General features: G+C 44.3%; 1 protein-coding gene and 2 non-coding genes across 4 annotated transcripts; 1 reads left to right on the top strand and 2 right to left on the bottom strand.

The window, feature by feature from the left end:
• Positions 1-48,940: 48,940 nt before the first annotated feature.
• Positions 48,941-281,050, bottom strand: LOC142590541 (cardioacceleratory peptide receptor-like). Of its 2 annotated transcripts, none has more exons than XM_075702738.1 (7): positions 280,628-281,050; positions 95,657-95,786; positions 70,560-70,663; positions 66,955-67,048; positions 55,295-55,549; positions 52,737-52,838; positions 48,941-49,264 (listed from the first exon to the last, which is right to left on the bottom strand). In XM_075702738.1, the coding sequence occupies exons 1-7, from the start codon at positions 280,694-280,696 to the stop codon at positions 49,035-49,037; spliced, it is 984 nt and encodes a 327-aa protein (XP_075558853.1). In that variant the 5' UTR covers positions 280,697-281,050; the 3' UTR covers positions 48,941-49,034. The 2 variants fall into 2 exon arrangements, with proteins under 2 accessions (XP_075558853.1, XP_075558854.1); XM_075702739.1 differs by having other exon boundaries at positions 55,298-55,549.
• On the bottom strand, positions 65,179-65,361 carry LOC142591802 (U2 spliceosomal RNA). Its single transcript, XR_012830534.1, has one exon. It is a non-coding gene; the product is annotated as a U2 spliceosomal RNA (small nuclear RNA).
• On the top strand, positions 97,401-97,473 carry TRNAP-CGG (transfer RNA proline (anticodon CGG)). The gene has a single exon. It is a non-coding gene; the product is annotated as a tRNA-Pro (tRNA).
• Positions 281,051-288,358: the final 7,308 nt, after the last annotated feature.

Here is a 288,358-nt window from a genome sequence, read left to right as displayed (position 1 = left end):
AAATAAAGAGTACATACTAGGCTTGAAGATGTAAATTATTTTAGGCTCTTTGGCCATGCGAATGGGACTCGGAAAGGCATTGCACAATGATATAATTTCATGGGAAGTTGTTTGCGTGGTATAATTTTTTCCCCAGTTTTTGCCACTACTTTCTTTGCACTCGATAGAAGTAGTAGCCAGTATTTCTGTCTGCGCAGCGGTTAGAAGAATCTGCATAATAATTTTTCCATTCAATAAATGTAAGTACAAGTTTTTATTCCTACAAAAATATTCATCTTTTGGAAATGATTCTGTGCAATTATTTCCAAATTTCTTAATGGCTCACCAGGGTGCTTACATAACATTGCTGCTTGTCGCTGTAGAACGGCAAGCGCCCCTGTGTCCATAGTTCATTTCCGTTTAGTTGAGTTTTTTTTTATTGGAAATACAGTGTAGTATACGGCAATTAGTATACAGATCATAACAGATCCCAGAGTGAAGTAGTGTATAAAGTAGTGAATGCATAGATCTATGGTTACGAACATTGAGAACGGTAAATTAGCACAAGAAATCTCATTTGGAAAACGGTACAGGGATGTAAATACAAGGATACAATTTATAATAAGAAAATATCAGATGCGTGTTTTAGCAGTCTTTCCAAACTTAAGCACCACGCAGTTTTAGTGTGAACTAGTAATTTATTCTAAAATTTCATGGCAAAATGTCGCATTCCTTCTTTACTATAATTAGTGGGAACGCTTGCAAGAATAATGTCGTTTTGACTGGCAAGTATAAATATAGTAGATTTAGTCGTCTGTACGTGCCAGTAATGATCAAATCTTTAGGATCATGAATCAGAAGATAAGGTCGTATAGCGTCTCAAATTTTGGTTTCTACTGATGCAATATGAGCCGTAAATTTCGGGCGTTTGTAAGGTTTGATGCCTGAAAATTGGCGCCGTCGACGGGGAATTGGAGTGAGAGTTGGTGTGAACTTATGTTAGTATTGGTGATTTTGAAGTTTGAGCTAATGACGATAAATTTTGTAATACAGGGATTACTTATTCATGTGTTCTGCTGACACCTTAAGACAAGTATATGTACGTCACGTCTCATTTTAACAACAAGACCATAAACACAACGATTTGAAGAGATGAAGGCTGTTTTGTCAGCTTAAGTAACGCATTGGACAGAAAGAGAAATTAAAATTAGCACAGGGCCGAGCATAAACCCTTGACGAATGCCTATATTAGTAACAGAGGTACTGTAGATGCTACCTGAAAAACTATGCATTATTTCTCTGTCTAGTGAGCAGTTTTATTAGTTGCGAAGGAGGACGCTGTATACCGATTCAGTTAAATCTAACAAAAAGGCTGTCATGGTTGATGAAATTGAAAGCTTTGGTAAGATCTATGACACGGACTCAAGAAAGTTGCCATGATCAATGCATTTTTTAATGGCGTTTACAGAGGAAATCAGTGCCAGGTTAGCTCCATATCTTGAACAAAAGCTAAATTACCTCGCCGTTAATAGGTTATCGTTCTTTCCTGATATGAAATCATGTGAATTTTAATTTGTTTTCCTGTCCCGTTGCTGAAAGATGAGACAATTGCAATGGCTTTATACTTGCCTACATCATTCTTAACACCATTTTGGAATATTGCTATTATTTGTGTTTATACATTTATTTGGAAAATTTGGCAGCTTGCGAGCACGAGCGTATTGATGCGAGCGTATCAATGCGAGCGCATCGGTCATACTGTTGATAATTTCTTTCGGATGACTAGCGAAAAATCACGTTCAACGTCTTCAGAGCCCGATAGCGAACAAGCTGTCTAAGAACGAATACTTGCTTTGTGACTGGCTTTCGAAGGAGGCTCAATAAAGGGTTGTTCAAAGAAAGAATGGAAGTTGTGAAAAATAAAAAGAAAGACATGCTTAAGGACTTGTGCGCTGTAGGCGCATGTAAACGAGCCCGTTGTAGAGAACACGTTACTGCTTGTATCGTAATAGATAAAACTGCTGCAGAAGTAAACTGCAAGAAAAACTCAATTGTAGGCTGCAAGCAAAATCGCAGGTTTTCCTGTGGGCCTCCCTCGTGAAAGCGAAAACAGAGCATTTATTATCTATTAAGGCGAAATCCTTAAGTTGCTTCTTGCGCAAAGGCCCCGAAAAAAAGATGCGGCCTCTACTCGAGTGGTCCAAAATTGTCATCACAGTAGTTGTTCATATATGCTTAAGGAAACCAAAAATGGAAAGGCTCAACCCGTCTAAGCAATGGCTCCTACTCCTGTAAGAAAGCCAAAAATACAATGGCTCATACTCCCCAAGGGTAGAGTCTACAAACGCTCAGAAAAGTGAACAGTGCATGCCTTCATTGAAATCACCCATAGGTTTATTCCACGCCGACTGTCCCAACCGTGGCCCTCCAAAAAATAATTACTCTCAGAAAATTACGGAAAAATTACACATATACATGCCTTACTTCAGCAGTATTTTCCTAAAATATATTTAACGCAAAAATATTTTTGGCCACCGTAAGCGCCATTTGAATTTCACAAAATCATGGAAAACCAGCTCCAAAAAAAAAAAAAACAAATTCACCAAATATCGACCATCTTTCACATTATTTCAAAATTTGGGGTTTTGCATTGTCTCAACATTCATCTTTTATTATAAAACAGTTTCACAAAATAAACTTGTTGTTTAGCTCTTTAGCACCGAGGTGAAGAATTCGTACGGTTGTCGCGAATTTTTTTCACAAAGCACTATTAGGGGAGAAAATCTGGAAGTACTTTTATAGAACTCTCTCTAAAAGGTTATAGCTTGTTAAATTGTATTTTCGTGATTGTACCACTCACAGGCTCCTAAAAAAAGGAAAGCCTGAATTTGGCAAAAACACTGTTTCGGCCTACGTTTAGGAATTAGAAACACACTAAGGTAGTCCACGAAAAAAATAAGTAGAAAAGCGGATATCTTTGAGAACGATAATGTCGCCAGGGAAATTTTAATCATAGTGATTTGTGTTTACAACGAAAAAAAATGAATTTGAATCCCACCATTGTATTACTTTCGTTCGCACTTCCACTTGGCCTGGTAGAATGTTCGCGTGAAATACAAACAATCGTGATTCACATGATGGTCTGTGTGGTCAGGAATAAAAGCTCATATAACCAGGATTTCACAAGAATGTGAATCTTGAAACTACGTTTAATAAAGGTAGATCGACATTGCGCAATTCCATGCATCTGGAATTGTACATATGTGGCCGCCTACGCATTAAGTGGTAGAGTGGGCCACAAACATCTTTCATTTTCTCAGACTATCTTTAAAAAGTGTTCCTTGAAAATGGTTTTTAAGGCGTGGCATCTCGAAGGCCCCGTGGTTCTTGTCCCAATAAGAAGTTTGGGACTACTTTCTGTCTAGCTGGAAGTAGCCGGAAGAATACTATAGACATCACAGAAATAGTGAAGTATGCTGAATAATCTCCCTATCAAAAATATTCGCCAAATAAGCGGTCTGTTTTCACTGTTTCGCGGTGACAACGTGTGTCGGTCAAGTGGTGTTTCCAGTTCCCGCTCATGAAAGTGATTTGTGACGCGTAGGTGGCCGCATATGCATACTTCCAGTAGCACGGAAGTGCGCAATGTCGATCTGCCTTTAGTAAGCGTATCTTCAAGATTCTAACTCTTGCCTACTTCTGGTGACCTCGGCTTTTATTCCTCACCTCACAGACCACCATGTACACCACGTTGGTTTCTCTTACCCGCCAACATTCTATCAGGTGAAGTGGAAGCGCGAATCAAAGTAATCGAATGGTGGGACTCGAATCAAAAAAGTTTTTTTCTCAATGAAAACACAAATGACCTTGGTTAAAATTTCCGTCGCGATAGTTATTACCCTTCTCAGTGATATCCGCTTTTCTGCTTATCTTTTCATGGACCACTTTGGTGTGTTACTGCTGTCTAAACATAAGCCAAAATCGCGTTTTCCGAAAATTTAGGCTTTTCTAAGGAGCCTTTAGCAGAACACAGGAAAAAATCAGATTTCAGAAGATGGTATGGTTGAGAAACAGTTCTAGAAAAGTAATTCCATGTTTCCTCCCCTGACCGCGTTTTGTAAAAAATTCGCAAAACGCTAGAATTGGTGCATTTTCACCTGAGTGCTAAGGAGTTGAAAAAAGAAACGTTCTTTTGTGAAACTGTTTTATAATGAAACAACAATTTTCATACAACGCGAAACCCCAAATTTTGAAACAATGTGCAAAACGCTAGATTTTTGACGAATTAGCTTTCATTTCACCTGGTTTTCCATCATTTCGGGAAATTCAAATGACGCTGACGTGGTCAAAATTATTTTTCCGTTCAAAATATTTTCGGAAAGTACGGTGCAAGTCAGACTTGTATACGTGCAAACTTTTTCGTATTTTTTAAAGAAATTATTTTTCACGAGCTCCACGGTTCTGACAGTCGGCATGGAATGACCCAATACAGCACACAGAACAGCACATGTTTCAATAATGAAGAAGCTCAAAAGAAACACCGGAACCATCAATAAAGCACTGCATACCCCTCTCGGAAGTACATTCAATGACCAAATTTTACGGAACACGAAATCTGTGAAAAGCTGAATATCCGCGCAGCCTCACAACGCAGCCTAGTATTCGCATTTACAGCCTCTACTAGTATATGCGAACAACATTGTGAGGTTCGGTTTTACAGACTACTAGCACAGGCTGCCCGGAAACTGAACGTTTTTTGAGATGCCCTGATCCGTAAACTTTTGTGGTTGACTGTACGATAAGGCTGAGGATGATCGGCAAGCGCGCGAGAAACGAAGTGCGACGTGCGAAGACGCGGGAACAAGGCACTGCACCGGCAGTGTGCTGCTTTCCCCTGCTGAGAGAATGCAACGTAAAGTCGAAGAGAGACGTCGTTGGCGCGAGTCTGACCCCGCTATACGAGCGCGAAATCCGAGCTAAGCTCGAAAGCGAGTGAAAGAAGTCGAACCTCGAAAGCAGCAACACGACGATGCGAGAGGGCAGCGTAAAAAAGAGGCCGAAGCTCGCAGACAACGGCTTGCCACACGTGTACTTCACACTGCACCTCGTTACGACTTGCAAGAAATCTGACCACTCGAATCATATGACCCATTGCCTTGCCAAGTGTGCAGAAGGCTTCCGCCTTGCCTTGTTACGGGAGTATAAGATGGTGCCGAACGTTTTTACTTATGCATTCGTTCGAAAACTGTTCCCTTTTCTTCGCTTCTGATTATTTGCGATACGATGTTTCGCAGACGGTGAACCATAACATGAAATTACTAGTCGACTCTTCTTAAATATGCGGTTACTTTCGAAAGTTTAAAATGTTCAATAGCTAATAATTGAATGCTTATACAAATGGTTAGTTGTCCTAATCTATTCTTATTCGGAGCCTTGAATGTTCACATTGTGTTTACCTTCTAATGTTACCTGTAGGCTGCTGGCTGTGTTCCCTTACCGTGCATGGACTGTGGTTCTCGGGTAAGCGCGGAAGTTCTTTTTTTCTTTGTCTCTTTCTTTAATGTGTTTTCTAAACTGGTTAATAAGTTTTCTAGCCACGACGGTACCGAGCGCTGAACAATAATCTATTTCCAGCCAGGATTAAGACTGATAATTAAGGAATATTTCTGTTCGTGTTTGAGCGCTGTTCAGGGTGGCTTTCTGTTTCAAATACCAAGCTTATTGAAAATTCTTTGACTCTCAGATCGTCTTCACGGTCGCCTGGTCGCGTGCGGTTCAAAACCATGATGTCAGAACCATTTCTAAATTCCTTTCGCATTTCTTCATCCTCATTTCTTTATCTTTTATCCTCTATTCCTGTCTCTGGAGCAGCCAGAGAAAGGAGAATAGCGCTTTATTCCGAGCCAAATAAACAATACTGCCCTACATATTGCGGTGAGGAGTGCTCCGCTAGCTTTCCACTTCTTTGAAGAACAAATTATTCTCAACTTAGCGCTTACTCCCGATTGATAGATCCTTCCGAGATTCAGCACATAACTCGTTCGTTAATCACGTCCGACATGGTTCTCCCCTCGCGGGAAGTACACGCCACGTCTGTAATTGATCAGTTGACAGGCGCTTTATCGAGGACAATTAGAGTTAGTCTTAGGCATGTAGGTTTCTCTGGGCTGTACCTCTGTGCCTTAAGATGGCCGGCCTTCACGCATGTAGTGACAACTGACTGAACCATCCCGGATGCCCGGCTGCTATAGTCAAAATTTCAAATCCTTCTTTTTCTCTTTGTAATCACTGCTTCTAATCTGATACCTCCTCCAGTACACTTCATCTCCATTCTTGCAGTGGCACCTAACACCGACATAAAATGCCAAGAGCCAGTGAGGCCATACTAGCCCAAGTGCAACCGAATTAGGAAGGCCCCCTAAGCTTCAAAAAAAGACACTCTCTCAATGGAACAGGAATTGGCCGCACAGGTGAAGTATTCGGCTACTACTTCCTTCATGACTCCTTAAATAAACCTATGGTCCTCGGTTCCAGGCGGCTGCAGAGAGCCTTACCAGTGCGGAGGTCAGATTTGCAATGTAGCAGAGGGGGCTAAGAATCTCTGGGCCCGGACAGGCCGCCACTGGAAACTCAACCTCGAGACGTTCAACACACGAATACTCTCTTGTGAAGCTAGCTTAGCAGGACTGTTTGAGTAACTATCAGGCATTATGCGAGACACCATTGGCATTAGTGAGCTTAGAAGAACCGTTGAGGTGTATGCAATGCTGATAAACGGCTGCATGTTCTGCTCAAGAGCACTCCTTGATAAGAAGCGCTACGGGGTAGGAGTCTGAATCCATAGGTACGCAGAGGGCAACATTGACGACTTCTGCAGCATTTATCAGAGGGTAGAAATATTCGTAACTACGCTAAATGGATGGAATGGATAGAACAAGCCTACTCTCCAACCTGCACTAACGATGACGAAGAAATACGACACTTTTATGAGTACGTGGAATTAGCGATGACAAAGGTGCCATCAGAGTATGCTGTAGTCATGGGCGGCATCAACGAAAAATTGGGCAAAAAGCAGGCTAGTGAACAAGCAGCTGGCAACTACTGCATTGATGCTGGTGAAATTCGTGGAAAGGAATAAGCTCCGAATAATGAATAACTTCTTCAGGAAGCGTACCAACAGAAAATGGACTAGGAAAAGCGCTAATGGAGAAAAAAGAAATGAAATAGATTTCATGCTTCCTGGCCATCCCAGCATAGTGCATGATGGAGAAATATTAGGTAGAATAAAGGGCAGTGAGTATAGGTTAGTTAGGTCAATGATAAACTCAAGATGAAGACAAAAAGAACAAAATCAATCATGAAGAAACAGGCCAACCTACACGCAGTAAGACAAAAAGCAGACTAATTCAGGTTGTGCATGCATACAAATATTCAGCTTTAAAACAGAGGAGGAAGATGACATACAATTAATGAATGAAGCGTTAACTAGGTTGGCTTCAGAGTTAGCAATTGAAGTAGAAGGTAAGGAAACAAGATAACTAGAAGGTAAGCTCTGCCAAGTAACGATAGACCCTATAAGGAAGCGACAAAGAATGAAAGCGTTGAACACAAGAGAGTAGATAGTATTCACTAAACTGTCAAAACTCATCGACAAGGAGAAGGTACAGGATGTTCAAAAATATAACATGGGAAATACTGAGGACGCATTATGAAAACAGTAAGAAAACTTGGCATAGGCCAAGCAGCGATGTATGTACTGAAATATAAGCAGGGTAATATAATCAGCAATTTAAATGATATAGTAAAAGCAGCAGAAGAATTCTATACTAACCTGTACAGTACCCAAAGCAGCCGCGCTACCTCCATTCGATGTGGTAATGAATAGGATACAGAGGCTCCTTCTATAAATAGCGATGAAGTTAGAAAGGCTTTGCAAGAAATGAATGGGGTGAAAGCGGCACAAGATGGAACAACAGTCAATTTAATGAAAGATTTAGTCGAAAAACTTGAGTTCTTTATAAAAATATCTCAAGAGTTTAAGGGTTCCGGAGAACTGAAAGAGTGCCAACATGATACTAATCCACAAAAAAAGAAACGTTAAAGAAGCAAAAAATATAGGGTCATTAGCTTAATTCCAGGATTGTATAAAATATTCAGCACAATATTTTCCAATAGAATTAGTGCAGCACTTAGTCAACCAAGAGAACAGGCAAGCTTCAGGAAGGGATACAGTACAATGGATCTCATCCACGTCACCAACCAAATAATGGAGAAATGTGCTAAGCATAACAACCTCTGTATATGGTTTCAGATATTATGACAAGGCATTTGATTTAGTAGAAATACCTGCAGTCAGAGCCATTACTCAATCAAGGAGTACAGGAGGCATACATGAATAGGTTGCAAAATTTCTACAGAATCCACAGCTTCTTTGATTCTCCACAAGAAAACTTCTAATATACCTATAAAGAAAATGGTCACACCGGGAGACACTACTTATGCAATGGTAATCACGGCGTGCTCGCAAGAAGCATTTAAAGGGACACTAAAGCGAACCAATAAATCAGTTTAGACTAATGAAGCATTGTTTGAGAAGCCTGCAGGCAGTCATTTAAAAAAATAGTTTGATTATTAGATGAGAAAATGAAGGTCCATGTATCATCCTTTGAATTTCGTGCCGAAACCCTAGCTCCGGTACGTCTGCGTGACGTCAGGGATTTCAAAGTATGTTTTCGCATTTGGGCCGCGTTGGCTGAAAATAGGTTCCCGAAACTTGCTATGTTTAATATTTGGTTTCTATAATACACAATGTAGTCAATCTGTGCCGCTATATATAGTTAATAGGCCCTAGAAAATGCGATGATAATCGAAGACGTCACAGCCCCCAGGTGCGGGAACTTAACAAGGCGTCGCCACCCGTATTTCGTTCTTGCACTTTTTCTGGCTTACCAAACGTCTTATCGTTGTAAGAACGGAGTTTTTGGTGATGTATAACGGTAATTTACTGATGCAGAAGAAATCATTTTTCACTTTAGTGTCCCTTTAAGCTATTATACTAGGAAGGCTCAGGAGTGAAGATCAAGGATGAATGCCTCAGCAACCTTCGGTTTGCAGATGGCATTCGCCTTTTCAGCAAAGCTGGTGGCAAATTGCAACAAATGTTTGAGGACCTTAATAGAGGCAGCGCAAAAGTAGGGTTCAAGATTAATATGCAGAAGCCAAAAATAATGCTCAATACTCTGGCAAGGGAATAAAATAATCGCCGGTCAGCCTTTAGAGTCAGTGAAGGAGTACGTTTATCTAGGTAAAATAATCATAGGGGACCCTGATCATCAGAAGGAAAGTTACAGAACAATGAGATGGAGTACACGCACCAGGAATTGCCAGACCCTGACTGGGGGCTTACGACTGTCATTGAAAAGAAACGTATACAGTCACAGCATTCTACCTATAATAACATATGGGGCAGAAACTTGGAGGCAGACTAAGCTCAAAAATAAGTAAAAGACCGCGCAAAGAGCGATGTAATTAAGAATGCTAGGAGTAATGTTAAGAGGCAAGAAGAGAGTGGTGTAGATCAGGGAACAAACGGGGATAGCCAATATTCTAATTGACATTAAGAGAAAAGAAATGGTGCTGTGCAGGCCATGTAATGCAGAGGTTAAATAACCGGTGGACCATTGGGATTACATAACGGGTACCAAGAGTATAGAAGTGCCGTCGAGGATTGGAGAAAACTAGGTGGGCTGAATAAATTAGGAAATTCGCAGGAGCAAGTTGAAATCGGTGGCTGCACATGGTATTTGGAGATCGCCGGGAGGGGTCTTCATGCTGCAGTGAACATAAAATTTGAACATGCTGCTGATGATTATGTTTACCTAAAACGCATTTTGAGCTTCAATTATTTTTGCCTTTTTGAAAACGACCAGTAACATCTGTAATATTTAGAACTGCATAACACATTTAATGCTATCGTACTTTTGTCATTGCTTTATGTGTATTGGTGCTACGTATTTTTTCTACGAGACACTCGAGCATATTTTCCAGTGCTTATGAGCTCACGTATCGTGTTCTTGCTCTACTGGCTAAGTAAGGGAACAACTAAGACATAGACAAACAAAATGGGGTAAATGTGGTTATCGGAGGAAGCGCCGAGGAATATGCCTGTCACCAGAACAATCTGTTCTTAAAGCAACTTGTTTCTGAGCTAGTTGTTTCATGACTTAAAAACAAATGTTACGGCGCTAAGCAGCCGAGGACGATGTGTGTCGACGATGTGTCGTCTCTGTCTCCTTCCTCCTCACCTGCTTAGCGTAGTATCCTTTGTTTTTAGGTAATTTTTTCATGTGAGCTTCAGCAACAATCGCAGAGTTTTCGTAATATTTGTAATGGGCATTTCAAAGCAAGCCGGTGAGTACGTCTGCTGGTGCCTTCGTTAAGCGCTCAACTCTCAATTTTAGTGTGAGCGTTAACCTGGAAATAGAATTAGGACATTGAATTCATGAATATTGCCGTCTGTTTTGTCTCATGTCTACCACCTTCCGTGAAGAAGCTGACGCAGAATGACGGATAGGTGCGAAAAATGAAAATTCATTGAAATTGTGAATTGCCTGTTTGCGACCTGAAAGTCTGGCGAGATTTTCTGGTTATATAGTTGTCTGCATAACGCAAAAACGCAGTGTATACAAAGAGCAAACGATTTGGTTGCAAAATTCAAGCACACATTTATTCAAAACAAATGGCACATTTCAACTGCCCTGAAGACACAGAAAAAAATGAATGTTGCCACAACTAGACAATAAAGGTTCCAATCCAATGAGTGAAGTCCAGTCAGATGTTTACATCTATGTACAAAGCTTGTATTTTCCATGGGACAGAGATTTGTTACAGAGCGCTTCAGTCTGCCTGAGGTCCTGAAAAGAAGGAATGGCTGTATCGAAATAAATGTTCACAATACCCGAATGCAGCTCAGCACCTTGGCAGCATTAAATTGGCAACAAGACGCAAGAACTTACACAAAAGCTACACCTTAAAGGTCAAAGGTAGACAAAGCAATATACCGATAAAAATTAGGCCACAAATAACAAACTATAAGGCTAAGTTATTAACAACACATTTGAGCCAATATTCATTGAGAGCCATACATCAGCAAAAAAGCGGGAGAACAAAGACGATCTAGAAATTTTGCCAGCGACAGTAAGTGAAGCTAATAGAAATATGAAAAGAGAGCGTGAGTGCAAATTAAAAAGAAATCCCGATTTTGTCGTGTCTTGGGGCGCTACAACGTAAACCTATAATGTAAAGATATTCAAATGTGTTTCTATTCCAATCTCATGACGTCAAATTTCCGTAACCACCGACGCACGCAGCGGGCGGTCACCCACACGGTTCTCTGTACAGACCAATCAAACACTCTCCTCGTCCATAGGTGGTCACTTTTGTTTGCTTTAAAAACGAATAACATTGCCTACACTGAGCGGCTTGTCGTATCTAATTGGCTGACAAGAGGCAAGGAGAACGCTCAAGTGGAGATGGATCCGCTGGGGCAGAGCCACTGCATTGAAAGTCGATAACCGGATGAAGAAGGCAGTGCCGGCGTCTACGATTGGTAGCCTTTCACTTACTTAGCTTGCGGCGGCTGGTCGAAATTCGCGGCGGCCTGCAACGGAAGCTTAAAAATGACGCTAAAATGGACCCTCAGCAAAGGAGACTTGGCAGAATGAGAGGGTAAACGTGCCGAAAGTGCTCGAAAACGTTACACGGCCAAGCAAGAAGTTTTATTATACGCAAATACACCCATGGGCTCCGGCAGGTGGGAGTAACCAGCGTCTTAGCGATCGGCGGCAGCCATCTTTTATTCCTTTCAGAACGGGGCAGCCTGCGGCTATTCCGAAGAAAATTCAGTTTTGTTCGGCATAATAATGCATCTTTATCGCGCACACGTCACTTTGACGCGGTGAGTTTGTACGGTTTTATGACGTCGCGTGACAGGCACGTAAAGTGGGTGCAGCCCGAAAAGTTTTTACCTATAGTCGAGGGCTAATGGTGAAATCGGGTCGAATCAGGAATAACTGTTTTTCTTTCTTCTGTCAAATCATGCATAATCAGTGTGTACACATCATATAAGATGGGCAGGTATCGCAGTTTTCGTGACGTCGCGTGACAGACAGGTGAAGGGGGGTGGTCGAAAAAAGTTTTTGACCAATCGTGGAAGGCGGATAGCAGAATTTGAACAGAAAAGTTTCCAATAGTTTTACGCAATAGCGCCCCAATATTGGTAATCGGTAGACTGCACCGCCTTCACTTGGTCACTACTATAGCAGAAATAATGAAACACTCGAAAATGAAGTTCCTACTTCACACTTATTACAGTATAACGTAAGAATAAGTACATTGTACATTGGCCATAGACCGAAGGGTTTATTTCTGTAAAAAAATAAATTAAATAATTGCGTTCGTGAATTTCACAGTACTCCTACCCCAAATGAGTGTATGGTAGTTTATGCTTGGAAAAGAAGAGGAAAATAAATAGGCAGATTCGTTTTTCTGGGAAGACATGCCTGCAGTGCGAAAGCACACCTCTGACGTAGAAAGTGGTTTCAACAGTGCACCAAAGTGACTCATCCATTTCAAATTGTTAGAGAACGTAAGAACCGAAATTTTCGTTTACGGACTCACAAAACAGTGCCTTAGTTTGTTTATTTTAATCTTCTGAACATTTCAATTTGAGCAGATGTTAATATGCGACAATAGCGTTCGGGGCTTCATCGTGCTGCGGTGTGTGTCTCGATCTGATACAACCTTAATTGTGTAGTCAGCATTGAGCAAAAACCTTCCAGACAATGTTAACTCAAGTACTATCGTTAATATATACGTTGAGAAATAGTCTTCCAAGTAAAGTATATTCTGCTGCACCTCACAATATACGTTTCCAAGTGTAAAAATTTGCACTATTAGCAACACCCTGTTTTTTACTAGTGAGATAAGAACAAAAAAGGAACGAGCTACATCGCCTATACAGAAAGGGGCAACATATCAATCAAAACATGATGAATAAGCGTATTGAAATTTTTACTGTCGTCAACGAAGACACCAAGTGTTACCTTGCTATTGTCCAATATTTCTAAAAATTACTTCATTTTCTTCGAGCAACGCACGCTTGGTAGATTCACCTTGATGAAAGCCATGCGGACATTCAGAACTTACACAAGGAATTTCCAGTTGTAATACAAATATAAAGGTAAATTAAGTAAAGCCGTTTTTCAAGAGATGTCATCTTGGGCTTAGAAGATAGCAAGGTATGACGAACACTCGCGACACCATATTACCATAAAATTTCAAAAGTCGGTATTAACCTATGGTGGCTCATTATTGCAAAGGTACGCTACACACGTGAGTCTATGCCACATTTCATTTACTGTAGCACAAGTTGAAAACAAGGAGCTTCCTCGTGGGAGCTGTGCTGCTACGCGAACGTGATTTTCAATCAGCAATCCTTCGGCCCCAAAGTTATTTTGCCCACACACGTATGCGACATACAAAGCAAATCCAACTGAAATAATTTTTAAACAAACTGCGCCTCTCGTCGCGGCCCCTTTCTGCACAGGCCTTCCCGTAGGACTGAAGCAACGCCACTCTGTCTTGCTCGATTGAAAATATGTCGTCTGCATTCTTTAAAGAAAGCATTTTAGTCGATTAGATAGCGCATGAAAGTACGAGTTTACAGAACAGGACTTTTTACATTTTACTCCCTGCGTTTAAGGTTGCAACGCTGACTAGAAGCACGTCTGGCTAGAGGGCATTCAGGTAGCGCACTTGGCGATGTTTTATAAGCTATCTTAGAGCGTTTTTCTTTTTTCTATATTTATAGACAAGACTTGGCAACTGTCGATCGGCGCAGAAGAAAATTATGCCATTCTTTACGAGCTAACATACCGAACGCAGCAATTTGGCATTGCTTTGGCTACACTAGTACGCACCTTCAGCGGATAACGGCACCAGCAAACACGAGCTGGAGAAGGAAAACCAATAACTCATTTTCCTGCTGATATAATAAATTTCAACTGTAAGAGGAGCAGAACAGCATTGAGAGACATGATTGTGGAGGGTTGGATATAATTTGCACTATTTTAGTTTTAAAATAGCCTCGGGGGGGGGGGGGGGGGGGAGGGGGGGCTTAAGCTACCTTCTACATTAATTATTCTTGATCCGGCTGCTGCTGTCGACGCGAGAAATTAAATTTACCGGCTTCAGTACCATCATTATAAATACATAGCCGCTGAGTCATCATGGAGGGCATTCGATAAAAAAAAAAAACTTGAATACCTACAGCACATGACTAGAGCAAGAGTTTTTCTAGGTGTACTTCCTTCTGCCGTAGGGAAAGGTTTTCTTGTACAAATACGCGACTGACGAATATATGAAATTCCAGCTACGGCGGGAAACTCATGTACTGCTCTACAGCTTGCCTGTACTTGCTTTTTATTTCGTTTCTACGAAGTGAAAAGAATGGGAACAAAGCACCCTGAAACAAAACTGTGTAGCAGAGGCTTAGATGCGCGGACATCCATATTAGTGGTAGCTGTAGATTTTGGCTATCTCAAGTCGTACTCATTCGTAATGTGCATTTAGAATGAGAGCGAAAGTCCTCTTGGTTCTAGAAATTAGAATCGATATCATGTTTCACATCATTGTATAGGCTTGATTAATCAGTGAAATTTCGGATGCGCTCCTTTTTTTAAATGATGTTTTCAAATAACAATATTTTGATATCAAATTTCAGGAAAGTTGCCTATCTTCATCCAACAATTCATCCAACAGTAAGAAACTAGCCATATTGTCGTGAAGGTAGGGACACTGTCTTTTTCTAACAAGGACATAACATGAAGGCACATTCGAAGCACGCACTAGTCGCAGTTGCACGAAACCGGCGACAAAAGAAATGGTGAACGGCGATCAATTGGCGCAGCTCGGAAGCAGTGGCTTGATGGAATACCGAGGGAGACGAATATATTGCGTTCAAGTAGACCAAAATGTGGAGACGTTGATTATGTTTTTTTTTTCTTGAAGGGCTTGCACAAGACAAAACACTGTACTTAAAGGAACATGCGGCCCAAAAATGGAGCGATGAAAAGGTAAGTAGGAAACATCCATACCTGCAGTGCGTAGCGTCATGCACAAATGAGAAAACCAGGTCGGCGACATCGAGAACAAACGACGACAAATGGCACTTTGCCTGCACAGCGAGAAGCGCACGAGGAGGAAAAAGCGCTGTGCAGTATTCACAGGGCCTTTTGACGAGCGACGAGGCTGGCGAGTTTCTGAAGGAGACGAGGCGTCAAGTTTCAAAAACCAAGCTGTAGAAAGTTAGCGGCGAACTTAGAACTGATCTCTACCTTCTACGCGTCGCACTGTTGTCTGTTATGTACTCCACGTAGACTGCTTTCGGTGACCACCCCAACTTCAATGCTCCGGCCTTCAACGGGCACCGCTCTATGCTATTGCGGCTGCCGGATTGTTTGATTTGTTAACGCCAGGAACTGCAAGGTCAAACGGGGCATTTTGTCTTAGTTCCCGATGGCCGAGGAGATACTCCGAGCGATGCTTTTCCAAATTTCAATTCCAATTGCTCAGCCTCAAATTACAATATCTGTTACGTTGGACAGTGTGCTTACTTATTGTTTTTAGGTAATGGCGGGAAAAGATAAATACCTATCTGTTACTGTTAATTCCGTTCATCAGGGTTCCTGTCTCTTGTGCCAGGAACCATGGCACAGTGTATCCACTCCAAGAACGTCACCAACTCCATGAAAGTGATGATTCCAAGATGTTGTGTGAGGTTGTCTATCAGGAGACTTCAGTCGTTCGAACGCTATATGGATCTTTGTCAAGACCAGCGTCGTTTTTTTCCTACGGGAGGTACTGAGTTCTGTTAGAATATTCTCAAAGACTTGGATCATTCATATGTGCCATAATAAAGAAATCGATGATGCTGAAGGAAATGGCGTAGCGTATTCCCTTACAATTGCTCATTATGAAACGTGACATAACTTGCAGACTAAGCTAAAAGAAAGAAATAAAACTGACAGAATAACGACCTAATTCCTTTATCCGTCGCGGTAGCTAAGCCACAATGGCTTGCGCTGCTGAGCACCAGACCAGGGGTTCCATTCCAGCCACGATGGCGGGCTTCTAATGGGCACGGAATGCAGAAATTTTCGTGTGCCGTGCATTGAGCTGATGATGCATGTATTTTATTTGACAAACGGCAACGTCTGGTAAAGATAGCCATGGGTGCATTGGGTGTACTTCTAAAAACCGCAGATGGCAATAATTATGCAGAGTCCTTCATTACATTTCGCCTAATAATCTGATGGGGGCTTTGCTACGTTCAACCTAAATACAAACTGTCACAAGCTGACGTGAACAAAACGCACCCTGAGAGTACACAGGGGCCGCTTCGATAAATAGTTCTCAAGCAGGAGCAACACTGAGCTGGAAAAAAATATATATATTTCCGTAATACAATGATCTAAAGTGGAACTGAAAATCGCCGCCGCGATGAAACTTCTCGCCTGTAGGGCTGCGCTAAAAGAACACTTTACATAAGTATCCATCCTAACAACATTATAACATTATTGAAATACTTTTGGACATACAAATGCACGACAATTCCTTACAAGATAATGATTTCGAGAGCCAGCATGGCGAAACGACTTTAGTGCGCGCATACTCTCTCTGTGACTCTCCTGTAAGTGCTGTTTTGGTGCAACGTGTGTGCCGTATATTTTATGGCAGGTGTTTGCGGTGTTTTCCTTGTTTATGGACAGTTCTGAGTTATCACTATGCGTTTTCTGAACCGAGAGGGTGAAGAACTTGGGCAAACTCAATGTAACAACTTCAGAATCAGAATCAGAACCAGTTTTATTTTCCTCAAGGAAAGGAAAAACGGACCCCAGACAAAAAGCTGCTCATTGAGCAGCATGACGAGTCCTGAGGCCCTACAGGCAGTGGCAACAGGGGCAAAACAGCAGTGTATGTTGTACACCCATACTAGAAGAAAAAAATAAAGCAACTCGAGAAACAAGAAACCAAAAAAAGAAAGAAAGAAACTGTTCGCACCAAGCTGTGACGAAGGAGAAAAAAAATATTTACATATACATACACCAATAACAAACCGATATAGTACACTGACATGTTACATTCACACGTACACACGCAAAAACCCGTAGAAGTGGCGCGCATACGCCCCTATATATACATATATGGACACCTATATATATACATTTACATATACACGCGTACATGGCATATATACACACACCATTCAAGTGCACACATGTATAACGTTAAGTTAAATATTTTATGAAAAATGAACTATTACAAAAACGGAGTGAGAAAAAAAAGTGAAATTAGACAATGCCTGCAAAACTAACCCACACAAAAGAACGCACAACGCCGAATGTAAGCTGTATGATATAAATCTGTTGGCCATTAAGCTATACTGTTTAAAAAGTACTCAATTAAAGCACGTTTATTTACTGCGGGGCCATCAACTAAGGTTATATTATTGTTCAGAGTGTAAGGTATCATATGCTTTAACATTTGTTGACCGTAATTCGTGCGAGTTTTGGGAAGACACCACTTTTCTAATTGTCGAGTGTTGGCTGCCGGTACACGTTCCTTGAGCGCTGATATTCTGATAAGGAAGTTAGTACGAAACGTGGTTTTAGTGGTGAATAAAGAAACAATAATGTGCGGTAGCATAACACTGATGGGCAGAATTTTTGACCGAATAAAAAGCGGTTTGGAGTGTGCCCAGTACTCTTCGTCTCCAATGACACGAATCGCTTTCTTTTGCAGGCTCACAATTCTATTCATGTTAGTCGGTGATGGCGTGCCCCAAACAAGATGACAATATGCAATGTGTGATTGAAATTATGAAACATATATCTGTTTTTATGTGCACTGGAAGAATGCCACGACACCGGGAAAGTGCTCCAACAGCTTTAGATAAACTTAGGGATACGTAATCAGTGTGCTCAGTCCATCGAAATTGCTCATCAAATACAACTCCCAGTGTTTTATGGTGGCTAACGACCTCAATAATATTATTGCCTAGGTTATTGGTGTTACGTTTCGCCTCCGACGTGCGCTATTGCCAGCGCGGATGCAACGGACCCCGGGGCTTCGTTCACAGTGGCGGACATTTTGCCCAGTTCAGCGCTGTCCTAACGCCTGCTAAGCGCGTCCAGGCATGTTTCAATGCCACGTGTCTTCGTGTGTGTGTTTGTGTGTGTGTGTGTGTGTGTGCGTGCGTGCGTGCGTGTGTGTGTGTGTGTGTGTGTGTGTGTGTGTGTGTGTGTGTGTGTGTGTGTGTGTGTGTGTGTGTGTGTGTGTGTGTGTGTGTGTGTGTGTGTGTGTGTGTGTGTGTGTGTGTGTGTGTGTGTGTGTGTGTTGGTGCCCACGCTTGTCAAAGCGCGGCAGCCGGGGAGAGGAGCTCCCCAACTGTGAAGCGAGGAGGTCTGACCGGCGCCGGCCCGGCGGATACGTCACTTCTTGTCACAACGTGTCTGTGCGCCGCCGTCACGGGCGCCTCTTTCGAGCCGTTCCTTCTTGCCCTCGACTCCGAGAGTATAAAAGCAGCTGGCCCCGGACGCCAAGGGAGAGGTTTCGATTTCTTCCGTCGAGTAACGTGGTCTCTCGTTTTTCCACTTCGGTCGACCTGACCGGCCGCTCTTTTGCGATGCTAAAATAAACAAGTTGTTCTGTTAGCAGTCGACTCATCCTTTGCCAGGACCTTGGGATGCTTCCAGCTGTGCCCCAGGCCGCCAGGCCAACGCTACCCTTGGGGCTTGCGACCCAGATGCAACAATGGTTAAGTTAGTCCCTATGTGACGATTTATAGCGCGGAAAATAACAGCCTTTCACTTTGTTGTATTTATTTTGAGATTGCTTAATTTAGACCAATTTAAAAGGCTATTTAGGGCATTGTTTGCTTTTGAAATTATTTCTGCAGCCGAAACACCAGAAGTAAACAGGGAAGCGTCATCGGCATAAATTTAAAGAATCAGCTTCTGTCGAAGTTGTTATCACATCGTTTATATAGACATTGAAAAGAAAAGGTCCTAAAATGCTGCCCTGAGGGACGCCGCATTTCAGATAACTTTTGGATGAACAAAAACCGTCTATGTTCACTATTTGTTCCCGGTCTTTAAGGCATGAACTAAAAATTTGAACTGTCCTTCCCCTAACGTCGTACTTGTTTAACTTATCTAAGAGAATTTGTTTCGCTCAATCCTGTTACTTATCCATCATGCACCACTAATGAGTGAACGATCATAATGATAATCTACATTCGGAGCACCTTTTGAACCTCACGTGTTGAGCGCCAAATGAAGCAGAACTAAAGCAAAATACGTGTATTACCCGTTCGTTGAAGCAAAGAGTCCAGTAAATTGCGCAGCACAATAAGTTCTCAAACGCTTATACCTGTTTATTTAGGTATGCACAGCAACCAAAACACGCAGGATATTGATCTCACGGTTGCTCAAGGTGCAGTTCGTTATAAACCTTGCATGAAGCACAGGAATGCGCAAATGTAATCGTTAGTGTTCTTTTTATTTCTTTCAACCTCCTGAAGCATAACACGGGCTGTGAGAGGCAGTATGTTAGAGCACTGCACATTTCGCTTGACCAATCATGTTTGTCTATGCTAAACCCGATGCACAGCACACGAGGGCTTTTGTGGCCTAATATGATTTGATACGTACTTCAAATATAATCGTATAGCTGAATCCTCCATAGGGCGAAAGCCATAGCCATTGAGCTACAGTGACAAATGACGGTTGAAAAAGATGCAAAAATATTAGTAAGACTAACAAACGCTCAATGTCATCGCAAAAGCGGTCCTGAATTGTCCGTTACGACCACCATGGGGCGCGTTCCACTTTCTCGCGAATTGTGGTGCCCCTACGGACAGTCTGGAACCGTTCCCATCCCCTTATCACAAGATGGTAGATTGGAGAACGTTGAAATTGAGAAGAATTGGTTGCGGTCACCTTTTCGGCCGGTCGGAATAGCTGTTTTTCTTGAAGACAGACAACGAACGAACAAAAGTAAAACTTAGTCGACACTTTTGCTTCGTGTCATCCCTTTTTCTTCCCTTTGCTATATTTGTGAGAGGTGTGGAGGCTTCGGACACTCACGAAATTGTTACGTTGCGGTGAACAGGCGTTCGACTTGCATGTCGCCATGTTTATTTCTGTACAAAGTTGTCAATACGTTACTGACTACACGACTGGTGTTTCCTTGCCATGAAAAGAACACCGTTTCACGTCGTAATAGCACGTTATTAGAGAAGTCAAATGCATACCGCATCAAATAATAAAAGGCATATAATCAAGGAATCATGACGAATAACCCGCGCTACAACAACGCCAATATCAAGGGATGAAAATATTCATGTTTGATATATGTCGCGAAACGGACTATAGAGCGTAGATTGTATTGTCCTCAGTTTTTATCCAACGCCACAAAGGTAGGCGCGGAATGGATAATGTGTCGTGTATTCCAAGTTGAAACATGAGAGGAGATCCTCGCGTAGTTTTACCAGTTGAAATGTTTGAATTATTTACTCCTTGCTGATGCTTTTAAGGCGAAATGACCACCACTTGGAAATAATTTAGCTTATTCAGTTTATGAAAATAGTTTGCGTACTTCATCTTACATAATTGGTTTTCTGGGTGAGTTGCTGAATTGATGGGGCTCGCGTAGCGTTCCTGTAGGAAAATTTATCTGGCGTTAACATCGGCGGCTTTATCAAATTACGTTCTACACACACTCATTGATGATTGGTGATCAGGTAATCGAGAAATCCGGAAAGTACAATTAGCCTCTCTTTATACCTTATATAGATTACGAAAAGGGATTTCATTCACATGAGATGCCAGCAGTCATAGTTGCATTACGTAATCGAGGAGTACAGAAGGCTTACGTAAATATCTTGTAAAATATCTACAGAGGTTCCACAGCTACCGTAATTCTCCACCAGAAAAGTACAAAGATAGCTGTAAAGGGGTCGAACAAGGAGACACAATCTCTCCAATGCTATTGGAGAGATTGAAAAGTTGAACACTTTTACTTTTATTCACACATCGCGTACTGGAAAAAGACTGACCTCCACGCAGTGCGAAAGTGTCAATCTGGAGAAGCAATTTTCAATCACAACTGAAATTTGTACACAATGAGCGATGATGGATTCCAGAAGATCCAGACCAATGCGAAAATTACCCGTCTCGTGCTGGTCACATGGAACTTGAACATCACGTATTTATTAAACGACACATTTTGCGGCTTTCAGAAAGAAGGTAGAGTATAACACATGGATTCCAATGCTCTTACAGGGATGCCTGATCATGATGAGTAAATTTACAGAACAATAAAAATGGGGTAGAGCGCATACGGCAGACATTGCCACTTCCTAACTGGAAGCTTACCATTATGTTTAAAAAACGGTGTTTATTCAGTGCATTCTACCGGTACTAACATATGAGGCAGGAACATGGAGACTGACAAAGAAGCCCGAGAACATGGACCGCGCAAAGAGCGATGGAACGAAGAATGTGAGGCGTAACGATAAGAGACAGGAATAAAGTGGTCTGGATCAGAGAGAAAACGAGGATAAACGATATCTTAATGGACATTATCAGAAAAAAAATGGGCTTGCATTTTTGTAATGCGTAGGTTAGATGCGCGGTGGAATATTAGAGTTACAGTATGGGTGCTAAGAGAAGAGAAGCGTAGTCGACAACCGCAGAGGACTAGGTGGAGTGATGAAATTAGGAAATTCGGAGGCGCTACTTGGTATCGGTTGGCGCAGGACAGGGGTAATTGGAGACCGCAGAGGGAGGCCTTCGTACTCTAGAGGACATACGATAGTCTGATGATGATGACATTCAGTGTAACTACTCTTCCAGGAATGAATCTGTCCTCATTCAGAATAAGCTGAGCTTGATAGTTCTGTGAATTGCGCACTTTTGACCAATATTTAGCAATGTACACGGGGCTAAATATCTATGGGACGACAGAAGTGTTTTTGGTTTCTTAATAGATGTGAACTTCGAGTTTGTTCAAGAATTGATTTTCTAATGTCCACGATATCGATTAGCATTTTCATTCGCCCTTGCCTGACTTTCTGTCGTCTGGCGCGCTTATTTCGTATTTTTTTGGATTCTCAGACTTAGGTATGCAATTTTCTTCAGCTTGTTGAATATCTAGTTTTCAGCCATTCACGGAGCGTTAGGGGACGACGAAGTAAAGGCAGCAGAGCTCGCTGAGCTTTTTGGTGTTTTCTCTGTATCCTCGTCTTCAGCACTGTTCCCGCACGCGTCTTCAATTTTCCTCAATACAGGGGTGCTGGGCTAACCAGGCCAGGCGCCATGCACCTCCACTTCGTCTTCGCTCATCCAATGAAATGCTGGAAGGCCTGTCATGTAGCAATGGTTTATTAATTGGAATTGTAGGTCTTCCAAACATAAACTGACGCTAACTTCTGTTCTACAATCTAAACGACTTACTGAAGCGGGTCACCCGGTATGTCTGCTGTCGTCGGCCGGGTAAGTTTTTCTAAAGAAAGAATTGTAAACTTCCAGTAATAGCTATGTAGCTGAAGAGGTAAGTTTTAGGAGGTAAGTTTACTTATTATGCAGAGCTCCTCTCATGCGAATAAATAAAGAAAGCAGACAGTCCACAGTGGAAGCAATATTTCACTATACCTAAGCAAATGAGTTTTATGTGGAGGCAGGTGAACTGAAATAATGCTACTGCGTGCCACTAAAAAACAACCAACAAAGAAAGACATAAAAAAAGTAAACATATAAGCATACGTAGTGAGCCTTTCTCAGGCTGTGCGAAAATTCCATTAGAATCTGATATGAAGGAACATGATGAGACGTCCGTGCTGTGAATTCACGATGACGAATGCGATGTTTGATGTTTGCCGAAAGGAGAGCGGCAAGGAAAGGTATGCGGAAAGTGAAGTGGCCCGACGCAGAATACATAGCTAAGCTGTAATGCGCCAGCTTGTTCCCTGCGTGTGCGGCCCAATTTACACTAGCGCGCAGACACGTATCCTCGAGCGCACGTGTTATAGCACGGAAGTGCTATCGCTCGTGCGTTGAACGCGACACGACGCGCACGCCAAGCATCTCAGAGACCTACAATATTTATGCAAATATGGATTAACCTTTTTTTCCGTAACGTCGAGCAAAATGACCTTACGCTCTTTATTCGTGACCAGGAAATCTCGACCTATATTCGCGAACAAAGTTGGCAAAAATACCAAGCTAATGTAGTTCCTTCATCGCGTTCATCGTAAAAACAGTCAAGAGATTATTGAGACTACCTTTAAGAAACGCTGCATTTCTAACGCCCTCGAATGCACCGAGGTCGACGTCATTTCTAGCCCCGAAGATGAAGCCTGCTGAGCATCCTACGAGAAAGGCTTCACTGGCATTTACGACGAATATGGAGCTTGTCGCATCGGCTAGCGTGATTTAATAGTGGAGCTTACAGTAAATGAAGCTTTATGTTCAAAGTTCTTCGCCTTCTCAAAACATATGCTTCGGCCTATATTTAGAAATATTTTTATTTCTTGGCGAGTACAATATATAGGGGTAGACTTATTTTCGTATTCTACCTAGCTTCGAATACGGAACTTGGCTGACCCTCCCCGACAGCTTAGCCGCAATGGCAGTGCGCAGCTCACTTCGACGCCGCACCTTGGATCCCCGCTATGTTTTGATTGGGGAGAAACGCTTAAACAGTCACGTGCTCAGATTTAGACGCATGTTGCAGAAACTCCGGTGTGGGATATTAATCTTCAGTCCCCCACTACGGCGTGCCTCATAATACCATCATTGCGTTTGGCTCGTATCACCGAATAATTTTATTTTAGAGCTGCATCGCACTGCCACCAGACAAGTATGTGTGCGATTGTAGCCTTATAGTTACAGCGCCGCGCTGCTGTGCTTGGAATCTGGGGATTGATACCATCATTGTTCGTGTAGTTCTCTTATCTTCTCTGAATGATTTAGCTATTTAGCTATCAGCAGCTTAGGGAGTCAAATTCTGGGAGTGTCCACAAAGAAAGTCTCCTTTGAAGGAAGCGCCAGGATGAGTTTGGACCATGTGTTAAGGATTGTGCCGTGGTGAAATGTGCATGCGGGTAACCGGTCGAATGCTCCAATGAAAGCCGGGGGATCTGAAACAAAACTTTAAGAAAGCAATAACACGCTCGATCCTGTGAACTGGAAAGACTGCGGCGGCGTGTCCCTGCTTGAAAGATACCTACTTCCTGGTGTTGAGGCAAGACAACGCGGGAAATTAATGAAGCGGGAGATACTGTACGACGAAAAAACATATCCACCCATACAAAAATGTATCCTTACTTTCTTTAGAACTCTTACCAACTTTTTATCAACTTTATTAACATCCTAGGCACTATAAATCTTATTAACGCATGTTAGAAGAAAGTTGGTAGGCTCTGTATTTACTTTCGCTTCAAGAAAGCTTTTTAAAGCAAAGTTTAAAGGAAGTTGGTAGGCACAGTTCTTGCTTTCGTTCGAAGAAAGTTTGGTAAAAGCAACATTAAATAGTTGGTAGGCACTGTTCTCATTTTTTTGACGAAAGCTAGTTGCAAGAAAGTTTTAGAAAAGTTAGTAGGCTATGTTTTTACTTACCTTTGAGGAAAGTTAGTTTAAAGGAAGTTTGTTGGCGGTGTTCTTACCTTTGTTTACACAAAATTATAACTATTGCATTTGCTTCATTCATTTTATTTAATTAATACTGCCATAAAGAAGCATAACATGCGAAGCTCACTCATGTTTCGGCTTAAGTCCCTGTGTATGCTTTATAAATAAGGAAGCCTGCCTAGATGCTGTAAAGCAAACAAGTGGGGCCTAAATGCCTCCCCTTATCCCAGCTACGGCTTTCTCTAAGCAATAAATTTTTATCTCGAAGGCTGTGCTTTTGCAAGCTGCATGCACCTGAAGTGGATGCGAATCATGGAGGCAATATCCGCTTCGGTTTTTTTTCTCTTACGTAAGTTCCTTAAACTTCATATCACAAAGTACGAAGTTTATACATTTACAAAGTACGGATTTTTGGACCGAACAAATTCGTAAAAGGGTCCCTACCGATTGTTATTAGGAAAGAACACGCAATATTTAGGACGTACTTTTCTAACAACCGTAGAGTGGCGCTACAACATTTGTTTCGTCCGCAGACCACGTTGGTAGTACTGAGTTCTCCTTGCACTAAGGCGGTAGTTGAATTACATTTTAGAAGTGCGGTCGTGAGGATTCGGTCGATATCCTTACGCAGTGTTTGATTCCTGTAGCTCTTCTCCAAATCATTGCTAATCTCTCTAACCTCCCAGGTGTTCTATATCAAACTGTTCGATTTTTGCAATCTTTGTCTAAACAGGCAATCAACCAGTTCGTGCTTCTTCTTGTCGAGTGCTCATACCAAGTTTGGTTGGCACATTCTGAAGCGCTTTTCGGGGGACGGGAGCAGAGCCTTCAGGAAGTTCTTGCGAAAGCACGGAAGGAGGTCTGGTTCCATCTTAACTAGGAGCGGCGGCGCTTGGGTGACAAGAAATTTCTCGAAGTGTGGGCTCGCCCTACAGAGATTTTTGGTGATTCAGGTGGAAAGCCCTCCAGTAAGTTATGATGCATCCTCCCAATGTCGCTCCACCCGGTCGTGCGGGCCAGTCGATCCACGGGGTTTTGTTTGGCTCAATGGAACCCAGAGCCGGAACTCGTCGTGGGGCACCCTCGTGTAGTCGCGCTGCTCCGCAGATGCCTTTGGCCCTGCCTTATGCCGGACTGCCTTATGTCAAGGCAGTTGGAGGGTCAGTCAGGCTTGCGTGCTGTAAGACCGAAATGACTGTTTGAGTGTTTAGTGCAGTAACTCGTCATCATCAGCAGCAGCAGCCTGGTTACGCCCACTGCAGCGCAAAGGCTTCTCCCATACTTCTTCAACTACCCCGGTCATGTACTAATTGTGGCCATGTCGTCCCTGCACACTTCTTAATCTTATCCGTCCACCTAACTTTCTGCCGCCCCCTGCTACGCTTCCCTTCCATTGGAATCCATCCCGTAACCTTTAATGGCTATCGGTTATCGTCCGTCCTCATTACATGTCCTGCCCATGACCATTTCTTCTTCTTTATTTGAACTAAGATGTCATTAACTTGCGTTTGTTCCCGAGCCCAATCTGCTCTTTTCTTATGGCTTAACGTTATACCCATGATTCTTCTTTCCATAGCTCGTTGCGTCGTCCTCAATTTAAGTAAAACCCTTTTCGGAAGCCTCCAGATTTCTGCCCCGTACGTGAGTTCTGGTTACTGGGTACCAGTAACTGAGTACTGGCAGTAACTCAGTTGAGTTCTACCACAGCAGCCCCCTTGTCCGGGAAGGACCGTTGGCCCGAACCAAAGCCCCCACCTCCTCAGCTCGGGTAGAGGGGGAGCGCCGGGGTCCATGTACCGAAAGATGCTTTGTTGATGAGTACATGAAAGCTCTGGGACACGGCACCTCCGGGTGCCAAGTCCTCTTTCCGTCTGACAACGGCGCCTAGACAAAATGTGCTCCTTGTCGTGTGCGTTAACCATCGCAAACCCTCCGGACTCATGTAACGCCATTAGTTCGCCGTGTGTTTTGTGCGTTACACTATTGTCAATAGTGAGCGTCCTACTATAGCGCCCGTCCGAGCTTTCTTTGTTTGGCCTGGCTGCCTGCCCGCGCTTTCGTGAAAAGTCTGGTACATGGGGCTTCGAATCATAGTGTATGGAAGACTTTGTTGAAACTTGAGCTTTTGTGGAGCTGAAGTTCATCGGAAGTTCTACAGTGTTTGCGTCAGAAAAACGTCGGTGTCATGGCATCTGTGAGACTAAGGAGCGTTTGCTGACAACGTCTTCAAAGGAAAGCAAGTTTGGCGCTTGCACGCATTCTTGAAGTTTATGGTTCATGTAATGAGCGTTATGTAACTAGCTAGAGCAGGGCGCTTTCTAATCGTAGGTTGTCCGTGTTGCTGTGCCCATTTAGCAAACAATTTCACGACAGCTTCCTCTGATGTTACAGCGTATTTGTATACTGCTGTGAAATATATGCTACCCGCCTTGATTGCTATGACTGAATTGGCACACAATAATGAGAACACTGAAAGTTGTTGTTTGCTCGGTAGTTTCCTGGCAAGAAATTTTTCGTTATATAGGCATTCCCGCAAGTACAATACATGCGTAATGTATACGTCGATGTATGATGGGCTTTATGCGTTGGCCCACGATTGCTATATTTGACGCTTGCGCAGATATCTCCTTGTAGGAAGATATTTGCATGCATACGGTTTTGTTTGAAGGTCCCCGTTTGCGAGAACCTTTCTGTATTGCTTATGTTCTTAAGTGTCTTCGCGTATTGGTCGTCTACGTTGCCAAGCATATATAGGCCAATAATATAATAACGAGGTTTCTTTTTCATCGACCCATTTCAACCAGACGTTGGCCTTTGTTATATATATATACCTTAAGAACAGGATGGCAGCTCTTGCAATCGTAGGTTAGGGCAGTGCGTAATAAAGTAGGGACTGCGATTTTGTAGCGATACTTACCGCTCGATTCTATGCCACTCTTGTCGCCCACCGATAACGGCCAGCTATTCCAGTCCGTAACATGAGCCTGGGCATCGGTCGGACCACTAACGAATAGCAAACAAGAATAGCATCGCTACGAAATCGCTGCCTAGCGTTCAGAATACTTTTCATGTGCTCAACTTTTTTTTTTTGATCCAATGTTGTATGTTTTAATGCATATTTTAGTTTTGTTGATGGTTGTCCTGGTAGACTGTTGTTGATGCTGATTTCGTTCCTTCCTAAAATTTAGCTTGTTACAAAACCGCAGTGTAAAATTCTGAAATGTAACGAAGAGACATTTGTACAACCGGATGCAGATTGATGCAGCTGTCTGTGTGAGGCTCTCTTTGCAATTCCAAATGACTGTTAACTCACAAATTTTCAGGTTCACCACGCAATAAATTAAACATTTCTTACTGTTGAAAGCTATGCAGATTGTGGAGGAATTCTTACATCCCACAGGAATCTGCTGCACTGCTGGAAGCTGGATAGCACGACGATAAAGCACCTGATCTGTGTGCCTGCACAAAGGTGCGCACGAAAGTGGCGCTACCTTGCGAGTTGTAGGATACCTTTTTGTAATATGCAATCATTTTACTGTATTGCCATTTTCACGATTTCTAGTGGTTGATGACAATTTTTATGTTTTCGTGGAGTGCCCTCAGTTTAATGAACTTACCTAAACTAGCCTCCTTAGAGTTCAATATAATTGGAGGCTTGGGTAATTATGCCTGATATACTCCATATGGGCTCTCTATTAATATAGGCAAATTGCCTTTTTAGGATCCGCGAATTGAGGTTTCCTGATGTGAATATTACGCTCTAGAGCGTCTAGGAAAACGTGTTATACCACCTAAAGACGTGGTTTATCCCTAAGAATGCCTCATGAAATGCTTTCACACAATAGTTGTATCATCAAGGGTTTCACGGAAGCCTGCCTGGTTGGCATGAAACGTGACAAAGAAAGATACAGCAACCAAATACACCATTAAAAGCAATACATTTGGGCTTCAATATGAAAGTCTTGCTGACAATATAGCAAAAAAAAAGCAGAAGTGCGTATTTAAGTAAGTTTTAGCATAAGACGGGGGAGGGTTTCTTGGTTTCAATTGAGCGTGTGTCCTGTTAATTGTACCTCTAGGGACTCCGGGTATAGGCATGGCTCCCAGTATATTTTCTGGCTGATTATGCTATAGTTCATCACGTCACTATTGTATTCAGTTGTTGCTGCATGCTCTACCAAAACATTTGATGACACTCTTTTCTTATCCACATTGTTCTGATGTTGTCGTAGCCACTGTTGAAAGTTGCCCATCACCCCAACGTAGATAGCGTTCACATATGCATGTTATGTTTCAAAGCTCATAGTTCATGTCAGCCAAATTTTTAATACGGTTTGTTACTGGGATCGTTGTCTCCTTGGATTAGCATGGTTTGTCACAGGGATTGCTCTCTGGTTTGTTCAGCTTCTTGCCGGGTTTTTATGGATTTGATTTTGTGCACAATGAGGTGTTACAAACACACCTTGCATATACATGAAAAAAGGTTTCCAACAGAGATAACATGTATGCATGGGCACATATATACAATAAAATACTCGAGCCTCATTTCTGCCTACAGAAAAAAGTTATCTCTCCTTGAGGGCATAGCTGCTTGCACTAATGAGCCTCCAAGTCAAGTTTTTCTTTAATCACGATTTTTGATATCTAAATGCTTATGTGACAGGTATAAACCACTTGCTTCAATTTCTCATTGAGGTGAGCTGTCTAAAATGTAATTTTTGCTAATACTTGCAATAATTCATTTCACCTGTATTCTAATGACTCTAAAAAAGCCATGCTTCCGCCTTAACAAACCTATCATGAAATTAGTTTGTTGAGGCCCAATTTACCCGGCTTTCTAGATTGAAGCTATCATTAATTATTAAGTACTACGCTAACTATGAAAATGCTGCTTGTACACATCGTTTTTTCACTTTGTAAAACAAAATATTTACACCCAAGTGCACTCAGTAAATTGAAATCTGCCTGTCAGCAAGGGGAAATCAGACAATTGTATTCGAAGACAATTGCATCTTGTTTGCTACATCTCGAGCACTTGTGCATCACTAATCAAGCTCAGCTTGACCCTTGGCCCACTAGTCAATCAGGCTTGAAGCTTTCACTGTTTGCTAATCACTAGAACAGCACCAGATCTCACACAATGTCAAGGGGTGGCAAGCATTTTGTTCTTTTGTATTGAAGTACCCAGTAATTTCTAGTCTTAAGTGAAAGTGCGCAGCTCAGCACAATACATGCATGGTATGCCTAAGGCTGCTTTGTTCTTTAAACTGAATCAGCAAGAAGCAGCTACTGCCGTTTTACAAACCGATTTCCTAACCATTCCTTGATCAAAAGGGAATAAAATGAATCGGTGCCTGTGCTATTGTTTCAAAGGTAGGCATTGGTGGCGGTGTATATGCTGATCAGGCTTGCAGTTCGCGGGGGTGCTTCCTTAAACCTCTTTTTGCAAAAGAAAAGGTTGAAGGAAGGTCCTTCTGTAGGCGGCCGTCAAATGCCTTCCACAGAAGGAGCCACTGGATTCCAAGAAGCTCGACGCCATACTCAGCAGGCGTGTGACAAAGAAGCCTTTTAATATTTTTTGTGCAGATTTCTACAAAACTGTTTTCATGGCAATTTAAGTACTATCTTAGGTTAGTGTTTGATTTCCTGGTAAAATGGCTATTAGCCTGATTATAATAGCACAATAAAGTAAAAGTTTTGCCAACATAACTAGAAGGCTGTCTTTACTGTTGGCATATGTATTTTGTGATACAGGCCGTGGTCATATGAATGCACTCATAGTACAATGTCCTTTCTTTTGGAAAGCTAACATATTTAGTAACAAGCTCACTTTGACAATGTCTGCCAGCTCAGCAAAGGCATTTTATTATCTTGCTGCAGAACGTCCATAATGCCTGCTCAACTGCTTACAGGTTGATTGCATCATTTCTTGATTCTTAAGTGCCACACTTAAGTTAGCTCGTCTATGTACCTGTGCCCAAGCAAAGCTGCGACACAGTTTCAACTGGCACCTTGCCTTTCCTAAGATAATTCATACACATGAAACTTCTACGTACTGGTCACGATACGAATATGGAAGTTCATTAAACTGAATTTGATTTGCAGCTTTTGTTTTAGATGATAATCGGTGAGATAGAGCTTATGTGTCGTCAATATGTTGGCGTTGCGCACATCCATCACGCTCCCAGCTCCAATTCACTAATTCAGCCATTTCATGAACTTTAGAAAGACTGTGCACAAAACAGATGGAGATGTTTGGAGCTCGCAGCTTTGAAAATCTGTGTCTCACGCACTTCCTTTTTCAGAAAGAGATGCATGGTGGTGTTGCAATGCCACAGTAGCAAAACCAATATATTGCCTTTTTTTCTCTTTTCTAGACTACACAACGCAACATTTCAGTGTACTTTCAGGGCAGCTGAAGAACTCGACGAAAAGGCAGCATCCTAAGACCAGCTGCTGCTCCATCAATCAATAAAATGAGCTGCGGACGCAGCGGAATCACGATATCTGCGATCTTTCAAAGCGCGCGGACCGCTTCCGGAGGGAGCCATTTATGATTCATACTTTGACGATCGCAAAACCTCGGAGCGCGTTCAAATATTACAGCCTCTTCGGAAAAACGTGGAAGGACGTAGAAAACAAATATATAGTTATACTTTACATCCGATAGCGAAGTGTTTCCGTGAGCGGCGCGGAATGTCATGAAAGCGGCGTTTCATACAATCGTTAGCAGACTAACGAGGAACAATGGACGCGGTAGCGAAAGTGTTAATGTGAACATGCCATTTCAGTTCAGGGGAGAAAGCAACAACACTATATTTGAACGTTTGGAGGCTTGGAAGCTCGTGCCCTTTATAGAATTATTTAAACTCTAATGTTTGTTCTCTATTTAACAAAATCATTGAGTCTGTTTTCTTAAAATTAAGTTACGTTGACCACGTTTTGCTTCATTTGAAAAACAGGCAAAGACTTCATTCAAATCTATGTGATTATGAGTATTGGTTATAGTAGAATAGAGGACGCAGTCATCAGCATATTGTCTTACTTTAACAGAAGTGCCCGTAATTACTTCAACGAGGTCACTTATATAGACAACAAAGAGCAACGGACCCAAAACAGACCCCTGTAGTACATCGGACGCAACATTGACACGAGATAAGTCAACATGGATAAGCGGAACAAACAGGGTTCTTCTGCTGGGTAGTTCTGGTAGTTTAGATTCATGAATTATTGTCTTGAGCTTAATGAGAAGTTTGTTATGACACATTTTGTATAAAGCTTTAGTATAGTCATGCATAGTCAACATATAGTCACATCATCATAAGCCAACAAACAATGACACCAAGGGCAGCTTAGGCGAAATTTCCCCTATACGGTCCTTGGTGTAACTACCATGCTACTTTCAACCTGTTCAAACAGCAAGTGATACCCGTCTGTCGTGAATAAGCTAAGCAGTGTCAAACAGTATGATGTCGGCTTACTTGATTTTTGTGTCATGCCATGTTTTCCAGATAGATGTTTCTAAAACATTGAAGCTTAACTTTAATACGTTTTTCGGCGCCAAATTCCTGTTTTTCTTACATGTAAGAAAACTGTCAAGCACAATATTTCTTGAATGTTGTTCAGCAACTTCTGCGGAACACTATTGTCATGTCAACAACAGATGCAAGGACTTAGATGAAACACATAACATTTGAAAACCTGCCACGGCGATGATTGGTGCAGCTATTAGCCGGGTACAATATTTTAGAGACCAGTTACATGGCGTCTCAAAGCAAACTGACCTCGCATCCTCCTTTTCGTTGATTCTTCTTCGTTCTAATTTAATTTCCACTATTTGGTTCCCCTATGTTTTTGAGAAAAATATCAACCGCTTCTAAACAGAAAACAAATTCAAGAGTCATTCCACTCTCTGAAGGCAGATCACCAGCGAAGCTTTAGCACACGACACGGCACACGGCTAGGATTCCATGAATAATTCATGGAAGCCTAGCCTTAAACAGCTACGGACCGGAATTACCATGAACTTTCAATAAATGTATGATAATCGCGTACCTACCCTTCGCAGGCTTAGCGCTTACGGTGCTACACTTGTAAGCACGAGGTCGCGGGATCAAATCCCGGCCCAGCCAGCCGCAATTTGGTGGTGGCAACAAGTGAAAACGCCTTTCTCCCATGCATCGGGTTAAAGAATATCACAATCAGACCTTGGTCTTTGCAGGTAGCATCCCAGAATTTCATTTTTTAAAGCATCAGGTAATAATTTTATTTCTTTGAAGAGTTTCACTTCAAAAGGCAGAGATGGTATTATTTTTAGCTGTGATTTTTTTAGCGAATGCTCAACATTGCAAAGCAACTAATAAAATTGACTCAGCACCCAGCCCAACTAAAGTGGATGTCGAGCGAAGCTCTTGCAACACCACCGCTAGTATGCAGAGCTTTATTGATGGTTCAATTAAACGATTGGTTTCGGCTTGTTCTTCATTGAAATATATGCTGTTCTGTGTCTTGTTTGTGTGTTTTATTGAATGTCTGCACTGTTCACTTTACTTTGCTTAGCCCTTTTAACCTTTGCTTTACGAGGGTGCAAGCCATCGCATTTTTATTTGTTTACAGGGTTTGAGTCATATTGGTGATGGTATATTCTTGCTTTGAGCTTGTTTTTTATTCGAACATGCGCTGCTATTTAGGCTGCGTCATCATCAGCAGCAACAGCAGTCGCAGCCTATTTTATGTCCACTGCAGGACGAAGACCTCTACCTGCGAATTCCATGCAATTACCCCTGTCCTGCGCCTGCCGATTCCATCTAGCACCTGCGAATTTCCCAACTTCATCACACCACCCAGTCTTCTCTCATCCTCTACTGCGCTTCCCTTCTCCTGGTACACATTCTGCAACTTTAAGGGTCTAAAGGTTATATAACCTGCGCGTTACATGACCTGACCAGCGCAATTTCTTTCTCATAATATCAGTTACAATATCGGCTATACTCATATGCTCTGTGATCCAAACCGCTCTCTTTCTGTCTCTCAAGGTCATGCCTAGCATTTTTCGTTCCATCGATCCTTGCGCGGTCCTTGTTCTCAAGCTCTCTTGTCAGTCTCCATGTCTCCGCCCCATATGTCAGCACCGGTAAAATGCACTGATTATTACCTGCCTTTTCGATGGCAATCCTAAGCTTTCAGTCAGGAGCCGACAATGTCTGCCGTATGCGATCCAACCCACCTTTATTCTTCTACAAATTTCCTTCTTATTATCAGGGTTCCCTGTGATCAATTGACCTAGGTAAACGTACTCCTTCACATGCTCTAGAAGCTGACAGGCGATCCTGAATTCTTGTTCTCTTGCGCGGTTATTCCTTATCTTTGTCTTCTGCATATTAAACTTCAACCCCACTCTTACACTCTCTCTGATAAGGTCCTCAATCATTTCTTGTAACTCGTCAGCAGCGTTTCTGGATAGAACAATGTCATCGGTAAACTGAAGGTTGCCGAGGCATTCGCGGCCGATCCTTACTCCTAAACTTTCCAGTTTAATGTCCTAAATATTTCTTCCAAGCGCGCAGTGAATAGCATTGGAGAGATTGTGTCTCTTTGTCTGACCTCTTACTTTATAGGTATCTTCCTACTTTTCTTGTGGAGAAATAAGGTAGCTGTTTAACCACTGTAGATATTTTCCAGAATATTTACGTACGCGGTCTGCATGTCCTCCTTGATTACATAATATCTATATGACTGCCGGTATCTCTACTGAATCAAATGCATTTTCGTAATCTATGAAGGCCATGTATAGAGGCTGATTGTACGCTGTGCATTTCGCGATAACCTGAATAACGAGATGGATGTGATCCACTTCAAAATATTCCTTCCGGAAGCCAGCCGGTTCCCTTGGTTGGCTCAAGTTCAGTATTGTGCCTATTCTACTGGAGATTATTTTCGTAATTATTTTATATAATACACTGGGTGAGTTAATGGGTCTATAATTTATCAATTCTCAAACGTCTCCATTTTTCCGGATTAGTATATTTGCATTCTTCCAGTTTTCTGGCACCCTTGCAGTCAATCGGCATTTCGTATAGAGAGCCGCAAGTTTTCCATGCATCATGTCTCCTCCATCTTTGATAAATCGACCGTTATTCCATCTTCTCCTGCCACTCTTCTTCCTTTGATGTCTTGCAAGGCGCTTCTGACCTCACCGCTAGTTATAGGAGCAGTTTGTGTATCCTGTTCAATACTGTTTCGAATGGAGTAATCCTGAATCATCTTAGTACTGTACAGGTGAGTATAGAATTCTTATGCTGCTTTTACTATACCTTCTAGGCTGCTGATGATATTACCCTGCTTATCTATCAGTACGTATATCTTGGTTTGTCCTATGCCAAATTTGCTTCTCACTTATCTCAGGGTGCGTCCATTTCTTACGGCTCTTCAATGTTTTTCACATTATAATTTCTAATATCACCTATTTTCTCCTTGTTGATCAATTTGGACAGCTCCGCGAATTCAATCTTACCTCTTCAGTTGGACACATTAATTCTTCGTCGTTTCTTTATTAGGTCCTTTGTTACTTGGGAGAGCTTGCATGCTGGTTGCCTGCGTGCCTTGCCTCCCACTTTAACTGCTGCCTCTGAAGCCCATACTGGTTAAGGTTTGATTCATTACCTCTGTGTCATCTTCATCTCTCTGTTCTAAGGCTGCATATTTGTTTGGAACCACCCGCCTTAATTTGTCTGCTTTTACTCTTGCTGCCTCTTGGTTGACCTGTTTCTTCTTGACCAGTTTTACTCTTTCTCACTTCAAGTTGAGAATTATTTTAGCCCTCGCTAACCTATGATCACTGCAACCCCCTTTACGCTACCTAAAATTTCTATATCCTGCACTATGCCGGGGTCGGCAGAAGGTAGGAAATCGATTTCATTTCTTGTTTCACCATTAGGACTCTTCCAGGTCCACATTCTGTTTATACGCTTCCTGAAAAAGGTGTTCATTATTCTCCGCTTATTGCTTTCTGCGAATTCTACCAGCATTTCTCCTCCAGCCTTCCTAGAATCGACGCCGCAGTTGCCAAATGCTTGTTCACCAGCCTGCTTTTCCCTCACTTTTGGATTGAATTCGCCCATTACTACGGTATACTGAGTTTGCACGTTTCTCATCGCTATCTCAATATCTTCATAAAACTGATCTACATCATCATCGTGACTGGATCTTGGAGCGTAGGCTTGAACTGCCTTTAATCTATACCTTTTATTAAGTTGGATTACGACAATTGCTACCCTCTCATTAATGCTGTAGAATTCGTCAATGTTGCCTGCTATGAACATACGGATTAGGTGTCCTGTGCCGTACTGCTTCTTGTCTGGGAGGCCTCTATAACAGAGGACATGGCCATTAGTCAGCACTCTGAAAGCCTCAGCAGTTCTTCTAATCTTGCTAAGGCCAACAATATCCGAAACAATAACTGATAGTGCCTCAAAGTGTCCTGCTAAGCTAGCCTCACTCGACAAAGTTCGGTTTTTAAAGGTTGCCAGGGTCAGTTTCCATTGGCGGCCTATCCGGGTCAAGGTATTATTAGCACCCTCTGCTGCGTTACAGGTCTGACCGCCGCCTTTGTCAGGTGCTCCGCAACTTCTTGGGACTAAGGGCCATGGGTTAATTGTGGGACTCATGAAGGAGGGGGTGGCTGAATACTGCACAAGGGAGGCCAATTCCTGTTCTGGTGAGGGAGTGTCTTTGTTGAAGCTTAATGGGCCTTCCTAATTTGGTGTTCACTAGATTAGTATATCCCCACTCGCTCTCGGCTTCTCGTGCCTGTGTCAGGCATAACTGCAAGCCTCCTGATGTAGTGCACTGGAGGAGGTCGAAGTCAGCCACACCACTGTGAGATATTAAAAAAAAAGAGTATTCGAATTTTCCACTGTCGCAACCGAGCATTTGACAATAGCTCAGTGAGATAATACTGCAGGTGGCGAGGCCTCCTTTTTGCCGAAAAGTACAACTGAGATTTCCCAATATGCCTAAAAGATCCTTCGAGTTATCCACCCTCTGTGGGTTTATTTGTGTTTCCCGAATATCACGCACACACGCGGCCTTGAACGCGCTTACGTATGCGATATATTTTCGGTGAATATGGACAGCACCTAAAACTTATGTGTAAAAGTAAGAAAAGGAAAAAGTTTTCACCGCTCGTTGTCTTCTCTGCCTGCCTCCTGCCGTCCGAAACTTGCGCTTCCGGGTAAGAAGTAAAGTGGCAAGACAAGCCGCGCAGAACAATACGGCTATGAGCCTCCCACACAACAGACGACCTTTACAGTTCCTAGATGACTTCGGGCTCTCGTACGTTGTATTCGTGATTCCAAAAAACGGATGCACCGTTCGCTTCACTTTGCTGAGTGCTCGAATCCTCTGCATTACGAGGTGGATGAGTCATTGCAATTTTGCTTGTTTAAGGGGTATGCGCCATTTCTGACGATCATAAATTCTGCTCACGGATCTAGACAAGAAATTGGGAGGACGCTTAAGCTTCACTTTTAAGAGCGGAACGCGATAGCATTCAAAGATCCCTAACTGCTTCCACGCTTCCCGGAAACTGCAGGTTATGCAACGGTAATGTTTTCTTGTAAGCGCTGGGGGCAAACGCCACGCGCGAAGGCGAGGTTTCTGGTTCTATTATTTTTCTTTTTCTTAATCGTTTTGCAAGGAACCGCGCGGGACTCCTCCAAAGACAGACCTCAAACGGCAGCTGGAAAAGTAGTTTTTATTTAAGTTCCTACCTAACAGAATTATGCTTCTTCGTACATTCAAATTACAATCCGACAATATTGTGTCTGTAGGTTGTGTGTAAATCCTACTTTACAACTTTCCTGACGCACTTTTCTTTGAGAAATTCGGTTAAGTAACTCCTATGCCATACCAGGAGGGCATGTGTGTGTCGGCATGCGTTGCTGGGGATGAATGTGTCGGCCGCGGACGCCGACGCCGATGCAGAATTTTCTACGACACAAGGTCCTCATCTCTCAGCGCACTAAAAATTTCGACCACCAAGGAACCAACGGCTTCGATCTAATTTCGGTACAATGTATCGCAATTCACGTCGCGTTCTTCACAAGGATAATTCAATGGCTAGCTTAGAGCAAATGAAAGAGCTCGTTGTTGATGGCAATCATTGCAAGAAAAGGCGAACGATTCTTTCGGCCCTAGTAACGAACACCGAAAGTCAAATACCTAACATCAAATATGTTAGTGCCTTCAAGTGAAATTCACGAGGGTTGCAATGTGGGCTTGTTGGTAATGCATCTTCAAGGGGAGTAAGGTAGCGCGATTCAAAGACGGGACAAGAGAAGACACAAAGGGACACACACAGAGCTGACAGTTAGCGCTGTGTGTGTCCCTTTGTGTCTTCTCTTGTCCCGTCTTTGAATCGCGCTACCTTACTCCCCTTGAAGATACAAGTGAAAATTTTCATTTTATTTATTTCTCAATGGTGCCTAAGAAGTGCTTAGTTTCGGTGTACTTGTGTTACACAAAGAACATAAAAAACAGACAATCTGGAAGAACAGTGGTATAATATGCAACAAAAGATGAGTTAGGACAAAGGCTGAAGCCAAATAAAGGGCGAATTCAAGAGCTTAAAAGATCATGATTATAACGCCAGGTAGTTTTTTTTCTATTACAAGACGGTTATAGAGTTATAGGTGTAAGCGAAATTTACGTAGAAAATGCTGGGATTAGCCAAGTTCGGGCAAAGCACGCAGACCGTTACAGCTGGCCGGAACCGTTGATAGTGGAAGTGGTTCTGGATTACATTATACGAGAATAAGAAGTGACGATGTTTTCACCTCATTTCTCGGGATCACATAATAAACATGCTCATTATACGATCATAGGCATAACATATACACGGTATCCCAGAAATCGATCGCACAGGATACGATCGCAGAACACATTCACATTTTGCCACATTGATCACATTAATGGAGCTCCATACGACGGAACTGAACCCTAACTTCGTGCGGACACAAGCAGAATTCAAAAGAACAACGCGGATTACGTTCGTAAATTTTTTTAAGGCGAAAACCTTAAGTGGCTCATTGCAACGGCTCATACCAGAAGAAAGCGGTCTCTAGTCCAGTGAGGCAAAAGATATCACCATCAGGAATGGCTCATGCCCTAGTAAGCAAGCGCAGACCCAATGACTGAATATGATGAAGAAGCAAAAGAAGGACAGAAAGAGAACGAAAGAATAAAACTGAAGAAAGAACGACCGACAGAACGAAAGAAAGAACGAAAGAAGAAAGTGAGAAAGACGGAAAGATAGAACGAAAGGAAGAACGAAACAACCCTTAGGCACAGGATTAGGTGCTCTCAGATGTCGTTGACGAGGTCGACCTACAGCACCATAGGTATACTCCACACTGCGGCTAATTATGTCTTGCAAGAAGTCTGGTCCCTCCCATCGTATAACCTAATACGTCATTAGGGTCCAGCAGGCGTTCGCCTTTACGTATTACAGAAGTGCAACATGCTGCCATTTTTTCTTCATTCTTCATATCAGACCTAACTTTCTCTAGGAAGCATTAACGATGCTTGAAACATGTTCTTTGAAAGTTAGTGGGGAATCAACCAATATTTCTATGTCGAGCGTTGTCACGACTCACAGACAATGCGTTAGGTCCTCCTGAGGAGTGGAATAAGTGGGTGGAGTCTGGTGCTTGGCTTTCGCCAATTGCCGTCGTGAAAGAGACAAAGGCATGAAAAAATCAAGCAAAGGGCAGTAATTTATTGCGATGTCTCAGCAACAAAACAAACTGGCATTATTAAGTAGTATATGTGAATATGTTAGACAGAAAAAGTATGCAAGAGACAATTCCAAAGAACAGGCGTAACTATGTTGAACAATTACGATGTGCAATCGCAACAGGAACAATGAACATCAGTTCAAACTACATTTCTTAACAGTAATCGGGAAAGGAAATATTTACAGTACCCAGTCCACAGAATCAAAAATGACCTGCAGTAAACCGGGCGCACCGACAGTCCGTCCCAACCGATACGGCCCGTAATTGAACATCTAAGTCGGCGCCTCGACGTAAACGGTTGTCTCCCACGGCGGCTGGCGGTGTTCCGTGTCGGGGCGTGATGTCGGCAGCTTATTTGCCTGGGAGTTGCTCGGCGTTCGTTTATCGTCCCCGAGCAGACAGGTGACGTGTCGCATCGGCACGTTTTTATAAACGTCTCGACGCGTCGGCGTTCGCCTCTTGCAGTCTAGACATAGATCACACACGCGCACACTGGTTCTCGCCGTAGTTCAGACTCCTCTGGCGGTCACCTCCCCGGCAGTAAATTTAATCGCACCCAAACAAATAGCTGCGAACGAAGAAGGCTTGACGTAGGCCGGGCGTGCTCCCTTCGTGGTTCATACTCTGCTAGCGGTCACCTTGAATGACAAGCAATTTAATAGCACACAAAACAACAGCCACGGACGCACCCAGCTTCACGTAGCCCGGGTGTGTAGCCACCATGATTTCGACCCTACCAGCGGTCACCTTCTCCGGTGAACAATTTAATCACACACAAAACATCAGTCACGAACGCACGTAGCTCAACGTGTTCTGGATGCACCCAAGATCCCTTCCCTAGCGTTTGCGAAACGGTGCGGCACGTTGGCTTGCGGCCCGTTCTTAAGGAAGCGACGCTTAGTAGGCGTGTGTGCCTTGCATGCGGCGGTGGAGAATTGGAGAAATAACGCGACATTTGTGACACGCATACAACTCCTTCTCTTCCAAGGAATATGGTCCAGCGAGTATTTATATAGCAAAGTGGACAATTTGCGACTGAAGGAAACACGTGTCTCAGTTGTATTAATACGCAAAGAGTTGGATGCACGCCACTCCGCGAAAGAATTCGCGTCTTCTTGTAATAATTGACAAACGTCCCCTCCTTCTGTTTCACCGTAATGTTTTAAATTGTCAGCCTACAAAAGAAGACGCAAATTACGAAAAGATTCCACAAGATTACGAACACAAATATTGAAAAATAATGGGTCTAATATAGAACCTTGCGGATCACCGGAACTTGATTCATAAGGCATAGAGTTGCTAGCACCATGGCCAACGTAATTTGCCTGAGTGGACAGGCAGTCTTTATTCAGCGTGCATTGGCTAGAAGTAACGCCAAAACTCAAGAGTTTATGGCTAAGAAGATTATGAGAAACTGCATAAAAATTTACAGGAAGCTTAAGCTTCGCTTTTAAGATTCGAACATGATAGCACTCAAAGATGCTTCTCCAGCTTCTCGGCAACTGCAGCTTATGTCACCGTACTGCTTTCCTGAAAACGCTGCCGACAAACGCTATGCACGAAAATGTGTTTCTTGTTCTGTCTTTTATTTCTCTCCCACGACAGGCGCCGCCGCTGCCCCGGATGCATAGAGGCAAGCGCCATCTCGATGGTGTTGCAAGGAACCGATCAGGGCGCAGCGCTCGTACTAAGGCAGACCTCAAGCGGTGGCTGGAAAATGTGTTGGTGTTTGAGTTTCCGCGTAAATGAATTATGTCTTCTCGTATATTGAAAATACAGTTTCGCGCTATCATCCCTGCACGTTGTGCGTCAGTAGTTGCTTACGAATGTTCTCGCGCACATTGAGAAATTCGATTAATTCACTAACGTCTATGCGCCAGGCGGAGGGCCTACGTGGCTCCGGATGATTTTCCTCTCACGGACACAGCTGACGACGCCGAGAGCGGAGTTTCTGCTGCACGGGGCGCTTAGCGGTAGCGCGTTAAAATTCTTTTTACAGGTCGAAGTATACCATGGTTTAATTGCCTCGGGGTAGCAACAGCGGGTCCCGCCGCATCAAGTAAAGAAGCAAGGCTTATTTACACTGGCTTACTTTTAACAAGACCGCGTTGGCATATACTAATCGTACGGCCAACGATAAAGGATAGATGTGAAAACATAGACATTTCGAACATTTCTTGGAAGAGGAGAAAAGAGGGGCATGGGATGATACTTTTTGCAGTCGCTGACGCTGCCACTTTTATGAACTGACACAACTATGGAATTCTTCCAGCAAGAAAAAAAGGGACTCGTACTCAAAGAAACAGTAAAATGTGCGTATGGAGAGGAACAAAACAAAATAGAAGAAGAGCCTTTGATGACAAAACATGGTATTCCGTTACTACAGGGTTCTTGACGTAACTTGAACCGGACCTTTAATATATGCAAATGCTAAGCAGCTGGACAGAACCAAGGTAATGTTGTTTGTCGTCGTTTTCGATATACTCAGACTACCTCTCGCATTCCACCTAATTACCCAATTAGTCTTGCTTAATCAACTTCACAATTGCTATAACTAGATGAAAAGTGTCAATGTGAGAACTGTAGAGCAACATTAAAACTCCCGATACAACTGTCTGTTTCTTAGTGCGACATAAAGGTGTTTTTCCGACCGTGATAGAGGCCAACGAATACACGCACAGTGCCTCGAGCGGCTAATCGCGCGGTAATTTTGCGTGCATTTCCGTGCGCGCTTCTTCCACGCTCAAAAAGAAAAAAAAACACTTTTATGTAGCACTTGTTGAGCAACGGAAAGCTGTATGGGGAGTTTTTCATGTTCCTCTACAATTCTGCCAAAGACGTTTTTTATCTAAATAAAATTTTTGACAAGTTCATTGATTAAGTAAGACCGAAGATTTCCCCGGAATGCAAGAAATAACCTCAGTATCTCTAAACGACAGCAAACAAAATTACCTTGGTTCGGTTCAGCTATATAGGTGGTATTTGCATATATTTAAAGTTTGGGTCAAGTTATGTGAAACACCCAGGGTGCACGACGAGCCAAAATGGTCGCCTATAGCAATAATCCATATACTGAATTGATATAGCCCTGCCCTGAGCATTAAGGGCGCTTAGTGTCACCACCACCACCATCATCATCATCATCATCATCATCATCATCACCCGCGTACTTATTTTCGCTGTAGGACGAAGGCCTCTGCTGGAGTCTCGAATGGCCCCTTCTCGTGCTAGCTGATTCTATCGTATGCCTGCAAATTGCCTATTTTCTTCGCACCGCTTAATTCTCCGCTGACTTCGAATGCGTTAGGGTTTGCTTGGCCCCCATTTGCAACCTCAATAGAACAGACATTCTCTGCCACACGGAATACATGTTCTGCCACTCTCAAATTTTTTCCACGCCATGTCAGCCAAAATAATGGCTACCCACGTTTGATCTGTAATTTGCAACACCGCTTTCCTGTCTCTTTCAGGGCTACGTCTTACATTTTTCCGTTCATCACTCCTTGGCCGGTCCTTAACTTCTGAAAATTTTTTAAACCTTGACGTTTCTGCGGCATATTTTAGTGTCCATAGTATGTAAAGATTGCGTGTCCTTTTTCTTTTTTTGAAAGATAGCAGTAAACTTTCGGTTACGATTTGGTAACGCCTGTTGGATGTAGTGCAGTACCATCGGAAAAAGATTAGCACAAGAGACTGGTGGGCCGGATCGGCAAAATTGTCACACGCGGCTCGCGCCGACCGAGACCAAATAATCGGGGCATCTCCCGCAGCGGCACATGCCATTAAACACAGCACCAACCCTACATTTAAAATCACCAGACCTGAACAGCGGGAGGCTACGCTGCTCCGCGCGTGCCCTGAGAATAACTCCGGGCAGTCCGACGACGCCGCCAAGACTTAAATCTGGCCATCACCTCAGGAAGGGGAGCTTTAGTAGAGCCAGTCCAATTGCAGGCTTCTGAGATATTTACTGTTCATCCACACTTTTACACATTCGCGGTTACTAGTTTCAATAGATCTTCCAGGCGTGCAGTGAATTGCATCGGGCCGATCGTCTCTTCTTGCCTGGCTCTGTTATTGATCATTTTTTTCGTTTTTCCAGGAAAAACAATACAACTTTGGCGAAGGAAACATTGGCTAAGGCATTCAATTATGCCTTCATTACCTCACAATTCTGAATGACTGCTGGTATCCCTGCTGAGTCAAATGTATTTTTGCAACCTAAGGAGTACATATAAGGATATCGTTGTGCTCAAGCTATTTGTCATCTCCGTGATTGATTACATATTTGTGATTGATTGCAGAGTGGCTGAAATCATGAGGTGCCCTGGTTCTGTTTAAAATTATCTGTTTGAATATTTTGTACTATACTGGAAACACAATTCTGGGCCTATATTTCTTCATTTCTTTAACTTGTTCCTTCATACACTTTAGTAAAATCTTCGCATTCTTTCAACACCATGGTGCACGTGAAGTTTAGAAGCATCTCGTATATGTGTTCGCAAGTTGTGCAAATGTAATACGTTCTCTGTCTTTGAGCAAACTGAGAGTTGTTGCACATGCTCCTAACGCTTTTCTGCTGCACAAAATGTGTGAAGCCTTTTACTGAAGCTCGCACACAGGTTAAAACTAGGTGTGGCGTTCACTGGTCGCTAACTACGCTTTATCGGCTGCGCAGGCAGCCCGGACTCCAATGAGTACCATACTCTCGAGATTACTGGACACATCTTGTGCACCCTCCAACGACATGTTGTACAAAGGCAATTATTAGCACATTTTTCAGGTTCATCAGTCAACCATTGTCAAAAAAGGTTCAATTGGCACCTAAGCGATACCCTTGTTGTCGGAACGACCTTCTAAAGGCCCTCATAAAATTCTTACTTCATAACGGTCTAGAATTGAGACCTTGATTAGTGTTCGCTCTCCAAGGTCATTCCCCAGCATAGCATTTTAGTACGCATCCCCCTCGGCTCTTCGTGGTTTTCTTTACTGCGATTCGGCTATGTAGTAGGCCAGAGCATCACTTAACGCCCATATCGTAGCTATTTCACAATAAATATATTTCCATCTTCTAAGCACATCCTTAGTCGTACATGGAAATTCTCCTATCCTGTACGCCACTACTTCAAGTTTTCTCGCAGTTCAACGTCCATGGTTTTTTCCATTCCTCCACTGAACACAAGTAGAAAAAACGCGCCATGCACATAAATTATCGTGCGCACCATAAGTAAGCGGGATATAAATAAGCCATTTCGCAACGCCTTTCGCGAAAGGGATTTTATTGGCACATCACACTTTTCAGCATTGATATTCAGTGGGCCTCAGAAATCTACTTGAATATGGACAGTGTGTTGCTTTACGACAAAAAATAGACATCCAGCTTCACAATTATTAAAGAGGAGAATAAATGAAGCAACACTTCTATAAACATTCTTCAAATGGTGAAAATATAACTCCACTGACACTTTGGTACTGTTGTTAGAATTACAATGTAATAGTAAAAAATAATGCAGCCGCGGACATATATACATCGTGAAATTGGTACAATTAAATACATAGGCATATTTTTCCATCATGCAAAGTACTGCTCAGGTATAAGCTATACCCGACGGCAGTGAATAGTGACAAGTAAAGGGGGCAGTGAACATTTCGCCTTCAGAAAAGGACAAGAAGCCAAATAATGTGAGGATACAAATTGCTAATCCTTAACATCTTAAAAAACTATACTTCGAATTCTTAACAGGTACGTAATAAATAGTACCGTCACCATAATAGCCGGCAACATTAACACACTGATGTTGTAACTTTATCACATGACATCCGCTTTCACTCGCACTTCAGTTAAGCGTTCCGCCTTACACATATAATCTGTAGTATTTCAGATCACCCTTCTCGTGTAAGGAGTGAAACAAGCGACATTATAACATCTCCGTGAATACAAGAAATTTAAGCCTTGCGATGTTTTATGAACGTCTTGTAGATAGGAACTCACCAATGTAGATGTGCGAATGAAAATATAAAAAAAATATTCATCAACAAGGTATAGGAAGCAGTACTGAGATAATGCAACAATGTACACAAGGTTCGAGAATTCGTCGATATAATATTTGCGAAGGATCTGGGTTATAAGCTTACCTTTTACAAAAAGGGGAGTTATCGAATCCTTGTGTTCCATTCCAGGATAAAAAGGCCTAAAAGTATTATGGGTCTCATTTTAAAAAATAGTAACCGTGATTTTGTGTCCGATTATAGCACGCTCGTAGGACACTCGATAGTCTGTATTACAAAACATTTAAAATCCACAAAACTAGCCACATTAATAATTGTTTGAAGCTGAGTTCAAAGTGACTTGATGCGTTCACCTGCCGATGCTCGAAAGCCTACAAACTATCCCCGATAATGATTCGTAACAGGAAGCCCCTTTGGCAGTCACCTGAACAATGGCGTCTTTAGCGTACTCAGTAACTTGGCAATGGACAGTAACAGATTTACATGATACGCTGTAATGATTGAGCTTATGAAAAGACGATGAAAACAAAACTTGCCGATACAAGTTTCAATACAGGTATGACTCTCCCATGAACGGCCACATGCTTCTCCCCTTCAAGAATGTGGGAGTCGAGTTCATAAGTCGGTGACTATGAGAAGGGTAGCAAGTACGAGCGGGGCAGGCATGAGTTATCGCTGCCATATTTAGATTCTTCTGGCACCCGTAGTTCCTACGGATAGGTAAAACAAGGTGTTTGGGAAGAATACTACCCCTGAGCTCAACCCAAATATTTTAGGCTTTTGCATGCGGGTTATGTAGGACATGATCGATATTGTAAGGTACCAGTGTCAACCCATGCAAAATAAAAATATTTCAAAGAAAACCAGCACAGCCTAGAATGCACGTTTAGATTTATTTGATGCTGGAAAAGCAACCACTCTCACTGTCACCAAGGCAGCACTGATGTCCCTAAGCAGGAAATACCCTAGGAAAAAATAGATGTTAATCACATATTTCGAATATTGAAACCATGTAGTGGGGCACGGTGGTCATTATACAAGACAACAGCAATGATGTGAGCAGTGTAATCCGCGTTGTCTGAGCGGATTACTTAGGTAAAGAGAGTAGTATGTTATAAATTACAAAGATACACTTTCCAAAATACACTTTCAAAATGAGACGGGTAGCTAGATCTAAATATTGGGCTTCAGAAAAAAAAAAGCACGACATAAATGTTCACGTTCTTTATTTACAGGGTCCTTCAATGCCGGTGACAAGCTCTAGGAAAATGATGCAATGAGCACTTGAACATCACCAAATATTCACCATTGGCAATGTAAGCTGAATGATTACTCAATTGTTGTTTGGACAACCACCTTGTTTAGCACTTGTTGCCTTGTGCCTTTTACTGACGCGGCTTTAAACCGGAAATTCCAAGAGGAAGTGTATCTAGTATTGGTAGTCGATTTGTTGGAAGAAGTATACACGGATAAATTCGGTTACCCATTTTGTTTATCCAAGAGGTGCTTATTATCCGAGCATATGTGCTTATAACTCGATCTCTTGAAATTTCCTTCAATCGCTGGCACTTGTCAATTCAATATCCCTGGTTCCCTAGCGCCAAATTCAATACTGATAAGACAGCCACCGGTCCAATATTGAGCCGTGCTGGTATTCTCGCACACAATACCAGAGAAAACCAGCTGCATATATTTTTACCGCACTGTATTGGCTGGAACACGTGCGTCAGCTAATGTCTTGTTGCTCCAGTGTTTGATTGCATCTGTTATTTCTTCTGCTAATATGCAATGTTTGAAAATTGCTTTCATGATGCACGGGTCTTTTTTAGCACGCTGCTTGTAGCCATTTCTCCGCAAATTTACGAGCTAAACACGCCACCACTGGCGCCCTTGTGCTTATACATACATACATATATATATACATGCATACATACACACCCACACACACACACACACACACACACACACACACACACACACACACACACACATATATATATATATATATATATATATATATATATATATATATATATATATATATATATATATATATATATATATATATATATATATATGATCGTGCCACGATTGCAGGGAACTAAGTACGAACGTAGAATTTTGTGTACTGGTCGCTGGCGGAGCACAATATCTATAATTTCGTCTTGCTTCATTTGTTCAACGTCATTCTTTATTATTGATGAGAATAGCATACCTCGAAATTGTAAGACATCACCGATAACAGTGTTTTTCCAAGTTGGTTTTCTATTAGCGAATTACGGTTAGGGCCGAGCTTGTCGCCTCACAAATTCAGTAGGACATTCACTAAATCGCCCCACTAACGTGGGCAAAGAAGCAGCGATAAACTAATATGTGTGACTCATGTGTCTGCATTTGACAAGAGTTGGCTTAATGGGATTGGGCTTCAGTACACATGTCAGATGGCTGTGGAATTGTTCTCATAAGTAAGGACGTTATAAGTTTCATGCCGCACGTGAATTGCGAGCTTTTCTAGCACAGTAGCGCGCATTAGTAACGGATGTGTGCGCCAATGGCGTGCATAAGTGAGTTGAAAAGCATAGCAAGTGTTTTTCTGGGTTTTAGGAACATAAGAAACATTTTGTACCACGGCAGAAGAAACATTTTGTATAAGCATAGCACGTACGTATTGCGTAGTGACATTACGGTGGTACGTTCCTGCAACAGATAATAGACTGTTTTAGCTACTCGCAGCGCGTGCTACGTTGCCGTAATGCGGTAAGCAGGTTAGGCCTACGGCGAAGTGTGGTAAGGATGCGAATCGATTAATGCTCTAGCATATCGCCATCACGTGCAGTGCTATACCATACAGTTAGTGCGACAGTAAAAAAAAAAGAGGATTAGTCCGTCGTCAAAGCTAATACTGCGTCTCCATCTGCGAAGTGGCAAAAAAAGAAAAACACTATGCCAGCTCGGCATCATCGCTCTAGGGCCTAGAAGGCTCGAAATAACCAGTTGATTTAAATACTACGTATGACATTACCAACCACCGCTGTAACTATGCTGAAGTAGAGATTCTACTTAACAATCACCGTTTTTTATTTCATTCATTTCCGGCTGTCGCGACGAAGAGTGATACCAAGGGATAGTTAGGATGGAGGCGGGTTGATGGGCATGGCCCTGCCACGCCATCATGGGGGCAATCGAGAACCCTTGCGGTAGATGCCATGGTAGTAAGCATTACAAGACCCGCACGCGCGGCGTACCTGGGGCGTCACATATCACGCGAAGTTGAAAACACTCTAGTGGTATGTAATCACGAACCTCGACGAAAACCAGTAGCGCGGAGTTCAAAGGTTCCCCGACCCTTCAGGCTCAGTGACGTGTGCGCCAAACTTTGTTTCTTAGCCATCGGGCCCACCGGTAGCAGAGTCGGCCGCCTTCAGAGCACCGAGTTGGATACCGCCGTCGAGTGCGTCAGGTACGACCGGTTGCCCGATCCGCGGGCGATGCGCGCGGATCATAAAGACGGCGGCTCGTGAGGTGACAAGGTGAGGAGAGCCTCGTGCCGAATGTGGCGGCACATGTTGCTCGAGAAGAAGCAGTAGATGAGCGGGTTCGCGACGCTGTTCAGTGGCGCTAGGCTCTGGATGAACGTCGCCACGGCAATGGCTGCCTGAGTCTTGGGCGTCGCCCCGTACACTTGAAGGAGGTCGTAGACGAAATAAGGGCTCCAGCAGAACACGAACGCTGCGCACAAAAAAATTGCGAGAAATGTTTGCAAGAGCGCGCTTTAAGAAGACAGTGCAAGCGTGAACCATCGAATCTAAATTAGCATTCGAAACCGGGTACATACAGGCATTGTGCAAAGCTAGTGTTGCCATTTGTGAAGCTATAGTGACATCACATTAAAGCAACACTAATTCTGCTCGTTTCGAGCAATCGAATCAGCACGAGTTGCGTTGGAACAGACAAAATAAAACGTTTTCGACAGTCACACATGAAAAAAGAAAGACGGTCGATCATAAGAATTCACGTTTTACAAACGAGACAGCGACCCTTTAGTGTAACCTTAAGAAAATCAAAATCGCGACATTTTATTGCGTTGACATACGAAAATCAAAGCGTACAATGGGTGAAAGCCATTCGAAAAGTTTGAGATATGAGCTCAACCCTCCCAGTAATTCGAATGAAAACGGTCAAGCAACCTCGCAATTACTATGGATTAATTTTTAACACCTTAGGCAGGCAAAAACAAGATGACTGAGCAATATTGAACAATACGAACAATTCAAAGAGAATACACGGTTTATCAATGACACACTAAGCAAATATATAGTAAAAACAAATAGCACTTTCTAAAGAACCATGCATAATTTAAAAGAAGTATATAGAATGTAGGTTACTATAATAGCGATTTTATTGTACAACCTAGGCTCTTCGACCGCGGTTTATTTGCTATAAATTCTCATCCCCTCGTTTCATGCTTAACATTGACTATACCCAGCGAAAACTCATGGGTATCTTAGTTATTGGACTTACTACTTGGATCAGTAAGTTAATATGAATGAGTATACAGCGAAGTCAAAATGACTTGTTCTTGGGCTAGCTGCTTGACAAATTGTAAGGATATTGCGCAAGGCGGAACACTATAAAAATATCCTCTCTTCTCAGTACTGCGCAGTTGAAGAATTCACTCAACTGAAGAAACGCAGAAGCGCCTAAATTGCGTGGAGAATCCAATTTTAACCGTTTGCTGGAAAGAAAAAAAAAAGACATGCTTTTCGGTTTGCTTCGGCACCAACATGGAGGAGTGACGTATGTACACCGGTGAGCAAAAGTATTAGGACCTAGGGTTGCGTGAGGAATCAGATTTTTTGCTCTAGCTGTGAATGAAACTTGAAATTCAGGACTGCAGTCCAAACTTTGCATTGCGAACAATCCGTGTACTCGTGAATTTCGGTGTATTCATGTGAATTTCAAAGGAATTTAGTTATTTTCGGGGACCCTGTGGTCCGTATACCTTTGCTCATGGGGGTACATGTAGCAAGATGCAAATGTAGCTATAAGTAGCGCATTAGATAAGCCTGTCGGCTCTGCTTACAAGCTGACGTAAGACTTCGAAATATGAGCCTGTACTCTGTGTGCCAGCCTTAGCGGCAGCGCCGAAACTACCTTTGAGCAACAGTGCGACAGTATGGCTATGGTATAATTTTGATGTGTTAAGTGGGCTTTCAGGCATGTCAATTTTATTTCAGTGCACACGTTCTGCGACAGAGAAATCAAAACGTAACCTCGACAGGAAATCAGTAGATTTAATGAGAACCACAAAAGCATAGTTTTGGCCAGTTTCTGTATTTCAATGTCTTCACCAAGCGATTATAATTAAGGTAGTTCAACGGAAATTATTACACGGACACAAACCACCAAGGGGAGCACCGAAACTGTGTTCTCAGATGATCAATAATGTGACTGTCTGGAGGCACGTCAAAAATTCGGGGATATTAAGCGCAGAAACGCAGTCTGAATATGAGGAAACCGTACGGCAGTATGGATAATGTATAATTTTGGTGTGTGAAGTGGGATTTCGGGCATTTAAGTTGTATTTCAGTGTACACATTGTGCGACAGAGAAACGGAAAAGCTAACCTCGACAGCAAATCAGTAGTGTTAATGAGAACCACAAAATCATAGTTTTGGTCAGTTTCTCTATTTCAATGTATTCACCAAGCGATTATAATTAAGGTAGTTCAACGGAAATTATTACACGGACAGAAACCACCAAGGGGAGCACCGAAACTGTGTTCTCAGATGATCAATAAGGTGACTGTTTGCAGACAAGTAAAAAATTCGGGGATATTAAGCGCAGAAACACAGTCTGAATACGAGAAAACAATACGACAGTATGGATATGGTGTAAATTTCATGTGTTAAGTGGGCTTTCAGGCATTTCAATTTTATTTCAGTGCGCACGTTCTGCGACAGAAAAATCAGAACGTAACCTCGACAGCAAATCGTTAGAGTTAATGAGAACCACAAAAGCATAGTTTTGGTCAGTTTCTGTATTTCAATGTCTTCACCAAGCGATTATAATTAAGGTAGTTCAACGGAAATTATTACACGGACACAAACCACCAAGGGGAGCACCGAAACTCTGTTCTCAGATGATCAATAAGGTGACTGTCTGCAGGTACGTCAAAAATTCGGGGATATTAAGCGCAGAAACGCAGTCTGAATACGGGGAAACAATACGACAGTGTGGATAATGTATAATTTTGGTGTGTGAAGTGGGATTTCGGGCATATAAATTGTATTTCAGTGTACACATTCTGCGACAGAGAAACGGAAAAGGTAACCTCGACAGCAAATCAGTAGTGTTAATGAGAACCACATAACCATTGTTTCGGTCAGTTTCTGTATGTCAGTGTCTTCACCAAACGGTTGTAACTAAGGTAGTTAAGCGGAAGCTATTACACGGACACAAACTAACAAGAGGAGCACTGAAACTATGTTCTCAGATGATCAATAAGGTGACTGTTTGCAGACACGACAAAAATTCGGGGATATTAAGTGCAGAAACACAGTCTGAATACGAGACTCACCGTGGAGAGGGACTACAGATTGGTTTTCATCCCCTAGGGATCTTTAACGTGCACCTACACCTAAGTACGCGGACGCTTACGCACTTCACCCCATATTCCGCACTTCACCCATATTCAGGCCCGGGAACCAATTCCCGGGCCTGAATTTCAGCAGCGCAACGCTATATCCAATTAGATACCAGCGCGGATAGCAGGGTAGATGTAACCTTGCCATATCATGAAAAGTTGCTGACTGATAATTTATTTTTGTCTTGATTTGGTTTAAAACGTAATAATCCGATACACAATATACCTTCTGAAATTGCTGTTGTAGAACTATTTTTATATGCCTTGTCTAATTCAGAGACAAGGTAAATAATGTTTCAAACAGGAACTCGAAATAGTCATTTCTCACGACATTGTGCGTTTTCTATACAGTATTTCGAAGTGCTATATGCAATCTATCTGAAATGCATGCACAACTACCGAACATAGTGCACGTTTTCATCAAATAGACTGAACTCAATGTGCTTTATTTTACACAGTTGGAAACGCACATTTCCATACAGAAAGGAATGCACAACTGAGGTTGTGGTTCCAAAGTAAAAAAGAAACCTAGCCTGAATGCATATAATTTCTCACCTAAAACTATGATCAGAGTCATCTTGACAGTCTTGACTTTCGCTTTCGGAATCACTCCTCGAGAACTCGTTCGTCTCGTGTCAATCTCTTTGCCGTGAACACCTGCAAAATAACAAAATAAACTATATTGCTTGGCTTTGTAGTGCTGCGAAAGGAGCTGTCAATGTTCGATAATAGCCCCATACATGGTCCGCCAGAACACTGAAATAGGAAAGCCGATTGAAGGCGCATAATCTGAAACTTCAGTGGCCAGCCGATTAACCGGGGCTATCGAGGGCGGTTGAGCATAGCATGTACTATGCAGAGCAACAAAAGCGAAATGCACGGATGGTTGCCACAGGTGCGTGTGGTTTCCTACCGTGCACTGAGCGGTGTCAACTGACATGAGAGAGGCATAAGCGCTAATAACTGTGAGTGCACATTGTCCGGCCATCGCCTCCTCTGTTTTTTCAACGCGAGTGAAATCGCTTGCTCCTCAATGGGAGCAGTTGGTGCGCCCTAGTTGTGTGAGTTAACGCGATGTGACGCTACCTAGATGGTAGGACTGCATGCGTAGCGCATGCGTAGCGCATGCGTAGCGCATGCGTCTGAACGAACGCCGCTGCCGTTCCGGCGGAGAAGCGGTAGAAGCTCTGTCCCTGCGTCTGTCAGGTCAGCACGCATCTGTCAGCCTTCCTCCGACTTCCGTCGTGAGGCGCCACTCAGATGGTACTCTCCCCCCACGACCATACCGCAGGCGCAAACGCTAGCCGGTGGGGGAGACTAGGAAAGGACGATAGGAGAGGGTGGTGAACGGTGAGATCCGCCACATATGACTGGCATTGAAAAAAATAGAGGCGCTGCTTCAGCAGTTGACTTCATCGCTTTAACCATGAATGCTTGTGCTGCCACTGCAAAGCTATGTTATCGACAAGTCTAAGCGGCTGAGCACAGCAACAGCAAGAACGCCACATAATAGAGAATCAGAGAAGGAACGTCTGAGTGCATAGCAAACCGTAGAAAGTAAAATACACACTAAACGACTGCTCGCTGCATTCTTGAATGATAACTGCAATTATTTTCCTAAAATTGTCACGAAATTTTGCAATAAATGTGTTAGGAGATTCGAAAGAAATTAATAATTTGAGAGACTAAATGACTGAGCAGTTGGACCGCATAGAAAGGTAAGTATACGTTCTTTGTGAATACTATGTCGATCCCTTGTCACCGTACCACCACAGCTTCAATAGCGATGTTGACAAGCGAAATTCAGAAAGAGTTTAATAGTATTCACACTCAACTGACTTTAATAAAGCCTTATGTTACCGATACGGCCATACCATTTTCACAGTGAAGGTTGTCGATGTGTCTCACAAAACCAATGGCATCCATAAAATAAGTTCTAAAAAGTACACCACGTATGAAGATTACATGTTCCTAATTAAATGTTACGAACATGGTGCCGAAATACCGGTGTCCTAGAAACACGACAATGCACTAAGTTTTTTCGGGCCTCAAGTAAAAATGCGGTCCCAAAAAGCCCCATATAGAGAAACTAAGGATTTCTGTACAACTTCAGCAGCTAAGCCAGATCTGTGAAGAGCTGGAAGAAGCCAGAACCGCTTAAATACTTCGACTTCTTTGCTCGTTAAGGAACACATAGTGTGCCGTGGCTAGGTGACGCTGAGACTTTTATTTCATCTTTTTCTTCGTTGCGGCCGAAAAGAGGCCTCGCGAACAGCGAGGAAAGTGCCGCTCTTGCTATTTTTTACTCCCGTTAGTTCAGCGTGTGTCCAATTTAGGCCTGACTAGTGCAAGGTGACCACTACTGGCACCTTACATCCTGACAAGAAAAAAAAAAGAAACGGCAGAACTAGGCAGCGTGTTCCCATCTACAAATAGTATGAAAAATAAGGGTGCGCTCTCACGACTGGCGTAACACGAAGGGGAAACATTTATAGACGTTTCCTCGAACAGTTACCTTGAATCCACACGGACAAGGGACGAACACACGACGAGCGCTGACTGCCAATTAGTAGGGTTTATTGTGCGCATACACAAATATACTTATGACAAAAAGGATGGGGGCGGGAGTTGTACCTTGCAGTTAATGAGCGCAGTTGGCAGTCAGTGCTCACCTTGTGTTCCTTCCTTGTTCGTGTTTGTTTTGCGCTGTCTTTCACGCATGAATTCGTACCAACTAGCTCGCATTCATACCCTTTGAAGTTATCTCAAAGTATTCTTCATAAAATGAGGGATTTAAACGCAAAAGTTCATACGTGCGCTTGACTAAATGACTATGAATTCAGAAGTTAACCTTAGCCATCAGTAACCTTCCAGTCAAGAAGTGAGGCATTCGTTTCCAGGAAAATTCAGTCAACCATGCAAGTTATGTGTCCTGTTCTTCCGGATTCGCGGATCTCTTTTTTTTTTTGAAGAGCGACCCTTATTGGAACGACGACAGCCACAGATTGATTGATTACTTTTTTTCTGTTGTGTCCTGAACTGTGCAACCCCTTGAGGACAACTTTCTGTGAAAAATACCTTGGTACCGCTCCTCTCACAACGTGTCTACACACCACCTCTTAGTATCTTGCTCCGCTTCCATATGGTGTAGACGATGACGCTGTAGCAGGCAGCGATAAGCAGGGCCGGTACAAAAAACAGCGAGCCAGCCACCAGCGTCATGTACACCTGCCACTGCCACAGCTCGAGTTCGATCCAGCACTGCAGACGGCCGTGCACTATTGCCTCCCCGTTGAGGAAAATGGAGGGCAAGGACATGGCGACGGATGCCGCCCAGGCCAGCGATACCAGCCAGCGTGCTCGCTTCCCTGCGAACACGGTTTGTGCAGTCAAAGAGGAACTCTCACTCAAAGCTGCACAGATCAACACTTTGGCTTAGCAAAGACTAGTATGAAGCGACTATTCTAACAGCCTCAAAGCAACGCGGTAGCCGCCAGTTCGTGGCCACAAACGGGCCAGATCGCAACATAATGCCATCGGCCAGCGTAAGGCTACGATTTGGTCCGTGGGTGCGCATTCACAAGTATATAGAGCATAAAAGCTAACTACATTTCACACGAAGCTGAGAACACAGCTGAAAAGCGTAAATCGTGGCGACTTCGAGGGGCGCTTATTTTTATTCTGTGGATTAGCCTTTTCGTCTATTACAACTTGTGGACATAAAGTTACGTCAAATCACGTGTCGCTTGTCACGTGCGTGTTTCCAGTAAGAGACTTACTATGCTTGGATTGCGAACGAAAACAGTGAGCTGCAGCCGGTGGCCGCAGAAATGCGCCAGTCCGCTTGTTTGGAGCTAAGTAAGTTCAAATCTGTGACGCCTTCTATGCGAAAACTAGCGCCATAGTTTGCGACACAATAGTATGACACCTACTGTTTCATTTTTTTGCAGTTTAAGTTTACTATTGTACAAAAATAAGAGTACAAATGTGGATTTTATGTACGTACAGAGCGTGGTCCCTGATTCAAGTGACTCTATACAGGGGAACTCCCGTTAGTACTAAGTGAAAAACATGAATACATGCAGCAATTATACATGACTATAAAACGACTCAGCGTATTGTTGATGTCAGTAGCTAACACAAACAAACAACAACATATTTTAATGTCACAAAGCAATTGTTAAATACAGTAACCGGTGGTATATTACACTGAACACAAATGTATACAAACGGAAGATTTGTATCTTAGCAGTGAGATGTGCCTTAAGATGACACAGTAATGAATAACTGAGGTTTTTTTAGCGCACGAAAAGGGATGAAAGACAGTGGCGAGACGCCGACACAGCGCTAACTTCCAACAATTGTTCTATTGCACGAAGCGGTACACATATATATATAGGTAACAGAGACCACCATACGCATGCGAATATGTACTGATTTCTAATCAAATGAGATAGCAACGAGACATGGGTAATAATATGTTTTTCATCTTCGATATCATCCTAACTTTCTATTACACATGTCTCGTTGCTGTCTCATTTGATTTGAAATCAGTACATATGCGCATGCGTACGGTGGTATCTTTTACCTATATATATGTGTGTACCGCTTCGTGGAATAAAACAATTGTTGGAAGTTAGCGCTGTGTTCGCATCTTGCCACTGTCTTTCGTCCCTTTTCACGCGCTAAAAAACCTCAGTTATGGAATACCAACACACCCTAATCTACGCTCTTTCATATTAAAGTCATGAATTCCATTGTAATGTGACTGAAAAGTGGGTAGTAAATTAGCCATAATTAGTTTTATTATTTCGTAACCAATAGCTGTTACAAACGATTAGGGTGTACATGGAGTGGGGAAACTCGTTTTTGCTAATTAGAGGGAATCGAAGGTTTCGAGAAGCAGTTTTAGATGCAAGTAATCCAACTGAATATTTATTTAGTTTTTGGAGAGATAAAATACGGGTAGACCTGAGCAATCGAAATGCGTCTGAGGTGCAGCTGCTACGTGTGATAATGCCAACTTCCTGATTGCTGGCGTGTTTCAGTGAGAATAAATGTGGGAAAGACGTGTTAACCCATGAATATATGCGAAAGGTAATGCACGTCAAATTATATGACATGTGCGTATATCTTTCATTCCCATATACATGGCGGAGCATTTTCTGGTAGCCAATGCAGGAAGTAAGAGCACCCTCTGTAGCCTTCGTAGCGTTAGCGTCCGTACATGAAACGGGCTATGAAAAAAGTACAAGAAGAACGCACGACATGGGAGTTCAATTCATTGTAATTGTCAAGTAAGAAATGGGGCGCATCAACAAGGACAGTAAATAGTAAATCACTTGCAAGAAAATTCATGAGTCACTTGTCGACGCGCAAAGCCATGTTACAAACCACTCATGCTTGCACTCCCAAATGATCTTATTAAGGCATACTGTGGGCCCTCTTCAACAAGGGATGCGCATCTTGCTGAATTTGCCGAGTCTCCGAAATTAAGCAATTTTACTACTCGCAAACGCTAAATAAAATGATATAACTCTAAAAGTATAGCATCGGCAACTCTAGTCATGGCAATAGATAGCTGGGGGCTCCGCAACTGCATTTCGCATTTATTTTTGTGCTTCCTGACCCGCTCACCAGATAACGCTCGGTGCCGCCGACGTGTCAATTGGCGCAAGAAAGTGGTGCCCAGCATAACTTTAATGGTAGCTGTATTAGGTGCTAATACTTCGTGTTTATTTCTATCTTGGAGACACACACACTTATATATTGTCACGGCCTGGTAGGAGACGTGAAAGTCAGTGTAGAGGACGCACAAAATCACTTTCTCAGAGCTGTCACCGCGACGTCGTTGTCGTCTCTGTTTTTCTAACCGCGGGCTACTTCAGCGTCGTTTTAGTCGCCTGGCACATACGCACTGCGGCCATATAGGATGTGGCATTTGCCCCTCCTTTGGAAAAAAAAAGGCATTGATGCACCAACCTCCGAAGGCAGCGCATATACGGTGCAAAGTTTAGGTCATTGGAAAAGTATGGCGTCTTACGAAGCACATGCACAACCGCGGGCAGATGCCACCGGCGTTTGGGGCAAATATGACTGTCAGGGACAACTTCGTAATTTACAGCACTGATGCAACGCAGACCTGTGTACGGCCCGAACTATCTTCGCAGGAGCTTCTCAGATAGCAACCGCCGACGATTAGAAGTGCAGACCCACACCTTGTCACCGACGTTGTACGTGACGAGTCTGTGCCGAAGATTGTAGTGTTTGGCATTGTAGCCCTGTTGTTCTTGGATTCGCAAACGCGCAAGCTGCCTGGGTTCCTCTGCGTGTTGTGGAAACTCCAAGGCACGAGTCTCGTTGTCGCCGCACTCGTGTAGCAGCATTGTGTCCAAGATTGTCGTCACTTCCCGGTCCTAAACGAGGTTGAAATGTGTGACGCGTGTTGTCTCTTGGCGAGCCATGTTATACACAAAATTTACATATGGCAAAATTTCGTCTCAGTTCCTGTGGTCCACGTGGATGTACATATTTATAATGTCTGCCAGATCCTTATTCAAACGCTCTGTCAGCCCATTGGGTTAGGAATGATAAGCCGTGGTATTTCGGTGAGTGGCGCCACTTAGTCACAAAACGATATCGAGGAGTGCAGCCGTGAACGCAGCACATCTGTCTATTATGACTACTGTGAGAGCGCCATGCCTTAGGATGACAGCTCTGACAAGAAATGGCGCTGCTTCGGCTGCTGTTCTCCATTGGACAGTGTTGCGAATGTAATCTTATCAGTAAGATTACATTCGCAACACCATATCTACATTTCCTTAAATCAGAATCAAATAAGATCGACACTCTTTTACGCAAAAATATATAAATTCGCTCTGGGGGTCCCCATACGTACCTCAACTGAAAGGCTAATGCTTACTGGATCTTTCAACACGCGTACTGAGCTCACAGAAGCCCACCTCACATTCCAATATAGCAGATTTTCTAACGCAGCAACAGGTCGCCAAATTCTACAGACTCTATCACTCCGGCACCCCATCATCAAGACTAAATACACCATTCCACATCACATACACGAGAACCTCTGCATCTCCCCACTTTCTAAAAACATGCACCCTCTGCACCACACACAGCGCAGGAGGCAGCGAGCAAAGGCTCTCCAAAAACAATTATCCACCTCAAACGACGTGCTCTATGTTGATGCCACCGAATATAGGAACAGAAATCATTATGAAATATCAGCCATCAACTCTCACGGCCAGGTCGCTGCAGCCACCTCCATTCCTCCTGGCTCTTCCTCGGAGGAGGCGGAGGAAGCGCCCATAGGCCTGGCCCTCACAATCCTAAGTTCATCAGTTACCGTTAGCGACTCCAAAGTAGCCATACATAACATTGGAGCGGGTATACGGTCTCTAAGCCAGCCCTTTCTCTCCTCTTGGCGCATCCTTTCCAACAAACTGTGGCATTAATCTGGACTCCCGCGCATGAGGGTCTTGCCGGAAACGAGGCAGCTCATGCCAGTGTCCGAGGATTTGCAGTCCGGGCTCAGGCATCAGATGTGTCGGACGGAAGAGGCGCCGGAAGAGGCGCCGTTTACAGCACGGATCGGCGTATTACTTACCACGACATCTGCACACACTAGATTAGACCGTTTAACCTTTCCGCCACTCATGTTCGGACCCCGCGTAGGTGTGAAGTTCTGTGGCGATAGCTGCAGACTTGCACCTTTCCGTCCCCTTACCTCTTCCACCGCATTCATCCCGCCATTTACCTTTCTCCCTCTTGTAAATTCTGCGTCTCTCCCAAAGCAGACTTAAACCACATCATGTGGGGGTGCCCTAAGCACCCCCTTTCCATTTTCCTCACGCAATTACTATCTAGTGAGGAGCAGTGGAAGGCTGCCTTGCGCAGCTCGAGGCGCGATATTCAGGAGGCCATCCTAGAGTGGGCTTAGAGGATAAAGGAGGGCTACTTCAAGTAGTTCCACCCCCCAGCCTGTATTCCCATTGCCCCCTTCCCTCTAAAGAGGAATAAATAAAGCTTTTAATCGTCATCATCACCTGTTATGGTGTGTCGAGTTAGATAATCTGTGCCGACGATTATCCATATATTGCCGGCGGTACACAATAAAAACAGACATAAAACGACCCCGCCAATTTGTTCAAACGGTGCTTACGGTGTCTGAACAGTATGCAGTAGCCCAGCAGGCTTGCCGGGTAGGGCTTTGCGCGCTGGCAATCCATGCATGTCTGGATGTAAAGTTTCACGACCACCGCAAGTCACGGCGAATAGTACTTATGCCTAATTCTTGCCAACATGCGGCTGTAGCCCAAGTGACCAGCGACTGACTCGTTGTGGACAGGCATGTAGGACTTCGTGGCGAAGAAATGAGGGAATGACGAGTAGGTAGCTGCTGCCACTAGGTGAAAACTTATTTTTATAGGGAACGTCGTTGCACAAGCACAGTGAAGTCAGCCCTGTGGCGAATAACCTCGGCACGCTGCTTCTTCTTCTATCTACGCAATCGATAAGAGGAACCAGTTCTGCATCCTTGCATTGCTGGCGTGAAACTGCGACAGTATCTAGCATGCCTAGAAAAGCCGCGTCATCATCGTGGTGCACTGCGATCCCAACAGTCCCAACAATCGGCGTCAGAGTGTCGTTTCCCCGATTTGTATACAACAGTGAAATCCAACTCTTGAAGCCGTAGACTCCAGCGCGCTAGCCGACAAGTTGGATCTTTTAAATTAATCAGCCAGCAAAGTGCATGACGATCGCTGACAACGGTGAAACACCGACCATACAAATATGGGCGAAATTTCAGGACGGCCCATTACAGTGGGAGACATTATTTTTCTGTAGTGGAGCAGTTAGCCTCCGTTATTGATAGCGTTCTGCAGGCGTATGCAATGACTCTTTCGGTGCCGTCCTGCCGCTGTACAAGCACTGCGTCAAGGCCGACATTGCTGGCATCGGTATGAAGAATCGTTGAAGCGTCTTCATGAATGTGTGCGACACAGGAGGCGCCTGCAGCCGTTGCCGTAGGTCATGAAATGCCCGTTGCTGGTGCTCGCCCCACACGAAGGGAGCATGTTCTCTGGTGAAATGAGTAATGGCCATGCGATGCACGAAAATTCCGCAATAAACAGCCGGTAGTAGGCGCAAAGGCCCAGAAAACGTCGCACGGTCTTTTTATTGAACGGTGTTAGGAAATTAGAGACGGCAGAGATTTTACCAGGGTCAGGTCAGACGCCTTCACGGCTAACAATGTGACCGAGGCGTTGCAGTTATTCAAAACCAAAATGGCACTTTTCAGGTTTCAAAGCTAGGCCAACTGAGCGTATTGCGTCAAAGACCGTCTTTAGGCTCCGCAAGTGTTCCTCGATTGTAGCGGAGAAAACAATCACGTCATCGAGGTACACCAGGCAAATTTGCCATTTGTGGCCTGAGAGCACCGTCGCCATTAGTCGTTGAAGCGTTGCTGGCGCAGAACACAAACCGAAGGGGAGCACCTGACATCCATAAAGTCCGTCGGGCGTCACAAAAGCGGTCTTCTCACGGTCTCTCTCATCAACTTCTGTGTGCTAGTAGCCACTTTTCAAGTCCATCGACGAAAAGTAACGTGCGTTTCGTAGCCTGTCCAGCGAATCATCAATACGCTGTAATAGATAAGCGTCTTTTTTGTGATCTGGTTGAGTTTTCGATAATCGACGCAGAAGCGCAGGCTACCGTCCTTCTTTTTCACCAATACGACAGGCGATGCCCAAGGACTCTTAGATGGCCAAATAATCCCGTCCTCAAGCATCGGCTTCACTGGTGTTTGTATTGCCTCGCGCTCTTTCGGTGCTACACGATAAGGATTCTGCCGAATTGGTCTGACGTTGGCTTGGGTGACAAATGGTGCTTAGTGAGCGCCGTCAGGCTGACTGGTTACGTAGGTGAGGAGCAGCTGTTCAACTCATCGATGAGCTCAAGAAGGCTGCTCCGTTTGACAGACGATAAGGTGCGACTGACATCAACCACAGGGGCAGGCATAGCCATGGTGGACGCCGCATGCTGCACTGAAAGGCTGTCTTATATTGGGGTAAACTTGTCGAAGTACGCCACAGCAGTGCCTTTAACGATGTGTCGACGTTCCCTGCTAATATCCGCCAGTTGGAGTTCAGCATGTCATTCGAGTACATTAACTGCGGCCCTGGTGATGGAACCGGCTTGACTCAGTTCCAGTGCGTCGATGTGTTCAGTGACGCCACGCCCTGTGTGCAAGTTGTCGCATATTACAGGCACTAGGTAGCAGCTTCGCGGTGGAAGCGTGACGTCGTTGCCGGCGATACGTAAGCGGGGTCACCGATATTCCACAAAGTCGACGTCGCCTGAGCTCATAGAAAATGTAACGACGAGATCGTGGACATTAATCACTGCACCGTACTCTCTCAAGAAAATCATACCCAATATAAGTTCCTTGCAGCACTCAAAGAAAATGACGAGGGTGGAGGCGAAGGCTGCACCGGTGAATGCTATTCTGGCCATGAATTTTCCTATCGGCGTCATCAACAGGCCGCTGGCAGTTCTGATGTTGGGCCCAGTCCACAGCGTTTTGACTTTCCACAGCCTGTCGACCAGCTTTACACTTACTGTCGAAAAATCCCAACCAGTATCGACGAGAGCGGCCACTTGGTCGACATCAATGCGAACAAGATCGGCGCTGACGGCGTCGGTTACAGGTGGTGTGGTTGGAGTCGCCGGGGTTTTATAGCCGTAGATCGTTTTGGAAAGCTACACGATTTGCAACGTCACCCCGGGAAGTCACTGCCTCTAATTTCCCTGGCGCGGGCTAAGGGACCTGTCCCTAGAGGAGTCAAGAAAATCGCGACGGGTCGGTGTGGTGTAACGAGCCCGAAATGAAGAACGCGATCGAGGCGTCGTTGAGTCTTCCTGCCGGAAGTTTGTGGGATTGCCGTCAAACAGAGAGTAATTGCAGTTGGGAAATCTTGGATACTAAACTGCGCGGTAGTGGCACGCGCGGTAAACATGGCCTGCTTCGCCCAATTGAAACTATAGCGGCCGGCGGTCAGCGGTGCGCCACAAATCGGTCTTTCGAAGCGGGTAGCCGGCAAAGGATTCGCCGTAAGACCGAGGCGCAGCAATCGCTTGTCGACGATACGGCATCGCTGGTAGCGGCGGTGGCTCTCGAAAATAGGGCGTCGATCTGGCGGTGATGGCTGCGTCGTAGTGGTTGAAGGTGTCAGCAGCATCGAAGTGGCGGGAGGTAGGGTCTCAAACCACTTCCGCGTTGGTTAATCGTCGCGCCGCCTGCCAGTCGGGCGACGAACAAGACTGTCAAACTTCGTCCTGAACGATATCAGCGACAGAAGTCACCGCTGGTGCCATGGGAGAAATCAAGAGCTGCCAGATGTCGTCTCGCACAACCTCTCAGATGACTTCACGCGCAGACGTGCCGCAGCTCTCAGGCAGTGTTCAAGCATTCACCGGCGAGTTCTTGTTGTCATATTGGCGGTACCGTTGCTGCATTGCCCGTTCAATAGCGGTAGCCTCCTTGGTAGATTCAGCCACTGTCGTCGGTGGATTCCTCATGAGTCTGGCAAACAGTTCCTCCTTCACTCCGCGCGAGAGATAGTGCAACTTCCTGTCTTCGGCCATCTCAGGGTTTGCTCTGCGAAAAAGGTGGGCCATATCTTCTACAAACATAAACGCCCTCTTTTGGTTTTTGAATACGGGATTCGAGAAGGCGCTGCACGTTGTCTCTTCTGTCGCTACTAGCGAATGTGTCTAGCAGCTGGCTGCCAAAGGCATCCCATGAGGTCAAATTTCTCTCCCCGTTCACAAACCACGTCCGCGCACTGTCTTGAAGAGCAATATAGGCATTAGCCAGCTTTTGTCTGGAAGCCCCAGTCACAAAAACTGGATACACGCTCGGATTGCTCCAACTAATCTTGGACATCTTCGAAAGCGTCACCATGGAAACTTTCTGTGATTCTTGCATTCTGCAGCGACACCTGCGATGGAGTTTTAGTAGCCACGGCGGAAGTAGGTAGACGGCTTCCTGCAGAGTCCCGCAAAGGGTTGAATTCGGGCGACAAGCCTAGCAGACGGTGACTGTACCGGTGAACAGAAGTTTCGCCAAACAAAGGTGATTCCGCGTTCGATGTATATCTCCGCGAAGAGGTACCAAGCATGTGGCAATCATTCTTCAATCGTCTCCTACTGGGCCGTGGCAACCAGTGCCACGGCCCAGTAGGAGACGGGAAAGCCGTTGTAGAATACGTATAAAAGCACTTTATCATAGCTGTTAACGCGACGCCATTGTCGTCTCTGTTTTTCTACCCACGCGCTACTTCAGCGTCCTTTTCATCACCTGGCACATACCCACGCAGACCATATAGGATGTGGCAATATATATATATATATATATATATATATATATATATATATATATATATATATATATATATATATATATATATATATATATATATATATATATATATATATATATATATATATATATATCTTACAGCGCAACTTGGCAGAGCTTGTCACTGGCAGGCAAGATGACTTCAACGTTAGCGTTACTGCCAACCCTCCGGATGTTGTGCCGTGCCCCACACTGGGAATGTATCTGGCCAGTACAATATGGTGTTCATTCACATCCTGGTAGCGCTTTCTCACATTTCGAAATCCCGGAAGCACTTCTGCAATATCGATCACATGTCGCTGGAAGTAGCCCGCTACAGCGAAGCGTCATTTCACAAGCTGAGCCCAGGCATTGTGTCAGCAATTTCCCACATAAGTTTCCCTTGCGTGTTCACGAAATTAACATTGGCAGTGGTTGACTCTGCCACACGTTTGCCACTGTGCGGGTGAACTGTTTCCCTATGTTTGCTTTCTCCTTCTTCCTGCGAAGCGGTATATGGCTAGGTCCTGTAAAAAATTGCATGCGTCTGAGCAGCCACGTAAATCAGGAATTTCTTTCCATAAGCGGGCCGATCCCGAAGACGATAGTGCAATAGTGGGCCTATCGGTTGCGGAGGCGAAGCAGGCTTTAAGCACTCCGCGAAACTTGCAAAAATAATTTTAATATATCAGATCCAAATACAATCCGTATCAGATATTAGGCTGATACTACACTTTAACCAGCGTCGCTCATGTCTGTGTTTGCACCACGCTGTCTTTGTCGGCGTTCCAAGCACTTGCGCATCTTCTTTCCTTTCTTTCCGCTCTCCCGTGGTGGCGGTACCGTAAGCATGCTGCCCGCCAGGACAGTGAGGCGGAAAGAGATTTGAAGCGTCCATGTAGCCCCGATCCCGCAAACTTGGAACGTTTCACCGGAGCAACGGCCCGGTTTTAGAGTGAGTTTGTGGTGTACGAATATTGTTTGGCCTGTGTTGTGTGTGACCGCTTGTGTATTTTGAGTGAGCTCTCAAACACTACTTCACTGCGGGACTCCGACCAACACGCAACTTCTTTGGCTACGGCGAACCCGTGTATGCCCTGTGAGAGAGGTGAGGTGTGTGTCTGTTTTACGTGCCGGAATTCGTTAGTAAAAGGTGTCGTCCCGTGTTTTGCAACAATACATGGGTACGTATACCCCCGGCTCTTCATCGTTTTCCAAGGCTCAACATCGTGGAGGAGCGACTAATCGCGCCTCGCCTTCCATTTATCTGAATGCGGCGTTTGACGCACGGTAATGTACAGTCCGCCATTAAGGGGCCCACGTACACACCTTCGCAGGACATCAACATCCACCGAGTGAAATCGTGCTGAATTTTTTCTTTCAATTCCTCATACCATCTGCCCCGCACAGAGTAGCCAACCGGACGTCGGTCTGCTTTACTTCCCTGCCTTTGTTTGATTCTCTCACTCAACCACAGCGAAGACTTTCAGACACGAAGTGCACAAAACTAGCAACCTTGGTTTTCAGAAACCTTCAAGTTAGCGTTTAGCATTTCCCAACCCCACCATCTCAACCCCACATGAAATAGAAACAGCGAGACCGTACCAAGGATTGCCGAATTCGATTACTTAAACGCTTTTACTTTTACTTGAATGCTTACTTTTTGATAAAACTAATCTTGCGTATCGTCGCTGCGACGAGTATAGTCAGTTTCAAAAGGGGACATGACTATGCTTCGTGGAAATGTAGTATGTGAAAATACATTTCTGGTATGACTCTCATCAAGGCCTCTTGACATTAGCTGCTACCGTAACATGCGCAGTGGCATTGCGGAAAAGCTCACGGTTTTCCCCATATTTAGTGTTGTTTTTCACTTTTTGCACGTAAACCATTTTTATTCAAGTAAAAACCGTTGAGAAGATAGTGTTCGTGCTGTCTGCCACTCAAATACGTGTCAGTTTGACGCTGGCTTTGAAATGACGCCTAGCAGGCAGCAAAAGTGATGCAGCCAACTCTGCCCTAATTGGCCAAACTTCGAAGTCATAATGAAGAACAAGCGGAAAAAGAATCCGGCGCAAAGATGTGCAATCACCCTAAGTGTACATTTGCAGGGCAACAAGTACAAGAGTGAAAGGTAAAATAGATATTCGCAGAATGCACAATAGAATGAAATGAAGATAATTAATAAACTAAACCTAACTTCCCGCTATTGTTGGTACAAACGAATGATTTCATTAAATCACAGTGTTCTGATAACAAAATATAGCTTTTGTTTCAGAATTATATTTTTAGAACTTTACATCTTTGGTATCTACCATTTTCGTCAAATGATAATACGCTGAAAAGACCACTTACAGCTTCCAGAAAAATTCATAGGCCTAGTGATGGCGTCGTACCGGTCGATGCTCAGTGCCACCAGCACGTATGTCGAAGAGTATGTTACCAGCACCTGGATATGTTAAAGAAATGTAACGAATTATTCACAGAGAAGTATACGCTTGATATTTCACCAACTACGTATGTTACGCCAAAATATTTTTGCATACCACAACTGGCAAAGTGCGCTGCAATGCACAAAAATTATTTTACTTTATAACACGTAGGTGTTGACGTCTTGTGCACACAATATCACGCTGCAAGTAGCAATTAATATTCACCATGGTATGCTTGTCATATATTCAAATGTCTCAAGCACTCGAAACATTAATGAAAACGAGATTCATTTCACTACCTGTATGAGAGCTTCGCTAGCGCATAATTGGTTTCCGTTGTGCCTACAAATTGACAGGAAATAGTCATACTTCTATGTTTCGGAGAATAGCCACTAAAGATCTATAAACACAGCGCGCAACTGTTCCATGGTACGAATTGTTGAGCTCAACATCTGAGTGGCGCTTTATCGCACGTTAAGTCATAATCCAAGCATAGTGAGCGTGAACGCAGCTTGAGGGAAAAATGTTGCTCTTACGGAACCACATTAGACATGAGTGAAGGTGTCTTTGCATAGTTAGTTTATTATTAGCGTGTTATGCTCATAAAACGAGCTGGAACAAAGGCTTATTGCACGCACGGAGGCATTTGCACTTATTGCACCAGTAATTTTATGGCCTTACCCTTGCTACCTTTACCACGTGCCGGATAAATCTACAAAAAGCTGGTAGAGCATGACTCCTCTTACCGAACAGCATAATAGGGCCATTTTACAGATATTAATACTCTGAGAATGCTTGTCTCACTATTGGGGACGCTTCTGTGTTTGTATCTAACCTCTTTCACGCCAAATGTCAGTGGGTAGTTGATAGGTTGTTTGGTGGAGCATCAAGCCGCTGTGCTGACGGAACCTTGATTGAAGCCAGCAATTGCGTTATGGTCTATGTGTCACTGGGTGTGTTCCTCAATTTAATGAACCTCTTGGACGCCAACTAATACCACGTCATAAATATTTAAAAATTTTATCTGAACATCTAAGAGGACACGTGGCACGCACCTACTTCGTGGCGGCGCAGCTAGGTGGCGCAGCCTGTCCAGAGGCATGCACGGCAGAGGTTTCCGGCTGCCCATACGCCCCATACATGAGTCGTTTCGGCGGTGGCAATACGGTGTGTCGCTGCATTGCTATTCCTAATTTAATTGCCGCTAACTTCACAAAGGTGAATATTCATCGTGACATGAGTTCTGTCGGAATTTTATTGCTGTGTTTTAGTTTAACAATTAAGGTGACAATGATTAGTTTTACTAATGTTTCAAACAAAGCACCGTCAATGCGCTGCAGCTGTCCCCGAGTGTGATGAATGTGGTACCGTGGCGTACCACAAAGTGCGATCGCAGTGCAACCTATATATGCCTCATTTACTTATCGCGCGATATGTTGTTGAAGTAAGCTGCACGCGCTTTTCGTGGTTCACTGTAAAAATACAATATATACACCTGATATTTCAACCAGCGTAAATACTTCAATGCGCCAAATTTATGAGCGCACAGTGTGCCAAATACATGTAAACGGAACCAAAATACAAATATTAATATGGATGTATAGGTTTTTCACGCTTCCCCAGAAATAACGCGACCACTCTTACTCTTCTGGGTATCTTGATAACCAAGAAAAAAAAAACTAAAGACGAGTGGAGTCGCTGTCCGGAGGTCATTACACCACTTGCCAGGGATGTTGCGAAATTAAACAGCACCTGCTAGGGTCTATGCTCATCAGTGAGGCAAAGATGCATATTTTAATGCGATTGGAGATGTCTACGTTTACAAACAACAGCAGCACAGAGATATTCAAGCATAAAATTGCATTTTAAGGGAACCAAATCACAACATAGCAGGTATAGAAAAAGCTGGCTCACCGAGACGGCTCAAATACCAGAAAATGCGTCGAAATTAGTAACCTCACGCGAAAGTTTCAAAAGAAATATTAATCTGAGAATATCTAAGTACAGACATCATTTTTCTAAACAATCAGTTTTCGCCTATGGGTATTGTGAAGGAATACTCTGCCGCTCTAAGGGTGCATTTACGTAAGTGACAGTAAGATGTCGCCATACCGACTGCAACTGACAACAAAGACATGGCTCACGGGGACCGATGTTCAAACCGGCAAGCGCGACTAGCCCCTCTCAAGTCCTAAACGTATGGCGATTGTTGCCGTTCAGATCTGCTCGCAGCGCCATCGCCAATTAATATAAGCGTCCTGACCCTGTGCCGCCAATTGGTTCAGTAGGTTCAGTCACGTGACTAAAAAATCGAGCAGCGAGTGTCTCTCTCGGAAGAGTCGCCTCCCGACTAAAGGCAACCATTTGCGGCAGGTCATTTTGCAAAAAACTTGGTCGCGCGACCTCTGAGAGCCGCCGGTGTGAATGAGCTGGTTCATTGTCCCTCTTTAGTGCGCATTTAAACTGGATGGTGAGTAAACATGCAAGTAAAATATGACACAAACAAACAGTAAACTATGAAACAGGACAAAGTGCTGCTTGGAATATAGTTTTAACAATGCACTGGTGCAGCGAATGCGATCAAGTGCTTCAAGGAGGCGGTGTTCGATAATGTATGCCGTTAAAAGGTAGAGTAAATGAGTGAGTTCCTTTAGAACTTACGTACATAGAAAATTGCAAAGGTGCCCAAAACACCTCACAGTATCTGAAAAGGTTGCTCTAAATAAATATCTATGGCTGAAACGTTTCTTTTTTCAGAAAGCCACTGCCTATTTTATAACAAATAGGAGTGATATACGCAAAACTACGAAAATTATTCCTCATAGTACTAAGAGACCCAGGGAGCGATATGAGAGAAGAGCACAATTAGCCTTACATACCACGCGAAATGCATATCACATAGAAAACAGCGAATATACCGCTACTGTGGTAGATATATTGCGCTTTGCGAGCTGGACTTGGCGCCCTCAGAACAGACCCATTAGGGAGATGAAAAACATGTAGCAAACATCGACAGACGATAAAAAAAGGTTTTTAGAGAAGGAGGGTATCCGGTGGCTTTGTAGACGTCGTATAATTATTACGAAAGAGGTTACAACCAAGCTGGGCTGCTTGGTCGGTAGCACTTTGAACATAATTTGATGAAAACGCAACTGTCCGAATCAGCGAGACCGAAATATACAATAAAATCTGCAGGCACTAGGCTGTCTAGACGCCGTTTGTCCACTCAAATATGTTGCTTAGGCAACATCGCCCGCTTTGAAACGTAAGCGCAGCACATAATTTTGTGCTATGATCGTGTTAATCCGGCCACTCATTTTGCAGAAATGGAGTCGGCTACAACGGTCTTCTCGTTTGATGCTCTAACTTTTCGGACGACAAGAATTCATTGCTATTCAGACGTGCTTGCTTTCTCTGCTTCCGTTCTGTAGACGACAGATAAAGAGTGAAGGTACTATACATCGCCAGAATTGCCAGTACGACAGCTGACTAACCCTTTTTCAGATCAAGTGGTAATGAAGGCCTCACCTGTGCAAATTTGACGATTTTGCAACCGAAGTGGCCTCCGTGCCAGTCGACAGTTGTCTTCCAGATGATGTCGGTTAGGACGCTCACTAGCCCGACGCCGAGATCTGAAGAGAGTAAAAAATAGGTTGCATTGATGAAGAATGTCCATCCAAAATTCTCTCGTCCGTGTATTAATGAATGAGTAATTTTCAAGTTTCTCGTTTCCTGAACGTCGCCTTGTTATGTTCAGTTTTCGTTTCCTTCTGCGGGGATGATGTCCATTGTGAGTATTAGCCATCGTTTGTAGCTGCAAAGTTACAACAAGGAACCATAGCGCTAATAATTAGCGCAAGATGGTACAGTTATTTCTGAGTTCAAGAGTTGCGTATTAAACCAGTAACAAATAGTTCAGACACGTGTTACGTATGCTAATGTGAAGAACGGAAAATTTTAGGAGGTCCAAAATAAGACCAGCACACTTAACAATATTAATGGATGGATGGATGCAAAACTTTAATAAGGTCCTGAGGTACGCGACTCAGCGTGCTGCGGGCCGCTCCCACGTTGGGACAGTCAGGCCTTGCCCGACCGCCGCATCGTGGGCCCTCTGGACAGCCCATAGTTATTAAGAAACATTTGATTAAGGCTGAACCGCTAAGTTGCTCGTTGCAATGGCTCATACCCGCAAAAAATTTGACAGTCACTTCAACGTATGCCCATGAGGGTGAGCCGAAAGCCTGCGTGCTCAAGAGACATCCATCAAATTATTTGACGTTCTCTTTCGAATGCCTTGTTAGTTCTTATTACTTGTTTTCTCCAACTAAAGGCCGTGCGTTCTAGCGCCTTATTTAAAGCCATCCTAATTATCGGTACTTTAATTAACTTCGCCAAATTAACACCAAATTTCGTGGGTTTGGCTCCCACCAAACGTCGTTATTTTGAGTGCCTTAATTAACTCTATGTTAATGAACTGTGCCTTTTCCTTGGGATGATTAGCTGCATTGATGTGACAGCGATGTCGAAAAATCGATGTGGAAGAAGGACGAACTAGAGAGCAGGGTGCCTCACAACGTGACCTTGAAACATGGAGATCTAAGGCTTTCGCCTAAAGAGGGAGCGTTAGCTCGGGGGCTCCTATCCAAACACATTTAAAATGATATTTCATTTTTCATGGTAACCACTGCACCAAACTTCACGAGGCTGGTTGCTTTTAGGAGAAAACTTTAATAACTAGTGACTGTTCGTTTCGAATTTCTGGTTTATATCTCCAATTTTACACAAGAAATTGGCAGAAATGGAAAATCTCCAGAAAACGAAGCTATCAAGTTTACAGCTCCGTTACTCAGGAATGAATGACGATATCACAATTCTGTGAATTCCATATCATAGTACATCTACAGCGGACAAATTCCATTTTTTACAGATTAATCAAAAAAATTTATGTGTAAGTTCAGATTTTGCAGAACCCGCGCACACAACGCAACAGATTCACGTAATATAAATTGACATACTGAATTAGTCCGCTTTGAATGATCCAATCGATGCCGTTTACAGGGCTGCAATAACGGTTCTTGAAGGAGAGTTATTAATTTGTAAACTTCGTGCTTCTTTGTTTGTGAACTTACGAACTTCGGAAAAATTTTTTTAACACGATCCAAGCTGTAAATTGAAATTGCGCTTAATAGCCACTAGTACTTACTCACCTTTGTCTCTCAAGTGCAAGAAATTTTATTAAGAATATTCCAGGGGTTATCTCAGAAAAGCGTTTTTACATTTTATACGAATTTGAAATTGCCGCGTCGGAGTTGGGCCCGAGCTAAAGCTTCCTCTTAATAGCGACTCCTGGTTCACTGATGCAAGAAATACTGTCATCAGGAATGGCTCACACTCCTGTAAGCAAGGAGAGCTGCAACGGATGAATATGAATGAATAAACGAAAGAAAAAATTAACAAAGGAACGAAAGAAAAAAGAAAGAAAGAAAGAAAGAAAGAAAGAAAGAAAGAAAGAAAGAAAGAAAGAAAAAGGAAACGAAAGAACGAAAAAGGAACGACAGAAAGACCGAACTCTTAAGTGGTGCATTAGGTGCTCCCATGTCTCGTTTAGGAGGTCGACCTAGCGAGCCACATGTTTACTGCACACAGCGGCTCGGTATCTCCTTGAAGAAGTCTGACCCCGCCGTTGATATAACTTAATTGCCTTCTCCGTGTGGAGCAATGTTTCGCCTTCAAGTGTTACAGGAGTGTAACACGTTGCTGAATTTAAGGTACATGAAACAATATGAAGCGTCAGAATTAGTACATTGAGATGCAAGCGCCTAGGGTATCTATGACGAGGCGCATAGACTCATAGAAGTTAAAGAAACGTTGAATACCTGTTAAATTAGTACAGCGATAGCCAACATAATGGCATAGTCACCACATACTTGACATCCCATGAGTCTGCTTGAGTGTCGGGCTTAACTGACACTGTCACCTTTGCGCTTGTGTTATTGCGATGACGCAAATCAGTTCGTTGAGCTTGACAAATCAAGTCGTCTAAAGCTATGATAGACATTGAGCACGCACCCCTGCGGCAACATATTAAACAATAGCCAACTTGTCTGGACACCCAAAGTTCAACTTCAGTATACCTCTGTGACCCAGCTTTCTTCGTGAAAGACACGTTTTGACGGTGTAATATTATCTTTGTATTGCCTTCGCTTAGTATGGTAGCCTAGTTCCATTTGACCGAGCGTGAGTTTGAGCGCTTGCAATCAAAACTTGTAAAATGTACAGCAGCTATCTCATTGTGGTCTACACTGAAAGTTTTGGTTGTGTTAGGAAATCGCAACTGTGACAGAGGGCAGTCACGCACCCACGTTCTGAGCGCATAAACTCCACGAGTTCATTCAAAAAGACTCTACGGTGCGTGTGTATATCTGTCTTAAAAGCAAAGCGAATGCGTAAACCTGGAATCACTTAACGAAGCACCTCGCCTAAATAAATATATTTCTCAGGCACGCTCATATATTTCAAAGAAATTACAACCATGCCTTCTTCAACTTTTTCCTCAATCGTACTCTGCCTGTAGGATGATTGAAAAATGCACATTACTTCTTTACTCAGAAAATGAGGAATGCGCAGCGCGCGATTACCATTTGAATTCCTGTTGATCTTCCTGAGTTATGCCTACAAAATTCAACGGCATGTTTCGGCATGATTGAGCTCGGAACGGCGAAAATGAAGCGTTTCAATATCAGCGGCACGTTTGAGCTTCGACATCATGTTCCGATGGAAAGTTTGCCGTGGGTCAACGAAGAGCGATCACCCATATCAAACCACCGCGAGCATAGCCAAAAACACTTCGTAAAGAAACAGATCCGGGACGGAAGGAATCATTTCTGTGCACGGAAGAAACAAATTCCTGTTTGTTCATCCTTAAATATAAAGAAAAAAGTTTCAGCCGCGGGTGTGAACTGAATGTGGGCTGACTGTAGACGAGATACTGTTAACGAGGGATTAACATATAAAAAAAACCAGACGCAAGTATACGCACTTTATTTTGTTTCCAATAGTCCCACTATCCTACTGTACGTGCTGTAGCCAGCAACCATACACGTCACCTCTGTCCGGGTCGGGTGATGCAGTTAGGTCGTGACCGCATTAAGTTAAATGACACTTACGGCTTAGCCGCAGAAAGGGGTTGCAGCTAATAAAACGAGGAGCAACGAAAAACTTGAGCGTGGAATCCCGCTTCATGACTAGAATTACAACATTGATATGCAGCATTGTGAAATTATTCGCAACCATTCGTACGCGAATTCGCGGCAATAATCAATTCACAAAAAAAATGTGTCATCAGTTTTGTCGAGGCACGCTGTTGCGCATTACCTGTGGAATAAATTTCGCCAGGACGTCGGCTGCATTGCGACTGCTCAACACTTCGAAAATGAAAGCGAGCTTCATTTGATGAAGATGAATATGGTTTACTGGTCTCAGCAAGCGAAGTATATTTTACTACATTCTATATAGTGTAGTCTTAGGGCTGAAATGGCATTTATTCCGGCAGTGTTATTCATCACCTTCCCTTAATTTTAGACGCCATCTATTCTGCTATATCCTTCTATTATATTGTCACTTACGATATTTCTTATATTTTTGTTTTCCTCGTTATGTAATTTATTATTATTATTTTGTTTGCGTTAAATGGATTTTAGGTGCGCTGTGTATGCCATTTGTAGTTAATCATGATCCTAGTCAAGTCCATGTAGCTGCTTTTGGGATCTGGCCTCTGTAATGTTGCAATGATGCCTGATTTGAAGCCTTCGCCTGTGCTGGGCGGCCTCCCCATCCATGGACACCTTGCGAGCCCTATCCACCAGTGCGAGCTTTTCCTCAGGGCGCCTGTGAAATTATTTCAGTGCTCAAAGTCGCATACTAGTGGATTACTCATAATGATAGAGGGTACGGCGAAGCTCATGGCTAACCATGCGACTTCCTTATACCGGCACTACGCGCGCTCTCCACAGGGCGCACACAACATTGCAAAGTTCGCCGTCCACGGCACCTGTATCTCTTCCTAGGATATACGGTTAACATTTTCTTAACTTCAATCTTTGAAAGAGATCTTTTTCATTACATTTACGACCGTTATTTGTTATAGTAAGTGCAGGATCATTCGTTTTAAGACACCCGTCATGTCCTGCACAAACGTAATAGCGAACGTGCGCGTTCCATGAAATTTTTTACAGTTTCCTTCTTCTGGAATATGAAAACGAGTTGCTGGATACATATAAGATCTTGCCATGAGTTTTCATCCCAGTGGCAACTTGCTTGCCCATACAATGGCAAGCTGGAGCTTAGCTGCATATTGAATAAGATCGCCCGAGGTGATCGACAGGATTTAGACAAAAAACAGGCCATTTCAAAGAAATTTGCGAACATTCGCCTTTTGTTGCCCACGTATTCTCATTTGACGGAGTGACATACAAGGTGTGCAATAAGTACTAAGCGGGACGTGAAGCGGCTGTTCGTAAGGGCTGTAATTTAATAACGGGGAACACCTAAGCACTTCTTAACAGTTGCGAATGGGAAAGAATTAATGTCCAGTTGAACAGCGCTTGGTAGTCCTTCAACTTTTGCGCTGCGAGTACTGTTTTGAACATTTGCTGCAGGTTATGTTATGATGTTTTGCGATTAAACTGGCGCGGGTTATCTTTTTGCACCGTTTCTACGTTAGCATATTAGGTGCAGACCGGAATCGTGTGGGCGAAATCGGTAAGAAATCAAGGACGCCGCATGCCACCGACGTCAATCAGAAAGAGAGGCCGAGGAAAGAGCAGCGGCCACCCATGTCTGCAGGCACGCGAAATAGTTACGTCCAGTGCGAGTGATAGAGAGAGAGAGAAAGACGGACCGCGCGTTGGCTTCCGAGACCCGAGCCGCCGGCACCCTCACGCGCGCTTCACGCGAATGCCTCACCCGCGGCAACGCGTCGGGCCCCACGCCGTCGCGTTGCCGTATAATATTGTTCGTTGAAGTATGCATGCTGTTTAATTGTTCTTGTAACTATCCATTTGTCACGGTGTTGTATGACTGTTTCTTTATTTGCTTATGTGTTCGTATAACTGAAACATATAACAAATCGTCGTACACTGCTGCTGTGTGGGTGGCTACAGCAGCAAAGCTGCGCTGATGCGGCTTTTTTTTTTTTCTCTCTGTCCCCCTATTTTCGCAGTAACAATGTATTGTCTACGGCTAAAAGAAGATTTGCGATTAATTTGATATGCCCCGTTGAGGCGCGCTGGTCACTTGGCGTCGCGACGATGCCCTGTCCTCTCACGCAACAGCGGGCGCAATGGCGTGCAAGCACACGTTCCCATTCACTCCCTCTGCTGCGTCGTCGAGGAGCGCTCGTGTCGTGGTGTCGTTCCAGCGGAAATTCAGGTGGCGTTTTCCTGCTACAGACACTGGATTTTCCGTTGAATGGGCACATTTCATGCTCTCTCATAACAAAAACGAATTTCCAGGCAAGAGTCGTTACAGCACTTTTTTTTTCTGGTGGCAATTCAGTTTTCCAGCGGCAGTATCGCAGGGAGAGTTTTCACCCAGTGCAAGACCTCCAGGATAACGAATTTCCACGGTTCATTCCACATGGTTCCTGTGTAGTTTAATTTCTTCTCTATATTTTGGCTTCTATTGAAAACGGTGCTTCGATGATGTCCTACCTGTTGTGCAGGCCTGCGTATACCAGGAAGACAATCTGCATTACCATCATCAGGCAATATTTTAGTCAACACCAGAAACAATTCACAGAGAGAAAGAAAATTAGGCTATGAAAATATTTTCCCCACCCGTACATTGGTCAAACTCTAATGGTATTTTTTGCATCGTGATGCGAAGACACAACCTAAAATTAGAGCATTTGTGACATTTTGCTAGCGAACTACGCTTGTATACTTATTGATGCTAATATATTTGTCACGCGGATTAGGAGCTTTGTGCTTGATGAGTTTTAAAATGTATACGAACTCATTTAAAATGAAGCTTTCAATCTGTCAGTGCCATAAACAACTAGAGTAATGTGTGCGGCGAGCCTCGCAAATTGTTTCACAATATTAAACATTATTGTAAGTATCAGAAATGAATATCTGAAGTCTAGTGTAGGAGAAGTCAATACTACCTAAATTGTCATGTGCGCATAATGAACGGTACTTTCACGGCAATCTAATGCCTACATCCTCCAGGATCTACCTAGAATAGTCATTTCACCTGCCCATACGCGTTACATAAAATGAACAGAAACAAAAGACAGCGTTTCCTTATAGCAATGTGCAAATCTCGCCACAGTACCCTAGCGGTAGTGCCATACTACATACTCCAAAAATGTAGCCAACCTCCAAGCATACGCTCTGTAGACGTTTAGCCAAGACTTTCCAGTGTGCGGTCGTGTACTGCGAATGCTATGAATAACTTCGGCTCTATATTGTTTAACATAACTGGCAATGAAGAAAGAACGATATAATGGAAATTGACGGCTAGCGGCGATAGAAAAGCAGTTATTCCTGCGTCCATTCCCTCGGGCATATAAAACGTCCAGCATTGGGAGTGCTAGCCAGCCCTACTCGGATGAGTCGCTCCAACCGATTTAAAATATCCCTCGAGACGCATACGCCAAAATATTATAGCTACAGCCTTCCCCCTCCTCTTCTTAAATTTATCTTTACTAAGAAGTTTAGGGACATCAAAAATATAAACACTCCGAAACAATTGTAAAGTTCATCGATACAGTGTCAAAGCCTTTCCTTGGCTAAGTATATGTTGGCATCATATGATCGCTACACAATTCCAAGCGCTGTGCTGCTCTTATTTTTCTCATTTTTCCAGTCTATCTTATACTGCAAAGCTAAAGCATTTAGGAGCAATTTTTACGGTAGGGCGCGTAGCAGTCACGTACTCACCGTGCCTGACCTCACTCTGCGTAACAACGAGCGTGTCCGAAGTGCTCGGCTCTTGTGCCAATGTGAGCCACTTGACGCCCGCTTCGGCAGTGCCGTTTAAAGCAGGCGATCAGACTTCAGATATTAGGAGAGGCTGAACAGAAGAAAGGCGTACGCAAAAAAAAATCTCTTGGGCGACGGAAAATAAGTTTGAAGAGACTTCGCTACAGGCACTGTCTTATACAGCGTCTTACAAAGCCCTCACTTGATTTTGTTTTATTTCCCGTGCGTCTTGCGGCAGATTGACAAAAGAAATGGTGTAGCATGGGCAGCGCATTCAGTAGTCATCATGTCGGAATCGCTCTTAGCAAATTAAGTGGTTAAAGAAAATGTCCCCATGTGAGTATGGTGCTACACGCTCCAAACGTAATTAATTCACTTTGAGCACATTCAAGGACCCAAGAATATCTTAAAGGAATTAGATGCTTAACTCTTACATGAATAGCGAGAATGAGATCAGGCACGGTGTGTACGTGACTGCTAAGCACCCTACCGTAAAAACAGTTCATGCATGCGTAAATATTACAATACAACATATATTGAAAAAGCGATAAGAATAAGGACAGTAGAGGGCATGAAATTGGTGGCGTTCTCATATGCCCAGTACATACGGAGCCATTGCAGAAAATGACGGATACCTTGAGGCGACTTTGCTGACTTGATGTGGAGACGCGTCAATTTCAATTTTAAAAGAGATGGAACACGTTACACTCTTGTTTGCATGGTGAAAAGTGTAAAGGGATGCACACTGTGTTTACGAAAGTGCATTGACCTACTCTGCCTATGTGTTCTTTTCGGTTTTCTCAGAAATCACTGCGCTATATTCACACAATGACTTCTGCCTCAAATACTGAAAGCGCATCGGAAAATATGTCAAAGAGCAGAGCGTAGCTATGCGTCTTTCATGAGAACAATGAACGACCCAAAACTCACCAACCTTTGCACACACCTTGGTATATAGCAGGGGCTGAAGTGTAAAAGAAGAAATCTGTACTGTTCAAAAGCCTTCTCGAAACAATATGAAATGAAACATTTGCACTCATCCTTTCAGGTTTACATTATAGGTGGATAAAACAACCTTTCCTGCGAAAGCTGCCGTCCATGTCCATGGTGCATAAATCTAGGAATGTATAGCTTTCTTCAATGTGTAACACAATTATCAGTCGAGAATACCGAATGACGTCTAATATGGTGTTGTAGGCGTTATTTCCAAGTAGTGCACGTGTAGTTTGCTATGAAACAAGAACTGCCGCGTTTATCAAAGGTAGCAATGAATGCGCTAAACAGCCCACCAGACGCTCGAATTACTGCTCAGAATTGACGTTACCTTTGAGCACTAACACGAATGAAGGATACGATTCCTCAGAAAAGCTGAAAAACAGATTGCACTTGGAAAAAACTGTCCGTACAGTTGAACCTGTTTAACTAATTAGGTATTATATGTATCTTGTAAGCATTAAGTATGTATGATGTACGTTACTATTGATGCACTCAAAACTATACGTAAATTTTTATGCCTCACTTGACGTAGTTATCGGATATAGTCGTGCGATAAGTCGATTGTGACTTTTGACTGTGTTCTTTTCTTTACTTCGGGTGTCGAAAACAAGGAATTCATTTGATTCTTTTTTTCGATAAGCCATTTATGGTGTAACATCGTCCGCAGTCTAACTTGCGTAGAGGTTCTACGGATGTATCTTTCATTGCTTTAGATATATCGTACTGTCAGTGAGCTTAGTTGCATCAGTTCACCGTCATGTTCCCGCAGTGCCTTCGAGCGATGGGGGCAGAAATTATTGGTCGACCGAAGTTGCCTACCAGAATCAAGAAAATTATATACAGTAAAGTTCACGCTATCAGGATTCAATGGACGTCGATAATGCAATCGCTTTAGCGGAGAAGAAAGTAGCACAAATTTCTCGCCATATCAGGTGATCGTACCAACCAGCAATTGCAATTTCTCTTCTGCCCTTCAGCTTATCTCACACTCAGGCATCTTACATCACTTCAAAATTGTTGCGCTCATTCAATAAAAACTTTCGACATTCTCAAGAGTGCTCTACAGAGGATTATCACTTCCAGGCAGGCCTACGTACGAAAGTCTATGAAAGTTTTTTTGTGCTCTTCTCAATATCTATCTACTTTTCTCCCCCAGCTTAAGAACCGCTCAAACGATGAGACATTACGTAGAAGCTTCGCCACGCTACCTCAGGGCGGTAGAAGCTCTCCCTGGGGAGGCGTTCTCTGTGTTTGGCAGTAAATCCGTGCGGGATGTCTAACAGTTCCGTTGCACAATGCCAAGAGCATGTATACAAAAAAGCGCCATAGAATTATATATTGTATTTGTTTAGTTTTTTTTTTGTTTTTTAAGCGAAGCTTTGCTTTCCTCTTTCCCCATACATTGCGAGTGGTGGATGCTGCCGTCTTTCGATTATACAACAGCTCGTCCCACCGGGTCTTTACCAGTCGGTATGTGACCAAGTAGCAAGCTTCGGCCACTACATATGGTGAAACTCTGCATGTGATACTATAATTAACGAAGTAACTGCGCATCCGCCAGTTATGGAAGCTCGGGGCGACTTGATCATTGGAACCCCGTTTGGCCAAACCCATGCGCGAGATGATGGCGCGAATTCATCCTCTTCCATCCTCAGCACATTGCCGCCCACGAGGAAGCGGACAAGATGGTTGATGATGATAGTGGGGTTACGTCGTCGTCTAAACTTTGTTCCTTATTCTCGTCAACTTGAACGAAGTTTTCTACCTTGCGGTGGTCGAAATTCTGACTTTCCGAGTCTGCAACAGCTTGATGCACTGGCTGCGGTGGCAACAGCGGTTGACACTAGCGTCCCACCAGGCTGGAACAGATGTCCATGATTCAATCGATCGCGCATGAACGAATGGAAGTGGAGCCTGAGGAGGTTTCTACCTTTTCTATGTTCACCTGTAGATCATAGACACGTCTTGCATGTCATGATTCTCCTCAATGTAGACACCTCGAAGGGTTCCCATGCTACCTCAACGCGGAGGGCCGCGGTAGGTCATAAGAGTGCCGGAAGAATTCGACACTTTAGTTCGGCATTCGCCGAAATTGTCGAAATTGAAGTCGTCGGGTATCTCTGGCGATGACTGACTTACCGGTGTTAACATGGAATGTAGCGCTGCTGGTCGACGAAGTTGCATTTGGCTGAATATATCGGTTCAGTCGCATGCGAGCTGGCCCGGGTTGTAGCTTCCTCGATATAGCGCTCTCGCTGGGGCAACCTGAAGGTGGATGACTGCACGTAGTGCTATTTTCCAATGGCAAAGCTTAATTGTGATTCTTGTGGCAGTTGTGGCATATTGTGTCCATTTTTGTTGTCGATGATGGGAAGGCCTTGACGCCGTCGGCATGCTGGTCTCGGGTCTACGGTATCGAGTGAGGCCTTGCCGGTGGTATTCCCTCCGTTCGCTGGGGTAACGGTGGTGAGAGGAACAATAGCCATGGTGATTTTGTTTATTGCGGTTCTGACGGTGGCGCGAGAGGCTTTGATTCTCCCGCATTATGCGCAGTTATTACCGCGAGGGCGTAGATGTGAAGAGATTTTTTTTCAGGCCTGTTTTTGCGACGTGGCTAGTCACTGACGTCCGTTCCACGCACGTTGCTCGGCGACTGGTTTGGCGTCGCGTAACGTCGGTTGAGCTACTGGCAGCGCTAACTTGTTTTCAGTTCTAGCTGTGGTCTGGAGCCCCGTGTCGGCGATAAACTGGCCATTGTTCAGTATTAGCTGGCACTACACCCTTCGCTCAATCGGAAGGTTCGATAGTTGCTGCTTACGCTGCGTAGATGTTCCAGCGGTTGCACTGATGTTCGTGTGCTTAGCGAGTGGACGGCCTGTGTTTAATGTTTGCTGTCCTCGCAAAGGACTGAAAGCAGTAGGTAATCATACGGCGGCCCGGGAAATAAGAAAAAAACGAACCAGGCTGATGGCGTGACGGATCTTCTCGCGGTAAACAAGCGCTTCTGTGAATTCCGCTTTGTATTTGTTGTCGGTCACGAGCTCTTCGATATCGGCGTTCATTTCGGCGAGGCAACTGTCTTTCTAATCGAGTTCGGTTAATAGGACTTGCTGGTTGCCAAGCATCCGTTCGCTTTCTCGCAATGCTTCGGTTGCGGTGGCGTTGATTTGGATAGCGGTGCTTCGAATTACGACGCGCTGGCGATATAGACAGTCCATGATCGGTTCTGCAGATGGCAGTCTCCTTACTAAGTTTCAGCCCCACATTATAAATAATGGAGTAACTACACGTACATCGGTTAAGCTAACTCGGTGCAAATGCTTTTTAATGCGTAATCAATGTAGGGTCACTTCCCTCGGAAATCTTTGTGTTCGGTTGTCTGTTAACGCGTGACATAATGTGTTCCACAGATGAACATCAGGTCCTATCCGGTATAAATCTAAATGCCTTATGACTGCGTGAGACAGTGAGTACAGGGTACATATTAGGAAGAAATTGTTTTAATAAAATAATAATAAGATGAATTACGACGAAATTACTTAAGCGCGATGATAATGAATTGATAGTTAACAAGAATAGCGACGGTAATTAACAATAATTTGTGTTAAATAACTAACCTAATCAAGAATAATTAGGTACGATATCTCATCCTAATAAAATTTTATTAGGGCATCTAAGATCACTTAGGCCTAATTTTGATCAATTAACGCGACATTGATTCAGCCTGAACAGGAATAAGTAAGGTAATTTAAGTCGCCTACGTCTAATTAGGAACTATTACGATTACTTTAGTCAAGCCCTATAACTGCATCTTACCAGTACTCACCTACGGGGCAGAAACCTGGAGGCTTACGAAAATGGTTTTACTTAAACTGAGGACGACGCAACGAGCTATGGAAAGAAGAATGATGGGTATAACATTAAGGGATAAGAAAATAGCAGATTGGGCTGAGCGAACAAACGCGAGTTAATGACATCTTAGTTGAAATCAAGAAAAAGAAATGGCGCATGGGCAGGGCATGTAATGAGGAGGGAAGATAACCGATGGTCATTAAGGGTTACGGACTGTATTCCAAGGGAAGGGAAGCGCAGCAGGGGGCGGCAGAAAGTTAGCCGGGCGGATGAGATTAAGAAGTTTGCAGGGACAACATGGTGAAATAGTACATGACCTGGGTTGTTGGAGAAGTATGGGAGAGGCCTTTGCCCTGCAGTGGGCGTAACCAGGCTGATGATGATGATGCGGATAATATTGATCTAGAATACTAAGGGTAATGAAAAGAAATTCTTATTACAATACTTAACCATAATTCTGAGTAATTTCTTTTACAATAATTTCTCCCAACAAAGTTCATTCCGAATAATTAGGTTCAACAATCACGTGATTGCAACGGATCATTGCGATGCTTGCAGCACATTGGCTCATCCTCGACACAGCGATCCGCAATCTGCGCAACTCTGAGGCTGAGCCAATCATCCGTTGCATTTGTGCAAGAAGAGTGAGAAGAAATAACGCTTACATAGTATCTGACAAGCGCCACTAGGTAGTCTGTGCAATAACATTACGGAAATTCTGTTTCTCCTGGCCCGTGCGCAAACTGATGACGCGCTTTAGCCTATTCTGGTCACAACATTTGACACTAGGCACTTCCCAATGTTCCCAGACCTTCCCAATCTCCCGGAATGGGTATGCGGCGCTTATAGGCGATGATGAAGATGATGATGACTCTAGAGATAGTGGCACCTACCGACTAAGGGGTGTTAGTCAAGAATCGGACATATTTGGAGAATGTATTAGAGGTATGAATTTAGAAATGGTTATTTGCGATAAAGAGGTATAAGTGATTATAATGTCGGAAAATTTTATTGAACAGCCGTTCCAACTGGACAAAACCAATCTAAGAAATCGATGAGCAAAAAACGAAAGAGAGATGATATTGACAATGAAAACTATCGGACACTTAAATGAATTTCTCCGCGCCCATGCGCATATCGCCGTGTGGGTACGCTGCACAGAAGCCCCAAAATACGGCAGCGCACGCCAGTTCATAGGCAGGTCGAGCTGTCGCAGAGTTATATATATATATATATATATATATATATATATATATATATATATATATATATATATATATATATATATATAAATTTGCCCGAATGCGCACGCAGAAAAAATGAAAGAAGCGAAGCTGCGCACACAAAACTGAAGAAATCGGCTGCAGGGAAATGAGCCGAGGTAGCCGTGTGTAGAATAAGAAGTGAAGTTAACAAACATTTATGAAAGCACGCATTGAGCAAGACATAGGTTACGAAGGAGAAGGGAGTACATTTCAGTAATCGTCAAAAAAAAAGTTCGCTTGCTTATAACCGATCTCCAAATGTACGCGGGATCCACCAGTTTTCTTCTTTTTTATCTTCGAACAGATTTCGCAACGATTGAATGAAGCATATAGAACAATACGTCTTGCCAAGGTGGAGTGCCTGAAGAGGTGTGGGGATGCTCGACTCTCACGCATCCCCTCACATTCTTCGCCCTGCACAGCTCTCGCGTCTCCCGTAATTTGGCTTCGCCGCGTAGTTTGGTGCTGGGGGTGGTTGGTGTTGTGGCAGCATAACACGAGAGATGGCGCGAGTGTTCCGCCGGTAACACCAGCTAACGGCGCTGTTACTCGAGAGCGATCGGGAGTTGGCCCTACTTCGTTGTCTTGGAGTCGCCGAACAGCGCGCGCCTTTCGCGTGTTCGCCGGCCCGCTTCGTGGTAACGTGTCAGAAAAGGCCTAGTAGCGGGACCCCGGAATGGAAGAACGTGATCGTTCGAACGCGCCACCGTTCGCGTGACTGTACAGGAGAAAGATTTGGCGTCGGTGTCCAGCATGGGCCGAACATGCTCCCTCGCTATCAGGTCGCGGCGAGTCGGACTTCCTCAATTTGTCACGTGCCCGTCGGCATGTTCATTCGGGGACAATTCGGCCAGCAGGCATTAGGGTATGAAATTTGCAGTAAATGCCCTCTTTATTGCTTGAACTATGTGTTGTTCCTTTGCCCCTTGAGCACGCGTGAGAACTCTAGAAAGGCACACATTGTACTTCGGCGACATATCACAATGTTAGGTAGCTAAATGAAAAGATTGAATAATCAACCATTTTAATATTAACTTTATAACACGTGTTGCAGTTTCGAAACTGAATTCTTCCAGCAGTGAAGTCATGGTTGCTTAGCAGAAATCCAACCACTGGAGGAGCTACATAATTTCCTTCCACAAAATCAACTACTTCCATTGCACTCCAATTTAAGCTCATCCTCAGCTGCTAGAGGTATACTGTTGGGAAATTTCTAACTGTGACGCTGGTGCACATGAGAGCACATTATAAAGTTGGTTAGCTTGTGTGGATAGTCTTAGATGGATATTCTTATGATTTATGCTTGGCCGCCATATGGATGTCCCTGTTGCAATATTTGCCCTAAGGGAACGTTTGTGGCGTCATAACGTGAACCTTTTTGATTTGCAACATGACCATTGTCATTAAGGTAACCGAGGCTATTATTTACCAGCTACCGAAGAAATTCTCATTAAAAGGTGCAATCCGCGCTATATGTAGCATGCAATTACTAAATATCCGTTTGAAATAACTAAATGTAGCAATACAGAAATGGTAAAACACAAACCAGCGAGGCTACAATATAAACGTCGTTAGTATAAAGCAAGAGTAGCAAGAGATCCTAGTATCGGCTCTTTTCAATTATGCGCAAAACATTTTGCTGTGTTCCTTCAACTAGTTGATCTTCTGCGTACTTATTTGCTTGCATAACTTTTTAGGTACCACCTGTTACATTTCACTTAATACTGACGTATTCGAAGCTGTTTGTTCTTTTTCATCCCTTGTTTGTAATTCCTCCCTGAGGCCTGTGGAAAGAAAGCAAAGATAAAATTTTACCGAAAAATTTCGACCCCAGGACGGCTTTACACTTTCATTCAGTATATTATGAATAACACACAAACACGACGGTAGGATGAGAATTGACCCAGGTACGCTGCAGTTAAATAAAGCATTTCTGTATTATACTTTTGCCTGGGAACAGTTTCAGAACAAAGTATATCTCTGCACTCTATACTTTTGCTTTAGCCTTTATTGTCCCATTTGTTTGCCATGTAAACGCAGCGTATTTACTTATCGGAATGTACCATTTCTACGCGTACCATGCTCCCACACAGCTTCCTGCCATTCAAACCACCATGTCACTGTGTTAATTCTCGGCCTCTGTGTCGAACAGAGGCTCTCAATCAGAACTCGAGTTCGAGCTGACTACCAAGTTTTTAACGCGCGTTAAGGAGCTCGTGCCGCAGAAAAGCCGGTGTCGCCGCGTCGGCAGCCGTGAGCGAAATATGGCGGAATGCAATTCATAAATAAAAACAGCTTGCAAGATGGGCTGGGTGGGAATCGAACCAGGGTCTCCGGAGTGTGAGACGGAGATGCTACCACTTAGCCATGATTTCGATGGTTCAAAGTGGGACAAAAGGGCCTCTAGTGAACGTGGTGTTGCCTTAGAAACGTGATGTAGAAAGTTATACTGCAGTGTATATCGGTAATTATGAGCATGTAAATTACAGAAGTCGCAGTTAAACGCGTAGCGAAGTACGTTTCCGCTAAATTTCTTCTGCGCTTGGCACATACGCAGAGCCATCTTGCGTCAAACACAGAAGACCCCCTCCTCGCAATGTATGGCGCTTACCTGTCAGATGGCGCGCCACTTGCCCGCTTCTCCCCTTCGTCTCGTTTGAGCGCATTGAGGCCGTGCGGGGACCAGTGCGAGGATGCCCCAATACCCTTGCGTTTGGTAAGTTTTCTCGCTCTCTCCCCTTCCAACTTCTAGTGTGCGTCATTCGAACCCTCGTGTTTTGGCGACAAGGCTCCCCTTTCCGCTCACAGCGCGATTCCTAGGTGTAGCGTCCGATGCGGCACGCCTCTGACGTGATCGCTGCGCCGTGGCACGTCTGGTGGGAAAGCATCCCCTGCGATTTGCGTCATGCTGCTAGTAAGGAGTCATGCGTCTGCGTGGTGCTCCCAAGCGAGATAGAGGACGATCCCATCGAAGCGTCAGCCCCATGATCGCGTCCGCCTTCATGGCGCGTCGCGGCCCGATTGTCCGTGCCGATCCCGACGGTTAGATCGCGTAGGTCGTTTTTCCCTCCGAGACACCGAGTTCATTGGTTCGTTACCCTTGCTCAGGCGCATGTTTCCTCTTTGTGTGACTCAAGAGCATGCAGAGCGAATGAGTGGGCGGAACAAACGGGGTGCAATAACGCTATCGCCTTCTACTCTTGAAAACGAAGCTTAAGCGTCCACCAAGTTTTTAAGTGTGTCTTTACAGCGTTCAAACATTGCTGCGACCAGTCAGCTTCATGGATGAACACTTTACTTGGTGAGAGAGAGAGCACGGAAAGGGAATAGAGGGACTGCAACCAGACGAGCGCCCGGTTTCTACTCTACACTGGGTGTAAGGAAAAAGGGGAATAGAAACAGGAATAGAGGGAGAGAGTGAGCACTGACTGCATGTGGAGTTATGCACAGGGACCCTTTAAGCATTCTCTTAAACAGGTACACTTCAAGTCGCGTACTAGTGCACGAATTGGGTTTTGTGCCAGTGACAGGTGTAGCCCCGGTACGAGTATTCTTGAGTCAGAGCACGGCTTCCAGTACAGTCGGTTTAAAGTTGTCCTGAGAGAAACGCGCTGTACGTCGTAGCGAGCACAGGTACACAAATGTGCTCGAAGGTTCCCTCGCACCAAGAGGATTCGCACATCGGGCTCACTGCCATCACTGTACAATAAGAGTAAGCGTTCGTGAACGGCACGCCCAGCCCCAAACAGCACAGCAAGGTTGTTTCGCCACGGAAAAGGCTAGATGGCAGTTGTAGCCGTAGCAAGGGGCCCAGCTTACGCAATTAGCAATTGTAGGTACTTGAATTCCAGAAACCTTGTATCTTTTTGCGTGCGAGCAGGCGAGGCTCCCTGGCAGTGTCCGTTCTCGCCAAAGGTATTGGACACGTCTGGGTGTCTTCGTTGGCAGAGCGGGAAGCCCTGTCAGCAAAATTACTGATGATGATGCCACAGTAAGCAGGAACCCACTGAACGATTATGCTGCATCCTGTTTCCAGAGAATCGTGGTGTGCTTCCCAGATGTCTGATATCATCTGCTCTAAATTCTCAGACGTAAAGCACACTTGATACTGCGAAGAGCTGCCTTAGGAGTCACATAATATGACCTATTCTGTGCCAGCTCTTTGGTGACGCAGGTCTTAGCGGCATGGAGGCCTGCAAATTATGCCGACGTAGGTGCAGTCGCGTGTGAAAATTTAATTCAATTGTACCCTGCTTAACTGGAACGACGAATGTAGCAATTAAGCTGGTAGTTGTTGATCCGATGTGACACTTTGTAAAAGACCTTTCAAGTTCAGGCTTTGTGACTGCTCATTGAGGTTCGCAAAATGTTTAATGCGTTGGCGTTCGCAGGGTACTTCACGCACTTTTAGGGGGCTAGCTATGTATGTATGCATGTATGTATGTATGTATGTATGTATGTATGTATGTATGTATGTATGTATGTATGTATGTATGTATGTATGTATGTCGGTAGGTAGGTAGGTGGCAGGCAGGCAGGTAGGTAGGTAGGTAGGTAGGTAGGTAGGTATGCATGATTATATATATGTATTTAACCATGCTTCTGCCTGTCTTGGTCATAGAGTAGTCGATGGTCGAATGAGTAACGCATCAGGCTGTTGAGGAAAGAGCGTTCAAGACCAATCGTCGGACCAGCTTTGGGTACTAACATTGCGTGCATACGTGTCACTCTTCAACGAGCCTCTGTTACGCCAACATTGGTAACTATAAATGTGGGTATGGGTAGGCACTGCTGTTGAATGGAAGGTTTTGACAGCGACTTGGAGCGTGGATTTATTGCCAGTCGGTCTGTACTGACTGTTCAATTAACCTCTTCGATGCCAGCTTCCGTCACAGGGCATGTGCCATGGGGAGCGTGGCACTCCACAATGATCAAAAACATTCCTAAATTACTCCGATGCGGGCTGTCCCGCGACTCTCGCCGACCCCGAAGAAGAATGGCTTTACTGGCACAAGATGATATGAAGCTCTTCCTATCAAGATCCACCACGGGCTGTTCAGAGGGTTCACGATGGCGCCATAAGTCTCGGCCTGGCGGCGCCGACGTGGACGCGGCCCGCCTCGGTCTAAGACCGGGTTTCAGGACTCTAATAATGTTTTGTGAATGAATGAATGAATGAATGAATGAATGAATGAATGAATGAATGAATGAATGAATGAATGAATGAATGAATGAATGAATGAGCGGAATCGAGCCCACGTCACAAGGGTTCATCAAGGACAGCAAATCGACGCATTGGCAGGCTGCACCATAAATACACTGAGTATATATACGCCACTTTTCAATGACCGTCTTTCACACAAACGCTTTAGTGAGCTGCGCCACGGACGCGCAGGGTATGTGCCATTCTTCACTGGACCTTCCGCCAACTCCGGTCACTCAACATATGCCGCTGGGTTTGAGGCAAGGAAATGAACAATGCTCAGCGTTGTCAAACACCGCCACGCCACCGTTCTCTCTCTCACAGGCCACGCGCTGACTTCATGGCAGGGCCACTACATGGCGGAGTGTATTCAGAAGGAAGAGCGAGGGAGGCGCCCGATTGCCACAAGACCTGTTTCTATGAGTTTGCATGCATCGGCACAACATGCATTTCGGACGCCACGTGCAGGGGTCAGATGGCGCAAAATGCTCTTACGGAGGCGCAAAAGATGAATCGCGCAGCACTACACGCCTGATTCATAACTCGTTTTTACAGTGGCAACACTTCGTGCATCTATAGAACCTTCTCACGCTAACAGAGTTCCCAGAAGACTTACGCTCAAGACCGCCGCAACAACGCAAGTTACAATAGCCTATTAAAACCTTCCAGCTGGCACCAGTTTTGCTACAGAGTTGGAATGTTTGCAAGTGAATTGTATTATTAAGCGCAACAAAAAAAATACGATACGTGAGCTCAATGCATGTTCTCTATATACGAAAATATCAGCAGGTGCCTACAGTATACTATGCGAGAAAACACTCCTTTTTTCTTCGCTAACAGGAGTGTCGAGAATGGCAGACCGGAAGGTGTCTGGTGTCATGAAAGCACTGCTGACGCTGCAAGAAGTCTGTAGCGACTCAATGCTGAACGCATTACCGTTGAATTCATAGTGAGCTGGGTGCTGCCTAATTTTGCTTATCGACAGCGACAACGTGTTTATTTAAGGAACCACTTCCTAGGTAAAACTGCATGGGCTGATCAGATCCTGTTTGCGGCGAACCAGGTAACCGGATCTCGAATGTACTTATTACTAACGTATTTGCTCACATACAGTAACATTATGTAGCTGTGAACTGTAAGGAAATTAGGACGCGTCGCTAGGGGATGATCAAGAAAAACACTTAATCAGTTCGGACCGATAATGCACGAGTTCAAAACTTTTTTAGGTACGCCTAGGGGGTTGATCACTAAAAAGAAAATGGACGTCAACGTTACACTTTTTTTTTTATTTTCGCGCCGCAACCCCAGCGTCCGTACCTGCATTTGATATGCAAGCTTTTTTTTATATTTCTGCTATCATGGCTCAGTGAATGTGAAACTTCCTAAGCTTATCATTTCCTACCCTATCCTCAGCTTATCGGATTTTTTCTGATACGAGGGGGTTCATATTGTTGAATTACAGGTTGACTACGTTTGAACAAACGCCTTAAACATGCATGAAGTCACGGAAAACTGATGCGGGAACATTAAGGCGGCGTCGTTTTGATCTGTCCTTTTTTTTTTGTCCATTTCCGGCTAACAACGTCTCCTCTAGTTACAATAGTGGTTTTGCTGGTATTGTGGCAAGGTGTTTATTATTATAGGCCAAATTACTATTAGTTTACTTGTATTTGAAGACGACCTCCAGGACAAAACCTTCTTCGGAGATTGCAGCGAAGGTGAGGTTACGGGAAAGGCAGTGTCAATTTTTATGGTTGGTGTCCTTGTTATGCGCCACCTAGCTTCAAAATGCTAACACGTGCACTGAGCGAGAAGAACAAGGAGATCTGAAGTGCTCGCCTTTTTTATTGATGTCTTCTACAGCAGAGACAACCTTTACACTGAGCCCGAAGGAAGCGCGGAGAAAATTGTCGTTATCTTGCAATCGACAAGTAAGACCAATTGGCAAATATGAAACCCAAGTGGACGTAAAACAATTTGGAGCAGGCGCGAGCTGAACACCTATCTTCAGCGTTACGTGTACCATGCTCTAGAATTCATTGTTTTCTGCATTGCATATATTTTTTTTTTTGTTCTAACAGAGATTCTTCATTATTCACATCAGCTGAACTTTTTTTCGATCTCGCGCTGAGGTAAAATTTCGCCTCCGGTGCTAAATGTATTGCAACTATTTGATGTCTTTCTTTTTGCAGTGCGTGTATGTTTACTAAGTTTCAAAGCATTTTCATTACGCAGAGTACTTTAGCATAAATATAAATAGTAGTGTACAGGAACCCCTACTTCTAAACTTCTCTTCTCATCTCCAATTTAGTCCTACCTGCTTACGCGAAATTACAAATCTCAGGGAAGGGATATGAACTGGAGCGTACTAATTTTTGGTATAGTTCACGCAAAGGCAAATATATGAAGCTGAAAGCCAAAGACTAACAGACACAAATGTTTGAGAAAAATTCAGCTGCGCCTGCATGAGATTGAGCGGGAAAACCTGGGGCGCTATGACGTAAAGCTATTCCAAACTTTTCTATTCTAATTCGGAGATCAGCCCTCCGCGATCGGTCAAAAATATTTTGGACCACCCCCACTTCACCTTCTGTCACGCGACGTCGCAACAACCGCGATAGCTCTCCATTTGATATGACGTGTCCAACACTGACTATGCATTATTTGACCGAACAAAAGAAAAATAGTAATTTCTGATTCGACAGCTTTTCGCCAATAGCGCTCGGCTATTGGCCAAAAGTTTTCGGGCTGCACCCACTTCACCTGCTCACCGCAAAGACTCACCGAGTCAAAGTGACTTGTACGCGTTAAGGATGCATTAATAGGCCGAACAAAACTGAGTTTTCTTCTGAATAGCCGCAGGCTGCCGCCTTCCGAAAGGAATAAAAGATGGCTGCCGCCGATCGCTCTCTGAGTCGCTTTCAAAACGCAAGAAAGAAAAGCATCTAAAGGAAGTAGTTGGTCACGAAGCAGGATTCATCCTACAACGTCACGATTCATCCTACAACTTGCCAATTTATTTTGAATAAAAATATCAAGCGCTAATATTTTTTAAATGTTGCTTGCCACGAAATTCAAATGTTCTTTAATTACGCGAAACATGAAGCAAATCGGCTGGCGTTGAAAAAATTGGAATAAATTTCCTGGCGTTTGGATTAAATACAAATGGTTTTGGAATAAAGTGATTGCCGCTTGAATTAAAATGTCTGGCAGTTAGATAAATTGGAATGGTGCTTGGATTAAATTAACTGGCGCTTGGAATTAATTGAGCGGTAAAAGGTGTATTCGGCTGCTGGTGCCACTGCGTAACGTGTGTAGTATGCAGTTCAAACATCCAAGGCCAGCGATTGCCCTAATTAGAAGTTTCATGGCTAAGAGCAAGCTCTTGCTCAGGGCGAAGCACGACGGCCCTATTTGATTGGGCAATTCATCTTGGCCTATCGTCATGTATTTATGTAAAACTCAGAAATGATTTCATAAAGCTACTACTCAACATAATCGAACAAAACGTGTTGCATTAATGAGAGAAGGTTAAACTCTAGCAACTCTTGAAATAGAATTTTGATTCAAGACCTCAATGTTCTTACAAAATGCCGAAAATTGATAGCCTAGATAAAATATAAACGCCAAGTTTACAAGTTCATAACTGTACTAAACTGATATAGCGGTTCTGCAGATTGCATCGTTTAATGTGCCCCAGCCTTCCAAATTATATACTTTAATATGCACATTATTAATTGCAATAGTTAGAGTGTTTCAGAGGGGTTTGCAAAAAGTAATACTCACATATTATCGCTATATTTGTGAGTTTAGTATAATAAATACGTCTCTCTTGTGCAATTGAGATCAATATGAACGCGCAGTTTACCGCATTGCGATATGGTTTTTTTGTGTTATTGCAATACGCAGTTGTAAAGATGATAGCTCAACATTTCTTATATTCCAATTTTTAAGAATTTCGAAGATACATTAAATGCATAAATTTAATATGAAGGTTAAGGATAATAGCTTTTATGTCTTTCTTTCAAATGCAACGATGTACAATAAAATTGGTGTAGTGGTTGCCGAAAAAATCTGATTTTGTTGTTTCCATACAGTTCCGGATGTAGAGCTCTAAGCCAAGCCATTAACAGTGATGCGACGGTTCATATCAAGCCGTATCCTTCCTTTGACAAGACGACACGTCTCGCTCGCGAGGGCACCAACGCGCCTTCATTTAGGCGAGGCACATTTTGCACGCGAAACTAATCCATATATTGCAAATTCGACTTGAAACAATGAAGCAGTCCTTTACAGCTCCACTTGTAATACCTGCGTTATATTCAATTCAGTACTGCCGAGTTTGTGCTTCCTTAGAAAGGAAAGAAAAGGTACCTTGGGAAGCACAATGTTTCTAACCATATTTGTTCAAGTACAAACTTAACTATTAACTTGGTCAGCCAACAAAACACAACCGCCCAACGAAGGCGCCACAAACGCCACTACGAGAATAATTGATGCTGAACACCTACGCAAGTTTAATTTCAATTTGTCGCGCACTAGGCTTATGTGGCTTCGTCTGCTTGTTGTCTGCAACCGTACGGTTTAGAGGAATATCTAACGCAAAAAATATGGGCCGAGCAACTGCGTACGTTATCTTTGCAGAAAAGGCTTCTCTTAACTGTTCCTGAACCAAAATAAATCTGTAAATCACTGACCCGAGTGGAATATTTACTACTAAACAGCAACAAGTATAAACCACTGCTTATCGTATGCTCACTGCAAATCACACTTTCAACTCCTTTCACTTTAATTTACCTTCATAATAGGCGTAAAACAACCTACTTTGCGTAAGCAGCACAAAGACAGAATGGCGCCTGCTAAATCTTGATCTCAGTGTTAAATCCTGGCTGAATAAACGTACACTCGCCAAGAGAAAAAAATTCAAAACATAGATTGACGTTTCGGCGCCCAATGCGGGTGCCTTGTTCACAATGAACGAATGCATGATGGTCTTTATAATATATGCGCCGGAAGAGGTAATGCGCTTGCGTAAAACACAGGGAGGGGTCCCCGTGTCCGGTTTATCGCGTTAGTAGTAGATTGTATGGAGAACGATTCAAGGAGCAATCGCGATGATAATTTTTTCTCTTTCGATGATAGAAGCCGAATGCCAGTTAATACTGTGTCCAGTCTTTTCGTGATGCTCTGCCAGGCCGCTAGAAACCGTGGGTCCTTTGGCTACATCATTGTGGTGCTGCTGTAGCCTTCTTTTAATGTTCCCCTCTCGCCTACGTAGCACGCCTGACAGTCCTCGCAAGGAATCAGGCGCTTGTTGAAAAAGATACATTGCTGGTGTCCTTTTTCGCAATCGTATGGCCACGAGAATGTAGTGGCAGAAAGAGAATAACTTACATTGGAGGCAGCCACAGAAGCTGATGAAGTTATTCACGCGCCGCCTGTCTGTGCTTTCCAAATGTAGCGCTTTGCCGCGGGTAAGCTGATGTTGAATCAAAACTACCTCACAACCGCAAATACTTTGGAAATGCTGATACTGAACTTCGGGCTGATTGTCAATAAGTTTCCTTAAAAAAGACTAGAAATTTGCCTCTGAAAATCGCGCATGAACGAAATATTTCTCGGTGGACATCTTATCAAGCTACATCCACCAATACTTCTACAATATCCTACCGGTGCTGTGGTACGCCAAATAAAGTGCACACCCTAACATCACCCCCGCTTTGGAAAAGCTATCCCCGGTAACAAAGGTCACACGCATTGCACCTTCTTTCTCCCTTAGGGATTCGGTGTTGTGCGGCTGGCCAATCAGATGTTTGTAGAGCAAGCTTAAGAAAGATCGAAATATTAACCAAGGTACAGTGCGTGGCTTGATAACATGCGATGAGTGGTGAAAACACGCGCAGCAACCCTTAAATAAAAAAAAAATGTCGGAAACTATAATCAAAACAAATGTGGCGAAAATTACTTCCACGAGAGCAAGGACGTGCGGATACCTCCTCACACAGAACAACGATCAGTTTTGCGATTCTTTGTACTGGCAGAATTGACAGGTTGTTGCAATCAGCAGAATGGGCCCTGAAATAGAGACATGTATAAAAAACTTGAAGGGTAGTTTCACGTTAGCAGGCGACCTTTCTTCTCAAAATTGGAACTTGAGCCTTGCTTTTTTACAGTGGAACATGATAAACCATGAACCACGAACGAGAAGGAACAGCGTTTCGTCTAATATCGATGAAAGCGGGTTAAGCACTGGGTTAGGATATTACATTCGACGTTCCCGACTCACGGGTATGCCTCGCGCAATGCCGCAAACTCGATCACCTGCAATGGCGAGGTGCATAATGAAGAAGTTCATGCGAGACTTCCTGCCCTTTGGAAGCGCAGCCAGCACGGCGCTGTTGCCAAGAACAATGCAGGCGAACAGGATCCAGAGGAAGGTCAGCGTCTCCACCTGCGCAGGATGACAAAAAGAAGAACGGTCATTGTGAGGAGGAGCGCCCTTTCGCAGCAATTGAAAGGGGGCGAAGGCACAAAGGCTTATTATCAGGTTTCCCGGTAAGTGGGCACGCCATGAGGCGCGTGAAGTTGATGAATGGGGCTTTATGTTCGACTCCAATTTCAGCGCTAATAATGGCATTGCTGTGCAGGCATTTCACCGTCGTCACCAGCAGCCTAAAGTTAATTACACTGCAGAACAAAGGGCTTTCCCAACAATCCCAAGAACTCCCGTCTTGCGCCAGCTGACTAGCGCAAGACAGAGCATAGATTTACCTTAGCTCTAAATAGATGGGCTGATGCTTCACTGCAGAGCGCGAAAAAAGAAAAGCGAGAAAGAATGCTGGATCTATAAACTCCATACGGCCTTTTCTGTAGAAATAGTGTGCTCCATAAAAATACTTTTCTTGGTTTCTTTTGGCATCCTGTACAATTTAGAGTGAGTGTAAACAATCTTTTGTTACAACTGTTGTATTGAGATTTGTTTCATTGTTGGGTTGTATATACTGTCAAAAAACAAAACTGCATATTTAGGATTTTCACATTTACAGAGCTCGTGGCAATCCCTTTCTCTGTTCTATTGTTTTGCTTTCTCGTTTCCTATTTCTAAACTGGTTAATAAGTTTTCTTGCTACGAGAGTACCAAGCGCTGAAGAATCTTTGTCGAGCCATCATTAAGACCAATACTTGAGAAATTTTTCTGTTCGCGTTTTAGCGCTGTTCAGGGTGGTTTTCTCCATCAAATATAAAGGTTGTTGAAAATGTCTTCTTTCTCTAACCATCTTCACGATAGCCTGGTCGCATGCGGTTCAAGATGGCGTTGTCAGAGTCATATTGAATTTATTTAGCATTTCTTTATGCTTTATTGCAAAACCCCTCTATCGCAGACAATTGGACTTCGTTTTTGAGCATGCACATTGCTATGGTATGGACTTGTGCGTATTAAAACAGCCTCAACACACGTTGGGTCAACTGACTGAACTATCTCGGTTGCTATAGCCAAAAAATCAAATCCTTCCTATTTTTCTTTGTCTCTTTCTTTCTTTGTTCGTAATCTCGTCCTTCTAAACTGAAGTTCCTAAGTTTGAATCCTCCTCCAGTACGCCATATCTACAGGTTTGGGGTTACACCTGACACCACCATAAAATGACGAGAGCCTGTGGGGCTATAGTAATACAGGTGCAACCAAATTAGGAAGGCCCACTGAGTTTCAACAAAAGACACTCCTTCGCCACAACAGGAATTGGACTCCCTTGTGCGGTGTTCGGCCACTTCCATCCCAAATGACTCCTATAATTAACCCATGGCTCTTAGTCCTCACTATGTGGAGAGATGAAATTACAACATTTGCAGGCGCAAGTTGCAATAAGTTGGCGCAGGACAGGGTTATTTGGAGATCGCAGGGAGAGGTCTTCATCCTGCAGTGCACATAAATTAGGCTGATGACTAATATATATATATATATTTATATATATATATATATATATATATATATATATATGTGTGTGTGTGTCCTAGTAGAACCCTAGTAGAAGGCATAGATACCTAAGAAAAGAAATGGGAAACCGGCGCCGCGGTAGCTCAATCGGTAGAGCACCGCACGCGGAATGCAAAGGTTGTGGGTTCGGTTCCCACCTGCGGCGAGTTGTTGTTTTCATCAACTTTAATTTCCATTAATTTATCGTTTCTATATTTCATTTATTAAGCACAAGTAATTTCCCCTATGTTGTCCTTGGCGTCAGTGTTTGTTGGCTTCTTACGATATGACTAATAAAAATCGGGCCCCTAGGTTAACCCCCTTCCCCTTCCTTCTCATGTATATATATATATATATATATATATATATATATATATATATATATATATATATATATATACATGAGAAGGAAGGGGGTTATATATATATATAACATATATATATATATATATATATATATATATATATATATATATATATATATATATATATATATATATATATATATATATATATATATATATATATAGCCTAATCTAAGTACACGGGTGTTCCCGCACCTTGATGAAGCTCATTAGGGCCAAGGACCGGACCTCTCAAGCCCTGGCAGTCCAGAAGGCCCGCGCGAGGGCCATCAGGTTTCACTTGATGGTCCCCGAGTGGGCCTAGCCACGTGACGTTGAGTTTACTCGCGTCTATTGTGAACCGAATGAAGATGTTTCACTGACTCGCTCACTCGCCCACATCGAAACGTGGCTACCATGGCCGGGATTCGATACCGCGACCTCGTGCTTGGCAGCTCAACACCATCGCCAACTATGTAATCACGGTGGGTCCATAAGATCCAACGTATAACTGCCGATGGTGTGAACTCAAACTCAGCCTGCGTGAAATCAGGTGTTCCACAAGGTTCCATTTTAGGGCCACTGTATTCCGCTTATTTATCGATGACATCGTACAAAATTTATCTCTAAATATAAATATTTTTGCGGATAACTACATACATTGTCATGAGATTCGCGGTCAAGTGATCAAGAATCATTAAACGCTACTTTAGCCACACTGGGCACGTGTTGTAAAAATTGGCAGATGACTATTAAGTACAAAAAAGCAGTCGCAATGAAAATGACGCGAAAAAGAAAAGCGTTTATGTTTGTTTAACACATTAATGGTCATGCTTTGTCAGAGGCCTCTAGACAAAAATTTATAAGGAATAAGACTCACGTCTGACCTAAATTTCAATCACCATATCGGGTACATTGAAAAAAAGAGTCTTGCAAAAACACGCGCACCTTAGAAGGAGGCTTCGAAATACCACGTCGGACATTAAACTTCTCGCATACAAGACATTTATTAGACCTTCGTTAGAATACGGAACTGTAGTGTGGGATTCCTTTACTGTGTTTTACATAAAAAGATACTGGTAAGGGTTCCAAGAAAACCTACCGGATTTGGCTTTAGTTGTTATAGTTGTCAGAGGTCACCTTCACTCCTCTTACAAAATGCGAAACTTGAAAAGCTACAAAGAAGTACCGGAAAGCTAAAATTCTTTTATGTTGTTTTCCATGAGGCAATTGCAACTAATAATAAATTGTACATAAAACAAGCATCTGAATAGGCAGTGTGCCTTTGTCAATCTCAGAAAATTTTAAAAGACATTTCATAAATGGAACAGATTTGTTCAAAAATTTACTTTTTTCCAGAACGATCCGTGAGCGGAATCGTCAATCAGCTGATGTTATCGAATGTGAAACGGTCCATTTATTTATAAATGCAATCAGAAACGGCTCCTAAATTTATTTTAATAATCTAATTTTTATTCTTTTTTTACTTTTAGTTATTGCTCATTCTTGTTTCTTTTTGCATTTTATTTGTCGTATTATTATGCATCTCACTGTTTGATGACACCATGTTTTCCACTGTGTCATTTTTCTGTTTTGTCACTACGTCTTTGTGATGATGTATGTTACAATTGTTTTTCCAGTGAGAACAATCTATACACCGCATAAAATTAAATAAATTTAACCAATAAAAATGAATACAGCCAAACACAAACGGGACTTTCCGTCCTTGCCCCTTGTCGTGCTTTACTGGTTCCCAATATGCGCTCTTACAACAAAATAATGGAATTAGGCTAGTTTTAACGTAATTTAATTGGGTCAATATAATCTCAGCGTCACAACTACGTTTGCACTGCACAACAATGGTAGCGCTGTGCTATTTTGCCTTCTAACGCTTTATTGCCGTCTGTATGTATGTGATGTAAAGGAAACTGCAATGCAATGCGCCGTTCGCATATTCAGTCAAACGCGGCTACTAATAAAACAACAACTTTTTGTTCACATAATATCGGTAGGTGCTGAATATAATAACTTTTTATGTATTCCAGTTATTCCTTGAGAGTTAAGTGAAAACGAGGCATCCAGAATATTTACACATTATTATTAACAATATGATTATTGTGATATATCTTAATCGCTTGCTCACAAAACGTGAGCAGTGTCCTTTAGTTTTGTACCACCTGCATTTATTATTATTGATGCCACAAAGCAGATGAAGCGAAGAACTGGTTCCTTTTAATGAAAGTTTAAAGAGCCAGAAAAATCGTGACCCAATTAAATTCGCATGTTGGAGTCCATGTGAACCACAGGTTCTATTTAAACCACGTGTGGAGTCTATTTGTAGCATGAGTGGGCAAAGAAAGTTAAGCTTTAAATTTGAGACCCAGTAAACGAAGAAGTTTATTAAGAGAGAGAGCTGCTTCTTTTATATGGGGCCAGTCTGCCCTTTTTGATTCTCACTCTTGAATAAAAGTTGCTGCCAGCTGTACAAAAACAAAACAAAACATTGACTAGGCTGTATCAGGGACGCAGCCATAGTTCGGTACCCGCAACGTCAATAGCGTGCTCAGCAGGTGGTGTATGGGTACTAGGGTAAGGAAATGACGTAACAAAATACACAAGTGGCATTTATGCATGCATGAAAAAGCGTACATGCATAATTTGGGTGACAGCTGGGGGGATGGTCATGCGGTCTAATTTTGAAATCGTACTCGCTCCCTGCTCATACATAGTACGCCCGTTTGTTTAGCAGAGTGCGTTTGCGCACTACAGGAAAAAAAAATGACTCCCCTTCCCCTTCGCCCTTACCTGTGACGCCCGAAATTATACCCTGCACCATTCGATCCCGCCGCATTCGAATACGGTTGGAGCGATCGCGCTTGCCTTAATCTACTGCACTTGCACTGCTACAGAGACGATCACGTTCCGCCGTGGCCAAATGTGCTGTAAGTTTCCCTACATTGGTGCACGAATCTCTCGACGCCGTTTTGAGACCCCACGTGTCGAACGCGGGAGCGCGATAACGGAGCAAGCGTGAAATTTCTGCAAATAAATGCGCACTTGTAGGCCTTATTACTGCTTTTGAACGCCAGTTTCACTTCTATGGACGCTACGTAATATGGCTGGGTGAGATCCATCAAACGCAGCTACTACCGCTCGCATCGACATACGTACCGTCTTACCGTGCCTCTCAAGTAGCTAAATTTACTTCGGATTGCACCATGCGTGAAGCGACGACGGCGCCATCTGTGCAAGCGACGCATGGGCGATCAAGGTATGGTTTCTTTCCTCCAGACAACGATACTAAAGTGAGGCGCGTGGGTGGTACAATTGCGAAGATACAAGTGTTACCAGTATATAATGTTTTTGTTACATGCGGTATTAGCAAGCGAAACCCTAAGATGGAGTTTAAAGAAGTTTCACGTCACATAGGTGCGAGCTGATAGGCGACTACCTGTCACCTGGAATGACGAAGCTGCTCGCAGACACCGCCTTCATGCGTGCGGTGATAATATCTGCGGGCTCAGTCGAGCAGCTATCAGAAAAAAATACAGAGTAATAAGCAGCGGTCGTCCCACTCACATTTACTCAAGATTTGTTGGTTTTTAGTCAGACAACTGAAGCGTTCTGTTTTCGAAATTCGAAGCGTGATCGTTCGCTGATGAGATCTCGAGAAGCGGGCCTCATTGTGGATGAGTAGGAGCGGCGCCTATAGTCTGGCAATTTACCTTGCCTTGTACCTGAACAGCAGAGGATTCATTCGTGTTCCTTCGGGCTGCCGCTGTTCATATGTTACTGCCCTGAGGGACTAATTAGTTTATAATTATCGCGACAGTGGCATGTACAATAAAGAAGCGCCAGAAAAAGAATGTGTCATGTTGTACTGCACAAGATAATTCACGTTTCGCTAAAAACTTTCGCAAAATTCCATCTGCATTTCAATTGGTAGACGCATTTCAATTTAAAGGGCTCTTTCAGGACAATAAGAAATTATTTATAAGTAGGAAGAAACATAAATAAAGAAATATTCTCCGACAAGTACCAGCAGACATTCGCGTGCTCTATTAAGGCGACATATTTTACCAAGTATAGACACGTTATACAATGGCATTATCCAACAGATTGAAATTTCCCTATTAGAGCGCCCAGTTCTGCATTTCGGTCTACGAGCAGAACAGACCTATGCCGACACAGAAGTGGCAAACAGATAACGTTACAATGTTTTTAATAAAGCAATGCTTGTTTTTATTACATTTCGAACTAACCTTTGAAAATGCTAGTTACAGCACTATTTCTTTAACGGATTACTACAAAACGGGCGCATTACTCACTCGAAAAACTGAAATTCGTGTTTTTCCAAATTGCGAGCTTTCGAATGAGTGAGTTTGCAATAGATATGCTCTTCGACGGAGTTGTGACCCTCCGACGATGAAATCCGTCGCCATACCTGTCCAATTTCACCTTAGGCGTCTCGTAAAAAAAAATGAAGCGGAACAACTGTGAATTCCGTCTCCACAGTACGGAAGAGTACGTGAAAGGCAGTGCTAGGTTGTCTACGGTGATCTTAAGCGCACGTGTCTTAGCTAAATTGGTTGAATCTACAAATTTCCATGAGCGTATTAAAGCAATGCTTCTTGTATATATTGCAAATTATTTCTTTATTAATTGTGGCGTCGGATTTCTCATTAACTAATGTCCGCAAGTAAAAGTAATATATTTAAGGAATATATATACATATATTCGATGGGGGCCAGGCATCGTCGGTGACACGTAACAAGACATCGGCAGCCTTTATAAACATTTCCAAAATTTTTGCTATAAATGTACAAAATTATTCGGCAGTAAATTGGTACGGCAATTGGTAATTGTAATTGAGGATACGCAAAATCCAAGAATGCCCAATGCGCGAAGTAAAGATGTGCACGATGTGCGCCTTTAATGACCACAGCAGCCTCAATATGTGGGGTGCAGAATTGCGATACGAGTTAGGCAGGAAATGAATTACGCATTGTAACGACATTACGCGCATTTGAAAAAAAAAAAAAAACAAGTGAGCCAAGCTATAGAACGCGCAACAATACAATATAATAAATATACAAAAATAGGTAGAATGCACTGTAAAAAAAATTTAAAAATCAGTGGATGCGATCCAATAAAATCACGTTAAATAATGGAGGGCAAACTAGCGACTGCGCCTATCTGTTTGCTTATGCCCGACTATATATACAGTGTCAAACATAGATGAGTCAAGATTCGCAGATGGCCCGCTCATGGTGCGAGCGAAAACCGGATTCCATTACGGTTGCCTTAATTTTATCAAAGGAGTGGCCAGATTTCATGACATGGTATGACAGGGGCAACTTCGGAAGTGTCTCGGCATGAGACTCAGGGTTATTAAATCGTGTCCTAAACGATGTTTCTGTTTGGCGAATGTATTGGATGTTACAGGTATCGCATTCAAGCATGGATACTACATTGGGACTGTCACAGCCGCTGCCTTGTAGCTGAAAGCCAGTTTATGGCCTGGCGATGGTTCACGTCGTTACCATTGTGTCGCTATGTTGTATACATATATATATATATATATATATATATATATATATATATATATATATATATATATATATATATATATATGTCCCTCTAATTGACACGGAAAGAACAGAGGGTGCTGATGAGCGCAAGCAAATAACATTGTGCTATCTACCACAGTATATATTTACTACAGTATATATTTACTATTTCTATAGAGGAAGACGACGAAGTGTCTTCTTAGCAGAACACTTGTTTCTGTGCTCTGTGAATTTTTGGTGAAATGTTCGCTATTCGAGGTGCCTCGCCTCCCCGTCTTGCGGCCATGGACGCGGAGCACGCCAGAAGCCCGCCTGGCCAGAAGTCATCACGGCCGTCAACCGCAAGGAAGCGAGTTGGCTCCCCCAGTGACACCGAAGACACCGAGCTGTACTCTATGTCAGAAGACGACTCATCCGACGACGGCTTCATACCCGTCCGGAGTAAGAGGGCGAGGAGAAAAATCGCCAACACAGCGCCGTCAACACCTGTGAGCAGAACGACTGTGAAGTCAAGGCCTGCGTGCTGGCCACACGTCATCATCTTTATGCCGGAAGAACCGTCAAGCAACCTACGATTGCTGAACAGGCAAGCCCTATCCATTTTTCTGGAATGTGCGGTGCCGGATCAAATTAAAGACATAAGAATCAATCCACGCGAGAATATACTAGCCATAGACGTGTACAACGCGAGTGCGCTTAGAAGACTTCAAGAAATCACAGAGCTAGACGGAATCAAAATGCGCCCCTTTATCCCGATCGACGACACATCAATAGCCGGTGTGATTTACGACATTGACATTGCCATTCCCAATGATGACTTACCTAGCCTCATCAAGCCGGCATACGAAGGCACGATCATTACGCAAGTGCGCCGTCTTGGGAATACGCGCTGCGTAAAAGTAATATTCAAGGGGGATTGTATCCCATCCCACGTTAAAGTCGGACATTTCCGACATCCGGTTCGACCAGTCATCCAGAAGCCGCTTCAATGCCATCAGTGTTTCAGGCTAGGACACGTCAAAGGCGTGTGTCCCAACTCGCTACTGTGTCCCCGTTGCGCTGAACCTCATGCAGAACAGACCTGCGGTGCCACGGTCCTGAAGTGCGTCTACTGTAGCGGCCCTCACGCGGCCTCGTCGAAGGACTGTCCCCGCATCAAGAGGGAGCGCGCGGTCCTCAAGCAAATGGCGAGAGACAATTCGGCCCACAGGGAGGCAGCCGAAGTAGTCCGGCGTCGGCGTCGACGTAGGCGCCATCGTACGTCTTCGAAGGCGCATGCGCGAAGTGACAGTACCCACTCCACTGCCGTGCCAGTTAGTCACGCCGCGAAAAGGCCTACCACTTCCACGAAGGAAGCAGAAAAGACTTTATCTTTAGAGGAGTGGCCTACGCTACCGAGCCGCTCCCTTGCGAAGGAACCTCAGAAGGTCGGGGCCCCACCTGATCCTTCTCCGGCCACGGATGATTCACCTAAAACAGACCGCCAAGTCATCTCGATGCTACGTTCTCTCATGGAGGCCATTCGAGCAATTTTAGTGGACATCGGGACACCCTGTGCTCAAAACGCACTTAAAGTGCTGGACGCCTTAAGCCCAGTGCTCGCATCCCTCAACTAGAAAGATGGCTACCCATACCCCATCCTTCCGGAAAGAAGTCAAGGCAGCGTCCGTCATCCAGTGGAACGCCAGAGGGCTAAAATCACGAATTTCAGATTTTCGTCAGTTTGTGTACGCCAATCTGTTTCCACTCATCGTCATTTGTGAGCCCAACTTGTCGAAATCAATAAGACTGTCAGGATACGAATTTATCATGTCATCAACAAATGGTGCATGCAGCAAAATCATCATTTTTGTTCGTCGTGAACTCACCTATGTTTTGCAACCAATTGCGCCCCACGACGACAATCAATATATATGCATCACAGTTAAAAAGAACAAACTTTTGTTTACTCTCATAGGCGTGTATATATCGCCTTCCAGCACTTTCGATACCAAAAGATTTGCGGATATCTTGAGTGTTTGTCCCGCCCCATGGGTCATCATAGGAGATTTCAATGCACACCATCCAGCATGGGGAAGTACAAGGACAAATGCAAGAGGACGAAGATTAGCAAGCATCGCCCACAACTGTGGCCTTACTCTCCTGAACGATGGTAGCCCCACCTTTCTTCGAGGCGTGACATACGGCAGCTGCCTCGACCTTGCTTTCGTCTCCAACTCTCTCGCCAGATGTGTGAAGTGGTTTCCAGACATTGAGACACATGGGAGTGACCACATTCCCACCTATCTGAACATCAAAGGCTTGTCGTCTAGATCAGGCTTACGGAGTACCATTCGAACGATTCAATGGGCCAACTTCAAATGTGAGATGGAAGATGCCTGCCGCGAGGGCCTACGATCTGAGTTAGAGCAAACGATTAAAATTACGATGCAAAACGCCACTCGCTTGATGACGATCTCTTCCACGCGAAATGACTTCGACATAGAATTAGAGCGACTTCGAGCGCTTCGTCGCCGGGCGGAACGTCGATATCGGCGTACAAAATCAATCCATGACCTTAGGGCAGCCAGGAGGATGCAAAAGAAGATTCAGCGTCGTATGGATAGATTAGCGTCGGAACGTTGGGCAACGTTTTGCCAGAAACTCGACCCCCGCAAGCCACTGTCTCACATTTGGAAAACGGTGCAAGGTCTGCGTTGCCTTCCGGGACGGCGTTTCCCATTCAAGGCGCTAGCGCTTTTCCAAGGGCGGCAAGACATCGATGTCGCAGAAGACTTTTGTGCACGGATCGCAGACCAAGCGACTCGTCCAGATCCTCCAGCCCGAGCTGACGTCCCCCATTCCCGTGATTGCCGCATGGACCTTCCTTTTACAATGGAGGAGCTCGAAGCGGCTCTAGCACTCTGCAGGCGCTCATCATCTCCGGGTCCGGATGGTATATCATACCGGGCCTTGTGCTATCTCGGAGAGTCCGCACGGATAGAGTTGTTGAGCCTTCACAACTCCTGATGGCAGGAGGGAAATGTTCCTGATGAATGGAAGTAAGCCGCCTGGTGCCACTCTTAAAGCAGGGCAAATCCCCATTAGAACTCACCTCTCACCGCCCAATAGCGCTGGCCAGCTGTGTAGGAAAGATAATGGAACAGATGATCCTTGGCCGCCTGGAATGGCACCTTGAATACTACAAGATTTGTCCGATTTCCATGGCTGGTTTCCGACGTGACCGCTCTTCCATCGACAATGTAGTTGATCTCGTTTCATATGTCCAGCACGAAAGGTCCCGTAAGCGTATATCTGCAGCTTTATTCTTAGATGTGAAAGGGGCATATGATAAAGTATTACATGAGGCCATTCTCGACGCCCTTGCGACGGTTGGCCTAGGTGGTCGAGTTTTTTTGTGGATTGCAAGTTACCTATCTGCAAGATCATTCTTTGTGTTAACTGACGATGGCCCAACTACGCGACGCTATACCAGCAAGGGCGTTCCTCAAGGCGGTGCTCTCAGCCCGACGCTATTCAACCTCGCTCTTGTTAGCCTTGCCGAATGCTTGCCAACTACCATCAAAATTTCAATATACGCTGACGACATCTGTGTCTGGACTTCGGCAGTCACACGTCCTCAGATACGTGCGCGACTTCAAAGAGCGGCCACTTTGACAGCGAACTACTTGTGTAAACAGGGTCTCAGCATATCACCAGAAAAATGCGCACTAGTAGCATTTACTCGCAAACCGATGACGCCTTATATCATCTCAATCAATGGGCGGACCATTTCCTATGTCCGAACCCACAGATTCCTTGGCGTGATTATTGACCGAGACCTCTGTTGGAGCCCGCACGTGGCCTACATGAAACGGCGCCTGACAGCAACTTCCCAGGTGTTTAAATACTTGACAGGAAAGACGTGGGGGATGTCAGTATACGCAATGCTTAAACTCTACAGAGCTCTCTTTCTCGGTTTTCTAAGATATAGTCTACCTGTACTGACCAACACCTGCAAGACAAATATTCGTGTTCTACAGGCAGCACAAGCTCAAGCACTCAGAGTCTGCCTTGGTTTGCCCAGATGCACGTCAACAGAGGCAACTCTTGCGATTGCTCGGGTCCACCCAATGCGAACTCACATTACGGTGGAAGCCCTGAGAACGCACATCAGACAATTTGCACGTGCCACCTATCACCACCTTGCAGCACTACCTTCAGACAGGCACCAATCATCATTCTCTAAAACTATCATCAAATACAACGATAAACTTCCATCGGGCTTCACCGCTGCATCTAAACCATCGATACCCCCTTGGTGTCTTATCAGCCCCACAGTCCATCTCAGTGTACCAGGAATCGGGAAAAAGTCTGAACTGTCGTCGCCTGTGCTGAAACAACTGTCTCTGCTTCTTCTGCACGAGAGGTACGCGGACAGTGAACTCATTTATACTGATGCTTCCACAAACATGCAGTGTTCGTCCGGTGCTGTGGTTGTCCCAGCAGAAGCTATTACCATCAGCTTTAGGACTGACCACACAACATCATCGACATCTGCTGAACTAGCTGCTCTTCGCGCTGCACTTCGTTTCGTCAATCGGGAGCCACCTCGACAATGGTCAATCTTCAGCGACTCAAGGGCAGCCCTACAATCTGTACTATCAGCTCTGCGTCGCGGGCCATTCGAACAGCTCGTATTCGATATTACATGCCTACTCCATACATCACAGGAGAAAGGACACCACGTGACGTTTCAGTGGCTGCCAAGTCACTGCGGCGTCACTGGAAACGAAGATGCCGATAATGCCGCTCGGGCAGCTCTTGAAGACGCAGAAGAAGAGGCCATACCGCTTTCACGATCCGACGCAGCTAGCAGACTTCGAGTGCTTGCACAGGAGAGCACGCTATCTCTATGGTGCACACCAAACAGCCAGACCAACCAGAGCAACCGTCAATACCATCTGCCCTCGTTGATGCATCTCTATATGCCAACTGGACTCCGCCGAAGAGAGGCGACTCTGCTTTATCGCTTATGGCTAGGGGTGGCTTTCACGAAATCTTACTCCTTCCGCATTGGAATGGCCGACAACGCTCTCTGTAGTGCCTGTCTTAGCGAGGAGACGCTGGAACATATTCTGTGCGACTGTCCTGAATATAATGTTCAACGACAGTCCCTGGCATCTGTTCTAGCGCACCTTGACGGTAGACCATTGTCCCTCGACACGATTCTCACATGCCACCGACAGAAGACATCGCAGGTGAAGGCGACAAAGGGACTACTTCGGTTTTTGAAAGAGACTGGATTGGACAAGCGGCTGTGAGAGTGATGTCACGTACCATGCCAGATTGATGGACTCCAACGGACGATATGTGTGTGCTGTGCTATGTGCTCTCTCCCCCTCTCCCCCTTCCCCATCTTTAATCTCCCCCATCCCTCTCCCATGTGTAGGGTAGCAAACCGGTTAAGCTAAACTGGTTAACCTCCCTACCTTTCCTTCTCCACTTTTTCTTTCCTTCCTTCCTACTATTTCTATAAGCACCAATAAAAGCGCCTTGGTATATCTCTGCATACGGAGTATTATAATTTCGTTTCATAAGTACTTTTTATTCCTGACGACACTGAGTTATATTTACGCGGCAGGTAGTATGATTTATTGAAGACCTTTATTGCGCATGGCTGAAATGTGAAGCGTTACCTTCAATGAGGAAAGTGAGTAATGTGGATTTGACGGAGTATTTGCATTTAGCATTGGAAGGGGCCTCTATAGATGACCACGTAGAAGACTAACAAATCGGGCAAGCATGCTTTGTATAGCCCCTTGTGAAGTAGACGGCGGCGTAATTCTGGATTAATTGTTTGTCATTGAGGAGACTGTAATGATTGCCAGGTATGTATGTTTGTCGCTGGAAGCTGCAAGCATTCTCTAAGGAGTAGTGGTTAGAACAAAGCCACAGTCACGTTAGCGCAATTTACATAGTTATTTTCCTATGCACGTTAACGAGCACACTTCAAGGATAGCTTACAATCTGCGAAAAATGAGAACAGAACTTTCTCAGACGCATGCCTTCCCGTCGAACTCTTATACATCCACAACAGGAGAGCTGTGTATGGTACCTTTCACAACCTTTGAAGGTAAAGCAGTGCTCATTAGGGGTGAAGGGGGCCGGTGAGGGCGGTAGGTTGTTGCGGACAAAGGTCGTCCCGCCATGTTCGCTGATCACAAGGGAGGCGCGCGGTGGTCAGCTGGTGCTCCCTTATGCTCGCGGACAACTTTCTGTGGCAAAGAAGCGAAAGCTGCGGAGGCAAAGGGCGCACAAGTGAGAGCGATTCTCAAAATAATCCCATATATTCATTCACGTTAGCTTAAGCTTGGCAATAGAAAACATAAATGCCTTATTAGGAACAGTTAAATAATATAAAACAATAAAAGCAAACAAAAAGTTTACTTATTTTGCGGCTTTTCCTTTCAGCGTCCGGGCAAACGCGAAACCGTCGCGCATGGAAGCTGCGTCGATTCCGAGCAACCGACAGCACTGAAAAACGCTGCCGGACTACTTGGTGCCTTAACACAGGTACGGCAGCCACGCGCCCGTAGCTTTCCCTTCATTGTCACAGAAATTTGTTCGGCAGTATAAATTAGCATTAGACGGGATACCCGGCAGGCGTTTGGTTGCCGGAGCCATAGCCGATCAGATGTGGCATGGAAACGCATACAGTACAAGGGATGTTGCTCAAATTAATATTCATCTTTGCGAAAAGTCCGATGTCCATAGCCGTAAAAGTGTCTACCGATTTCGGGCCCACCAAGCTGACCTCCAAAAGGTGCCGTGAGAAATTAAAAAGAGAAATATGAATTATTGGCTAAAATAAACGCACACTGAAATTGTTGTCTACTTGTGTGAGTTGTACGCGAGGTAACCTTTTTTGCCCAGCCCTTTTTAATAAAGATTTCTGCGGAAATCGGGACTATGATGCAAACTGAGTCGCAGTTTCTTCTTTGGTTGACACCGAGCGCGCAAGCGTGCCGCTATTGCGCGAAAATGGTCCTATAAATTGTCTTAGATCTCTACTGCAACGAAAATGTGCGCAGCGTTATATACAGTAGTTTTAAATAGTGCAGGCATATAGACAAGCTTCCTCGAAAACATTGACGTTTGAAATAGACGTTGATACGGCAAGAAGAAATGGAAAAAGTAGGCGTTTCCGATACATAAAGTAACAAAAGGGACGCTGCTATTACCCCTCACCAGAAGTGACGCATGTTTCAGAACGCTTGACTCTCCGACACGACCTCCGAGATTGGGTAAGACGAGTGGCTGTCCACGGCACGATGAGAAATCTCTGAGGTGAAGCGCAGAGGACTTTCGTCATATCCGCAAACACCGAGGGAGACGCTTCGTGTACTTCGGCGCTGTTTAAAGGTTACTAATAACGACGTTAAGTAATTGCCAGGCCTGTAGCTTTGCCAAGATTATATCAATTGTATGCGCTACTAATTTAAAACTGATTTAACAAAAGTAAAATTCGTAAGCAGTTGGCCTTTCCCAATTTCGCTGTAAATCGAAACGGGGCTTCAGTGGACGTCGTTAACCGAACGAATTGAAGTCCGAAAAGCTCAACCTAATTGGTGGTACTCCTTACACAGGTTCCAGAAAGCACGGAAGTAACGTTTAAGTTCGCACTATATGATTGACATCATCGGGTGCATCTATTTACTTTTGCCTGTGGCCATAGTTCCCATATCCGCCTCATGCGTGTACCTGTGTACGTGTTTCATATTGTCTGCGTGTGCTTTAACGCCTCAATCCTCGTTTTTGGCCTTGCTTTTCCACAGAACAGGATAGCAAGCCGGACGTTTCTCTTCTCGAACCTTCCTGCAATTCGCTTCTCATTCGTCTCTGTAAGCATAAACGTTCTTGGAAAAATTGGTTCACGCTTCGCCACGCCATCGTCTCGAAAATGAACAAGCACAAATAATAGCAAACCGGTAATCGCGGCGTGTCTCTCCGTATCACTGTGTGCGCTCAGTTGCTGTAGAGCACTGCAGCTTCTCACGAGGTCGTGGGTACGCTCCCAGGTATCGGCGGCTGCATTTACAGGAGGGGAGGCCGGGTTAATTGCCGAAGCATTCGTCTACTTAGTCTTTGGTGCACGTGAAAGAGTCTCGGGTACTAAAAGTTATTTCGGAGACCATGACTACGGCGTCCGGTAACACCAACTCTGCAACTTAGCACCGTTAAGCCGCATAATTTATGTGGGTCCTTTTTCTGTGCGTTGTTTCTGTTGACCTATGACAATATACCCGCAAATTTCACTGTAGTATTTCATTTGGGTGGCCATGACAAAAGAACGGCCAAGGACTAGGAAATAAAAAAACGCAGAGTCTTGACCTCGTCTTTAAAAAAAATATTCACAAGCTATAACTGCGACAGAAAAGATTCCCTCTCGACGGTTATCCGTCATTTGTCAAAATAAGGGGCTCGACGCTCTCCTGACGATGACAGTGGGCATTTCGTCACGTCTTGCGATGACCCCAAAGCTTCATAGGCTCTGAAGCCTGCGGCCTTCTGCGTCGGCTAGACGCCGACCTTGAAGTAGGTGAAGCACGGGCAGTTTTATCCTGGAATTGTGCGGGTCTAGCACGTCTTATTTCCCGAGGATCCCGAATGGATACGAGACCGCCCTGAATCGCCGCGACACTCTGGGACGTCTATTTCCGGCTTGCCGTGCTTCCCGACCAAGGCAGGGGCTCGTATTGACTTCTATACGAGCTCGACCCATTGTTTGTGTTTTCTTGGCCCGGTATCTCGCTATTCCAGACGACGGCGTTGCTGATTGCTTTCGGTAAGTAATGACGTTCGCGAAAGACGAAAGCGCGTACAAAAAGCAACACTTCGCCGTCGCGACGCGTCCCCTGGACAGATTCGTGTATAGGCAGGGGCAACGGCAACAAGAATAGACCGTTTGTTGTATGGAACTATCGAGAACTCCTGCAGATGACACTTGGCGTAAAACAACAAAAATATCTTTTATATATATATATATACATACATATATATATATATATATATGCACTGCAGTACGAGCAAAGCGCTCTTGAGTGCTATGCACTTTCAGCGGCGCTCAGAGCTGTCACGTCTTGGTCAACAAGAACTGTCGTACATCGCTTTTTTTTTTGCACTTCGAACAGGTTCTTTCGCATACAGACGCCAAAACCTGCTCGCATAACGTCACTACAGATAATTTAGGTGCCAGAAGGAACATGACTTGAATGAAAAAGTGCTGGTTACTTCTTGGTTACATTCCTATGGGGCACATATTGAAAAGTTGTGGGAAATCCTCATACAAGACTAGTTACGAGTTTCCAAATTTGAGAACGGCCACGTAAAGAGACATAATTGGGCTCCAATTTTTTGTTACCCGACTAGGCACGCAGCACTGAGAAGCACAGTCATCGGAGCAAACTCCATGTGACATACCAGGGCGGGGTAAAATGAAGCAGCCATCTTCCCACTATTTGATTCCCTTCTGCGCTATGCGAAACTTCCGATTGGATGCATATAGTTACTTCCGCAGTTGGCGCGAAATGGACCGCTTTATCGCACCGCATAGCAGAGCTTCATATTTCGCCGACCAACCGCACGTCACAGAGGAGTTGTGGCGCGAGACGTGCTTGGCAATACTATATGCGTAATAAGGAAAATTTCAGAAATGATGTGAATCCAATCATTTTGGCTTACATGGTCCTTTTGAAAAGTTGAAAAAAGAGCTACACTTCTATGACAATTTCCTTCACCGTTCCAATATGAACCTATGCCACAATGCCTGTAAATGCGATCCTTACGATTATAATTATTTTATCACAGAATTTAATAATATTGTTTTTCTTGCAAACGATGGCCGGCTGGGCCCATAGTTATTCTGTAAAGTTACATGATTCGAGAAGCTTTCTTTGGCGATATAAGAAAGGTGTTCAAATTAAAGATGAAGTATTGTATTGAAATCTGTTAGATGCCTTGCGTGATAAGATTTGCAGGTGATAAATTGTGTAGGGCGCTTCAAGGTATAAAACAGACAAACTGCCTTTGCATTGTAAAGAACTAACTTACCCGAACTAGCCAGATTAGCTAATTCTACAACGCCGCAATGACGATTTTCGACAACAAACGCTTTGCGCCACTTCTGCACGAAAATTGTGCCAGTCAGTGAATCCAGCTGGTGCCCACACTCGCGCGGAAATTTTTAGCGGATGCTTTGCATCATTTTACCCACCGTGGTTGCTTAGTCGCTTGGGTGCTGCGCTGCTAAACACGAGGTCGTGGGATCGAATCCCGGCCATGGCTTTTCGATGGGAGCGAAATGCAAAAACAACGATGTACTTAGATTTAGGTGCACGTTAAAATACCCCAGGTGCTCCAAACTTTTTGGGTCCCTAACTACGGCCCGCCTCATAACAACATCGTGGTTTTGGCACGTAAAACTCCATGAGTTATTTGTATCACACTAGCAGTGATCACTGCTGACTCCTCCTTCAACAGCTTACAGAGAAGATTTCAATCTTCCAATTATAACAAGTAAGAAACAACGTGTCATACAAAATTCTTCAAATTTTATTATACCTTAGCATCAGAACTCCCGGAGTTATCTCGAGTCTAATGTTCGTAGAATTCTCAGAAATAGCAATAACGGAAACGTTTCATTCAGTTAAAACAGACGTTTCGGCGAGTTGGTAAGACATATTTGAAACAGAACAGCGCGGATTTCACGGGGACAAGCAGGGAGAAACGACACGGCAGCGCTCGTCCGTGTCGTTTCTCCCTGCATGTCTCTGTGATAACCGCGCTATTCTGTTTCAAATACGTTTGATTTAGGCAGCTCCAAAGCATCCACCATTCACGTTTTTTGATGAAGAAGGCAAACTTAGGATGCCTTTTACAAGAATTATGCATTCTTTTACAGATCCTTCTACTTATCGTCGAAATATGAATTGCGCAAGGAAATAACAAAATAATCATAAAGGAGTCACAAAACACTGCAGTGGCATCTTCCTTGTCTTTCGATCATCTCAAACATAGTGAAGCTTCTTTACAATATCTGCAGTTCTTAGATCGAACAGCCTATTCAGTATTTTTTTTCTGGTTTAGAATTATCAGTCACACCATATACTAAAAGCAGGAAAAAAAATAGAATGCGCAATACATTGGCGTTCCGGAAACTTAAAAACACGCATCCGGTATCAATGTGAACGCGAGCAGCAAATGGCGAACTATGGTGACAAAAATGCTAGCAGGCAGATAGAAACCTGAATCGCTCCAAAGATATCGCAACTATCGTGTGACTTTACTTTCAGAGCCGAGAGTCCCTTCAACTAAATTAGTAAAATTTCATCCTCATGTGGTCATTCTTGCGTCATGCACATTTACCGATCGTACGAAAGCTGTGTTTTCAAGAAATCCAGCGGTGAATCTGTAAGCATGATTGAAGTTAGGGTCGCCGAAAAATCTGTTTCTTTTCGAGGGCTGATAGGTTCAGAGGACATTTCTGGTTCACTGGTTCTTGGGTCATGCACTGCCTATTTCTTTCTCGAAGCGAAATTCGAGGAAACGCACTTTTTCTTGCGATAGTTCAAAACAGCACTCATGTGCACATGGAGCAAAGTTCATCTTGAATGGGCAGCGCAATAAGACGATGAGAGAAGGCACGAACACACAGGACAGCGCTGAACTCACAACTAACTTTATTCGAAGGCATACACACACTTATGTACACAACCCATAGCCACGTGCTCTCCCATCTATGGCATCATTATCAGTGCGCAGGCAAAAAACACGCAAAACCATTTAATTTAACGTTACGCTATGAGGCGGCTTAAAAATTCATAGTCACTGTCATGCAAATTTAACGATGGCATGCTTACACAACGCGACCCTTTTTTCCTGATATAGAAGGCCTCAATAATCTCCCTCGTGGTCTGATTTTTATGCGCGGAAAGTATTGTGGTGTTTTTATGGAAACATGGTTCTGCCCAAGAGGTCCGGTAAGTTGGTATGCTTTCAAGAATAAGTGGCTCGATGTGCGCGATTGCAATTTTCGCCTTTATTTGAATCAGTGAAGCTGTATTGCGGCTTTCGAATCCGAGCAAGAGAGATGGATGCACAAGACGATGGAGATATCACGTGGTCAACAGTGGTCCAATATTGTACATCACTGGAGCCGTCTAGGTACACCGTTTGTACGAGAAATGTTGTGGTTTTCCACTTATTTTAACATTGTAATTGGTAGCGGAAGCTGAATTTATGTTGTCAGCGACAGTACAAAAGGAGCCTTATCGAAGAATGAAGCTGTCTTGAAATCACAGTGAAATCATAATTTTTCATACTTTCTAAGAGATGTGTCACGCATTATTTTTCCCCATGTGTCTGACATCTTTGTCTGTGATCCCAAAACAATTTTTCGTAGGCGTTATCCGCGACTAAACCTCTGCGCGAGACGTTCGTTAAACGAGCGAGGTATGAAAGCTCGAGCGGCGGCTGAATTCATCACAGCGATGACAAAATTCCAGCGAGAACCCGTCGTACTCTAATTCGCGCTTGAGCCCGCGCTCTTGCGATGAAAGAGCAACAACTTTAGCCAATCGCTTGGCCGCATAGTGGAGGCGGGAAGGGTAGGGGAAGTGGATCGAGTCTCTCTGGCGCTGACACTGCCCGCGGTGTGCAGCTCAAATTACCTCGCGTGTGCGCTTCTTGAACGACGATGTTCCGCAGCCCCGAGATCTTCTGGCCGGGGAACGACGCTATCGCGTTTCCAACTTGAGCCTTTCCCGCTATAACTCGAGGCAGGAAAGCTAATTAAGAAGCGTTCCTCTGAAGGCAGAGCAGGTGCTCGTGGTCTCGGGACCCTGTTTCAACAGGAGGCCTGCATTTAGTTTGCGCTGCGAACAAATAGATAAAAATGCAACGACGGCCCTGTGACGCTTCCCGCTGCAGCTTCTGAGATGAGGTGAATCCTTCTGTAGCGGTGTGACTATCGCACCGAGAGCCAGTAAAGAAGAAGTTGGGCTGGCGTGCAGGTAGCGCGAGACTAGAACCTGCTCGCTCAGCCTGAGCGGCCGCGGTTTCGCCGGATCCCGAGATTCCGCGGCACCATGAAAGGCTGGCCTAAATAAACCGTGGCCAGGGCGGCTACTTCTTCACGCAGCCGGCCCCACTTCTTTGCTGTGATCATGTTTATCCAGCCAACGTGATCTGAGCCAGTAGGGAAAGCTGCATCAGTGTAAGCCGTTAAGAAGAAAGAAAAATAGTCGCTGGGAAATAACAGCCGGAAAGCTGTCTCCCTGAATAAGCGAAGATTGTTTTGCCAATGATGTGTGGAGAAAGATCACTTTCTCAAAATATTTCCCAAGCTGGACTTTTTCACCGAAGGGCTGGGTCTCAACTATGCATTTCTCTTTTAAGTAGGGGCGGCGAGGGCATGAGTCAGGTGTTGACTGAGCTCTAGGCCACGGCATACTTATTCCTATTAGTTTCTAGTTTAAAGTGCTGAAACATTTTTGACAATAAGAAGTTTGGTCGGTGAGGTATTTTATGGCTCACTCTTTGCACAGCCACCAATTCGTGAAATATTTTATAGTGCTTTATAAGCTAACTGTCTTGCTCTAGTAAGCCGGCACTGAACGTCTCCTCACCGTCTTCTCACGCTAAGGGTTTATGTGTTTTTATGAGGGAGATGAGGCCATTGCTCTTCGAACATGGGACGTCATTCGACGGCACACTGCACAACTACAACGCCCAAATGCGCAATTCATCACCCTATACGCGGATACACTGACTAAAGCCGGATGACTGAGGCAAGAATCCTTTGCTACGGCAACGTTTTACAAACTAGTGGGAATCCAGCCACACATATGTAGAATGCCATTTCAAAACAAGCGGCGCTGTTTGATCTCAAAATACATAACGACGCAGGCGTCACTATTGTTCTATTGGATATTTGTTTGCGGCTGAGAAACATTGGATTGTCGATAATCGCGGTTCGCCAGCGAAAGCAGCCGCCAGACTGAAACAAAAAGACTTGAGGGGCCTCAAGTGCGCGCTGATAATATAAGCAAATCAAAAGGTGTCTTCAAACAGAAGTTCACTAGCTCTTGAATGCGTTTGAGCGTTAAGTGGCATGCGTTTGTATTCTTCTTGAAGTTGAGAAAACGTACTGCATTCGTTCATTCTGCTGCTCTATGTGTGGGCTAGTGCAATTCTGAACCGGCGTGATTACTCAAATATAAGTAAATTGTATTTGATCATGTTTATTTGGAACATATGGACTTTAACATTCAGATTTTAGCGTTTTGAGCCTTGGATTAGGTGCCTTATGAGGATTCAGAAGCGTCGTCGAGGGACACGATGTGAAACCACCTGTCTCATTTTTGTCTTTAGGTGCAAATGCCCCTACAAGGAATGGACACTGCCGTCAAGGGCAAAAGTCTTGATGTCAACTTGAGGGCGCTTCAAAGGTGCACGCTTTATAATGTCCTTTCACAATCTGTCAACAACCTTTGTGGCGGCTTTATGTTTGGCGAATGTATTGGATGTTACAGGTACCGCATTCAAGCATAGATACGACATTCGGACTGTAACAGCCGCTGCCTCGTAGCTGAAAGCAAGTGCATGGCCTGGCGACGGTTCACGTCATTACCATTGTGTATATATATACAAAATGGTAACACAATATACGTTACCATTCTGTCGCTATGTTGTGTGTATATATATATATATACATATCATCAGACTGGTTACGCCCACTGCAGGGCAAAGGCCTCTCCCATACTTCTCCAACAACCCCGGTCATGAACTAATTGTGGCCATGCCGTCCCTGCAAAATTCTTAATCTCATCCGCCCACGTAACTTTCTGCCGCCCCCTGCTACGCTTCCCTTCCCTTGGGATCCAGTCCGTAACCCTTAATGACCATCGGTTATCTTCCCTCCTCATTACATGTCCTGCCCATGCCCATTTCTTTTTCTTGATTTCAACTAAGATGTCATTAACTCGCGTTTGTTCCCTCACCCAATCTGCTCTTTTCTTATCCCTTAACGTTACACCTATCATTCTTCTTTCCATAACTCGTTGTGTCGTCCTCAATTTGAGTAGAACCCTTTTCGTAAGCCTCCAGGTTTCTGCCCCGTAGGTGAGTACTGGTAAGACACAGCTATTATATACTTTTCTCTTGAGGGATAACGGCAACCTGCTGTTCATGATTTGGGAATGCCTGCCAAACGCACTGCAGCCCATTCTTATTCTTCTGATTATTTCCGTGTCAAGATCCGGATCCGCCGTCACTACCTGCCCTAAGTAGATGTATTCCCTTACGACTTACAGTGCCTCGCTGCCTATTGTAATTTGCTGTTCTCTCCCGAGACTCTTAAGCATTACTTTAGTTTTCTGCATATTAATTTTTAGACCCACTCTTCTGCTTTGCCTCTCCAGGTCAGTGAGCATGCATTGCAATTGGTCCCCTGAGTTACTAAGCAAGGCAATATCATCAGCGAATCGCAAGTTACTAAGGTATTCTCCATTAACTTTCATCCCCAATTCTTCCCAATCCAGGTCTCTGAATACCTCCTGTAAACACGCTGTGAATAGCATTGGAGATATCGTATCTCCCTGCCTGACGCCTTTCTTTATTGGGATTTTGTTGCTTGCTTTATGGAGGACTACGGTGGCTGTGGAGCCGCTATAGATATCTTCCAGTATTTTTACATATGGCTCATCTACACCCTGATTCCGTAATGCCTCCATGACTGCTGAGGTTTCGACTGAATCAAACGCTTTCTCGTAATCAATGAAAGCTATATACAACGGTTGCTTATATTCTGCACATTTCTCTATCACTTGATTCATAGTGTGAATATAGTCTATTGTTGAGTAGCCTTTACGGAATCCTGCCTGGTCCTTTGGTTGACAGAAGTCTAAGGTGTTCCTGATTCTATTTGCAATTACCTTAGTAAGTACTTCGTAGGCAACGGACAGTAAGCTGATCGGTCTATAATTTTTCAAGTCTTTGGCGTCCCCTTTCTTATGGATTAGGATTATGTTAGCCTTCTTCCAAGATTCCGGTACGCTCGAGGTCACGAGGCATTGCGTATACAGGGTGGCCAGTTTCTCTAGAACTATCTGTCCACCATCCTTCAACAAATCTGCCGTTACCTGATCCTCCCCAGCTGCCTTCCCCCTTTGCAAATCTCCTAAGGCTTTCTTTACTTCTTATGGCGTTACCTTCGGGATTTCGAATTCCTCTAGACTATTTTCTCTTCCATTATCGTCGTGGGTGCAACTGGTACTGTATAAATCTCTATAGAACTCCTCAGCCACTTGAACTATCTCATCCATATTAGTAATGATATTGCCGGCTGTGTCTCTTAACGCATACATCTGATTCTTGCCAATTCCTAGTTTCTTCTTCACTGTTTTTAGGCTTCCTCCGCTCCTGAGAGCATGTTCAATTCTATCCATATTATACTTCCTTATGCCAGCTGTCTTACGCTTGTTGATTAACTTCGAAAGTTCTGCCAGTTCTATTATAGCTGTAGGGTTAGATGCTTTCATACATTGGCGTTTCTTGATCAGATCTTTCGTCTCCTCCGATAGTTTGCTGGTATCCTGCCTAACGGAGTTACCACCGACTTCCATTGCACACTCCTTAATGATGCCCACAAGATTGTCGTTCATTGCTTCAACACTAAGGTCCTCTTCCTGAGTTAAAGCTGAATACCTGTTCTGTAGCTTGATCTGGAATTCCTCTATTTTCCCTCCTACCGCTAACTCATTGATCGGCTTCTTCTGTACCAGTTTCCTCCGTTTCCTCCTCAGGTCTAGGCTAATTCGAGTTCTTACCATCATGTGGTCACTGCAGCGCGCCTTGCCGAGCACGTCCACAACTTGTATGATGCCAGGGTTAGCGCAGAGTATGAAGTCTATTTCATTTCTAGTCTCGCCATTCGGGCTCCTCCACGTCCACTTTCGGCTATCCCGCTTGCGGAAGAAGGTATTCATTATCCTCATATTATTCTGTTCCGCAAACTCTACTAATAACTCACCTCTGCTATTCCTAGTGCCTATGCCATATTCCCCCACTGCCTTGTCTCCCGCCTGCTTCTTGACTACCTTGGCAATAAAGTCGCCCATTAGTATAGTGTATTTAGTTTTCACTCTCCCCACCGCCGATTCCACGTCTTCATAGAAGCTTTCGACTTCCTGGTCATCATGACTGGATGTAGGGGCGTAGACCTGTACAATCTTCATTTTGTACCTCTTATTGAGTTTCACAACAAGACCTGCCACCCTCTCGTTAATGCTATAGAATTCCTGTATGTTACCAGCTATATTCTTATTAATCAGGAATCCGACTCCTAGTCCTCTTCTATCCGCTAAGCCCGGGTAGCACAGGACGTGCCCGCTATTTAGCACTGTATATGCTTCTTTCGGCCTCCTAACTTCACTGAGCCCTATTATATCCCATTTACTGCCCTCTAATTCCTCAAATAGCACTGCTAGACTCGCCTCACTAGATAACGTTCTAGCGTTAAACGTTGCCAGGTTCATATTCCAATGGCGGCCTGTCCGGAGCCAGTGATTCTCAACACCCTCTGCTGCGTCGCAGGTCTGACCGCCGCCGTGGTCAGTTGCTTCGCAGCTGCCGGGGACTGAGGGCCGGGGTTTGGTTGTTGTGTTCATAAGAGGTTGTGGCCAAGTACTGCACCAGGGTGGCCAATCATGCTCTGGTGAGAGAATGCGTTACCGGTTCTGGTCACCGGGATCAGGCCACACTGAAGGCCTGTTTGTGCAATTTTATCAACACGCGGATATTTTTTTTTTTAATCCGGTGGAAAATTGCCGGTACCGGGATTCGAACCACGGACCTCTTGCACGCGAGGGGGGTGTTCTACCTCTACGCCACACACACACACACACACACACACATATATATATATATATATATATATATATATATATATATATATATATATATACATATATCCCTCTAATTGACACGGAAAGAACAGAGGGTGCTGATGGGCGCAAGCAAATAGCATTGTGCTATCTACCATAGTATATATTTACTATTTCTATAAGCACCAATAAGAGCACCTTGGTATATCTCTGCATACGGAGTATTATAATTTCGTTTCACAAGTAATTTTTTTTCCTGACGACACTGAGTTATATTTACGCGGCAGGTAGTATGATTTATTGAAGACCTTTATTGCGCATGGCTGAAATGTGACACGTTAACTTCAATGAGGAAAGTGAATAATGTGGATATGAAGGAGTATTTGCATTTAGCATTGGAACGGGCCCCTATAGATGGCAACGTAGAAGACTAACAAATCGGGCAAGCATGCTTTGTATAGCCCCTTGTGAGGTAGACGGTGGCGTAATTGTGGATTAATTCTTTGTCATTGAGGAGACTGTAATTATTGCCAGGTATGTGTGTTTGTCGCTGGAAGCTTCAAGCATTCTCTTCGGAGTAGTGGTTAGAACAAAGCCACAGTCACGTTAACGCAATTTACATAGTTATTTTCCTATGCACGTTAACGGGCGCACTTTAAGGATAGCTTACAATGTGCGAAAAATGAGAACAGAACTTTCTCAGATGCATGCCTTGCCGATGAACTCTTATACATCCACAAGAGGAGAGCTGTGTATGGTACCTTTCAGGCGCTTTGAATGTAAAGCAGTGCCCATTAGGGGTGAAGGGGGCCGGTGAGGGCGGTATATTGTTGCGGACAAAGGTCGTCCCGCCATGTTCGGTGATCACAAGGGAGGCGCGCGGTGGTCAGCTGGTGCTCCTTTATGCTCGCGGACAACTTTCTGTGGCAATGAAGCGAAAGCTGCGGAGGCAAAGGGCGCACAAGTGAGAGCGATTCTCAAAATAATCCCATGTATTCACCGACGTTAGCTTAAGCTTGGCAATAGAAAACATAAATGCCTTATTAGGAACAGTAAATATATAAAACAATATAAACAAACAAAAAGTTTGCTTATTTTGCGGCTTTTCCCTTCAGCGTCTGGCAAAAGTCTTGATGTCAACTTGAGGGCGCTTCAAAGGTGCACGCTTTATAATGTGCTTTCACAATCTGTCAACCGTTGTGGCGGCTGCCGTATCTGAGGATGCGCATCAGCTGAGCGCGTGATCGCCATAATTGTTACTGTGAACGGTGGCGCCAGGTTCGATCGGCCAGGCCATGCAAACGAGGCTCGTTCACAGTGATCATGGTGCACTTTCAGGAGCTACATGCGGTTGCAAATGATGTGGTGAACCTCACTACGATGTCTTTCATACAATGAACTCATTACGACTCCACACCCATTGTTTTATTTTTCATTCAGATTTTTCAGCCAGATTTAGTATTTTTAATGCTCTACTATCTCGAAGCACAGGTTACACGTTATCATACAAAGAAGCCAATCAGCTGAATCCTAGCACAGTGACAGACTTTAGTCATGCTCAGATCGTTCTTTCCATCTAATAACTTGCGGCGTACTTGAGGCAGACATGTCTACTCTTAACTGTCTTGGGGAGAAAGTTGTTTCTGTTGACATTACATTAGCAAGTTGAATAAATATACTTGCCCAAGAGAATATTTTCAAAACTTGGCTCCACGACGTTTACAGCACCGAACACGAACTTCAACAAAATGTACCAAGCGCACTCTGTGCAACTCACGTGTGTAGGGAAAGTTCAGTCAGAGAAACTCTTGGCGTTTCTGGCTGATTTAGTCAAATTCCTCAGAGTGTCGATCTGCACGCGATACCAAGCAAAACCTTTTTTGACTTCAAAGAAGAATTATCTGAATAAAAACACTGATACCGTAGGTGGTGAAAAATGAACTAAAAAGTTGAAAGCCCCTTTAACATTTGCTAAAGAACTCGCCGTGGTTACTCAGTGGCTATGGTGTTGGGCTGCTGAGCACGAGGTCGCGGCATGGAATCCCGGCCACGGCGGCCACATTTCGATGCGTGCGAAATGCGAAAACACCCGTGTATTTAGGTGCAGGTTAAAGAACAGCAGGTAGTCGAAATTTCCGGAGTCCTCCACTATGGCGTGCCTCATAATCAGAAAGTGGTTTTGGCACGTAAAACCCCATAGTGCTAAAGAGGATGAAAGTGAAAGCCTGTGCGATCACGAGACAATAAATAGATTAATTAAAATTTTCATACGAATATGCTCCATCTATTGTTTTCCTTCCACCAAAGTTCGTGAATTCGAATACCTTAATCAAATCTAGCTTAATTACCTGAGCCTTAATTAAATGCAGCTTAATTAACAACAAATTTCAAGGGGTCTCTTCCCACTAAAGGTAGTGACTTTGAGGCCTTTAATTACCTTGTCATTATTAACTGTGCCTAATGAAGTTTGCCTTGGCCAGCACTAACGTTGTGGGTTTGAGTGCCTTAATTACCTCTATTATAATTACCTGCGCCTTAATTACCTTTGCCTTACTTAACACCACAGGTCGTGGTTTCGAGCGCCTGCATTAACTCTACGTTAATTAACTCACCAGGGACACGAGCCTGGTGCGCCCCCCAAGCAACATTGCTGTACCGCTTATGCCTGGTAGCAGAATTTACGAACGGTTGTCCTTGCCCTATTGAGGTGGCCAAAAGCGCGACACGTGATTCTTGTAGATAAGAGGAAACCATTCAGGATTTGTTGTGCGTCCTCAGTGGGACAAGCGGTGCCTATTTCGCCGGACAACGTTAAGCCGGCTGGATTGGAGGCTGCTTTCTGAGTCTACGAAACTCGGACTGGGGCCCCATTCGTTGCTGGCGCTAAGGCGCAAGAATATTTTCGCGCACTAGTGGAGTTTTTTTAACTACACGGGCCTCAATTACCGTTTATAGTGCTTCTGTGTACCCTCTCTCATGCTCGCGGTGCTAGCCCTTTCCCTCGTGTTCTCTTTCTATTCACCTTTGTTTTTCGTAGGTATAGGGTAGCAGTGCGGACGCTCGTCTCGAGGACATCCCTGACTTTCCTCTGTTTGGTTTCTCCGTTTTTATCTACTACGAGTAGCTGTGGCATATGTCCTGCTGTTCTTGTGTCTTACTGTAAGGAACGTTTTATGGCAATATATAGCTGCTATCGCCATCTTCCCAAGAACAACTACCTTTGTTTGCAATGCACATCCGCTCATTCGCTAGAGTACGTGCAATGCCCGTTATGGGCCCTGAAATACGTAGGTGCAAAGGCGTCATCAGTCTCCGCAACTCGGCGGGCTCCAAGGCACCGAAAAAATTGGTATGGGTCGACTCTGTGCAATAGCTGCTGATTGTGATGATGATGATGATGATGATGAACAACTTTATTTATCCCTCTTTAAAGGGAAGGGCGCAATGGAATAGAGGGTGGGAGGAGGAACTACTTGAAGTAGGCCTCCTTTATCCTCTTTTCTGCATGTCATTACCAAGTACCAAGAGTTCAAGTTCTAGTTACAGTTCGGGTGTGCATATTTTCCTTTAAGTTGTCCCTATACTGTGGTTATTGTCAGCGCACTAGATGGTTTGAAGCACTGTATTTAGTATATAGAATGGGGGAAGCTAAGGCACTGGGCTTGATCCCGGCCGCGAAGGCCACCTTTCGATGGGAGCAAATATGGAGCCGAAATAAAAGTGGTGTTATTGAATGTAAATTACCTAGAGACAAAATTTAAAAAAGAACGGCACGCAGGAACTCCTCTGGGAGTTGTCTAAGTATGCGTAAGCATTGTACCACTCGCTCATCTTCATGCATCTCAGTGTCATTACCAATGTTATAAACCTTATCGGGCAAGTATAAGCTCTTATCAAGCCTCATCGGTCGTGATCAACAATATCAGACTACTACCGACCCTTACAGCTCGTTATTAACCTAATCAGAATTAACCCAAGCCTTACCAATCCACATAGTTAGTAATCTACGTTATCGCAATCGATGCGCTTCTTACCCACACTTACCTGTCCTTTCTAACGTTATCAGACATGATGCGACCTCTAAAAATTGCTATAGACCCTTATTGACCTTATCAATTTGATACAATTCTTGCCAACCTTCATCGGTGCTTAATCACCTTATCAGAATTTATCCGACCATTAAAAGTCTTTACCACTCTTAAGCACCTTATCCATTTGCGTCGAAGCCACCCTTATCAACCATGATGAGACCTGTAAAACCCTGTAGTGACCCTTCCGTTACTTCGTTATCCTCGCCGTAGGGATCATTGCCCCTACTCTTTCTTGGAACCAAAGCAGTGCCCGACTGGAGCACCACCTCTGCCGCTTCACAAAGCCTGCTATTACTTTTGAATAAAGCCAGTCGAATTTCCGTTCTTAACATGTCAAAACATGTATTCCTTGCCCCCGCTAGACCGAGCTCCCAACCACTGGTGACCTAGCGCAGTTCCGTTTTTTTCCCGAACACTAGCCATAGGCGACGCGGATCCTACTCCGGCTGACAGACGCAACGCCACGATTACGTCTCCTGTCATTGCCGCAGAGCATCGGCTTGATAGCTTTATGTCCAAGAATCCCAGAATTCGGTTTCTAGAAGTCGAGGCCAGATTTCAAACCAGTGCATCACTTCACAGACAGCAAAGTACCTGCACGTCACCGCCGCGCTACCCTCTGACATCACCGATGCCGAAGAAGATTCCTAGCGGGTACGCCGTAGGCCACATCATACGATACCATGAAATGTATGGTCCTGAATTGTCTGGAGGCATCGCAACCAAGTAGTCTCCAACAGCTCCTCTCCGAGAAACTCGAGGACCAACAACCGTCTCAGCACCTGCACCGGTTGCCTCATTACTGGGCGAGCACACCGCCAACGAGAACAAGCTTCCAATTTTGCGCGAGCTGTTCTTGCAATGTCTCCCACAGCCCGCAAGCATGGTACTGGCGGGTTCCGAAAAGAGGAGTCTCGATTGGCTAGCTGTACTCACTCACCGCATATGCAACTGCGAGAGTCTTAGAGCCGCTGCGAGAGTCTCAGAGCCAGGAGACCTACTCTGGCGCCTGGAGGAAACAGTCGATCACTTTTTTATTTTATTTCATAATACCCCTAAAGGCCCCCGAAGGGGTATTACATAGCTGGAACCGATACATGAAAAAATATGAGTTTTGCGCGTTACGGAAAAAAACAACTGAAGTACACAAAAGTTATACAAAATTTTTACAAAAGAAAACACAAAAGGTATACAAAAGTGCGATATCTAGCAAAATACACAAGAAAACAATATACGAAATACATTAGTCAAGTGAAACTCAGAAAATACAAAACTGCCTGAGAAAATAAATTAAGGGAATTAAATAGGCACAATGTGAAAGAAGTAAAACGGGGTGTTGCTCGAAACTGCGTCAGTTGTCACGTTAACAAATTAATGAGACATGAATGCACTTGTACAATGTGCACGCAGAACGGTAAGACAAATGATCAAAACAATATATACACTGAACAACGTATGAAGAAACGGTACATGCTGGATATTTCCACGTACCTATTGCGTAAAAGTTCCTGAAAGGTTGCGAAATCGGTTTGAGTAGCAATCTGTGATGGTAGGTTATTCCATGCAACAATTGTTCGAGGAACGAAGGAGTTAGCATAGTTAGCTGAGCGACAATTGATGCGCTTATCTTGAAGATATGGTCTATGCGTGGAAAAAAGGCTGTCGCTGGTTCGAAGATATGGTGAAGGTCCGGATGATGATAAAGTTTGTGCAGCAGTGAGAGGCGGGCAATTCTGCGGCGATGAGATAAGTCGTCAAGCTGAGCGCGAGCTTTTAGTGCTGAATTGCTAGTATAGGGTGAATAATCAGAAAAAATGAAACGGGCCGCGCGGTTTTGCAGTGATTCGATGTCTTGGGTGATATATGTTTGAAAAGGATCCCAGATAGCTGATGCATACTCGATTTTGGGGCGTATTATTGTGATGTATGCTAGTCTGCGTAGTTTAGCTGGAGCATGCTTAAGGTTGCGTTTGAGGAGGCCTAAAGAGCGGTTAGCTGATGCCAACGTCAGGCGGATGTGATGATGCCACGTTAGATTAGACTGTAAGTGAACACCAAGGTACTTATATGAAGTTGTAAGTTCAATTATGTTGTTAGATATTAAATACGATGTTGGAATACGGTGGTTGCGCCTAGTAAATGGTAATAACTTCGTTTTAGCTGTATTAAGAGTCATCAACCATGTTGAACACCATGTGTTAATAGCGTTAAGATCGGTTTGAAGAATATCTTTGTCATTATCGCATGAAATTTATCGATATATTACGCAGTCATCGGCAAAAAGTCTTATGTGGGAAGACACACAGTTAGGCAGGTCATTAATATAGAATAAGAAAAGTAAAGGGCCAAGAACGCTGCCCTGCGGAACTCCGGAGGTTACTTTGGTATTAGAGGAATTACTGTTGTTAACAGACGTATATTGTACTCTGGATGAGAGGAAATCCTTAATCCATCCAATAACGGTTGGGTGTATGTTAAGGTTCATTAGCTTCAGTACAAGTCTATGGTGAGCAACGCGATCGAAAGCTTTCGAGAAATCCAGGAAGATAGCATCAACTTGAAACCCTAGGTCTAGGTATGAATGTATGTCATGTAAAAAGCCGGCTAACTGCGTTTCGCATGAATAACCACGACGAAAGCCATGTTGGTAATCAACAATAATTTTGTGCTCTTCTAAGTAGTTAATGATTTCAGTATAGAAGATGTGTTCAAGTAATTTACAAATAGTACTAGTTAAGGAGATGGGGCGGTAATTTATTGGGTGAGTTCGGTCTCCGGACTTAAACATGGGTATGACTTTTTCCACCTTCCGACCGTGCGGAATAGTGTTAGTTGATAAAGACTGCGAGAAGAGTGCACATAATATAGGTGATAAATGAGGTGACAAATGTTTTAACACTTTATTATTAATGCCAGTGTGATCAGAGGCAGAAGAAACTTTGAGTTTATTTAGTAAAGAAGAAATACCTGCTTCGCTAACAATTATTTCTGGCATTGATATGTTAATGAGATTGTCAAGGGTTGGTGAAGATATGGTGTCTTCCTGTGTAAATACAGATGGAAATGCGCGATTCAATAAATCAGCACGTTCCGAGTGGTGGAGCATATCACCGTGCTCATCAACTAGTGTTAAATCGGTATAGCTATTCGGGTTTATTAAGCGCCAAAAACGTTCAGGATTGTTAGTGAGCATAAATATAGGTCAAATGTCGTTTAGACGGTTTTACCAGTGACTGATATTGTTTATCGCAGGTCTTATAACGGTACCAGGAATCTGAGTCGCGGGTCTTATCGGCTTTACGATATAAACGATTTTTCTTATTATTAAGGTGCCGAAGCTTTACGGAAAACCACGGGGCTGTCGGAGTGCAGGCTATTTTTGTTAGAGGGACGAATCGATTAATTAGTTCAGTAAGAGTGGTTTTAAGTTCAGCCCAGTTATGTTCGATGTTTTGAAATTTGCATCTATCGAGGAAATGTAAAGAGAAGTCAGATAGCGCGGAGTTTATGCTGTTAAAATCCGCTCTATTTAACATCGGATGTACTTATCAGAGCACGGACGTCTTGGAAGGGAAACTGCAAGACTACCCGTTATGATATCATGATCAGATAGCCCATCTTGATGAGTTAAGTCACAGCACACGTCAGGATCAGTGGTTAATACTAGATCTAAAATATTAGCGGATGTAGCCGAAGATCGCGTAGGACGGGTGATAAGCTGTGTTAAAGAAAAGTCGAGACATGACTGCAGGAAACTGTGGGCCTCAGATAGGTAGGTTGCTGTTGAAAAGTTAGCCCAATCAACTTCGGGGAAAGTATAACCACCGAAAATTAGTACTAGAGATTCAGGAAAACGAACAGTAATGATTTCAAGGAGCCGTTGGAATTCACGAGAAAACGTATTGCCCATGTGAGGAGGTCGATAAAAAGCACCAATGATTATAAGGCCTGCTTTATGTTTTATGCAAACCCACACACACTATAAAAAAGTGTCAAGGTGAATACGTGTGGCGGAAAGATTTTTTTGCACTGCCACCAAAAACGCCACCACCTATTCGATTTGGTGGTGGTGCCAGTGCACTGGAGAAGCTGAAGACGGGGGGCAACACTGACAACCAACTTCGGCGCATTCATTCGCCTTCACAGTCTCGCGGCTCACCTAGAGACTCGCCGCGGCAGTTGTGCTGGTACCAGCATCACTTTCGCGAACAAGCAAGTCACTGGACACAGCCATGTTCGTGGACGCGAAACGTGCCGGACAGTCGCTAACGGCGGCATGCGACATCGGCCGTCGCGCAAGAGGACTATTCTTCGTAGTCGACCCCATCACTGGCATCCGCCTCCTCGTTGACACCGGAACCAAGCTATCTATCGTTGCCGCGACCACTGCCGATTGCCAACGCGGCAAGTCCACACCCACGCTCCACGCATTGAACCCCGCCGTCGCGTCGTATGGCCTCCGGTCAGTAATGCTAGATCTCGGATTTTGGCGCTTGCACAGATGGGTGTTTGTGATCGCTGACGTCAGCTTTGCCATATTGGGAGCAGACTTCCTCAGCCATTTGAACCTAGATGTGAGTGTCCGCGATCGGCGCCTACAGGATAACGTCACGTCCTTTGAAGTACTTGGCCTGCAAAACAACCTCACCTCATTTGGCATCGGTTCGTTTTGGCCGGTCTCAACGTACGACAATAAACTAGCCCAGTACCCGCAAGCCACGAAGCCCCGAAACGATCCGATGCCCGTGAAACACAAGGTAACGCATATATCACCGCAACTAGCCCGCCGGTCGCCTCCTCGCCCCGGAAGCTAGCTGGACGGAGGATGGAAGACGCCCGCCGTGAGTTCGAACACATGCTTCAGCTCGGCGTTATTCATGCATCCTCCAGCAATTAGTCTTCTCCTCTCCATCTGGTTACAAAGCAAGACAGCGGCGACTGGCGGTCTTGTGATAATTACCGACCTATGAATGCTCTAACTACTCCGGATCAATAATCCTCTCCTCACATACACGATTTCGGCGCTGGTATGTCAGAAACCAAAATGTAAGCAAGATCGATTTCATAAGCGCGTATAACCGAATTCCCGTCGAACCCAGCGACACTCGAAAGATAGCAATCACTATTGGTTTTGCCTAGTTGAGTTTGGCGTATGCTTAAGGTTTAAAGAATGCGGCACAAACTTTTCAAAGGTTCATGGACGAGTTACACGTGTACTGCCGTTCATTTTCTTCTATCTTGAGGACATTATCGTTGCAAGTAGCACAGACACTGACCACAAAGAGCACCTTCCGCTTCTATTTGAGCGACTGGATGCACACGGCTTGGTGCTAAACCCCCAGAAACGCATTTTCGAAGTTAAAGCCGTGGATTTTTCTCGGCCATTGTACTTCACCCCAAGGCTTCATGCCACTGGCATCATGGATGCGGGCGATCAAGGACTTCCTCTTTCCAACCTTCATAAAACAATTGCGCGAGTTTCTGGGGCTTATAAATTTTCACAGGCACTTCATACCATCCTGTACGCAAGTTATTCAGCCGCTTACCGGCCTGCTGTGTCGCAGCTTCAAAAAAAAAAAAACACGTCTCTCTTTTGCTGGTCCTCGGAGCAAAAACACTCATTCCAGGAAGCCAGAACGCCTTTGGCGACTGCAGTGTTACCGACTCACCCATTGCTCGACGCGCCAACTCCACTTGTGGCAGACACCTCGACCAGGGCTGTAGGTTCAATACCACAGCAGCATGATGGCACTGAGCGGAGGCCGTTGGGCTCCTTCTCGAAGCACCTCAATCCTACAGAAGCTCGCTTCAGCACCTTCGGGAGGGAGATGCTGGCCATCTATTGCGCTGTGAAGCATTTCCGCTGTTTTTTTTTTCTTGAAAGCTGTAGCTTTTACATTCCGACCGACAATAAGACGTTAATTTTCATTTTCAAGAACAACAGTTCCTCGTACTGAGGACGCAAGCTTCGGCAACCTTCCTTTATCTCCGAATTTCTTTACCGACATCCGCTATATTTCTGGGAGTGAAAGTCAAACAGATCACACTCTGTTGCGTATCAGTGCTGGGCCTTCTGGCCCTGTGGATTCCCATGCTCTAACCTCCAACCAGCAAAATTACCCAAGCTGCGTCAATGGCGAGAAAAAATCTTTGTCACTCCAGATTGAGGAGGTGCCGCTTCCTTACACAACAAGCTTTGTCACGTGCGACACATCGCAGGCAGCTCCTCACCTGTTAACGCCCCACCAGTTTTGGCGGCGAATATTCGATGCCCTGCACGGCCTAAGCCCTCCCGGCATGAGAGCGACACATAAGCTTATTACAGACCGCTTCATCATGCCAGGGATCAACAAAGGTGTTCAAAGCTGGGCGAGAAGCTGCCAAGCCTGTCAAGCCGTGAGAGTGACCCGCAGATTACGTGCATTCTGACTTGGTGGGGCCTTTTCCACCCTGACAAGGTTTCAGGTACCTCCTTAAGTAGGTCGACCGGTACTCAAGGTGGCCCGATGCGACGGCTGCCTCTACATCACGGCCGAAATAGTGACGGAAGCATTTGTTTCTACATGGTCGTCACGCACGGTTGTCCTTTGCAAATAACTACTGATCGAGGCCAAAAATTCAAAAGCTCGCTTTTTTCTACCCTAGCTAAACTGCTCGACACGCGCCGTCATAACACCACAGCTTACCACTCGCACAGCAACGTCGTGGTCGAGCGCCTCCACCGACAACTGAAGGCGTCATTGACCGCCAAGCTCGACAGACAGCACTGCGTGAAAAGGCTACCCCTAGTACGCCTTGGACTGCGCAAAAGCATCAAGGATGACCTCGCAGTCAGTGCAGCCGAGACGCTGAAGCGCACAACTGATCAAGTGCTCAGTGCAAGAAAAAAGGCTAAGTAGGCAAGGCAGTCAATTGTCTATTTTTCCACGAGCCACTGTCAACAACTTGTTCCTTATTTCGAAAACCTGGTATGTGATGGATTCTGCATGTGCATTGCGAGAAAGCATAAAAAATATCCACCGTGCTTTTGCTCTTTTTAGATGGGCGTCGACTTGGGAGCAGACCAGTCGAACGAATTTGTTCCGGCCAGTGAAGAAAGTGAAGTGTTCCTGCCAGTAATGGTGTGCTAGGACTCGTTTGTTTGCGTGTGCGACAGAATAAATGGCGGTTCATTTCTTTACGTGACCAAAATGAGCAGTTTCTCCGCACCGTTGCGCGATCGAGGCTAGGGTGACTACTTCCACAATTCATCGTGATGTCACGTGAAACCATGTGTGCAGCGGTAACTGGCTATCCCCGCGAAGTGGTGCTCTTGTACAAATTTGTTAAGCGTGTGGTTTTCACAAGATCGTGTGTTTAGTTTATTCTGATAAAGAAAACATATACAAAGGTGGGTACGATAATGTACAGGAGGAGGGGCCTTAGCGAAGACACTGTAGGGGCACCGCCTATGATATTGCTACGGCACAGTATGTGCGATCACGAAAGGCGAGCAGTGTGAAGACGACGACGACGATTAGAAGCTAGCGCGGGCTGTTGCCTCTTGGCCAAGCGCAGCGTATTGCCTTGTAGCCTTGTAAATATACTTGTAAATAGCTTTTCGTCGGTGTCTTCCTACGTAACATATCTGGTGGAGGTGGACGTTCCCTGTACCTCGTCACGGAGCTTCGCAGTGGACGGTACGTCGTGCCTTCCTTCATGGCTCCCGGCGACGACAACCCGACTCCGCCGGCTCCGACACCTGCTGCCACTTCGACGACCTACATCACTCTCCCCGCTCCCCGTGATCCTGGCGTATTCTCAGGCAAAGATGGGGAAGACGTCGATGACTGGATCAGCCTGTATGAACACGTCAGCCGCAATAACCGGTGGGACCCTACTATTATGCTCGCCAACGTAGTCTTTTACCTCGGTGGCACACCTCGAGCTTGGTATCGCACGCACGAAGATGAGCTCACCAGTTGGGATTCACTTAAGACACAGCTTCGAGACTTGTTCGGCAACCCCTACGGTCACCAACTTGCCGCGCAGAAGGCGCTTTCCGGCCGTGTGCAGACGTCAACAGAGCCCTATGTCACGTACATTCAGGACGTCTTGGCTCTGTGCCGCAAAGTTGACACCCACATGACTGAGTCGGACAAGGTTTCCCACATCCTCAAAGGCATTGCCGATGACGCCTTCAACTTGCTCGTGTGCAACAACGTAGCGACGGTGGATAGTGTTATAAAAGAGTGCCGCCGCCTGGAACTCGCCAAAAGCCGACGTATTGACCCGAAGTTTGCCCGTCTGCCGAACACCCCAGCGACATCTTCATGTGCCGACGCTCCTCGTCCCAACAACACTGCTGATGTTACCAGGATCGTCCGGCGTGAGATCGAGGCCGCCTATCCAGCTGCCTTCGACTCCAGTCCCACCAACACATCTGCAGTCACGGTCTCACTGATCCAGGCAGTTGTCCGCCAGGAGTTCGAAAACATGGGTCTTCACACCATCTGCTCGGCCCATCGCCCTGATACCCGCCCGGCTTCTTCCATTCCGCCCCGTCTCGCATCTTCTTACCCACCACGTTTCCGCAACCCATCTGAATGGCGCACTGCTGATGACAAGCCCATTTGTTTCTACTGCCATCGAATCGGGCACATTTCTCGGCACTGTCGCAGTCGCTGGAGTTCCCCGATCCGATCTACTTACACTGCCTACTCTCGCTCCCTAGGTGGCCCTTCTCGTCCCTATGCCGCACCTTCCGATAATGCCGCCACTGATTCTCCTGCAACGAACCGCCCCTATTCTCGTTCGCCTTCGCCCCAACGACGACAATCTCGCTCTCCCCAGCCCCGTCGCTCCTATTCGCCAACTCCCTTCGGACGCCGCTCCCAGCCGGAAAACTAGACGATGCAGCGCCTCGAGGTGACGCTGCATTGCTCCCTACGCCGCCAAATCCTCTACTGACCTTGCCCACTCATCTGAACCTTCTTGACGTGCAAGTCGACGGTGTTTCTGTGTCTGCACTCATAGACACTGGGGCGCATTTGTCCGTAATGAGCGCTGACCTTCGTAACCGGCTCAAGAAAATTATCACGCCCGCCACGACGCCTGTTGTCCGTGTCGCCGATGGCGGAACAGCCCCCGTTATTGGTATGTGTACCGCCCGCGTCTCCTTCGCCGATCGCTCAACAATCATGCTATTCACAGTCATCGCCAACTGTCCCCACGACATCATCCTCGGATTAGACTTCCTCTCCGCACATTCTGCTCTCATCGATTGTTCCGCCAGTACTCTCCGCCTTGACCTGCCTGTTCTCGATCCTGCTGAACCACACCCCAGTCGCCTCAGTTCCGCCGACTTCGTTCGCTTGCCACCTTCGGCACTGACCTACGTTGACCTAGTGTCATCCCCACCAGTCCCCGACGGTCACTACATCGCGGCTCCTATGCAAGACGTCCTCCTTTCACACGGGATCACAGTACCTCATACAGTTTTATCTATTACGGCGAATTGCGTCTGCCTGCCAGTGGTCAACTTTGGCTTGACGACACAAGTGCTGCCACGTGGGATGTCTCTGGCCCACCTTTGCTCATTCGAGGATCACTCGGTAGCATCCATTGCAGTTGACGACACTTCATCCGATACTCCTCTCCCATCGCAGTCGGCAAATTGTACCATCGCTGACTTCCAGAAAATGATTGCCCCCGACTTGCCGTCCGAGCACGCTCGTGAACTCTACCGCGTTCTGTTTTCCTACCACGATATTTTTGACTTTAACGATCGTCCTTTGGCCCAAACTACAGCTGTCAAACATCGCATTATTACCGGCGATGCCCCTCCTATTCATCGCCGCCCGTATCGAGTGTCACCAGCTGAGCGTCAAGTTATTCACGCAGAAGTTCGCAAAATGCTTGCCAAGAACATTATTGAACCATCACATAGTCCATGGGCGTCACCTGTAGTACTGGTCAAAAAGAAGGATGGCTCATGGCGCTTTTGCGTGGATTATCGGCACCTTAATAGGGCTACCAAAAAGGACGTGTATCCCCTACCTCGGATTGATGACGCCCTTGACTGCCTCCACGGTGCTCGCTATTTCTCCTCTATTGCCCTTCGCTCCGGCTACTGGCAGATTGCCGTGGACGATCTCGACCGCGAGAAGACTGCTTTTGTCACACCCGACGGTCTTTATCAATTAAAAGTGATGCCGTTCGGTCTATGTAACGCCCCTGCCACTTTTGAACGCATGATGGACTCCCTTCTTCACGGATTCAAATGGTCCACGTGCCTGTGCTACCTGGACGACGTTATCGTATTCTCCCCAACGTTCGCTACGCACCTCGAGCGCCTCTCAGCAGTCCTGGACGTTTTTCGTCGAGCCGGTCTGCAACTCAACGCATCCAAGTGCCAATTCGGCCGTCGCCAGATTACCGTCCTTGGACATCTCGTTGACGCGAACGGAGTGCAACCGGACCCAGGCAAGATCCATGCTGTTGCGCACTTCCCTGTTCCGAAGTGTGTCAAGGATGTGCGCAGCTTCATCGGCCTTTGTTCGTACTTCCGCCGTTTCGTGAGAAATTTCGCCGCCATAGCACGACCACTAACCGGGCTTTTGAGAAAAGACGCCCCTTTCCAGTGGGGCGATAACGAGGCCTCTGCATTCTCACATCTAATCGACATTCTAACAACGCCTCCCGTTCTGGCCCATTTCGATCCTTCTGCGCCTACCGAAGTCCGTACTGATGCCAGCGGTCACGGAATTGGCGCGGTACTGGCACAACGTCAGCGTGGCCACGACCGGGTTATCGCTTACGCCAGCAGGCTCCTCTCACCCGCGGAGCGCAACTATTCCATCACTGAGCGTGAGTGTCTGGCCCTAGTTTGGGCGGTTGCGAAATTCCGCCCATACTTATATGGCCGATCCTTTTCCGTTGTCACAGACCATCACGCGCTTTGCTGGTTATGCTCACTGAAAGATCCTACAGGCAGACTTGGTCGCTGGGCCTTACGCCTCCAAGAATATTCCTATACTGTCACCTATAAATCTGGCCGACTACACAAGGACGCTGACTGCCTGTCTCGCTACCCGGTCGACGAGCCTGACGACGCCGACAGTAGTAGCGCCAACGGCATTTTCTCTGTGTCTGCCTTCGCTAACATCGCCGATGAGCAGTACCGAGACCTATCGCTGCGAGCACTTATCGAGCGTCTGCGTTCTACACCTACCGACGCATCCGTTCGCCGATATGTCCTCCAGGGCGGCATTCTGTATCGAAGGAACTTCCTCCCTGACGGCTCTGACCTTCTTCTTGTCGTGCCAAAACAACTACGACAGACTGTGCTCTTTGAGATGCATGACGCACCCACTGCAGGACATCTTGGGGTAACCCGCACGTACGACCGCGTCCGCCGCCGCTTCTATTGGCCTGGTCTCGCTCGCTCCGTTCGACGCTATGTTGCTGCCTGTGATCCCTGCCAGCGTCGGAAAACACCTCAGGTGCTACCTGCCGGTCATCTCCAGCCGATCACCATCCCTGTGGAACCGTTCTTTCGTGTTGGATTAGACCTGCTCGGTCCCTTTCCCACGTCATCCTCTGGGAACAAATGGGTAGCCGTCGCGACTGATTACGCCACCCGATACGCTATCACTCGGGCCCTCCCTACCAGTTGCGCCACTGACGTCGCGGACTTTCTCTTGCGTGGCATTATCTTGCTTCATGGCGCCCCGCGACAGCTCCTTACTGACCGTGGTCGAAACTTTCTCTCGAAAGTTATCGCTGACACTGTGCGTTCCTGCTCCATTCAACACAAACTGACTACCTCATACCATCCTCAAACCAATGGCCTGACAGCGGTTAAACCGTACTCTTACCGATATGCTGGCCAAGTACGTTTCCAAGGACCACCACGACTGGGACATTGCCCTTCCTTACGTAACATTTGCGTACAATTCTTCCCGGCACGACACCGCTGGATTTTCTCCCTTTTATCTACTGTACGGTCGCGAACCTACCTTGCCCTTAGACACGGCACTTCCTCCTGCTTCGGTCTCAACAAGCGAGTATGCTCGCGACACCATCGCCCTCGCCGACCATGCACGCCAGCTTGCCCGTGCTCGACTGACGGCCTCACAAACCACTCAGCAGTGCCAGTACAACGCCCGCTATCGTGACGTACAGTTCTCGCCTGGTGCGCTCGTGCTCCTGTGGTCGCCCACTCGTCACGTCGGACTTTCAGAGAAGCTCCTTTCGCGATACACAGGGCCCTACCGCGTGCTGCGCCAGGTGACGCCTGTGACTTACGAAATTGCTCCTGTGGGTTCAACCTCGTCCACTCCTCTGGCATCTAGTGATGTCGTACACGTCAGTAGGCTCAAGGCCTACTACACTGCTTCCGAGTCCGATCTTTAGTCGCTCCGGGACGGCGCTTTTGCCGCCGGGGGTAGTGCTACGGCACAGTATGTGCGATCACGAAAGGCGAGCAGTGTGAAGACGACGACGACGATTAGAAGCTAGCGCGGGCTGTTGCCTCTTGGCCAAGCGCAGCGTATTGCCTTGTAGCCTTGTAAATATACTTGTAAATAGCTTTTCGTCGGTGTCTTCCTACGTAACAATATGTTACATGAAATTAGAAACTACTAAACACCGAAATAGACTAATCAAATACTGTTAGAATAAAATACAAGCAGTTACACGATTATTAATAGAATAATAAACAAGTGCAATCATTTCAGTGATTAAACAATTCTATTAATTGAATACATAGTCAATGATTAGAATGACATAGGCAAGAAACGATAACGCACGGGTTATTTTTTTTTGTCAAATTGTGTTATTGGCTAGAAATAAAATCACGAAGCAAAGATTTAAATGATGACACAGAAACAGCAGCCTTGATATTATCAGGGAATACACTCCACTATTTGTTTAAAACAAAACCCATTAATTTGGCACCGTAATTAGAGCGGACTTTTGCAAGTAGAAAGTTTCTGTTTAGAGAAAAACATGTGTAACTTGTATTGGCCATTCCTGGCTTGAAAACCAATTTTAGAAAGTAATGGTTTTTAAATGCTCCATGCGCAAATATATAAACATTGAGTATCAAAAAGTGATTAATGCAGAGTATGGTAAGATCGTGGTACGGTTGTGTAACATTTTATCGGTGATTACTCTTAGTAATAGAGCAGATAGCGTGATTTTGAGCATCTTATAAGGACGAAAGGTGAGAGTGATAGGTTCGCCCCAGGAAGTTACGCAATAGTTTAGATGGCTATGAATGAATGCGTAGTATAGAGTAACCACAGTATATAAACAAAGATAACACCTAGCTATGCGTAGACTACTAATCCCGCATGAAGTTCCTTTTTAAGTTCGTCGATATGCAATCAAATTTTAAGCGTGAGACAAGTTCAGCACCAAGGACTGAACAATGGCTCGAGGGATAAATAGCTAGCAAACAATAAAAATTGTCGGTACTTGCGAAATATTATTTGCACTTGAACTGGAGATTGCGAACTCAGTTTTGGAAGGGTTAATTGGAAGTTTGCTTTGAGCACCCCAAGCAATGACTTTAATGGTCAGCATTAGGGACGTTATAAGATTGTTTCAACAGTTTCCCGAAGAAGATAAAATAGCGGTGTCATCGGCATACAGGATGCATTCTCTTGGTCAAGTAACACATTTAGGTAGATCGTTAATATATAACCAAAATAAAAGATTACAAAGGATGGAACCTTGTGGGGCCACTAAGGTAATTATTATTTTGTTGGAATAAACGCCAGAAATGGTTATTATTTGCTCACGATCAGATAGGTAACCTTGAAAGAGGTTTAGAGGGGTTCCTTCAATGCAATAAGAAGCGACTTTAGAGAAAAAGAGTTCGCATGACTAATTGTATCAAAAACTTTAGTAAAATCTAAGAAAACAGAACCAACGAAGTTATTTTTGTTCATTTCGATTTTGCATTTATTAGTGGAGCATTAAGAAGAAATTATATAAGGACCTTGTTGAAAACATGCCTCCAGTGCCTTTGTACGGTTTACCACAATGTTGAATCCCAGGACAGGATGTACTTAGAAGAGCAAAGAAAATGGTAATGTCACCTTCAGTTTAAACCATCTTCTTTAAATTACACACCAACACACTTGCCCTTAAGACCTGGCTTAGCGATAGAGGCCTCTTCATGCCCTGGACAACCATTCGGACCTGATTTTTCCCTGGTATGTGCATCAGTGCAAATAAAGAAACAGTTATTCTTTGACCCATAGGTCACACGACTCTTGCCGGTAAATCCATCAGATGATCAGATTCCGAACATTTTGATTCAGTACCGAAATGTTTTACATAAACGAAGATGAAGAAGGAGTTCTCGGAGCATGAAGCTGTAAGGGGACATCCCGTTTGTGCATGAAAATAATAACAATACTGACAGCAGGCTAATACAAGCGAGACACCAAAAATTGTAAAGGTAACGAAAAACCAAACAGAGTAAGCAAGAAACACAAAAATACAGTTGAATTCCGTAAATACAAAGATATATAAATGAGCTTGTACAATGTTTCTCTAAGATACAAGATAATAATAGAGATTATGCTGATAGATCAAGAAGAATACAACAAAATATACATATTATGGCTATTCAAAAAGAATATGTGCAGAAATGGAAAGGAAATACAGAATATCAGTAATGTATAGTATGTTATACCAGCATAACTCAATTTTCTGCGTAGGATCATCTGTGGAACGACATACCATACAATCTAATTATTATCCCAGACTCCACGCTCTGTGGAAAACGAGAATAGAGTTTGTGCATACAGACAGAATTGTTCGTCATGTTTGCGAACACTTCGTTGGAATTGTGGTATGGCTGAGAGAGGTGTATAGTGCGTTCTCTGAGCAACCAGAGTGGATTTCTGTACTTCATGACTGAAAAGAAGTCGTGAAAAAATTTAATTGCGTGTTAGTCAAAGTGCGGCCGACAAGTTTTATGCGTTGAATGCCATGACTTTACATGTGGAAGTTAGCCATAAAGAAAAAAAAACGAAAGTGTTTAGCCCCGTGGGTAAGACGCTGACCTTCTGAGCATGGGTATGAAACTTCCCAGCGATGTTTTCTTTATTCATCTTGTTTTATACATTAATTTCTTTGTAGTGGTTCCTTTTGTGTGACTAGACGGACGGATGGCGGGTTTCTTGGTTGGGTAGGCATAGAAATCTTTACTCAAATAAAATAAACGAATTTGTACTTTCATTTAAGAACACGTTAAGAGCTCCAGGCAGTCCAACTTAATCCGCAGTTCCCCACTACGACGTGCCTCCTAATCAGATTGTGAGTCTGCCTCGTAAAATTGCAGGGTGATTATAGGTAAATCTAAGATTGAGGAGGACATCCGAGGACGACCCCGGTGTATATGATAGACGTGTGGACGAGCACAGGAAATCCAGTTTCGGGCTCCTTATTTCTGTCGCACTCGAAAAGAAAAAGACAATGTTCCTTCTGGATAACTATACCAGTCACTAAACGAGTGGTGCGTGACATTGTTTACCGACTTCATGGCCTTGAATATTTTTTGTTAGTGCTTGAGTAACGCCTGCGTTTTGCTGTTGCGTGAACGCAGCGCCGTTAGCGTAGTGAAATTCTCTTGGCAGCCTGTTTGCAATTTCGTCGCCATCACGGGTCAATGCGCATAACATTCATTTAAACACGAGTAAACGTATAAGTCGCTGCGCGAGCCAGTGGCTGGTCTTGTCTGCAGTGCCTCCCTCAGGGATGCAAGTAAATGGTGCTTTTGTGGAAAAAATATTACTGTCAGCAATCAGCAGATTCCCCACGATGCAGTTAAATGTCAAATACCTTGAGCTTTATTTGAAACGCAAGCTGGTCTAATTATTACCGACACGGAGCATGAGTGCCGTCTCATATGCGTGTTTTATTATTAGTTCGCCTGCTAAGACATACCATACCGCCAGCATAGGTGAAGCTATTCTCGATAACCGTGGACCACTGAGCCGCAGCGGGCATAGAACTGTTTACAGATAGTGAAATGGCATCATTAATGCTGCTGCCTTTCACGGGCCCTCATATCTGCCTTTAAAAGCTGTCCTTGACGGCAGCTTCCCTATTATTTAGAGGCATCTGCCTCTAAATAATAAAAAAATGCTAAATGACTGGTTTCACATCGTGTACCAGAATGACGCTTCTGGAACCTCAGAAGGTATCTCATCCGAGGTTCAAAGCAATAAAATTAAATGAGATATTTAAAATAAAGTTTACCTACTCTTGAGGAGTGAGGGCGTTTCAAAACTACACTAGCGCACAGACCACTTAAGCAGAGTGGATGAATGCTGTGCTGTTTTCACAACTTCGAGTATAATAGAAATGCACAGGACTTATTCCCTAAACAGATTCAACTGCTGCCGAACTTTATGTTAGAAAACACGTTATGATTTGATTAGATTATCAGCATGCACTGGATTTCCCTCTTATTCCCATGGCTTCTTTTTTTTGCGTATCTAGCCATGACATCAACCTGTAAATCTGCATTCTGGCATGAGGCCCATAAAAGTGGAAGCATTGCTCAGAATACATTATTTATAAATGTCGCAGTTCTACCTGGAAAGAGAAAGCAACCATTGCAATAGGAAATTATTAGGAAATTATTAGGCAGCTATATGAAGTTAGGGTAGTGCTTTTATCGACCGTTTAAATTTGCCTTATTGCTTAAAATTTGCCCATTAAAGACATTAAACCGTATAGTGTCCCACATACGTAGGCAAACATGAGAAAATTGTACTAGATGAACGCACACACTCGTTGCCGAAGCACTTGCATCGGCAACGAGAAAATTGCGTTTCGTGCTGCCTATAGATTCAACGTGAACTAAGCAATGAGAACACAGTGCACACGAAGCCATCAGCCAACGGCGCCTGCTAACTGTGCAGCCGCTGCAGATATGGCCCACGTGGCGACGCTCAACTGCCCAATTCGCCGCCGTCCGCAAAGTACAACGCACACCCCCTGTAGCCTTGCGCGCAAGGAAAGACGGTGCGCTTGCTCCTCGCCTTCCTTCATTGCGCGCGCGAGAATAATCCGCCATTCATCCCGACTCACCAGTGGCGTGCTCTCACTCACTCACTCACTCACTCACTCACTCACTCACTCACTCACTCACTCACTCACTCACTCACTCACTCACTCACTCACTCACTCACTCACTCACTCACTCACTCATACACACACACACACACACACCATGCGGCGTTCGGCCGCGATAGTGAACGCACTTGCACTTTACACGGACCAATCATGGCGACTGTGATGCCGACAACGACTTTGCAAAATGCGCCTGGAGTGTCCATCTAACTGCTAGCGCAGCAAAAGAATCAAACTTCTACTAGTGTGTCGACACGTTTTGGTGAATTTGCATCTCGCTTTATTTGTCAAATGAATGTGCTGGAATTTTTTTCTTCTTTGTGCCACGTAGCCTGTTGTCGATGTCGCGCAGCTGCAATACGTCTCCTATACTGCGCGTTCCTACATCAGTGTAACAGCAATCTTATTACAGCACTAAAAGATGTTCGTGAAGGTGATGCTTACCAACGACGTCATTCATTACGTTGAGTGCCTATTAATGACGCAGGACGGCGAGCAACTTCTTTTTCCCGAGCTTCGCTGGGCACATGAGTTCTCATTTACCTGTCAACGGTCTCGTGCCTCTGCCGCCAGGACATACAACGATGCTTCCTTGGCAACGTAAGAAGAATGGGCCGCGTTTGTCTTCTTGCAAGGCTGCGCAGCAGACTCGATGCCTCGACCCGTAGGTGATCACTCTCAATCTACGAGAGCCCATCTCATTGACTGCGGCCATGCCTAACAATATTTATGTGCTCTTGGTCCATTCCAAACTCCGTTTCGTAATGTAGGAACCGCAGAAGGTAATTAAGGGAGGTGCAAGTAGTCGCTGGTTAGGCAAGCTAAAATAAATATTGCGGGCTGCGGCAGGAACTCAGTAATGTATTTACTAGTTACCTCTGTGGGAGAAAAAACTAAACCACATAAGTTTACGTGTGAGAAAGAGATAGCGAATGCAAAAAATAAGGAAACTCGTTACTTCTAGTTAGGGTGGTCAGCGCTGACACTGATGACGCAAGGTGCACCTGCAGTTGGTCAGGAACGCAGAGCACCCTGTGCTGCTTGCATCGAATAACAGAGGAGAAATGATGAAACGCTTACTGCTTAAACTAACGAAAGCAATAGGCTTTCCTTTTTTCATGTTTTGACCAATAATATTTGGTTCAAGAAGACATTTAGTGGAGCCATTTTTCACACAGTTACCATCAATATACTGCAAATATTTCTTGTTATGCATGGTGCCTTACAGGGATGGAAGCATCTCAGCAATTTCGAGCAGGAACGTCACCATTATGTGATGTCGCATTATGATGCTGTTTTTTCAGTAGCTCGCTATAAAACTTCCTTGCAATAACAGAGTAACAATCTGCTACATCGACCATTTGCCACGACTGGTGGCGATACCTTGACACACTGCCTACCAAACGCAGTTCGTCTCCAAAAATGAACTTAGCTTGTTTTTTACATAATCAAGATTTGCGTAATAGAGTGGGCGTAAATAACTTCCATAGCAAAAAATTGTTTACTCAAACATATATACAAGGTTGGTGCAAAGCTCTCGACCCGGCCACTTTTGAAGATATGGTGTAAAAATTTGTGGATTTCATTAAAAGGCACATCCTTTCATGGGACGGCGCGTGCGTTTTCACCCTTCTCAATAGTGGTCTATTGCCCAGCATTACAGTTTTTTGAAGTTTTCTGTGTGTGGCTTGAAAAAGGTGCTGAAGCTTTGTGAAAATTCCATCGAGCTACCCGCAGATAATGTGAAATAAATTGAAAGTTTGAAGATTTCCTGTTATTTCCTTATTCTTCAGCCTAATAAGTTATCCGTACAGTTGTACAATGCTTGAATGAATATTAATGAAACATTCTGAATAATTGGAAAGCAGCACGTCCTTCGATGCATTTTAGGAAACATGGTAATTGTCACTTTGCTGTACTAAAGCTTGTAGGTGCCTTCGTGATAGCGCGAAACCATGTGCATAATAAGCGAGCAGGTATTTTTTGTCTCAACATTATGCTATATTTCTCTAGCCCGAATAAATTTAAACATATTTTTGCACACCATATTGACACAGCAGCTTTCGTATTAACAATATGCTCTTTCTCGTCTTCTCTAAAGCTGACCAGAAGAACACCACGTGACACTACAGATGCATTGGCATTCTAACCTTTTTGTTTTTTTTTTTTCCCTTACCGTTTTCCACCTGCCCTGCTGCTGCCATTGTACACGGAACCTGGGGCCAGTCAAGCTGCTTCTCCGCAGCTTTTTTCCCCTTGTTTTTTCCGCCACAACCATGTACCTCCTTGCTTGTGGAAACAAACAAAAAATAAATAAATAAATAAATAAAACCCGCAGTAACATGGTAAGTATGCGAGCAGGATATTTGTGATAGTGTATCTAGTAATTTCTACCGCTTTACGTGTGATAGAACGACGTATTTTTGGCAATGTCGTCAAAAGAACTATTTCATTCATTCATTCATTCATTCATTCATTCATTCATTTATAATGTCAGCGCTCTTACGGCTATTAGAGGAGTGGAGAATAAAACAACAAAAAGGAACATAGAATGCGACCGAGTTACTGGCTTTGACTCACAAAGCTTGTCGTACAATGGCAAATACATGTGAAATACAACATACAAGGGAAAGTAATAAAGAAATCATTCACAATTTGGCACCGCATCCTCATAGACACAATAAGAGTCACACATGTAAAAGTAAATGCATACGTATTGGCAAATTAACTACGTGTTATTACAAAGAATTGTGCTCTTAAGACTTTCCAAAAAGGCAGTTAAGGATATCGATGTTACAAGAGAGTCGAGGTTACAAATTTCATTCTTTTAACGCCCTAGGAAGGAAACTGAACTTGAAGCAATCATTGCGGGCGAGTGGAGGAGGAATGTACATACTATGACGGTGCCTCGTTGACGCGTTCATAGGAAGCTCAAAATAATCATCTAGTTTAATATCGACTTGATTGTGAATAACTTCGAAGAGTAATTTTAATCTGTTGTATTTAGTTCTGAGCTCAAGTGGCGCTGGATCAGCTAATTGACATAACTCTGTTGGAGAATGGATGCGACAATATTTATTAAATATAAACCTGGCAGCTGGCCTCTTTATTCGGTCAAGTTTATAACAGTTAGTTAGAGTGTCTGGGTCCCGAACAACTTTAGCATATTCAATAATTGGTCCAACTACAGTTTTGTAAGCAAGACATTTAATTTCAGGGGTTGCCCGATTGAGGTTTCGCCTCAAGGACCACAGGGCTTTGAGGAGACCAGCAAATAATTTAATAATAAAGTATCTAGAGGATCAGTTCAGCAGAGATTTGCAAGGTGGAGGTAGTTGTATAAACAAATAGATTTCTTTTTGTTTACGCGTTACCAGCTTTGGGCTACACTTAGGTGGAAAAATAACTTGAGATTTTCGTGATACAAGTATATCTCCAGCTAGCTACCCAAAAAGCAAGACGGAAGACATTGCTCGGCAATTTTATTTAGGGCGAATTCACGCTATACGACAATTACCTACATTTGCTGTAAGGCGGGGCAAAACAAATGAATGTTTGGAATCACTCCCATTGAGATCGTCTCAGAAATCTTATATATGATTTTTCGAGGGAAACACCTGCACAAGACACCATGATCCTTTTTGTGGTGGTGATCAATCCTATGATCAATCAATATGCGATCAATCCAGCAGTGCAAAAAAAATTCTTCAGCAAGAATATGGGCAAGTCTTGCTCTGTGGTTGCTCATTCGTCACTCGTTAGTTCCTTTTGGCATTTGTTGTCTTTCTCCCGACGCGCATGTTAGAGTCGAGCTGCTTCAATTGATGCAGTGCTAGCGGAGGCGTTTATAGTATGAAGTACAGATACAGATTCCTTGCCGCACACTTGCAACAGAAATGACACTGGAGAGCGTCCAGAGAGCGCGCAGTTTTTGCTCCTAGCAAAAAGCAAGACAGTCAAAAGACGCGCGGCGTCACGTGATGGCTCTCGTCCAGTAGGACGGAGGAAAGAAGGGGGACGGGGTCTTATTAACAGGAAAGAGAGAAAAGCTGGAATCTGCGCCTTTCAGAGAAATGGGAAGGTAGGGTACTCAGAGGATTAAGCTGTATTTAATGAGGGTCATTACGGCAGGTCTCCACCTGTATGAGAGTTTCGTAGTTTAGACTGCGTGGAAGCCTCCTAGCGCGTGCTGCGGAGCAGTTTTTAAGAGTTGTTCAGGTAGCCCCGGCAATTCTTTCTTTGCTTCACAGCAGAATCGGGGTTCTATATATTGTGCGAAAGTATACAAACATGTTTCGAAATGAGAGGTAAATCAAGGATTCAAACACTCATTACATCAAGGGTATCAATAATTCTCACGCTCATTACGTTAAGGGGATCATACAAAGAGCTTCAGCGCCTCAGGATGTTTTTTAGGCATTAAATAGGCATTTGTTTACACTTAGGTGCAATAATACAATTCCTAACAGGGCAGTGGTTCGGTGCTAACCATGAAAAGTGTAGCTTAGCCTTTTTTCGATCTAAAGTTCTGTGCAGTGTTGCATTAAATTTCTTCGAATTTCTCATACAGTGGATGTTCGTAAAAAAAGGCAACAAGCTTGTTCTAGCTTAGATTTATGAGGGAGTTTAGCATTACACAATGGGTGTGGTGGGCGCGACAGGGTGTGTGATATTGCTAGTGACCCATTATGAACTACTCACATCGTCAAATAATATGAATATTTGCCTTTCAAGTTAAAATATTGAACTCTTGTACAAGTGAAGTAGCACACAGAATTCATGCCGAGATTAATCTAGAAAGAGAACTGAGCAAGCTGCATGATTAGGTGAGTTGGCACTGCATGATTTGTTGTCGAGAAGTTTCTCGAGAAAATAATTGTGTTTTCTACGAGTTGAGCAAAAGAACGGGCGACGTTTGAGTGTAAGCTGGTATAAGTTTGCCAGTGACGTATTTCTGGTTAGATATATTAGCCTTCTTTGTTTTAGTTTCTCTCATGTGCAGTCATTTGTATAAGTTGTTTTGTTTTTCTTTGTAGGTGGACTGATAAATTCAATTTCAGATATATAAATAAAAGCATTCGGAACTATTCCGTTCATGTGTCCAAGTTGTTTCCCAGTGCTCTGTCGTCTGCCACGTTCTATTACGAAATCTTAAAACGACTGCGCATTTGGTTTAAGTATGAGTTTTTTTAAACGCGTAGATTTCTCGTACGGAACTTGAACTAATGCTCTTCCAGCTGCAGTGACCAAAGGAAAATGAGCGTACAAGAATGGTTACCAACAAGCGAGGACGAAAAGGCCACCGCTCGTCTATTTAGGGAAGACGGAGACGCGGCCGCTATCTGCTAACGGCCATGCCGGCCGTATATTTCAAAGACAGGCTTGCGCAACACTTCCAACGCAGTCTGAAAGCAACCCTTTCGAGGGAAGCGTGTCCACCGCAATGCGTGTGCTGAGAGATAACGAATGCCACGCGCGAGTGAACGGAGAAACGATGAAGCCACGTTCCCTGTGGGCGCTTCAGTAGCTTATGCTGAGCACAGAGTTGCGGCTTCCCAGGAGGCAATGAGCGGAATATAACTGCCCTATGCCCTTTTGAACAATGCAGCAGTAACGGGCGGCGGAGCAGACTTATGATGGATATCTTTTGTGCGTTGAAAAGCGTGAATAAATTAGCTAAGCAAGACAAAAAGGTGTGTACAATTTTGCTACACAACTGAGTAACGTGAACGACGAAGCCCACTAATCGGGCAATTCAATTTCCCTTCTCTAAGCTGGCGATAAAGCGTCCGTTGTAAATCAAAGGACACGACACTCTAATAAACCGTACAAAAACTATCTACGATTATTGTCACTGTAATCGGATGTAGACGTCCTAAAATACTTCCTGATTATTATTTCCAGGTTTGAGTTGGTGAATTCCCTTGCTGTGCTGTGTTTTGTAACTGTCGCGTAAAATGAAAGGGTGCCTCAAAGTCGTCGTTACTTTAAATTTTATAGAATGCAGGTTTCTGGCGGCTATATTTAATGGTCACTGGAATTATTTAGACCCCTCAAGGTGACTCAGCTGGCTGGCTTTGTGAGCGTAAATGACTCTGTTAATATACCCCCCTTAAAGCAAAATAGCGATTGTGCGCAAGGAAGTTCAAAAGCTCCAGCATTCGCTTACGAGACAATCCGGGGTAAGGATGTCCCGTAAGTGAAGTCGGACCGCCGCAATATTACCAGTGACGCAAATAAAAAGCCTATAGAAACCGCGGGCTGCAAGTTCAAGTTGGCACGACTTGCCGCAGAGATTCCGCTCGACGTTTACCTTTGCGTCGCTGGCTTTAGGATGAAAGCTGGAAGTCTATGTAAATTTTACAACAGTGCCAAGCTAAAAGTAATCTCTCAGCCAGAAGGAATGAGCGTAGATATCAGATTTGCCTAGCATTACGCACCAAAAGAGCGAAAGAACTTTAACTGTGGTAGCACTCCAGCCGGAGCTGCTCTGCTTCACAGGTGAAGTATGGACCGGCGCTGCCTTTACCTCTTTCAGCAAGATGCTGCACAAGTTTTCACTTCCAAAATGTTTATTCTAAGCATTTTCCATTTAAATATTAAGCCGAGTAAGTTACACTGAAGTGACAGAGTAGCGGGAAGACATGTAAGGTGTATAGACACAAGCGTCGCGAGGCAATGAGACCCATGCATAACACGAATGCATTACAGAGGAGACATACTGGCTCCCGGAGCTATGGCGTCACAAGCTCTGGGTTCGTCAACTCCCGCGCAACGTGGACACGCAGACACAATCATCATCATCATCATCATCATCATCATCATCATCATCATCATCATCATCAGCCTTGTTACGTCCACTGCAGGGCAAAAGCCTCTCCCATACATCTCCAACTACCCCGGTCATGTACTAATTGTGGCCATGTTGTCCCAGTAAACTTCTTAATCTCATCCGCCCGTCCAACTTTCTGCTGCATCCTGCTACGCTTCCCTTCCCTTGGAATCCAGTGAGTAATGACAATCAGTTATCTTCCCTCCTCATTACATGGCCTGCCCATGCCCTTTTCTTTTTCTTGATTTCAACTAAGATGTCATTAACTCGCATTTGTTCCCTCACCCAATCTGCTCTTTTCTTCTCCCTTAAAGTTACATCCATTATTCTTTTTTCCATAGCTCCTTGCGTCGTCCTCAATTTAAGTAGAACCCTTTTCGTAAGCATCCAGGTTTCTGCCCCGTACGTGAGTACTGGTGTAATACACTTTTGTCTTGAGGGATAATGGCAACCTGCTGTTCATGATCTGAGAGTGCCTGCCAAACGCAGCCTCATCATCATCATCATCATCATCAGCCTGGTTGCGCCCACTGCAGGGCGAAGGCCTCTCCCATGCTTCTCCAACAACCCCGGTCATGTACTAATTGTGGCCATGCCGTCCGTGCAAACTTCTTAATCTCATCCGCCCACCTAACTTTCTGCCGCCCCCTGCTACGCTTCCCCTCCCTTGGGATCCAGTCCGTAACCCTTCGTGACCATCGGTTATCTTCCCTCCTCATTACATGTCCTCCCCATGCCCATTTCTTTTTCTTGATTTCAAGTAAGATGTCATTAACTCGCGTTTGTTCCCTCACCCAATCTGCTCTTTTCTTATCCCTTAACGTTACACCTATCATTCTTCTTTCCATAGCTCGTTGTGTCGTCCTCAATTTGAGTAGAACCCTTTTCGTAAGCCTCCAGGTTTCTGCCCCGTAGGTGAGTACTGGTAAGACACAGCTATTATATACTTTTCTCTTGAGGGATAATGGCAACCTGCTGTTCATGATTTGGGAATGCCTGCCAAACGCACCCCAGCCCATTCTTATTCTTCTGATTATTTCCGTCTCATGATCCGGATCCGCTGTCACTACCTGCCCTAAGTAGATGTATTCCCTTACGACTTCCAGTGGCTCGCTGCCTATTGTAAATTGCTGTTCGCTCCCGAGACTGTTAAGCATTACTTTAGTTTTCTGCAGATTAATTTTTAGACCCACTCTTCTGCTTTGCCTCTCCAGGTCAGTGAGCATGCATTGCAATTGGTCCCCTGAGTTACTAAGCAAGGCAATATCATCAGCGAATCGCAAGTTACTAAGGTAGCCTAGCCAATTCTTATTCTTCTGAGTATTTCAGTCTCATGATCCGGATCCGCGATCACTACGTGTCCTAAGTAGAAGTATTCCCTTACCAATTCCAGTGCCTCGCTATTTATCTTAAACTGCTGTTCTCTTCCCCCCCCCCCCCCCGCCGAGACTGTTAAACATTCATCTAGATTGCTGCAGATTAATTTTAGACCCACCCTTCTGCTTTTCATCTCCAGGTCAGTGAGCATCAATTGCAATTGGTTCCCTGAGTTACTAAGCAAGGCAATATTATCAGCGAATGTGAAGGTACTAAGGTATTCTCCGTTAACTCTTATCCCCAATTCTTCCCAATCCAGGTCTCTGAATACCTGCTGTAAGCACGCTGTGAATAGCATTGGAGAGATCGTATCTCCCTGCCTGACGCCTTTCATTATTGGGATTTTGTTGCTTTCTTTATGGAGGACAACGGTGGCTGTGGAGACACTATATATATGTTTCAGTCTTCTTACATACGGCGTGTCTACACTCTAATTCCGTAATGCCTCCATGACTGCTAAGGTTTCGATTGAATCAAACGCTTTCTCGTAATCAATGAAAGCTATATATAAGGGTTCGTTATATTCCACGCATTTCTCTATCACCTGACTGGTAGCGTGAATATGGTATATTGTTGAGTAGCCTTTACGGAATCCTGCCCCGTCCTTTGGTTAACAATAGTTTAACGTGTCCCTGATTCTATTTGCGATTACATTAATAAATACTTTGTAGGCAAAGGACAGTAAGCTGATCGGTCTATATTTTGTCAAGTTTATGGTGTCCCCTTTCTTGTGAATCAGGATTACGTGAACGTTCTTCCAAGACTCCGGTACGCTTGAAGATACATTACACCAGACACCAGACACATTAAGGCTGAAGAAAGGCGTGCGCTCGGGCCCTGGAACACCAATACAGACCCAAGCAGGATGCATAATACGTTGGTGTGGCAAGGCCGTGGCCCACTGGATTCTACACGGCCACTGTAGTTCACCAGCACCAAAGAGTTCATGGCTCTCCTATCGAGCTTTCAACTCCGCGCAGGCCGAGGAGGTAACTATAGCGCTTGCCGCCTCCCACCCAATTGAGGGTAAAGATGAGACCTCCCACGAGGTCTCATCTTTACCCTACCGCATTTTAAAGCTAGCCGTGAGGGAATCGGACCCATCACCCAAACGCATCGTTTGGACTTCCGACCACCAGGGCCTTAGAGGTAACGAAGCTATGGACGCGGCCGCCGGAGCGCTTGCCCACTCGGCACCTCAACCAGACTCTCCTGGCTCAGACACAATCGCTTCTGCGGTTCAGGGAAATTCTGGCAAACGATAGCAAACGTCATTCGCTTTACCCGATCCCTGCTAAGGGCTTGAGTAAGGCTGGTGTACAAACTTTAAGGCGCCTGCAGACCAACACCCTCTTGCGTTCTGCAATAATGAAATATTTTCACCCGAAAATTCACGGGTGATGCCCTCACTGTGCGAAAGTATCCGCTAACTTTGACGTGGTGTGGGCATGTCAGTTGAATACTTCCCTTTACCCTAACCCTTCTCCCACCAGAGATGTATGGGAGGCAGCCCTAGTAAATTGCTCGGCGCTGGAGTCACAAACTGCTCTAGTCGAACGGGCGCGGGTAGCGGCCTCGTCCAGCGCGGTCCACGACTAAGGACTCCACCTATGTAATGGGCCATTTTTACCTGCATACTCTCCCTTTATTGAATAAAATTTTTCACCACCACCACCTTGCGGCAGCTAAGGAATGACTACATCCTTCCAGTGTGAGCATTTTAATGCTATTAGTGACAAAGAAAAGTACATACGCGACTGTACGTAGCAACATTCTTAGTACGATGCACAAAATCCTGAAAGACATGCCATAGGGGATGACAGTCAATCGGCAATTTCTCCTAATAACTCCATCACACTTTGCGAACTATTTGCGCCTGCTGCACCGTGGTATGCGCAAGTGAACGTCTTAGAGAACACGTGAGTGCCGCTCGGAAATTACAAGTACAACTTTCTCGCGCTTGTTAAAACAAGCAAATCCTCCACCCAAATGTGTCAAATAAGGCAACTAGTCAAACTGTGCTGTTATGCGTACTGAAAGCCCGATCTGATCATGAAGCACGCCGTAGTGGGGGACTCCATCATTCATTTTGACTTTTTGGGTTTTTCTAACGTGCACATAAATATATCTGGACGAGCATTGTCGCATTTCGAACCCCACTCAAATACGAGCGCATTGCGCGCGATCGAAGCAGGGACTTTTACGAGCAGTGCATTGCCATAGACATTCAGCTACCGCCATGGGTCACCAAATTTATCGTAGTTTTTCTTCTTTTTCATAGCACGTAAAAGTGCAACTCCTTTCAAAGTGCTAGGAAGATCCTTGTAACGAGAAGCTTTCTTCCCGAGGAACGTAGGTTCATATAGGCTTCATATACAGTCGAGTTTGGGGATACTCTGGCGCCACCTGCAGCAGCGATGCGACAGTACTGGGAAGGTGGCTCTACGGCTGGGCACTCTCGATGCATATTACTTCCCGCGCACTTCACTCCGTGTCGGCCACGCTTGTGCCCTTTTGCTTTGTTAATTAGCCCTCCCCCTTTTTTTCGGATACGTCTTGCGACACTGCAATGGCACGCGCTTCATGGAAAAGCTTCGAAATTGCGGAGGTGCGACAAAAACAAGTGGAACCGGCGATACTGCTGCGCATACGACTCACAGCCACGAAGGCCAGCCAGGAAAAAATTAAATGTTTCCCGATAGGCCTTACAAACTAGAATGGCGAAAGAAATGGAGAGCAGCTGTCAGGAGAGTTAAGTAAGTCAGCTTCTGTCATGATATTTGTGAGAAAGGTTTGTTTTGTAAATCGTGGTACACATGCGCGTTTCGCAGCTTGAGCCATGTCAGCGGTAATGGCTTGGTTAGCTACGCAACATATAAAATACATTTGTGACAAATGTGCTGATTTTACGACTGCTTAGTGTTCCCTTAGCATTTATTATGATCAGTAAAACACTGGCGTGTGTCATGAGCAATATTTTAGGCCGAGGAAGCTTATTTTGTGCTGGGGAGCGCTAATTCACAGACGATACTCGTTTCGGCTGCTGGCCTCAGAGGCGCAGTTCTACATGCTGCAATTTTTTCTTGCGGCTTTACATTTGCGAAATTGCCTTGCAAAAGCAAAGCGCATCTAGAAGCGAAAAAATTCGCGAGCGATATCAGACCTTCTGAAAAGGCAATAATGGACCTCTGTCATTGTACATGCTGAAAAACGAACATTCGCATCATGTAAATTCTGATCTAATTGTTAATAAATCTAATTTCAATTTAAGTAAATTGGTTAAATAAATCTCTCCGAATTTTTCCGAAGCAAATCAACCTGGATATGCTCTAATCATTTCGTCAATGGAGAAAAAAGCTCAATCGAAAGTCATTCTGACCACAATCCGATGCTTTTCTCGGCGTTTACAAAGTGCGGCAAGCTGACGAGAACAATTTGACGAATAAAACGATTTAATAATTAAGGGCTTGTTTGTATCACCAGTCGTGCGCAAGAGACTTGTAGTTGTACCGATCACGTCGGCAAGTAGGTCCCGCTTCTTTGGTCATCAGTAATCAACGACAGACCGTTTACGACTGCTTCAAAACCGCAAAAACTTTTGTTTGGCGCCGTGCCAGACGACGAAGCAGAGAGAACGTTGGAGTGCCGTTGTGTTATATAGCCACTTTCAATCAAGATTACGCCCGACTGGATCAAATATCTCAATTTCGATTAAGCATGGTCTCTGCTACACGGTCCAAGAATTCAAATCGAGTTAGTTCAGCTCACTCGGCATGACGGTACTGACGACCGCCTATGCGATCGCGATCGTGAAGCTCGAACTCGATGCGCGGGTCGCGATCGACTGAACGCATATCTAGCAAAATCGCGATCCAATGTGACCGTGAAGTCGTACACGGTCCAAATCGAGCTGTATGGCGATCTAAAGTAACAATCTGACGTGGGCATCAAGTGATAGCCTGCGGTTTACAACACGCCGGAACCCAATGAGACATGCATCGCCAACAGTGAAGCGTCGATTAAAAATCGGTCAACCTATTAGAAGCATAACGTTTTCAGGGTGCCAGTGAATGACTTCAGTGTTAGTGTAACAGTAGGCTTTACTGGCGAGCAGGAAGACCTGGTACAGTTGTTTTCCCTGGTGCGAGCAGCACTTCGCGCACACGTCCCGGCCGGCCACTTCTTTTGCGGAGAGAACATGTGAAGCAGCGTACAGCTTGTCTCCGCTGGTTGACGCAGCAGTATGAAAGTAGTCTCCTGTTCTTTTATTATGGCTAAACCCGCGTTAAGTATTTGCCACATCATCGAGGATCACGCTTGCACCTACACGTACACAAAACAACGGCGAATCACGCATATGCGCGCGGGTTTCGGCGACATGTGCACGAAGTTTATATTTCGTGGTCTTCCCACCTTCCCAGTTTCGCGACGCTCTCAGCAGGCGGCGCACCGATACTGCTAAGTGGCCCCGCCGGTTCAGGGGATGTAGCTTATGTAGAAACCTAGAGGACATGTTGTTTTTATAGTTTCTGCATGCTTCATGACATAAATATTGTGGTGCAAGCAGACAAAAACGAAGACAGCCACTGTTCACAGGCGACGCTACTAGCGACTCGTGTATTCAAGAGGCAGCAAGAAAAGCTTCATTTTCAGTCGATATTATTCTTTATTTATTTTTTGTTCACCGATCGACGTTTGCGACCGAAACCAGCAATAGCGAGCGCTCGACTCCCTGAGAGCCAGTGGCAAACTATCAGAAGAATAGAAGATGATAAGCATGCTTGTAAAATTGGAGATGTTATTTGCAGATTCGGCAATACTAATTTAGTGGTGCAAGCCTACCTTTCCTTTTTACCAATGACCATAATCAGGCGGAAAGGCTGCGGCGGCGTGCCCTGTTACCAGTGTTGCAGCACTCTTGAGTAATGACGTAAAGGCTGACGTGATGCGTATAACAATGTGGACGGGCCATGGTGAAAACAGTAGGAAAGGGAGTAATATTTTAAAGAAAAAAAACAGTTATGTGCATCAAGAATAGATGTCACGCTGAAATGGTTGCGCTGCTTTCTATCGAGAAGGAACTACACTTCATGAGGTAGAAGTTGTGTTTTCTCAATTTCGTGCTGCAAAGCGAGAAAAGAACTGCAAAGAATCACCGAAAAACAAGTTAAACACCGCTGTCATAGACTAATGTTTTTTATGTGCGGAAAAGTTTTTATTATTGGTGCGTAGATAAAATGTGTTGGGCAACTCATAGGCTACGGCCACTGAAGAATGTTGTGCCCTTTACCAACAAAACAACAAAAAAAGCACAGCCGAAATGACGCAGTAAAACTGAAGGAAGCTTCAAAATCATACTTAACCCGGGGTCAATGCCTGTTCCTTTGTTACAGGCGAGCTCGAGTGCGCACTTTCTGGAAACGTTGCGATAGTCACTGGTGCGATGGCAAGAGACAGCTTTGTGTGATTCTCCAGCTCTTCATGAAGACTCTAGATCACGGCTATTCCCTCGAGCCATGAGCAAAAAATAGAGACAATAGCGATCTTTGAAGGCAACGCCCTACATAACGCTCTGCACTTGTATCGCTGGCTCGACAAAAAAAAAAAAAAACTACGTAACGAACTCGCCAAAGTTCACCCTCGAATGCCACTCTACCACCTAAGCGCCGAAGGTTCTGGTGTGTGGCATCAGCAAGCAAATTTTCTTAGTGAAAAAGACGAGCAAGAAGAAAAATAGGATGACATAAGCTGAATGTCTCAAAGAAGCCGAAGCAACCCTTCCAAGCAAAAAACATTCAGTGCAATATCTACTTTCGCGATGCTTTGTGTCGGTGGTCTGGCTTGGCGCCCGATAATGGCCTGTCCCATTGTGGCTCACGATCCCACTGCATGGAGCGTACCAAGCGGAAGTTATACCGGCGCTGTTCAGTGAGACGCATTTAATGTTTGTAGGTTTGATGCCTGCCACCGTTAAAGACGTGTTGTGCGGGTGCGTGACCGGAGCCTAAGAACAAAATAAATGCAAGTACGGCAGTATTCAAAATCTGCTAAAAGCAAGTCCGTTGCATAGGGATGTAGCAAAATGGTGCCGACCAGAATCCGCCTCGGATGCCTATGCGTTAGGCTGAATGGATCGAATGGCGCATGTTCTCGTTGGAGCCACCCGCATGCATTTTACGCGCAAGCCATCAGGAGAGCAACGTTGACCCTCGATACGAGGGAGTGGCTTCCATACAATATATTGGGCAGGAGATCACCAGCTGCTGTGTGGTTGGTAAAATGAAAAAAAGACAAAATAAAACAAAAACAAAATGCTATGAAGCAAAAGAAGTGGTTTTCAGGCCATCACAAGAGATATCGGTACAGGCTGTCACGTTTCCCGGTGCCTAGTATTCGGACACGGGCACTCATATCCAGCTTTTCTGGACATGCACCAACTAGCGCCCCAAGCGGGCCCGGCACGAAGCTAGCGCGTTTTCAATGGAACGGGCGGGTTTTTCGCGAATAACAAAAGCTGCAGGTCGATTGTTCAAAAAGGCAGGTGCCAGACGTGTTCAGGAAGACAATCCAAACGGGCCAAATGCAGTAATCCCGCTAGGGCGCGTAAGAATTTTTTTTCCCAAAGCGGCTAAAGATTTAGCAATGGAAGCCTATGGAAACGGCGAAAATTTGTACTCGATTTTTGAGGCAAGAACGACGCCTGTGATAAAACAATAGCATCTATCGTAATACCCAGTGCAGCGCACGTAGTCCGGAGACTCGGCTTTCGATTGATGCCTATCTCGACTCTCCACACATGGCGTAACACGGTTCCCAAAAGCGATTTTGTAACACTGCCGTGAAAATTCACGTGGTATCTATTAAAACATGAGTGTACCGCTTGGCGAAGCCTTTGGAGCCCTGGCCGAGTGGTAGAATCGCGCGCACCTATAGTCCCGCGTCACGGTGGAGGCGGTTCGATTTCAGCTTCGCACTTTTTTTAAGCCGCATTGGACCTAGTTTTGTAGCCTCTCACTAGATGGCAAAAACAATACCCAAGATTTGCTTTCGGTTCTGGTTTTTCAGCAGCACAGTTTTTTTAAGGCCACATAGGACTTAGTTTTATAGTCTCCTACCAGATGGCAGGAGCACAAAACTCAAGATTTGCTTTCGGTTCTCGTTTTCCAGTGGTGCTCTTGAAATATTGTTCTCTATTTTCCCTTATTAAAACGTAGCAGTGTCGTGTTCATTTGTTGTGTCATCGCTTTTATGAAGATTTTATTCATTGGACATCATAACTAGAAGCTTGCGCATGGCTTTGTGTTATGCAAAAAGAAAAACTTTCGTGTTTGGTAGCGTGGAACCTGGGAGAAAAAAATGGCTATTCTTATTGCGTTCTTCTAGAAGGTCCGTTTTCTCCGACTTTCGGCTGTCCTTAATGGCCCACACTACGAGAGAATCAGGTCCACCCGGGCCACAATGCCACCGGGTGGCCAGTGCCATTTCCATGCAACATTCATGTGGAACAAAGGGTCTGCTAGGCTGAGTCACTGCCCGAACGTTAATTGTCTCTAAAGATTCATTCAAATAAGAAGTGCACCAACTAGGAGAAGATGTGCAGCTTTTGGATTAATAGCTATTCTTAATGTGTTCCCTACAGCCAAGTGTTATGAATCCGTAGGTATGGCCGCAAAAAAAAAAAAAAGAAATTTGAATATATCTCCCGCGCTGTGTCTGCCCCGGTCGCTCTACAGAGAAGCTAGCTTGGCTAGCCGTCCGCATTTAGGATCAACATATGGCGTCCCTCGTTCGGTGCATTCGCTTCTAATGCGCAGCTTTTTTGGCGAGTACCCCAGCAATTTGGTAGCAAAATCGCGCAAAATCGTGTCTGTAAGGCCAAAAAACGACGCATTCTCATGTAAATATATATGTTTTCGTACAAAGGTTTGGGGTGGCCAACTTGAAATTGGAACTGGCATCAGCATAAATTTGGACGTGATACAGGGATGGGCTAAGCTGAATTTCATGGTAATATGGGAATGGCCCAACCTAAATTTGGGGTGAAATGGTAGTGAGCCAAGCTGAATTTGAGGCTGATATGGGGGTGGCCCAACCTAAATTTGAGGTGATATAGGGGTGGGTAAGCCTAAATTTGGGGGAATATCGGGGGTCGGCCAGCCTGGATTTGGGGATGATATGGGGGTGGGAGAACCTAAATTTGGGGGTAATAGGGGGGTGGCCACCCTAACCATGGAGGTTACATGGGGCTGGGCCAAGCTGAATCGGGGGTGAGATGGGGGTGGGCTAACCTAAATTTGGGAGTGATTTGTGGTGGGCCATCCTAAATTTGAGGTGCTAGAGGGTGGGCTAGGCTACGTTTGGGGCTGATATGGGGGTGGGCCAACCTGGATTTGGGGATGACATGGGGGTGGGTCAACCTAAATTTGGTGGTGACATGGGGACGGGCTAACCTAACCATGGGAGTGTTGTGTGGCTGGGCCAAGCTGAATTGGGGGGGGGGGGGTGATATATGGGAGGACTAACCTTAATTGGGGGGTGATTTGTGGTGGGCCATCCTAAATTTGAGGTGATCGAAGGGTAGGTCAGCATTATTTTGGGGCTGATATGAGGGTGAGCCAACCTAGATTTGCAGGTGGTATTGCAGTAAGCCAACCTTCAAATGGTGGTTTGTAAAGGCGGGCCAATCTGTATTTGGGGGTGATATAGCGTTGGTCCTACCTAAATGAGGGGGCAATCTCGGTTTCGGCCAATCTGAATTTGGGGTCGATATGGGGCTGGGCCAACCTAAATTGTGGGGTGCGTCGATTCGAAATTTGTTGAAATTCGTCGGTGGACCAACTTCAAAATTATGGGTAGCCCAATTGAAATTTGGGATTGGGATAACTTGAAGTATAAGGCTGGGCGAAATGAAAATCGGGCATGGCCGACTTTAAATTTGGGGGTGGACTAATTTAAATTTGAGCGTGTGTCAAATCGAAATTTGGGGGTGGGCCTAATTAATGTTTGGGGTTGGGCTAATTGAAATTTCGGGGCCTGTTTACGAATAGTTAGACAACACCAGTGGTGTTTCTGCATCCTTTTCATCATCGCAAAGTACGTAAATTAATAATTGTTAGCTCGAGCCTTCCCAGCCCACTGGGATAATAATGTCACTGCAGTGCACTCATCGTGACGACTGCGACGTTCAATGTGGAGCTCCACAAGAACTTATTGCAGACCGAGCTGACCATTTTCACACCAATGTCATCGCTAACACTTCTCGCTCGTGCTAGACGCAACACAAGCTTACAACGATCATAATTCAATTTTCAATCGCGCGCTAGTCGTCACGCTCTCAGTGCACAATTTTGCCAAGCATCTGGATAGGAACCTTGCTGGATGTTTTACTGTTATCTTGTGTCGTTTTTCACGAAGAGCTTCTCCCGCAAAGAGGATACATTTTTGAGAGTGACGAGGACAGCTAGTGTATAACTCATATGAAGCAAATGTATAAACGCCTATAGCGATTTTCCAACTATATATATATATATATATATATATATATATATATATATATATATATATATATATATCTATATATAAGTAAATAAGATTTCAGATGGCATTGTTTCGACCGGGCATGAGAACGATTTCTTCCCACCTGTCACAGTGCTTTGACCGAAAACCTAATCATTTTATTTATTTATTTATTTATTATTTATACATACTGCAGACAACATGACGGGGTCCAAGCAGGACGGGCATTTTTTTTAACAAATCACATTGAGTATATGGGTACACATACATTGTGTTTTACATTCTGAGACAAATGAATAGCAAAATTGAGCACAACGGCTAAATGTACGCAATGCTACGCGATGGCAAGACGATCGCGCTCTGGTAGAGAATTCCAGTGAGACACTGTGTGCGGGAAAAAAAATATATAGGCATCTGTTTTTGCGAAATACGGCGTTAAAGATCTTGGTTGTTGATGTGGTGTAGGTCTTGTTGATAGGGGGGATAAATACAATGAAGGGTCAATAGCGAATTTCCGATTAAGCAGAGAATTCAGGAAGCCCAAGCGAGACTGCTTTCTTCTGTACTGAAGTGGGGGCTGTTATTGTTATTGTTAATTGCTGTTAATGTTATTGGCTGTCATTAGTTCCGACGGAGAGTCCACACGACGAAATTTAGGAAAGGTAAATCGAACAGCCTTTCTTTGAATTCTTTCGAGTTTATCAACGTTACGTTTTGTGTAAGGGTCCCATACTATGCTTGCATATTCTAGCTTTGGTCTGATGTATGCTTGATAGCATAGGAGTTTTACGTTTGGTGGTTAATTACGAAGCTTGTGTCTTAAGAAACACAACTTTCTGAAAACAAAACAACAAATGTTGTCAACCTGTGAATTCCAGGGGAGGATAGCAGTGAACGTTACACCTAAATATTTGTAGCTATCGACATGATTAACTGTAGATGAACCTAGGGAGTAAGCATACTTAAAAGGGGATTTTTTAGTTATAGAAATGGAAACTGTTTTTTGTGAATTTACGACTATGTCCCACTGTTTGCACCATTGGTATATGTGATCTAGATTTTTGTTTAGTTCTTGTGGATCATGTATGCTGCAAACTTCACGGAATAATATACAGTCATCTGCGAACAATCGAATTTCAACAGTTAGGTCAATTATATTTACGATATCATTTATATAGCACAAAAATAGCAAGGGCCCTAGCACACTGCCTTGGGGCACACCGATGTGACTGGTAGAAGGCGCGAATTTAGATCCATGACTGTGACAAACTGCACCCGATTTCTCAAATATTCAGACACCCAAAGGACCAAAACGTTCGGAAGACCAATGTTGTTAAGTTTATAGATTAGTTTGTCATGAGGAACTTTATCAAAGGCCTTACAGAAATCTAAAAAATGTGTCTATCTGAATATTATTATCAAGACATTTGGCAAACTCATCCGTAACAGTGACGAGTCGAATACTTCTTTCTGAAGCCGTGCTGAAAACTTGTTAATATGGAGTGTTTGTCAAGGAATTCTGTAATTTGTGTGGCTATAATATGTTCTATAAGTTTACAACATGAGGAAGTTAAGCATATTCATTTATTCATTTACACATACTGCAGCCCCTGCTGGGGCTATAGCAGGAGTGGATAATACAATGCAAGAAAGAAATACAATAGGCAACAAAGAAAGTTTAGGCGCAGTGTTGAGGGAGTACAGACAAGAATTCATTTAATGGGAGAGAACGGTTGGTTCCTTGTAGCGAATTCCATGTTTAAATTGTTTTAGGGAAGAAGCTATTCTTAAAAGTATTAGTGCGTGCAAAAAATGGTGTTGTGTTAAGCGCGTGATGTCTCCTACTAGAAGAGATTTTTGCAAATGTGATATATTCATTACTGGAGAGGCGACAAGATGAGTGAATAATGCCATGAAAAAATTTTAAAGAAATAACGTGTCGCTGTTCGGCGAGAGATGTCAGGTTGAGTGAGGACATGACTGACGATGGTGAGAACTGGTGGTCCTAATGTCGGTAGACAAATCTAATGGCTTTCCTTTGTATGGCCTCAACTCTGTCTAATTCGGACTGCTTGTAGAGATTCCAAACGATACTACCATACTCAAGTATAGGGCGAACAATAGTTTTATATAACAGTAATTTAGTGTCGCGCGGAGAATGAGAGAGAGTACGACGTAAATAACCGAGTTTTTGTAGAGCTTTAGTCGTAATGGAATCAATGTGCTTTGACCACGACAGGTTAGTGGTGAACGTGAGACCAAGATATCTATATTCAGAAACGCGTTGAATTAAATTATTATTAAATCCGTAGATGAAAAGGAACGGGTTAGCTTTATTATAGAAGGACATAACGACAGTCTTACGGAAGTTAATATTCATTTGCCATGTGTCACACCATTTAGAAAATCTGACGAATGATTCACTAAGGCGAACATGCTCAGAGGGAGATGAAATGATGTCATACAATACGCAGTCATCTGCGCACATTCGAATTTTGGATGATATCTCGCGTGGCAAATCATTAATATATAGTAAGAAAAGTAGAGGTCCGAGGACCGAGCCTTGTGGGACGCCTGATGACAGATCCATCACCGAAGAGTTGATAGAGTTAAAGCTTACGAATTGAGCGCGGTGAGACAAAAAACTTTCTATCCAGTTCACTAATATAGGGTTGTTAAGAATGGCATTTAGTTTGGACAGTAGTTTTGAGTGAAGTACGGTATCGAAAGCTTTGGAAAAATCTATGAATATAGCGTCAACTTGAAATCCGTTATCCAGGTCAGAAGCTATGTCATGCGTGAACTAGAGAACTTGTGTTATGGTGCTAAAACCGCGTCTGAATCCATGTTGTACATTAGAGAGAATGTTATTTGATTCAAGGAATTCCATAATGTGTTTGTATATTATATGCTCTAGTATTTTGCATGAATATTGTGTTAAAGATTTTGGCCGGTAGTTATAAAGATGCTGCTTACTACCTGACTTATGTAACGGAAGCACCTTAGCCATCTTCCATGATGAAGGTACTATGCCGGAAGTTAGTGATTTATTGAAGATAAGAGTAAGGTATCGTGAAGTCCATAAGGCATACCTAACGAGAAACAAATTCGGGATTCCATCAGGCCCTTCACTTTTTATTGTGTCAAGGTTTATTCTAAGGTTTAAGACACTTTCTGTGCTAACTAAGATATCATTAAACGGGTAAGTCGGATGAATGTTTGGAAAAGGACGAAAAACATGAATATCGCAAGTAAAAATGGACTTAAAGTATGCGTTGAAGGCGTTGGAGATTAATAGTGAATCACTAGTCATTTCGATCTTCACACACAAGGATGTACAAGAGCTGTCGCGAGGAAAAATGGACCCCCAGAATTTATGCGGGTTACTTTTCAACAGAAGCGGTAGCTGCACGCTATAAAAAAAATCTTTGGCTGATTTGGTTTTTGTACAAAGATCCTCCTTCGCCTTAGCTAACCTAGCAGTGTGTACGGCGTTATGGGAGTCCTTCAAGCGTCTAAGCCTGCGAACACCGACGTGAAAGATGTAGTATATCTCTGTTCATCCAAGGGATTTGGATGAATAGAGATATACTACATCTTTATCGGTCTGTAATTAGACAGTAATGATCTGTCGCCTTTCTTGAAGATAGGATTACTCGGGCGGTAAACGAAATCCGCGAAAACTACTTGACGATATCCATATTGAACGTCGACACCGTTTGAAGAAAGCCTGCGACTTCAGTTGCTCAGGTCGCCAGAAAGGCTTGAGTAATAGCATACCGCTGGGCATATTTTGTGACTACAGCGACAGATGCACACTTTGCTGAAGTAAACAGAGGTAAGGGACCTAGTTAGTTGGCCGGCCTTTCGAGCACTGGAATAGATTGACAAATGAATGTGGCGAAGTAGGACGCATAAAATAGTATATACCTACCCAAATGAATCAGCGTGGGTATACTTGGTGGCCTGCCACATGTACTGGTAGCCTGCCACCAGGACATCGTGAGTTGCAGCGATGACTGTTTTCATTGGGTGCTTGAGAATAAAAACGAGCACATTAGAGACGTCCGGGGGACGTTTCTGCGGTACAAGAGCACATCGCCCCCCCCCCCCCAAACAAACACACGAAAATAACCTTGCCAATAGGGGCATCATAAGATAGAGCACTACGGCGCTTGATGGTCTTGTTCAGGATGACGTCAGCGTTTCATTCAGCGTTTCATTCAGCGTTTATTTCTGAGAACATGAGTTGAAGTTACATTTATTTGCATCACAATGGCGGACGTAATCAGGCAAACATTGACAGCACTTCATTAGAGGGAAGAACACAAAAAGCTTCGTTTACATCAATTCGCACATACGTGAGATCCGCATAATTCTTTTACTATCAATTTATATGCTTAAGAACGGGGCTCATTATTGCAACATTTGCATTCACAGTGAGCAAAAGCGGCTGTCGTCTCCACGGTAGAATTGATTTAAACGGCTTTATTGTCATGGATATTACATCGTTGCCAACTTCCGTGGGATTGTAGTCGTCAAAATAGGATACAAGTGACAGGAAAACCCGGAGGTTGACGAACGGCAAGAAGGCAGAAGCTTGCAGAAGACCTCATGGAAATGAAATGTCTTTTCGAGCAGCGGGGTCAGGTGTCATGGAGTGGTTTCAACGTCTATTAAAAATCATCCAAAATTTGAACAGAGGCCGACAAAAATGCTGGCACTGTAAATGTGACATAATATTGCGAGCAGCTTCGGCCATTGCATGCTAACAGACGACGACACAGAGACATTTTGCTCAATTCTTGTGTCGTGACTTTCGCGTCAAGGTGCAAAACCAACATATCCTTTTATATGTCTTAATACTTAAGAACATCTCGATTTGCAGCTGTGGCGGTAACTCGTGAGTGCGGATAGCAAAGTCGCAAGCGAAATAATTGGGGGACCTTAACGAAATCGATAGGTCAAAATCAAAAGCCGTCCACGACGGTGGGTCTCGTAGACGCTGTGAGATGTTCGGACGTTAACAATGTATGCCGACTGAAGAAAGGCTGCCACGGAGTGCTTCTGACGGTTAGCCTAGCTTGTTTACTGCGTGGCATAAAAAAGAAAAAGAAAGAAAAAGAAAAAGAACTGTATCAAAAGCCAAGAATCTATCATCGCTCGTCGCGACTAAACGCTCTTAGGATGATAAAAACAAGAAAGGGGCTGACAGATGGAATAGCACACTGTGGTGTAGAGTTTGTAAACAGAGATAAGGTGCCTCAGAAAAAGTCATTTCCAGACGACGAGCGGCTACATTTTATCAAGAACATTTATAACGCCGGCGGGACAAGCATTGTGGCAAACTTCAATGCGCAGGGATAGTTTTAATTATTTTATTTTCCTTTTGTTGACGTCATGACGCGCCACAGCGGGAAGTTGACAATGTTTAAGGTCAGTACGCCACGTGGTGGCACTCACGCGAACTAACCCCTCGTGTCCAGAAAAGCTGGATACGTACAGGAGATCCTCCGAAGGCTTCGGTCTAGAATGCATGCGCCAAAAGGCATCAAATGGCTTGTCCTATGCATTCAACCTATGGGCGCCGTCGGAAGAGCAACTTTCTGTTTATTCCAGAGCCACTGTCGCATGTACCATCCTCTACCTGCAGTATAAAAAAAAAACATCGCCAACACAGCTGTAAGCTTCTAACGGTTTACATTTCCTTTTTAGAACAGAACTCAGTAAAAATAAAACTTCCTTCGTGTAGTAGGCGATTGCAGCTTCTAGCAGGGTCAACTTTCAAATGCTCAACGATAAAGTAAGGCAGGCTGAGAACGCATTAGCCACTTCACGGGCATTCACGCATGGCATAGCTTTCTGATAGCACTGGTCCGTCTTTAGCCTATAATTAACTGCTAGTGGCACTACCTCCGTAAAAATTATCATTGCAATGATGCACCATGTTACCCGCAGCCAAGCTACATGGCACAGGAGGCGCGACGGGGTTAGCATTCTGACTTGTTAATCGATTTATTGCTGTACACAACGTCTTTTCCACGGCGGTGACAACTTATAGGCGCAGCATCCACACCATTCCGGTTTCCTGTACTTCTTTACCGCGCGTCAATTGATATGTAGCTGCCACTACCGGGTACAATGCAAGCCATTTCTGGGCAGGGCACTCAGCTAAAAATTACGTAAATTAGGCACGTACGAATAGCAGTTTTTGAAACTTAGTCGAATATGAATCGCATGGAGAGAAGCAAAGCTAATAGAACATTGAAGAATCTTCGAATATTTACGATTAATGAACCGTCGCCATTACACAATACGGACCTATTATGTTACCATATTCACAGTGTTGGCAAATTTGTTATTCCATAGCACGTCGTAAACATTTGTTTTGCAAAAGTACAGATTATGCATTAGCAACAAATGACCACTGCAGTCGCCTTCAGGACCCACTGAGTCACAGCTGTTCAGCTGGAAAAGTGTGCCTCCCCGAGCGACGTAGCATGCTCCAGAATTCAACTTTTTGTCTTTTATAAGTGCCATATATTTACAGGGATGAAACTTATTGTAACTTATCACCAATCTTATGCTCGATAGCACAGCGTTAGCAATTTTTCACTCTAAGTTGGCGATGCAAGAAATAAAAGAACTATTTGAAAAATGCTTGTATTTTCAAGCTGTGACTATTCGTTTCGAAGACCGAGTCGAATACCGCAACATTCTAACAGTATTAGAAAGTTTTGAATATTTGCGCACATACCAAACCCAAATTCGGCGTCATGCTCAAGGTGTAAACAACACCACGAACGCCGAAGCTGAAAGAGCCAATCTTCGGGATCTGGAAGTTGCTGCAATATACACCATCCTCAATCTTCTGTTCTCTCAAAGATGTTGAGCTCTCCCACGCGATCTCCAACAACTCCTGTCTCCCGTCAGCTGCTACCATCCGACGCTTGGAAATTTCCTAATTGCACTGCACCCATTTATCGGTCGGCCCCGACTACACTTCTCTTATCAACGCTACACTGCGGAATGGAGTAGGGGAAGGTAAAAAGATAAGAAAGTGTCATTTCTTTATTTAGAGCCGAAACGGAGGACGAGGAAGAAAAAGTACGGGACGCAACTCGCTTACACTTTGAAAGTACACTCAGCGGAAACCGACAAATGCAAAGACTCCAGCTACAGTGTTATCATAGAGGTAACGTAAAGTAAATGGAATGTACACCTATGTTTTATATACGACCAGGGCTGACTGTACATGCTCAAAACGAAGCCATGTGTGGCTTGGCGCGGAGTTCGCTTCCATTGTTTTGTTTGGTCTTGTCCCGCTGTTGCTGAGAAAGGTTCCGTAAGTTATTTTTTTTCCTCGTTAAATATGATTATCCCCGGTAGGCTCGAGTCCCGGACCAGGATGAATTTTTCTTCAACTCTGACGCTTTTCTTTCAAGAAACCCGTATGGGTTTCTTTTGCAGCAATTGCTACGAACGGGTGGATGTCCGATTTCCCCTTTATTAATTACTACTCTCCACCTTGCGCGTTTCCGCAGAACTACTACGTCAAACACTTGTCTTTGCTTCGTGTTGTCGACAAATTCGAATTCGCCCTGCCATCTGCTAACCGCCTGGTTAGCTAAGATGGTAGAGCGGCTGCCCCGGAAAGGCGGTGGTCCGGGGTTCGAGTCCCGGAAGAGGACGAATTTTTCGTCAACTCTGAGGCTTTTCTTTGGAGAAACCCGTATGGCTTTCCTTTGTAGCAATTGCTACGAACGGGTGGATGTCCGATTTTCCTTTTATTAGGCTCTATAGTTTTGCCAGAGCCCATCGAGGCCAGGTACATGAAGCTTCGTGCTAGGTCATACGTGCCAAATCCTCTCAGATACTTCAATTGTGAGCGATTTAGCGATAGTTCAAGGAACTGTCGATGCCGCCAAACTTGTGCGAAACGTAGCGCTGAAGAACACTCCTCTGAACTTTGCGAAAACTCGCTCCACTTTGTCAACTTTGATGGGGACCATGCCCCATACTCGCGGTCCTGCCCATCCGAGAAGAAATAAAAGGAAATTGTCATAATTAAAGTGAAACAAAATTTTTCGTTTAAAGAGGCAGAAATGCAAGTGTCCTGCCTGCAAAGAACCAGCTTTGCCGAATTGGAGTGCCAGGAGGCTGCGCCACAACGGGTCCCAAAGGCTTTCTGGCGCACGCGTAGAGTGCCGGCGGTGACCCCCCATCCACCACCCGGACGATGCTGCCAGTGATGCTACGCCATTCAGAAGGACCTATCGACCTCGAGCCTGATAGGCTTCAAGGTCTTGTCTTTCGAGTCAAGGCTTTCCAAGCGAACACATCGCTTGAAAGCAGAGAGGGGTGCAGCACCGTGTGTGACAGCACAACCAGCACGTAAGAAGCGGCTCGATTCCATCGTCCGCACCGTGAAAGAGAAATCCCGCGTCATGCTGTCCAGAGTGGGCTTCGTGAACTAGTGTTGCATTCTTGAACACGCGGACCAAGAAAACTATCAAAATGGATACACAAATCTTTCTGAGGAATGTGAGAGGGCTTCTCCATAATCTCGACAATTTGACAGATCCCTTCCATAAATATAATCCAAATGTGGTGTGTGTGTGTGTGTGTGTGTGTGTGTGTGTGTGTGTGTGTGTGTGTGTGTGTGTGTGTGTGTGTGTGTGTGTGTGTGTGTGTGTGTGTGTGTGTGTGTGTGTGTGTGTGTGTGTGTGTGTGTGTGTGTGTGTGTGTGTGTGTGTGTGTGTGTGTGTGTGTGTGTGTGTGTGTGTGTGTGTTCAGAAAGCGCATCTTTGGACCTACGGAAACAAACTTCCTCACACAATATGCCATCCTCAGGAAAGACCGTGACGACGCTGTTGCCTCTTCCGGAGGTGTAGAAATAATTGTAGATAGACGTCTACAATTACTGCCCAGAATCTTTATCTCAAAATGTCCCTCGAGGTGGTGTCTGTGAGAGCGATTCTTTTCAACAGGTTAATAACCATGTGCTCCATTTACATACCGCCTGATCATCGACTAAACAAAACAGAGTCTATCATGCTGATTGACCAGCTGCCGGAACCATACAACACTGCAATGTTTTTAATGCTCACAGCGCTTTGTAGGGAGACTCCTCGTGTGATTTCTCGGGTCACGTGTAAACAAATTTCTGGAAGCCTCTGGTGCGTGTCTCTTTAATGTAAAATAGCTCATCTACCCCAATATTCACCGTAATTCATATTTTCCGTAGATTCAGCGATTGACACTGCGACCTTCCTTCCTTATATACAATCTACGGTCGTCAAGAACGAATTTGGGAATGACCACGCTCCCGTAACGCAGAACTTAGTACAGCAACTTGACAGTCCATCCCACGCATCCCTTTGGAAAATAACGTCGGTTTTGTGGAAATGTTTTGAATATTCAGCCAACTTAACACGACATAAAATGTCGTGTTAAATGGGTTTCATTTCAACGATTTTTTGAATGATGATGCAGTAGCGTATTTTACCACCTTAATTCTTCGCGCCTCCGAAAAATTCATCCCACGGACAAATGTTTTCTCGTGTAAAAGACTGCCGCTGGTGGATTGAGGAATCCAGAGCAGCGCGAACGAAACAAAACAATGTTTGGGGCGTAATGGATCGCTTCCCGACTGCAGAAAATGTTATACAATGTAAAGTATTAAAATCACAAGGAAGACGGACGCTGCGATACGCAAGGAAGGAAAGCTGGGAGAGATTTCTTTCTGGCATAACATCCTACGCACAGGAGTCCAAAGTATGGAATAGCCGAAGAAGGCTACAGAAGCAGCAAACGCATTCATTACCGTTGGTGAATGAAGAAGCAAACAGCTTAGAAGACCAGGCCAACGCTCTTGGTGAACACTTCGTGAGTGACTCCAGCTTGATCCAGTATTACAAACCATTTCATAACTCAAGGAAATGGCTGAAGGCAAGACACTCGAACGTAAATGCACCCCGAATTACCCTGGTAACATTTCTTTTACCATCGCCGAGCTAATAGCTTCCTTGAACGTATGCAGAAACTCTGCACAGCTGGCTCAGCACAGAATCACCCACGACATGATTGAACTCCTACACAGTGACACTCAAATGACGCTACTGACACTTCTCAGTACTAATGGACTGCCGGGTTGCTTCAATCTGCATGGAAAGAAGTCATTGTCATTCCGATTTTGAAACAGGGCAAAAAAACCTTCATTAGTAAGAAACTAGTGTGCAATAGCCCTCATAAGTTTACTTACAAGCTCTTCAAAATAATGGATTCTGCATTTTTGCTTATTTAACGAAGTACTTGACGCGCGTCAGTGTAGCTTTAGGGAAGGCCGGTCGGCCACTGACCATCTCGTACCCATTCAAGGAAACATTCGCAATGCCTTCATTCACAAAATGTTTTACAGCGAAGCTGTTTGTGTGGACCCTGCGCCGTCGTTGTCGGACTTCGCTAAAGCTACCATCATCAGCAATGGCTCGAGCGTCGTCGTTTTCTCCCACAGCTTGCACGTTGGCGAACGTCGGCGCTAACCGCGCGAACGCTCTCGTGCCACGGTTCCCGCGTTCGTCGTCGTCGTCGTCGTATAGTTCCACAATTGGCTCCGTTGACGCTCGTCATTGCAGCGTAGAATTTCACTTCTCTTCTGTAGCCGTAATGGGGGCGCCGCGTTTACGGGGGTATAAGCCATTGCTTAAGGGGGTATGAGCAATTCATTGTCTTACGTGAGGGACGGATTAATTTTGAAGCAATTTAATTTGGAAGAATTGCAAGCCGTAATGCCGGAGGGATGCTGCTAACCACGCCACCGAGCAAACTAGGGACATCGAACGCAAGCGACAACGGCGCACTGCGGGCACACCATCACTGACGTCGTGCTCTCCGTCACAGCCGAACGTGTGTGTAACCTCATTAAGAAAAACACAGACGTCAATCGTCAAACCAATATCAACCAACAATGATCAATGCGATTGCAGCTCCCGCATCTCCAGTGGTTGGCATTGCGACTAATATACGGAGCTTCGGATTAGTGGTCATGTACATTCCATCCCAGCGAGAACAATGAGAAGACAGCGAGTAGTGCGTACTCCTGAGCAAGAAGGTGTCTACCGCGAGCGGCAGCGAGAGTTCGCTCATGAACAGGCTCGTCGTCGTACGGCTTGCCTCACGCGCAGAAAAAAACAGCACTGGGAGAACTGAAAAAAAAGCGCTTCTCATGTATGCTCACCATGCAAAGCACGCAAAAGCAAAACTTAGGTGAAATAATGGTGAAACAAAAGATTTGCCATAGAGACCGCTGGCGAAGTTCCATTTCGATGGTGTAACACTTGGTGTAGCTAACACAGCGTCGCTGTTCGACCATCTTCGTGAACTGGAAGGGTCGGTGATTTTTTGAGCCATTATTCCTCGATAACAAAAAGATATGTGATACTACCTGGTGTTGTGGAATATTGAGAGACCTCTCCAAAATGAAAATCGGCGGAAACATGTTTAGCTTAATTGAAAGCTACTTTTTAAACTGGAAATTTCGTGTTATAATTAAAAACGCTTTCTCTAGGCAATTTGTAAATGAACCTGTAGTATTGCAGGGTGGCGTACCTAGTTGTAACCTCATTGTTGTAAGATGAATTCTTTATGTTTCTCTATTCGACGAAGCTTATTTCATTCTGCATATGTTGATGACATGCAGATATGATTCGAGTCATGTAACCTCACTCTCTGTGAGCGGCAAGTTGAGCTAGGTCTGCAAAAATTGTCAAAATGTGCTAATGAGAACGGATTTAACCTAAATCCCCAAAAGTGCACCAGCAATAGTAGTCTTGTTCTGGAGCCGAATTTTGAACTCCATGGAGAACGTGTTCTTTTGAATTGAGAACATAAATTTCTAGATCATACTAGACACAAAGTCTGGCTTTATTCCCCACATAAATATAATAAAATGAAATTCCTTAGAACAATAAATGTCCTTACAATCCTTTCGGACACAACATGAGATAGTACAGGAAATGCGTTATGACCTTCCACAAGAGCCTGATCAGCTCGCGTTTGTACCATGGCGCTGCAGTTAATACATTTCCTGCACCCCGCGCCCTCACGATGTTAGATCCTGTGCACCGTCTAGGCGTCAGCCTGGCGACCGGTGCTTTTAGGACAAGACCTATAGAAAGCCTCTACACAAAATCGAATACGTGGCCTCTCCATTTGCAGAGGTCGTACTTAAATTTCTTGCAATATCTGAAAATACATTCAAACGATGAGCACCCCTCCTATTCCACTGTAAATCATGACTAGTATTACTCTCTTTCGTAACCTACGCGCGGTAAGAGTGTTCTATTCACTACGTTTCGGGAACCTCAGTCAAGAAATGGGTGTTCCAGTCTTTGAAAATCCTCTAATGGCTCCAGCAAGGCTGTATACACGGTGACAATGCCAACTAGTTGAAAGTAACACATCATTAATTGATGTAATAAAACACGGTCCACGTGTGCGCTTGCAAATGCACTTTCTAGAGCTTCAGTCGAAATACACTTGCTCAGAAGATTGCAAAGACACATCAAAGCAACAAGCCAGCCTCTCTTACGCGGCTGTCAGCCCACCGTTTTCGAAATCCGACGTTGTAGACCGTGAAACCAGCATCCTCCCGGCAGAGAACTATGCATTACTGTCGACTACTAAAACTATAAGAAAGCAAGGCTCCCAAAGGCTTTTAAATTCACAGACTCCTTATGCTTCGGCAAAGCATCACAATCGCTACAAACACACAGAAATCTGTTAGTGAGCGAGCTCTATTCACTGCGTTGCAATACGTATACATCTAGCCTGCAGGTTGTATTATGTTGGATGCCTGGACACAGTTATACAGAGGGTAACGAGCTTGCAGATCAAATGGCAACTTCCATAGCAACGAAGCCTAGCAATCCGTCCATGTATGCCCGTTCCTTCCACATATTTGAAGCCATTCCTACGAAAGAAATCTGAAGAGCTTTTGGCAACACTTGTGGGATGTGCAAACATTGAATTGACTGCATGCAATTAAGGCACTCTTATGGAATTGGCCATCAGTAGCAAGGTCACAACGATCTGACGTCCTCTTCTGCCGCTTCACATAGGTAAGCATTCGAACCTTTTCACTGGCGCAGAACCTACTCACTATGGTAGATGTGGCGAGAGGCTGACCGCACTCCACGCCTCGCTGGAGTGCTGGGAAGCAGAAGCAGAACGAAAAAAAAGCGCCATTTTCATACTCAAAATTTTAGAACGCGAGAAAAGCTATAAGCTGTGCCGCTACAACCGTGATGTTCGTGCAGGTGGGGGTGTTGTAATTGCCGTGAATGACGAACTTTGTTTGTCGAATGTGCCAGTAGTGTCCGTTATAGAGTTTGTGTGCGTACGTGTTGCTATTGATACTTGTGACTGCATTTTTTGTGCACCTGTAGACCCCCAACCACACCAAAATCGATCTGGGATTATTTACATGATGTAATGTTCTAAACAATCTAATTGATTGGTATCCTACGTCACGTTTGTTTATTTTGGGCGACTTTATGTTCACTGTTATTTTGTGGAGAAATGATTTTGTTTTTCCTATTATGCCAAAAAGGTCATCCGAAGATGCACAATTTCTGAATCTCTGTTTGGGCTTTCACTTGTCACAGTTAATAGATGAGCGCCCCCGGACAACATCCATGTCATCTAACATCCTAGAGCTTATTTTCTCCACTGTACCTGAGTTTGTTTCGAAACTGATTTACCTGCAGGGCTTAAGTGGTCCCTTGATTACAAATTTTACATTACTAATGCACGCAACTTCCAAGATCTAAATTCATCGTTGACGACGACGACCACGCTGGCATACACTCAGTTGCTGGTTAACTGCAAACATATACTAGCGACAGAATTACTAAATTTGATGAACGTTCTGCTAGAAAAACTGGTAGCTTTACAAAAAAAAATTACTGTGTTTAATTTACTGGCATATGCCGCGAAGGCCGATACCTTATAACTCATGCTCGTCCTCGTTTAGTGATTCCCTTAAGGGACTCACAGGTAAGTCGTGAATAAGTAGAATAAATAAGGCCACAAAGGAGAATGAACTTAAGTTATGAAAATAAGCGGATGAAAAGATCAAATTCACTTACATAGTGCAGTGACCAATACGTCGATAATATACAGCTTAGCAATGCCGGTGAATTAATTAAAACTACAAGCATTGGCAGGGAACACTGGCTTATTGACAGAACACAATGCCATCATAAGTGGTAGCCCTGTGGACGATAACTTACCAGTTCTTGCTCAGTCTATAGCAATATACAAAGAAGAAAGGAAACTGCTATATCTGGTTTTCTAAAGAATTACCGGTGCATAGGACAACGTTGAACGCAACATTTTGTGGGATAATCTGGAAGGTGAAGGCTTAGGCAGCGACTGTATATAGCTTTTGAGGAAGATTTACCTAAAAAATACAGTTTGCACAGAATGGGAAGGGAGGCAGAGCGAGAAGAAAGTTCATATCAACAAGAGACGGAGGTAGGGGTGCCCTTCATCTCCGCTCATTTTTATTCTGTACGTAGTGAGGATGGAAACGGGGCTAGAAGGAATCAATATTGGGTTTAATCTCCTATACAAACAAGCGGGCGAAATATTACAGCAGCAGGTTCGAGGTTTGTTTTTTGCAGACGGCATTGTGTTGCTAGCTAACAAGAAAAGCGATATGCAACATCTGGCATCTGTGGACAGGAAGGTGGGAATTTAGGATTAAAATTTAGTGTTAAAAACTAGCTTTTATGGTATTCAATGAAAACAGTGAACAGACAGTGTGAATACAATGTGAATTCAGGGCCGGAAAACAACTCGGGTAAAAGAATACAAATGCATTGACATATTCATAAACAAAGGCAATAGGTATGTGGAAACACAGGAAAAAATAACAGCAATAGCGAAGAGAAATGGGGCCATAATGAAACACAGATGGCTAGGGGGGTAAAATTGGTGTAAGGCGCTCCGGGCTATGTTGGAAGCTGTATTATTCCAGGACTTACATTTGCAAATGCGGTTATTTGCTTTAAGCGACGGTCACGTGCAATCAAGACTAGATGGCAACGAAAAGTCGGTAGCATTGGGGGATAAGGGAAATATTACAAATTAAGATGTGCAGGTTAATATGGGCTGGACAAGTGTTGAAGTGAGTGAAGCTCAGAGTAAAATTGATTTTGAAGAATGACGGCGGAATATGGAAGAAATTATATGGGTAACGAGAGTGTTCAGATATATGTAGAAAAGCAATGTTGATTCATAGTGGAGGTAAACTAGGAAGCTTATCAGAAAATATGCCACCGGCATATATCAGAGATCCGCAGAGATCAAATCAGCGATCCGCAGACAATCTCATGGATGGCGGAAATCGCAAAGAAACCTACTATGAGTAACTACTCACGAAGAAAAATGAAATCAGGGAAGAAACGTTTTATGAAAACTCAAAGGGAAGCTTTTTATTTTTCAACGACAGATCAGGATGCCTTAGAACGCATACTTTAAAGCGAAATGCAAGCCCTTTGGTTCAGCGAAAGCAGGTAGAAAGTAAACATGTCCGCAATGGAGACTGGTGTGAGGTGATTGGAAGTTTGGTGGCAGAAAAGTAGGCAGATCACAAACAACGGAGGCGTTCAGAAAGAAAGCTGCCAATAGTGGCACAAAAATTTGATGCTGGATATTCTGTAGGTTTTTTTTTTTTTAGAATATAGGCAGGACATTAGGCAAAATAACAGCAAGAGCTTGGTGGCGCAACCCACCGTTCCGTTTCAACGGGGACGCTCGTAGCCTCCATCCAACCATCCATCCATCCATTGATCCTTTCATCCATCCATCCATCGATCCATCCATCTATGCAACCAACCACCAAGGTTGTAGCACGCGTGTTGATCGTGTTCATTGCGATAAGGTAACATGTCGCGAAGGTGCACAGCATTCAGCCTTCTTTTGTCAGAGCTCACAAGTATCCTACTTTTTTGCGTTTCTGGCTCGAGCTACGCAAGAGTTATTTTGTAATGTTTCATCAAATGGCAGTAATGGGAAATACCGGCACCAACAAGTTATGCCGCAGCTCTTAGGCACCCGTTACTTGGTTGAACGTCGAGGTCCCTCATCATAACCTCACGAACGAGCTTGCGCTACTTCTCGCGGGTTCGTCGTCGTCTTCGTCCACAGCTGGCTCCTATGGCGCTCTTCATGCCAGCGTTCCCATACTGCCCCTCCCTCTACGAAAGTGCTTACGGCACTACCCGACTGCTAGTAGGTGCGGTGATTTCGGTCTCAAATTTCTTGCCTGGATAGATCGCGCGTTGTCAACACGTATACAGCTGCACTCAGATTTCGCAACATGGAGTATCGTAATGGTCGGCCTTTTTATCAGCATAGTTTCGTACACGAAAACTGGGCACTCGCATTTGCGACTGTGACCACTTGGTAAAACGGCGCGTTGTATAGTGGTTCTAACGTTACGACATTTTCTCAAGTCTTCCAATTTGGCTCGCTCTTTTCTGAATCGATGCCGTCCAGTTTTGTTATTGCGCTCAGCAGTTTCTCGGAGCTTGCACCGCTTTCGCGTGAATGTCTGTTTTCCTATGATATATTCTGATGGTCGTTTTCGAGCGCTCTAGAAGGCTTTGAAAAGTGGCGGATCGTAATGTCGGGCACTTGGACTACTATGAGATTGTTCTTTCGGAGCGGGAGCCGCCGACTCAGAACGCACCCAACCGCTCTGACTTCGAAGTAGCCGAGCGGAGTGTCACGTGACACTAACTGCCGTTGTTTGCCAGGACTGCCGACAGGTGACAGCCCCAGCGCACATGTTCGCCGGTGGGGGTTTTGGAGCATCGCGCCAGCTTGTTGGGTTGTGTTCGTGGCGCTTTCGTGTATCAATGCAGTGAGTTTACATCCAGCAAGGCATACTTGCATCATGTCGAAACGGGGGCGGCTACTAAAGCCGCACAAATAATGAGTAATGCTTTTAGAGCACCTTGCACAGGAGGATTCAATCCAACAGCTCCGACTACGATGACGACCGCCGCAGGGATACGCAAACAAGTTTGCCGAGTTGTCCACCGATAATCTTGAAGTGCCGAAAGTCCGATGCTGTGTTCTGAAGGTAGTCGTGAGCTACTTCGATAAACACGTAGGATACAGTTTGGCCACAAGGCGAAGTTGCAACACCTAGGGCGCTCTAACGTAAAACTATTCCAAACTTTTCTATTCCAATTCTGCTATCAGCCTTCCACGATTGCTCAAAAACTTTTTCGACCACGCCCACTTCACCTGTCTGTCACGCGACGTCACGAAAACCGCGATACCTCCCCATCTGATATGATGTGTACACACTGGTTATGCATGATTTGACAGAAAAAAGAAAAACAGGTATTTCTGATTCAACCCCTTTTTGCCATTAGCCCTCGGCTATTGGTAAAAAGCTTTCGGGCTGCACCCACTTCACCTGCCTGTCACGCGACGTCAATAAACCGCAGAAACTCACCGCGTCAAAGTGACGTCAACGCGATAAAGATGCATTAATATGCCGAAGAAAACTGAATTTTCTTCGGAATAGCCGCAGGCTGCCCCGTTCCGAAAGGAATAAAAGATGGCTGCTGCCGATCGCTGAGACGCTGGCTACTCGCACCTGTCGGAAAGCAAGGGTGTATTTGCGTATAATAAAGCTTATTGCGTGGCCGTGTAACGTTTTCGAGCCCTTTCGACACGTTTACCACCCCATTCTGCCAACTCTTCTTTGCTGAGGGTCAGTTTTAGCGTCATTCTTAAGCTTCCGTTGCATGCCGCCGTGATTTTCGACCAGCCACCACAAGCTAAGTAAGGGAAAGCCGTCCAATCGCAGACGCCGGCACCACCCTCTTCATCCGGTTATCGATTTTCAGTGTACTGGCTCTGCCCTAATGAATCCCTCTCCACTTGAGCGTTCTCCTCGCCTCTTGTCAGCCAATTAGATACGACAAGCCAATCACTGTAGGCAATGTTATTTGTTTTTCAAGCAAACAAAAGTGACCTCCTATGAACGAGGAGAGTGTTTGATTGGTCTGTTCAGACAACCCTGCGGGTGACCGCCCGGTGCCATGCGTCGGTGGTTACGCAAATTTGACGTCAGGATATTGGAATAGAAACATATTGGGATAGTTTTACGTTGTAGGGCCCCTAATGTCGCTGCGTTCAGGCACTTCCGAACTGGACAGCGCCATTTGTCAATGTCGTGCACGAATGTTTACACGGTGGCTCCCCGCGCTTCCTGCAAAGTAGCGCCCGCGGCGCGCTGCTCCGAGATCGCTCGCGTATTCGTTTCGTACACTGCGTCTTCGGCTCAGGTTGCGCGCTGCGCGCGAATCTGCTGAATTCGGGCCAGAGCAGCCAACCGTATATGCCATTAGGCTGACCCCGGAAATATAGCGCAGTAAACACAGGCCCCAACCAAGCCCGTATGCGCGAGACAACTAGCACCACTTCCTCAAGGACCCATTTGGAACCCCGTGCAGGTTCTGCGCACTAGATGAATAAATAATCCGCCCATCATACTCCATCCGTAAAACCAATACCACCGCGCATAACACACAGTGCAGCATACTGACACAAATAAGCGCCTCGAGAGCTGAATTGTTTCTTCATAAATTTTTATAGCTGAATGCCGGGAAGGCCTCGTAACCACCTCTAAGTACGCTTTCGCATACCTAGAGATAGTTACAAGCGTATATTGTATTTGCATAAATTATGGCGCGATGCTGCCAAACGGTAAAATACCAGTTCCTCCTTTATTTTTGAAATAAACAAATTCATTCTTGTAAAGGGGTTTACAACTGGTTTACTAATCGCACTGAGCCAGAAATATTTTTTTACCAGCAGAGCTGTTTAAGATTTAATTCCGCTGTAGCGACTTACGAGAAAACTCAGCCCAGCTGTGCGCCACCTCGCGTTGCCTAGCAACCACCTGCGAGAGCACGGAGCCCCGTGAACTCCTCGTTCCCCACGCGTGTAGGGCAGGGTCGTGACGTCACAGGCGAGTAAAAGCTCTCAACAGCCGGTGCGGCGACACACATCTCGTCTCCTCTACTCCGTGCGTACGTACTGCTGCCATGGGAAGATCGAGAAAGTCCGGACGCCCGCAAAGAAACGGCTTACCAGGAAGAGCATCGTACTGCCAAGCGAGAAGCGATGTGTCGCCGCCGAGCTAATCCGGAACACCACGCCGAAGTTGCGGCTCAGATGAGCCGACGCCGAGTCGGGGATGCCGAGTTTCCGTCCAAGAAACGCGAGTGTGGGCGCTTGAAGGCTCTACACCGCCGAGAAAGCGGTCCCGGCCTTCGACTGCTCCAAAACGTTCAACGTCAAGCCCGCCGAGACAACAACTTAGTAAAACACAGCATAACCTCGCAAAACTTAGCAAAAACTTAGCCAAGCCTACCATAACCTCGCAAAACCTAGAAACGACCTAGCCAAGCATACCAACAAATTAGGAAAACCAAGCATAACCTCGCAAACCTACAAAGAACTTGGGCGAGCCACATAAAAGGTAGGTGGTCACAAGCGCCGCTGTTGATGCCAGCCTTGCACCGCTAGTACAAGCTGCGCATGTTCTTTTATCTGTTATCTTCTATAGACGGTTAATTATGCATAAATGCTATGAATATGCTATGAAAATGCTGTGAAAAGCATGCCTAAACAATAGCCTTAAACAAAGCACTGAAACGTAAGCATATTGATCCCACGCACCGTCTGAGAATTGGTGTAAGCGAAGCACAGGTGCATCGGTAAGACGAAGGACACGTCAGATTGAAAGATGCAGAGGCGCATTTCAGTGAGGAACGTGTCCGACATACATCGCAAACGTGGACAGGCATCCCCAGAAAGCGTATTTTGGCGTGTGTAAAACATTCTGCAATGAAAGCAGCACGTTTCGCAACCAGCCTTGCATACATCGGCACCTTCAAGCGGCGGATGCATACTTTGTTTATGGTGCGTCGTGACCGAATGGGGTAGCTCCTTGCTGTAGGTGGTATTCACACAGCATCTTTGAGCAGTTTGCGTCACATGGTTGCCTTTTCATTATGCGCCATCAGAGGTGTAGTCCGTTCTGCAAAGAAGCAGCAAAAATACGCCAAAGGGCAAAATAGATTGCGGCGTTTTCATAGCTTAGCCCACACTTACCAGATCTTGCGCAACATATGGCGTATAAACGCACCGGTTTCTGCAACATTTGTTATTTTCGATTATACAACTGCTTTCAACATAAAAGGCGCTCTCGTTTTCCAGCAAAAATAAATTTTCACATTCTCGCGGGGTTAAATGTCACTCGAAGCGCGTGAAGGGGTCTTCTGCAGAACGCGTCGAAGACGGCTTCGCTGTTGGTAAGTCGAGAAATAAATGAAATGTACAATGTTGTAAAGTGACACTTCATTGCAAATATACCGAATCAGCTCAGAAACACATACCAATGGGACTCCCGTTCCATATTTTTTCTTTTTCGTTTCATGCTGCCTGATATATAAACAGCAAAAGAAAGACGGAAGCTAAGAATATAAATGGACGTGGCAGGCGCGGAATTCAAATCGAAATTTATTCGAAAGCATACGTTGAGTGTATAAACGTCTTTTCCCAGCCCATTCACACCAATAGGCTAATCGAATAATTCAAAAAATAAGAAAAATAAATCTCTGATAAAACATAAAACTGAACTTTGCCGTGTAGTACAGCGCAGGGGCAACAGGAACAGTGTCTAACAGTCGACTAACAGTCGACTAACAAGGAGAAACATGAACAGTGGCTCGATAAAAATAACGATCCCCTCGAAGACGTTTCGTTATGTTGTGTAGCTAAGCATCTCATTGTCCAATGGGAGCGTGGAAGGTTGGTGCACGAAGTTACTGCCTATGACGTCACCTTTCTTGCGCCATTTATTATGCAACTTTACCGGCACGGCCACCTAGCCGAACTCGTTGGTCCTTTTATGTGTTCCCCGACATATTGCTTTGGGAAAACTGAGGCACGTAGCTATCTTCCATCTTGTGCTATAAAAAAGTAAACATATATATTATCGACTAAGGAAGTAGATTTAAAATTTTCTGCCAACGAGGGCTCTTCCTTCACAAGACGTGAAAATGCTCAACGATTCTCGTCTCCCTTGATGTCTGTCGTTTAAATGAAATTTATGAAAAACGGGCACTCCAAGAACCAGCTTCTAGAAAGAAGAATAGCCGCCTTTGTGAAAAAATTGACATTATTTTCGTGCCCATCAAGGCTATCTTTAAAGGTAAGTTTGGTTCGGTCAGTCCGAAAGGCGAGAGACGACTAGTGTAAAAAAAATCTTCAAACCTTTACATCACATTAAATCACAGACGTGCATTCATGCGGCACATTTCGCATTTCAGGCACTGAGAGTAGAGCGTGGAAAAAATATTTTCGCTGGCCATAGAGCGCTGTTTTAGAACACAATAAAATCTTTACCCTAGAAAGTCACGCCTTACTTCAAGAACTAAGAACGATGTGTAATAATTGTACGATACATCGTCCGGTAATTAGTACACAGAAAGTATCTATATGGTAGAAGATGATTGGCGAGGGAACACCGTAAGTGTTAAAATCGTATCATGCGCCAGTTCTGTGTTTTCTGCCAGCCTCGATAACGTTAACTGGGAAGCCTTGTGTCATTTATCGCTTTAGTGTCATTACAACTTCAAATGCAATCATCAGTCATCATCATCGTCATGATCAGCCTGGTTACGCCCACTGCAGGGCAAAGGCCTCTCCCATACTCCTCCAACTACCCTGGTCATGTACAAATTGTGGCCATGTTGTCCCTGCAAACTTCTTAATCTCATCCACCCCACCAAACTTTCTGCCACCCCCTGCTACGCTTCCCTTCTCTTGGAATCCAGTCCGTAACCCTTAATGACCATCGGTTATCTTCCCTCCTCATTATATTGTCCTGCCCATGCACCTCATTTGTTTTTCTTGATTTCAACTAAGATGTCATTAACTCGCGTTTGTACCCTCACCTAATCTGCTCTTTCTTTTTCCCTTAGCGTTACACCCATCATTCTTCTTTCCATAGCTGGTTGCGCCGTCCTCAATTCAAGTAGAAACCTTTTCGTAAGTCTCCATGTTTCTGCCCCTTACGTGAGTACTGGTAGGACACAGCTGTTATACACTTTTCTTTTGAGGGATAATGGCAACCTGTTGTTCATGATCTCAGAATGCCTGCCAAACGCGCCCAAGCCCATTCTTATTCTGCTGATTATTTCAGTCTGATGATCCGGATCTGCGGTAACTACCTGCTCTAAGTAGATGTATTCTCTTACCACTTCCAGTGCCTCGCTACCTAGCGCAAACTACTGTTCTCTTAGGAGACTGTTACACATTACTTTAATTTTCTGCAGATTAATTTTTAGACCGACCCTTCTGCTTTGCCTCTCCAGGTCAGTGAGCATGCATTGCAATTCGTCCCCTGAGTTACTAAGCAAGGCAATATCATCAGCGAATTGCAAGTTACTAAGACATTCTCCATTAACTCTTATCCTCAATTCTTCCCTATCCAGGTATCTGAATACCTCCTGTAAACACGCTGTGAATAGCATTGGAGAGATCATATCTCCCTGCCTGACCCCTTTCTTTATTAGCATATTGTTGCTTTAAAGAGGACTACGGCGGCTGTGGAGCCGCTATAGATATCTTTCAGTATTTTTACATATGGCTCGTTTACACCCTGATTCCGTAATGCCTCTATGACTGCTGAGGTTTCGACTGAATCAAACGAATCAGTAGATACTAGGCACTAATCAGTAGATACTATTTATTGGAGCTGTCTGATCGAACCACTTGCTTTTCTTAGAGTGATATGTATGCACAGCGCAAAACAGCTTTCCTGCCTTCCTTGTACATTTTACATCAGGCTTCTTATTTTTACGACGATATTACGACGAAATATGTGTACACGTATAGGAACTGCTTTCCATGAAAAGCTGTAGTTTAAGTGCTTTTTGTAGCTTTCGCTAAATGTTTTTAACATAGTACCGAACACTGAGACAGCAGTGCTTCGTATTTTCTAGACGTATGACAGGGAATTGCGAATGGCCTATCTATCTATCTATCTATCTATCTATCTATCTTTCTTTCTATCTATCTATCTATCTATCTATCTATCTATCTATCTATCTATCTATCTATCTATCTATCTATCTATCTATCTATCTATCTATCTATCTATCTATCTATCTAAGAAGGAAACCTGAAAGGAGAGACGACGGTTACATGAAATTATTCAATATTTCCCTGTCATTCATCTCCCTTTCTTTTCTTTTTCGTACCAGTGCAATTTATCATAACACGTGCTTCATAAACTTAGTGTAACTCTCACGCCTATACACCGGACCAGTTTCGGAAGAGCATTCGCAGCCCTTTGCTGCATGAGCGCAGAACGTTCTGCTTGCATTCACGCCCACTTAGCGCAAGATATCATCGATTGCTCTTCCAGATGTGGGTCTTTTTGCTCGAAGTTCGGCGAACAAGGTTATCGATTATATTTTTTTTTTTTTTGGAATGGTGTAAGTCCGCGAAGGTCATTGCATGAGTTATCGATTTCCCCGGTATCCCTGAGGGCTGTCGAAGGCCGGCGAAGTGACGAGATTTGCGGACCCACATATTAGGGTGCCACTGCACAGACGTAAAGAGAACCGCGAGAGCAAAAGCAAATTGCAGCATGAAACGGGCATTCACGCACGATCAATGGCCGCCTCCGTTGTGAGTTGCGCAAATGGACGGCCTCTCGAGTTCGGTCGTCGTTTCCTTCCACCGTAAACGCAGAGGGTCTGGACGCGTTGACGACGTGGTTAATAGTTACAGAGGTGTAACACAGGCGAACGCGCGTATTCCAAGCGGGATGTGAGCTTGCTGATGTAATTTCGTGTACTGCAGAGACAAAAATGAGCAATCAAAGACCGCGTGCGCTTCCGTGTGCACATCAAGCATCTAACGAGCCTATGCACGTATATTGGCAATTTACGATAGAATAAGGATAAATCATATATACGAATCTGGCACAAAGCGACGCCTTTCTAGTAATATCGATGCACTGGAACGTGCCGCGGAAATTGTCCCTTGAAAACGCAAGGTTCCAATTGACGCAAGCATATTGGCGGATGCTTTTCTATGAAGCTGATGCAATATGTTTCTATGAAGTATGGAACGTAATCGCGTTTTTGAGTCATCCTGCGTGTGCGCGTATTTGTTTCATTTCATGGCTATTCACAGCGCGGTCCCGAAGCGACTTTATCAGTCTGGAAATGATCACTTTAGAATTCCGAGAGTAGCTAGAAAGTGCCTAAAACATAAAGTAAGTACATGTCATGAGAGATGTACTACGCAACTTTCACTTTCAATTGTGCTCCCGTTAATTTTCTACAGCGCATAAAACTCTTACCGCGGCGCAAAACAGGTTTCAGGAGAGGAATGTGTGAGCTCGCGAAGCGATATGGGAGCAACAAATACATGCTGAGCGTGTTAGTAGTGCGCCAAACTACATTTAGTGGTGATTCCGGCTCGCAGGGTCACCTGCAGGCGCCTGTGCCTTTTCATCGTTAAGCTCGCGCGGACGCGAGTCTCTCGGTGGCAGCAGTTGGCGACGCTACGCGTGTATCTACTGTGTCACGTGTAGCAGTATCACGTGCAGTAGTACCTTGTGCAAAGAGAAAATGGGCGGAGCCAGGGGGGAGTGAGCGTAGCGCCAGATCGACTCGGTGAAGCTGCGCGCAACAAACCGCAGTGCGCGTGCCTTACCGACGAGCTTAAGTTTCGCTCAACTACAATATTTCCCTGTGGGAGGTTTTGGATCTTTCTTCACTGCGATAACAATTATATGGACAGTTCGGGGGAATTTCCGTCGTCGGCGGCGTTGCCGTCGCTATGACACTTCGCATGAATTCAGAGTGCGATAACAATGCGGCTGCGTGTCGCGTGCCGTGGGCGCGCGAGGGTCAGCCAAGAACGACGGTGGCTCGTTCGCGCGCGCGCAACGGTGGAAGGTGGGGAGGAAGCGCGCCGTCCATCATTGCGCTCAAGGCAGCAGCGGGCGTAGTGCTCCGGCAGCGGCTGCGTGCGACGCGGCTGAGCGCCTCCGTTTATGCCATCTCGAAAGTGATCTGTGGTGGCTGGGTACAGAGTCTAGGTGCGCCGATGGCTGATGTATTCGCGTGCACTGTGTTCTCGACGCTTGGTTCACGCTGAATCGAGAGGCAACACGAAGCTCTACTGGCTCCTTGATGCTGCCGCTGTTACTCACTCCAGCGTTCTCATTGCCAGCGTCCACCATCATCGAGTTAGGCGTGTTTTTGTTTTCCTGTGGGCTCGTGGCGCAATGCTTCTTAGTGTCGTTAGTAAACGAATGTTTATAGGGGTACAGGGCCAATAAAACTGTCATCCTTACTTTGTAGAGCTAGCGACCTAATAATTTGGTATCACAATCGATGGTTCGCCTCTCGGGCCAAACTGCGACATTTTTGTTTTTGCTCCATTTCTATGACGGTGTACACGTACTGACCACGTAGAATAAAGCGTTAGTGGTTTGTAGCGTCGTGTCTCCGTCTTATTTGTAGTCTTGTGAACCTCGACTGTATTACTCCTAACGCAGCGCTTCTACGCAACCTAAAAAATCTCACGTGCCCAGCGTCTAAACGCGATACAACCGTCGCAGTATATCCAGAAAGAAAATCCAAATAGATGGTTTTACTGAAAATGGCCATTGCCTTTATGTTTCCTTTATGTTTCCTCCTTGTGCCCTATGAGACCGTTATGATACCTTGTCCTTTGTGTGACGTCCTGGACGCCAATTTTTTGTGTACCACGTGTTTACTCATCCTAACGTATACCTTGAGGAAGTTACCTTTATTAGACCTCTAGGATGTGTCCTTTATGTTTACGGCAGGATGTTAACTAGATGTGCACTTCGTGTTGCCTGAGTGTACACTTGAGTGCACATGTAGGTGACATAGAGTGCACATAACAACTGTCTGTGCATATAATACGGGCAGATCTATATGTACTGCGTGACAGCCATTGATACACTAAGCAGAGTCATTGTAAGTACTAAATCTTGACTTATCCTTTCATTTGCCCCGAGAAAACAACCGTTATTATAATTCTTGTAGGATGTGTCGTTTGTGTTTACGGCGGGATGTTACTTAGGTGTGCACTTCAGTGCACACGTAGGTAACATAGAGCATTAATCTATATGGTGCACTCTATGTTACCTACATGTGCACTTGAGTGCACATGTAGGTAACAATGTGCGCAGTGAGTATATTTTGCAAATTGTACGGTTGGATCTATCTGTGCTGTGTGTTAGTCACTGGTAGATTCAGGGAAGAGGCAATATTTGCCCCCCTCACACTAGAGGCTTGCCGACCGGCACTAATTGCGGCTTTATTGTGCGGAAAACCGAGCATGCCGTGAAATACGATGGTGTATAGTGCCTTATGCCATCGATTCTCTTCATATATAAAGTAGTTAATAGTTTTTCAACCTGCTATTCTCCAGTAGCAAGTCAGATGCAAAAATCTGAAGTATTGAACCTAATCTGCAAGAATTGCATGAAAGTCTTGTGCCAGCTAGGCTATGAAATAAAGTTGATTGAATGTTTAAGACGGTTCTCGTACCAAGCGTCCTTCATGTTCATCGCAGGAGATCACCTGGATGCTCCGCTTCGCCTGCAGTTTGGGAAATTATCTACTTATATTATATATTTGGCTTATGCAAAAGTGCAGACATCGGGGCTTTTGTCATTGGGGATGATTGCAAGTTTATGGTGTGCTTGCTGGTAGAAGAGAATGATTTTTTTTTTTTTGCTGCTAGCACAGTGCAGTGCGACTTTTACCACGCAGCTAGGCACTTGCACATCTGGCAGTGAGCCCACGGTGGCTTATGCAGTTTGTAAAATTATTTTCCTTGTACCCTTTATGACATCACCTTTTTCAGTACAAGAAAGTGAACATTATGGCTTCTCGTTGTAATTAATATTATCACAGAAATATGAGCACTATGTTACCTGTGTTACCAGCAGGATGTTACCTGCGTGTGCACTATATGTTACCTGGCTGTGTACTCTCTAGAGTGCACATCCAGGAAACAGAGTGCATCCAGTAATTATCTTTTAACACATGCTACAGATAGCTCATCTACCTGAAAGGTGTGTTAGCTACTGGCGTATCAAAGTAAAAAAAAAGATGGAGGGGGGGGGGGCCGCCCTATCTATATTGGCCGCATTGACGGCGACGCGCCATCAACAGTACATACGTACATCAAAGCCTCATGCAGCGAATTATCTATCGCGACAAATAACAATTGCGCGGCGGCTGGAGACGCGGTGGCACGACGCGCAGTGTTGGATGGCTTGCGCTACATGAACCGAAAATGAGGCGGGCCCTCCGGAGCCAATCCACCGCTTTGCTGCGAGCGTACATGAATATACAACCTACCATTTAAGTAGCTGCTGGCGGTATTTTATTGGTTTCATGATAGCCTCATTACACGTAAATATCTAATAAGTACGTTACGATTGTCTCTATATTACGCTCGTAGGATTTCTTTGCAGTCGTCAGCGGGAAATGCAAGCGCTGCCACCTCCAAAGCTGAACTGGAGCTGCCGCTCACTTTCAGAACGCCTAGTTCGAAAGAATCTAGTGAAATTGAATATCTGTAACATTTCTGATTCTCTAAACTGAAAAAAAAAAACTTGAACATTGGGAGACGCTGCCACGGCTCCACCTCAAAACCGTGGTCTTCGAAGCTCTTTGTAACATGTTGCTTTTACTACGCTATTTCTTTTTTCAGCCGTCCACCTTGTCATGATACGTTTTCTCCACAACTCACGCAAATCATACACAAAATTTCGCTCACTAACCAATGCAGAACCTGCAGTCGATGCTAAAATTGCCTTTCTTTTCAGAACTGCGTGCCCTTGCTGTAGAAAGATAGCAAAGTGGGCGAGTTCGTTACGATTCATCGTACATTTAGCACAAGCGCAATAGCAACGCGGAAACAAAGAACAAACACTCTGAAGAAGTAGCGCCGTGTTGCTGTATTTCTTCCTTTTGTCCGTGTCGCTTTAGCGCTGACCACAAGTACGAGTCATTGCTTTGATGAAATTAGCAGGGGTTGAATTAGGGCAGCGCGGATCCCGTAAATGCTTGCCTGGGCGTACAACTGAATGATTTATAATTGTCAGTTGGCTGAGTATGAAAGTTGTGTGCGGAGTATGGCCGCATTTGTTTGATTACGCGAGCGTGAAAGCATACGCCTGCTTCACTTTGGGCGAAGTTCCGCTGTCGCTGTCGCATTTATTCCTTACGCTACGAGGAAATGTGGTTCTAACTATTCAAGATAAGGCCTCGCATTCTCAAAACCATGCCACTGGGCGCCATAAGAAGCGTGCATATGTGTGGTGATTCGGGATTTCTGATCGGTGGGACTCGCAGCTATCGCGGCTTCCCGTACACCCTCCGCCATTTCAAGCAGACGGAGGTGCACATGCTGCGCGCTGATTACATGTCTCTTGTCCGCCGACAAAAGTTCGCGCATAGTTCGTCTAATATCTCTGTATTTGCTTTTAAAAAAACAAGGCAGCACACCACGGCACTTCAAACATCGACAAGTTTTGTTTAAATAGTTGCCTTCCATGCAGCTACGACTTACCCTGAGTAACAAATTCAAATCTTGAAGTCCGTGCTTTTGCAAACTGCACGCCCTGAAAGCAAATGTAGATCTCAGAGGCTAAATTGACTTGTTAGCCGTAGTGCGGCGCTGCGGCAGTGTGTAGATTAGGTTGCCTCGGTTGCCTCGATGTGCGCCCGCTCTCCGCATGCAGGCGCACAAGAAAATGGCGGCCGCACGAGCAGACGACGTGGCTGTCCTCACCTTAAACGGAGAGCGGGTGTGTGCGTATCTAGGTATCCTAGTGACTGTTACACACGGTAAAATTACAAGATGATATATTGAGCTGGGCCACGTTGCGTTTGTTTCAGCGGTGAGAGTGCTCGTTGCAGTTACACGGTAATTGAATCATATTTTGGAAGTGCCTAAACAAACTGTGATCCGTATCGTGTCCATTAACCATCAGGAAACCTCTGGACTAGTGCAACGTATTAGTTCGCGTTGTTTCCTGCGATACGCCGGTGTCTTACGTGTACTACAGCGCCCGTCCGAGCTGCCTTTGTTCTCGCCTGTCCGCGTTCGCTCGTGAAATACCTGGTACTGTGGCTTCGAATTATGGCGCGTGGAAGTTTGTTGAAAGTTGTGCTTCTGTGCGCTGGTGTCCATCGGCAATTCGACAGTGTTCGCGCTGGAAAGAGCGTCGTCGCGTGGTACCTGCGAGACGAAGGAGCGCTTGCTGTTCACATATTGAAGGTAAGCAGGTCTGACGCTTGCGCGCATTCTCGCAGCTTATGGTTCATGTAGTAAACTTTGTGCAACGACAGCAGAGCACTTTTGGAGCGTATGTTGCCCATGTTGTTGTGCCCATTTAGCAAACCGTTTCACGATGGAAGTTGCCGTGAAAAGTATTATTTCTTACTGCTTGCTTTCTGCGGTGATGTGCTACCACCGCTGATCGTTGAGACTTAATAGGCAAATATTTACGTAAACGCTGAAAGTTCCTGTTTCCTCGGTAGTTTCCCGGCAAGAAATTCTTCCGTGGATATCATTTCCGCAAATTACGTGTCTAATGCATGTAGGTGTGTCGTGGGCATCGCGAGTTGGAACGCGACTGCGGTGTTTGACAGTTGAGCAGATATTAGCATGTGTCAAGATTATTTCATTGATACAGTTCAGTTTGAAGCCCAGCTTCGGGAGAACCTGTCAGCATTGTTTCTGTTCTTCGACGTGCTCGCGTATTTCTCTTCTATATTGCACGGCAAATATAGACCGATATTACAAATGTCGATCGCCTCCAACATATTGCTTTATGACCAGCACGTGATGAAGTATAATGCAGTTCGTCTTAGAGTAAACACCAGTTAACTCATCATTTTTCTGTTCAGAAAGCATAAGATTGCAATAATGTATTAACATGAAGTTTATTGATTGTGCGTCCAGTTTTGATAAAGCCTAAACAACTCGCCACGCGAATAACACCTTTTCATACTTGTGCAGATGCCGCTACCATTCAGTTTGCTGTGGTTACACATACACAGTATATTTGCCTGCCACCTTCTGTGGCATGCTGAAGTCAGTAAAGTGTTGTGCTAAACGTTCAGTAGAATGCACACGTGCAGCGTAACTGACAATAAAGATGTGTAAGAACTACAAAAACTTAGTGAAAGTGTGAAAAATGCACAGGATATTGTTTAACACCTTTCAATTTGGCATTAGAATGTGTGAGCAACTAACTTTTAACCACAGAACCGTATGGCATAGATAGTAGTGCTGCTCGATGGGAGGCCTGGGATATTAGCAAGCTTTCCTGGTAAATAACGGCCAGTTCTTGCTCACAGCATAGGGAGGGGCTCAACTTTCGGAACCTCGATGCTTGAGGTAGCACACACAGGTTTATTGGCCAGTTGCCTACTCCGAAAGTTAATGTAATACTTAGCAGCTACTGCAATAATGTTTAAAATAATTTGTGAGCATTTCAGACCTGAGTGGAATGGCAGATAACAGCACAGAATGTTTCAAACAACAATCAGTTAAAAGCTTGTTTGTTGGCTTGATCTTTATATGTGCTATTTCTATTTCTGACTGCTGCAAGTTTCTTAGCTGTGTGCAAACAGGTCAAGCTGTTGTTGCTTATATGAATATTTTTCAATAAGTAAAAAAGATTTCATTTTGTTTTGTTTTTCAGGTGCCCTGTGAGCTCTCATCCAAGCACCGCATTCGAGAGGTCTGCTGTGAGCAGACGTGGCAAATTGAAGTAGCATACAGATAGTCCAATAAACTGCTCGTAATTTCAGACAAACCTTTTTAGAGTGCAGTGAAGACTTTCTTTTAAAAGTGCAAACACCAATACAGCCTGATCTTTCCATCCAAACATTACATTTTATATAAGTAAGAAAGACATAACTAGAACAGCAGCCGCACTGCAGTGGGGAATGTACAATGATACTCCAAGTGTTATACTGAAATATTCTATAAAGCCTAATTAGTTTGTAATTTTAGAACACGTTAGCACGAATTTCTTTGCCATAGAAGTGTTTTAATTTGTTTGCTGCATCATGTAGGAAACAGTAACCTTACAATGTCCAATGCAAAACTTTAATAAAACTCAGAAAAAGTGCTTAAATAGATTATGCGTACAGGGAACTCCTCATGTATGCATGCCTACATAAAATGCAGGATTTGATCACTGGGGCCACATAAAGTATGCATAAAGGTGGGTCACACGAAGGAAACCTAAAAGCAGTGGCCAAATTTCAACATGAAGGAAACGTAAAGGACGGTAACATAAAGGATACACAAAGGAAAGACACATAAAGGAAACATAAAAGCAGTGGCCAAATTTCAACATGGAGGAAACAAAGTACAGTAACATAAGGGATACATAAAGGGAGGGCACATGAAGGAATCATAAAAGCAGTGGCCAAATTTCAACATGGAAGAAACATAAAGGACGTTTCCTCATGTGAACTCAAGGAAACATACAGTAAACATAAAGGACTTAACCATTTTCATACGGACCTTGCCTGAAATATGCAAATGTCTTTGACAAAGGAGCGTGCTGAGACTAAGAAGAAGCTGAAGGTGGATCGATTTAGTGAAAAGAGCATACGGCCCTGTCTCTTGCGTCCGGGCAACTGAGCGTGAAGGCTAATACCTGCTGAAAGGAAACGCTATAGCGTAAAGATTAGCGCTGAAGAAAGAACGGGCGCAATTTTCGCGTGGCTTACGCTTTTGTAGTCTATGCATGTGCTCTTTGTTCTTCTGCCTTAATTTTTGTTTTTGTTTTCTTGGAGGGTCGCTTGTGAGGCCTAAATTAAATCTTCCTGAGTAAAGGGAATAAAGTCAGCGGTCACAGATGTTAGATGTTAAGCTTGTCAGGCGAACAATAATACGATAGCTTTCTATTGCCTTGCAGGATTTTACTTACTTTGGAATAGTGTATCTGCATGCGTTTGCTTCAAGCGCACAATTCATCACATTTAACTTTGGCTTCCCTTGGGTCTTCGTCCATTGATCTTGTTTATTCCTCGGAGATTAGATTATGAGTGATATTCTGAACTTACGAGGCATCGCACATTTTCGCAGGCCCTACATGGTGGAGGCTTCACGGAGGTATCTCATGAACGATAGCTTCACCACTGCGGTGAAATGTGCTGCTATTCGTAGCCCTTGGCAGACTCTATAAAAGCAGAAGTAGTTGGAATACATTTTTTAAAATTTTATTTCTTGTATGTTTCAACACAACAGAGGTCTAACCCTTTTGCCGCTTGTGTAGAAAGCAATGGAAGATAAATATTCTACAGCGGGGACAAGGACGTTGGGATCAAAGTCGCCTCCTTCTCCAAACTTTTGGTTTTGTCAAAACAAATTTCAAATTAATACGAGAGGGAGTTTACTTCACTAGATCAACATATTGACATTCTCTTAAATTGCTTCGCATGGAGGCAACAATTTCACGTTAGGCGAATTTGAAGGATTCCGAAAAAAAAAGAACGGTTGTCAGTTGTAACATAGCCGAATAATTGCCCGCAGACATAACTTTAATAAAATCTTTTGTTACGTCAGTAGTCCCCCAGATAATTTCTAGCGGCAGAAATTCTCTTACCATCAAGTCGATCGGTATTATGAATGGTGATCGCTCGGCGACTGGCCCTGAAAAAGTGCTATAACAAAATTTTCTTATCTAATTAAGAGCAATGTCCTAGCGCTGAACGATAAAAAAACACGGCTATCTCGGGGTTCATTGAAGCCAAATAATAGATAATACATAGTGATCCATAGCAACGGAAATGCCCACCGTGCAAACGATGACTCACCAAATCGGCTTATTAAACAAAGCCATAACCTCTAAGTAAGCCAATTATTATTATTATTATTATTATTATTATTATTATTATTATTATTATTATTATTATTATTATTATTATTATTATTATTATTATTATTATTATTATTATTATTATTATTATTGTAGTTGTTGTTGTTCTAGTTCCAAAGATAAAATGTTCACTTGCCAGCCCGGCTCTGCTATAGTGGAGTGTGGCCTAATCCCGGTGACCAGAACCGGCAACGCACTCCCTCACCAGAGCAGGATTGGCCACCCTGTTGCAGTACTTGGACACAACCTCCTATATGAACGAAACAATCAAACCCCGGCCCTCAGTCCCCAGCAGCTGCGAAGCAACTGATCACGGCGGAGGACAGACCTGCAACGCAGCAGGGGGTGCTAAGAATCACTAGCTCCGGACAGGCCGCCATTGGAATCTGAACCTGGCAACGTTTAACGTTAGAACGGTATCTAGTGAGGCGAGTCTAGCAGCGCTATTTATTGGAGGAAGTAGAGGGCCGTAAATGGGATATAATAGGGCTCAGTGAAGTTAGGAGGCCAGAACAAGCATTTACAGTGCTAAAGAACGGGCACGTCCATTGCTACAGGGGCTTAGCGGAGAGGCGAGAACTAGGAGTCGGATTCCTGATTAATAAGAATATAGCTGGTAACATACAGGAATTCTACAGCATTAACGAGAGGGTGGCAGGTCTTGTTGTGAAACTTAATAACAGCTACAAAATGAAGGTTGTACAGGTCTACGCCCCTACATCCAGTCATGATGGCCAGGAAGTCGAAAGCTTCTATGAAGACGGAATCGGCGATGCGTAGACTGAAAACAAAATACACTATACTGATGGGCGAGTTGAATACCAATGTAGGCAAGAAGCAGGCTGGACACAAGGCAGTAGGGGAATATGGCATAGGCACTAAGAATAGCAGGGGAGAGTTATTAGTAGAGTTTGCGGAGCAGAATAATATGCGGATAATGAATACCTTCTTCCGCAAGCGGAATAGCCGAAAGTGGACGTGGAGGAGCCCGAACGGCGAGACTAGAAATGAAATAGACTTCATACTTTGCGCTAACCCTGGCATCATACAAGATGTGGACGTGCTCAGCAAGGTGCGCTGCAGTGACCATAAGATGGTAAGAACTCGAATTAGCCTAGACCTGAGGAGGGAACGCATGAAACTGGTACATGAGAAGCCAATCAATGAGTTAGCGGTAAGAGGGAAAATAGAGGAATTCCATATCAAGCTACAGAACAGGTATTCGGCTTTAACTCAGGAAGAGGACCTTAGTGTTCAAGCAATGAACGACAATTCTTGTGAGCACCAATAAGGAGTGTGCAATAGAAGTCGGTGGTAACTCCTTTAGACAGGATACCAGTAAGCTATCGCAGGAGACGAAAGATCTGATCAAGAAACGCCAATGTATGAAAGCCTCTAACCACACAGCTAGAATAGAACTGGCAGAACTTTCGAAGGTACTCAACAAGCGTAAGACAGCTGACATAAGGAAGTATATGGATAGAATTGAACATGCTCTCAGGAACGGAGGAAGCCTAAAAGCAGTGAAGAAGAAACTAGGAATTGGCAAGAATCAGATGTATGCGTTAAGAGACAAAGCCGGCAATATCATTACTAATATGGATGAGATAGTTCAAGTGGCTGAGGAGTTCTATAGATATTTATACAGTACCAGTGGCACCCATGACGATAATGGAAGAGAGAATAGTCTAGAGGAATTCGAAATATCCCACAGGTAACGCCGGAAGAAGAGAGCCTTGGGAGCTATGCAAAGGGGGATGGCAGCTGGGAAGGATCAGGTAACATCAGATTTGTTGAAGGATGGTAGGCAGATTGTTCTAGAGAAACTGGCCACCTTGCATACGCAATGCCTCATGACCTCGAGCGTACCGGAATCTTGGAAGAACGCTAACATAATCCTAATCCATAAGAAAGGGGACGCCAAAGACATGAAAAATTATAGACTGATCAGCTTACTGTCAGTTGCCTACAAACTATTTACTAAGGTAATCACAAATAGAATCAGGAACACAATAGACTTCTGTCAAGCAAAGAACCAGGTAGGATTCCGTAAAGGCTGGTCAACAATAGACCATCTTCACATTATCAATCAGGTGATAGAGAAATGTGCGGAATATAACCAACCCTTATATATAGCTTTCATTGATTACGAGAAAGCGTTTGATTCCGTTGAAACTTCAGCAGTCATGGAGGCATTACGGAATCAGGGTGTAGACGAGCCGTATGTAAAATACTGAAAGATATAAATAGCTGCTGCGCAGCCACCGTAGTCCCCCATAAAGAAAACAACAAAATCCCAATAAAGAAAAGCGTCAAGCACGGAGATACGATCTACCCTATGCTATTCACATCTTGTTTACAGGAGGCATTCAGAGACCTGGATTGGAAAGATTTGGGGATAAAAGTTAATGGAGAATGCCTTAGTAACTTGCGATTCGCTGATGATATTGCCTTGCTTAGTAACTCAGGGGACCAATTACAATGCATGCTCACTGACCTGGAGAAGCAAAGCAGAAGAGTGGGTCTAAAAATTAATCTGCAGAAAACTAAAGTAATGTTTAACAGTCTTGGAAGAGAACAGCAATTTACAATAGGGAGCGAGGCACTGGAAGTGGTAAGGGAATACATCTACTTAGGGCAGGCAGTGACGGCGGATCCGGATCATGAGACGGAAATAATCAGAAGAATAAGAATGGGCTGGGGTGCGTTTGGCAGGCATTCACAGATCATGAACAGCAGGTTGCCATTATCCCTCAAGAGAAAAGTGTATAATAGCTGTGTCTTACCAGTACTCACGTACGGGGCAGAAACCTGGAGACTTACGAAAAGGGTTCTACTTAAATTGAGGTCGAGGCAACGAGCTATGGAAAGAAGAATGATTGGTGTAACGTTAAGGGATAAGAAAAGAGCAGATCGGGTGAGGGAACAAATGCGAGTTAATGACATCGTTGTTGAAATCAAGAAAAAGAAATGGGCATGGGCAGGACAGGTAATGAGGAGGGAAGATAACCGATGGTCATTAAGGGTTACGGACTGGATTTCAAGGGTAGGGAAGCGTAGCAGAGGGTGGCAGAAAGTTAGTTGGGCGGATGAAATTAAGAAGTTTGCAGGGACGACATGGCCGGGGATGTTGGAGAAGTATGGGAAAGGCCTTTGCCCTGCAGTGGGCGTAACCACGCTGATGATGATGATGATGGTGATGATCATCGAAGCTGTTGAAAAACCTCCGCAACAACTGCCGAGGTGGAGGGGGTGGGGAAGTATGCAGTCCTTTAATGATGGTTCAGTTTCTTGCTTTGAATTTGTCCTTTATTGGAACGTATGCTGTTGTGTGTGCTACATGGGCGATTTCAATACATGTAGGCACTGTTCGCTTCACTTTGCTGAGCGCTTGTAGCCTCTGGATTACTAGTGGGATGAGCCATTCCGTTGTTGCTTGCTTAGGGGGGTATGATTCATTGGTGATGATGTTTTTTGTGCTGACCGACGGACACTAATTGTGCCTACATCACAGAGGCTAACAGCTTCGTCGTAGAACAATGACAGAAGAGAACTATCTTACAGCAGATCCAACGAGTTCGAATCTATATACAGAGAAGCTTTGACTGAGTGCATAAAGAGCCGGAACATCTCGCGCACACAGACACAAACACAAACACAGACGCACCCACACGCACAAATTATAATGAGCCTTTTATTACGCAGAGTTGCTGACTAGTAGCCAGTACGACAGACGCCTGGAACCTGTCATGGTTTCAAAGGGAGCAGGCGCTTACATACATACGTGGCACAATTCGAAATCATTATCTCCTCAAAAAGCGTTTACTTGTTCAATACCGTGCAGCCGCGGATACACGAAGGAGAGCTTTCTGGTTCTTGCTTTTCATTCACAACCGTGGCCGGCACCGCGACTACTGTGGATGCGCGGAATTTGGCGCCATCTGTTGGGGCTGCAAGGAGCCCAGCGGCGTGCCTACTCCGCTATGATTGGTTTACGTATTTGGCAAGGGAGCACCCATGTCACAGTCAAGGTCACTAAACCCGGGGAGACTGGCAAAGAAAACTCGGTTTTAAAAGTACCAGCTCGCTACTGCCACCAGGAAGGGCACAACGCCGGCTATCTCTACAAGACAGAAGCAGCTAGAAATGGAATAATCAGTAAGGAAGAGGAGAAATTAGGATGGAGGGATATATTGAGCGAAGAAAAGAATGGTGTAGACGAGAACACAAGAATAAGACATGCTTGTATGTCATACAATCACCCCGTGGCACTTAACATCCGGCAACAAACCCCAATTACCCAAGGCTTAAAGGAGTAGGATGTATGAAAGTGAGAACGAAATTTGTGGGAGGCATGGGAGGCAGCGTTGCACTTAGCAAATCCCGGATTGACGCTGCATTAGGGCGAATACTACGGGGTTGTAGAGTATTCTGGAAAACAGAAAGTGAAATCTAAACGTATAAACTGAAACGTGTACACTGATTTTATGCATTGCATAAAATATGCCCTGCGTCTTAATGTGAGACAGTTTTTATGAGGAAGTCAAAAATAGCTAACCATCAAGTGCACAGATATGCCGCATGAAAATACCACAACTTCTGCCTCCAGCGTGCGCCATATGCACCGTGAGCGTATTTATCAGGGAATTCCCTGCAATTATTACTAGAGGAACTCTGGGCGCTGCAATCGTTCAGTCACCATGGGAATAGTGGGAATTACGCGGATTTGTCTGATCTTCGTGCCTGTATATTGAGACGCTATTGTTCCTTTCTTTATTACGCTTTACGTGCCTTTATTATTGTAAATTTAAGAGCCATCTACACACTTCGAAGTGCAAAGGACGATCGAACACACACAATCGCTGCTAATTGCCACGATTGAGGTTGTCGAATTGGCGAAATCGAAACCAGCCAAGCGTCCCAAGGCACTAGCGTGCCCGCGACAGATTCATAAGGGCGTTGGATATCGCTTGTCGAAGCATGAGTCCGTGGCGTTATTGTTTCAATATCGGGCTTCTGGGCTAGAGGACCGGTATTCGAACCCTGCGGTCGTACAACTTTAATATTGTTTAGTTAAACATTTATTAGGCAGTGTAGTATTCAAAGTGACGAGTTTACAAAGACGCGAAGCCGTTAAAAGCCTGAAGGACAAAGTTTAGGCAAATCCATGTAGTTCCCATAATTCCCATTCCAGGGCCCGTAGAAACAAGCGCCAGAGTTCCTTGTAGTAATTATTGTACGAAACATTTTAGTATTTACGATTGCTCAGACTGTGTGCATTAAGCCAAAGACGCACACTCAAACCGTGGATAACCTTATTATTCACATTATTCTTGAAATTCTCCATATTCATTTTGCCAATTTAAGGCCCACCGCCCCTGAGTAAAGAGGACAAGGTGAGAATGAAAATCAGAGGGTATGGTGCTCTATGATTGTACGTTGAACTTGCTTTGTAATAGAGGTACAAGAAAAAGCATTTAATCCACTGAGCAAGTAAAAAAAAGTCTAAGTGAGCAGCATAGGTACCCAGTGAAATTGCCACCCTGCGAAATTCTAACATTTTGTACGTATTCTCACAGTACGCATCAATGCACAGAAAGGAATCAACTTAACCTTCGGTTATGCGGCCTTATGCCATTTGCGCCTTCTATTACCCTCATATTTTTTCATGTAGCCTAGAGCTCGGTGTGACAATGGTACGATCATGATCTATTCTTTCACCAACTAATAAATAAATCACCTGACGGGCGAGGTATGATTCGAAAGTGCTCAGCTTGCGATTATCCGAATACTGACCTAATCCGTTCTCTTTGGAATATCGGTAATGCACATATCTTCTCTCACAGTGAAATAATGTACCTTAGTAACGAGTCGAATCAGAAAGACTTTTCCTCTATCTTTTATTAGCAAAAATGAGGTACTCACAGGTAATCACAAATATACGTACTACTCTTCGTACCATACACTATTTTTTCCACATAGTCCCCACACCGGTTCAGATATTTGTCCCATCGCAGCAATAAATTTGAGATGCCTCTGTGGTATAATTCGGCCGGCTGACTGAGGAACCGTCATCCGACTGCTCTTTTAGCATCACGTCCTTTTACAAACAAACACCAGCAACATCTCACACTTATCAGGGCGAGACACCTTTCGCCAAAGGTGGGCTGAATTTACCTGCGGATTTTCATCGGCTGTCGTTCCCTGTTCCACAGAAAACGAATCACACTTCGATGCTCGTACGCCGTAGACGCGTCAAGCACAACCGCCATCTTCAACAACTGACAGCGGCGCCGTGCTACCAGCAGATAAAGCCCTGGCAGTCCAAGAAAGGTGCACCGCTCGGAATCCGTATGTTGACTTCGTGTTTACAGCCGCAATCTCACTAAAAAAAGTGGGGGTAAATGCTTTCCGTTTCGCCCGCCTATATGCAAAAGCCCACAAACGGGCTGAACGAGGCTCGCAGAGAAGAAGAAGGAGTTCATGGTAAATGCAAAAGAGAAAATAAAGACTATGGGAACGTATGTGACCGGCTAAAAGAGTTTCTATATTTTTCTTTTTCGGAACTACGGCCGTTCCTTCCTTGAATGCTTTACATTAGGGAGCTACCCCCAGCTTCTGACTTGAGAGCATTTCCTATACGCTATCCCGAAATTTCCCCGGATCCGTAAAAAGCATTAGGGGATTGCGCCCCAATGTTGACGAAAGAAGGGCCGCTTGCTGCGCCTCACTTGAGTGAGTTGCAGCATCCAGCACGCAGACTCCCCGTTCGATCCATCTCTGCTTACTTAATGCACGTCGCTATTATACAGGCACCATTGACGCTGTCTGCACTAATGTATGTCGATCATATTATCTCTTTTCTTTCTGTGCCGGTCCATCTTTGAAATTCGCTCTCTCTGCTATTTTCTATACCAAGATGCAGTGCCATCTTTCGGACCTGCTTTTTGCTCTGATGTCCGTGCATGTAACCCTAGCTTATTTTACGACGAGAAAGTTTGGCCTTCTTGAGGGACAAACTTTTACGCTCTGTGCACTGAGAGTGTGATATGGAAATGACAGTAAACAAGTTTGCGCCCCTGTTAATAACGTCACCCTAATGTAGTTGCTGTCGACGAATGACTATCGCTATGTGATTGTGTTGTTGTTTTGCCCATCTCTATCACAAGGCGAAAACGCTTAATGCAACCAATCGGGACATGCTGTTACTTAATAGGAATCTTTTTGTGCTGGCCTTGATAAACTGAAACAAAAAGAGAAAGACCCGCTATTTTCACGACAAGCTAAAATGCATCAGCGGTAGTATCTGCGCAAGCTAACCGCCTGAGCTCAAGCAGCTACTTAGTATGAGAGAACACATTCAATGCTTGTGCACTCCAATTCTTAAGCTCCTTGGTTGCTTTTTGTTTTCTTTTTTTTGTGGTACGCTTTTCATTCATAACTAGCAAACGATAGCGCTTATTTAGCAGATATAAGCCTAGAGCAGTTACAGAAATTGAGAAAGCAGCCTAGCCTTTTCTTATATGGTGATGGGAATTAAGCATTCTCTCTTATTGCAACGCAATTATTGTGTTTAATTATGTTCGGGTATCATTGTATGGGCTTGAAAATCTGGAAGATATATAATTACACACTAGACCAGGCTTTTACAAATTTTCTAACTGTATTTGACTTACAGTATTTAAATACGTTTTTGCCACTGGGAAAATTGCTGAGAACAGATGCGTAATAGCTAACTTTCTGTGTGTATGCGAACATCGAAACAGTACAAGGGTGTCTGAAACAATAATAATGGCGGATGCGGCGTTTAAATTTTTCAATGGGGCAACATTATCGCTACTAGTAAACGAGAATCGTGTTAAATCTGTTAAGCATGGACATCGAGAAATATGCGCCAGAAAAATGGAGCTATGGAGACAATAGACAAAAGAAAGTGTTCGTATATGGGCGTTGCTACGTCATCAGTCTTCATTTGGTCTAGTTCCTACCAATTTCAAGTGCGCAATGTAGCTCAACACATTATTTGTGATAATCTCAACAAACACTCGCTAGCGGCGAGAGAGCTGTGTTCGTGCATACTAAAGACTTTCTGGTTGGCTATGTGTGCTGCTCCGCGCCTCAATGTTGTGCTACATCCATGTAATTTGCAAGACGTGCTGGCATCTTGCGCGTTTTATTCGCGCTGCGCAAATATAAGAGCGAAAATGACAGAAAGAATTGATTTATCGGTTTTATATTGCTACCGTTAAAAAGGAAGTACCGTACATAAACTTTTATATGTTTCTGTAAAAAATGATACTTGGTTAAAGCGGGCTCAAGCAATCACATACGGCCACTGATGGTATGTTGGATGAAGTCAGCGTTTATATACGGCCTGTTTCACCTGACTTTAGCAAGAGTTTAAAAACATGCCGACGTACTCAGACCAAATGCATGTTGCTCACTTTTGTATGTAGTATGTCAAGCTACTTATTGTATTTAGGTTAATTAGATAATTAGCCCAAACTAATTGGGCACGGCGGAAGCACCGAGACCATGGGTCTCACGAGTCCCTTATTGTTTATTGTGCAGGCCGTCCTTTTCAGTTCTTCGCCTGTACAGGCTAGGGAAATGAAAACCCACAAATTGCCTAATGCTACTACGACTGTGCATCAAGTTGCCGGGTTTGACACATTGTTTCACGGTGCCGACGATTGTCTATGGAACCTGCGCGGTTGGAGAGCTACGCCAGACGTTCACGTGATACGAACGTCATCTAAGTCTCCTATATGGGTGTACTTAAGGGGTTTCACTGCATGGATCACGACCAGTGGGGACGGCGGAAGCACCGAGACCATGCGTCTCACGAATACCTTCTTGTTTATTGTGCAGGTGAGGCAAGACCATTTGGTTCATTCTTACCGTAGCAACAACGTATACCTCTTGATTCTGCCGTGCGCACGGTCCCTTCTTGATCCTATATTGGTGATGTATTACTGTTTTGTTAACTTGTTACCGTGTTGTGGAGATATTGAGTCTAATCCGGGTCCTTCTACTGTAGACATTCTTAAAATCATACGCGACGAAATACGAGACCTCAAGAGAACGACGAACAGTAAACTTAAAGAGTCTACTGACAAACTGAACGCCATTGATAGGAAATTGGATAACATAGCTTCAACGGTCACCAAATATACGAGTAAAGTTGATGCCTTGCAAGAGACAGTTGACACCTTACTTTTGAAGATTGACGGCCTCGAGAACCGAAGCAGACGTAGTCACCTAATCATTTTTGGAGTAAAGGAAGCAAAAGGGGAGCATATTGCCTCTCTTGAAGGGACAGTAACGAAAGATATCCTTGACGACCTGTTGAAGCTGCCCAACGTGAGCATTGAACGAATCCACAGAATCGGTAAGCCAACAGAGAATAAGTGTCGTCCAGTTATTCTCAAACTTGTTGATGGGAGAGACAAATTTACGATATTGAAAAACTGTGGCAAATTGCGAGATACGGAATTCAGTATTTCGGAGGACTTTTCGCCTAGGGTACAGTCTATCCGCAAGAAGCTTTCGGCAAGTACCAAAGTAAACAGGTCCAATGGGGACAAGGTCATCCTTGTTGTCGAGAAGCTTAGAATCAACAGAACCCTTTACTTTTGGAATGAGGCGCCGAACGAACTTGTTCAGTCTACTTGGCAATGACCACGCTCTTGGGACGACTGCACCCAACAGTGCAATCGAAACAACCCCCCACCGCAGCCGATAGTTTCTCACGACCGAAGAGCATTATCCGTAATGAATGTCAACACTAGAGGCGTTGTCAATAGAAGCTACGATCTGGAAGGTTTACTCATTGCTTACGATCCTGATATCACCGTGGTAACAGAGACTTGGCTTCACAATAGCATAGATGATGCAGATGTTGTACCTGTAACGCATGAAATTATCCGTCATGATCGCTGTCCAAGAGGGGCAGGTGTGGCACTTCTGATGAAGAAAGGCACTCAGCATACGCTGGTCCCATACAATAAGCAGATTGAAATGGTTTGGATAGCTGCCAAACTTTCCGGCCAAAACGCACTTATCGGAGCTGTCTATAGACCACACAATGCCGACATCTCTATGCTGGAGGCACTACACGACTTTCTGTACGACAAGAAAAAGCGCTACAGTTGCGTTATAATGAGTGGTGACTTCAACATGCCTAATATAGACTGGGACTTGGTGTGTGCTACTTCAACATGCCAGCACACGGATCTGTTGCTAGACATCGCATAAGCCTTCGATATACACCATGTAGTGCATACCCCAACGCGCCAGACTGCCGTGTCGAGTTCGATTCTCGACCTCGTCTTCATATCTGAAAACGTCAGTCAACATGGTTATACTCTCGATATTGTGCCCGGTATATCGGACCGTTTCTCTGTCATTTTTAAGAGCCAGCTGTGGGGTAAAGCTGAGCGCAGCAAGCCAAGGCCTTACTATGATTTTAATATTGCGGACTATGTCAGCATATTAGATTTCTTAGAACAAGACTATGATTTCTTTTTACAGTGTCACAGAAACATTACAACTGTTAATAGTTTGTGGCTGCACTTCAAATGTGCGGTGCTTCATTGCATGAATAAATATATCCCGAAAAAAGATAAGAGCGAACGTCGAAGCCCCTGGACAACGCGCGAAATCATTCATATAAAGCGGCGCGTAAAACGACTATCGTCTAAAAACCAGAGAGATAGCGGCACCTTGGCTGAGCTGCGATCGGATTTGCGTTCAAAAATAAACTCGTCCAGATTCATTTTTTAACGTCAAAATGCACAACTTCCTTTCCAGCGATCCGATAAACTTCCGGCTTTACTTGAGCAAAAGAAGGAACCAGTTAATAAATTGAAAATACACGATAAGGACGTCACCGACCCAACTTGTATAGCAACGGCATACAACGACTATTTTTCGTCCGTTTTTCTGCGTAGTGCCGATAACAATATAGATTTAAGCCACGCAACTATGTATGAACTTCCAGAGCTAATAATTACAGAAGAAGGTATTTTTTCAGCATTGCTTAGCTCAGACATTAGGAAATCTTCGGGACCCGACGAAATCCTAAATGCATTTTTGTTGAGATACGCGGAGTGGTGTGCCAACTATCTTTACATTATTTTTAGCAAAAGTTTGCAAAAAGGAGAAGTTCCTTCTGACTGGGAAATAGGCAAAATTATAGAAATACACAAGGCTGGCGATAAGCTCACAGTAACTAACTATCGCCCCGTGTCGTTGTTGTGCACAGCTAGCAAGGTATTAGAACATTTTCTTTTCAAACATTTAAGCAGCTTCCTAGAAGGCAACAATTTTTTCATGAACAGTCAGCACGGATTCAGGTTTGGCCTTTCAACAGTAACACAGTTATTTCACATTACTAATGTTTGTTTGCAGTTCTTGAAAATAGTGGCCAGGGCGACATAGTCTTTCTAGACTTTGAAAGAGCCTTTGACCGCGCGTAACATTCCAAAATGATATTAAAACTAAAGCATCTCTTTAGAAATGAGCCTATTCTGAGGTTGCTTGACTTTTACCTAACGCAACGCCAAGAATATGTTCAAATAGGTGACTCTAAATCATCAATGCTTCCAGTCTTTTCAGGCGTACCTCAAGAGTCCGTCCTTGGACCATTACTTTTTCTTGTTTATCTGAATGATCTCTCACTTGACACTGCTGTACAAAGCCGATTTTTTGCGGATGACTGTGTGGTTTATCATGCCATTCAAACTAAAGATGATCAATTACTCTTAAGCAATTCTGTAACATCAATTTCTGACTGGTGCCAGACCTGGAAAATGAGCCAAAATATCCCTAAGTGCTCCCAAATGACCGTAACAAAAAAGAAGAGTCCAATATCGCATGCATACAAAATTAACGACGTTGGCGTTACTCTTGTCGATACGTTTAAATATCTGGGTATTCAAATATATCGCTATTTAACATGGAGTGCGCACATTAAAACATAGTTTCGTATGCACGAAAAAGACTATGGTTACTTCGGCAACGTCTGAAGCACTGTACAAGCAAGACAGAACTAGTTCTTTATACTTCACTGGTGCGTCCTCTACTTGAATATGGTGATGCCGTTTAGGACCCGCACACTAAGACTGATATAGACAGGCTGGAAAGAGGACAAAAAAGAGCAATCAGGTTTATTTTTAATGCCTACGGAAGACAAGTGCCACTATCTGATCTCCGTTCAAGGTCTTGTCTTCCAACACTGGAGGAACGCCGTAAGCTACACCATCTGAAGATGCCTTACACGATAGTCAACGGCCACTAAAATAAACTTTGAGAAATACATACACTTTAACACGTGTAGAAGTACTCGCGAAAAGCACGAACTTACCCTTATTGTACCCCAGGCTAGAACTATCGCTCATCAATTTGCATTTTTTGCTAGAACGATAAGAGAATGGAACAGGATTCCACAAGAGGTAGCGAACAGGCGTACTGTCGACTCTTTCTTATCGGCTATTTCTCAGTTGTGAGCGAAGCACGCAATTCCTTTCGTACCGAATTTTTTTTTCAACTCGTGTCTTTAGTTTTAGAAATATTGTTCTGCGCAGTAGCGTACAAGTATTATCTGTGTTGCACTGTTTGTGAGCTTGCTGTGTTCGAATTTTATTTTGACATTTTCTTTGCTTGTAGAGTATCCCTTTTCATTTTCTATGTACAACTCCTGCTTTGGCTGCCAAAAAGCAGCTGGCAGTATTTTCAAATAAATAAATAAAATGAATAAATAGCTAAATAAATTAGCGAACTTCTGAGACAAAGAAGTTAGGCAAGAAGATACCGATTAGGAAGTTGCAGAGAGGTTTGCAAAACGTCCGAGTAAAGAGCTTCTGTCTTTCTATCTGTCAAGTATTAGTGTTTTTCAGCTTACTGCGGATGGCTGCGAAATATTAAACAGAAAACACCACGGGACATGCCCGCTTGCGCGCTGTGATTGCCGCTCTCCCAAACTGCCCGCGTACAAACGAACATATCATATAGCAGGGCTTAAAAGGCAACAGGGCAGTGACGAAGGTGTTGGCTGTGCGATTTACGACAACGATGTACTTCCGTCAGGGCGCTTCATGATAGCGATTAGCAGAAGCAGCGACAGCACACCGGGTTAAATGCTATGTTCGTTTGTGCGCGGAACGCTTGGGAGCAGTGCAATCACGACGCACAAGAGGGCATGCCGCGTGGTGTTTTCTTATATTTCGCAGGCCCATCCGCAGTAAGCTCAGAAACACTAATACTAACCCGATAGAAAGACAGAAACTGTTTACTCAGAGGTTTTGCAAACCGATCTGCAAGTTTCTGACTGGAATTTTTTTACTAGCTTCGTTGCTTCAGCAGTTGGTTAAATAATTTTGACTAATTATCTATTTAGACAAATTAAAAATATTGCGTGATACAATACACGCAAACGTGAGCAGCATGCATTTGGTCGCGTTGTCTTAGAGTGCACTGGTATATTTTTAAACCGTGGCTACAGTTAGCTGAAACACCCTGTATATGTAAACTAACGCCATGGAGGTTGTGCATCTCACGTGGATTACGGGAAATACCATAACTCTGGAGGATGGTTTTGAGAGAAGGATTTTTATGTATTATTTAATGCACTCACTCTACATCTCATTACCATCACCCATAACCTGTCGTAGCTTGTCAGGTGAACAGCCAGACTAACGTCTCCAGAATATCATTAAAGGTTGTCTCTCGCACTCTCAATACACTCACCTCTTAAATAGCGAGAAACAACTGTCATAAAGAAATCTCATAAATTGCACAACAGCTGAAAAAAAGTTCTGCATTTATAATTTCATGTCAAATTAATATTAAAGATTATTTCTGGGTTTGAGCTGCCACAAGAGCAATATGATAACGAGGAACACCGCAGTGCAGCACTGCACATTAATTTTGGCCACCTGGGGTTCCTTAACCTGCACCCAGTGCATCGTAGAAGGGCGTGTACGCATTTCGTCTCCATCAAAATGAAACCACCATGGCCGGGATTGGATGCCGTACTTTGTACTTACCAGGGCAACACCATATCGGCAAAGCAACCACGCCGGGTGATACATTATGGCAAACATTTGAATTATACTTAATGCTTTGAAAGCATGAAATTATTATGTTAAATGGGCAAGGAAAGGTATGCACATTATTTGCGTCACGAATGAACATCTAGAATATGAATCTCTGCGTATGTTAAAGCCCTGCTACCTGAAACGTAAACATTCGCGTGTATTAATAATTTTCGTCATCAATTATTTGTAGTTTTATATCTGTCAGCTGACCGCAATGCCATGCTCTGTTCCATTTGTTTCGTTTCACACGTGTTCACTTCTTTCATCTTTATTCTCCACTACCTATTCAATCTCAGTTGCCCAAGATCAAGCTTCACGTTACGAAATTCTCGTGCCGCCAAAATTTCTGTGCGGCTAGTAAATCACTGTCATTTATTTTTCGTTATGTTTTTCATCGCAGGTGTGACAAATAGTGTTACGGTAACGGTGTCCAAATAGAATGCAGCACTATTCCTATGCATACTTTGACCTATTTATAAATGTACAATCTGGCTGGGTATATCTTAGAGCCTCTTCAATTATTCTTAGGATTATTGCTATGCAGTTGTTGCAAAAATATTTCCAAATGTATTCAGTACTTCGTATGAAGCAGGGATCTTTATAAAAAATTAAATACTCCATCACAAGGAAAGACGAAAAGTAATTACACGAAATTAGATATCGAATCACAAACACAGACTAAGAGAAATGACGCGATCTTGCCTAGTCACAGCCCGAGTGCACAACACGTGTAGGAGCACATCACTTAGGACGCTCGGTTCGAGAGATTGAAGAACAGACAGATGAGTTGCCGCAACACCATTCCGGGCCTAGAACATTCTCTCCGAGAATACAGATGCATTAAAAAGAAGACACGACATTCTGTGTTAAATTAAGCTTTCTTTGCTTCCATATCCAGTTCCATCTCGGCGCAAAAATTTTTAGAGCGTTTTTATGCAGAATTGCCAGCGCAGAAGAAAACGGACGTATAAATGCAAATACCTTACAAGAGCTCCCAAATTCACACCATCACAAGAAACAAAAGTAATATTCGCTCATAAGAGTCCAGGAACTTAAAAAAAATCCGCCAGACGTTTGCGAATTCTTGCGCAAATGCCAAGCATATATAGGTTGCTGTGCATGTTTGCCAACGACGGTTGGTTCCCTGAGGCAATACACGTCTTCCAACCTGAAAGGCTTAGGTTTGTGTTTTCTGAGTCTTACCCAAAACCAGGTTTTGCGTCCGTAGCTTCGAGAAAGAGCAGGCAGATGGAAATTTCTGGTATTTGCGAGTTATTTTCCAAATGTATGAGGCGTTAAGGTGAACAACCCGTAAGTTGCAAGGCTGTTTATCCATTCCTTGCCTTTCTTTGTGTGCTGGGGTTCTCCTGCTGAGCAAGTGATCACGAGTTAGGTTCCCAACTGAGGTGACTGCATTTTGATGTGATTGAAATGGAAAAAAACAATCTGTTCAATTTTTGAGTGCGTTAGAAAGATTGCCACGTGCTCTACATTAATGAGAAGACGTTCATTAGGCCATCCCACATAACCAACTGCGCAGATTTAGGACGCCCCAACTCATTAGTTGCATTTTTTATGATAGTATGAAATTCGACGAGCATTTCATATTAATTGTCCTCTACACTTGTTAAACTAGCTCAGGCTACACGAAGAACAAGCATTATCGTTTTTCTGTAGTAGTTCCGTTAAATATCACGGAACACATCCCTCTAGTCTCTGGTTAACATAATAAGCATACAGGTGCTGAATTTTAGGATAAAGAAAAGCTTTTGTTTGAAAGCCTTTTCTTTTTCACATACTGCGGGGATTATTTTCCGCTCGAACACGTCGCACAGCAACATTGTTTAGCCATATTTCAATTTTTTTCTAAAGGGCTTCCTGATCAGTATTTGATAATTGAGGAGTGACCCTTAACACGAGCAAATGTGTCTCCCTTCCAGTAACTCGCCGAAAAAATCCGCTGTCATATACCTACATATTAAGGTCTTTACCATTACAAGAAGTAAATTGCTATAAATATCTCGGTGCAACACTAACATCAAACCTGGCTTGGAATCTTCATATTGACAATGTTTGTTCATCCGCCTTCCGCAAGCTTTGTGTTCTTAAACATAAACTTAAAACTGCTCCCACTAATGTTAAGCTGCTCTGCTATACTGCTCTTGTGCGGCCAAGACTGGAATATGCGTGCAATATATGGGATCCTCATACTAAGCGCAACATTGAATGTCTTGAACGTATTCAGAGAAAGGCTGTAAGGTTTATTTTTAACAAATTTTCAGCAATAGATTCACTTTCTGGTTTAATACAAGCCAATGGCATTCCCGTATTACAGGTACGAAGGCAGAAATTTAGATTAGAATTTCTTTCCCAACTTTTGGAAAACAAACTAGCGCTAGATGCATCAACATATTTGTCACCCTTAATTAGCAGGCCCACCCGACACCACAATAAAAATGCCCTAACCCACAGACGTAGTTCGCAGAGACATAGTTAAGTTTTCTTACTTCCCGAGAACCATTAGTGAATGGAACTGCTTTATAGAAACAGGTGATCAAACTGTGAAATAAGCTTTCTGAGCCTGTGTTACTGTTGCTTTTTTCGTTGCTTTTTCTTTTGTATTCCTTGTATTTGTATCGACCACCCTGCTTGGACCATGAGTCTGCAGTATTATATAGATAAATAAAAATAAATAAGGCCCAAACAATGAAACGTTCCTTTCCTTCGAGCGCTTCCTAACCTTAAGTGAGGCCTCCTTACAGCGAAGGACCGATGGAGGAAGCAAGCGTACTCTGAAAGCTCCCTTCACCCGTCCTCACGTAAGGAGCAGTTGCCGCATGCCTGGGTTCGAGATTATTTCTTAAAAGCTTCACACGAACACCATTATTCTATTAAAAAAATTTGTATCATCGCACAACCTTTAAATTGAAGAGCTACTATAGAGAAGCGTGGACGTTTTCTTCTAGTTTTGTTTACTAAAGTTAAAAAAGTAGCGCATTACAGCGCAAAACTTGATGTGCTCCATCAACGCTGGCACGCCGGCGTCATGCAACGCCTAACAACGCCTAGCAACGCTTTCATGCCGCACGCGTGACTGAAACGAACATGCCTTGCAAGACGTACCGTGCTCGCGCTTCTCCGCAGGTGGGCGGCAGCGCGCATGCGCAAGCAAACGTCACGTGGTTAAGCAGTGAGGTGAAGCTCTCATTCAGGACCAGGAGCGGCGTAAGGACGCATGAAGGTAGCTTTGGAGCTACCTTATGCTGAGGAAGCACCAAGGAAGCCTTCACCGAGGGCCCCTCAGTAAGCAAGCATTCAGATTGACATAAGGTAGCCTCACCGCGATGAAGGATTCCTTATTGAGGTAAGGAAGATTTCATTGTTTGGCCCTAAGACTTTCGTTGTACCGGTGGCACACTATAGTATACAAAAACAGCTATGATAAAGCATCGTGACTGACATGGACAAGAGGGAAACGTGATACGCAAAGAGGTGTTGACATAGCCAACTACTTTATTTGCTAACGCAGGCTTACATATACACTGCTCCTTCCGATAAGGAATGCCTCTACGTGATATTCTTACTCTGTTGTAATGCCTTTCTTCTGCATTTTTGTTTACCTTTGCGGCGGTGTAAATATACGCACGTCCACGGAAATAAAGTGCAGTTGTTAGCGCCTGTGTCTGCTTTATGTGTTCTTTTGTCGCATCACTCCTAATGTCGAACCAACCAGAGTGAGCTTCCATGCTGGTCAGAAGCAGCAAGTTTCTTGTAATGCTTATACTTCAGACACTATTCCTCCTTTAATGACGATTCCTCCTTGCTCTTCTTCCTCCTCCCGCAAAAAGCACGCACTTTAAACAAAACTGAGCTGTCTGGTTTCCTTATAACCTATATAGACAATGCGCCAAAAGAAACGAATCAACATGGAAAGAAAAAGGAAAGGTTCCTCCATGAGCCAACGTTTCAACGAGAGAACTTGCCTTCGTCAGGGTAATACAGGTGGCCCTGACAAAAACGCGCTTGGGCGACACGCTTGGTCCACGTGAAGGCTTTCCTTGTTTTCCCACTTATGACCACATAAAAGGTGTTCCAATTCCGTCTAGCATCGGTGTCAGTCCACGCAGAAAGGTACGAAAACAGCTTGAAGTCCAAGCAATGGAACACGCCAGGAATCGTCTGGAAGACGTGTCTGCCACGTCACAACTCCTGGCGCCCACAGAAAGCTATGAAAAGGTCATATTATCTATGTATATTAACAATTAGCGCTGCGAAGTTACACAAAAAGCACAACGTACGTTCAGTAGGAGAAGATGACAATGTTTTCCTGTGTGAAAACGACCATCCTGTCCTGTTTTCAAGTCTTCTGTTCAGCCGTCCTCTTTTTCGGACGGTAACCTTCAACTTCGATGTTGTTTGCGCGAGGCTGACTTGTTTGACGGTTTCGTCAGAATGGGAACAAGATTAAGGATGGCCGATGTGTGGCGCGCCGTCTATTTTGCCCTCTGCAGAGACTATCAGTAGCGAAGGCCGACTTTGCCTTCGAGCCTACCGTCCGTGGCGGCATCGTGGCTTTGGTGTTGCGCAGCCAAGCCCGAGGGCGCGTGATCTAATTCCGGCCCTGGCGGCCGTACTTCGATGGGGGGTGAAATGCAAAAACGCCCGCGTACCGTGCATTGGGTGTATGTTAAAGAGCTCCAGGCAGTTTAACTTATTCTAGAGTCCCGAACTACGGCATCCCTCATAATCACATCGTGGGTTTAGCTCTTAAAACCGGGTAATACTTTTTCTGCGTGAATATCAGCTTACGACATTTCTCGCAAGGTGTAAAAAAAATCTTACGTTCGCTGATGACTGCAATCCCGAAGTCATAATCATGCACCAAAAACAGCAAAGCTGTGTAAGGTATGCAAGAATGTAAAAACGTAGAGGACTTGGTACTACGCAAGCTTTTAGAGTGTTGAGTATCCCAGTACTCGCACATGTATCGGTTGCATTTTCCGGGTAAGCTGGGGCATGGACGTGAGAGGCCTGAATGCTGGCGACATCTGGTGGCGTAGCTCTCTACAAGACAAGCACGGAGCTAATATTGCAGTAAGGTAAACTATTAGGATTTGTTTTTATTTCAGTCTTCTGACTTGAAATTGACTATTATTATTAATATTTTTTTTATTATTATTACTGTTATTATTATTATTAGCAATAGAAATATACAAACACACAAAGGAAACAGGGAGGTAGAAAGCTGACAACTGTCACCGAGAGGTGCACAACGCCTGCCTACTCTGTCGGGAGGAGGGAATGAAGATAAGAGTAGAAGAAGATATGAAACAAAGAAATAGGGAAGAAATTAGAAAATAAGCAAAGGATGGAGACAAGGACAAAAGAAAGTTAGGAACACGGAAAGAATGTCTGCCATCAAGAGGGCAAGTCAGGTTTCTGCATGAAAGTTAGCAAGGCTCTATGGGCCTGGTCGCGTTGAGTAGCCCTCCGTCTCGAAAACAGGCAATCGTCAAGGGTCGTACACTTGAGTGACGCGAAATTTACGTAAATACCAATGCAAGCATCGGGCGCTGACACGCAGCGTTGTTGGAAGAGGTCAATGAAACGCTCTCCTTGTTTATAGGTTGCAAGTTTTATTGGCTTTCAAAGCGAATAGCAATGTTTACCTTGACGTCAAATTGTCATCAAATTGCCTGTCAAGAGACGAGGATCGCAGAGAAGTGGCGGGCGATACGGTGGGTTCGAGCTAGCGCAGTGAAAGAGATAACCAGATAAGGAGGGTAGTCCCGGCATCGGTGATTGGTCAGCATTCCTTGCTTAGCTTTCGATCGCTGGCAGAAAATCGCAGCGGCGTGCAACGAAAGGGAGAAACGCCGCTAAAACTTGCCCTCAGCGAGGAAATGTTGGCAATCGCATGTCATGTGAGTACCAAGAGGGGTCGATAGCGTTATGCTGCCATGAAAAGAAAAATAACCCAGGCAAATATATCATTTCTCTTCGGAGCTCCGAGTGGACAGTCGCAGAGTGATCAGCGAGCCGCCATCTTGTATTTATTTCCAGGACAAGATATTAAAAAAATTCTTTTGTTCAGCAAATTAGGGTTCCTTTAATACGTACATGCCACTTTGACTTGGTGAGATTTAGCGGTTTCATGATGTTGCACGACCGACACATTAAGTTGGCGCAGCCTGACAACTGCAGAATAGAGGGGGGCTGAAGGGGCACAGGCGTAAAATTCGAAATAACTACTTTTATTTTCTTTGACCTAATGGCGCATAATGAGTGTGTAGATGTCATATCAGATGAACAGTTTTTGCGGTTACCTTGATGTCACGCGATTGACAGGCGAAATAAGGGGCGGCCCGCAGAAATTATGGCCAATCGGGCAGAGCTAGTGATTGAACAACTGGCAGAGAAAATTTGGAATAGGTTTGCGTTATAGTACCCCAAGTATGTTCTTCCCTGCTGGTGTAAATTTTCGGCAGTGGCACAACTGTGTTTGCAAAAACTCCCTTCACACAGAAAGCGAGGTTACTTGACTACTGCAATATCAGCTGTTTCTGTGGTGAACCGGTGCGCCACCAGGTTAAGCCACCAGTCAATCCCTTAACGTTTACGCCCCGGCTATTCCTCCTGCGCCTGCTGAAACAATGCACACGCTAGAGCTGTCTACTAAGGTGAGTGAGTGAGTGAGTGAAAACTTTTATTGAGTCTTTCTAGAGTTTCGCGGTTACGAGGTCTCCGTCGTCTCCATCTTCTTGGCGCTGGCGACTCGAGACTTCTATCAGCAAGGGTGGGCCCCTATTCCAAGGCTCCACTGAGTCGTGCTACATCGCTCACGTGCTGCACTAGGGCGCTTTGGGCCGTGAGCTCGCTGCTGGTGAGCCGACTCTCCCATTGCTCCGCACTCGGGTGTTCGTGTTTGTGGAATGCTTTGTTGCGTTCGCACTCCCAGGTGATGTGGTAGAGTGTAGGTGTGGCACCGAACCAAGGGCACATTGAAGAGGCAGAACACTTGATAGTTATCTGTTGGCGCTGAGTGCTCCTTTCAACGCCAGCGGTCCGTGAGGTCTGCGGCACGCACGGCGCGCCGGCAGGACCGGGAGCGTCCGCCAGCGTACATGCCAGTAGCATCCGGCGCATCGCGGATCGCTGTATAACGCAGAGCAGACTCTCAATGAGGGTCTGTGTGTGACCGGAAACCATCGCGGCCATACGGGCCAGTGAACAGTATGGCGTGGTATGGTGTGGTGTGATGGGGTGTGCCGGTGCGAGCGTGAAATACACTCATTTCAGGACTGTGGTAAGTATCATCTCCAACCAATCTGCTTTGCCGGTAACCATTTCATGCTTACGTCTACGTCCGGTTAGGGGAGAGCCATCATATTTTTTTTTGCAGTTGCATGCTACACAAAACTGACAATGCAACAAATTTTGGAGAATCGTTGCACGTGCTTGGGGAGTGTCATGTCATGTCAGGAAAAAAAAATTGCATTAGCCACCAATTTGCTCTCGCATTGTGATATGCAATAAATGTGTGTGTTTTTTTTTTTAGAAAGCTTAGGTAAGAAAGGTTATCCTTATTAGTCGGTTCAACTATGCGGTAAACGTGTTGGGTGTGAAACACAGATCTGCTATAAGTTTTCTTGAGGTTCGTTCCAGGGATAATTCAAGCTATGTGCTTATTTGAACGTTCCTAACCATTACGGCCTACCGGTTGTTCTGGATCATGGCCTGGGTGGCCAGATTGCAGAAGCTACTTTGGGTCTATAAGAATAGGGAAATGCATTTGTAGCGACAGTCCGTCACTTCGCTGTTCCTCGCCGTGGGGATCACTGCCCCTTGCTCCGGAAATCTGGTTTACTTCGCCGTGTTTAACAGGGATAGGCGGGCTAGTTGGTGGTCCACCCGCGTGGCCGTGTCTCGCCGCGCGAGTCATTACCCCTGCTCTTTCTTGGAACCGAGGCGGATGCCCGACTGGAGCGCCACCACGGACACTCGGCAAACCTGCTTTTAATTTTCAATAAAGCAAGTCGACTCTCCCTTCTCAAGCTGTTAGAACGTGCATTCTTTCTGGCGTCCGCCAAATCGAGCGGCCAACATCTGGTGAGCCAGGACATAAACGTTTTTTTTTCAAACACTAAATATTGACGACGCTGCTCCTACTCCTACTGACCGAGTCTACGCCACGATTACGGATCCTGCCATCACTGCAGAGCTTCAGCTGCCCAGCGTTTATGTTTGCGCGTTCTACCCGCGCAAGTAACACACTCCCGTGTTATCACTCTTGGTAATTGCTCGTCCCGTTTTCGATAAACCTGAACACCGAAAGAAAATGTATATTGTAGGAGGAGGGCATAAAAAGCTTCACAAACCTGGCCCCAAAAAACTCAGTCAGCGGGAAATTAAGCAATGTTAAGCTAACTGCGCCACAGTGGCCGACCTGTATTTCGATCAGACATGTCGTTCGCTAACTGCGTCAAACACGTTGTGCGCTTAGCGTGCCCAAAAAGAACCCGCAAAAGTACCGTGATAAACTGCATTATCATTGGGGCCTATAGAAAGTGTCACGAACGTGTTTTACTAAGCTTAATTTTACACGAAACTAACTGCGTCACAATGACCGTGCTCTCTCTCGCTAGCTCCGGCACAACGCCGGGTGCGGCCAACGTACTCGAAAAGTACCTCAAAAAGTAATGAAATTAGTTAATGTCAGGGGCTACAGCAATCGTCACAAATATGTCCCAGAAAATTTCAGTGCACGCCAATCTAACAGTGCCAGAATGGCCGATCTGCTGTTATCTAACTGCGTCACAATGACCGGTGTGCTGGAGTGCCCTAAGCCTAAATTTTTTGAAGTGCAGCGCAGCTAGTAAAACAAAATTTATCAACTTCCCGCAGACAATTAGCGCAGTGGTCCCTTGTCGGATTTCAGAAGGAACGCAAAATTGGCCGAGAACCCAAGAGACCAGAACTACGTGAAAAAATAAATTGCCGCGGTTGAACGCGGTTAAACCAAGTTTCTCGAGCGACAGAACAGTTTTGCTTGTTTGGGAGAGGACATTGACGCTGCTCAACGCCATCGGCAAATACCACAACTACAATTGCACCACAAGACAACACACATACGCTGCTCGCCACGGCAGGAACAGCGAGCCAATAGACCTTCCTGCGGCGACTCGCTTCAATGCGACTAAAGCGTGGAAAGCACTCTGCACATGAAGCTACCAGGACTCGCCTCACTTTGCACACTTCGTGGAACGCTTTCAAGATGAGGCCCGCCCGACTGCGTGCTTTGGCCACATTGCAGATCGTTTTCAAGATATGGGCACCCACGCGGCGTTCGCAACAGCCGCCAGTAGTGGCAGGCTAAGTGCCAGTTTGACTTTGGTTGAGCTTGATGGTCAGATTTACAAAACCGGGCATTTTCTGGGTTTATACCTGGGGTATACTTAAGAAGACAAAGGGGAAGTCGAGCACACTGTAAAATAATTTCCACCCTTAAGAGTGAAAGTGGGTGTAAATGTGTCAATAACTCATACTCTTAGGGTCTAGGTTATATAAATCACATCCTAAGGGTGTGAGTTATAGTCACATTTACAAGCCTTTTTCACTTTGGAGGGTGTAAATTGTTTTATAGTGCAGGCGAACGCACACATGCGCAGCCAGCCTCGCTCATTTCGGTGGCATGTCTGGCGCATGGCGCACGGATCTAACGCCTTTCCAGTATCATCCACTAGTCGCTCGCTAACGCAAGAACATTATATCGCAAAATTTAAGTTTTTTATACCGCAAACGTTTTAGTGATAGCGGTAAAGATTAAAACAAAATAAAACATTGTCTGTTGATTTCATTTCACTTTTTTTCTATTCTCGTGTCAGCTAACAGTTGGTCCTAATACTAGCATGACGTATTTCCTGTTGCCAGTTTTCGCTGGGTGAGCGCTCCTCAGGAATGTCTTTTGGTATGCTCTATGGCGCACCATCACAGTGCGCTTTGATCAAGCCGACGTCGGTTAGCGGAAAGTTCCCTTATAAAGGCCGACATCAAGCCAAATAAAGGCATATAGATGCGTATTGAGGCCTCCTAAGCAGCACTGCCGGCTATTTGTATAGGCTATTGTGAGAATCTATCAAGGAAGTCGACGTGCAGCCCCGCCTTCTAGACTATGCCGTATGACGGCGTAGTCGTACGGCAGGTTTGGGGCACCAATAATGTTTACGTTGCGTCTGTGTTCTCTACTTGAGGTTCTATATCGACCATGCCGCCTTGTGTTGATGCCACCGCACAGAAACTCATACACAGCTTCACTGTGAAAAAAAAACGCCTTTTCTTCCCTCAAAAGTGCAGAAAAATATTCAGGGCATCTCCTGTTAGATTTGCAAGAAATGCATAGCACTTTCGCAAGCCATAGACTAAATCTTTGAATGCATCATCCATTTCAAATTTTTGTTTGCGGCTTAGAAATGTGTGTCCACTCATAAACAGTTAAGAATCAGAAAACGCGCGAGAATACTTTCTGGCCCCGATTTCACCCGGCTGTTCTTCAGTTCTCGTTTATCATGCTCCACAAAGCGAAGCCACGTCTTCGACTTTGCGATATCTGTATTCTGACCGGCAATGTACATGCGTTTATCCAAGCATGTGGCGTCTGGTAGCGTTCTTGTATGCAGTGTACATGTCCTTTCAATGCACTTCTGACTTCTCGCACACGGGATTTGATGTGCTTTGCAGTTTAAGCCTCGTCATCAAATATTCAACAGCGCCGAAGGAATCCCGATGCTAAAATTCGGTGAAACCTTATCGCACTTCCAAACATAACTGCACACATTTGTGCAGATGGCTGCATTCTGCACCACGCGCCCTTCAAACCTACGCTGTCTGATTGAAAACATCAACATATTCAGACGTGTTTCAATGCAAGTACTTCTGTGATTACATACACAAGTGGGATAGCTCTCGCATACCAATCCGCCTTTTGCGTAGACAGCCTGCATCTGTGACACAGATGGGGTGCTACGTTGCTGACACGACTGTGCGTGGAGTATCTATATCGTTGTTTTCTATTCGCATTTAGTTTGTTTCGAGATGGACGGATAGCAAAGGCGGCAATAGGAAACGTAAGCACAGCATACGTTATACAACGGGAGTACTGCGGCCTAGCAATGACTCTATAAACATACTGGGCTATTTCCTTTCGACTAGGAAAAGTATGTCACTATATGTCACTAAGATAAATTATGCTTTTCCCTCACGAGTCACTTTCAACCACTGGTGCAAAGCGCGTTGAATAATGGTAAATGAATTCACGCATTTTTTTTTTCACTTCCGAGCCTTCATGTGGGCTAATCGGGCAATAGCACAGTACCACTATTAACGAATTTTAGTGCGCTCGCGAGCTATACATTTAGAGTTGAATTCTCGGAAGCCTTAAGTGGATTTTAAAAAAGCACGTTTACAGATTGAGGGTGAAGAGAAACGCTTTGACAACAAAAAGAAACAAACAAGTTTCAATGCACACTCTCCGACAGTCACTAGCCTGAATGACAACTACTTTACGTTCGCATTGGCCCGAAGTTCTTTTTTTTCAGGTCAGCTATAGTGAATCTTAAATCAGCCGAGTTTCTTCTCTCCTCTACGAAGAGAGTGGCAGGCTGGACGGCTATTACCTCCAGCCGACCTCCCTGATTAAAAAAAGCATAAGCTTTATCTGCTTTTCCACATAATAACTCTCCCGTCTCTCTGTAGCTCAACAAGCTCTCTCTGTAGGTCGCGCCATGCCACAATTAAGTTTGCCACTGTGCACCGAAAATTTTTGCACTTCCTGACCTACGCTTTCTCGGCGACTAAGAATGATGACAAAAAAAAAGCTACAAGCTGAACGAGTTGAAAATTATTCATGGTAAAACTGCCTGTGTCCATTCTTTGTAAGCATTGCGGTTTTGGCATGAATATGACGAGCGTTTTAAGAGACCGCCACCCCGCAGGTGTTTATCGGACAAGAACTGCACTGAGAAGTATCGATCCGTGCGAGTACGAGGGACTCTGACTTGCACTGTAACAAGCCGACGTAATGATCCTCTGTTCACAGTGTAAAACAATTGTGCACGTGATTTCTTTTGCCAGTTCATTTCAGTACTGACACGAAAAAAAAATGGACCATGAGCGCGGGTTAATTGAATCCTCTGCGTTTACAAACTATCTTTTTATTTCGGGAAAATATGCCGCAGCATAAAAAATACAATCATCTAACTCTGCTGCGGGGAGCTAAATGTTATCGGTTTCAGTTCACTTCAGGCAGCCGAGAACACTTTACAAAAACACTACCAAATTCGATGCGTTGTTCGACGTACCATGTTCCGTCCGCAGTACTGAAGGAATAGTTTAAATTTCCGCGCATTTCCTGTAGCAACGTATTAACTTGTTTATGTGGTTTGAGCCAATACTTGAAATGTGTTTTTGAAAACAAATGCGAGGTAATTGACTGTGCATCAAATCCACATTTATTAGCTCTGTAAAAACGAGGACTCAATGGAAAACGCAAGAGGCAGCACTTGAAAAAAAATGATTTTCTTTACATGGAGTGTGCACTAATATGGAATAAAATCTGAAACTATGACACATTTATTTACAGTGCATCAGAACTCCTGTCTGAAGAGGATAATTTCAAGTTTATGCATTCATGCCTTGATTTCAAGAGACATTTTGCACCACTGCCGCCTCACGAATAAAAATATGCAGGGAACGTCTAGGCTGGCGCAATAAATTGGTGGAAAGGTGCACTTACCGATTTTTCTTCTTTTGCCTGGGCTTCCATACACAGGATGATTGATGGAGTCGTCTGTACAAAAGATTGCTCTTGCCACATTTCTCGCTGTTGTCACGCTATCATCGGGACTCGAAAAGGGTTTCGTGTTGCGAATTGAGATATTTATTCAATCGTTTCCGTTCCTTTATTTTTATTTCCGCTATACTACTGTCATCTCTCGTCAATTCACTAGCGTCTTCTGTACGTGGAAAGTGAGGAAAACAATTTGCACAAAATTCACTTTTATCTCTCTTGTAATGATTTTGAATAGCTGTCTCCTGAATTCTAGGTACGAGGCAAAAAGCAAAGAGAAGATTGTGGGCTATCGCGTCGTCACGTTCGTGATTAAACATGGTGTGTCTAGTGGCAAAATAAAGTTCGACAAAAACGGATGACGATGATTATCTAGATCTGATGTGATACGTTCGCGCACGTTGTACCATCTCTTTTTTGGAACCAACAGAGCTGGCTGTATTCCGACAGGAGTTGCCAATGTTGGGCTCAATCGATGGCCAGAAATTTGATTTCTCAGATGCTCTGAATAGATATTGTTTCCTCGTGCCACATAATCTTTGCCGATGGCGGTGTAACTTGCAACCCAACTTGGTATAACGCGATAACTCTCTAACATATTATGATATGTAAAACGTAACAATTGCGGTGATTACGGCTACTATTAAGAATATACGGCCAGCCAGAATCTCTCTGCCCACTCCGTTTTCGTTGTGTGTGATAGTATTGAATTACATGATGTCCTTCAAGAATACGTGGACCTGTTCTTCTGGTTGTTGTAAATTACATTGTATGACCTCGGTGTAGTGTTTCAAAGAGATATGAACACTGCTTTCTTAGCGCCGTCTTCGTCCTTGACTAACTGACTGACTGATTACGTTTCGCGTTCGAACGCAAGACAAACGCAGGGAGAGACGTCCTCACAGTGGTAGCAAACAAAACTTATCCAGCCTGGAGTTCTTTCAATGTACTGCTGGTACGATAATGGAAAAGTTATATTTCGGCGCAGTGGGACACGGCATCCATGGCTGGAAATCTAATCCTTCTTTTCATGTTCACCTGCAGCCATTACTGAATCAGTGTAGCGTGTACCGTAGTTTCCTACCTTTCAACTGAGATATCATATGGCGTAGTAGCGACGTGCGAGCTTTAGTTGCGTTTACAGCAGTGATTATTAAAGCTAATATTTATTCTCACCAGCTGACCTACTTGTTCATTGTCTTTAGTTTTTGATCCATGTTTTTCGCATAACGTAAGCTTTGCGGTGCCTTAGATAAATAGGAATACACGTCTTCACGAAGACGGGGAGGTGAGGTTATTCGAAACAGCGTGTCCTCCTGCTACTCCTCACCGTAGTAAGGCGAAGAGGTAGACACAGGGCAAGAAAGAGGTACGTCGGAGGTGATGATGCTAAAGTACAGTTAACTAAATCAGATATTTCAATGTGCGGCATGATAACTGCACACTCACTGCACCCAGAGACAATGTGTCCACACAGAATGTTCTTTGCAAACACAGTCTGTGCATAATCATTCGCATCGCAATAGTTCCAAAGACAATCGTCTAGCCTATTAATTATTAAAAGCCACATTAAAAAGCCACACTGTAATCTATTGACACGTTGGCAATGGCTGACGTATTTCCATGCACCCGGCATCTTTTTTTTTCCCTGTAATACGGCTGGAGTACTGATGGTATAGTGTCCCCTTGAGGCACCTTCGCTCAGTCGAATGCTAGGGTACACGCAGAGTATCGCCAGAGCGGTGTGCTTGCTCCACGGAGAGCGGTGTTTATATGTGGGCAAATTTCTACCCTTACCTTTTGTCATGTTGTCTCGATAGTAATGCAGACATCGTATAAAAATCTGTCAGCGCAAAACTCATGTACGTTTTCACAACGGCACACGAAGGCGAAGCGCCGTATGAGCTGCCCTTGATGAAAATGGCGACTGCACGTTAGCACTCTTAAATTGCAGAACTTAATCTCTGACGTGAGGAAAAATTGTACAGAAAAGGGAATATACGATATGAATGGCATGATGTGAGTTAAAGAAAAATTGGGCATATAGCACAGAGTTGACTGGAATATGCCTGAAGTGGAGATGAGTCAAATTCATGCCACGAGTTGCGACTTTGGGTTTCAGATAAGTTTACGCGGTTGCAAACGACAATTTGATATTAACGCTATGGAAACTAAATGTCAAAGAGAGGGTGTGGTTTGCGTGCGCACAGCGCAGCTTCAAATCAGTGCTTGAGGGCGTCCTTTCTGCGAGGAATGTCGTCTCGCTGATCTTTAAAAGGGACGAACTTTTTACTTTTAATAGCTGTTAATCGAACACTCCATGCGGTGACTAGATGTGTGAATGCCACACTTATGCAGATCAATACTCTTCCTCATGCCTTCACCCATCCTTGTCCGCGTTTGCAGCAAATGTCATCTATAATGTTCAATTATCTGCTCCTGTGAGCCTTGTACAGAGTTTAATTTCTTGAATTTGCTCAGCATCAGGGGACGCGATAACGGTACACGCGACGAGGATATTGTTTTTCTTTGGTCGTTGCAGTGCCAATGCAGACAATTTTGTTACCGGTTTTTAAAGACGTTTCTGCCTTCATGCAATATTAGATGCCCACATCGGTCGTTTAAGTATGGTGCGTTTATTATTTCTCGGATTCGCATCAAGCAAGGTGTTGGTAACAATCGCACAGTGTGCTTGTTATACTCGTGTTTACAATGCAATTTTATGATGCCTAACCCTGGCAATAGTGTAAAGTGCAACATTTTGAATAATAGCGATGGATTCAGCATTGATAAGAAATGGACCAAAGGAGAGCTGAGTTTCAAACGGTAGTCTACTCAGAGGGCGAAAATCTATAAATTTCATGTATATATACATAGAAAAATGAGAGCCATAGCCATGGCCACATTACCTTTACAGACATATACCTCCCTCAGCAGAGAGTGACTTGACACCCACGCTTTCTGCAGAATATTTGATGTATTGTATTGCCATGTAAGCGTAAGGGATCAAAGCAGTGCGCGCGATCACCCATTGCGAAATGGCTGTCTCGTTCTGCCGAAAAAATTTGGCTTCGCTGCAAAGAAACTGTTAGACAGGCGAGGAAATGCGAAGGCGACGAAGTGTCGAACTTGCGAATTACTATGAGGTTTTAATTCATGCTGGAACAATCAAGGCATTGTTGCGATGGAGCACACGAAACGATAGGATTCACTAGGCTGGGATCGGCCGGTAAGAATAAAAGCAAGACCCGGCCTTGATTGATCGCGGGGCGTGATGCCAGTGTATGTGGTTCCCTTCGCATTAAAGTAACAAATTGATTACTCTATATATGTGCTCAGTTAATAGATTTTTCATTAGGGTCACGCCGGGGAGACCACTGATGAAAGTGGGTATGGTGTCTTCCATTTCTTTGCCCTGTAAGCAGCTGGTTATCTAGAAAAAACACAATTAATTCCTTTGCTGCTGGTTAAGTTTTGATGCTGTGGACGCCCTCAAACATTCTGTCAAATCGTGCGAGCAATGGATAATGTGGAGACGGTGAGGGCGTTTGGGCCGTCTCTGTTCAGGGGTTCCGAGAGTATGCTCGGAAGAGATAATGAAGACGGAGCCAAGGTCGCAACCACACCATTCCTAATCTAGCGTAATCACCTGCGCGTACCCTGGCTTTTCCACGAGCTCATGCACAATCTGATTCAGACACCTTATTTTTGTATGTAGTGGCTTCTACGGAAATCGAGCACGGAACTATGAGTATGAAGTGTAGATCCATAAGTTTGCTTATGATTGTTCTGCATGCATTGCAAAATATTTAGGAGTTAGAGACTTTGATGCCACCTATTCAAGCAGTACTGCGTTCCTAATGTCCATCGATGAGTACTTGTGCCCGTAGGACGTTCCAATTTGAAGTAATGGGAAAATTAGACATTGGGCTTTTCATTAGGAAGTGATTCTACATAAACAGTACGCTCTGGAACTTCCGCCGATACGCATGAAACAGTTTTTGCCATGTGGTCCACTCAGAGGTGATTACTCGGAAAGGACAGCGTCTTTGGCAAGTTTCGGCACTGAAAACCTAGCATGAAAACCTAGAAAGACAAGCATTCTTTTAGTATTTTTTGCTGATTTGACAGTTGCACGAATTTCGATTCACATACGTATTTAATGCGTTGCGTTTCCGGAACAACATTGAATAGGCCGGTAATTGGGCAAGCAAGTGTCTACTTGCCATTTCGTATTTTTCTGACATCTGCACCGCAGAGCTACCATCCTAGTAGGACTGTAGAATTTCTATCCTGCAATTTGGAATGATGAAATAGTCGAAGAAACAACAATCCGACAGTTTCACTTGGGTCGTTGTGTTAGTATGACCATGTACCCCAGAACTGATCTGTCTGCTTCTTGTTCAGTTCAGCAGTTACCTTAGTAGCAAGTGTTACGGTTCATTGTTTGCGATAATGAATAGAACGGAAGCAAAGCGCCAGAGACTCGACGTGCCTAATCGTCACGTTCGTCAGCATGAAATGACTTGTCAATCAGGTGCGTGCGACGGAATTATGCAGCAGTGCAAATCCGATTCTCTTTTGTCCAACGTTCACTCACTGAGCGCTAAGGAGTGGTTTCTCGCCGAATTCCTGTGTGGGTTGACCACTGTGTTGACCCGACCTGACCTACGTCCTGACCTCTACACCAGTGAGTGGTTTGTTTACGAATTCATGTGTGGGCTGACCAGTGTGCTGACAAGGCCCTCTAACAGGGAGCAAGCGAGAAGGACCTTGCCCGTATGACATGGGGAAATAAGAAGGCCAGTGACACGCCACGTGGGGATCTTCCGTACCCTTGCGTGCAGGAGCACGCACGCCGAACGTTTCTGTACTTAATTTTTGTCTTGGGGTGCTATAAGGTAAAGTTCTTGCAAACTTTTCTATTCCAATTCTGCAAACAGCCCTCCGCGATGAAAAGGTCAAAAACCTGTTGGAACCACCTCCGCTTCGCCTGCCTGTCACGCTACGTCACGAAAACCGCGATAGCTCCGCATTGGATATGACGCGTACACACTGATTATACATCATTGGACCGAACAAAAGAAATGTTATTTCTGATTGGACGCCTTTTAGCCATTCGGGCTGCAAGTTCTCGCGCTGCACCCACTTCACCATCCTGTTACGCGACGTCACAAGACCACGAAAACTCACCGCGTCAAAGTGACGTTTACCCGTTAAAGATGCATTAATATGCCGAAGAAAACTGAATTTTATTCTGAACAGCCGCAGGCTGCCCCGTTCCGTAAGGAATAAAAGATGGCTGCCGCTGATCGCTCAGGCACTGGCTACTCGCACCTGCCGGAGAGCATCGGTTTATTTGCGTGCAATAAAACTTGCGTGGCCGTGTGACGTTTTCAAGCACTTTCGGCACGTTTTCGACCTTGTTCTACGAACTCTTCTTTCCTGAGGCTCCATTTTAGCGGTATTCTTAACCTTCCGCTGCATGCGGTCGCGATTTTTGACCAGCTACCGCAAGATAAGTAAGGAAAATCGGACCCGTCACAGACGCCGGCACCACCCTCTTCATCTGGTTATCGATTTTCCGTGCACTGGCTCTGCCCCATTGAATTCCTCTCCAGTTGAGTATGCTCCTCCTCGTTTGTCAGCCAATCAGATTAAACAAGCCGCTCATTGTAGGCAATGTTAGTCGTTTTTAAAGCAAACAAAAGTGACCTCCTAAGAACAAGGAGAGCGTTTGATTTGTCTGTTCATACAGCTCTGCGGACCACCGCCCGATGCTTGCATAGGCGGCTACGCAAATTTCACGTCAGGAAATAGGAATAAAAACATATCAGTATAGTTTCATGTTATAGTGCGCTTGGAGCGCACTGGTGACTCGAAATGATGTATTATACTTATGTAATTTGTTTTTACGTCATCTCGTCCTCGCTTCCGTACCCTCTTCGACTGTCACTCTGGTTCGAGCTTCAAGCAGACGCTGTTGAATGTATCCAAAACCCCGTCCCCATACCAACTGGTACCAGGTCGTAACAACGGCTGGCAGCCGTAACACAAGGCATCGATGTAGTATTGTAGATAGAACAGGCCCCGAGCAACTTACAGGACCTGCTTTCTACAGTGTCAGAGGAATGTTACCTGTGAGATCCATACTACTTGTGCAAAGCGTTATGCTGTGGAAATCGTGCGTTGCCCAAGTGATAGGTTGGGTGAGCATTGGGACAAGTTAAAGGGACAAGAGGAAGCACAGTGGTTTGATAGCGAAGCTGATGTGGATGTTTACTGATTTTCGATCAGGCCTGCGCAAGGCTGCAATGCGGCGAGACGGGGGAATGCGAGATCTGGCTAACTATCTTATCTAAAATTGACGTTCCGCATGCGTCATTACACCGTCGGTTCTAATTCAGGACAAAATTACTACATATCTCGACTACTGAAATTCGTCTTCGAAAACTCATCTCCACAGTTCTTTTTTTATGTTTGGCGCTGTAACCACCAGATTTGCAAATGTCCCATTCTTCTATATATCTGGTGAAAAAATAACTGTTCTATTAGTAATTTTTTGTGTTTAGCCTTTAAGAACAGTTCTCAATTTGCCCGTCTAATAAAGTGCACTATATTGTGCAATTTCTACCGGATATTTCGTTTAGTTTTGTTGGTAATATTCATATACATTTAGTAACCTGATGGTACATCGCTTACAGAAAACTGTAGCTGATGATGAGTTTTAGTTGCCTACTTTTTACGTTTATATGTTCATCTCGCCTATAAATAAACAAGCAGCTGGCAGTCAGCACCCGCGTTCTTGGTGTCCCTCTAGTCATATAGACAGCACTGTTGTTCAACATATTGCAGGCTGAGCTTTACGCCGACTGAGCCGAAGCACAGGGGTCCTGATTGTCGTCGAGTCGACTCTAAGTGCAAAGGCGCTGACGACGACAATAATTGCAGCCTGAGATTGTCGTTAATTATCACATGCCTTGCACATGAAAGCTTCACATGCTCTAGTCAAATAAAGAATCGCCAAGATTTAGGTCTTCTGAGTCTGTTAGATATAGTGTTATTTCCGGCGCGAAGGATCAGAGAAGCAAGTTGAGCAGGCGTGACACGATAGCAATTGACGATCCGCTGAGTAAGTGCAGCGAGATGTCCAGCACGAGAATGTGAAAAGTATAAGACCGCCTATTTCAAGAGAAATACGTCACTGGATATTTAAAAAGCCGGCTACCACTGTCTACGCCAGGACACACACGTACTGATGACCTCCGGTTGAAGCCAATAATATTAAATTTCTTTAGTCAGTAATTTTCTTGAGTGGATTAGCGGAACGATTGCGCAATAAAAAAATTAGTGCACTTTGTGCGACCGTTGCATTTCATTTCATACAGATGCACAGCAGTAATATTCTTCCAATGTGTCGGTTCATTAACCAAATTCACCATCAAAACCCAGCCGCATAGATATTAACTACCTGACGGTTAAATAGGTGATCAAGACTCAACGTAAAAGAAGAACAAGGAGTAGCAACAACACGTTTAAATGATCTAAAGTTCATTTACTGGGCACTCTACACATGCGTTGCAAATGACGTCGGCGAATACCAAAGGGCGAGAACAGTGTTGAACTCTCTAGCACGTAGCGTAATTAAATATTAATGACCCTAAGACTAAGGCAGGTATTCGGTCCAGGGCACGACATCGCTGTTTCGCTTTACAAGCCGCACGTATATATATATATATATATATATATATATATATATATATATATATATATATATATATATATATATATATATATATATATACAAAGGGCGTTGCACGTAACTTTAACCACGAATTAAAAAAGGAGTTGTTAACCGCAGCTCAATGAAAACAACAACATATGGTTTGCCGTCATGTGGCGCTCTTTAGAGATATTTATATACCACTAAACAAGTTAATTAACTAAGATGAATCCTGCAAAATGTGTTACATTAACTGGAGGGCCAAGTGATTTCTTTTCTTGTTCTAGAGGGAATTCAGAACCGGTCGATCCAATTTTTTGTCGCAACGTACATGCTGCGTGGCGGTTTCTTTTTCGGCGTTTAAAGAAAGCTCATGAAATATGAAATCGCTATCGTACTGCAGCACTCTCAACCGTGCGTCTAGCCTATCGCTTATCAGGGACGGCGGCGCTTCCTTTCCCTGTGCCCAGTGGCGCAGCTAGGTCGTCCGGCACCCGGGGCCCTTAGCGCTTCTGTCAGACCCCCCCCCCCCTACTGTAGTCGAGGAAGGCGAGGATATCGACAATTTTCGGGTGTCTTCCGACGTATATGCACCCCCCCCCCCTACTGGCCCCGTGCACCCGGGGCCCACGGCCCCCTGGCCCCCCCTGTTGCTACGCCACTGCCTGTGCCACAGCAAAAGGTGCTGACGCACTGTGAAGCCGATGAGCAGAGCCGCGGTCGCTCACTTCGCCACGGTCCGCGCGCGCGGGTATTTCACACGAATGACGATTGAGAGCGCTGCAATAACATAGCCCATGAGCGCAGCCACTGGGTTTGATTTAATACTCCGTGGGCTTTCTTTAAACGCCAAAAAAATAGAGAAAGAATCACCACGAGCACGTACATTGGCACAAAAAAAAAAAAATGGAATGGTCGCTTCTGAATGCACTTTTTGTGACTATTTGTGATAAGAAAGCACTGGAGTAATGCAGGCGTGCAACATATAACGAAAGCACTGAGCTCCCCTCGCGATAGCGACTAACTGGAGCCTCACTGATCCAATTTTCGCTTGAGAGAATAACCATTGCACTCACTGCCTATATAATGCGCTATTTTTTATCCACCTCTTCAAGTTTATCCAGTTCACCGTCATTTAGTTGCCTCCGCTGCCGTGCCCGGGTGTCGCGTATCAGGTCTCTTCTTTTCGTTGATCTGTATTGCGCTGCGCGCCGCTAGACTTGCTCGTGGGAACAAGGAGTTAGGCACTAGTAATGAGTTCGCTGCAATTCGTTCCGCGACGAGTCCTCACCAGCAACCGGCACTCGCAGCAGCAGCTCGGTTTTTTATGTCACGCGTCGGTTTTGATCAAGGCCACCCTCATGGTTCGCGAATCGAAAGAGCGCCAGAAAAGACTAAGAGTGCCGGCATAAAATGCTAAGAAGCCGAAAGAAATCGTTAGGACGAAAATAAGAAATATCCTTTGAAGATTAGTTACTTTCCTAAAATGATCCACTACGTGTTCTTACAGCTACTGCTGGCGGGATTGTGCATTACCACCGCGGCTGTATTTCAGCCCAAAGCTTCACGCTTTTCCGGTAATCAGTGCACCTCCTTCACTGCAGCTGCGAGGCTCTTGTGCCAGTTGTCTTATAATGTGTAATAATTTAGCTGATGTACGCAGAACATGCAGATTTAAATGTATAGAAGGCTACGTAGCTCATATTGCTTATCACTTTCGTAGCTTGCAAAAAGAAACTTTTGCACCTGTGAGGTGATGGTGTGAAGTACCTTTCTGTTCTTTTAAATTCTAACATACAGCCGTGGTCTGGACCACAAGTATCACTATTTCAGCATGACGTTTGGGATGTAGATTTTCTACCAGCATTTTCGGTTATGTTACTTAATGCGTAAAGCAATGATTTATGACCGACTGCAATTGTGGAGAAATATAGCCTTGCTGGAGAGGTGGGTATACAAATATTGAGGCGGTGGCATCACTGTTTATCAAAATAGTTATCTCAAAATTTACCGTTCCTTTTGTGACTCCTACAATCTACTTTCATTAGTTTCCTGGAAATAATGAACAGAGTAAGTCTGTAATGCAAAAAATTATGAGGTTTACACGTACTTGCGATGTCCAGGATTCAAAGTACATTTCGGATGAGTACAATGAATCAAACAAAAAATATCTCCATTGCTGTTCTTGTCAGACAGAGAAGATATTTAAAGTGATGAACCAGACTAAGCAATGAACGTGATCGATCATTTTCGTCACAGCATCGTAACATGATACGTCAATAAACGATTTCGAACAAGAGCTTTAAAGTTTTTCGCTGTGCACAGTTAGTGTTATCAAACCACCACGAAGATATGCACCAGAAAACCACAGCATTGTTTCTGCTGCTCTATATTGTCACAATACCGTTTTTTTAAGCAAAAGCTTCATTAACCGCGTCGAGCCGAGTTTCGCTGTCGCCAACAATTTGACCTTCATTTGGCCACAGCTGCGCCGTAGTATTCGCAACGCATCACGTGACTCGCTGCGCCAAGCTACCCCACCGCCGCCTCTGGCTTGGCGCATGCTCTCTCCGAAGCTGCGTCGCCGCCTGACCACGTGACTCGCCTCGCGCCTGGCTAAGAGGAGCGCCGCGCTCGCCTAATCTGTGCGAGCTTGACCATGGATGAGAGCGAGGCCGAGCCGTCTGCTCTGAGCGTTGCGCGGGAGCGGGAGGCTTTGAGCCGTCGTTGCCAAGCGGCGTCTGACCCCTCCCCACGGATATCGCCCGGCGAACTGCTTCACTGGAGAGTGTCCAGAATGCAACAGGTGTCGCACCGTCCAGATCAATGTAGCGACCGCATTCGCACCCTCTCCGTTTGTGCTTCGAGGCTGCGCGTGTTCGCGGCGTCGCACGATGCGTGTCTACTCAAGCCTACTCATAGTCATGTCTAGCTGCCAACCTAGGCACAGCCGTCATACCAGGCTTAACGATGATTGTATACGTAGGTGTACTAATTACAGCTAAATCAAAGGTTAACCAGGTGAAACCAAGGCTCAATCAGGCTAAACCAAGCTTTCGCTTTGCACATCTAGGGATAGCTGAGCTAAGCCGCAGCCAAGTTTTTTTGTAATGTACATCTAAAACAATATTCGTTTTATTTTCTTGTGTTTATCTGCTTATCACTGATGACAAGTCATCACTTACGTTTTGATACGGCTAGGTTGTATTAATTTTACCTAAGAAGAGTGAAGTTTCAATGTCTTTCATGATTTTTGATCCATTATCCATATGCTCGAGTCACCAACAGCACCCGTCTCGATAACATAGCTACGACAAAACGACAGCTAGACGTCTATGATACAGCGGTAGCAATGAGTAGTTCAATAGCTTTATTATCTAAGTCGTATGGCCGTTGTGCTTCGTAGTCGTAGGAAATGGGCCCAGTGCTACCCAAGTTGCGGTAAACAGGAAAGGCACACGGACAAAAGAGACTCGTTCCTAGTTGCGACGTCTCTTCTTTCTGCAAGAGAAGCTGCCTGCCGCATATTCAGCGTGCATCCGATACGCTCAATCCATCTCGGTGTTTACAAAGCGGGCACTGCTCACTTAGCCGGCTTGGGCGCCGTACTCCTACGCATTCGTTGCGTTGATTTCCATGAGTTTTATTCTTGTTTTGCCCAAGGCTGTCACGAGGGAGCGACTTCCGGAAACGTGGCGTTGACTTCAATGGCTGTGCGTTCGTTCCTGCTTCCTCAACGAGCATTTCTGTGTCTATGCAGTTACGCTTATGCAAGGGGAAAACTAGCGACATAGCCCGAGGAAAGACTGGTGTCCTTGGAGCTACATATGCGACAGACGGAGCAGTTCCATTAGACCAGAAATGAAGGCATGTCCAAGGTCAGTCACAGTGGTGCTGGTATGCATCCGGCGTCGTTCGTTATTTACAGGGTTATCGTACCACTCTATGCCAGTACATAACAGTGACACCTTACGAACTCAAATGAATAAATTAGAGCCAGTGTCGGGACAGTTCTGCTTTATTTAGTCTCAAGATGTCCCAGTCGAAGCGCCTGTGTACTTCCAGGCATGCTTAGCACACGCGCGCGCGCGCACGCACACACACACACACACACACACAAACACACACACACACACACACATACATATATATATATATATATAGACGCATTGGCCGGCGTCTGTTTACTGTTTTGGCCACGATTCTTCTCGACCAGGCGAGATTGCGTGAGCGCCCCAAATTCATTTATATATATATATATATATATATATATATATATATATATATATATATATATATATATATATATATATTGTTACAAGCTGTCATGAACCACGCCTGCCGCGCAGACAACTAGACGAAAGAAAAAAACGACGTTGGCCAAGCTGCCGCGAGACCGCTCTTCAAGAACCGCGCCTATCAACCAGATTCATCTGGTTCTGTGTTAAACACCTCGTGTGTAACAATATATATATATAGTCACTATGCTATCAAAACCAGCAGACAATGACACCAAGGAAAGAATAGAGTACACTAGTACTTGTTTTATTGAAGTGTATTTGTTAGAGATAAAAGTAACTGCAAGTGAATGAAAAAGCAAATGGGCGCGGGTGGTATACAAGCCCACGTCATGGTAATCAGTGAGACCATTCGCCGCGGGAACGTATCCCACCTGCAGCCAATTTTTTTTAATGCGAAGAGCTTTCTTGCGCAGTCAGAGCCAAGGTCAAACGCGAGCCTCACAGAGTTGTCGCTTATGCGCGCGTGCTCCCAGGCGCACGATCGCTGCATTTACGCGCATGCGCCAACACCCCGACGAACGCGCTCACACGTCACCACAGAACACCTATACAAACTAGAGAAGGGAAACTGTACCTTCCACAGTGCTACGGAAATAAGCGTAGCGGTGGCGTCGTGAACTAAAGTATGCGACCACGGGTGGCGCTGTACAACAGGAAACGGAAACGGGGTTTTGCACAGTTTACCAGGTGTTCTGTGGCTTTACTGGGTTTCTGGCTGCTGCGCCTTGATCGTGCTCCCGCGAGTTTAGTTGCTGTGTGGCAAACGTAACGCCTACATATGTATGTAGGCGCTACGTTTGCCACACAGCAACCAAACTGGCGGGAGCACGATCGAGGCGCAGCAGAATACATGTAGCACTGAGTCATATCGAGTTAAGGCACACCCTCAACTGACTTTTAAGGGCATCCCGAGCGGTTTTTCGTTTATTACGCCGCCGTTACCCCGAGTTGTGCCGCCGCGCTCCAGCTGTTGCATTTCGTGTAGGGCTACTGACAGAATGCGGTTTCCAGGTGGCACGATGGCCTCGACTGGAATAAACGCTCACGACACCAAAGATTGAGTAAGCCTGAAAATATTTTATTTGCAGTTTACAAGTACAACAGAAAGCACACGTCTACGCATCCACACAAACGCGGTTACATAGTCAAGAACATAGTCAGGAAATGGCTCATTAATAAGGGTAGCAAAAACGCACAAGAAAGAAGACCTAAGCTACAAAACGTATGGTCGGCTGCTAAGTATAATAATTTCCCTGTCACCGCGTGTCACTTTTATACAGCATCTTTACAGCACTACCAGGCCGGGTAGTTTGGCGGAAAGAACGCAACAGCTTACGGCCGTCAGCTGCCTCTTCTTTACGGGTGTCATAATTATCCTAATCTCCGCATCAACGTCGTGCAAGTCCGCATACAGGTATCTGTATCTGAACCATATGTGCCAGCTTAATACATGTGAAGTGAAATTATGATAACCACTGCGTCTTATCAAAGGTATTGGTTTTGCAAATGCGCATTACAGCTGACGGAACGACATACTGTAAGTGAAGCACAAGAGAACAAGGACAAAAGGAGAATACAACACTTGAAGAAGAAATGAAGAATTAGTAGGCGTACAGCAAACAAGCGATGACGGAGAACACACAATGATGCATCGAGTGTTCTGTGACATCGGTTTGCGTACTTACGGTGTTATGGAGATCAACGGCATAAAAACGTACCTTCAAGCGTACTCCCTCAACCTCCGCCGCATTCATTATGATAATCAACGCCTAAACAAAATGAGGCACTATTTTTTGCCAAGAGTAGACCTCTTTACAGCAAGTCTATGTAGTGACTCGCAGACGAAACCAGCATGCTTTCGAAAATGTTTTACCGCCGTAGTATTCGAACGCCAACGGCCAGGAAAACACATCGATACCAATAGGCTGTCGGCTGTCGGTGGTTAATCAAGTACAAAAACTTTGACGCTATGACTAAAAAGCAGCTTCAACAATCAAATTTTAAAAAAATCAACTGCCTATTTGCCTGAGGTAAAAAAGCATCCTTAGACACCTCGATTGTTTATGTCAATGGTTTGTGTAAAGTAAAACATTCAGCATGTTCAGCGCCCCTAGCAGAGAAAGCACAAATTAAAGTATTCGACCAAATTACAGTAGCTCCACTTGCGCGCTTACGCTGAAACGCGCCTCGATTGATTTTTCGCCCTCTGTGGCCATTTATTGAACTTGAGAGTGTGCGGGGCCTGACGTTACTACTAGCTGGGAGCCTTCTTGCTCCACTCGCCCGTGCTGGTGTGCACGCCACAAGTAGACGCGGCTTGGTTGCGTTATCGGTGCATTATGTTGCGCGTAGGTTTCCGCTTGCAGATACAGCAAGGCCTAGAAAGTATCAAGCAGAAGAGAAGCGTAAGAGCGCAAACGCTCCCCAAAGACTACAGAGATAGGCGATGCGTACCGAAGAGGCGAGGCTGGAGGCGTAATGACGGGCCGACGAGATACGCGAAGTCGTGGAAACCGAGAAAGTAAGGAAGCGACAAGCGGGCCAAGGAACAGCGGCATGCCAGGTTGCGCATGGGGACTAGGGCGTTCAGGAGCTAGGCGTGTTTTTTAGACGACACTTAGGGACCTAGGCTCTCCTAGGGCGAAAAATTACTAGATTTATAGTTTCCGTTGGTGCCGCGGGGTGGCGCTGCAGTGGACCGGCTGCACAGGCGAGCGAGCGTAAATGCGCTGCCAGGTTACCGGCCGCTGAACAAGCGGCCGAGACTGAGCGACGCTGATTGGAGCACTGGCGGGGCGCAGATCAGCGTTTTACAAAGCACTGCGTTGAAGGCGAATTTGGTGTAGCTTCTGCGACAGGGCCTCCGATTCCAATCGTACGTCGTCAAGGGTCGCAGCCAGCGCACGTGGCGGTAATCGAACGAGTGCTCCCCGAAAAGACGTTTTCTTTTTTTAATCCGTTTATTCGCCTGTGCAAGAAGCCGAGCCTCCGGACCTCATTACAATAAATGTTTTCACACACACACCACGTGCAAGAGAGCCACGCTTCACATTGATTTGAATATTCACTGGGTATGTTTTCTTTGAACCCCATATGCATATTGCTTTTTGTATTAAATTTATGTTTCTAATGAAACAAGTGATTTAGACTATGTTTATCTTCGTGGCAATTTGTTGAACCTTCCCATGATTGTGACTAGAAAAAATGGGGAACCTATGCTCTCGCTCATCTCGTTCGAACAAACACACACACAAACCTATATATATATATATATGTAGGGTGTTTCCGCGGACGCGAACCCCTTGAAAAAGATGTAAGATCGCCTGTGGTAGAATTGCATAATATTAACCCATGAGACGGTCTACTTGAAGAGGCGGACATTACTCGTACTAAAAATTGAAATACGTCATCTACCAATTACCAAAATATCACTAATTAAGTGTCTCGCTAATTAACATATGGTGCAAATTGGAACTAAAGTAAATAGAGCATATCGATGTGGCATCCATCGGTATCTCAACCACTATAATCCATAATCCTACCGAAGATGGCATGCTGTCATGCAATACCTTCATAATACAATGCAAGGCGTTTTATTACTCAATGGCAGAAAAATTTTGCTTTGCATCCATGCGATGCGTAATTTTCCACGGATGTCCATGCCTGATCTGTTGTGCAACCTTCTTCCGTGTGCCTAGGCAGCCGATATCCTTAATTTAAATTTGCATTCTGAAAATATCGTTCCTCCGAACTTTCTTGGACGCCAAAAAACGCAGTTCATTCCTGCTTGCTGTAAGCATCTCATCCTTCGAGCACCGCCGCAAAGTCAATGAAAGCTTAGAAACCACCAAGTGAACGCGGTACAGCAGGACCCACTAACTAATGCCACTGCGCACTTCTTCTCGCCCGAAAGAATGTGCTCTCTAATGACTCATATATCACACGCGATTTCATCAGCTTGAGAACAGATTGGACTAAGGGCCAAGTGCGTTTCAGCGACCCCACACTAATTACCGAGGCACGCCTGGCATTTAGCGAAGGTTAATTGGGGTGCACCAAGATCGAACTCCACCATTCTAAAATGCGTGACAATAGTCCGCATTCGCGATCAACCAGGGTGCGACTTTTTCTTCAAGCGCCACGGCAAGAAGGATCCTAGACACGTATATGAAAGACCATAAAACATTCTGCAATCACTGGCCATTTACCGTTGTTCTTGTTGGGAAGACGGATGGCTCCGAAAGGACCTAGGTGGGCTGTTACCGGCAGCTTAGCGTACGGTCTTGAAAAAAATTAATGAATAAGACTGCATAATCATTGCGTTCTAGAAGTAGTAATATATGGGGCAGAAACAGAGATTAAGAACAAAAAATGTTTAAAAGAAATGTTAGGGACCGCGCAACGACCAATTGAGGGGAAGCGTCACGTGTAACTTTCGGAGGATATATATATATATATATATATATATATATATATATATATATATATATATATATATATATATAACTGGCGAAATATCGAGAAAAAGCTCGGTGTCTAGTCGCTACCATGTTCGGATGGCAGTCTCGAACAGTGGCACGGCGCAATATAATTCACGATTATAGATTTGGTGTCCGCTTTGCCTGTATATATATATATATATATATATATATATATATATATATATATATATATATACAGGCAAAAGGCGGCGACTTGCTTTCTACTTGGCATTGAGAGCTACAAATGGAGCTGGCCGACGAGTTACGGCATTCGTAGATAGCCGGTGGTCTAATAGAGTTACACAATGGGTGCCAGGAAAGGGAAGTGCCGTCGAGGGTGGCATAGGATTAGACGCTATGATGATATGAGGAAATTTGCAGAATTGGTTGAGTTGGCACAATACAGGGGCAATTCGAGTTCGCCTAATGAGGCCCTCGTTCTTCTGCGAACATAAATAGGCTGACGGTTATGGGAAGAAATGGCGAAATATCGAGAAAAACCTCGATGTCTAGTCACTACCATGTTCGGACGGCAGTCTTGGACAGTGGCACGGCGCAAAATAATTCACGATTATAGATTTGGTGTCCGCTTGCTAGCAAGAGAGCCCCTTTGTCACCCGGGACACACTTGTTCGATATTGAATAACTGCCGTCTGGGTTTTGTGATGCATCGACCCCTTTTCAGTGTCTGGTAGTTTGAGATTACGGCAACTCAAGTGCGCAATTGCGTTACTTGACTCCGATGATGTAGACGAACTAAGTCATGTATATCTAGCTGCTGATGAAGTCGGTGAAATGCTTCCTGGGCCGGAACTAATCTTTCTTCCTTAAACAGGTTAGCACGAGAGCTGGTATTCGCCTCGAACCTGCTAAAATTGAGGCGCTCGCTAATATTCCGGCGCCTACCAGCGTAAGTGAGTTGGATAGTGTCCTCGGATTTGCTTCTCATTTTCACCGCTTCGTGAAAAGCCTCTCACTTCACGCGCTGCCCCTTAAGCACCCCCTGAATTCGGACGTGCAGTGAATTCAAGAACAGGAAGAGGCCGGGGATTCCAGAAACCTGAAACATGTCAAGGCTCTAACTTCGTTGGCCAGTTTTGAATAATGCACAACGATTTGGAATAAGAGGGTCGGTGCTGACAGCCTACGAGCAGAATAACTGTTGTGGCGAAATTCAAACAATATAGAGCGACAAGTGCGAGGAAAAAGTGGTCACGCAGTATAAACGTAAATAAGCCTGAATGGGAGTTTTTTTGGTTCAATATCTCGTAAAACTGCATAACTCAACGTGTTTACTCCGTCACGATGAAATAAAAAAAAACATAAAACTATGATTTACCTCCTCAACCAAATGACCGAGTAAGAAAATGGAATGACTTGATACCACTCCATTTACGGAACTGAGTTTATTAGTGTGAAAAACATGTCCCGCAAAATGGAGTGAAAATAAATTTCCACCGCTGTATGTATGCACAGCTTACGGCCGCCATAGTTACCAAATTGGAAGTACAACTTAGTTCAACTACTCGGCGCCAATTTTTATTTCTTCAGTGGGAGTGTATTTAATAGAAAAAACGTGAACGCCTCGCCAACACTCGGAGATGTACTAAAATGCTCGTAAACGGAGTCTTTCTTTTTCTCACGAGAAATCTCATATGCAAATGGAGTAAAATAGTGTATAATGTGGCAGGTCTCCTAAACAAATCTCACTTGGGTTCGTCACGGCTCCGCAATCGTTCCTCATTTTGTGCCCATCCATTCATGTATACTATACCTAGGATAATGAGCGGCAGTTTCCATAAGCCTTTGTTTCACTATGACAGGAACGAAACCTTGATGTCTTCCTCAACATGCCGCACAGGACGCAGATTCCGACCGTCTCGTCAACGACACCATGAAGGCGAGATTTTAGGCCTAACGACCGTCGACACCTCCTCTTGACCGAGCAGCAGCAATGTCGTGCGCGCGAGACGAGCAACGCGTAACGGAGCCAATCTTGTATCATGAGTCACCTCAGGTAAAATGCGAAATGTTCTCTTTTTTCTCTCGCGCGCGATGACTCGTAAATCTGCATTCGGAGTTGTGCCGTTTATTCGTGCTCTTTCTACGCCTTGGTTTCAGCGTGCAAGGATAACATTCTGCGAGAATGGCGGGTGAAGCGGCGGGAACCAGGTCAGCCTGAACGTTTCCGTAAACGGAGAGGCAGAGGTGTCTTTAATGTGATTTTAACGCTTTCTTTAGCAACCCGATTTGAGAATACCAATAGAATACTATAGCAAGCGGACAGACATTGTGACAAAAAAGTAGCATTTCTGTCCTTGTGTGCGTGTGCGGAAGGAAGGCGCACCTGCGCACGTTGCTTGAGCGTATGTGCGCGTGTGGGAGCGCATGCGTTTTGCTATGTGTACGTCGGTGCTTTTTCAAGGAAGTGTACGTGTGGATGCTTTCATGTGTACGTCCGCATGCGTGTAGTTTCGTTGCAGCAGTGCTTGCATGCACTTGTGGGACTTTGACGTCGGTCAGCGCGCAGATATTGGCACAGACGCGCGACTAATTCCTAGGAGACCCGAGGCGCGGGGATTGTAAGCAGGTGGCGGAGGCGAGAACAGTCGCCGTGTCTCGTCAGTCCGACGGGCGTTTGCAGATATCATGAACACCGACCCCACGGGAATGCGGCATGGCTATTGTCGCCAGGGTGCCTGCATGTTTTCCCTCTCCCGGCGAGCAGGAGACCAATCAGACACTCTAAAAGCGCTATGGTCAATGGGCGGAATACCAAAGTTGAACGTCGGTTATACAGTAATATGTCCTGTGCTTGTCGTTTGAGCGTGTTCATTTGCTGTAATTACGGGACTTCTGTCGTCAATGATTTAGGAACACTCCGGCTCTATGCAACTTCGAAGTACGGGATGATATACAGACTATAAAAATTTGTAGGTTGGTTGCCATGCTAGGTTGATCTCTTTAAAAGAAACGCTTTCGAGCAAGGATTATGTTTCTAGTTGTAAATGTGATTTCCCACAATTTAGCGAGAACGATACTCTGTATGGGTCGCTCGAGTAGTTAAATCTTTAGTGTTGGCTACAGATCGTTCCCTCATTCAATATATTCTGCACTTCCTTTTATGAGTGCATCTGCATTGTGTTGTTTTCGTGCGCATGTGTTTATACAAAATGCAATATAAATGGAACTTTTGTGGTTGTTGAAGTGTGGTATATACTTTATATTATTGCTAAATATGTGTATAACTTTAAATAACATGCTCCCATCACGCATAATTTTCGCCGAATACTGTGCTTTCTGTATGGTTTGCCTCCCCTATGACACTGTAATATAATAAAATACACTAAATACAGATAGATATCCGAACAAGCCTTAGTTTTCTTATTGTGATTATGTCATAACATACATTGAAATGCTAACAAGAAATACGTAAGCGATAATGCACTCATGTGAAGCCTTTCATTCCCCATTGGCGTCAAGAAAAAGGATTATTCGTGCAAAACTGAATAATATGAATGTCACACACTGTCAAAAACGTGAAAACACCAATGCGCGCGTTTCATTTGTTCTGATTCCGCGTTTCGATTGATGTTAGTGAACAGAGTTGTCCAGCCGAGAAAGGACGCTTAACTAGTCGGCCAGATAAACGCTCCTACTATACTTCAATATTAATCTCCTGTGAAGTATTATAAATTCAAAATCTGAGCAAATATAACTAGAAAGAGGGGAAACAAAATCAATTACGGTAAAGGTTGTTACCGGCACAGAACATTGCACTTGCAGTACTTCACAGGTCAATAATGAGTGTCTTTAAGCCATGGCACAAAAGCTGTGCCTTCATTTCATTGCTGCAATAAACATGTGTATATATAATGCAGCAAGATTTTGAGAAATCTCTTCAGAAACGGAGTATTATTTTCTCTATTTGTAACACCTCAGGAACCCTTTCCAGAAATCACGTAATATTTGCTTCATATGAAACCCCTAAAACATTTGTAATATTTAAGTAATATTCGCTCCGATTTGTACACTTAAATTTACCTTCAAGAATAGAAGTAATATTAACTCCATTTAGGGTACCTAATTACCTACACCGGAAATGATTTATACTCACTCCATTTGAGGCGCCTAAGAAAGTCCTGCAAGAAATGAGGTAGTATTAACTCTTATAGAACATGAAAACTCTTCTGAGAAATAGAGTTAGCTGAAACTCCATATGAATGGAGTACATTAAATTGCCATTAGGGCATGCGCTAAGCGAGGGGACATTTACTCCCATCTGGGATTTTTCTCTTTAGTGAGAAAAATGAAAGGCAGCCGACAGAAGTGTCGATACCGAAAACAAGTCGCGTTCATGCTGGCCAAAACCAACGCATTGCAACAGGGCAGATTTTGTGCAGCCGGTCTCCTTGTGCCAAAGGCTGTCTAGTTTCTCTTGTCTTTTACATATCCAGAACGCGATAATTATCTGCACGTAGCAGTTAGTTATCCTACTATGCATCTCTCCCAAAATCTCCATATTCGCTACATAAGCACTTCCCGCTTGCGCAAACTGTGTTCTTTGTCTAAATATAAACTTTGAAAAACACCTTCTGTTGTTAAATGTGTTGTTGGCACGGAGTCTCTTTACACCATGCAAACGTATTTTCTGGTTCGTTGAATCACAAGCTTGTTTGCTTTTTGCCTTCTTCTTGGTCACTTCAGCTGTTATACGTATCGAATGCTTTTATATTTTCTTCTTTTTTCTTCTGCACTTTCATGGTCTCTCTTTTTTAATTCTGACCTTCTTCTTCAGAAAATATGTGGTGTTTGTATATTGTTAAAATAATATTGAAATTCATGTAGTTATTCTCATAGACGGAAAACGCAGGTTCGAAAATCAAAACTAATGTGTTACAAGTTAGCGAAGACTCGCTAATTAACTCTTATACTAAATGCATTACGGCACATATTGCAGTGTAACAAGTGTAGCTGGCAATTTCGAGACATGTACACTTCGAGCCAAATCTCGCAATAATGACCCTAGTTTTGAGACATGAGTTCCCAAAATCTGTGCGAAAGTGCATTGGTGTTTCAGTAATTATTCAGTCTCAATTCTTAAAAGGCATTGTGCAAGAAAAGCAAGTGGAACAACGCTACCTTTTTACCGTCAGCTTTTCAGAACTGGTGCTGATTTTAGCATTTCCTCCAAGTGGATATGCCTTGAGATGTCGCTGACTTTGATTAGTATATTGAAATATGTGTGCTAAGGTAATCAGTTGAAAAGTTCATTGGCGAGATTTTAATAAATAATAGATTATGCGTCTTGGTTTACAGTGTAAATTATGTTCGATTTTTTCTGCATTCCCTCTGAGCGTGAAGATTTGAGCTCTACTCCACAGCCGATTTTTAAAATAAAATGTTGCTCTGACGTTAAAAGGACACCCAATATATTTACGCTGCATGGCATGGTGAGACACATACATAGTCGCTGCCTTCTCTGCTGAATTCAGGGCGCTATAACGTAAAGCTGTTCCAAACTTTTCTATTCGAATTTTCCAATCAGCCCTCGGCGATTGATCAAATAAGTTTTTGAACCACCCCCTTCTTTTCGCCCGTCTGTCACGCGACGTCACGAAAACCACGATACGTCCCCATCTGATATGACGCGTTCACACTGATTATGCAAGATTGGACCGAACAAAAGAAAAACAGCTGTTTCTGATTCGCCGCCTTTTCGCCATTAGCCCTCGGCTATTGGTCCAATGTTTTCGGGCTGCACCCACTTAACCAGCCTGTCAGGCGCCATCACAGAACCGCGAAAACTCACCGCCTCAATGTGACGCGTACGGGTTAAAGATGCGTTGATATACAGAACAAAGCTGAATTTTTTCTGAATAGCCGCGGGCTGCCCCATTCTGAAAGGAATAAAAGATGGCTGCCGGCGATCGCTCAAGCACTGGCTACTCGCATCTGCCGGAGATAATGGGTTTATTCGCACACAATAAAGCTTTTTCCGTGGCCGTGTAACGCTTTCGAGCACTTTCGCTTCGTTTACAACGTCGATTTGCCAACTCTTCTTTGCTGAGGATCCGTTTTAGCGGAATTCTTCACCTTCAGTTGCATGTCGCCGCGCTATTCCACCAGCCAACTCAAGCTAATTAAGGGAAAGCAATAAAAGAAATATTACCTCTCTTGCGTTGTACCATATTGCCGACTGTGAAGTTCGCGGACGTAAAACACTTAAATATTTTCTACAGCGAGGCTGCATATGGCTAGCGCATTCGTCCGTCCGGCCATCCGCCTGTCGCCTGTACGCCGAAAACTCCTCTGGCGGAACATAATGCGTACGCGTGATAAAAAAAGGAAAGAAAAAGACGGGCGCGTTAGGGTGCGCGAGCAGTTACGTCGCTGCTCTCCACCGTTGCCGAGTGCGCGCGCAGCAGTTTCTGTCTGGCTCCGAAATAGCTAGGCCACGCGTCATACGTACTCCTGAGGAGGCAGCTTTCGATCAGCAACGCAGCGAGCAGAACCGCAAACGAGCTCGTCTATGCCGTCCCTGTGCTAGAGCCTGGGCACAAGAACAGGGTGGTGCAGCCGAGCGCAAGCGGCAACTGGGTACTGAGGATCCGGAAGCCTAGCAAGCTGCCGTTTAATGAACCATCAGGATTAAGCCAATGATAAACATTGGGGCCCACGTTTTAGCTTCGCTGCTTAACCATCTCTACGCGGTGCTTGGGCGGTGATTTGTTCTTTTTTTCCGTAGTGAGAGCTGCTGCATAGAACGATTTCTCGTTAGAGCGCCCTCCGTATAGCGGTCTTAAATAATTGCTTCTGGCCCTGTTAACCTGTAGCCTTTCAACTGGTTAGCCCTGTTTGTAAAGCGACTGCTCTGTAAAAGTGGTGTGATACAAGGATCAGTGCCTCGATAAAAACACATACTTTCAAGGCTGGAATTTCGATTCCAATAACCATGTAAGGGCTGCCTTTGAAGGGACATGCTATGTTCAAATGATTCGAATAATTAATGTTAAATTAACCTTAACATATCTTTTCCAAACTTATCGCAGATTACACCCTCCCTAACACTACATGGGGTACATGACTAAAATTTTGCCCGACCTGTACTTGCTATTTCATGGATGGTAAATAGCCACATTGGGGCCCCGTGAGGCCTTCAAAACATTTTGTTTAGGCAACATGAGACTTACCTGAGCCCCTGACCTACATATGAAATGCTGCGTCCAAATTCGAACGTAATAGGTGAATTGGACTGCTTTTTGGTACGTGTTTAAATTAGTAACTCAATTATACGAAACTGCCACTTTGTGAAGCGAAAGGAAACCAGGATGCGCAGACTAGCGAGCCTGCTGGTGGCGAAAGGTAGTGCCAGAATTCCTGAAGAAAAGTTTATACCTGTTACAAACGCACTTTAAGTAGGCACGCTGTAATGTGTTGTGCAAAGTACCGTATTTTCTCCACAAAGGCTGTTTTCTCCGAGGAATAATGATGACCAACAAGACATGTTCTGTGGTATACGTTAACATATCGGGACCATGGCACAGAAGTGAAGGACTTGGATTGTTACTTCACCGCTATTTGTTTATCTTTTTCTGCAATCGTTTGTTGCTTGAGTTTTTTTTAAATATTGGACAGCAGGCATTTCTACAGTCTATTACCTAACATTATCTGTATCATTATATTAACAACAACAAACGAAAAGCAGCAATAAACTTTTGAGCTAATGAATAATCTTAAGTGCAAGTGCTTCTCGATCCTACCACCGCAAAACCTATTGTTTGGCCTCCTAATTGGAGCCACAGCCAAACCCACAATAAGTTACAGGAGTCCAATCTTGAATGATGGCTTGGTCACAGGAGGTATGCCCAAGAGGATGCCAGAATATTTTATACACTGTGTCATGCGTGCGTGAACAAGGAGGTAAACTAATTAATTAAATTATGGGATTTTGCGTGCCCAAACAACGATCTGATTATGAGGCACGCCGTAGTGGGGGACTCCGGACATTTTGACTACCTGGGGTTCTTTAACATGCACCTAAATTAAGTACACGGTTGTTTTTTGCGTTTCGCCGCCACCGAAAGGCGGCCGCCGCGGCCGGCATTCGACCCCGCGACCTCGTGCTTAGCAGCCCAACACCATAGCCACTTAGCAACCGAGTGTTGACGAGGAGTGTGTTGGGGAATCACAAAGCAGCCCCGGCACCTGCTTTGCAGATTTTCCTAGTGTTGCTACCCTATTCACTGTATGGTGATTTTCCAACAAAGCTTAACAAAGATTTGCAGCAATTCTTTCTCCATGGTGAAATTCTCTGTAGAGTCGTTGTTGTAGTATCACTCACAAAAATTCTCAGTGAACACAAATCGATCAATAACAGCTCGAACTTGCAACTTTTAATTCGTTATACTGACAATACCTTGCAGGCTAAAACACCTAATTTGACCTGGCAATTTTTGCGGACAATGTAACATCTGCGGATATGCAGTTGCTGAGAGTAAGGAATGTAGGCTACACTCATATCCAGCAAGTTCTTGGTGCCATTAAGCTCTTGCATATCAAGATTTACATAAGTGTTTTAGCAGCGGCTAAATTAACTGTCGTCGTTCTGCTGGCTGCTTGGTTGCTTTAATTTCGTTCCAACTGTGTGTCAACAATTTCAGCGTAGCGAGTCTTGAGAAGTTGGGACACCTGTACACGTTTAACCTAAGATGAAACATACTGTGCATGCGTTGAAATATAGCAATGAGATCATGATTATAATAATTTTTGTATGTTTTAAAAGAGCTGACAACCGACTTTTGTGCACCCAGTTTTTTTTATGGCAAAACGACAAGCTCACCTCCTAGACTGTTTACATATGCAGCGATTACTTCCAAAAGCGAGTAGATATTTTGTAACCATGATTTTTTCGATCTCAGCCGCTTATAAAGAACATGCAGGTAGCACGCCTTGCATCTAGTGAAAACCGCCTTTCGTTATTTTTTCACCGAAGTGATCGCGACAGTCGTTGATCGCCCATATTTTGAACTTTTCAGCCACACCCACAAAAATGAAGTTGGTACAATAACTTTGAGTTGTAGTACAGACCTTCTATTTGTACAGCATTTTTACCATAGTACACGCATGCGTCATGGTTGGCTGGGCCCCGGCGTCGTTATTCTATTGATAGACGAGTCAAGCGAACTCATCGAAGCCGTCAAGGGAAGGCAGTGTCAGTTTCTCCTCACTACAAACGAATGCTTATCAGCGTACTCTTATTGAAGAAAAGCTTATAAAAGCTTTCCTAAGCTTATAAGCTTAGAAAGAAAAGCGTACTGCATTTCAATACTGATAGGAAGAGCAGGAACCGCGTAAACTAGTAAAAGGTCACGCGGCAGATAACTTGTGCGTCTTCAAGTTTTTTGCCGCATGGAGCGCCGAGCCTAATTTGTGGCGAGTTTTAGTGAAGAATTGAAGATATAAACCAACGTTTAATGACGAAAACGGAGCTAGTTTTAGCCGATACGAAACAATATCTTTCCATCAGCGGGGTCATCAGGATTCATGTTCTGAACGGTTGTCTCTCCCTTTACGTTTTAGTCTAACCAGCTTTCTTATGGTGTGAATTAGTATTGCTGTTCTTGGCTCGCGAAAAATGCTTCGAAGTGAAGTATACGTTGCGACATATTGGGCGAAAAAAGCATTCTTTATTGACGACTTCGTTCATTTTGTTGTTAAGAGCATTGCGCAAAACGTGTGATACAACAAAATTCTTTCTGCAGTCTCCTCACGTTGCTGGGCACTTTCTTTCAGCGCGCGTTTCTTCTGTCACGCCACGCAGAAATGTTGGCATATATTCATGTATAATTCACTGGCGAAACATCTCCTTCCATGTGTTCAACGTTCTCTGCATTACAAATACGTTGCAGTCGAGGTGACTATATTTTCGTGTTGATTTCACTTAGGTCCACGAGACTGCGTGGCCTGTGGCCACCTGAGCTGCTACTGAGCTCAAAAGGTCAACGAACACCATCGCTTTCGTTCTTAAAAGCCATGATGGAGCTTCATGTGCGATAATTCTAGCAGCTCTTCCTTTTTATTTTGTTTCAAAATATATGAGAAAGAGAGAGAAGGAACATTTTACCAGCGAGCTGCCTAGATTAGGTTTATTGTTATTCTCCGTAACAGGTATGGCATGAAACTCTCGCATATGCCTTTTCCGAAAGAACCATTCGTTTAATCGAACGACTGAGTTCTATAGCAAAGCGATGAAGTTTTTGTGCAGGGCGGATGAGCCAGGACATGTACAGATCAGATGGTGCGCTATGACTGTTTCACCCGCATATAGCAAGTGGAGCCATCGTTTTATTCCTATGGGAGAGCCGTTTCAGGCAGCATAAGTGCTTTGTGTGCCCGGTATTTTTATCACTTCATAATTTAGGAGAAAATTGTCGCCACAATAGGCATAATCAACCACGTTGTTTATACCGTGTTGTACCTGTAGAGATGTGTGTTTTGGGGTGCGCTAGAGCGGAAAGTTCTTTGGAGACTTCGGGATCGTGTTCCCGTTTGTGTATCACGGGCATAGCCAGGGGAGGGAGTGGCTTACGCGGCTTCAGCCCTGGCGAAACAAAGCAAAGTTGCATTGACGTTTCCAAAGTCGTGCTTTAGATTTTCAATTTTATGGGTTTACTGTTGCCGTAAACATTTGACGCCAAAGATGCATTGACTGTTCTAAATTCGTAAATCGGACCACACAACGACACAAGCCAAATCAAAAGACTACCTGACAAGTTGACACAGCACGCAGCAAGGTCCGATGAGACGAAGTGTTTTCGTGGTCCATTTTTGCCGTCACGTCACAGAAAATAATATCAGCATTTCTTCATCGCCTGCACCAAAGCACCTATGTCGAGGCACTAAAGCCAGCAAAGGTAACTGCGTTGTTATTCATTTTTCTATTTTGACTTTTATTCGCGAATACACATTCAGCCTCTTCAAATTCTTTCTTTTTCTGGCTACCCGCGGGCTGGCGGAGACAGCCAGAGCGCATGCGTTTTTCTCGTGTTGCCTCCGACCCCCATGTGGCGCATTTCGATGCGCGTTTGTTTTTCTCTGGCCGAGTGGATTTTCACCAGGCAGATTTTTGGACGCTTTCTGGCTAGCAGACGAAAAAGGAAACAATGAATGGTCGCTCGCCACGATCACTGCGGAGACTTGACGGATTGCAACGCGTAACCTCTTGAGCGACCTCTCCGGAAAAGTTTGTCTCGCCGGTGTAGGATACCGAGCAGTATGCGCATGGTTCTCTGTGGACCAAGTGTCTCATGTTTTCTTCGATATTCGTTCGGTAGCCACATTAGGGGCGCCTATAATGTAAAGCTGTTCCAAACGTTTCCATTCTAATTCTGCAATCAGCCCTCCGCGATTGGTCAAAATCTTTTTTGGACCAGTTCCACTTAGCCTGTCTGTCCCGCGACGCGATAGCTCCCCATCTGATACGACGTGTACACACTGATTAAGCATGATTGGACCAAACAAAAGAAAAATAAGTATTTCTGATTCGACATCTTTTCCCCGTTGGACCTCAGTTAATGGTCAAAAGGTTTAGAGCGCACACACTTCATCTGCTTGTCACGCGACGTCACAAAACCGCGAAAACTCACCGCGTCAAAGTGAAGTGTATGCGTTAAAGATGCAGTAATATGCCGTACAGAACTGAACTTCTTTCTTAATAGCCGCAAGGTTCCCCGTTCTGAAAAAATAAAATAAAATATGGCTGCCGTCGATCGCTCAGGCACTGGGCAGTCGCACCTGCCGGAGAGCATGGCTTTATTTGCGTAAAAAATAAAACATTTTGCGTGGCCGTGTAACATTTTTGAGCACTTTTGGTACGTTTACGACCTCGCACTACCAGCTCTTCTTCGCTGAGGATCCGCTTCTGCGGCATTCTTAACTTTCTGCTGCATGCCGCCGCGATTTTCGACCAGCCACCTCAAGCTAACTATGGGAAAGCGGACCAATCTCGGACGCCAGCACCACCCTTTCCATCCGATTGTCGATTCTCAGTGCACTGGCTCGGCCCCATCGAATTCCTCGCCACTTGAGGGTGCTCCTCGCCTGTTGTCAGCCAATTAATTAAGACAGGCAGGTCAGTGCGGGCAATGTTATTCGTTTTTAAAGCAACAAAAGTGACCTCTTATAAATTAGGTGTGCGTTTGATTGGTATATTCAGACAAACTTCGGTTTACTGCCCGATGCCTGCGTCGGCGGTTACGCACTTTTGACGTCAGTAGATTGGAATAAAAACATATCGGAATAGCTCTACGTTATAGGACCTTAGCTTTCCAAAGCAGGCGTTCAATTATGAGCAACATGCTTTCCTTTGCATTTCTTCATTCCCGTGCCCCCACCCCACAAAAGAAAAATACATTTTTGCTACGCAGTAAATTGTCGCATGGTGAAAGTTCAATTTTGTAACTTTTTTTTATTTACTTTGCGGAAAATAATGGGCTAAGGGACGCTTCACTTGCCGGATACTCTTATTATATTATTGCGATTGCAATTATATATATATGGACACTCCAGGCGCATTCCTGCCGAAAGACGTCACACTCATGTTCCCTATAAAGTCCAAGGGCGATAACATCGTGACCGCGCGCCACATGCTGTATGTACGAGTGAGAGTGTATGAGGGGGGGGGGGTGGCATGGGTGAGTTGACGATGGTGACTGTCTTGTGCGCGCAGGGCGAAAAGCGGGTTAGAAGAGCGCCGCCTCCTGTCGCGCGCGATACATCAGGGGGAGTGGAGGGAGGGCTGTGAATATGTGCTTGCGCAACATGTTTATTTGCATTGTTTGACGCATTATATACAGTGACCTTTTCTTAGATACGTAGATTTATTGGAGACCGATACGTATATTTAAACATCTTGTAGCGAGGTCTTGCGCATTCGTAAAGAGAACGTTGTTTCCAGTGACACTTTTTTGCCCTTTATCAAGCTGTATCTTCGCATTTCTAATGTACGAGGGTGAATCAAATGAAAAAGAGCCAACCCACCCCGCGGAATAATAGTTCGGTTCATTATCTGCGAGGCATGTGCGTAGCCCACAGGCATCTATCATGTACAACAGTTACACGCAAGTGTGAGGATAAATGTTCTTTAACGCTCCCATACACTGAGTTGAACATGGTTGCGTGACATAATGGACGCTCCACAAGTTGAACGGTGTGGTGTTGTGAGGTTTTTGACAGCTGAAGGTGTTTCCCAAAAAGAAATTAGTCGCGGAATGGCTGCCGTGTACGTTGAACATTGCATTTCAGCGGCCACTGTAAAGCGTTGGGGCAAACGGTTCAAGGAAGAACGTGAAAGTTGTAAAGACGGTCCAAGACCTGGCGAAAGCTACCGTGAAGTTACCCTCAAAACAATTGCAAAGGTTGATGAGCTGATTAGACAAGAACGGAGCATGAGCATCAATGAATTGGCAGGGCGTATGAACATCAGTCATGGTTCGGGTCACACCAGAATTCATGAACATCTCGGCTATCGGCTCTTGTGTGCGCAGAGGTTTGGCGTTGCCTTGACTCATATAATCCAGTATCACAATGAGGGTGACGACTTTTTGTCTGCAATTGTGAACAGGGAGGAATCACGGTGTCACTACTACAGCCCTGAAACACGACGGCAAATCTTACAGCGGAAATATTCGGACTCGTTACCTCCAAGAAAGCAAAGGCCGTCATTTCAGCCCGTAAGCTGTTCATTTTCTTTAGATTGTAAGGATCCATTACTGATCGAATTGCTAAACCTGGAGAGGCTATTATTCGATTCTGTTATTGTGAAACGCCTGATTGGCTGTGTGTCGCAATCAAGAACAAAAGACGAGGAAAATTGAAGACTGGGGTCCTCTTGCACTGCGACAATTCCTGTCCGCGCGTCACTCATTTGGTTAACACGAAACTCGCAAAGTTCAAATGGGAAATTCGGCAACATCCGCGATACAGCTCAGACCTGTCGCCTTGCGACTTTCACAATTTGGGGAAATTGAAAAAACAGCTCAAAGGAACCAGATTTATGTCGGATGATAACGTGAAGGAGTCAGTTACAGACTTTCTGAAGCAGCAGCCCAGGGAGCTTTATGAGATGGGAATCACACGACTCGTTATTGAGTGGGACAAATGTCTCAATGCTCAAGGAGACTACTTTTAAATAAAGTGCCCCCTTTGTCATATATTCGCCTTCGCTCACTTTAATTTGACTTGTCCTCGTATATTTTGCAGAACTCCTTCTTTCTATATGTGCTCTCTGATGCGACTATAATTTCGGTGCAATTACAATACACGAGCGGTGACAGCTTCTCCTGTGCAATACCATGTAACAAAGGATAGCGTCATTGAGATTTTTTCCTGGATGTTGCATATGCACAAGAATGTAAACAAGGTCTTGAATGAAAAAGTGTCATTAACATATTTTGTCCTCAACTTGTTCGTTTCCTGGCCTTTATTTATTTCATATCAGCGGCATGCACTGCTTTGCTGGTTTAAAACTGATATAGTTCTCAAGTTCGTGTGATATATTGTTTTCTTATTAAATATACAGAAAACTTGGAAGTACTGATACCAATTATTTCTGGAAGAAATTTTGAGGCATACCAGCACATTATTTTATAAAAAATACATATCTTACTTGTCTTGACAGTGCTTAGAGTTCAAGAATTCGTTTGCAGCAGCTTTGGCAATGACAATGCAGTTATTATTCATGTATTTGGTAGCTTGACAAATTCTATAAGGAGGAGACCGAGCTGCGATGTGAAACTCCCCCCCCCCCTTCCCCTCAAACAATATTTCTTGCTACGCCACGTGTGTGTGACTTCTTTTATAGCCTGTATTTCCCGAATGAATCTTCCCTTGTAAACGTACGTCTTGTCGGTTATTTATTCTTGTCCCTTCCGTTGTTTGCCACACCTTTCTTTCTTTTGGAATGTTGAGTGTGACCACGAGCATAATATAATTTCTTCGTGATCCGAGAGAGAGAGTCATCGGCACCAGTAGTGTTTTCTTGTGTTCATTGCTGTTAGCTGTAATAGGAAAAACAGCAGCGCTCGCATGAGCACACAGGACATGTGTAGAGCTGGCGCTCTCACTTCAGGCATCTGGTTTTAGTACTTAAACACGGGAACCGGTGGAAGTCAATGCCAAATAAATACTTATTTCCAATGCGCACTTGCAGTATAGCTTTTCTCAGTTGTAATCTGATTTTCGAGACCCACCGCGCTGGCTTAGTGTCTATGGTGCTGCGCTGCTAAGCACGATATCGCGCGATGAAATCCCAGCCGTGCCAACCGCATTTCGGCGGGAGCGAAACACAAAAACGCCCGTGTCTCGAGCATTGTGGGCACGGTAGAGAAACCCATGGTGTTAAAAATTAATCTGGAGTGCCCCACTACTGCGTGCCTCATAATCAAATCGTGCACTTGGTACGTGAAACCCCATAATTGAATAATTAAATTTTCGGGAACGAACTAGCGCTAAGTTAAATTCTTTATGGCGCGATCTACAATGATTAAGGCACAGATTTATTTGAGCTCTTCTTGTACAAGAAACACACTCACATTAGAAAAAAGGAGCATGGTTTCACGACCGCTTGCCATGGATCGCTAATCCTAAATAATGGCATAAAATGGTGGCTACTCAGAAGAAACAGTAGAAAGCAGCAACAGCGAAGGATTCGGTATGACATGAAGCTATTTGAGGAATACGTTTAACTTAACGTAGGCCACCAAAGTGACACCGAATATATCGACACCAAATACTTGCCACAGAAGCAAATAATGTATCTATAAATGAGAGCAGCCATGCATAGCCAGCCGAAGATATTGGAGAACTGCTGCAAAACAACACACATCTAACTTTCTATATCTTTCTATATCTTTATTTCGTATAGTTATCGTTTTATATCGGTAGACTGCATTTAGGCATACTAAATACGTAGTCACAGGCTCACAAATAGAACTGTTTTCTGCATGTCGAGAGGGAGTGGTAGGCGCAGACCTCTCATACGAAAGTGGAGCAGACGGGCATGATGAGGTCCAGAGCAAATCCATAGCAGGTGCATTACATTCACGTTTGTAATAGTGGTTTCGGAGAACAAACAATAAAAAGCAAGAGGCCCGCGCTAACGTGGTGGTCAGCGTGCAGACAAGCGGCATCACTGCCGCCTCAACACGCAGCTTCCGCAACACAACATTCTCCCAGCTAGCGAGCCCGCTATGGAGGTGTCAAACCCACCGGGGTATTGTGTGTTGCCTAGAAGGTTCTGTTATCTCGAAACTAGTGTCCCGACACACGTTCTATTTCTTTTTTGAAAACGCAGGAGCGAATGGGGGGGGGGGGGCACAGTAGCACGGTGGTTAACGATATCCGCCAGAATATTGCTGAGTAGAGCCGCAAGCGGCACCCACACGATGCCTATCTGGATGGACGTTGTGGTGGCAATACGGTAAGTGGTATAAGCGAGCGAATAAAAGTATTATTCTGCGAATATTGTGGATGTCCTGCCTTGAGTGAGTGCTATTGAGGACTGGGGTATATGAGACGGTTTCCTCAATGGTCAGTAGCCGGCGATCCGAGCACGGTGACTATATGCACGCTACAATGCAGTTGGGCTGTACATGTCGCGCCACCTGGCAGCGGCGGTGAGCACTCGCGAGTAGGCCCTCACCGCCATTTCACGATTGAGCATACTCCGCTCAGGCCCGCCTCAAATCCTCCTTTTCCAATTTCCAAGAGCGAGCGCAGATACTGCTGCGTTAAGGACTGCCACGAGCGCGAAGCCGATGTCGGCATCAAATTGTACCACTTCTCTGAAAAACCGTCCGAAGTGACCCGGCGGCTGAAGTGGATCGTCGCGGTTGGGTGCGTCAAGTGTCGCTCTTGCGAATTTCTGTTACAAATGACAGATGAAAGCTACAAATGACAGTTGGATGTCTAAGGCCGCGTTTGCTCACTTAAGTGGAAGAAAATAATTCATTGTTAACTTAGATTAAGTTTCACGTGGTAAGCTTGCTTGCTTTCTTGTTACACACATTTCGCGACCAGCGGTGATTGATTGCTTAGTTGACATGGTCCCGTCCACAGTGGCCTGATTTCAATGGGGGCGAAATGAAAACAAAAAAAACGTGTAGTTGGATATAGGCGCACGTTAAAGAACCCGACGTGGACCGTATTCTTCCGAAGTAACAACAGTGGCCTGTCTCATACTGATATTGTCGCTATGGCAAGTAAACCCCTATAATTTATTTTATTTAATTTGAGCACTTTCCTGCCATGTCTGGGCTCTTTACTCCTTTAACACGTTATTCATGGTTGTTGTCGTAAATTTGGCGTTCTTTCTAGAGCGTCGGTGATCGACCATACACCTCGGTGTTTTAGATTGTCTTAAAACCGCAATTTAGAACGACAGACACGTTGCAGACGAGCGCCGAAAAAGTATGCTTTCGTAGAAGTGCCGCCTCGATGTTTCGCGGAACTGACACGGTGGCGCTGACAGCTGAGCCTACCTATGACACCTAGATAATTTGGAAGTAGCGACACTCTCCTCCTCGTGGCGCTTTCCTCCTCGATTCTTCATGGCCGGCGGCTGCGCACAGCACGCTTTTTCACCTGGGCTCCCGCGGACGGGCCGCGGCATTCTATGGAGGCGTGTTATTTCGGGCCAGTTGCGCGCCCCAGTGGTGCTGAAAAATTTTAGAAATGCTGATACCAGGACCGATAATGCTGAAGGCCACGTTTATAAGGAGGTCGGCACTTTTTCCCGACAGGCCGCCATTGGAATCTGAACCTGGCAACGTTGACCGCTAGAACGTTATCTAGTGAAACGATTCTAGCAGTGCTATTGGAGGAAATAGAGGGCAGTAAATGGGATATAATAGGGCTCAGTGAAATTAGGAGGACAAACGAAGCATCTACAGTGCTAAAAAGCGGGAACGTCCTGTGCTACCGGGGCTTAACGGAGAGAAGAGAACTAGGAGTCGGATTCCTGATTAATAGGAATATAGCTGGCAACATACAGAAATTCTATAGCATTACCGAGAGGATGGCAGGTCTTGTTGTGAAATTTAATTAGAGGTACAAATTGAAGGTCGTACAGGTCTACGCCCCTACATCCAGTCATGATGACCAGGAAGTCGAAAGCTTCTATGAAGACGTGGAATCGACAACGTGTAAAGTCAAAACAAAATACACTATACTGATGGGCGACTTCAATACCAAGGTAGGCAAGAAGCAGGCTGGAGACAGTGCGGGAATACGGCATAGGTACTAGGAAGAGCAGGGTAAAGTTATTAGTAGACTTTGCAGAACAGAATAATATGCGGATAATGAATACCTTCTTCCGCAAGCGGGAAAGCCGAAAGTGGACGTGGAGGAGCCCGAATGACGAGACTAGAAATGAAATAGACTTTATACTCTGCGCTAACCCTGGCATAATAAAGGTGTTCACGTGCTGGGCAAGTTACGCTGCAGTGACCATAGTACGGTAGGAATTCGAATTAGCCTAGACTTACGGAGGGAACGGAAGAAACTGGTACATAAGAAGCCGATCAATGAGTTAGCGGTAATAGGGAAAATAGAGCAATTCCGGATCAAGCTACACAACAGGTATTCGGCTTTAACTCAGGACGAGGACCTTAGTGTTGAAACAACGAAGCACAATCTTACGGGCATCATTAAGGAGTGTGCAATAGAAGTCGGTGGTAACTACGTTAGACAGGATACCAGTAAGCTATCGCAGGAGAAGAAAGATCTCATCGAGAAACGCCAATGCATGAAAGCCTCTAACCCTCAAGCTAGAATAGAACTGGCAGAACTTTTGAAGTTAATCAACAAGCGTAAGACAGCTGACATAAGGAAGTATAATATGGATAGAATTGAACATGCTCTCAGGAAAGGAAGAAGCCTGAAAGCAGTGAAGAAGAAACTAGGAATTGGCAAGAGTCAGATATAAGCGTTAAGAGACAGAGCCCGCAATATCATTACTAATATGGATGACATAGTTCAAGTGGCTGAGGAGTTCTGCAGAGATTTATACAGTATCAGTGGCACCCACGACAATAATGGAAGAGAGAATAGTCTAGAGGAATTTGAAATCCCACAAATAACGCCGGAACAAATAAAGAAAGCCTTGGGAGCTATGCAAAGGGGGAGGGCACCTGGGGAGGATCAGGTAACCGCAGATTTGTTTAAGGATGGTGGGCAGATTGTTCCAGAAAAACTGGCCACCCTGTATACGCAATGCCTCATGACCTCGAGCGTACCGGAACCTTAGAAGAACGCTAACCTAATCCTAATCCATAAGAAAGGGGACGCCAAAGAATTGAAAAATTATAGACTGATCAGCTTACTGTCGGTTGCCTGCAAAGTATTTACTAAGGTAATCGCAAATAGAATCAGGAACACCTTAGACTGTCAACCAAAGGACCAGGCAGGATTCCGTAGAGGCTACTCAACAATAGACCATAGTCACACAATCAATCAGGTGATAGAGAAATGTGCGGAATGTAACCAACCGTTATATATAGCTTTCATTGATTACGAGAAAGAGTATGATTCAGTCGAAACCGCAGCAGTCATGGAGGCATTACGGAATCAGGGTGTAGACGAGCCGTATGTAAAAATAATGAAAAATATATAGCGGCTCCACAGCCACCGTAGTCCTCCATAAAAAAAATCTACAAAATCCCAATAAAGAAAGGAGTCAAGCAGGGAGATACGATCTCTCGAATGCTATTCACAGCGTGTTTACAGGAGGTATTCAGAGACATGAATTGGGAAGAATTGGAGATAAGAGTTTATGGAGAATACCTTAGTAACTTGCGATTCGCTGATGATATTGCCTTGCTTAGTAAATCAGGAGACCAATTGCAATGCATGCTCACTGATTTGGAGAGGCAAAGCAGAAAGGTGGGTCTAAAAATTAATCTGCAGAAAACTAAAGTAATGTTTAACAGTCTCTGTAGAGAACAGCAGTTTACGATAGGTAGCGAGGCACTGGAAGTGGTAAGGGAGTATATCTATTTAGGGCAGGCAGTGACCACGGATCCGGATCATGAGACTGAAATTATCAGAAGGATAAGAGTGGGCTGGGGTGCATTTGGCAGGCATTCTCAGATCATGAACAGCAGGCGGCCATTATCCCTCCAGATAAAAGTGTATAACAGCTGTGTCTTACCAATATTAACGTACGGGGCAGAAACCTGGAGGTTTACGGAAAGGGTTCTACTTAAATTGAGGACGACGCAACGACCTATGGAAAGAGGAATGATGGGTGTAACGTTAAGGGATAAGAAAAGAGCAGATTGGTTGAGGGAACAAATGCGAGTTATTGACATCTTAGTTGAAATCAAGAAAAAGAAATGGTGCATGGGCAGGACATGTAATGAGGAGGGAAGATTGCCGATGGTCATTAAGGGTTACGCACTGGATCCCAAGGGAAGGGGAGCGTAGCATGGGGCGGCAGAAAGCTAGGTGGGCGGATGAGATTAAGAAGTTTGCCGGGACGACATGGCCACAATTAGTAAATGACCAGGGTAGTTGGAGAAGTATGGGAGAGGCTTTTGTCCTGAAGTGGGAGTAACAAGGCTGATGATGGTGGTATTTTCTTAGAGCCGTATGAACGGGCTATACTGATGTAAAGGGACCTTTCAGGCGAGTTCTATAATACAGAATTTTTTTTGGCACGTATGAGATACTTGACTTTATGCGTCTGATCTAGTACTGCTTGTAGCACATCCCTTTGTGTGTGGCTTATTAAGCGAAAGCCTTAGATCTCAGTTTGAAGGTTGCGTTGTGAGCTACAGAGAATATCACGTGACCGAACGAAGGCCGGAAGCGAACCAGAGCATGTGCAGCCGTGTATAAGAGATGATTACTGATTGATAAGTAATGATGAGTAATTATTGATTAGTGATTGAATTAATATGAATTAAGGTAATTAAGGAGGGTTAATGTATATTAAGGATAATTAAGTGGATTAAAGTCGACGAAAGAGGATTAAGATTGATTGAAATGAATATATGTGCATTGGAGAGGATTATGGTGGATTAGGGGGGATTAAAGTGAATGTAAAACGATTAGCGTGGATAAAGGAGGATGAAAAAGGAATAGGGCGCACTAGAGTTCAAGGTGGATTATGATGCATTAAGGAGAATTATCATGGATTATAGTGAATGAAGGAGGATTAGGGTAGACTAAAGACGCTTAAAGTGCATTAAGGATAAGGGTGGATTAAATCGATGAATTGCATTAGGGCGCATTCAGGAGGATTATCGTGGATTAAGGTGAATGAAGCAGCATTTGGATGGATTGAGCAGGATTAAGGTGGATTAAGGTCAATGAAAGAGTATGAAGGTGGATTATCGTGAATTAAGACGTATTAGGGTACATTACGGAGGATTAACGACGATTAAGGTGGATGAAGGATTACCTGGACAAAGGTTTATTACAGTAGAATTTATAACCTCAATCTTCCTTCATCAACCTTAATCCAGCCTACTCTCTTAATCCTTGTTCATGCGTCTTAATCCTCCTTAATGCACCCTAATGCACCTCCACCAACCTTAATCCATCATAATCTGTCTTAATCCTCCTTTATCAACCCTGGTTTAACTTAATCTCCCCTATAGTCCTTAATGTGGCACCCACCCTAATCCTCCCTAATCCTTGCTCATGTACCCTAATCGGTCTTAATGTTCCACCAACCCTAATTCACCTTAATCCACCATATCCACCTTAATCTTCTTAAACAGAACTTAATCCTTGTTCATGCACCTTAATCCTCCCTAATACACTCTAATCCACCTTAATTAAATCATTAATGAATTATTAGTTAAATTGGCTGATCTTTCGCCTGATACAGGAGTGGACATGCTTTGGCCTTACTTAGGTCACGTGATATTTTCTGTTCGCAACGTCACCTTGAAGCATAGGGATTTAAAGGCTTTCTCCTTAAAACTTATAAAAAGCAATGTGGACTAGCTAACGCTCATCACCATCAATATCACGGGTGTACTTGAAATTAATTTTTTCAGGGCTTGCGTTCATTGTACCTGACTGGCGCAAGGATCGACGTAAGCTAGAAATATTAACATCTTTACAAGCGCTATTTCAATTTTCAGTAAAACAGGCAGCGGATCCTAACAATCGCGAAAAGTGCGATGGAGAGGCTGTATCTTCGCACATAATTGTTCACAGCGGAAAGCAGAATCTATAGGGCTGCGTTTCCGGCTGAATAACAACAGTTCGCGACGTTCAAGGTGATGAAGCCGCCGCAGAATATTAAGCATACGGAGGACAACCGCATTTTTATGCAACGTACAATTTGCCGCAACAAAAACGCTGGTGAACAGGCCGGAAGAATGAAAAAAGAAATACATGCATTATGGGATGCTTAGCTACAAGCAATAAGAAAGGTGCCTCAGCCCGCAAAGAACGCTGCTCTTTGTCGGAACAAAGTTCTTTCGACCAATGTTATGCAGCCACTGGTTGCACGCTTTCCTTGTGGCATCATAAAACGGCATAACCATCTTCAGGATTCTTGCTGCAGTTATATGCGCAACAACACGGCATAGCGCTAGCACATAGAGCCAGAAAGACAGCGTAAAACGCTCGCTACGCCGAGCTAGAGCGCCAAGCCAGCTGAGCTGAGGAGAAAAATGACGAGAACGAAAAAGAAAAACACAAGCAAAAAATTGGAGGACGCTTAAGCTTCGCCTTCAAGAGTGGAACGCGACAGCGTTCCCGTCGACCCGCCAAGGGGTGTAAGACAATGGGCTACGGCGCAGCGACAACGCGCCCCGCATCGGACGCGGTGAGCGTCGAGCAACGCAGCGTTCGGCGCGACAACGCAATGTGCGCCTGATCAAGCGACGCACGCCTGAGCCTTAGAAACAGCTCCTTTCTAAGCATAGAGTTTCTCACTACATTACCTAGAGGGAAATCTGGCGCTGCTGCGCTGTGGTATGCATGGGAATGCCGGTATATTGTGGATTCGGATTGGCATCGTTCTCGTAGAGACAGGACACCTTGAAGACGCGCTTGGCAAGTACCGTTCCGTCTGTCACAATGATTCATTTTCTACTAGAACAGCACGTGAAAAGCTGTTTTAGCTTTATTATTACGCGAAAACATATTTTGTTTAACTATGAGAACTTGTTATTGTGTGTACGACTACATGTTACGTAAAAAGTATCAGCGGGCCGCTAAAGTTGGAGGACAGACGACAAGGTTCGCGCTCGCTTTGAAACAGTTGGTCGTCTGTTCTTGCTTTTCTTCGCTTGGTCATGCATCGTGGGTGAGTAAAGATGTAATATGCGTGAATGGAAACATTTTATGAAGATTTTACTTTGAGAACGCGTTATTTGCGTAGCCATATCCACGTTTTAGACGAAGCCTCTTACAACACCAGCCAACACGAGCCTCGCAGACACATATACCGTCATTCCCATGACGGCACGGTGCCCCCTTAAGAAACTCCCATAGACGGTGGCGCCAGATTACCCTCTAAGTGTTATAGTGAGAAACTCTATGTTTCTAAGGCAACAACGCGTTCACTAGAGGCTCTTTCGTACCGCTTTGAAGTATCGAACTCGTGGCTCAGTGGTAACATCTCCGTCTCACACTCCGGAGACCCTGGTTCGATTCCCACCCAGCCCATCTTGAAAGTTTCTTTTAACGCGATAGCGTTAAGGAGCTCGTGTCGCAGAAAAGCCGGCGTCGGCGTCCGCGGCGTTGGCCGTGAGCGATAAATTCCGGCAGGCACTTCATAAATAAAAAGCAACTTCCAAGATGGGCTGGGTGGGAATCGAACCAGGGTCTCCGGAGTGTGAGACGGAGACGTTACCACTGAGCCACGAGTTCGATGCTTCAAAGCGGTACAAAAGCGCCTCTAGTGAACGCGGTGTCGCCTTAGAAACTAGCTGTTTCTAAGGCTCAGGCGTGCGTCGCTTGCTCAGGCGCTTGTCGCGCCGAACGCTGCGTTGCTCGACGCTCACCGCGTCCGATGCGGGGCGCGTAGTCGCTGCGCCGTAGCCCATTGTCTTACACCCCTTGGCGGGTCGACGGGAACGCTGTCGCGTTCCACTCTTGAAGGCGAAGCTTAAGCGTCCTCCAATTTTTTATTTATGAAGTGCCTGCCGTGATTTATCGCTCACGGCCAACGCCACGGACGCCGACACCGACGCCGACGACACCGGCTTTTCTGCGACACGAGCTCCTGAACGCTATCGCGTTAAAATGCAAGATTCGCGCGTTTCGAAGGGCGACGCCAGGGAGACCAACCGTCGTGCAGAAAAATGAGGGCAAAAGTGGTTGCCGCGGGGGGGATGTGCCAGTGGCGAGGCGGAGGCGCGGAGGTCGCGCGGCGGCGGCAGAGTACGAAGAGTGGCAGTACTTTCAAATTATCAAGGGAGTTTATGCCTACCGTTGCGCCACCGCAACTTTGAAGGTCGCCTATTTCAACAACTATTACTTGTAGCACGTTGTCGGGCTGATACGAGGAGGTCTGGCTCACCTCAGGCAGCTGTAGGCAAACAAGTAGATGACATCGTTATTGGGAAATCATAGGACGTGCAATAATCATCACAGCGTACTCCGCGGTAATCGCTTGGTGGACGCTAGGTGCCATTACCTGACGAGGAACCGTATAATGGAGATGACCGAAAGGTTTGTAGTCAGTTGGCTGCGCCTATCCCACGGTGGAAGTGTGGGTGTATCACGGGTAGAATATGGCACCTCATATCTGACAAGCTGGGCCAACTCGACAGCTAAGTAAAATACTGAGGCGTTAGGCAACCGCACAGAAGGACGTTCGCCCATCGAGTTCATAAATTGTGTTAAGTAGTCCCTCGGCCTGTGAGATTGGCATTGGAATCACTTACGCGAACGTTTTGATAGTACGCATGGCGTCCCTGTTATAGGCCTCAATGCGAGACCATTCTGCATTTGTGAAGGGATAAGGTTTGGATTGTAAAACATTTGTGGTGGTATAGTTAACTACACAAATGCGCACGGTGTTCGCACCGACAAGATTCTTGGTGATCCCAAACATAAAAGCACAGTCTCTGCTTGTTGTTGTATGGTAGTTTCAAACCTATGTGACGCGAAACCCGATTCCAAAATTCCCAGCCTTAGGACGCGAACTGTCACAGCGTCTGCTGGCAGTCATTGATTCAACCATAGTGGAAGAGGCCTGTTAGAAAGTATTGTATAAGACGTACTGGTACGTCAGTGGACACAACAGAATGTTACGTGTTTGTCAGCTCCATGGCTCCCAGTTGAAATATCCTATATACTACACGATCCTGCTTAATCTCCAGAGTGCTTTTAACGGCCGGGTAACATGGTAAAAATTTTATGCCGGCTTTGCTTTTCTACCATGCTTTGCACGCATAAACACCAAAAAATATTGCGTGTGAACAAACCAATGCAGTGTTATAGCCCCTCACAATGTAACCGAATTTGCAGCATGGCAGCGCAATGCCGTCTTGCAAATGATAAGGAGTGTTCCTCCATGCGCAGACATGTATGGGTGGAAGCAAGGGATAACCGATTCCAGGTAAATGCGAGACCATGGCGTCTGGACCACTTCCGCTCGAAATGTATCTGCGGCAAGCTGTCTTTTGACAGACCGGATACAGTTCGGATTTCAACCGGACTGCGATGCGCAGTATCAACAACAAGACAGTCATGTCAGTCTGTGACGGCGCTTCATCAACGAAAACTTATTATTGTATCCGCTGAAGGTGCTCCAAGAATTTACCAATGAGTATGTGTGTGCGTTGTTTATCAAATTTCGCTACACTCACTAAAAAATATGTACAGGTAACATTATCTAAGCTCAGTGGCTATGGTGTTGGGCTGCTGTCTACGAGGTCGCGGGATCGAATCCCGACCAAGGCGGCCGCATTTCGATGGGGGCGAAATGCGAAAACACCCGTGGTACTTGCATTTAGGTGCACGGTAAGGAAGCCCAGGTGGTCAAAATTTCCTGACTCCTCCACTGCGGCGTGCCTCATAATCAGAAAGTGGGTTTGGTACGTGAAACCCCATTAATTTTAACTGGATCTAGGAAAGCCTTGAAGTTCCAAGTGTTTGGGACCAAATCCCACAAAACCTTGCCGCAGCATGTCGTTCGCATGTGCTCACACAGGTTGGAAATTTGAAAGCCGGACTGTTGGCTCACACGAGCTAATTTTTTTTTAGTTCGCTCAGTTTGGTAATTTTTACACCGATTGTGTAACGGTAGCCCACCTCGCATTTCGATCAGTGTTTCATATTTTACGCTTAGGACCGAGCAAAACGTCCTTGTCGCTTTTTTGTTTTCTTTCCAATAACAAAAAAAGTTGGACGTCAATTGGGCTCGAGTGAGATGTACTTGTTATAAGCAGCAAACCATGCGCGAACTATATGATAATGTATACATTGTTGCGCCAAAAAAGGAAAATAAATGCTTAGGAACGAAGAGTACGAAACGACAGATTGAGTGCCGAACTTCAACTGATTTTATTCTTACATCAGGGCAGGGAGAATGAACAAATGCGCATGCCTACCTCAGTATTGCCTATAGCGATTACAGTGACGTTTTTAACATTTGCAAATCGTTTTCAAACAGAAAAACAGACGTGTCACCAATACAACTCGTGACTCTTTCTTTTATGTGATGTGCCTCCAAAAGTTCTCTTGCTAAGGTGTCACCACTCCTGCCAAGTATCTTTATCTCACGCAGTAGTGGCTGACATGTTTCTTCGAGGCAAACCGTGCAATGCGCAGGTAAATGCGCGATTACCTTTGTTGATTACAGACAATTCATGCTCCCGGGCCCAACATTAATACATCTCCTCGTTTCTCCAACATAGGATTTCTCACATTTTAGCGGTATTTCGTATATAACGCCCGTCACACATTTCACGTACATTCTAGGGTGCTTTTTCTGGCATCCTGACTTTTTGTCAACGCGGCTTATGCGTGGACACAGTCCAGCCAACTTGCATGGTGCCGAAAAAACAACTGGCACACCAAACCTTGTAGCAACTTTCTTCAACTTGTGGGAAAGCTTGTGGACGTATGGCACAACCGCGGGTTTGCCTCGTTTTTGGTCGGGCCTAGGCGTATGCCTTTTTCCCTTCTCCTTCTTCAGCATTGTTTCAGACCCCACCACAACGACCGAGCTCGGGTAGCCGGCTGTGTGTAGCCTCGCCAATCGCTTATCAAAGCTAGGCTGCATGGCGTGGGGGCACGACTTCATGAGAGCAGATTCAAGGCAAAGAGTGGCTATTCCTCTTTTAACTAGCTTTGAGTGTGCCGAATCATACGGTAGCAATTCCATCTGGGCACGTGGGCTATACTGCCAACATACGTGGTCTTCGTCAAAAACTAAAGACAAATCTAAAAACTACAGAGTGCCATGGGAAGGGATTTCTTGTGGAAATAGCATGCCCTTCTCATGTAGTCTAAAAACATCTAAGATCTGGCTAATGCACTGGTCAACGGAAAAGTTATGGATACCTTTTAAAAGAATTAGAAATCATCGACATATCTAAAAGCCTTAAGGTAGAATCTATCGTCAAAGGAACTGTGCAGGTCGCGGTCAATTGAAGCCAGAAAATGTCACACAGCACAAGAGCGACGCAAGCTCCCAACAAAGGGCGGTCCGACAAGTCCAGAGACCCTACAAGGACCATCGTAACTGTTTTCAAAGAAAATAACCTCCAGCTTCTTCAGTCTGATAAGGAACGACGTTTCGTGGTCTTCTCAGGAGGTGTGTTTAGCGACAAGGCACAACGAGCTGTAGAGAAGAACTTTGTCCTAGTCAAAGAAAAGGCAACAAGAGTCAAGAAAGAAGCTGTAGCCCTTTGCACAGAACTGTATCTTTCAAAGTTAGTCAAGGCAATAAGTGAATGTAACGGTGCTTCCTTAACCCTGTTTTTCACAGCGAAATCTCATAAGGAAGGAATTTCGTTCCATGCCATCTTAAGCTAGAAAGGCTCTTGGCAGCAGGTAGTTTGCCAGTTTCTTTTAGCGAACTTGAAAGCGCTGCAAGTGAATGATCCTTTCACGACTAAGAGCTCTAGAGATGTAATTCAATTCCTGAAAGGAAACGCGTCTATCGCACACGCTTTTTCTGTAGACGTAGTTGATTTGTTTAACTCAGTGCCTCAACAGGAAATGTGTGCCTCTGTTAGGGATTGCATTGACCGCAACGGCCCAGTACATTTTCAGAATCTAGTGGGCATATCCATTGAGAATTTTATGATTTTATTGGAATTTTACTTAAAGTCCACTTTTATTTCTTTTAACGACGAATTGTATGTTCAACGACAAGGGATATGCATTGGGTCCCGCGTCACTCCTGAGCTGTGTGACATTTTCTTGGCTTCAATTCACCGCGACCTGCACAGTTCTTTGATGATAGGTTCTACCTTAAGGCTTTTAGATATGTCAATGATTTTTTTTTATTTTTTAAAAAAGTAACCATAACTTTACTGTTTACCAGTGCATTAGCCAAATCTAAGATGTTATTGGACAACATGGGAAGGGCATACTATTTACACATTAAATCCCTTCCCATGGCACCCTACAGTTTTTAGATCTGTCTTTCGTTTTTGACAAAGACCACGTATGTTGGCAGTATGGACCACGTGCCCAGAAGGAATTGCTACCGTATGATTCGGCACACTCAAAGCTAGTTAAAAGAGGAATAGCCACTCTTTGCCTTGCATCAGCTCTCATGAAGTCGTGCCCCCACGCCATGCAGCGTAGCTTTGATAAGCAATTGGCGAGGCTACACACAGCCGGCTACCCGAGCTCGGTCGTTGAGGCGGTGTCTAAAACATTGCTCCAGAAGGTGAAGGGAAAAATGCATACGCCTAGGCCCGACCAAAAACGAGGCAAACCTGCGGTTGTGCCATACGTCCACAAGCTTTCCCACAACTTGAAGAAAGCCGCTACAAAGTTTTGTGTGCTAGTTGTTTTCTCGGCACCACGCAAGTTGGCTGGACTGTGTCCGCGCATAAGCCGCGTTGACAAAAAGTCAGGATGCCAAAAAAAGCACACTAGACAGTACGTGAAATGTGTGACGGGCGTTATATACGAAATACCGCTAAAATGTGGGAAATACTGGGCTGGACAAACGTGGAAATGTGTTAATGACCGGGCCCAGGAGCACGAATTGTCGTTAATCAACAAAGGTAACGCGCATTTACCTGCGCATTGCACGCTTTGCCTGGAAGTAACAAGCCAGCCACTACAGCGTGAGATATATATACTTCGCAGGAGTGGTGATACGTTAGCAAGAGAACTTTTGGAGGCATATCACATTAAAGAGAGAGGCACGAGTTGCATTAGTGACACGTGTGTTTTTCTGTTTGAAAACGAGTTGCAAATGTTGAAAACGTCACTGTAATTGCTCTAGGCAACACTGATGTACGCATGCGCATTTGTTCATTCTCCCTGCCCGGCTGTAAGAATAAAATCAGTTGATGTTCAGCGCTTAATCTATCGTTTCGTACTCTTCCTCCCCAAGTCCTTATTTTCCTTTTTTGGCGCAACGATGTATTCATTAGATCCCAACCAATTCACCCAGCAAGAAGTTCTGCTCAACTATATTATAAGATATTGAAAATATGAACCACCTTCTTGAGTGCCCTCTCAACGAACCTTTATATATTCTTGCGCAAGATCCACTGATAACATTATCACACATAATTTTCTACTAAGAAAGACTAAACCATGATACGCGGTGGAGGGTGCGTTACTATTTATAAAGGGCCGCAGACTAGAACACACACACAAACACACACACCTGTACACGCACGCACATACACAACATACACACAAGACACACAATAGTGCAGCATGAAAAATCTGGTATTGCAGCGAAATCGGTTATATTTTATTCAACCCTTATTCGAATTCCAAAGCCGTATGACCAGAGTAATCGGTTAGGCTGCCTGGATATTCGGCTATAATATCCGAATATTCGGACATTCGATTATCCGAAAATTGTTTTTCTGAGCTGGTAGCGATGTTATTTTATTAAGTATAACTATCGCGCGAATGTCAGACGGAAAAATCACGAATTCCTCCCAGCAGCGTATGTAAACACTGCGAGTGTTTGAGTAGTACGCTGGTGAATGTTACCTAGATGCATTTACTGCCGTCCTCACCTTCACCTCACCAGTAGCCTTCTTCAACTCTCCACTACCATTATCTGCAAAAATGTGGAGTCCCCCTTCTCCATTTTTTTCCCTGCAATGAGGGCACCCGCGTTAAAGCTGGAGCTTTAGTGATCGATTAAGTTGGCTGAAACTGTAACTATAGAGATATATGTTATAACATTTCTTTTAACCATGACCCCCAGGACAGTTTGGTGTGCGCTAGTAGAAGGTGTAGATTTTTGATCCCAGGTACTAATGCATTCAATATGTGGAGTCAGGTGCCAGAGGGGAACTTCTTGAGGAAATTACAGGTATGCTAAAGAACATAGCGCCTCCAGTTCATGAACTCTGAAAAGCCACTGACCAGCTTAACCAGTTGCCCTCCATATATTGTTCAGTGCAGAGCCCCATGTCAGTTGGCTGTTAGGCGTATCTCTTCGAGCTCCAGCTTAGACAAAACTTGGGCACCATGAAATGGTGGAAGGCCCTCGAAAGTACTCAAGTGGCAGCCCAACCTGCACAAATCATTGCGGTAATAATACTAATAGTAGTAACGTGGCCAGCAACGCCTCCTCCACAAGCTCGTAGAGCATACGCTCAACTGCTGGAAATATAGTAACAGCTAAAGGAAATTGCTTTTATCGGGAGATTTCAGTTTTCTTGTATTCTATCTGCAAAATAAGGCATGCTGCGATATCTGAAAATGCGGAAATGGAGTTCATTAGTCGATATTCCCCACGATGAAATGCAATTTGCCGTCCCGTGCATTCCCTTATAAAGTTATTCACATATAGAGGGAATGAAGCTGTGCTACAGGCCAAGGCTGCATACAGTTCTTTCTTTAGAGGACGTTTGCGTACACTGCGTGTCATATCTTGCACCAACACAAAAATCACGCTTCAGGTTTCTACACTGCTGAAGAATTTCAAAATGCTTTGCTGCTGCAAATGCACAATTCTCACCCGGGCAGGGCTATTGATGGCAAACTACCTATTAATAAACAATGAAAAATCAATAACTTGCTAATGCGTTTTCGGGTATTGTATTTTGTTGGATGCATTTCAGTAACAAGCATATTCGCTTCTACAGGACGTTCCAGTTATCATCAGAAGCTCTAAAATAGAGCTGATACACGATTGTGAGATTTACGCCTGTCAGTAATCCTTTCGCACCCAACGCCAAACTAAATTTCGTGTGGTAAATACAGCCTAAGTATACGAGCTTTGCAAATTTTTAACATTTTAATTCACGACGCCACCTAAAATGAAGTAGTGACTGTTGTGTGCTAAAGAAAACTATTCATTCGTTCTCATCGCGCTTTGCCAAGCACAATAATTTATTTCGCACGTTTATTAGAGCCCGCGAAATCCAAAAGGTGTCTGCCGGACGTCCTGACATCAGTCTTCCCAAAAGTGGTTTGAAGTAATTAACTCCGCTCATTACCTAATGGACAACCACCTGGTCACTGCGAAAGGCTGCAATCGTCGCGCGGAACACACAGCTTGTGACTAGCGGAAGCCAGCGCCGATAGTGTGCCCCTTCTAGGCGACAGCCCAGTCAAGCAGCGAGATGAATTCCGTGATGTCGCTTTTCGAACTACTGGTTCTGCTAGGGTGGTTACTTGGGCGAGTTGGTAATTCATGATCAAAAATAACGTACAGCGCGAAGGAAAAGGACTGCGAGAGACGACATACACAGCGCTGTGTATATCGTCTATCGCAGTCCTTGTCCTTCGCGCTGTACGTTATTTTTGGTGCAGCTGTTCGCGGGTGCGCGATCACGCAGCTCGTATTTCGCGTGCTACGATTGGAGCGCGGTATTCATGCACGAGCTGCTGCGATAAAACTGATTCAGCGGGTTGCTTTAGCTTTTCTCTTCAGAACCCAAGGTTTGAATTAAAAAAGAAATGTTGAAGAATGCAATCCGATTAGCTGCACAAATAGCAAACAATAATAATCCTCGTGGCTGAACGGTCTGGTGACTGAACACCCAGATTCTCTGATCGAACATTATGCCACTATATTAAACAGCTCGGCTAATATTAGCTAGGTCACATCACATAAAAAAGATAAAAACAGCCGTGAGTTCATTTTTCTCCCGACATATGAGTTAAGGTTTAAGTAGGGCATTCGTTTACGTCATTAGCTAAGACGCCATCTGTGTCCTAAATGTGGCGAAAATGTACGCCCATGTTTTGCTCGTGGAGTAATGAACATCCGGCTAAATCGATGTATGTAACCTTTTACTGTTCCTTTGCTTTTTTCCTTATGTAGTTTTGTTGACCTAACATTACCGCCGCATGTAAAGAAAAATCGGCAAAGCGAATAATTCATGCAGAATGAGTTGGTATCAGCGTGTCCTAGAGTGTGGTTCTAGAGCCTAGTCGTAGGCCTGAGGACACTGGTGCATTTCTGCACGGAGACTGCAGGAATTATTATTAACGAGAATCGCACGGCGATGCTATAGAGAAGGCTAGCAATCATCTTATGGGCAACTTTAAGGCTCCGTGGTTAACCAGAGTAATGAGACGAATCCTCTAAGCTTTTTGTTTTAGACATCCTGTTCGGACTGTGCCGTACGCGAGCGTCGTGAGAAAGTTGGCAGATTATTGCTCCACATACATAGTGAACGCCTAAAGGTGCACACATGTTTGCACGAACAATACGAGCAGCCGTCTGCCGGTACCCAGGAACGCAAGGAGTATAAGCGGAAGCACTTATCAAGAATCAATGGACACTTTCCTTGAACCTTCTTATGAACAGCGTTTTTCACGTTCGAACACCCGATTATCCGTCTAACCAGTTACATGAACCTCGCTGATGTAACATTGATGTCACCTGTAACAAGGTCTTTAAAAGACTAGGTTACTTACATCGTACACTGCGTCTTGCTTATGAAGAAACTAAACTTACATATAAAACCCTCATTCGGCCCATCCTCGCATATGGCTGCGTTGTATGGAATCCATCCAAGCACCGTGACGTCAAAAAACTAGAATCTGTGCCAAAAGAGGCAGCGCTTTTTGTTTGTAGGAGCTATCAGAAGGAATTTTAACCACTTAAATCTGTTCCCCTATTTGGTCTCCCTCCTCATGCAGAGCGCCGCACACTTGAATGTCTAAAATTCCTTCACACGTTAATCAATTCTCCTCGCCTGTCCTCTCTAGATGACTATTTGACTTCTTCCAAACCCTCAAGTACGACGAGTTACCATGCTCTAAATATGTCAACCTTTATTGCCCACACCGGTTCCTTTAAATACAGTTTTTTTTCATCAACAATTGAAGTCTGGAATTCATTCCCGGGCTACATCCGTTCACTACACTAACATAATTCACGTTAGCTTGTTTATAAATGTTTGTACGTTTGTTCATCCAACTCTCGCAATAGCCTCATTGTGGCTGCTGTATGTATAAAAAGTGAAGAAAAAATATCCATTATTTACGCTTTCTGAAATCCGCATAACCGGATAACAGATCTTCAAGACCAGATAAACTTCCTTCCGACTAAAGCGGATAGCCGGTTTGACTTATATTCTTGGCAAACACTATCACACCCAATCAAACACATGTGTACACAGACACACGCGCGCGCGCACGCACATCCTGCTTCTTAGACAATAATTACAAGTAAATTCAATAACTTAGATACCATAATTTGGTCAGTGAGTCAAGCGCATCTCCCCCTGCAAGAAAAAAACGATAAAACTCATCCATGGTCACAATCTTTACATCCAGATGGGAGCGTGTTTCAAGTTATTCTGAGAGAACTTTGGAGCTCCAATGATCTACATGGCCCAACCTTTCATCCCCTGCAGTAACTTTACAGCTGCCCAAATGACCTTGGGTCAGTGCTGCCCGTGAGAAATAGACGAGAAACTACGTTGCGTTAAAATGAATCTTTACTTGCCTTTTCCTTATGCTTTCCCACTGCTGATACTGTGGCTGTCTTGCACGTCGTGCCGGTGATGATTCAGAATGTGTACATGCAAGGAAGGAGCGTGGCAGCGAAAATAGGAGATGCGAGAAATTTGTTTGTACCTTTGCACCGCGTGGAATGTGCACAACGCCCTCTGGAGCTCCCTGGACGTCGCCACATTTAAACTTTTGGTAGCTGTAATTATCCGCGAGACCTCCCAAAGCATTGCAGGAATTGCAGCGCTTACCTAACGTGGAACTCCAGAGGAAAGCTACTTGAAATGGTGAAGAGGCGAGGTGAAAGGACGCAGAGAATGAGTAGCTCTGACGCCGCCCCGAAACGAGTGAATAACAGCCTTGCCCTTCTTCGCTCGCAGTTCGCACACAAGGGGGGCGGGGGGGGGGGGCAATAGGAAAAAGGTGACATTAGAATGCAAGAAAACGCTGATACTATAGACACGACAGTGCTAGCAGGGAAAGTGCATAAATTTAAATTCAAGGTGCGGTACGGGCACGTTTCTGCTATTTCTGCAAAATTAGCACCATGCAAATGTGTCAAGCGTACAAGTTACGCAGTGCGTACACAAGCACAGCTCCATTAATAAACCACACCGCAAACTCTAGGCCTCAAATCCACACTTCTGTGCCCGCCGTGATAGCTTTGCGTCTATGGCACTGCTCGTGGTCGCGCATTTGATGCCTGCCACTGCAGCCGTATTTAGACGGTGACGAAATAGAAAACGCTCATGCACTTAGATTTAGGGACACGATAAAGAATACCACGGTGTCAACATTAATGCGGTATCCGCCACTGCAGCGCGCCTCATTATGTGATTGTGGTTTTGGCACTTCAAGGCCCACAATTCTGCCAACACTTCTGCCGCGATGTCATGTCCCATGTGCGGCAATGACGTTTCTCAACCCTCTCAGATGTCATGAAATATGGCACACAACAACGCCTGAAGGAAACATCTCTCCCTGTATGGTGTCTGTACTACGGATGGAGCAGTGGTGCAAGCAAGGTAACGTTTAACACCAACTTACTACCGTCGTGTTGTACTGAACGATAAAGAAATTAAACATTCAGCGTGAACATCAGCGTTAATTGTCGTTAATTAAAGCAAACAGCACATATAGCTTCAGTTACATCGGCTCCCACTGTGCGTGGGGGGGAGTAAGATTTCTACGATAAATTGCAGGTTGAAATTCACCAATTAAGGAATAATTTTTTTAACGATGCTACCTGGATCGCTATTCTGCAGCATCAGTAAATATGAAATTTGTTCTTGTTATTTCGTGAACTACGATAGGCAATAACGCAACAATGTTTGGGTGCGGGCCGATGCAGCGTGACCTTGGGACAGCGATAAATGGATGGGTGAAGGAGCGAAGGGGCTAGTTTCCCCAGTCGTTCTGACCCCTGCCCCCCCCCCCCACACACAAATCAAATTAAAAATACGCAGATCTCACGCTCACGGATATTTTCGGAAGTGTGCATCTCATGTTTTCTCATGCAACCGCCACAGACACGGCCCGTTAAAACAAAATTGTTAGTTCACGAGACAATGTTTTGTTGCAGACGATGCAATGGGACTGTGGAGCAGAGTGGCAGAGAACCCTTAGGGCATTCGTAAGGTTCATAGTGCACAGCCGACTGATGAGGACAGTTCGTTTTATTTTGCGCAGTTCATTGATCAAACATTGAAACAATTGTACAGTAGGAGTGGGAAAGGGGAAAGACAGAGCAGAAGCGTGGGACCACGAAAATTTTGTTTTTCTCAGGGATCAAGGTCACGCTTCCGCTATAGTCACTGGTAAATTTTCACTGTTGCCGAGAAAATGTTTAAGGAAATGCTTGTTTCTGGGTGGTAGTGCCACACTGGCACCACAGTACGATTTTACAAAACATTCGCAGTTTCTCCCGAATGGCGAAGCATCGATCACTAGAGCAAATTAGCAGAGAGCTATAGCAACTAAGGATAGTAGTTCTATCGACCATATAAATCTGCAAACGTGCGCCTACTAACTAAATTGATAAGCATGGTGTCACGCGCGCACAATCAAGCTTCAATACATTTCACTCGATGACCGCGAACATTCACAATGGATAGGCTGGGGTGAGGAAGCACGGCAACAGCAGCGAGCGAACTGACCTTCGTGCTGCCTGTCGTTTCAACCCGAACTATGCGGCGAAAACACAGCGCACGCGAAGTTGTTAGTACTCTGACCCTATCGCAGATTGCTTTCTGGGTAAAGCTCGCGCAGCTAAATGCGGCCCTGCCATACGCATATGCCCTCCACCTGGTACCTTGTGCGCGAGGGAAGACAGCGCGCTTCCTCCCCGTTTTGCTCCCTCGCGCGCGAGATGGAGCCACAATCGTAGGCGCACCTTTGGACACTTTCACTCGCAAGCACAGCATACAGTGTACGGCGACAATGTTAACGGGCCAGGACATTATACGGAACATGACGCCGACGACTACTGAAGAAACGCGGCTTTAGTGTCCATATACTTAATGTCGCTGTAATATTCTTTACTATGTTCTTCAAGCTCAACAGAGACATTGAAATCAGTCTGAATAATTACATTGCATTCTAACGTAGCCTAGCATTTTACCGAACCCATGAACTTGACACGAAATCTACTGTTCTAAGTTTTCCATCGGGTTTAGTAGATTTGATGTAAATAAACGAACCTTGGCACTTAGAATGCTCGAAGGGCATAAAGTATGGTTTTTAAAGAAATGATAATAAAGGAACAATTTGAGAAAAAGCTGTGTATATATATATATATATATATATATATATATATATATATATATATATATATATATATATATATATATATATATATATATATATATAGATATATATATATATATATATATATATATATATATTAGGCGACGAGCATTTGATGGCACTCCGGCAAGCGGTTGGGTAACCGGAACGAGCCGCAGGAGAAAGAAAAATCGTCCGGTAAAAGATATTCAGGACGCCGCGGCTCGGGCACACACCACACCTGTACACATGGACACACCTGTACCTCTTTACATTTTCGTCTGCAAGGTTGTCAGGGTATTTCGCAAGTTCCTATGAGTTCTTGAATGGCACTGTCAAAAGAGCACAGGTGGTAAAAAGAAAGTTTGCCCGCGTGCATGCATTGGGCTATAAATTACGCAACATAGAATTTGGCATTCAGCACATGCGCGTCTTGTGGAATTGAAATTCTGTTGAGATGTGGAACTTCTACTCTGTATCTAACTGCAGTAGTCAGATTGAGTTTACAAGGTTGGGTTTTGAAAATATTCGTTGCTAGCCGATTGGGGCAACACCACATGATCTCTGAATGAGCAACCGGTCCTTGACAACAGACGACGGAATTGACTAAAATTTCTGATGCACACTGCAAACAGTGCTCGGTATTTCGCAGTCGGAAATTTACAAAACATATCTTGCATGGTGTGATGAGCCTTTTTCTTTTACATTACTTTGCTTAGGAGGTAATAAAATCACGATCGTCGTTCATGTATTGCCTCCACAATACTTTTTTATAATTACCTGTTCTAAATGTCAATGATAATATTGAGCGGCTTGATCAAGAAAATACCGAAGACTATCAAGCTAAGAAGAAATTGCAGGGCTTTTTAAATATTCCGGCTCTCATTATGGAAATTCATATTTCCTGCTAGAAAATAATGCTGCGCTACAATATAGAGAAGTCAATTTATTTGCTTTTGGCGATCAGGCTACTTGTGAAGAATTTGGCTGTAGCTGCAATGATGAGAAGCGCCTTGATAGCTGCACTGCATAATTTATTTTCAGCAATAGCAGACATATCATTGTGATATTAGCAGCAGTGCAATGACATAATGAAGCATAAGGTATGCTTTATGGTGTACAGACCTGAATCACCTATATTGAGTTGGATTTCAGTAAAGACAAAGAATATCGGCGTCGTTCTGAATATTTTTATATTTTTGTAGACTAATGCATTTTATGATACACAATGGTGGAACAAACTAAAATAACATTAAAGCATTAGAGCTTTTGTAGCAGATGGAGTGAGGGGGCACGTACTAAATGATTGGGCGCAGGAATACCTTTCAGAAGTGTTTAGGGAACAACTATTTACCGTCATACTCAAATTTCTAACGGAAGTTGTTTGCGAGAAAACAGTGTGTTTTCGAGCAATAATAATGCCCGTTAGAATTTCGCTCAGCTTTAAATAACTAATGAAATTATTTAAAATCAAGCAGGGTGATCGTCAGTAACCTCTCTGGCGCACGTAGGTTGGGCTGACCTCTTGCAACAATAATTTCCGACTTATACTTTTCTTTAAAGAAATAAAATGTAAAGCAAGCTGATCATTCCCAAGTGAATGTGTTAAATTTTTCGAAGAGCACCTCAGACATTTACTCAAAAGAATACACAAGAAAAATATTATTTTTCATGTTTTTCTGGTAGCGTTCCACAAATTGCTGACATAAAGGGTGTTTTCTTATTTCATAAATGTTTTTAAAGAAACCTACATATTTTGATCAAGTTACGTCACAACAAATTAATTATCTGATTATCGTTATCTGCGAGCAAAATAAAAGCAATTAATTCCCTAATTAATGTAATCACAATATCAACTTATTAGCGACAAAATTTACGGCACATATTCCCAATTCAAACTTGAGACAAATCGCCGTAGAAGTCTAGTTACAGATTTCTGTATTTCAATATGACCGAGTGGTCCATTATACATGGCATCAAATTATTTGGTCAATTCCTTTGGTGGCGACGCGGCAACGCAAAACGAAGCTCTCCGTCCAATAGTCTTGTCACGCAGCAGTCTTGCGTACATTGAAGCTGTTGCAACTTCCGTCTTAGCACGAGCTTATTCTGAGTGGTCGTTGGCACCACTCGCAAATGGAAGAGTAGTTACTTTACCAGTAGGGACGAGACAGGCCCCTCTATGGCGCAGCATGGCGCATCTTTATTTTATGCAGCCCTACTACGTCACAGGGGGGGTGGCACCAGGACACCCACTTTGCGGTGCCACGTGAGTAATCAGGTAAATTGAAGGAATAATTTGGTGCCAGTTATAATGATCGACATGCCCATTTCGAACTGTAGACACACGTAAATAGGCAGTTGTGACGGTTGCTTTCAACATTCCAAGTTGAACATTTGCGAGGAGTTTGTAACGTTAAAATTAAGTAGAGCAATCAGTTAGGTTAATCATTCACTTGCTCAATTTTTTCTCGCAAATAACGTCCTCCTGGGAGGATAATTGATCCGTAGTGACGTGGTTTAATCGAATTTTGTAGAATTTTTTAGGGGTTCTAATTAACAAAAATAACACTCTTTACGAATTTCGATAATAATAAAATAAAGCTTCCAGGATTTGTTGCGCCCCTGCCTGCATAACTTGTTGAAGCACAGGGTTCGTAAAAAAACCCATTTCACCGAAGATCAAGTGTGCTGCACAGTAATGAAAATGGTAGTGTGCGTTGGCGCAGTATACGGCCATCAAGATTGCGCCCCGGATAGCAGATTCAGCGCGAATGTGCGCCATATCTAGCTTTTTTTAAGCAAATCTACCCTTTTCAGCCACATGCTGTGGCTCTGCAGATGCCAGTACGAAATATTTTGCATTATGCCGTAAAATTGTACCGTTATTTCATAGTGACTACAGGGCTTGTAGCTTTACTGTTTGTTATGACTTGTAAAAATGGGACAGTTATCTTTTTAACAGCGATTACTTCTATGTGCGTTTCTGCTTCTGATTGCAGCGAAAAATGAACTGCGTCACTTATGTGCAACTATATTATTTGAAATGAGACAGCTGCATGCTTAAAATGTGCCTTGTCAGATGTGTTTCTCAAATTTACATATAACTCCCGTGAATAGCACTATGATTGACGCTTTACCTTTTACCCCCCACCAGATGATAATATTGTGTCGACTTGGTGTGTTTAACAACATTGCCTCATTAACAACTTTAAAACAATATGCCGTTCATCCTCGTAGTCCTCGTTTCTTCTGGGCGTATTCAGCACTTTTTCGTAAGTGTCAGAGTGTGTCTTTTAAGCTCGTTACAAGAAGATGACAAAAGTGGGTCGACCCAATGCACTCAATGTGAGAAGAGAGAGGGAGCACAACATTAACATGTTCCATAAAGAGCACACAGAGTATGCGCACATTACTTACAAAAAATGCTGCACAACTAAGTGCGAAAGTTCGCTAGTTCACACATCAGTCTTGACAAGAAAGCAAAGACATCATTCTTGCGACCCAACAGTGTACGAGCACGTAGATGAACAATTTCTTCAAAGTGAAAAAGAACGGCACATAAAAAATGTAAATATCAAGTAAAAAAGTGGAATGATTGGCGTCGAATCTGGGTCTCGGTGGGCTTAGGTGGGTCGAAATTTGTTCGGTGGGGAATAGCGTGCTTTCTGCTTCAGCACTGAGGCCCTGGTACTGCTACCAGAATTACAGCGTGCACTATGAAAAAGCTCGGCATCCAACAAAAGGCAGGGTACAGTGAGGACAATTTCACGTCATGTTACTGCGACGTTTTACTTCATTATCTCGAAGACTAATTACTCACTTGGCACAAATAATTCAGTTTACTCGTAAGTGAAAATGCTTAGTCCACCTGCAAATTTTTGTCAACTGCCGTATACTATGATGCCTTTATTTCGGGATGTGATTTGTAACGTATAACTGCATAACTATTTGTGGGTAAGACAAGCTTGAATCAAAGAACGTGTTGGGACATTTATTGGAATGTAATCTATTCAGAGATATTTTATTCAGTTAAGCTAAATATTGTATTTTTGCCTTTATGTATCACATCCCAAAGCACCAATTTCTTCGTATCCTATTATTTGTGTGCATGAAAAGAGCTTTTCTAGCTTTGGTTTTTAACATTAGAATGTATTATCAAATGAAAAAGAAAAGCCTTATACCGCACGTTGGCCTTTCCACTGTAGACGCTCATGTGGTTTTATGAAACTTACGACCCACTAATGCAGAAAAACGCGCCAAGTTTCCTCATGTTGGATTCAAATTTTTTTCTTCAAAAAACATCACTAGCGCCGAGACATTGATCTTAGTTAATAACAGGAAGCTTTATTTACGGCCCACCTACGACTTTGATATTCAAATACATGTAAAAAATCGAACTGCTCTGATGGGAAAACCGCAGAATTGATTTGAATAATACTTGAGGTAAGTATAAGAAAACCTGAATTCTAAACACTGTAGGAAGCGAAATTTATATTTGCGGCCTCTATGTTTCTTTTTTGAGAAAAATTGGCAGAGCAGTACATTAAAAATACACTGAAGCACAAATATTAGAAATCCATAATTTTGCACAACACAGACATCTTCGTTATAGAACTGTGTCTCTTTGAGCACCCAAAGCGGCCACATGTGACATACAACTGCACAGCTCAGGCGACATCGGTACAGTGCTTACATTGGTTTCACAAACGTACACCCCGGAAATGGGTGATAGGTTTCAGAGCATTGTAAAATGTTTCAATTTCAGCAGATTTAACTGCCTCAGCAGACGCACCTTGCAAAATTGTGATGTCATTTATTATTGCTGAGATACAGTATTACTTTAATTTAATGGATTTTTAAATTTTGATATGTCAATAACTCTTGTAAAACACAACCGATCACCTAATATATGCCGTGCTCCCTACAACCTGTGCATTCAAAATTTTTTTTTCTCTGAAACAGAAAAATTTCAAAAATGGTGCACCGGTAGAGAACAAAATTATCAATAAGCTCTCCAGTACTAAGTTAGGAGTTCCTAAAATAAAGCAGGCTAGAGCGGTTGCAAGATGTCAGCTCATATACTTAGTAGTCCATGACTGTTTTTATCGTTTACTTCATGAAAGAAGGGCGTGGCACTGACAAAGTTCTTACCGCACCGCTCGCCTTTCGGCCTCGTCTTCCTTTCAATTGAACGCTGCGAGAACAATCATGCTCTACTTGAGTCGGGTAAGCTGCAATCCGCCGCGCCAGTATTGTGATCTGCTCAGTTTGAAACGAGAACGTGCCTTCTGAAATTTGCTCCAATGTTTGGCATAACAAAAGAAACAAAGATGTCCGAGATTGTAAGAGAAGTGGACTTTATTGAAGTGCGGCAACGTGGACGCGGTGGTATGCAAATTTTAAGGAATTCTCATTGCCTAACAAAATGGGACAGTATAAAATTCCCGTACAAGTATTATAACGCAAAAGAATAAAGACGCGGAAACATACATTGACTGGACGGGCGCCAAGATGTGTTTTATTTAGCTCACATTCCTTCCGCGCCATCATAGTTATACGTTTCAGTACGCCTGAGCAAGTAGGTGGAGCAAAATATCTTTTCAGCTGCAAGCGCGACTTTATAAGAGTTTGAATGGCACCCTGAGAACTCTCAGTGATGTGATGTGGAACGGCCATAACGCGTTAACGCAAAATGTCCAATAAATTGCTCCAACAAACCATTTTGAAGCATCGACCTCAAATGGATGCCTAGTTATCAATTGAATCTGAAGCGATTTTATGAAAGTTATTTGGAGCACGAGTGGGGGCTGAGCTCTAGTACAAATGATTGTCAGACAGAGGAGTTCCTGGAGCGTGTCATTCGTTTAGAGTCATTTATGCAAACAAAGATATCGTGATTTAATGTCTGGACTATATAATTAAAATATTTTCTTCGATGAGCTACGTGGCAATTTACTGGGACATTGATTAGAGAATATCAAGCTTAAAGGTGCAAGAAAACTGATCCTTTGAGTCTTCTAGCTTATGTGAACTCAGTCACTAACGATGATCATCGGTCTTATAACATTCTTAAGAGTAACGAAAGCTACCGGAAGTTAGGTATTGAACCACTAAATATCAAGGGTTATTCTTGATACAAGGAATTCACAATCTCTTTTTCTCAACTTTCGCGGATGCTAGGAAAACAATAAATGTAAAACTTCTGTCGGACACAAAGGCACCTTAAAACAGCCTTTTCATAATATCTGAAAAGGTGTGAAGCAGACGCGATGGATATGTCATAACGATTGACCGGAGTGAGAGCGGCAACAGGTGTTCCGCGATATTAGATGGTCTTCATTTCAAAGATGTCAGCATGAGTCTTAAAATATCCTTGATTTATGCAAAGATATGCTCACGTAAGGTTAACTAATTTTTTTTTTCGTCCATTATGTGCCTTTTGTGCGGGAGATAGGTGATACAAAAGCAGCCACTAAAGGACCAGCTGTCGACTGGAGTTGTGTATGTGGCTCTCGCTGGTTATGGAGCTGACGTTTGTGTTTCCGTACCTACATCTTAATTTTCTATTGTGTCTGTGTTGCTTTCCAGTATTTTTGGCGCTATTATACAATTTATGTCGGAAAGCCTTCTTCGACACGTTGTAGTGCACCAATGTCTTTCCGAGTACATGAAGAATTGCGTCTATAAAAGGGCGAGCGTACTTGTTGAGCATGCCCTACAATAGTGCACTTTAGCAACTTGGAGTGAAGCTTGCAGTAAAAGGCTTTTTGACTCTTACACATATTTTTCAGAGCGCATCATGAGCTGCGACAAACTGGTTGCGATAGGTACGATCCAGCCTTCTGCTTGGAGCTTTAAAATTTGCAGCAACGTAATTTCATATGTGAAATGGATGTACGAAATCTGTTACATACTTCGGAATAGAAAACTTCAGCATACACTTTGCTATCGCGTAAAGAAGTATCGCGAGGTAGTGTGCTTGTTAATTATCTCATTTTTTTTCATGGATGACTCCAGAGAAAATGAGTAAATACAGAAACGGTGCTGAAACTCCCGGAAACCATTTACATGGCGACATATGATTTTAGCGAGTAGAGAGTCGCCTTTCTTACCTGGTAAAAGTCGAAAGGCTCCAACTCGGTGACGTTGGCCAGACTGTCGTTGACGTCCTTGAAATCCATAATGTAAACAGGCCGCAGTCTTGGCTCTTAACGTTTTAACGTTTCATAAATAAATGATGAATACGTCCTTCTTCATATGTTCAATGATCACCCTGGAAATATCTAGCTGGGATCAAGGCAATTAGGAAAGAACTTTGTCCGCCAAGCGCAACAATTAACGGAGCTAGAGAAAAAAAAAGAAACAGCTGCTTCTTCAGGTTGTGCACTTGCTCGACAGACCTGTCCACAGCGACAGCACTGACCCCCGCGACCTCACACCTTTGAAGCGCTTCGCACGCAGCCCGCGTGCGGCGAACCCGAGCTCGAAGCCCTCGATCCAAGGCGACTGGCGCGCACCGGCCCGTCCGAGATGAAGTAACAGAGACGCTCTGAAATTCCAGGGTTCCTGCCGACCACCGATCTGGTCCTGCCCTCACTTTTCACCCTCACTCCTTATTTCTCCTCCTTTCCCTGCTTCTTCCAATTCGCTGTCATCAGCGCTCGCCGGGCAGTGCTGCCATCTAGCGGCGGTGCCGGCGATGGCGCCGCGCCACAGTGAAACGGCGCGGGGATTGACAATCTCGGTGATCTCGCCGCGCGCCTATTCGGAGTCGCCACAGCGGTATTTGTTGCTCATCGAGCAGAGTATTTCGTGCGGTTTGTATCTACGCTTGTTGTACGCACCTGCAATCAGCGTGCATTTTCATGTGCAGAATTTATTTTCTTGCCCAATGACGTCAAATGGGAATTGCGCCGTATTTTAACTCTTAAGGCTCACGTCTAGCGGGAATTAAAGAAAAAAAATTGCTAGCTGAAAATTGTATTAAAATGTCAAGGCTTCGGGACAACTTTGCATTGATGAGTGCTTTCAAATGCGTATTCCGCGCGCCCCTGATGCTGTGAAGTCTTGGTGGGCTAATATCGAAGCGCAGATTTCTTGTTTTCCAGCTCTCTGTGAGTCACTATAGCTTCCTATTGTTGCTGTTGCGGGTCATAGTGCCCATGCCAAACCGAAATGCAGTAACTAACAATAAATTCAGAATTAAGTGCTTTACAGTTTCCTCAAGCATCATCCCTACATTGGCGCCAAACTAATTTCTAGCTTTTCTGCCAATATTTAGCCAGGGAAGGCTGCACTGAATCACAAGTCAGGAAAATAACCTCCAAAGAGAAGCGATGGTGCCAAAGGTGCTTCGATATAAAGTAAATTTTAAAATTCTAGAATCTGCTAAGCGTAAATGTTTGCGTATGTCAGTCTGAGCTAGACAGGTGTTCACAGTAGCATGGAGACGAACCCACAAAGACTGTCAAACAAGAGATATCTCTGAAGTCTAAGGCATCTGTGGCTCTGGATGTCTATCAGTTCTATGGCTCCTGGGTGTCTCACGTTGCGGTGTGTACGTCACCTGATGTTCGAACAGCGATGTTCACGTCTGTCAGGAAATATATATAAACCCTCACAAGAGCCACGTGCAATCGCTTGAATTTCTGATTCAACCAAATATCTTCGTTACAGCTTACCACAATGCACTGCTGCAACGCTTGCAAAATTTAAGCACATAATAATGTTGCTTATTTCAATCATATTATACAGGCGCACACGAGTGAATACTATGAGCAGTTTCGCTCTAAAAGCAAAGCATTCACAGCCATAGATAGCTGGGACTTCGTTTTGAATACCAGCCATTTCGTATTTATTTTCACACGTCTTTATCTTCAATTTGACTATGCGATCTGCCAGCTCTGTTCAAGCGAGGCACTGTAGCACTGTTTTAGGACCATAGACAGGATTGCTAGGAATTAAGAAAGTGAGCTTTAGGCGCCAAAAGTAGGCAAGCTATACAGCGCTTTAGCCGTCGAACTTGGTAAATGCAGGTACCCCAAATATCGACAAAGACGCGAATAATTTCAAACTATGACATAGGCAATCTGTATCTACGACATCAAAAGAAATGTTATGGTTTTCTACAATGAAAGGTGCCTGCAGTTGAACATAGCCACTTAATTGTCTATTAATATTGCTGGACTAGTGACGGCCAATAGGCTTAATTCAACAAGCGCACTGCTGATATTCATATTCAATGGCCACTGTCTCTTTCCGGAGACATCGCATTAGTGAAACAGATATGAAAAATATGGCGTCAAGTATTTCAAGACCCTGATTGAAGGAAACGCTATTTTATGTCTGTCTGATGCAGATAAATTACAAAAGAATAAAGGTAGATACAAGCAAGAAGCGCAAGAGACACGACGGTTTATTAAGAAATTAACGTGTGACACTGGTCCAACTCTGTCAATTTTGTCAATTAAAAAGAAAAGGCTATGGAGGCACCGGATCAATTCTTATTATATGTAAATGCCAGAGCATTGCTTGTAGCGCAGTGTGTCGCTGAGTTATGTCGGTGAGTTTGGTGCTGCTGCGTCGAACGTGCGTCCTGATTGAAGTCACCTACGACGAGCATGGACGTGACATGACGTGAGCTGAAGACAGATTCCCATACACAAAGGCTGCCGCGTCCACGTCAGACAACCACGAGTCTGTTTCCAAGACATGTGCAGCACACATCTCCACTTGCGCAAAATCAGGCTCCGAGCTGGACGGGTCCTAGTTGGAGTCCTGGCTTGGCATATATGGCGACGTCGGCGGCGACGTTGTAGGCAGGGCGGCGCACACGAACGAGTATCCCGCGATCTGTCTCTTGTCATCCGGCCTCATCCACGTCTCCGAGAGGCAAAGTATGCCACGTCTTTTGACGTTCACATCGTGCGCCACGTCGTCCATGTGTTTCTGTAGAGAACACGCGTTGGTGCATGTGAGGAGGCAAACTTCCCGATCCGTCATGCATTTGCACTGCGCCACGCGCTATCTAATGAATAGTCCCCTAGGCAGAGCCTAACCATGTGCACAGACTCAAAGAGATTCATCACTGTCTCCCTGTTGCGACAGTGTTGCAATGCAACGGTGGTGCAGTGGTTAGCGCGCTCGGCTTCGGAGCGGTAGCAGTAGCGGTAACGCAGAGGATGCTCACTGTAGCGCATTATTTTAGCTAGATGGAGATGACATAATTCGTGTGCCGTTTTTCTGCCGCGGCCTTTCTGTCCTGGCTTTCTGATGACAGCGGGGTTGAGCAATGAGCCAAGTAATGCCCCCGCATTAAAAAAAATTGGATTATCCTTATCGTACAGGCACGACTGTTCCAACCCTGCTTAATATAAACTAACACATTTGAAGCTGACTCGCACGCTCTTTAGATTTAGTGGATTAACCTACAACGGGTCCCCAGAGTGCTCTGCGGCAAAAACTGCCAATATTTCTTTGACGACTGAAAATGACTCGTTGTTTTCCAAGACCGATTGTAACCTTTCTGCTACTGGTTCATAAGGAACAGTGCTGATTCGTTGTTGTGGATCCAGAATTAGCGCAATGTTACTAATTACAGTTTCGCCAAAAATTTCAAGTTCGTTCATAGTGTTTGTGAGGAACGTCAAGTTGCCGCATTTGTATGCCAGTCCTCTCTGGAGGCTATCCTCAGAGAGGGTAACTTTAGCCTTTCTGGATGGATCCCCTTGGCATGTCAGTAAAGCAGTACTTGTAGTACTCAGCAGTTTCTAGCCATGTTTCGCAACGCCTGACAATGAACTTTGGCGGGTCCAGTAACTTCTTAAACTAGTGCATACGAGAGGATGCATTCAGCAACACGGCCTTGGCCAAAGCAATCACCTGTTAACGTCCTCAAAGTGCCTCCTCAGTTCTTCACTAACGAGGTGAACTGCATGTGCTACGCATGTGACATGCATCATCTGCGGGTAGAAGGTCTTCAACAGATGAGCAGCAATGTGCACGCATGCTGTAGCGTCTGTGAAGAGTAACAGAGCCTTAGCGTTTCTGACTCCCATAGGGCCATAACTTTCAGGGCTTGGTTTACAGTGTACGCTACAGACACCCCTTTGTTCTCCCTAAAGCTTTGAGCGCACTAGGCAATGGGTTGTCTTGTCGTTTGCTGTATGGTTCCCAGCTAGAAAGTGAGCGAAACTGCGCCTTTTGACCAGTGTAGTATGGGCTAAGGAAACCGAAATGCAGGAGCCACCAAGTAATGCTACTCTATACATAGGCGGGGGTAGTTCTTTCCGCTATGTAGACTCTAATCGCACCCTGTGGTTGTAGTATTTCTGTAGGAATTGTTTCAGGTCACGACGTTCAAATTTTTACCCTCGGAATACTGGCAGTGACTAGAGCCTCGCACAAATCGGCTTGGAAAGCGTTCTTGCAGCCCTCATTGAAGGCTGTTGTCAAAAACGATTATTTGGTTGTTGAGTATTTCTCGCTCTTCACATTTGCCAGGTGACCTTCTGTCTCCTCATGTTGTCTCAGATGCTACATCTCGCAAGTACTCTGCACAAATGTGTTAGGACTTCTTAAATTCGAAGCGGATATAAATAAAGTGAGAGCACCAATAAACATGCTAAGGTGGATCATAGCGCCCATAGATGAGTGCTTGAACCTCCCTGCCACTTCATGTTTGATGGAATTACTTGAGCACAGTGCCACCACGACCGTTATGCGACGACACCATACTGAAACCGCCAGGGGTAGGTCAGCTCCCACGGACATATTAAACCTACGCAGCACCCACACTGCTTGCGAGGTCCATTCGGGAAATTCCAAAATGGCAATGTTTAAAGCAACGCGGCAGCATGTAGTAGAATTAAAGCAGGCTTGGCATGCTGTAGCTTGGTCAATCTTTCGGGCGTCGCAGTGTATTGAACCGTGTAGTTTTGAGGTGAACCTAGTTTAAACTAATATTTATTACACAGCATAGACATGCTCCGTGTGTCACTGCTATGTTTTAAAAACATCGCTTTTCAGTATCAACCGACCAATTTCTCTTTCGATCAACAAATGACTTGATTTTCACTTTACGCAGCAGGAACTGTACATAGAATTGTCACTGACTACCACAGGGTCCCTAAAATACTACTTTCGAGTAAACGAAAGGGTACTGAAAGTTGATAGCTAACTCTGTACACAACCCTTGCATACAAAACAAACAACTTTAGTGCAACGAAAGAAACCCTAGCAGCATTGTCTGCACATTTCAAAGCAATATAGCTGCTTGCTTGTTTTTCTTACCGCATGGAACAATATAAACGAAAAGCAATCGCAGCGAATTCGATTAGAGCGGCTCCGCGACCGCGCCACCAGACGTCAGCCAACGACGCTTAATGGACAATTTAATGTTTCGGGTGACAGAAATAAGAAGCGCACGCCACGTTAAGAATGTGGGATTTTTAGCGCACTATTTGGAGAACACGGTCTCTCCTTCTGCAATGTGTCACTTTGAGTTAAGTGTCCACCGCCGAATAACGCAGTCTTGAGTGTCTTCCTTTCAGGTATGGCCGAGAAGCCCAGAGCGGTGTTGTGGTTGAACTTGAACTCCACTGAGTTCAGACCTGTCACTACGGAAAGGTAGCAACAGCATGAATCTGAAACTCCACTCTAAGCGAAACTGAAAGATCAATGTTGTTTAAAGGGTGCCGCAGTTGAAAATCGGTATTTATAGGTGGTAACGGGAGAAATACGTAGGTGAGGCCATTATAAAAACAGTGCTGTACGTCTTATTACCACTCAGTTGACGTTCACTTATTGAAAAGGGTTCATAGGGAAGCAAGAAACAATATAGACATTTACCTCAAGTCCGGTCTGTTATTAAACTCGTGGCGTATAACCGCTACGGTGTTCTCGTTCTTTGTTTGATATGTCATATCGCATGTCTACATATTACCACGCTCCTTTTATTTCTTTGCAAACATGCATAGTCGTAGCAAACTCTAGATAATACAGGGCACTGTGGTCCATTTTCCATGTAACAGATAGAGCGAAATGTGTGGACCTGTTATCTGGTCCCCCTGGTGAAGTAAAAAATTGTGATAGTCAACCACGGTCCACATTTTACCGTGACTTTTGCTTTGGATAACATTAAATTCCTTGCTAATATGAGAGTTAAGCTCGGTAAGGCGGTTATGAATTGTAGAAGACGCAGATGATGACCCACGTGGTGATTGTGGTAGAGGTCATGTTGCTTGCTGACACTGTTGTTCTCATCATCACCATCATCATCATCAGCAGCAGCAGCATAGCTTATTTTCCCTTAAGGACCCCTGTCGGGATATTACATAAAGGGGGGTGGGATACAGAAGATAACAATAGAAACAAAGATATGGTTACAATTTCTTACAAAACTCATCCTGTGTATTCGTATGTCAACAAAAAAAAAACAGAAAACAAAAAAAAAGCCAGGAGGCACACTGAATAGAATCCAAAAGCAAATCAGCAGAACAGTCGTAATGTGAGACGGCAATCGCAAAAGAATGAAGGCACAGTACAGTCATTATAAGGTTAGGGTTTGAGGTGATCAGTAAGCAGCTGCTGGAAGAAATGGGGTTACGCTCGTCGACAATTCTATCTGGCAAATTGTTCCACTCTGCAATGGATACAGTGGATGCTGCAAGAGTTAAAAAGGCGACAAGATGTATGGGTTGGTGGGATTAGAAGCCTTTCATGCAGTTCAAGAAAGCTATAATAAAGTCGCTGGAAAAGGGCACAGTTTTGCAATTTTCCGACGCAACACCAATGGTTCGAGTCCTAGAAATGATTTAATCGTACTGACACTTTCTTCATGGCTGTACCTGGAAGTGATGAATCTAGCGGCGCGATTTGGTATTGATTCTAACATATTAATTAAGTAAGCTTGGTGCGGGCTCCAAATAGCTCAGACGTGTTCAAGTTTACTTCGAATGAAACTTTCCTAAGCTAGTCTTCTTGTCCATGAGGGGCACAGCGCAAAGATGCGTCTGAAGTAACCAAGTAATTTATTGGTTGCGGTAGCCAATTTCGTTATACGGTCGGACCAGGTCAACTTGGTATTAATAGTGACTATTAGCAACTATTGCCTTAGTTCATAACCCATCTTGCATCTATTGGAAGTGCTGGAATCCACGCCTCGCCCTCGATTTCCGCACTCGTATGTGGCCGAACGGTTCCTGCCTTTTTACCACCACATTTTTACACCAACGAAAAAAAAGCACGTGTTGAGAAGTTCCGAATATGCACACCAGGCGGCTGGGCCGCTGTCAGCCTTTCACTCTTACGCTTACCTCTTTCTCAGCTGTTGTGTCACTGCGGCGGTTCAGCGAGCCAAGTAAATGTACACGATTTTTTTCTTGAAACTTGATTTGAGCCTAAGCGGAAAACGTTTCAACAATTTCTTGCACAAACTTTATTGTCTGGTTGAAACTCAGCTAGAGGAAGAAAACGCCCTCATTTTCCCCTGTTTTACCAAACAAAAGAAGAGTATATAGTTTAATTGCCTTTTTCCTTTTAATTATCTCCATGTCTATCCGTTATGAAAAACACATATCCTGTGCAGTTTTGTTTTAATCTTGAAACGTTCTGCAGCCATATCCTTCTTTTCGAGAAGCGCATTGTAACAGTTCATTATTCATTAGAAAAAAAAAAAACGCCGGGATAGCCAGACTGTAAGACGGCGGTGTTTTGGGCGTGTCCCTATGCAAAATTGTTTCTCGTTTGTTCTTCGAATGCAATTAGGCTTTTGGTATCTATATCAGCCTGCAATCAGAGAATATAGTTACATATTCTGTTGGCGAAGAGATATCAGCATAGAT

This window comes from Dermacentor variabilis, chromosome 8 (genome assembly GCF_050947875.1).
Source record: "Dermacentor variabilis isolate Ectoservices chromosome 8, ASM5094787v1, whole genome shotgun sequence".
Taxonomy (NCBI): Eukaryota; Metazoa; Arthropoda; class Arachnida; order Ixodida; family Ixodidae; genus Dermacentor; species Dermacentor variabilis.
This window is presented reverse-complemented; position numbering and strand designations above follow the sequence as displayed.

Coding starts and splice junctions, on each gene's coding strand:
- LOC142590541 (XM_075702738.1), bottom strand. CDS start 280,696: ATGGATTTCAAGGACGTCAACGACAGTCTGGCCAACGTCACCGAGTTG. Junction 95,787..280,627: donor AGCCTTTCGACTTTTACCAG/GTAAGAAAGGCG, acceptor CATCCTGCGCAG/GTGGAGACGCTGACCTTCCT. Junction 70,664..95,656: donor TATGCACCTCGCCATTGCAG/GTGATCGAGTTT, acceptor TACTCTCTTCAG/ATCTCGGCGTCGGGCTAGTG.